Source organism: Emys orbicularis, chromosome 16, assembly GCF_028017835.1.
Source record: "Emys orbicularis isolate rEmyOrb1 chromosome 16, rEmyOrb1.hap1, whole genome shotgun sequence".
NCBI lineage: Eukaryota > Metazoa > Chordata > Testudines > Emydidae > Emys > Emys orbicularis.
The window spans coordinates 19,990,418-20,278,027 of record NC_088698.1 but is presented as its reverse complement, the minus strand read 5'-3'; the positions used below and the strand labels follow the sequence as shown (position 1 = coordinate 20,278,027).

Sequence of the window (287,610 nt, the reverse complement as noted above, 5' to 3'; positions counted from 1 at the left end):
ATTTGTGTGCATACAGTGGTTGAGTGCTAACACAATTTAAATGATAATACATTGAAACTGTTATCATCAGGTAGGAAACAACTTAATGATTCCCAAGTAGGGTGACCAGATGTCCCGATTTTATAGGGACAGTCCTGATTTTTGGGTCTTTTTCATATATAGGCTCCTATTACCCCCCACCCCCTGGCCTGATTTTTCACACTTGCTGTCTGGTCACCCTATTCCCAAGGCTTGTTTTAAAATTAAATCCACTGTTGCTGAGAATCTACAAAAAATCAATGTTGCTGGTTTCTCTCTGGGCTGCATTAAAAAAGCTTGTTCTGAAAGGATTTATCAAACCCAGAGTGAGAAGAGAGGCCAATTAAAGTTTAAACCTATTTCAAGAGCACCAGCAAAGAAAGACACAAGCGGACACACACAGTACAGATTTACTCTAGCCACTAAAACATTTCTTGTCTCCTTTTATATATAGCACTTTTATTAGGTTCTTAATTTTCTTTGTAGTGTAACTGTATGAGTCTTTTCAATGCACCATAAAACTAAAGACCTAACCACCTGTGGTAATTAGAGATCCTACCATACTTTTTTTTCAACAGCAGACATGTTAATTGTGATGTGCTGACTAATTTCCAGTTTGGGTAATTTAAAAATTCTCTATGTAGTTTCAAATTGATAAAGAATTCTCCACTTCCTGATTGAAACTTTTGCATAGTGCTTCTGTGCATTGTTAAACTGCTGTTATGTTCTGCAACAGAGGTGGTTTCATTTTAGTGGTAAATGAAGACATTCCTATCTATATTGTCTGTAAATCACATTGTTGCCAACTCTCATAATTTTATTGGGAGTCTTATGATATTTGTTAAGTACCAGGGGGTAGCCGTGTTAGTCTGTATCTACAAAAACAACAAGGAGTCTGGTGGCACCTTAAAGACTAACAGATTTATTTGGGCATAAGCTTTCGTGGGTAAAAACCTCACTTCTTCAGATGCATAGAGTGAAAGTTACAGATGCAGGCACATGGAGAGACGGGAGTTACTTCGCAAGTGGAGAACCAGTGTTGACAGGGCCAATTCAATCAGGGTGGATGTAGTCCACTCCCAATAATAGATGAGGAGGTGTCAATTCCAGGAGAGGAAAAGCTGCTTCTGTAATGAGCCAGCCCTGTAGCAAACCTCATTGCCTACTCTGTCCCCATATCTACTCTGGCGACACCATCAGAGGACCCAACCACATCAGCCACACCATCAAGGGCTCATTCACCTGCACATCTACTAATGTTATATATGCCATCATGTGCCAGCAATGCCCCTCTGCCATGTACATTGGCCAAACCGAACAGTCCCTCCGCAAAAGAATAAATGGACACAAATCGGACATCAGGAATGGTAACATACAAAAGCCAATAAGTGAACACTTCAATCTCCCTGGTCATTCTATTACAGATTTAAAAGTCACTATCATTGAACAAAAAAACTTCAGAAACAGACTTCAAAGAGAAACAGCAGAACTAAAATTCATTTGCAAATTTAACACCATTAATCTGGGCTTGAATAGGGACTGGGAGTGGCTGGCTCATTATAGAAGCAGCTTTTCCTCTCCTGGAATTGACACCTCCTCATCTATTATTGGGAGTGGACTACATCCACCCTGATTGAATTGGCCCTGTCAGCACTGGTTCTCCACTTGCGAAGTAACTCCCTGCTCTCCATGTGCCTGCATCTGTAACTTTCACTCTATGCATCTGAAGAAGTGAGGTTTTTACCCATGAAAGCTTATGCCCAAATAAATCTGTTAGTCTTTAAGGTGCCACCAGACTCCTTGTTGTTTTTATGATATTTGTTGTTTTCTTTTAAAGCCCTAGCTGCTGGAATCAAGCAATTGGATAAGAATCTCAGTGTGCTTGGTTGCTTGCTTTCTTTCAAGTAAGTTTCTCATGGTGGCAGAGGAGAGCTTAAAAATGTGAACCCAGTGCACTCTACAGATTCAGAAACCAGAAAGCAAATAAAAAGAATCCCAAATGTATTATTATTAAGTAGGGCTGTCAGGTGATTAAAAAAATTAATTGCGATTAATCTCACTGTTAAACAATAATAGAATACCATTTATTTAAATATTTTTGGATGTTTTCTACATTTTCAAATATATTGATTTCAATTATAACACAGAATACAAAGTGTACAGTGCTCACTCTATATTTATTTTTGATTACAAGTATTTGCACTGTAAAAAAACAAAAGAAACAGTATTTTTCAATTCACCTAATACAAGTACTGTAGTGCAATCTCTTTATCATTAAAGTTGAACTTACAAATGTAGAATTATGTACAAAAAAACTGCATTCAAAAATAAGACAATGTAAAATGTTAGAGCCTGCAAGTCCACTCAGTCCTACTTCTTGTTCAGCCAATCACTCAGACAAACAAGTTTGTTTACATTTGCAGGAGATAATGCTGCCCACTTCTTGTTTACAATGTCACCTGAACGTGAAAACAGGCGTTCTCATGGCACTGTTGTAGCTGGCGTCGCAAGATATTTACGTGCCAGATGTGCTAAAGATTCATATGTCCCTTCATGCTTCAATCACCATTCCAGGGGACATGCATCCATGCTGATGACTTGTTCTGCTCAATAACAGTCCAAAGCCATGCGGACCTACGCATGTTCATTTTAGTTATCTGAGTCAAATGCCAACAGCAGAAGGTTGATTTTCTCTTTTGGTGATTCGGGTTCTGTAGTTTCCGCATTGGAGTGTTGCTCTTTTAAGACTTCTAAAAGCACGCTCCACACTTCATCCCCCTCAGATTTTGGAAGACACTTCAGATTCTTAAACCTTGGGTCAAGTGCTGTAGTTATCTTTAGAAATCTCACATTGGTACCTTCTTTGTGTTTTGTCAAATCTGCAGTGAAAGTGTTCTTAAAATGAACATGTGCTGGGTCATCATCCGAGACTGCTATAACATGAAATATATGGCAGAATACAGGTAAAACAGAGCAGGGGACATACAATTCTCTCCCAAGGACTTCAGTCACAAATTTAATTAACATATTATTTTTTTAACGAGCGTCATCAGCATGGAAGCATGTCCTCTGGAATGGTGGCCAAAGTATGAAGGGGCATGCGAATGTTTAGCCTATCTGGCACGTAAATAACGTGCAATGCCAGCTACAAAAGTGCCATGCAAATGCCTTTTCTCACTTTCTGGTGACATTGTAAATAAGAAGAGGGCAGCATTATCACCTGCAAATGTAAACAAACTTGTTTGTCTTAGCGATTGGCTGAACAGGAAGTAGGACTGAGTGGACTTGTAGGCTCTGAAGTTTAATATTGTTTTGTTTTTGAGTGCAGTTATGTAACAAAAAAAAAATCTACATTTGTAAGTTGCACTTTCATGATAAAGAGATTGCACTACAGTACTTGTATGAGGTGAACTGAAAAATATTATTTCTTTTGTTTATCATTTTACAGTGCAAATATTTATAATAAAAAAATAAACACTTTGATTTCAGTTACAACACAGAATACAATATATACAAAAATGTAGAAAAACATCCAAAATATTTAATTAATTTCAACTGGTATTCTATTGTTTAACAGTGCGATTAAAACTGTGATTAATCGCGATTAATTTTTTTTAGTTAATTGCGTGAGTTAACTGCGATTAATCAACAGCCCTATTATTAAGCCAATCTCATGATTTTGGGGCCTGACTCCTGATTTTGAATGCTCGGGTTTGGCAATCCTGAAATCACTCTGTAACATACATTCTGGCTTGAAGGCTGTATCAGTGCAAATCATTACCACGATTACACTTTAAAAGAATATTATTGTCCCCCTTGTAATCCCCATTAAACATTTTATAACATTCCTAGATGTCCAGAAACAAGTTATAAATTAAAACCTAGGCTTAGCATATGCTTTCATTTCCCCAGTGATTTATATACAATAAAACACCTGAATTGTCTATCAGAAGTCGAATTCAGTAGAAAGAATGCCTTTGAATCATATATAGGGCCTGATGCGCCAAGGTACTGAGTGTTCTCAACTTCCACTGACTACATTGGCAGTTGAAGGTGCTCAACGACATGACTGCATGTTGACACAGGATTCTGAGAACAGTGTTTGCATAATATCACAAATCTACCCTCAGGAGCAATGAAACCATCATGTTATCAGTTTGTGTCGTGACAGAATGAAATATTAACTGGACCAATGACCTCTTCATGCACCATCCTTAAAACAGTTACTTATGGAACATTTCTTTATCCCTGAAACCACATACAAGGCCTTGGAACAACATTGCATCCCCTTTCACAATCAAAATTGAAAGAAGTGTTTGTGGGGTATAATCATGGGATATTATTATTGTGTTTGGAATATGTGTCTGATTGTTTTATAGACAACTAAGAGCTGATATCCTGTAATTGACCTGGAGGGGTAGACCCGTATGCCTTGCCACAGTGAGTAGACACAGCTGGCTGAAACTTTTGGGAGGGGGTGTGAATTTTCAAAACTTTCCTGGAGTTAATCCATTTTGAATGATTGAAATATATAATCTGGTTTCATAAACGAATTGGTTCGAATAGCAAAAATCACCGGGGGGGGGGGGGGAGAGGAAATCTCATCTGTGTTTTGACCGTTGCAAGCAGTAAAACTTGGAGTCATTGATGGAATATCCTGTGACAAGGTGATCACTGTAGTGTAAATCCTGTTACCAGGCGAATGTGTGCTCTAGTAGGGGCTTTATTGTCTGGTTCCATGGAATCACTGTTCACATGTCTCCTCAGGTGATGTGCTGCTAACTCCCAGAACTGAATGGACCAGAGTGCGCCCTGTGCGCCTGTCCTGGGCAGGGTGACTCACAGCTGGTGGTTGCTACAGGCTGTGTCTTTAAATGTGTCAGCTCAGCCCCTTCGCCTTAGGTTGCTGCTGCTGCTGCTGCCGTCTCCGATCTATCTCCCTCTACCTCCCCCACCGTGCTCACCGCGCCTGCGCCACGGCTGCCGGAGCTAGGACTCTCCTCTCCTGCGCTCCGGACTCCGCAGATCTTTTGTCTGAGGCTGGGCAGCGGCGGCTGCTCCCCGGATCGCTCCCGGCCAGCGAAGAAGGAGCCGGAGAACCCGTGCAGAGCATCGGATCCCAGGCGCCGGGCGATTCTAGGGGTGACCCTAGCACCGCTGGCTCCTGTATACAAACAAATGGGGGGAGGAAGGCAACTCTTAAGGTGGACTTGCTCTTAAGGTGGAATTTTTTTTAAGGTGGACTTGCTCTTAAGGTGGATTTTTTTAAGGTGGAATTCTTTTTGTTGTTTTTAAAGTGGACTTGCATCAGCGGCTTTGGGGTGGGAAGGGCTGGGATTTCATCATGGGTAGAGGTTCTTAGCACAAAGTCGGCAGGACAACTCCTCTTGATATCACTAGGCTGGTAGCAGGGGATGGGAAAGGCCTGTTGTTAGGGAACAGACGTCTCTCCAGCCTCTAACAATGACTAAACCCCAACCCTTCTCCAGGAAAAGGCAGCCCATGGAAGAAGAAGAGGTGGGAGTGAAAAGCCAGATGTTTAGCTGCCGAGAGGTTGATAGACGAGAGACTTTACTTTTCCAACAAGTCTCCAGCTCCTGATTGTTCTTAAGGAGGGGGGTGGGTGGGTTGTTTTTTGTTTGTCATTAATTTTGGTTTTTAAACTCTATCAAATATTATTATTTACTACCAACCCCCTCTCTCGGATATATACTGGAAATCCAAAAGGATAAAGACATGGAGACAGTAGGAAAGTTTGAGTTCAGCAGGAAAGATCTGATCGGACATGGAGCTTTTGCTGTTGTTTTCAAAGGGAGACACAAAGAGGTAAATAGGTTTTGCTCTTTTGTCTGGGGAGGGTTTACCCCCTTTGTCTCTGGTTGTCCCTATGGTTCTGTACTGTTGTCTCGAATCTTAGTCTGTGTATTGTTTTGTTTATTACAAAGCTCCCCAGACAGGTTAGTAGCTAGGTGCCATGTAAATGCATATGCATTATTATATGTTATTGAGGGACATGTATATGAGCAGAACCCTTGAAAAAGTCTTTGTTTGTGGCTGGCCAAAATAAATAGAGTTTTAAAGTCCGCAACATACGCAGCAGTGAACTATCAATATTGGGTTGTGCTCTGGTGTCCCATAGAAACATAATAGATCAAAATAATCTACCCCCAAACCAGTTCAATTTCTGAAGTGTATTTGTGTTTATTAAATGTGTGGCTTTTAGAGGAGGGCTGTTGTGGGTTTTGTTTTGTTTTTGTTTTTTTGGATCGGTTATGGTTAAATAAGAGGATACAATCAATCTGTGGATTTTTCATCATTAAAGCTCAGGATAAGCCCTGGTTCCCAGAATCCATTTATTTGCATTGCTTAAATAAGAGGATAACTGTAGTATAAAGTACTGTAATAAGAAAAACCCAAACCTTGGGGCTTTTCTTTTTTGAGCTGACCAGTCTAATTCAGCAAAGGGCAAGTCTGAACAAGTACAGGGTATGTACTGGGATAGTGAATTAGGGCCCTTTACCAATGCTCTGTAACCCCTTTGTCAGACATAATTGTAATCTGGGAGAGACCCTGGTTTCTTAATGTCATTTAATACTGAAATTGACATTTATCTTTTAAACTATACATACACATTTAACTTTCAGAAACCTGGGCTGGAGGTAGCTGTAAAGTGTATTAACAAGAAAAACCTTGCAAAATCTCAAACGCTGCTGGGGAAGGAAATCAAAATACTTAAGGTAAAGGCAGAAACTACTTTTTCCTCTCAGAATCTCTGTTACATATATGCTGTTATTCCTAGTTTAGCATTCCTGTCTTGTTTTTTCTAGGAACTGAAACATGAAAATATCGTTGCCTTGTATGACTTCCAGGTAATACATCTGATTACTTGAAGTATTTGAGGGTGGGGGGAAGTTGGGTAAAAAGTGTAGATCTTAGAATGTTTGGACAGATGTTCCACTTAGAGCCTACTTATATTAGGAAAAGTCTCCCCTTTGTAAGACAGGGAAATGTACTAACATGTCCGAACAGATCACTTGTGTTTAATTGTATTCCAGACCACAACACTCTGATATAATTGCTGGGGAGGTGGGACCTACTTTGCTAATGTCCTTAAATGTTGTGCAGTGAAGTTTAATTCATGGTGAATATGTTAATGTCTCATGGTGGCATTATAAACCCAAAAATACAGTAATTCTTTTTGGCACTCCTGCCCCCCCCCCTTTTTTTTTCCTGAGGGTGCACACACATTCCCCGTTCTACAATAATTTGAACGTATATAGGGTATAGAAGAGGGGTGAGGTTGACTTTGTGGGCTGTGTTTTGTTCAGTGGATCCTATAAATTGCAGTAGACTTATTTTTAGAAGGTTTCTGCTTCCTGTAAAGTTGCTTTTTTCCCTCAGAGGTCAGCTCTAAGGATTGCTTCTAACAGGCAAGCGCTGATCCTAAGAGACCATTCTGAGGTACTCTGATTATAAAAACCAACTCTGCTAGGCAGCCCTCCCTTCTTACTGTTCTTTGGGACAGGTTTTATTGCACACATGATGATTATTATTATTTTTAGTGACAGTAGATTCTCAATAGACTGGAATCCTTTTGTGTACATATGCAGTTAGATCCTAGCATGGGAGAAGTCGGAATGTGTATTTCCAGCCTAACCTCTCTTGTTTGGGAATGACAGCTTTAGTTGGTGCAATCAGACCACGCAGCACCAGGGTTGCTGTTTTTGTTGCTTATCTGTGGTTCAGTGTGTGTCACGTGGCCTGCAGGCCTCCTTGTTTGTTGACATTCGTCCTGCCCTCCTCCATTGGTGCAGCCAGCCTTTTGCATCACTGTGCAACGAGATCCCCAGCTGGGTGGTAGAGGCTGCCAGCAATGCCTTCTGGGAGCTATAGTCTGCATTCCTCACTTGGTATTAGTGCTCTTTTAGGCAGGACTACATTACCCACCATGCATCTCTCCTTGCTGGGAGATGGGGTAGATGCTGCATAGGGGAGGTTATGCTGGGTCAGGTACAGTACTCGGGAAGGGAAAGGTTTAATGCTTGCATTTTTTTTTAAGGCAGATGAGCATGGATTTTTCAGACCCTGGTTTTTGGGGGTGAGGTGGGGGAGTTGGGAATAGGATTAGTTCATGGCAGCATGTCTTGTTAGGGTGACCAGATGTCCCGATTTTATAGGGATAGTCCCAATATTTGGGACTTTTTCTTATATAGGCTCTATTTCCCCTCCCCCCCCCCATCCCAATTTTTCACACTTGCTGTCTGGTGACCCTATGTCTTGTACCAAGAGCCCCACTGTCCTGAAAAGCTTGTTTCTTAAACCTGTACAGGATGTGGAGATGGTTGCAAAAAAGTCTTGCACAGTCACGGGGTGTGAGCTCTTTCAGTCTGTAAAGCTGCAGACTTGGAGATGCAGAGATACTGAAGGAAGCAGAATTGGGGGTGGGGGAGAGGTTGCCATGGGGAAGTGGGATCCCTGATTTCGTGTGTGTGCAGTTCTCCATTTGCACTCCCTGCACCCCAATTACTGGTCCTGCCTCTAAATGTTCATTGCTGCAGTTCTCATTTCCTTAAATCGTTACATTGCAGGGTTGACACTGTCAGCACATTCAAAACGTTTTTGTTTAGCTCCTGCTCTCCCTAACTCTCTGGTGTGATAGAAGGGGGGGGGGGGGGGTCCTAAATAAATGTCTTTGAAAGGAGAAATTGGAGTGTGGTGGTTCTACACCCCACGTTGTTTTGTGGAATGGGAACATTTCTGACTGGTTGTATTTCTCTGAGAGCAAACTTGATCGCTTCATTTTTATTTCCCCATGAAAACAGCCAACTGCAATTACTTGCACTTTTATTTCCCTGAAGCATAAAACTGAAGATACTTTTCCCTCACTTTAGTATTTTTGGCCTTCGCTACTGTGAAGCTATAAATAGTTTTTGCTAATCTTCCTGTTGCTCTGTGGCTTTTGTTTCAGTTGCATTGTTGTAGTATTGGGTTTGTTTGTTTTTATTATTTCTCCTCTCCGCCACCCCTGTCACCAGTGGCTTCTTTAATTCTTACTCCTGTAAACTCAAGGAAATGGTTGAGAAAATCACAGAGGGTGTAAGTTAGTGATTGCACCCAAAGCGGATATTTTTGGTGGTTTTTTTGCATGTGAAAATAAAGCTTGATGTAATAGTAGATTTCTTCTACAATAACATTGAGTAACTCCATCAGGCTTGCTGCAGCAGTGCCACTGACGCCTATTCCCTGGCGCCATTATTTACCCACTTTCCACCTTCACCCCAGAAAACTGCTGCATTCAGTCCTTTTTGCACAGAGCTTTATGATATTGGATCATGAATAATAATAAAATAAGAGGTTTACTGGCATGACATTTGACATAGGTGAATATTTAATGATGCATAAGGAGACCATAGTTGGGCTTTTAGGAGCTTTGAGGGGAGTGTCTAACCGTAACTTCATTAAATTGGAATGGGCTCATAAAATGAAAAATATGTTCCAATTATTATGTGCTCAACTATCATTGATGTGCTCAGCATGGTCCAGGGATCCCAACGAGACGGTCTCTGCACAAGGAGGGGATGGAATCGGGTTTTATCGAGTTTTGCCTTAAAAATACTCATTTGTGAGCATGTGCAGAATAGATCTGAGCTGTCCTTGGAGCAATAAACAGTTGGAGACGTTGAATTTTGGGTTTGCCCTAAATCAAAGTGTGTTACTCCCATTGAATGATCACCGATTCTTAGCCCATCTTTTGGAGAGAGGTGTTTTGGGCACTAGCTCTTGGGAGACCTGGATTCAAGTCCCAACCTGTCACAAACTTCCTGTGTGACCTTGGGCAAGTTGCTTAGCATCTCGGTGCTCCAGCTCCCTATATGTAAAATGGGGATAACAGCACTTCCTGTCCTTCCAGGAGTGTTGAGGATAAATGCCTTTGAGGTGTTGAGGCACTCAGAAAGTACTATAATGAGTGCAATATAAATACGTGGACGGGGAGAGACAGAGAGAGCTTTTACAGTGGAGAAAGTACTGTAGTTTGTCTCAATGATCTTTCAAGACACATAGATTTTTGCTCCTGTTTAAAACCCCTAGGGGAGAGCATCCCTTTCATTATCTTTCCTCTCTTTCCAAAAACCACTCATTTTATTGACCACCATTTCCTGGCTCCAGCTGCTTTCAGAAAACGTAGCTTGTGTCTCTGTGCTTAAGCCATGGATAGACCTTTTGTGCTGTTACCCTTTTACCTTTGTCCAATGCAATTCGAACAGAGGTGCCTAGTGAAACGTGTGGTTTATAGCATATGGTGCCAATTTGCTGATATATCCTAAAAGCCTCACCAGATAGGAAATATAGAAAATAGAGGTCTCCAGGCTCTTTTTAAAGAGGGTGGAACGGGGTGTCCCTCCTCAGGGCTGGAGGGAAGAGCAGTCTAAAGAGACAAGGATTTGGAGATAATGATGGCTTAGCAACATAAGGATCAGGATTGGAAATAACTAGGCTCCTTAGAACCAGGGGTTCGGCACCCGTGTGTGGATCAACTCAGCTTCCTCTGTTTGACGCTAATAAATTGAAATCCATGTAACTTGCTGGATGGGGGGACCTGTGTGATGAGACCTTAGAAACCGGGGGGATGAATATTCAGCTGTGGTGAAGGAGTAGTTGAGAGGAGTGGGAGTGGTAAGGTGCCTCTGAGTCTGCCTGATCTTGGGAGTGCTCCATCCTGGGCTGCTTCCTGCCAGCACTAGTTTAAAGGTGCCTGCAGGCTGTTGGTGGTGGCTGGGGTCACTAGGACACAGGGAAGCGTGGGTTGTGCCTTGTTTCTCACGGTTGTGTCCCCTGTGCCAGCTGCTCGGAGCGGTGGTGATGTAGGTGTTGTGTCACCTGAAGATTTCACTGTGCTGGCGTGATTTCCTTGTGAACAGCTCTGCTGGCTTCAGGGCAGCTTGTGCCGGTAACAAAGTGCAAAGTTGCCCTAACACAGCTACCCCAATGTCCTGTACCCGTCCGGTCTGCGTAGACGCTAATGATCTTGATAAATATCAGGGGGTAGCCGTGTTAGTCTGTATCCACAAAAACAATGAGGAGTCTGGTGGCACCTTAAAGACTAACAGATTTATTTGGGCATAAGCTTTCGTGGGTAAAAAAAACCCACTTCTTCAGATGATCTTGTCCTTTATTGCAAAGAGAAGGGTTGCTATATAGATGCAATTACTAATTGCATTCAGGACATACACCTAATCATGCTGTTACTCCCACAGGGGACCTACTTAAGTAAGGGGGTTATTAATATTTTCAGTAATTCGGTGTGTCCATCACTGCAGCATCAGGCACATCCCAGGGAAAGCAAATGTACCCCACACACCTCCTGGGTGTGGTGTTCTGTCCCATCTAGTGGCATCGAGACCACTTAGAGAGAGAGAGATTAATGAGTTTGCTCTACAGCCTTAGCTAACAGCCAGTTGGCTTTTAGCTCATGCACTAAGCTCCAGAGGTCCCAGGTTTGATCCCACCTGCCTATGACCAGGGTCTGTCAGCGTTACACAAACATCGCCCACTAACTAGGAATTGGAAAAGAGACCCCGCCTCAGTTCCCCACACTACCACAAAGGCTTGGCCGAAAAACTGCACCTCGCATTGGTTTCTGGAAAAGCAAGGAACTTCCACCACCTGTATCGAATGAAGAGGAGACAAAGAGCTGAGCGGCATCAGCCCTCCCGATGGCCCTGCAGGACCAAACTTCCTTGCGGGACTCATGCACATTGAACAGACCATGGTGCAGCCGGATGAAAGGATGCATGAGAGAAGGCCATTGGGCTAGATGATCAGATATCCAATGCCAGACACAGAAAGGAACAAAGCCAGCAAAGAATGACCTCATTCTCTTCTTCTGGAGCCTGCTTGTCAGGCAGCAATGCCTCATAGTCAGTGGGATCAAAGGCTAAAATTAGTGTGGGTGTTTGAATGGTGTCCTTTGCTAGAAGGAGATTGGCCAAGTGTGCAGCTTTGGCAGCTTGCCCACATCTTGTGTGTGATTCCCTCCATATAGTCTCTATCCTTTTGACTTGAAAATGGTTTTGTGTGATCTTGTTGTCCTTGGGCTTATCCTCATGCACTACAGGGACCTGCTGCATTGCTCTGGCATCCTTTATGGTGTTGGCCGAGTCCTGTATCACCAGCCGCAAAGCCACCGCTGTGCTTGGCAGCCTCAGATGCCAGCTAACATTGGGTCTTTTGCTCTTGAGGAATTACTTTTTGACATTGGTGTCTCAGGACACAGGACTCCAGTATGCCATTTGAAATCACTAAAAAAACAGGCTTTGCCTGAGAGGTGACACTTCTGAGGTCATTCAGGCCCATCTAAACCCTTCTCTTATTCTGTCCCGAAGTGAAGTTGGCATATCGCCTTGTGAGTTGGGTGTCTCATGCAGGCATATCTGGATGGCCAAACAATCTTCTCTGTGCCTCGGTTGTGGATGTTAATGGCGGGAATCCCTGCTATGCATGGCCACCCTCTCCTTCCACATGCGGGAAATACCCTGTTGACTGAAGATTGGGTCGGGCTTAATTGTGAAAACCTGGTGAAGATTCCATAGTCTTGTGGAGGAAGGTCTGAGAGTCTAGTGAATCATCTTTTCTGTATTCAGAGGGGTTTAACTGGTGCATAGGTAACTGTTTTTTATAATCTTGTGGAACCAACAAAAATAAATAAATAAATAAAAGGTCTCCCAGATGTCCACACTCTTCTAAAGGCCAAGGAAAACTCTGGCAAATGTTTCCACTAATTATAACCCTCTGAATAGTGAGGTGATATTTTTTTTTAGATGGAGTGGCCTTCTTGCAATTTTGAAATTATGATCACTATTTTACTCACCATGTTCTTATAGTCCCGTGGCTGGGCCTTCTACCTGTGTTTTCCTCACATGACGCCATGTCTCACATGAGCTGGTGACAGGGAGAATTAATAGTCTCTGTAGCTTCCTTCTAGAAAAGGCAGCATTACTCAGCCTGTAACGAGGGAGATTAAGGGATGTCTCCAAAGAGTAATCGGAAACTGGAGTGTGGTTGTGTTTTGAATTGGACAGTGAAGCTCCAGTTACTGTTGAGGTGCTGTTCGTGCTGCTGGTGTTTAGGCTGTGTCAGCATTTCCATTATGACAACTTGCACTATGAAATCTTCGTGATTGGACTGTAAAAACATTTAGTCTGAATGGGAAGAGCAGGGGAGTTTGGAGGGCAGCCAGTAGCCTATATGGTATTAGAGTCTCAGGGATGGAGACAAGAGGGGAGAGAAGACCCCCACCCCCACCCCACCAGCTCATCTATGGTGTCACCTAATGGTGGTGGGGTAAAATCCTTACACCCAAGAGGAAGGGTTTGGAAAAGGAAGATGTGGCCTATGGAGAACAAAGTGCTTGTTACTCCCTGGAGAAGGGAGAAGACGGACAGCCCTTGAGGGAGAAGTGGGACCCTGTAAAAAGGCTGGGTAGACACAGATTTGGTGTCTCGTTTATTTTTGTTTGGGGCTTCTGAGGAGATTTGGCCAGTGGATCAAGTATCCAGCTCACAAATTAACCAAGCAGGTCACAAACATTATCCTTATTTTACAGATGGGAGAAACTGAGTCACAGAGTGCTAGTGGCAGAGCTGGAAAAAGAACCCAGGTCTCCTGAATCCCAGTCCATGCATTATCCTCTAAGCCACTCATGCTTGAAATGTTGTGTCTGGACTGTTTGAGCATCTAGCTGCCGTGTAAAGAAAAGAAATTAGCATTAGGACAACAGGAGGAATTACGTCACCTGAGCTAGCATCTTAGTAATCAACTAGACATTAAGTATCACTTGTACGGAACGAAAGACCCTGAATTTAAAGCCATTATAGATCCTATTTAGCAAAGCATCTTACATCTACAAGAAAGGAAAACTTTCCTGCCTGTTCCAGTCCATCTTTGTATTCCCAGATGGTGGCAAGTGGGGGCTGCTGGTGAGATGAGAAATCACACTGCAGGTATTGAGAGGTGAAGCGGCATGTACGCAGAGACAAAAAGATGTAGCGCCAATGTGTAGAGTCTCTAATCCCTTCTTAACGTACACGTCACCAACAAGTGGGGAATCGTACTGACTGGAGGCTTTTTCAGGCTGGTCCGAATGTGTTTTCCTGTGAAAATCTAGTCGGCACATGATGTATCTTGTAACACAGCAGCAGCCAGCAAAGGAACATTGAGACAAGTTATTTCTTCTCTCCCATTCCTTGCTGTTAAACTGATGGACGTTTAAGGCTCTGCTTCTCTCTGGCTTCTGACTCTCAGTTTTCTCGTATACAAGGCCCAGACTTGTTCTAAGGGAGAATCTTGTTTCTCTGTTATAATCCGTATTTCGCAATGACATGAAGTACATTTGATTTCCAGAAACGGACATTTGAAAACTAGGGATGTAGTAAATAGGCATAAAAAGGGAAATTTACAAAGGCCAGTTAGTCAACCAATTCTCATTGACAGTTCAGTAGGAGTTGGGCAAATTACTCCCAGTAGTGCCTTTGAAAATCTTCCCCAAACGTCTATGATTGATTAGATTAAATTAGTTTAGGCCCAAGGTTTAGGATTTGCCATTTAAGTCAAAAAATTTTTTACAGAGCCTATTAACAGAACTGTGCTTATGAGATCTAAAACCAAACCTTTGAGGAAAACAGCTCTTTGTTTGGATTTAAATATACCTTCAGGATGTTTGCAATGGCAAGGATTCAGTATTGTGCTAGTGCAGGAGAACCAGAAGGAGAAACTGACAAGTGTAGTCTCACCACCTGATTACCCAGTGCCCTGTGTCTTGCGTAGGCACTTACGCCAGTGCCAAATAGTACCAGTCTGACTTGGTAGCATTTTACACACGTTGCCCCAGCGTGAATCACTGCTCCAGGTGGAGAGGAGTGGGCTCGATCTCTATAACCTGAGTGATATCCAGAAAGGAAATACGGAATAAATAGAGAAAAGCAAATTAGATTTTCTGGTTTTTAGCATCACTGTTTTGAAAATTTTGCTCTAACACAGGGATTTCAATCTACACATTGCTTGGTTTGAACGGGACAGATTTCTTTTTACAAATATTGAATGCACCATATTAAGAAACATCTGTTTTTATTAGCTAACAGACAACTCCCTTTCCCACCCTAATATCAGAGCATTGGAAAGTCCCAGCTGGTTCAGGGTGCTGCTACTTTTTCCTTAGACAAACTTCCTGCCCTTTCACAGCAGCTGCAATGATCATACCACATGCTCTCGGACATTAGTGCCACTCTAATAACTGGCCAGCTGAGGGCACCAACTGGTACAGTTGGCATCTCAGCAAGCCCCTGACATGATGAAACGTAGCTCCTATAAGAAGCCACTGTCCCAGGAAGTGGGAGTCTTGAACACACTCGGACCCATGTTTTCTCCTGTAAGCAGTAACTTAATGTCATCTACATCTCGGCAGGACTGCGGCATCCTGTCAAAGTTTGCCACTTGGTCTGTGGGTTCTTGCTGCGACACATTACGCTGGTTTTTTTTTTTTTTTTGTTCCTGTGGTTTGTGTCATAGAAGTGTCTCCGATGCAGCTTCCAGTGGTTGCTTTAGGCGCTTGCTCTGAGGGAGAGTCTTGTTTTAATGTTTGGGGCTCTTTTTGAGTGACTGACATGAAGTCTTCAATCACTGAACAAGGTTTACCCAGGGCTTGAAATCTCAGGAATTTGTTAGAAGTGCTGCTTAAAACTTCTGTCAGGCCAGGGGCTGAGTGTCTCTTCAAGGTCTTCAGCGCAATGTGAGCCCAGGGTTCAAACTCAGGCTCAGGTCTAACCCCCCTTCCATCTAAACACAAATTGCGCTAACCCACAGCTCGGACCCCAGACACCCTGGAGGAAGAGGGCCTGAGCCTGAGTCCAGCCGGGACCCAGCGTTCAAGCCCTATTGCTTTGCAGTGTAGACACAGCACCACTGGACTTGTGCTGTGAGAGTCCATCGAAAGTATCCCACGTGCCAGTTTTCTTTGTCCTCTGGACAATCAAGTTTGGTGGACAGTCAAGTTTTCCCACATTGCACTACCAACAAAGGACTAGAGTGGCCACATATTGGGAGGGTGCTAGTGGGTGGTTGGACTCAGGTCTGCATGGTGCAGTGTAGATGCTGGAGCCCCTGGTTGGGACCCAGGGTTCAACAATTCCTAAACTGGGGTTGCAAATGAGTGTAGACGCTCAAGCCCTATGTTAACAAATCTGGGGTCTGCTAACTCGAGTTCTACTAACTCCTGGGCTTACATTGCAGGGTAGATATACCCTTACAGGCTACTAGGGCCTGAAGAAGGCGAGACTCTTGTTTGAAGGGATGGCTACATTTTGGAAGACTTGTGTTGGTCAGAAGATGATGGATGGTCTCCTTCAGGTGAACTGAGGTTTCATCTGGTTGGGGGGCCACCAGGAAACCAGAATGGTGTTGCTTTCATTTGGCTAAGCTGGTTATTATGTCGTCTTGTGAATAATAATTAAATGGACTTTACGCTATTTATCTTGAGGGGTTTTCAACCAACGTGCAACCAGACACTGAGGAGAGCTGCCTAGGGAGTTATTTATATGTGGAGCACTTTCCTTCTTTTCATGAAATCCACTTAGAAACTTGAGAATTGTTTTTCCTATTGATTTCGGGTCACATTGTCCCATCGATTTCGCAAGCAGAGGGTACATGGTATGTGGAAGGGACACCACTGCTTTATACTCCTGCTGATCCCACAGAAGCCCATCGACATGGGTTCCCTGAGATCTGCAGGGGCAAGTGGAGGTGGCACCGTTCCTTTTTCTGATCACCTCCATGCTTCAGGATCTTCCTTCCGCCAAGAAGTGTTCTGGGTCCAGCTGTCACTGAGGGAGATGGGAACATGCGGGCAAAGTGTGGCCAAGAGTCAGCATGGAAGTGTAATGCCAACAGATCCCGGTCGTTGGTGGGTGGGATTGAACCTGGGACCTCTGGAGCTTAGTGTATGAGCCTCTACCGCATGAGCTAAAAGCCAACTGCCTCTTAGCTAAGGCTATAGAACAGACTCATTTTAACTCTCTCTAAGTGGTCTTGGTGCCACTTGATGGGACGGAACGCCACACCCAGAAGGTGTGTGGGTTACAGAAGCACAACCCCTCTTTGTGGGTGGTTGCAGGTCTCTCACAACCCAATAAGATCTGGCACTGAGGTATTTGGTTTAATGCCCTGATTCTTTTGCAAACCAAAGCTCTGGATCTGGATACCCCTGAAGTTTGGATCCGAACTCTTGTACCTTGGTCGGGCGAAGGCTTTTCTAGTTGGCTAGTGTAGGTCTTAATTAGGGCTAATTTGGAGTATGCTGGGCCTGGATCCACCAAAACACTGGAAAATGCGCTCCAGGATGGCGAGTGGAGTCTGTTATGTGACTCCCAGCTGCTCTCTGCTTTCAACCCCCCACATAAACTCTTTTGCTTCCTGGAGTATATGAGGTGATATGGGTGTGTCTCCTCCTCCCAGTGTAGGACTTCTGCCAGAAGCAGGTGGCAGCCAGACCGCCTGCTGCATGCTTGGTGGTGCATTGCTGGTCCACTCGAGCTGCAGGGCCTGGGTCACAAAGGTCCTTCCTGAAACTTGCCCCTGTTGATATGTCTTTAAAGCTGTATGTGGGTGCAGTGGCACTGCCGTGTTACCATATATCTGTGCAGAGAGAATGTTACATTCTTGTAAACCAGTTAACATTAACTTAGTGCTTTCTCCGGTTCGTCGTCCCCCCCCCCCCCCACGTTTGTTTGTTTTGCATCTAAATGAATGTTTGCCTTCCCAATAGCTTGTCTAAAAATATTCCTCAATTCTTTACTGCCAGGGAAATGAAGGAGGTGCATGGTAGGAACCAGGTGTGGGTGGGAGCCATGTGGACCAACGGAATAGCATGGGGACACTCTCCATGGTGTTGCCGCATGTTAGGCCAAAAGTCATGTGAATGTTTTCCAGCTGTGTTTATTTTACAGCTACTTAGAGAAAGGCGGTTATTGATAAGTGCTCCTGCTATTCAGATCAACGTGGCTATTGTCTCTTATCTTGCTTCAGTCCAAATGCTTGCATCAAGACAGAGCAATCCTTCCACAATACCAACCTTCCCTCCCCTTTTTAGAGGGTAGTCTATTCCGTCCGAGCTCAGAAGGTGGGAGGAGCGAGGTTTAACCATTTAGAGACATTCCCTCCTGTCTAAGGATGTAGCAGGTGCTGCTGCCAGGTTCCATCCCCCAAATCCATCCAGCTGGCAACAGGGACCTACATACTAGCTGCAGGCTTTTCAGGCAGCAAAGGGACAGGACCTGCTAAGTGGGGGTTCCTTTCTCTATCCACAGATCTAGAATCCACTCCCACGATCTGCCTGACACTGAGCCAGCTGCTGAGTGGAATGAGAGAGATGAAAAGACTATGGGTTTGTCTACGCTACGGTTAAACCCCATGTCAGGTGACTTGGGCTCGTGGGGCTGCAGGGCTGTAATACTGCAGTGTAGACGCTCGGGCTGGAGCCTGAGCTCTGTGACCCTGCCCCCCTTGCATCTGCACGGCACTTTCACAGCCTGACACGGGCCAGCCATGGGTGTTTATTTGCAATGTAGACATACCCACTGTGTTCCAGAGGCAGCCAGGGCACCAGGGTCCACTGATTACACCAACAAAAGAAAAGGGTGCGGTGTGGTGCAGGGCCCATCCACAGGGTCCCTGCAGAGAGCCGGGGGGGGGGGGGGGTAGGGTGGCGGGTAACATTAGGTGGTGGTTTTTTGTTTTTAAGTTCAGCTTGTATCAAACGTTATCTTTCCCCACACCCATTTAGTAACCCTCAGGCTGGGCTCTGAACTATATTGTAGTCTTCTCTTTTTGTTGGTGCAGTCAGTGGGCCCTCCATGCGAATCTCATTCATAACAGATGGCCGATATATCCCTGGCTATCTTTACTCAGCAGCTGTCTCCAGATAGCTTGGGAGGCCAGGGTAAGCAGCGCATTCTGCATCTGTTGTTAGAGGCAGGAGCCTTCGCAGCCAGAGGAAAAGCTCCCAAGCCAGGAGGTCCTTTGCATCTGGATTTGTCTGTTGGAGCGGATGGGGTGTTGGCTGCATGATCCATCTCCATAAGATTCCTTTCCACACATGAGCGGAAGTATTCCTGTTAGCAGGGCTACCTTCAGCCCTCTGGGGTGACTATGGAACTGTATTTGTCCTGTAAGAGAAACTGTATCAATAGGAAAAGTTTCCAAAAACTATACTTCATGGCCAATAAAGTGACAACCTCTCAGTGACTGTTTTATTAGCTAGAAGGTTTTTGGTGTGGACAGTGCTTTGTCATTCATCGATTTCTAGGCCTAGTCTATGGGAACTGCTTTGTCGAACATTTGGTTATGTACAGTAATCGTAGCTGTTCTGCCTGTGTGATCTTTTCTAGGCAGAGGTGGGTGGTTCGGGTAATCTCCAGGATAGGTTGTGTCTCCATTTGTTACTGACTCCATCCTGAATAGACTATCTCTGTAAATATAGGTCCCGATCCAAGCCCATTGACTTCAATGACTCGTTGACTTCAGAGGAAGTTGGATCAGGTGCTTAATGCTTTTGTGAGGTACCTGATTGACAGCTCTGGAAGCTGACGTCTTCTAGGTCATCTCCACCAGCCTACATAAATGTCTTGCCTAGAGGCTTTGTTGTTTTGTAGCGTGAAGTTAGTTTACAATGGAGTCATATCATAAGGTTGTTTTGAACGTGAAGGCCTTTGTAGTCCACATTTAGTGACAACATTCAGGTGTGAATTTTACATAGTGGGGTCGGTTATGAGACCCCTACCAGTCTGGGCCAGACTGGTGTAGAGTTCTGTAAGCTGTTACTATTTTGGTGGTCTCCATGGAATGATTTTAGAGTCTGTGCACATCTGAGTTGACTGTTGTCTACATTGTCAAACCATCCTCACGATGGGCCACTGGTGAGTGTGTGTTTCTGGTCCCCGCTTTGTGCCTGATCCACCGAGGATGCGAGTCTGTTAAGGCTCCAGCCACCAGCAGGGATGCCTTGGCTGTCTAGCTCAAACTGTAGCATCTCCTGCTATTAGCTCTGGAGGTCCTGAGTTCAGTCCCTGCTGTGTGAACCAAGATGGCGGCCATCATGCTGGGCATCTCTGAAGAGAGACCAAGGATATGCTTGGCATCAGGCTGACCTACCCCCTCATTTCCCACAGTAGTCTGTTCAGGTCAGTGCTGAGACCCATTAATGGCAGATTTTTCTCTCCTTTGACTTCTAGTTTGTGTCTGAGAATGAGGGAATTTTAACAATAGGCCCCATACAGCAATCCCTGGTGACTTTCAAGATCTGGATTTTGTAGCTGTCAAATGTTTTAAATTCCTGATGGCAAAGTTTTAATACAGGATTAAAAAGCCATTTACACAAAGGCACTGAGCGTGTGAACTTCCTTGTCCATGCTGCTGCTTTGTATTTCTTTTCTACTCTGTTCAAACTTACTACGGTCTTTCTATGAAAGGAAAGGTGGGCTATCTATTTTTTCTGGTCTCCTGTTATCACCAGTCCCATACAGACCAGTGGAAATAGTGCATTATTGAATGGGGTTGTCATAGTTGTAAGAAAAATGACACCTCTACCTTTTGTCTCCTAACCATTTTGTTAAATTTGGCTGTAGGCCAGGCCCCAGGATAGAGACAGGAGAATGATGGCATTGTGAGAGCAAACATCCTTGATGGGGTTTTTTTAAAGCAGTGGAATGAGGATGACAAACTAGGTCAGGAAAAACTAATTTTGGTATGTCTGCTTCACTTCTGATATGCCACCTTCCAGTCTGTCTGGAAGGGGAATTTAAAGGGTCACAATATTGTTAGGCCTTAGAGGTTGTAACAAATTGAACCATCCTTGATAGTTTCCACAACTGTACGACATTACTTCAAGGATTCCAGCACAGTGCTGGTCTACAGCAACTTCTGCTGCACAGCTTAATTAAAATCCTATTTCCTTAACTATTGGTTTGTCTCTCCCAGTGCATGTGTGTTGGTTTGCAGACAATAGATTGTCAGTAACTATTTCCCTCCCCTTTCCTTATTTTTAACACCCAATTAAAGAGAAACTTCACTGCTAGAGTCTCTAATGGCAGAACTACAAATTGGGCAACAATCCAGGGTGATTCATAGTCCTGCTGAACGCCTTTGGCGGTGTCCCTCTGACACTACACCTGTACACGTATTGCATGTAAGTGGATTGCAGTCAGTGGGCTGCTGTTGCCTGAGAAGAGGGCAGAAGTGAAGGTGCTGTCTCCATGTATTTTTTCCCTCCACTAGTGGCAAAATTAGCTGCTGCTACAGAAACTGGCAAACACGAGCCAGGCGCCCTAAGTAGAGCACCCTCAATGGCTTTTGTACACTAGCTCTGCAATGGACTAATGACCTGGAATAGTATTCTCGGGATTAACATGCACGTGAATGTTCTGGGCACTTCAGTTTGCCTCAAAGGGCCCAAAGCGGTTGGTAGGCCCAAAGTCTGGGCCTGCTATATTTTTCTTTCTTTTGTTTCTTAATGAACAAAACCCACCTGCACTGGAGGGATCACAAGTGAAAGGAAACCGGTTTCGGTTCTGGACTTCCAAGGGTTTTTGTAAATGAGTTTTCAAGGGGAGAATATTAAGAGTCTTGTTAAACTACTCCATGTATTCCAATCCCAGTGAGTTTTCCCCAAGCAAACTGTATGACTGTAGTTTGGCGTTGGGGATCTTCAGCGTGATACCCCACACCTGCCTGACGTAAGTAATGCTGGGCTAAGGTGGCTAAAAGTAAGGAAAGTCTCCCGGTGTGTACTTGCAAACCCCCTCTAGATAACTAAATTTCAAATGCAGCCCTGCCCCAAGCCCCATTCAGTTTGTTCCCTGACCCCAGACACAGCCCTACTACAGAGGAGCTGGGAGCTATGCATCATAAATGGAAGAGTGACACACACACAGCATATTTTGGATTATGAATCTGTAGCTTTTTAAAAAATGGGAATGAGGGGAGACAATTTCACTTTCCATCAGAAATGATGGATGACTGCGCACAATCTTGGCATGAATTTGCCTCAAACCTGATCTACAGCAGAAGTGTCCTACTGCTTCCTAACGAGGTTGGAAACACACCGACAATGCTGTTGCTGGAGGAGGGACACTGTATCTCTTAATTAGAGCAGCGAGAAGCTTGCTGTCTGACGAGTGACTTTCAGGTATTTCTTTGCTTCTTCTGCCTCCTAGTCTGGAATGGTAAAACCTGAAGCATAAAGGTCACACTCTGTTGCTAGGCAGGTTGATTGGAGTCTCTCATATCTATCCAGGCACTTGTATAGCATCTGAGCTGTATTTAAGTGTTGTGTATACACACCAACTACCGAACCAAATCCCTTTCTGTTACATTTCCACTGACTTCAAAACAAATTACAAAGGTGGAAGACCAAACCATACAATAACCTAACAGATCTGTCCCATCCATATTAGCTCCTGTCTCATCAATTATAAGAGGGTTTTGCAAGCATGTATGGTGCTTAACTTGCATAAACTAGAATATGCCTCCATCAGAGGATCTTGGTGTGCTACACTGGTAAAGAATTAATCCTCCCAACACCCTTGCTAGTTAAGTAAGCAGCGTTGTTTTACAGGCAGAGACATTAAGTCACAAAGAGGTTAAAGGGCCTTGATTCTTTTTTTTTCAGATGTTCTGATCTCTCACGGTCCCAGCTGAAGTTCATGACTGTTGCTGGGTGTTCAGCATTTCTGAAAATTGGGTGCTGAGTGACTTGTCTCTGGCTATTCAGGAAGCTTGTGTTACATCTGGGAATAATCCCCAGACCTTCCGACTCCCAGTCAGTGCTGGAAGCACAGACGGTTTTGGATAGACTGTGAAAGCAGGTTGGGTCGAAGCGTGCACTTCTTTTAAATGCAGGGGTTGGAATCCAAGCCCTGTCTCATGCAGTTCTTGTCCTACACAGAAATGCAACAAAGACGCTCTTGAAAGTATCACAGTAAATTGCTCATGGGCCGAACACAAGAGACTTTTTAAAATTCATCTTAGCCTGGTAACTGGAACAGCTGTGAAAGCCGCGATCTGCCAGCCCTTGGGTCTGGGGAGCACTTTGAACCTGGGGAGCCGTTGGAACACACACTGCCAGGCTGCTGATCATTTGCATCCCCTCTTAATGCATTGTTGGGGGAAGGCCACTTACTTTGCATGCTTCTGTTTCTTGGCTTCTAGGCACTCCAGGTAGTTAAAGGTCAACAAAAATATATTTAACTCTTGCTTGCAACCCTTGAAACTCTAAATATCATTTCCACTACACATCTGAACCGGAACTACAAGAGGTGGGCGAGGCCTTGACAAAAGGAGCTGTTATGAGACCGACTTGACAGACTGCAGAGTCCTTTGAGCAGGCAGGGATGAAAGGAGCAATGGGGAGGGGCTGGGGCTGCTTTTAAAGCTCAGATTTTGAGGGGAGGAGGGTGAAGATTGATGCCTTTTGAAGTTGAAGCCCTGCATAGAGAGGGGAACAGTATAGCAGATGCTGAATGATTTGGTAGCTAAGGCTCTGGCCTGGGACAAGGTAGAGGGGGCTCAGTTCCTTGCTCTGCCCCAGATGTCAAAGCACCTCCAGGTCGATAAGTCGTTGTTTTCAGTGCCCGGTCTTACTTGAGCTGAGAGTGGCTTTTAGGATGTGGACAGATATTTCCTCCGCTTGATTTAAGAGATACCTAGCAAGACCCATTTAAGGAGTCTGTAAATAGACTAGAGATGGGGACCCTGAGGCTTGGAGGGTGCAGAAGAGCCTCTGGCTGATGATTATTTAAGGTAACTTTCAGAAGTGACTTTGGTGCCTAAGGCTAATTGAAAGTCAGTGGGACTGACGCCCCTAAATTAGGCAGTTCTGAACAATGTAACCCTTAAATTAATAACATTTTGGGGTGTGTTCTTGTACAGGTGCCCAGAGCTTAAAATAGGCATGTTTTTAGCAACTGAATGCCACTGACTACTGAGTTTTGCAAATACTCTCATACTTAGTTAGCTTGTCCTGTCCCCACCCTGTGCTGTGTCTTGTCATAGTCCTAGACTGTGAGTTCTCAGGGGCAGGGACAGTCTGTGTTTTACTTGTTTGTGCAGTTTCTAGCACAATGGAACTCTGATCGGGGTCTAGAGGCAGTACCTCAATAATCATATGTTAAAGGAGACACAGGAGTGACAAGGAAAAACTAGGGCCATTGTTAAAGAATAAATGTCACATCTACCTTGATCATTGTCCCATTTTTGAAGACCACATTGCTGGTTCCATAGAGGCCTGAGCAGGATTTGAACTCCTCCAGGAATTTGGAAGAGCTTGTATCTTTGGTTCAGTCTAGGTTGCCCGACTCTGATAGAAAATACTAGTGTAGTTACTATTATCATGGTTCTACTGAATCTGTTACTTCCTTCATAATGCCTGTCTGGCTTTTGCTGGGGCAAGGAGGTTGAGAATAACCCATTCATCAGGGGGGTAGTAAGGATAACACCTCTGGCCTACTTTCTCATGATAATTCCATGTAGTTAGGAGTGAAAAGCTGCTAGCACTGAATTACTGTGTAAATAGCTGCTCCCTTCAATGTATTCTTCTAAACAGCCTTCTCCGTTCTTAACACTGTTCCATAGGGCCCCATACTTGTATGCAGTGTACAAAGCCAAGACGGGGGACCAATGAAGAGGGCATTTTTAAGGCGGGAGAGAGCATTCCAAGGCAGTGCACATAACAAACTCTAGAAGAACAGCTGTCCATTTGGGATTTGATGCCTGACTTGGCTCTCACAAAGTTCCACATTTGGAGAGAACCATAGCCACATGCTGACATCCAGCGTTTTAATGTGTTGGTGTCTTTAAATATTGCTCTATGTTCATGTTTATTTAGAAATAAGGCAAAAAAGCTACACTGCTAAACCAAGATTTCAATTTGAACTTGCAATCTGTGTGAACCAGGATTCCCTGGTGCCTTGCTTACATTGTGAGGCCTCAGAGGAAAGGCCAAACGCCATCAGCAGTCTGGGAAGTGTTGGTTTTCTGTATGTCCTTGATTACTGAGTCATGTTAGCCAGGATGGGAAATTAGCCAGGATGGGAAAGGAATGGTGTCCCTAGCCTCTGTTTGTCAGAGGGTGGTGCTGGACGGCAGGAGAGAGATCACTTGATCATTACCTGTTAGGTTCACTCCCTCTGGGGCACCTGGCATTGGTCACTGTCAGTAGACAGGATACTGGGCTGGATGGACCTTTGGTCTGACCCAGTATGGCCATTCGTATGTTCTTATGTTATTGTTAGAATGAAATGTGTCCCAGAACCTTACCTGCATCTTAGCTAGTGGTTCAGGGGCTGATTCTTCAGGAGCTCCTGGAATCCTTGATCTTTTTTTCCACCTACCGACTCCTTTAAGATAAATTTTAATTAGAACTGTCTCCAATCAAAAGCCCAAGATTTGAACACTTTGAACTTGATAGGAGTTTAGATCAACGTTTGCGTTTTGCCCTCAACCTCCACAATGGGCAAAACCAAGACTTTCCCTCCAAACACACCTGAGCTGGGGAGGGTTGAAATGCAGATCCCAATTCTGTGTCTCAGCACCACCTCCAATTCTGAGCTAAGTGCACGTTTCCTTCCCCCTTCCCCTTCCCTCACATAGGTGCTCCTTGTATGGAAATAGCTGCTGGTAATCCCTGGGAGCCCTAAAGGAGTACCAAGACCAAAGTCAGAAGAAGAGACTTGCATTGTTAAAGGGATATGCTCTCAGAAATGGATAACTTGCTCAACTCTGTGTGAAGTACTTGGCGCTTACATAGCATTTTCATCATCACACGCCACCTTCATGAATTAATCCTCGTAACGCCCATTGCAAGGAAGATATATGATAGTTTCCCATCCCCAGTTTGGGGATAATGAGGCAGAGATGAGGTTTTACCCCCCAAAACTACTAACTTACTTTTTTCTTTCAGGTGCACAATGGCTTTAACTTTTCTGATCTTCAAATGCTTAAATCTTCTTTTGTTTTTTTCCTTTTCCCCAGGAACTGGCGAACTCTGTCTACTTGGTTATGGAGGTGAGTAAGGCCTGGTCCACACTAACCCCCCACTTCGAACTAAGATACGCAACTTGTTAATAACGTAGCTGAAGTCGAAGTACCTTAGTTCGAACTTACCGTGGGTCCAGACGCGGCAGGCAGGCTCCCCTGTCGACTCCGCGTACTCCTCTCGCGGAGCAGGAGTACCGGCGTCGACGGCGAGCACTTCCGGGATCGATTGCTTACCGCCGGACCCGGAGGTAAGTATAGACGTACCCTTATTCTGATACAGTGACAAAGCGGATAGACCTCTTATTTGGATAGGGCTTCCCTGTTTCATGGTCTAGCTGGAGCTCCTCTTGCTATCGAATCTGCAGGTGCACGTCCGTGAGGCTGAAGGGTGTGTGTGAAGCGCACTAAGGGTGACGGGTTGGATCACAGAAACCCCATTGGGGCTGCCAACTGATGTGCCAAGACTACTTCTGCCCCTGCTTTCCCTGCCAGCTTGGGACGCAGCACCCTGTCTTGTTGAGCCAGACACGCCAGTCTGCTCCAACACAGACCCAGGGTCTGAACCACGTGCCCCAAGGCTGCAGACTTAACTGAAAGCAGCTTAAGAAGTGTACCTATCTTTAACACTCAGATGCCCAACTCCCAATGGGGTCCAAACCCCAAATAAATCCGTTTTACCCTGTATAAGTTTATACAGGGTAAACTCATAAATTGTTCGCTCTCTATAACACTGATAGAGAGGTATGCACAGCTGTTTGCCCCCCTCCCCCAGGTATTAATACATACTCTGGGTTAATTAATAAGTAAAAAGTGATTTTATTATAGACAGAAAGTAGGATTTAAGTGGTTCCAAGTAATAGCAGACAGAACAAAGTGAATTACCAAGCAAAATAAAATAGAATGCGCAAGTCTGTCTAATACAGTAAGAAAACTGAATACAGATAAAAACCTCACCTCAGAGGAATTCTAGTAAGCTTCTTTTTACAGACAAGTCTTTTTCTAGTCTGGGTCCAGCAATCACTCACACCCCCAGTAGTTACTGTCCTTTGTTCCAGTTTCTTTCAGGTATCTTTGGGGGGTGGAGAGGCTTTCTCTTTAGCCAGCTGAAGACAAAATGGAGGGGTCTCCCAGGGGTCTAAATAGACTTTCTCTTGGGGGTGGAGACCCCCCTCCTCTCTCCTATTCAAAGTCCAGCTCCAAGATGGAGTTTTGGAGTCACGTGGGCAAGTCACATGTCCATGCATGACTCCGTTTTTACAGGCATCAGCCATTGTGTACATGCTACCCTGAACATCCTCAGTTAGACTTCTTATGTGGATTGGAGCCTTCCAAGATTCATTGTCCTTTAAGTGTTTCTTGATTGGGCACTAATTGGCACATTCCTTTCTCGAGAAACTGACCAAATGCTTTACTAAGGCTACTTAGAAATCAAGCAAGTACACAGCCAATATTCATAACTTCGAATACAACAATGACACATGCGTACCAATAGGATGAATAGATTCAGTAGATCATAACCTTTGCAGAGATATGTTACATGGCATATGTAGCATAAAACCTATTCCAGTTATGTCATATATACATTCATAAGCATATTTCCATGAAGCCTTATGGGGTGCACCGTCACACTAAGTTCAAGCACAACAGAGCTCAAGCACTAGGCTGTTTTTAATCTCTCTATTGCTGGAATGCCTGTTTAGCGCAGGCTTGACCTGGAAGACTTTTTATCTTGAAGGGGAATATATGTTACCATCTACTATTCACTAATGAGCAATTTCATGGAAAGAACAACTTCTCTACACGTTATAGTTGTAGAGCTGCCAAACCTTATATATACTCTATGTTCCCTTCAAACTGAGATCTCATTGGATGTTTTCTTACTAGCGGGGGAGCATAATTGAGTGAGCTTTGAATACTTATTTGTAGTCACTCCCAGGTTCCTTTCCTGATCCCATGATATAAACATCATTATGGAGGGCTGGTCTACACTGTGGGTGGGGTGGGATCGATCTAAGGTACGCAACTTCAGCTACGAGAATAACGTAGCTGAAGTCGACGTATCTTAGATCGATTTACCTTGGGTCTTCACGGCGCGGGATCGACGGCCGTGGCTCCCCCGTCAACTCCGCTTCCGCCTCTCGCTCTGGTGGAGTTCCGGAGTCGACGGGGAGCGCGTTCAGGGATCGATTTATCGCATCTAAATGAGACACGATAAATCGATCCCTGATTGATTATTACCCGCCGATCCGGTGGGTAGTGAAGACGTACCCGGAGTTCCCATCTTACTTAATTTGCTTCCTCTGTTCGTTAAATCTTTGCCACCCTGCCCAATGCTAACTTAAACTTTTGTTGTTCTCTTCTATTTCCAGTACTGCAATGGTGGTGACCTGGCTGATTACCTGCACAGTAAGTAGACCAAAGAGGAGGACATCCTTTATGTTTCAAAGGAAACATTTTGAATTTTTATTTGTTAGAGTTGTTGGAATTTGTGAAAGATAAGAACATAAGAATGACCATACCAGGTCACACCAATGGTCCATCTAGTCCAGTACCTGTCTTCCAACAGTGGCCAACACCAGACATTTCAGAGGAAGGAACAGAACAGGGCAATCATCAAGTGATCCATACCCTGTTGTCCAGTCCCAGCATCTGGAACCCAGACTGTGGTTTTGCATCCCTGACCATCTTGGCTAATAGCCATTGATGGACCTATCCTCCATGAAGTTATCTAATTCTTTTTTGAATCCAGTTATAGTTTTGGCCTTCACAACATCCCCTGGCAATGAGTTCCACAGGTTGACTGTGCATTGTGTGAAGAAGTACTTCCTTATGTTTGTCTTAAACCTGCTGCAAATTAATTTCATTAAGTGACCCCTGGTTCTTGTGTTATGTGAAGAGTGTGGATTTGATCCTTTCCCCATGAAACAAATATAGCATCATTGCTCTTCTTTTCCCTTTGCCAAGTGCTTCTTCATTGGTGAATGTACATGTGCTTTGCAAATAGTAAGTCCGTGGAAGCCAACTAGGATTGCTTGCGTGCTCTGCAATTTAGGCCAATAATGACTATTGGGAATGGGCTGCTGTCCGCAGTTACCCTGTTTAATCTATAAGGTCATTGTAATTAGACTGTTTATTTGAATTCCACAAATGGCTACAAGCTGCTTTAGGCGCAACTGGCATCTTGCTCATCAGCTGGGGGAAAAAATTGCAAACTTGTTTATACTGATGCCTTGCCTTTGCATAGTGTTTCATCTTCAAGGATCCCAAAGAAAGTTGGGTGTTCCTTTTTTAAACAAACATAGGCAAAATGCAGCCACCTCTGGGATGTAACACCCCATGTATTTAACAGCATATGGAACTACTACCGAACAGTACAGGGTTGGAAGTTAAGAACAGTGTGCATCCAATTGAAATGCCAGGGGAAATTTCGAGCCTGCACAGTGTAGAGTGATAAGTACAAACATTTAGAAACTGTTGTACAGCACAATAGTCAGATGTTTTTGACCTGTACGTGTTAATTAGCTTCAGGTTAGTGGTAGCGGCTGTATGTCCTCTTCTTTCCTTAGTTTAAGCTGAAAGTAACTTGTGATGCAGGGACTAAGACACTGATCCTACAAGCTGCTCTGCCAGTCCAGAGACCCACTGAGCAGTTTGCAGGATCATGGCCTAAATGAACAACCCCTAGAACTCAAGGCTCCTATTGAAAGACAGACTGGAATGGGGTCTGAATGGAGAGAAGAGAGCCTTTTTCCTGGATGTTTAACTAGTAGCTTTGCTGGAGCTATGCTGGATTTAAAACTTCTTGTTGTTTTTTAAGTATTTTGTTTTTGTCTTGCAGGCTGACTGAAAGATTAAAGCTGTCTCTTAGTATTTATTAATCTCTCTTTCTGTGTGGCTTTTGGGTCATGTTTAAACAAACCGTGCCAATCCAGGGTGGCTTCTGCATTTGTTGTTAACATTATGAGACGGTATTAAAATAATAGTAATAATAATTTTACTGGAGGCTTTTTATTTAAATGAGATGATGACTGGACACTGTGGAACTTGAAGGATTAAAAGCTAAATTCACATTTGCCTTGGAGCTAACTTCAGAGTCTCATGAATGATGAATTCAGGACTCATGCTAATGTGCTCCAGCCCATTCATATGGGATAGCAAATGACATTTAAGGGACAGTTTCATGAGTGCCAAATTAATGTGTTTGTACTCTGGAGTTTTTTGCTGAATATAATTGGAACTTTGAACAATGGAGCACTTTAAAAATAGCCAAACCTTAGTTGATTTACTATGGCATTAAAATGGTTGAACTAGACTAACTACGAGCTGTGATCGGTAGCAATGAAATGGGGGTGCAGTTGGGGAGACAAGAGGTGAGGAGTGTCATAAAAATTTAGGAGTCCATGGTTTCAAGCAGGGGACTGAGCTATGTGCACAAGGCTTTGCTTGCATGCACAATTGCAAAGTGTTGTACACACAGATGGCTGCTTCTGCCCATTTTGAAAATTTGACTTGTAGGGTGGGATTTTTTTGCAGCAACCTGGATGAGTTAGGAGCACAAGTCCCACTGAAAGCCAATGGGATTTGCGCTTCTACATCAGTAGGCAAATTGCACCCATGGTAGCTAACTTTTTTCAGCGTAGCTGACCTGAGCTCTAGAGCAATGGTTCTCAACCTCTGTGGACCCAGTTGTAAACCTTGATGGTCTGTTGCGACTTAGTAAATAGCTTTAGCACAAAAAACATCTGGCTTACTAAATATTTCTTACCCATGATGCATAATATACACCATCCTGGCAACTCCTGCGGTTCCAGTCCCACAGGGCTGGCTGGGCTCGGCTCAGCTCCCTGCACCGGGCATTGCAACCTGGTGTATGGGGTTGCAGCGCCACTCACTCAGATTTGGCCCAGCCATGCCTCTTCCCTTTCTCCCCCCGGGCCTTCCACACAACCCTTTGACACGTTCTGGTGACCCAATTTTGGGTCACGACCCATGGGCTGAGAAACCCTGCTCTAGAGGGTAAACCACTGAGCTATGCGTCCGTGACTCAGAACCGCGCACGTGTATACAGAGACACCCCCCCCCCCTCATTTGAACGTTAAGCTTCCAGCAGCGGTTTATAGAACATGCACCTACTTGTATCGCCACTCGGACGTGCACACCATGGCAGCACAAAAGTGGAGCACTCTATGCAATTAGGTTAGGCTGCTAATTAAACTCATTTGCTTGCTATCATGACTTGCTTTCTTTGCATCCAAAACTGACTATAATAAGGAGATTGGTAGTCACTTCTAGAAGGTGACGTTTAATTTTAGTTGCCATTCAACCTCTTTGTTTTGGGGGCTTTAATGTCCAATGGGCTACTGGTTGCTGCTTTGATCCCTGGGTTACTCAAAGGTGGTTACGTTAGGCTTTTTCCTTCCCTAAAATTACTTTACTTTTTGTAGTTGTGAGGAGCAGCTACCAGGTAAGAATAAATTGAAGGACATGTGTAGTCTTGCTTCTGACTCTTAAAATCTAGGCGACAATTATGAATAACAGTGGCTAATAAAACCTAAGTGAGCTGTATGCACCAAAGGGAAAACCTCATCACATGAACGCCATATGTTGAAAAAACTCCACTGATCCTTATCAAAACCTATTTTTAGAGAAATTTTTACCAGCAGATCCCATCTCCAAATCACATAGGAGACGTCTTTTAGGGATGTATTCAAGCAATGCAGTGCTCGTACCTCAGTACCAGCAAACAGAAGTTTCAGATTAGTAGTTTTGCTCTTAAGAGTATTCCGGCTGCTTTAGCTTTTTTTTTTTTTTTTTTTTTTTTAAACCTCTCTACCTCCTGCCACCTTCTCCCAAGCTTCTCTGCTTGGTTTGGCATCCAGCCTTCAATGAACTTCCAGAATGAGTTTGCTAACAAGGAAATGAGGCGTGGAATGTTCATATCTGTTGCCTCAGCAACATCTGACCGGGCCCCTGTCCTATATCATGCTGGTTTGCCTGTTCCCTGCGAGGCTGTTTGATTTGGTGTTCTCTTATTGCCCGGGTACAGTCACCTGTCATTGTGTGCAGGCCCTTCGCTGCCCTTCTTAGATGTAGAATTTCTTTTTTTAAAGCTCGTCCCCCTGTTAAACATTTCTGAAAGTTCATGTTTCTTCCAGGGCGTTTCACTGAAGTGCAAAAACCCAAACAAACTTCTGCTCTATAGCCTGAATTTCCTGTTGTACGGAGCTGTTGTTTGACTGCTCTTTAATTGTGGCATCTCTTTTTCCCATCCATTCATGGAGTATTTCGGCAGGTAATTCCTGTTAATGCTAACGTGAGCTACACATGCAAATCCCCTTATCACTGGGAGAATAGGCTCTTAAACCTACTGATCCATTCTGCCCTCTAATTAAAAATGTTAGGCGATATTTTAATTCTCCATTGCATCCAAAGCAACTCTAATTCTCTACCATAAAGCAAAAGACGTATGTGTGTTCTTCAGTGTGAAATGTGTTGGTTTTGGTTTCCCCCTCATCTTCAGTCCTATCCCTTGGATATGTGGCCTGCTACGACTCCACTGCTTCCAGTGAACAGGAATTTGATTTCACTGTACAATGTGTCTTTCCTTTTGACAGCTCTGTGGACTTTGTCTTCAGTTGTAGCTCATCAGGTGTCATGTATCGAAGTGAGAGAGTACAGTACAGCTTTTCATTGCGTGGTAGGTTAGCAGAGCAGTGGAAAGTGTCACACAAGTGATTGGTCTCAACTCAGGAGTAACTGGATGAAATTTTATGATCTTTGTTATGCAGAATGTCAGACTAGGTGATCTAATGGTCTCTTTTGGTCTCCAGCTCTGGGCATCTATTGGTAGTGAGGCAGGTAGTTGGAGGAGCCATCTTTGTGAAGAGAATTTCTCACCAGAGCAACGTGTATCTTTTTTTTTAGATAGACCATGTTGTGTGAGAGCATGCGGGTTGAAAGGGGCGTGTAATAACTACTATAGGTTGAATTCTAACGAGTTAGGAAAGCTGCAAGAAGGACGCCCCTGAGTTCTTGGGCACCCCTTTGCAAAAGGGGGTGAGGCATTTCTCACCCGGGATTGAGAGCGGGGCCCCCACTGTCGGCCTTCCGTGGCTCCCACTGACAAAATTGCGGTGGAAGAGCATTGACTTTAATGGTCTTTGGATCAGGCCTGTATTGAGGACAGACCCAGCTGATACTCGTGGGTGAGATGAGATGTTACTCTTCCCTCCCCTCGCCCAATCCCAAATATCCTGTCCATAAAGTTGTCATGTCTAATTCAGTATGTCTGTTCTAGGGTCATCTGATACAGGCCCCTTGTGTTTGCTCTAGCTCACCTTGCAACCTCACGGCAGATAAAGCACTCCTTCCCCGTCCACAGAGTGCTGACCGGGGTGCTTCTAGGTGCTTTCAGCTTTTTCCAGCTCTCTGTAAGCTTGGAGCCATGCGGGCCTCTGACTGACCTGCTGTAAATATTTGCTCTGTTCTACTGACCTGTCTAGCAGTCCCTGAGGCAGTCAGCTGAGTGCCTTATTGCTTGTCGAGCCCACAAAAATAAACGCATGGATATTGTTACTACTTAGGTATGGCAGAGCAAGGCTTGTGAAACAGTAGCTTGGCCTTGCAGAGAACGCAGGCTAATGACAGGCTCAGGTTGGGGGGTGCCCAGTCCCCATTGCATGTTTTAATACTTTGCCAGCTATGCTATGGTTAGGGCCCTACCAAATTCAGGGCCATGAAAAACATGTCACGGACCATGAAATCTGGCCTTTTGTGTGCTTTTACCCTACACTATACAGATTTCACAGAGGAGACCAGAGTTTCTCAAATTGGGGGTCGTGACCCAAAAGGGAGTTGCAGGGGGGGTTACAAGGGTATTTTAGGGGGGTCGCAGTATTGCCACCCTTACTTCTCTGCTGACTTCAGAGCTGGGCAGCCGGAGAGCGGCGGCTGTTGTCCAGGTGCCCAGTTCTGAAGACAGCACTCCACCAGCAGCAGCGCAGAAATAAGGGAGGCAATACATACCAGGCCACCCTTACTTCTGCGCTGCTGCCTTCGGAGCTGGGAGGCCGGAGAGTGGCAGCTGCTGACTGAGTGCCCAGCTCTGCGGGTTGCAGCACAGATGTAAGGGGGGCAATACCATACCATGCCATCCTTACTTCTACACTGCTGCTGGCGGTGGCTCTGCCTTCAGAGCTGGACTCCCGGCCAGCAGCTGCCGCTCTCCAGCTGCCCAGCTCTGAAGGCAGCGCCGCCACCAGCAGCAGCGCAGAAGTAAGGGTAGCAGTACCCCAACCCCACCTACAATAACCTTGTGCCCACCCCACAACTCCTTTTTGGTCAGGACCCCTACAATTACAACACCATGAAATTTCAGATTAAAATAGCGGAAATCATGAGATTTATGATTTTAAAAATCCTGTGACCGTGAAATTGACCAAAATGGACCGTGAATTTGGTAGGGCCCTAGCTATGGTGAAGATGAGCTAATGCTCCCTCTTTTTATAGGGACACTGGCACAAGTTCCTTGCTCAGGATGAGGATTTAACAGCAGAGAAATGTTAAATTGGATCATGCTCTACTTTGCTTGAATGGCCCATGCACTGGACATGTCTGCTGTGCTGTATCTTCTCCCTCCCTCTGCTTCTGGGATACTGCCCTGGAGATCAGCCACTGGCTAACCTCAGCACATGACTGCCCTTCAGAAACCTTTCTGGTGGAATAGGGACAGTCCCAGTTTCCCTGATCTGTTAGCCCAGTAGGGCAAGAAAATCTTGCTAGACAGCTAGCGTGGGGACTAAACCAACTAGCCAGAGGGTAAATAGGGAAGTTACAACTGGGAAAACTACCAACGAAGGGGTATCAAGCATAGCTGCTGGGAGGTGGGAAGTTGCCAGGACTTCGGCCGTGTATTGTTTCTGCCTCTGGCTAGTGGGGTTCTGGAGACCCTTGCTGTAAGGGAAAAGGAGCTCTCTCTTCCCTCCTTCCAGCGACTCCTAAGAGAAGAGTGGAGCCAGCAGTGCAGCAAAAAGGGCCTTTGCCACTCTACCCCTCCAGAGCCTGCTGGCTGCTGCGTGGCGGGATGGGGGTGAGAGGTAAACGAGAGCTAGGAAAACTCTGTTTTTCTTTTCTCTCATGTTTTTTTGCAGTGAGGAAAGCAGTTTTTTTCCTTCCCAGCACTCCCCATATTGCAACACGTTCCCAACTGAGAGCGGCCGCGTGAAACTGATGTGACCCTTTTGTTTCGTTGCTGCCCACAGGGTTCTGAGTAGCAGCATCTGTGCAACGGACCTCAGTCTTGTATCAGTTTTATTCTGCTGCTGCTTCGTAGCTTTGCAGAGCGGCAGCAGATGCACTGGAGCAGCCTGTCTGCCAGTTCAAGGCAACAGCCATGATTGGTTTACATACTTCCCATGTTTGGGAGGTTATATCTTCACAAGCTTAAGAACTTGGCACTTAACTTTTGTTTAAGTGAAAGCTTTTAGTGATGATGGTCCCTGTTCCAAAAGTTCTGTAGTAGATTATTGGGGTCAGTGTTGCCTGTTCAGAAGACCTGATGCTGTGGTTGTAGACATGTTAATCATGACTTCTAATCAGCTAAGGTGTTGGGAGGAAGGGTGGTCCAGTGATTAGGACACTAACCTGGCCCTTGGGAGACCTGGGTTGAACTCTCAGCTCCACCACAGACGTTCTGTGTGATCTTGGGCAAGTCACCTAGTTTCTTTGGGTCTCTGTTCCCTCATCTGTTAAACTGAGGTAATAGCACAGGATGTTGTGTTCATTAAAGATTGTGAGGTGATCAGATACTGTGGTGATGGGAGCCATATCAAAGTACCATGGATGGATGGATAGATACCATGAGGAACAGTCTATTCAAGAGAACTGGCATGGAGGAGAATGTAGCCAGTCTTGCTGGACATACTAGACCTGTCTTTTCGCTGGTATAAATCAACATGGCTCCATTGAAATAAAGGGAGTATTACCCTAATGTACACCAGGTGCGGATCTCCCCCTTCATGCTCCTGAGAGTATGTGATGTTAAAGATGAGACCATGCTTTTCATGTAAGATGCTGTCAGGATTAGTTGGACTAAAATTTCAAGATGCCTTTGTAACAATTGGTATATTCCATTCACCAAGACTCCACGTCAAGAGCAGGTGTCTTGTAAATTCCAGTAGAGTGCTGGCTCATGAGAACAGAACCCAGTGGGGGAAGAGAAGCTCTGCATATCTGTACGTTGGCGTTACATGTATGAAGCAATGAGCGAGCAGCTGGTTGACTGAGTGACATTTTAGGTCTGCTAGCTGTGAGTCTCCCTGTGAAGATTTGGGAGTTGGGATGGGAGTTTGTTTTCTATTCTAAATGCAGTTCAGTCAGCCCACATTTCATGCTGTTTTAAAGTAAAATATTTAATTTCCTGTGTTGGGCTAAAACTGCTTGTGCCCTGCTCTGTGTTTTTTTAAGGATTCCTCCAGTTTAGCTGAGAAGGTAGAATAGTGTTTTGATGGTCTTGCCAATATGGTTTAAGGCCTTACCAGAGAACAGCTGGAGCAACATGAAAATGGAGCCCCCAATAATTACTGGGGCATTTACGAGAGAGATGATTTTATTCAAGTGAAATGTACTTCTTTGAACCTTATTTGTTCTTGAATGTTAGCATCCACCCAGGAAGGCGTCACACAGTATTGCTATTGAGATTTGTTCTGTGTTCAGTGGGCCAGATCCCGCCTTTGGTAGGTGTGTCTTACAGATGTGCTTGTAAAGGTGTGGGGAAAGATGATTCATAAAATAGCTGGGGTTAATTTTGGATCAACCTCATTAGATGTGGGATTCTGTTTAGCTTCTTGATCCTTTCAGTATTTCTTTGCTTTAAAATCAAAAGGTCCCAGAAAGCCTGCCTCCCAGGAGAATGCAGTTAGCTGCATGCACATTTAAAGAACTTGATTAATTTAAAAAAAAAACGTTGTTGATGAGAGCTATTTATATTCAGTCTCCTCCCTGTTGGTACACACTGTTACAGGGCCAGATCCTCCGCTGGTGTAAATTGGTGCATCTTCACCATAGTCAATGGAGCTGCCACTGAAGTCAGTGATGTTATGCTGATTTATAGTAGCTGAGGATCTGGGGCACGGTTCTTTGCATCATTTCAGATATGGAGGAGAATGCAGTTTAGTCACCAGTACTTTAAGGGATGCTCTTCAAGAACCAATTTAAAAACAAGCCCCATGTAGTTACTTTCTCACTGAGTAGCTTGAGGGAGCGTTGGACGTGCTCGATCCAGAGTTATCCTTGTTCATCTCTGTGGAGAAGCTGCCTTCTGCTTTGCTTAGTGATGGCTGGTGTTACAATCCTTCTGTCTGTTTCTCCTTCCAGCTATGCGGACGCTTAGCGAGGATACCATCAGGCTCTTTCTCCAGCAGATAGCAGGTGCCATGAAAATGCTACACAGCAAAGGTATCATCCACCGGGATTTGAAACCACAGAATATCCTCCTTTCTTATGCTGGAGGCAAGAAGTCAAATCCTAACAACATTCGTATAAAGATTGGTAAGAACCTTTCCTTATATCCTGCTTTCAGAAACACTTGCATGGGAACAACCAACATGGCTTTGGAAATGGCTAACTAGCCAATCCAGAGTGCTGCAACTGGATAAGAAACAAATGAACTGATCATGGGGGAATTAGGATTAGTTTTTCACTATTGCAGTGGAATGTCTTGAAAGCTCTCCAGGTCAGATCCTCAGCTGGTGTGCATCAGTGTAGTGCTGGTGACGTCAGTGGAGCTGTGCTAGCTCACACCAACTGAATGTCTGTCTTCTTCTTCCCCTCCCCCCCCCCCCCCCCGTATCCATTTGTTTTGTTTCTTACCCTTGTTCCAAAAGAAGCGGATGCTGATCAGCACTGTGCTCCGCTGGATAACCATTGTGGTTAAGTCTTAGGGTACGTCTATACTACCCGCCAGATCGGCGGGTAGCGATCGATCTATCGGGGATTGATTTATCGCGTGTAGTGTAGACGCGATAAATTGATCCCCGATCGCTCTCCCGTCGAATGCTGAACTCCAGCTTGGCGAGAGGCAGAAGCAAAGTTGACAGGGGGGCGGCGGCCGTCGATCCCGCACCGCGAGGACGCGAAGTAAGTGATTCTAAGTCGATCTAAGATACGTCGACTTCAGCTACGCTATTCTTGCAGCTGAAGTTGCATATCTTAGATCGATTTCCCCTTCCGCCCCCCAGTGTAGATCAGGCCTTAAATTCTAGTGCATCAGCTGCCTCCACCCAAGCTCCCCAGGATGTTTAAATGAAATCGTGGGTAGTCACGTGGATTATATATAGTTTGACTTCCTGGCCTAAGGATGGGTATTCAGATATGGAGCCTTTCATCTCTCAGGCTCTGTCTAGATTAGGAGAATAGCTAGCACATTTTAAAACATGACCTAACCTGTTTTAACTAGCAAGTCTTTTGTTTTTATACATGACCTATTTTGCTACTCTAGTGATGACCTGGATCGTTAGTTCCAATCCATCCCTGGTAGTTAGTGAGTGACAGAGTTCTTATGCTCTGGCTGTTCTGTGACATATGCAAAATGAATTGGGTGGACTCAGTCCAGTTACAAGTTGAGAGGTGTCTTTCTCAGAAAAAACAGTCATTCAGTTTCCTCCCTGGGCGACAGTTGTCTAGGCAGTGATCTTGATTTGTCCTGGCCTTTTAAAACAGAGGTGGGGCATGCTGGCAGAGTGGGGTGGGAGAGGTAGGGAATTTTGGTGTCCCAAGACTGCGATCCCTACATACTTCGTGAACGCTGAGCTCTGATTTAAAAAACAGCACATGTGATGGCTGCCATCTTGGCTGACACCAGGAATTGAATCAGAAACCTCCAGAGCTAAAAATGTCAGTTTACAGCTTGAGCTAAAGAACCAGGTTGGATGTGATGGACCCACATCCTCTGTGGATCAAGCACAGAGGGGTACATGTAACATACGCTGATTGACGGGTTATACGAACACACACCAGAAACCCAGTTATTGAACCCAAGGTCTCCCTTAAAGGAGAGCTGTGTAGTCACATCTTGATTCATGGACATTTGTTGGACTATACTGCAAGTTGACCAAGTTGACTCTGACACCAATTAAATTACACCATGCTCTGTTTCAACTCTGTCTTGTGGAGAAAGCGTGAGTGCCTTTTGGCTGACAAATGAAGTCTGCTGGAGAATGAGGTCTGCTGGAGGTCTGTGTGAAATTTTGCAGCCGCTCAGCTGTAGCTGAAGCATTCTCCAGAATTCAAGCATGGATGGAAAGTAGACATGTCTAATGACCCACAGGCACATAAAAAGGGAGGGCCATCTAAACAGCAGTCCTAGCTAATGTGTGCTGCATTAGTCTTAGTTCGTGGTAACCTTCACGCACACTGCTGTTTAACCACCCCTTTTCCTTAAGAAGGACAGTGTGTGGTCCAGGAGTGGGACTAGTCAGACATAATATCATTCTAATGACAGATGGCGATATAAACAGCCATGTCAAATATTGCTTGAAATATCTGGCAACCTTAAGGGAACCTCTAAGCATCATATGATCAGATGCTGAGTAACCTGCAGCTGTAAATCCTTTTAGCGTTGATAGACCCTGGCTTTTCTAGGGTGAACTAATGGTTCAGCTTTTTATTTTATATATATGCTCAGTGGAAAGCCAGTGCTCTAGCAATGTCTTGGTATCACAAATGATACATAAATAGTGTCATGCATTTTCAAATGAGCATGTTCCAAAGATACAGATGGTGCTGGGTGTTTGTTACATTGTGGTGCAACCCTGCCTCCTGCCCTATGTCATGGAGTGTAACTACCACTTCCCCAAATCTGAAGTAGCAGCAAGTAATGAGGGAAAAGCTATCAAGCTATGCTGGGCCTTCACTGCATTCATAAATCTCAGACTAGATTAGGGTGACCAGATGTCCCGATTTTTGGGTCTTTTTCTTATATAGGCTCCTATTACCCCCCCACCCCCCGTCCCGATTTTTCACACTTGCTGTCTGGTCACCCTAGACTAGATGCTCAGCTAATGTAAAGAGGCATTGCTCCATTGCAGTCAATAGAGGCTTCCCAGTTTCCACCGGCTGAGAATCTGGCCACTGGATTCCACCTGGAAAGAACAAACATTGAACAGTAGACACAGGGAAAATAGTGACTGCAGGCACCTTTACGTGAATTGGGATTCATTCCTTTTCATATAGAATGCTTTTTATAGCTGCATTTTCTCAACCCTTTCTGTTGTATGGAACATGTAATAATAGTGAGAGAAACTTGGGTTAGCTCGGGGATAGAACACAAGTTCTGTATTCAAAATGGGGGACGTCCCTTGTATTGAGGGGCCACGGAGAAACAGGAGGGCCCACGCTGGGGATTGAGGCAACTGAAGAAAGGTTGGGCTTCTCTAGAACTAGTGAACGAACTTCTTTTCTTTGTATTTGTAGCTGATTTTGGATTTGCCCGATACCTGCAAAGCAACATGATGGCAGCAACGCTGTGTGGCTCCCCTATGTACATGGTAAGTGCACTCTGCTTATGTATCTTTGTGGTCAAACGGCTGTATTGTATAGGCTAGTCTTCCTGACATGTGGAATCTGCAATGGTTATTTAGTTTATACCATTCAAAGCTCTGTGCAACCATTAAGCCTAATTCTTCCTTTCCTCCTAGACCTCCCCCCAAGACCTGAATTTTGTCTTCTTAAAGCTGTTGTTGTAAGTGAAACCCTAGTGGGGTTTCTGATTCTCTGAGTGGCAAGATGGCAAACATCTATGCTGCTGTGCTGACATCTGCCTTTCAGGCAACCGTTGGTAAATAATAATAGACTATTGATTGACCCCACTCAGAAATTGCCTCTTCCAGATAGGAAGCAGGGCCCTTCAGCTAAGGCGTTGGGACCTAAAATCCAGTGTTATCCCTTGACTGCAGGCTGAGTAGCAAAGATGCAAACTAGGAATAGGAATGACGTTGCAGCCATAAAGCCTTTTCCGAGGTGCTGCCTTGATAAAGGACCTCTTGGACAAAGTGTCCTCTCTTCCATTGCTCTCTGTTCCCAGTGTTGAGAGACAGTGGCCCTCTGTTTGTAATTCAGCCAGCCCGTGGTGTACCTGCTCTATATCTTGATTGGGCTATATGGATACATTTTTTTTCTGGTGTGATATGTGAACATAGAATCATAGAAATGCAGAGCTGGAAGGGTCCTTGAGAGTCATCAAGTTCAGCCCTCGGCACTGTGGCAGGACCAAGTAAACCTAGACCATCCCTGACAGGTGTTCATCCAACCTGCTTTTAAAAACCTCTGATGATGGGGATTCCCCAACCTTGGTAGCCTATTCCAGTGGTTAGCTACTCTTACAGTTAGAAAGCTTTTCCTCATGTCTAACCTAAATCTCCCTTGCTGCAGATTAAGCCCTTTATTTCTTGTCCTACCTTCAGTGGACTTTGAGAACAATTGATCACAGTCCTCTTTATAACAGCCCTTAACGTAGTGGAAGACTCTTATCAGGTCCCCACTCAGTCATCTTTTCTCAAGATTAAACATGCCCAGTTTTTTAACCTTTTCTCAGAGGTCAAGTTTTTTAAACCTTTTATATTTATGTTGCTCTCCTCTGGAGATCTTTCCTAAAGTGTTGTGCCCAGAACTGGACACGGTTTTTCAGCAGTGAATAGAGCAGGACAGTTACCTCCTGCGTCTTACATATGACATTCTTGTTAATACATCCCAGAATTATATTAACCTTTTTCGCAGCTGCATCACATTGTTGACTCATATTCAATTTGTGATCCTCTATAACCCCCAGATCCTTTTCAGCAGCACTACCATTTAGCCAGTTATTCTCCATTTTGTAGTTGTGCATTTGATTTTTAATTCCTAAGTGAAGTACATTGCACTTGTCTTTATTGAGTTTCATCTTGTTAAATTCAGACCAATTCTCCAGTTTGTCAAGCTCATTTTAAATTCTAATCCTGTCCTCCAAAATACTTGCAATCATCACAGCAGCTTGATCCCATCTGCAGATTTTATAACCACACTCTCCACTCCATTATCCAAGTCATTAATGAAAATACTGAATAATACCGGACCTGCGATTGATCTCTGTGATCACTAGATATGTCCCCCAAGTTTGATAACTAGTCTTTGAGTACATTTTTCAACCAGTTGTGCACCCACCATATAGTAATTTCATCTAGACCACATTTTCCTAGTTTGCAAATGAGAATGTCATGGGGGACTATGTATATCACTAGGCCAGTAACCCTGTCAAAGTAGGAATTAGGTTCGCTTGGCATAATTTGTTCTTGACAAATCCATGCTGGCTATTCTATATAACACTATTATCTTCCAGGTGCTTACAAACTGATTGTTTAATCATTTGTTTCAGTATCTTTCCAGGTATCGAAGTTAGGTTGACTGGTCTATAATTCCATGTGTCCTCTTTGTTCCCCCTTTTTAAAGACAGGTACTATGTTTGCCCTGCCCCAGTCTTCTGGGACCTCACCCATCCTCCATGAGTTCCCAAAGATAATTGCTAATGGTTCTGAGATTGCTTCAGCTAGGTCCTTAAGTACCCTAGGATGAATTTCATCAGGCCCTGCCAACTTGAATATATCAAACTTGTCTAAATATTTTTTAACCTGTTCTTTCCCTTTTTGGGCTTGGATTCCTTCCCCCTTGTTAATATTAATCGTGCTGAGTAACTGATACCATTAACCTTTTTAGAGACGACTGTAGCAAAATAGGCATTAAACACCTCAGGATTCTTTGTCATTGGTTATTAGCTCTGCTTCCCCCCCAAGTAGAGGACCTACACTTTCCTTCATCTTTCTCTGGCTCCTGATGTATTTGAAGAACCTTTTATTATTGCTTTTTATGTCCCTTGCTAGGTGTAATTCATTTTGCGCCTTAGTCTATCTGATTTTGTTCCTACATGCTTGTGCTATTTGTTTGTTTCTTCATAGCAATTTGTCCATGTTTTCACTTTTTTGTAGGATTCCTTTTTTATGTTTCAGGTCATTAAAGATCTCCTGATGGAGCCATATTGCCTCTTACTATTCTTTCTATCTTTCCTTCGTGTCAGGATAGTTTTCAGTTGTGCCTTTAATATTGTCTCCTTGAGAAACTGCCAGCTCTCCTGAACTCCTTTTTCTTTTAGATGTTCTTCCCACAGGATATTTCCTACCAGTTTTCTGGTTTGTCAAAGTTTGCTTTGTCCTTTTATTCTGCCGATCTCACTCCTTCCTTTCCTTAGAATCGTGAAATCTATCATTTCATAATCACTTTCACCCAAATTGCCTTCCACCTGCATACTTGTTATCAATTCCTCCCTGTTAGTCAGAATCAAGTCTAAAATGGCTGTTTCTCTGGTTACTTCCTCCACTTTCCAGAACGAAAAGTTGTGGACAATACATTCCAAGAACTTGTTGGAAATTTTGTGTTTTACCGTATTACTTTCCCAACAGATGACTAGGTAGTTAAGTCTCCCATTACTACCAGATCTTGTGTTTTGGATATTTGTTATTCTAGAAATGCCTCATCCGTCGTCTTCTCCTGATTTGGTAGTTCATCGTAGATCCATACCGTGACGGCACCCCTGTTGTCTTTACCAAGAGACTCTCAAATGGTCTGCCTCTCACCACTTTCTGGGCCTCAGAACAAGTGTATATATTCTTGATGTATAATGAAACACCTCCCTTTTTGTACCCTGCCTGCCCTTTCTGATCAAATATCTCCCTCTATACAAATATTCCAGTCGTGAGCCTTATCCCACCAAGTCCTGTGATGCCAGTTAAGTCATAATTGGACTTATGTACTAATACTTCCAGTTCTTCCTGTTTATTCCCTATACATTTGTGTATAGACATCTCCTCGCTGTCAGTAAGAGTTGTGCCTCATTAGTAGAGGGATAAAGTGGGACTGATGGAAGAATTGTAGCCTACAAATCTTGATTAGAAACCTCTCCTGCATCAGGCTGAGCTTCAGAGCAGGCTACTGAGATAGAAGGTGACACCTGCTTTCAAACAAAGGAGACCTTTCTAATGTGTGTTTACAACATGCTCCAGAGGACGTTGTACGATAGCAGAGAGGCTTGTGACTAGTCAAGAATGTAGGGCTATGTTAGGAAGCTGGCATGATGCCTGCACCTCACTGCTTTCCAAATCACCCTCGCTGTTGTCACAAGCACTAAAATTAAACTCCAAACTAGAGAGATTTCGGGTTATAAATATCTGGGTATCTGCTCTCGTGACCCATCTCTCAAAGAGAGAGGTGAATTTTCAGCTTTCCATATGTGACCTGAACAATATACCCCTACAGTCATTAAACCTGCTGCTAAATATATTTCACAGCCTAACCTAATTCTAAAACAATGGCTGTAAATGGAGTCCTCCCGGCTTCTCTTGCGATCCACATCTACTTCGTGCCTTGGTCAAGCCAGTTGCCAGAAGGATATTTTGCTTAGACTGCAACCAGACATGCTAAAAAAAACACCCCACACACAACCCGTAGCGATGAAATGTAAAGTGGTAATTGCTTGTTCGTGTGCATGGAGTCAACTGGTATAAAATAACCTCAGTGTATCACTCACACCAGGGCAGCAAAATTAAAAATGACCAAACCAGGCCTTCAATCTGGTCCAGGTGACTGCTCTGCAAGATGGGTGTGGTTGATTAATTGAAAAGTCAATGCTCTCCCATTAATTCAGACGGGGGTTTTCAAAGGTGAGATGGAGAATTAGACCTGGTCTGCACTCCAAAGGTAGGTTGGCTTAACTAAGTTGCTCAGGGCTGTGCGATGTAGTGAAGTCAACCTAAGCCCCGTTGGTGACACCGCTAGGTCGAGGGAAGAATTCTTCTGCTGACCTAGTTACTGCCTCTGGGAGAGGTGGATTTATTACAGGGATAAAAAAAAACCTTTCGTCACTGTAGTGTCTATGGTGCAGCTGGGCCGCTGCTGTGTTTTTTATCATAGATGTTGCCTGAGATGGCCAACTCTCATTGAATTTCAATGTGGTTTAAGTGCCTACTTTCCTTAAGCTCCTTTTAAAACCCCCAGCCTGAGCCTTCGTCCTGGCACAGGACTCGGCTGCATTACACAGTGGCCTTTAGCTCCACTGTGTTTAAAACTGCATCTGTTGGTGCAAACCAAAGCGAGCCTGACTTCCTCTCGCTTTATTGTTGAAGCCAGTTGTTTGTTGACATGCTGTATATAAGGGTGATGTAACCTCTTTCCTCTTGAGAAACTTTCCTGAACTGTCTATTTTTAGTGACGCTTTTTCTTTTACGTTCTCTTGAAAGTAGATCAGATATCTGGCTCACTTTTAAAGTGAGAGGGACTATTTTTTTTGTAAGTACTCTGGGAATTCCTTTTGGGTTTAAAAAGTTCCATGTTCTTGATTTAAAGGTGATTTTTTGGGGGAGGTGGGTGGGTGTGTTAAGTTCTGAGTAAAATGTGTTCTGATTTCTGGGAGGCATTCAGGGGTTTACTCTGCTGCTGTTGTGGCTCCCTGTGTGTGCATGGTGAGCGACAGATAGCAGGGGTGGCCTCTGCATTCCCTATCCGCGTGTCCTCATGCATGCACATAGCCAGCCCTACTTTCTTGCCTTGCCACAGTAGGAGGAATGCTATGTCAGTGTGAGAGTGCAGCAAAGGGGGCGGTGTGTCTGACCCCTCACGAAATCTGGGTCCTCACCCAGAATGGTTCTGAGCATCCACATCTGCCATTGACAACCGTTTCCTTGACTCTGTTTGTTTGGTGCTGAGGCAGGGTTAACCAGCTCCTGTCCGTGCATTGTTCAGAGTGGGGTGTTTTTGTTTTGTCCCCTCTCCTCCCAATGCCACCCTCAACCCAAATGGAACAAATCTTTTCTTGGCCTTTGCTTGTGGCACAGCTAGGAAACTGATCCCCTTTCAGTCCTGTCTCCTGTGAGCGTTAGAGGAAGTCTCTTTTATAAATATAGGTTTTAAGCTAGCCTGTCCTTCTCCCACCTTCACCTCCACACAGATCCAGAGGCACATTGCATTCTGAGCTATTGATCATTCTGAATCTATGCTATCTTTAGCTTCTGGAGCAAACCTGCAGTGAGGAGTGGGGTGCATTTTGTGGAAGGTTCCAGACCACAGAGATTGTGGGGAAGCAAGGTGGGGACTTACCTATTTTTGGATAAATACATGGGCCTGCTTTTGAACTCAAGTCCCGTCCACTGACATGACTACTGCCACATGTCACAGCTGCTTGCTTGGATTAGCCTCTTAAGAAATCCATGGAGCGGGAAGGGCTGAGTTACCTGTACCAACTGGATCCTTTGTTTGTCGTGGCTGTAACTGGTAACGTTGGGACTTGAACTGGAGTGTGTGTGTGTGCAGTTGCTTTGTTTTAGAAGAGATGCCTGTGCTGCTCCAAAGGGACTCCTTTGTTTGCAAGTTGATTCAATAGAGATTGTAATGCCTGAGAAGGGGATGCACTGTTTTGCTTACAATGCCTCAGGCAGAAGTAAAGCGGGCAGTGCCTAAAGTAAAACCATGCCTCAAGTAACCAGATTAGCGTTATGAAACCGCCTCCTTGCTAATATGAATGCAGCACTTTAAAGCAGGGGAAAAAATCTTTAATCCCTTTTCTTTGGTGGAATCTTGGCCTGGTGCTTTTTTTTAAAAATTAGGGGCTTCTGTTTCTCTGGTAGCTGCCAAGAAAAGAGCCGAGTCTTTTTAAACAAAACTCTGTGTTCTCTCTCCACGCAGGCCCCAGAAGTCATTATGTCCCAACACTATGACGCTAAAGCTGACCTTTGGAGCATAGGAACCATCATTTACCAGTGTCTGACAGGAAAGGCTCCCTTCCAGGTGAGTGGCTCTATGGCTATTAATGCTTGATGAGTTTCTTGCTGTTTTTCATCCGTTTTACCCACGCCAGGGGTCACCTACAATACTGAGCCCGAGGAACCCAGTCTCCAGGGAAGTCAGCCTGTCTGTCTGTCCATCCCACTGAGCAAGATAAGCTCCTTAATTCTCAAGTCCATGGGATGCTCCCATCTTTTTCAGTGCTGCAAATACCGGTGGAGGCCGATGCTTCTTCTCCAGAGTCTGCCTCAGGGCAGCAGTGGAAATATATCCCCATGTGCGTGTGTTCTTGTGAAAGGCCATCTTTTCAGAAGGTTGTCTTGGACCCTGAAAGCAATGATATTCCCAGCAGCTTGCTTTAAAATCAGTTTCCCTTTATGACTGTTCACAGGGAATAATATGTTTTCTGTTGGGCTTGAGGGTGTAGGGACAATAAGGAGGATCAACTAATCGGAAGGGAAATATTATGGCTGATTGGCATGACTCTGGTTTGAAACGGTGCATTGTAGCTGAAATAGCCTGGCTTCTGGAATAGAGTAGGAAAGTCTTATGGGAGAAGTCTGTGTAAATATTGGGTTTTTTTCAAGGCCAGAAAGGGACCATTATGATCTAGTCTGACCGTCTGCATCTAACACAGGCCTTAGAATTCCACCCAACGTGCCCATAACTTCTGGTTAAACTAAAGCCTATCTTTAAGATAGACACCCACGCTTGATTTAAAGATGTCAAGCGATGAAGAATCTAGCAGATCCCTAGGTGAATTGTTCCACTAGTTAATTACCCACACTGTTCACCTTGTTTCCATTCTGAATGTATCTAGCTTCAGCTTCCAGTTTTCTCCTCCCAAGCACCAGTTGCCCACATATGGTTATACTCACCTTATTTTGTTCCTCCTATGCCAAGGGGGTCCATGGTTTCCTCCCCCTACCTGTTGAACACCCCAAATCCTCCCGTTCCATACCCCTTTCCATGGCATTCATACAGCCTTAAAACCTTTCCCTAGCACAATCACCGCCTTTCTAGCCAGGGGAGCACTGACAAGGGACTTCCTTTTGGAGCCTATGCATTTGAGTTGATGGGTGCATTGGCAGAGTGATGTGCAATTAGCTTCCTGATTTTCAGAGGATATTTCTACACTGCAGCCGGGAGGTGAGACTGCAGCATGTGTAGGCATAGCCCCAGAGTGCACAGGAATATGGTATGAACTCAGTCCCTACCTCTGTGGTTTGACTGCTATTTTTAGCAAGGTCTGCCTACACCTGCGGAAACTGCACCTCCCAACTACAGTGTAGACCTACCCAGAGTCTCCGTGTGTGGGCTCCCGTCTCTTTTTAACCCAGGAAGCAAGAGGCCAAGAATCAACCAGGGTTTTCTGCGAATCAATACAGAGTGACATGGGAACACCTGACATGAAAACTTCAGTTCTTCTCATCAGATATGAATTGATCTGAAGTCTTTTTTTTGGGGGGGGGGGGCTACATTTTGAAACCCTGATCACTGTTGCAGTGGCCATTGAAATCTGATTCTCCCCCTCACCCCCCAAATCCATCCTAATGACTGACTCACTGAAAATGAAGATAACTAGAAGAAAATTCTGCAGTGACATAAGCCCAGTTTTATGAGCTGCTGGATTGTTTCTGGTTTAGATTCAGAGCTTTCATAATTTAAAGTGAGATCTCGAATATTTATGAAGCTATGTAACCGGGAAGGATAAGGTGATTTACAAGCCGGTTAGAAATCTTACAGGAAGGAGTGGTTGGGTGTAGCAGTAAATTGAGGCTTTTATTTTGGTGTGGTCTCAGTGCTGAGGGCATGTTTTCCTTTCTAGATGCCAGAGTTATTTTTTCATCTCAGTTTAGGGATCTTCTCTGACAATACTTTCTGGTCTGCCCACCTTGCTCTGTAACGAAAGCGAGCCTTCATCTTCCCTGCGGGTGTAATTTTTGTTTTGACAGTATCTCCTATGGTCTGCATGAAATTTTTGACTGTTTCATAGTTGCTGGTTACATTTTCTTGTTCTCGGTCTCAACAACTTTGTTTAATGGGGAAGGGGGAAGAAATAACTATTAGAAGAAAAGAAAAGAAAGATTGTGTGTTTATTTAAAATAAAGCTGTGTGTATATACACACAAAGCTTTGACTCACACACATAAATGAGCTCCTTGCCCACTATTAAAGGACCTCAAAGCTCCACACAAACTACTGATTTAAATTTCCCTGACTTTGTGGGCCAAAGCAGGCATTGTGTAGGCATTCTGCGCTCACATGCAACCTTGGGACAGCTGACTTCTTTGAAAAGCCTGAGGTATGACCATTATTATTATTCAGTGACAAATGCCTTTTTAACTACATGGAAATTTTCCTGTGACAATATTCTGTTGAGAAAATTGTCTTGGAAAATATGTTTCCCAGCCTGCTGTACTCAACTCTGCCAGCCTGGGGCTGGGGGTGGGGCTCTGGGTAGGGGGAAGGGCAGAGTCCAAGCTCTTTCTATTGTTCTGCCCTCTTACTTATGTGGAGATGAGGCAGCCCCCAGCAGTGCTGTGTGATCAGCGATCTGGGTAGCTTGCATAGGGAAATAAGGGGTCACCTAACTCCTTGGCATGAGAAGAGTAACTTCAGAAGATCTTGATTGGAATGAGTGTTTTTCTTTAGTGGGTACAAGTTGCACATCTGTCTTGATTTCCTTGCCTCTATCTTTTGGGGGTTGTGCTTTGGCAACAAAATACTGAGCCCTGTTTTGTTACTACAGTAACCATTACGAATCTGTTTGATCTGGGAGAAAGCAAAGCCCAGTCCAGATGGTCCTCTGAGTATGTGTGTGTGTGTTGAGATCGTGTGTTTACACTTAAGACAGAGGTTACCAACCGCGTTTCCCAGGTTGTAAGTTCTAGGCAAATGAAGCCTGCCTGTGGCAGATGCTCGGAGAGCTAGTTAAACGTTAAAGGAGTTTATTCCCTCATTTGCACCAGTGGAGGCTTTGCAAGAGGTGCTGCAACAGCTGAAGGTCTTGGAGTTGATAATAATCAATTGTGCAAAGAGGCTGGGAGAGTGGGGGGTGCATGGAATGCAAATGTTGGTAGGTGCAGACTGGACAAAGCGGGGTTTGGTTTTGACATTTCTGAGCGGATTGTAGAGCAGCAAAATTAGCACAGAGAAGGGAGGTGGCTAGGGTGCCCAGACCCACCTGGACAGATCAGCCAAGGAAAGAAGGTAAAGAGGCAGCTGCATCCCTCCAGCACTCGTAAAGGTACCTGCTTTCTACTGTCCATCTGAGACCTCTCGGGGTGTGCCTTGAGTGCAGCTTGACATAACCCAAATGCAGAACAGAGAAACTCTGACTGGACGAGCCTGTTATTCCAGGGTCCTTCCTCTGGCAATGGCCAGTGCCTGATGTTTCAGAGGAATCCAACCCCCTCTTCCTGTCCCAAACCTGGCTGGGTCCAGTGGGAGATGGTGGCTGCCCCTCAGCAGTGATCCATTTCCTGTTGATTTTGCTGTCTCAGAGAGCAAGGTCCCTTTGCGTTTCTCCCTTCTGGGTCGAAGTTTGCCAAGGTAGCTTATTTAGCCAGTGCCTGGGGAGGAGGACACATGCACGTCTGGTTAAGATTTTGTTAGATTCCTCAAGCCGAGCCAGAGAATGGCTGACTGCCCTTTCCCCTGGTGCAATGGAATACGGGATCCATCCCCTCCGACTTCTGCCTGCTTTTCACCTGTCATGAGCATCCGGAGAGGCTCGCAGGGGTGCTGTGCACGAGAAAGGTTGTCCTCAGCAAGAAGATGAGTCTTTATATGTTCAATAGACTTCAAGGGACTTGGGTAGATGGAATAAGGAGTTGTTAGCACGTCTGGAAAGGCTGGGTCCAACTGTCTTGCCTTTCTGTTAGGGAAATGTAACCTGCCAAGTCAAGGCAGAAGAGAGTGGGTGGGTTTTCTTCTTCTTTATTGTAGAATGAAAATGAACAGCAGCCAGGTCACCTGATCCAACTTCCCTGACATCACCATTCCTCTCCCCACCCACCACACACACCATGTCTGATTGTCAGACCTGGACAGTTGGTAGCGTGACTGTCCAAGATGTCCTAAGGAGCTGTGTATATTAAACATGTCCATAAACAAAACAAGGAGCCTGCCAGAGGGGTGAGATTAAGAGGATGCATAATCCCTATCGACACATTTGCTGAGCATTGTATTAATGTTGAATTGTTAATAGGCCTGGCCTAACGAATGAGGTGGTGGTCCAGAATTGTGGCTTTTCTGCCTTATGTGACTGAGGGCTTGCACTTTGTGTTCCCTGCTCTTGCTGTTTTATTTGTGTATGTTACAGTAACATCTAGAAACTCCAACAGAGATCAGAGCCCTTTTGTGCTGTGCCCTGGAGAAATACGTAGACACAGTCTCTCCCTAAAGACCTTACAGACCGAATAGGCAAGGCAGACTGGGAGGAGGGGAGAACAGGCACAGCGTGGAAGAGATTTGCCTGGGGACACGGCAGGTCATTGGCAGAGCTAGGAATAGAATCCCAAACTCCTGAGTCCCAGTCCGGTGGCTTGTCTGTTAGACTGGGGATAGAGCTCGAACCAGGCACAAGAGTTAAAAAATCACTTGATTCCTTACGGTCTTGATTTATTTGTAAGACTTGGTCAGGTCATACAGTCTTGATTTAATTTTTCAGAGTAGCAAGTACCACTGATGCCTCTAATAATCAGGGTGCAGAGTGTCTCTGTGTGTGTGTCTCTGTGTGTGTGTCTGTTTGTGTGTGTCTGTGTGTAGGGGGGTTTATGGTTTGTGATGCAACTTTTTTAAAGCTTTCAGTGGTACCATCTGCATCCAGCTGATGTAAGATCTTTCCAGGGGAGCCCAGTACCTGGCTATTCATTGTGCTAGGTATTGTCAAGAATCCTCTGTCTGACAGTGGAATGTGCCTATGAGAGAGAGAGAGGTGTCAGAGAATGGCAATAGTTCAAACACTTAAAAGTGCTGGTCTGCCAGCTCTAAAAGAGTTAAACTGTCTGTGTGTGTTCTCATCCCAGCTAGCTGCTAGATGAAAAATTAATTTCCAAGCCTGATGCACTGAGCCTGCTGCGCTATTCTTTCCCAGTTAATTCTGCCTAGATAAGTACTAGGATTATGTGCCATTTATAACAACCATAAGGGATTTACACTGTGAAATGAACCTTCAGTGCAACTGATGAAGGAAGGTTTTTAGACCTGGACTTGAACAAGACTTTTGTTTGGAAAGCAGGCTGGTTTTATAGCCCCAAACTGAGTTAGCCAGAGCCAGTCCTGTATTGTTAGGGATGAGAAATTCCTTTTCTAGACTTGCTGCTGGTTTTTGCAGGATTTGGGGAAACAGTACTGATTTAAACGCACACCAGAAGCAGCAGGTTGTGACTAGATGACAACCAGTTAGTCAGCTAGGGGAAGAGCGTGAGAATGACTGTATAGGCTGGTGCTTAGCATGCTCACGTAGGATGTGGGAGATCCAGATTCAAGTACCTGCTCCAACGACTGATTATTTATACACAGTAGAACAGGAGAGATTGAGAGAGACCTGCTGAAATGTAGGAGACCCAAGTTGAGATCTCTTCTCCATTGAATTGAACCTGGGTGTCTCTCGTCCCAGAAGAGTACCCTATCCACTGGGCTAAAGGTGATCTGCCCGCTTCCCTCCCCCAGTGTTTTGTGAATCTAGTCCTCCCTGTTTTTTGTCAAAGTGCCTGAAATCAAAACAAAATGGGTTAGTCGAAAGGAAAGGTTCAGACTCTTATTTTTTTAACTTTTGAGTTCATCGCAACTTTTTGGTTTTGGTTTGACCTGAAACAAAACTTATTTTCAGTTTTTCAGAATTGCCAGCAAATGGAAACAGTCATTATTTGCCCAGCTGTACCTGTGAATTTCTATTCTTGGGGGGGAGGGGAGGACAGTATATTAGCCCCAAAAAGCATGGGATAGTTAGTGCAGTCAATAGGTTGTTGACGTCCGAGTGCTCCCAACAGTGTGCAGCCTTGATCAGCACTGCCTGTGTAGCAAGATGGTTATTGTAGGTCTAGTCTTAGCTTACTCCTAGGAGTGGGGCCGGATGGCTCAGTTGATTAGTAATGGGGTTACACTAAGATGAAGGCCTGTCTGGGCCATTAGTGATCAGAAGTGTCATCTGAGGGGGTTTGGTGGCCAGTGTGAACTGGGTTGGGTAGTGTCAGTCCATTTCCCAGCAGACACATGGTTACATCGTAGTTACCAATGCTGAAGTAAGGGCCCTCTTGGGCAGCTTCAGCTAAGAGACCAAGGTTTAGTTGGGCAGGGATTAAACCACCCTTCCACTTCTAGATGTGCTGCCTCCAGAACCGGTGAGAAGCACATCGCTAAGCCAGTGTGGGGGAAACTTGCAGTAAAACCTGTTCAGAAAAGAAATGCAAGACTCCCTTCTCCAAACCTATCCATCCAAACTTTTCATAATCCCTAAACTGCCTTTTTATTAAATTTTAAAACGGGGGAGTTTTGTTAAAGGGTTTTATTTGTGCTCAGAAAACATGCTCCCAATTAACTTGCACTTTAAAGACGTGCTCCTTTGATATACTGCAGCTGTTACTTCTAGAAAGCTTCTGACAAAATGTTTGAAATAGATCAGAGATTCATTGTTTGTCTAAAACAATTGAGCTGTTGAACCAGGGAGTGAATAAAGAAGACAGCCAATCCTTGTATCTCTTGCTGACATGAATATGCACTTACCCTGATCACTGTGGAACTGTATTCCTACTTGTAGGGTTCTGTGCATGCGTGTGCCCATAGCATTGCTGCCAAGCTCTTCTGTGCCTTGTGTGCCCTGGCTTGTTTGAAATTGGACGAACAATGAGATGCGGATTGCAGAGCGGGATCCATGTGGGGAAGGGTTAAAAAATGCAGGTTTATACTGAAGTAAATCAGGTTAGATTGCCAGGCTTGGAAACGCCGTCACATGGATTCTCTTCTGCGATGCAGCCACCTCTGCTGAACAGGGGGTCGCTTAACATTTTTGTGAAACTGGAAAACGGAGCATATCGCTGCGACCCAGTTTTGTCCCACCTCTTTCCATGAAATAACGAGGGATAAGCTGCCGCAGAAAGGAAATCTAGGACAGCTTTCTTGTTCCACTGAAAGAGAAGCTCTACTTCCCTTTAGGAAGCTGTGTGTGTGCATGAGCGCATGTGCAAGCTTAGAAACAATAGCTTTGTCACGAACTCTGATCAGCTGAAGTTTTGCAGCCCACTAAGGGCCAGAAGTCAACTTATCTCCCATTGACTTCACTCAGCTTTCGATTTGTCCCAGTAGCTGTCATTAGCTGAGTTTTCACCTTCAGGCCTGCAGGTGCCGTTTGAAACAGGGGCGGCATGATGTGAAGTGCTGGCTAAACACAATGGCAAAACAACCATGCGACTGCTTGTCCGGCCTCTAAGCGTGCTGCAGCAGTGACCATTCACACCTGTCCGTGGTCCGGTTTGCCTGCATTGCCCCCGCTGGCTCCTTAAGCATCTTAGTTGACCTGAAATGTTTCCAATTCAGAAATGGAACTGGATGGGAGGAAGAGCTCAAGGTCTTTTGGTAAATCTGCCTGGTTCTCTGCTGATCCCCAGGGTCTGGACAAACTGCCTGTGACCTCCCAGTGCCTCCCACCTTTTGCAAACAGTGCATCCTGCAGCAGTGATCGGGCCAGAGCATGACTCTTTCCCTTCTCTCTTCCCCGTTCCCACTCGCCTCCATGTCTGTGGTTTGCATGCCAGCCAGCCCCCACCGCTTTCCATTAGAGACCATTGGTCTAGGCTGAAAGCTTCTGCACACTAAGAACACTCTCGGGGCGATTTACAGGTCCTGTATTATTTAGTTCATAAAAAACCAAACAAAAGAGGAACAGCATGAGGAGGCTGTATGGGACTTTGCTTATTTCCTGGAGACTTTATTTTTAACCTTGGACGCTAACCTCTCGTAGTGGGTTGCTTTATTTTTTTAAGTCTTGTCTCTCCCAGAATTTGATTTCTTTATGATCATGACCAGAAACTGTCTCCCATCAGCGATAACAGCTGGAGCTTGAGAACTGCTGGCAAAAGACTCTAGGGTCTGGTAGTCTTGATGTTTCCCTGTTTCTCAAGAGAACTGGAGTTCTCCACTGATGCCTTTCACATCAACAACCTCCCTGCCCCCTTTCTTAAGACCCCGAAGCACTAATCCATGTTCTCTGCAGGAGCTGCCATTCATCATTTGGGACTCCTGGCGTCTGCAATTATATAGCCTCCTGGGAGAGGCTATTAGGGCAGCTTAGAACTGAGCTGCAGAACTCATGGACATGAAGCTGAGCCTTCAGAAAAGGAGAGGAAAATAGAATCCGGTCAGGGACAAAAATACAGAAGGCTGAAATACTGTATTTTCAGTCCACGCCGCAGTCTGGGTATTGCAGTCTGTAGGGTCTCCTGAAATCGAAACTGCTTTCAGTGCTAGTTCAGCAGTAGGAAAGCAACCGCAGTACACTTCAAAGCAATTGTGAAATAGGTTAAAATCATAATTATTCCCCTCCCTGCGTTATTGCAAGCTGCTCTAGACATGTTTTCTTTCTTCTCCATAGGCCAGCAGCCCTCAAGATCTTCGTCTCTTCTATGAGAAAAACAAGATGCTGATGCCCAAGTAAGCATTCTTCCAGCATTTCTATTTTTTTCCACTTGCTTACTCTGTCTGTATTTACACCTGTCCTCTTGTGCCATCAGCTCATCATGTTGGGGATATGACTTAAATGTTTGGCCACCTGCCTCTACATTCCTTAACCAGCAGCAATGTGGTCCAGAGAGTGTCAAGCTGCTGCTAGATTGCCCGAATTGGCTCTGTCTCCTCCCACATACACCCATTTCACTGCTGCATGCACCCTAGAACATGCTTGGTATGGAAGCTGCCCTGCTGGCTTTTTGCAAGCGATTTCCAAGGGCCTTGTTCCCCATGTGCAAGTTGGCCTTCCTGTGTCAGGTACTACCTCCTGGGTTCAAGAGCGAGCAGCCATGGTTTTCCCCCTTGCAAGCTCTTCCCAAGGTAGCATCGAATACTGCAGGCTCTCCCAGCAGCACCAATCCTGTAACACTCATTCACTGCATGTAGGTCACATACCCAGTTTCCCACGTGCCAGGAAAGCCACTTCCCGAGCCTGTAGCCCTTTCAGAGGGAAATACAGAGCTGGGTGATGTGGCATGTGATGTGGCCCCGGGCATGTGGAAATGGTTGCAATTCCCAGGGTGTGTGTCAGGAGAGCAGCGCTTTCATCCCGGAGTGGTATGAACTCACTGCTGGAATAATGAGGTTGCTGACTCACAGAGTGCTTTTTTTTTTTTTTTTTTTTCAATGGGTGGGAGCTTTTATTTTGATGCTGTGCTCTTAAATGAGAGCCATGCTGTCTCCTCTAGAAACCTCCCTCAGTCTTTCTAGAGATGGACTTAAACCCACACTCCAGATCCTCTGAACCGTGGGAAAAATTGGATCCCAACTTGGGAAGCTCAAACCCAGGATGACATTTAACTGAGGTGGGGGACAAAAGAAAAGTGACTGCACATAAACTGTCCTGTCAGACCTGACGTCATACCCTGAGCTGCTAGACGGAATTGGTGCAGAGGGTGTATAGCTTAATAGTGTGTATAACTTTGTAGGGTGTGAGTTCATTGTGTCAGGGTGCGTATGGTTCGCTTATCTGTTAAAGCAGCCACAAAAGGTAGTGCATTGGGAAGTCAAGAAATCAAAGCTTTATAAATCCAGAACGATGCACAACGTGCGTGAATTTCTTAGTTTTGCTTTCTTTTTTTGTGACGAAAATGATGTTTGTGATCAAAGCGTTGAACGTTGTGAGCCCTGCCCCCTCCTTGTGCTTGAAGCCCAAGGGATCATGGGAGTCAGAACAGCCCAGTGGGTGGGAGGAGCCCGTGGCAGAAAGTGAAGCAGATGCGCCCTCCCCACTCACCCCTAAAAATAAATCCATGTTCCCATATGAGTCTGTACATTTTTAATGGCTGGGAAATATAATCGCTTCCAGGAAAAGCCTTTTTCCACCAGTAGGGCCATTCTGCCCTGGCAGCATTGTGAATTGCTGAGTGCTCGGAAGCAGGCAGTCAGTGATTAAAAATGAAACCGGGTAATGATAAAGTGAGAGATAGAGGTTGGCCATCCTGATTTATCAGCGCTGCATTTGAATTAACAAGGCCCTGCTTAAAAACAGACCCACAGCCCTTGTGTTACCGTTTTTCTTCCAACTCATGGATTTTGGAGAGTGTCTTCATAATGTGTGCCACAGTCTGTGCCGTTTCTTGAGTAAACCTGGATAAAACAGCCTTCTCAGCCTGGCTAGTGAAACCCCAAACCACCCAAGAGCCCTCGCCCTCATCTGCCTGGGCAGTGCCAGGCTCTGGTTACATTCTCCTCGGGGCTAATCAGCCGGGCACACCTGTTCCCCACCCACTGGCATAGTCACCAGAGAAGAAATGTAGTTTGGTTGGGGCGGGGGAGAGGGAGGAGAAGGCTCATTAAACTCTCAGTAGAAATCTCTGTTCCTCACGAGCTGACATGACTGCGGATGGGTAAAATGCCACTCTGGGGCGGGAAGCTCGCACCAGGAGCAGCAAGCCAGACGGCCTCGTTATTTTATTGTAATTTAGTACTGGTCAAAATAACTAACATTCATCACCTGGATTTGCACAGTGAGTTAACACGCTCTGGGTGGGGTGTGGAGGAGGAATTGTTTTTATTGTTCATGTTAATTCGCTTGGCCTAGGCCTTGGAAAAACAACGCTGTAGGGGAGCCAAGCTTGTAACTTCTGAGAGGCAGGGCATAAGGCGGCAGAGGGGATATCTACACGTGGAGCTGGGGGTGTGATTCCCAAGGGAAGGAGCCTTGCCCACCCTGGCTCTGATCCAGCTAGCACACTGAGAACGGAGCGTAGCCGCAGCAGGGCAAGTGGGGCACGTGCCTAGCATCTCGAATGGGTATGTACTTGGGGCAGCTAGCCCTTCGTGACACTGCAGCTATAGTCTATTTTTAGCCCACTACCTCTATCAGAGCTAGCGTGGGCATGTCTCCTCCGGCTGGTTGTTATGCTCTCAGCTCAACGTGTGCATGTACCCTGCCATCTGACCTTAGGCATTGCACTTAACCTGCCTGATTTTTTGACTGTAAAACTGCATAAAAGCTGAACCTTGCTAGAAAAAGGAAGCTGTGTCTTAGAGGAGCTCTTTCTGTTACCCATCACCTATGTGCAATGAATAAATAAATTACCACCACAGTACTCGGGGACTGCAGTCCATAAGCACTGTCGTTCTTGGGCTACTTCTATAGTGTGTTTCCAGGGGTACCACTTTCTGACAGCTACCTTGAACACCACATCCTCTTGGCTGTGACCACGTGTAGCCTCAGTTTAATATTCGGGTCTGTCTGCACTGCAGTTGTGGGCTGTGATTGCGGCTCATGTAGGTGTACCTGAGCTAGCTGAATATAGCTACGTTGGGTCAAGGAGCAGTGAACTCATGGCAGCATGGGCTTTTAAGGCAGGCTTTGCAAGCCTACCCAGGATCCAGGGTAACTACTCGTGAGGCTAGCCTGTGCTGCAGTTCTCTCTCCTGCAGCTTTGCTGGGTCTGGGACCTGTGCTGGCTACCTTAAAATTAGATCAGCTATGCCTACATCTTTTGCAATCATACCCCGTGATTGCAGCGTAAACATATCCTTAGATGCATCTTCTCTGGGGGTCCAGATACCCTGCTCTGGGCAGGCATTTATTAATGTTTTGTGCCTGGGAGAGATTGCAAAACACCTCTTTCTGCACAAACAAGGCTGGTGTGATGCTTGCAAAGATTGTGTTCTAGGAATAGCTGGGTCCGAATTCCTCTGTGAGAGAGGCCCAGGGCTTCGCAGAAAAAATAACTGACTAGTTTCAGAGCCTTCCAATATAGATCTTGCCTAACGGCTTCTGTTTCACTCTTGACTGAGCAAGACTGTGTTAATGCTCGCCAGCACTCTCCCCTCCAGCCCCAGCCGCTCTCCTTTTCATTCATATCTACGCCGGGGACGGGGAAGGTGGAACTAGTGCAGAATTGGCTGGCAGGGGTAAATAGGTATCTGCTCCCCCTCTCAAAGTTAAGCTTGTTGCCTGCCTGTCATGGGGGGGTCGACCCTGCTCTGCAGAGGTAGGCCAGAGCAAGCTGTGTGTTCCACGACAGCTGTTGGCTGTGGGCTCTGTGCAGTTACAATCCCTGTGCAGATGGTGCATGGCATTACCTTAGCTGACCCCCACGAGGGGAGGGAGGGGAGGCTGTTCGACTGCAGGGATGGTGCTGTGCCCAGCCATGATAAACGGAGCTAATGCGGACAGAGCCTGGATCTGCCTACATCTCATTTGGAGAGCTCTGCTCTCTCTGGGGGCAGGTCTCAGCCATTATTCCCCAGCACGGTCCTTCCTAGTCACCGAGGGAAATCAACAAAAGACCTATCCACTCATGCAAAAGCTGAATTACCTTTTCCCCTCTCTAATACATACAGTGATTCTACGCTCCTCGCAGTGCTTCTGTGTATCAAGAACTTGGCCCCAGGCCTCTAAGCTCAACCCCCACCACCTTGGGGGGTAGCAGGGGTTGATTGATTTGCTTCTGTGTGCTGTGACTGCCCTTAAAAAAATGGACATAACACACCTTTTTTCCCCCAGGGCATTTGGCTTTATCCCACTTTTCTTTTTACTTACTGTGGGGAAATACTGCATTAATTTTAACTCCTTGTAGGTGGCAAAGGCCCAGATTTTGGGGCACCCACTGTAAATACTATTGAACGGGTCATTTTTTTTAAGGGCGGATGCTGGTCTTATGTAAACTATCTGTGTCTTTTAACATAAAAATGTAATGAAATCAGTAGTAAATTGGTAACGCTGATCTCTGGGACCCATTGTGGTTTTTAATAGGAAGCTTCCATCGAATAAAGTGCTCCCTCTTGGTGATCTATTTTATTTACTCTGTGCTATATGTTGTACATGAAATAAACCACTGAGAACCCAAACTGATCACTATAAAATCATTCTCAAAAGCAAGGCTCTGCAGATGCTCATGGAAGAGGTCTTTAAACTTAGAGTAGCCAGAGCTTTAACACTAGCAAAACAGGGATTTGGGCGTGAGAGCCACTGGGACAAAAATAAAGTGGTTTCCTCATTCAGTTCCTCTGCAGTGGGCGTGCATTCTGTTTCTAGCCCAGCAGGTGCGAGGTGATGTTTGTAGTTTGCATTAGCTCATATTTAAGAGCTGTTAAAGGTGTCCGTAAGTTTAACTTTTGTTTTGAACTGTCTAAAAATCCTAGCATCCCTAGGGAGACATCCAGCCACCTGAGGCAGCTGCTACTGGGTCTTCTGCGGCGCAGTCATAAGGACCGCATGGACTTCGGTAAGAGAGTCACCTGTTCTAGTGATTGAGACAAAATGAATGAAAACGGTGTCTGTGTTGGCTCCACCTTTTTAGTATCGTTACACTCCAGGTCTCTGTGGGTTTGCTGATGTTACATCGTGCACTGGATTGAACACCAGGCAGTTCCAGCTGCCCGAGGGTCAACATGATCCTTGGATTTTATTCCAGCTGGATGTGCGAACTGCAAAGATCAGTGCTGACCCCAGTTGGCTTTGAACTCTTGCATCAGATTTCCGTTCCTGTTATCGGTGCTGAATGCCACCTGCCTTCCCTCGTGGACACCCACTCCCGGCAGTCCGACCTTCAACTTTTGCAACCTGTTTTGTGTCTGCCAAAATGACGTGACAGATGAACATCCATCTGTGTCCTTGTCACAGTGCGTTAGTCTGCATGCACCACCTCACCTCCGGTTCCTCTCCTGTGCCCGCTGCTACTCACACGCCACACGCAATATGTATGATAGGTGATCCATTCTCCCCTCCACCCGTGAAGCCAGCACAAGAAACCTCAACCTGCTTATCAGTTCCTTCCCTTGTCAGCAGGGTTTTCACAGAACTGTCCATCTTCCCTTCCCAGGGCTTGTATGGCCCTTCTAGCCCTCACCCTCAGAGTGTCACTGGCACTTCCTACTCCCTGCAGATATCTCTGCCTGGCTGGCTTGGAGAGCCTGCATCTAGGTCCTTCATCACAGGTGCCACTTCCAGCCAATCCTGCTCCTGTGACCTGTGATGCTTACTCCGATCAGGGCTTCACACAGGGCTCCTTGATCCCATGTTTCAGGGGAAAACAAGGCACAGGTACCCAAAGTCCCTGAAAGGGGCCAGCTCCCCTTGTGACAGTTCTGTTTGATCTGTTTCCACCCAGAGCACAGCTGGCAGCTAAACCCTTTTCAACGGGGTAGAAGACAGAAGAAGAAAAACATACCTCAGAGAGGGTTTGGGGCATTATAGAATACATTCTTACACAGGGTGGGAAGCAAAGAATAAAGAAAATTAAAAGCTATGTTTTCATTGTCACAATGCCAGTAGCCAAATAGATCCATTTCATCTACCAGCCTCTTGGTCCTGGCCCCGTGCAAGCCTGTTTAAGTGGCTTCCCTGAAACTAATCTCCTGGAATAGAAGCCATGTTTCATCTTTGTGCTAAATATTAATGTAGTGTGATGCAAAGTGAATGGTTACATATGCCTTTGCCTCGCTAGCGCCAGTTGCCCTCGGAATGAAGTGAAATGTGTGGCTAGCCACGTGGGTGCACCTGCTGTACATGGCTGCGTTTCTGAAACGTTGTTGCTCTTTGTCTAGGCTTCAGATAGAAGTGCTTGATTTTAGAATTGGCCAAGTGGGTTTCCCTGGTGGACAGCATGCTGTCAGTCCCAGTTAATGCAAATTGGTTTGCTGTCTCAGTTGTTCTCGGAGTGGAGCTATCGGTGAAACCTTTCCTTGTATCCCCTGATATCTGGATAAAACGTGTGTATGGATTAACCGGGACTGAACGTAATTACGCCACCCTGGTCATAAAAGTTGGGATGTGGAGCAGGACGCATAGATTAGCGGAAATGTGCATTTTCAAAGGAGTGCTAACCAATATTACAGATAGACAGCTCAGAGCCTGTTCAATGGTTGCGTATGGGTCTTCTGTTGAGAGTGGAATTCACCTGGTGCGGTGGGTCTCAACCTTTTCCAGCGACCTCGTGTTACAAAAGAAAATAAGTGGGGGATCCCCTTCCCATCTAGCAATGAGCTGAATGGCCATAACCACCTGCCCCCAGACTGCTTCATGATCCACTGGGGGTAGTGACCTTCAGCTCTAGAAAGCAGGTGTTAGTAGCGTCTAGCACTGAGGAGATCTGGGGCAATATGCTTAGATTGCATTGGGAATAATAGCCATGACAGTTGCAACAGATTCTACTGGTTTATGGTTGCTGCCTGGTTCTTATTACTGTGTGTGGTTTTTTTTTTTTTTTTTCTTAAGTGACATTCATATAAGATTCACCCCTTTCTGGGGTGGAGTCGCCTATATTCTGTCCATAAGCCTCAGCCAAGCCACTCCTTTATCAGCTGCTTTGCTGTGACTCTAATTCACACATCTTGATGCCACTGGCCATGCCAGAATGCTGCCAATCAGTCAGGAGAGAGCCAGGCCATGATTTATTGAGAACAGTGTACGTCTGATTCTTTGTTCCTCTCCTCGCTGGCCTAAGTCTTCCCTCCCACTGAGAGCGTTTTGAACTCTCTCCCTACAAAACTACCCCACCGTCTTCTCTTTCCAGGCTCTCCTTTCCAATGCCAAGGCTTGGACTCTTCTTCAGTCTGTTTTCTATTGGACACACATGGACTGAACGGGTCTATTGGCTCCTCCCTTTGCCTCTCCGATTTTGGTATTAAAAAAACCAAAATCCCTGTTGCTTTCACAGCAAGTGGATACAAAAGTAGGTATTTTATAAGGGAAGGGCTTACAGCTTCTAGTGCTCATAGAATTAGAATATATTTATATTCTGTGTATGGCCAGGATTAAGTAGTGAGGAGCTCTTCTGTGAGGACTGAGTATATTGTTTCCCCTTTCTCCCTGGGGCTCTCAGTGAGGATCAGTTTGCTGATCCTGGTTTCTGTTAATCTCCCTTGAGGTGGGTGGATGGCCTTGTGAGCATATAGCCCCCCTGCGCCACAGCAGGTTCATGTAACAGCATTATGTGATATTCTGAACATCATTTAATTGGCAAGGAGAACAGCAGCTGGGAGGCTTAGAACCTGGTCTCCATGGTTTGGTGCCTCTCTTAATTCCACCATCATTTAAAGGAAAACCACACGAGTCCCAAATTTGTACGTTTCCTGTTGTTGATTTGGCAGCTGTTTACAGCGCACTAACATTTATAAAATCCTGGGTGTTGCAACAGGAAATCCTCACTGGGAAAACAAGCTGAACCCCCTGTGTTTAGCCAGATGATCCATTGTGGGCAATGACTCAACGCCGCTGAACCCTGAAAGATAATAGTTGTTGACTAATAGAGGAGGGTGACAGTGTGGGGGCAGAAGAAGGTGAGGGATGGGGCGAGTCTAGGAGGGAGGGTTGGAAGTGAGGGATGAAGAAGGTGCGGAAAGTCTCTGCAGTGAGCTAGAACAGGAGCACTGTGGGGGATAAGAAGGGGTTCTACTGCCATCAATCGAGAGCGGATGCCTGCAGCTGGCTGCTTGTGACCTGAATGCTGGATGGACAGCCTCGGAAAAGGAAGTTACTGCCTATCGCGGCAGGACTGGTTAGACTTTCCAGGCCGTGGGGCCCCCAAGACTGCAGGTTTGACTGCAAGGCATGGAGGCCCCAGCTACCTTCTGGGCTGGTTATAATGTAGCGTGATAAGTGTATAGGCTCCTCTGCTGTGTAGTGTAGAGGAGAAAAAGCTCTGAGTTGATTTGTTGCTCCTTGATGATACCCCGATTATCCAGGGATCTCAGGTTATCTCCCTCTTAATTGTTGGGCTACGTTAGGTTTTCTCCTTCTCTTGTGTAACAGAAACCTCCTTCACTTACCCTCTAAATCCTGTCCACACTCATCCCAGTTTTCGGCATGTTCCCTGTTCTTCTCCATGGCTTCTTGCAATGGGAGTGATTCCCCATCCCTGGCTGGCATGGCATAGGAGTTCGGTGCAGGTGGGGAGACCATCTTGAACCTAGCATCTGGCGACCCTCCATCATTTTGGTACCCAGAATAACCCCTCCTTCCATTTCTAATGCAGTTAATAGGCTCTGGACATGTGCTAGGGTGCATGCCAGGGTTGAAGCTTGCAATGAAATTTGTCTTACTCTTTACTGTCATGTGCAGACAGGAGAAAGGTCCACTAGAACTGGCTGACTGTCTACTCCTCCTCCAGTGCCATGGAGAAAGAGTTGCTCTGCGGTGACCTCTTGAGCCCCCAGAGGAATCAGGATAATTCTCCTTTTATTGTGTTTTGGCAAGGGGCATTTTCTCCCCCTTATCACCTGAAATCTCCCTTACTTCCTTCACAAAAGCATCCAATCCAGAGATGTCTAATCGTGCCTTCACTCATCTGATTCTCCAGGAAGCTGACTTAGCGTAGATGAATGGGAGAAGATCATGCACTGTATTTTCACACCTTGCAACCTGCACGCCCTTGTGACTTCCCAGGACACAACAGGCTTCCTTGAACTGGCCCTCCGTCCAGTCCCCAGCCTGTCTCCTTAGAACAATGCTAAGTATAATTGCAGTCTATGAATAGTCTAACTGGGACAAGCAGACTGTAGATCACAGAATGAAAAAATACCAAATAACTTTCCCAGCTTTGTAAACTGTTTGGACGCATAGCATTTTACTTGCACTGAACCGTTATTCCTCTATTTTCAGATGAGTTTTTCCATCACCCTTTCTTGGATGCAAGTGCCTCTATGAAAAAATGTAAGTGTTAATATTTTTATTAAAACTTCAACAAGCCATGATTTACCTTCCCCTAATCCCTAAACCCCCAAAGAGAGAGCTGTCTCAAAGTCCTTTTGGTTATTTGAGCATTGACTTGGGCTTCAACACTGGGTTGAGTTCAAGATCTCTGGATTTTGCAGCTGAAATGTATTTGAATCTGCTGAATTATCTGCAAAAGCTGGATTTCCTTGGTCTGTTTAAGGACCTAAAGTGGAAGTAAATCTGGGGGTTTTTTGTGTGTGTGGATGGCTTTCTTCTTGGAAATGACTGACCTTACAAATGCTTATGGGTAAACAAGGTTATGCTGCTTATATCTCCCTCTCACTTGTGTGTATAAGACAATTAATAACAGTGGATGGTGGCCAGGATGTACACTAAGAGTCTAATTGTGAAAATGCCCCAAGCCACATATCCATTACCCATTTGTTGGGTTGCACTGAGTAGCAGGTACTGGAGAGCAGTGCAGTCTTTTGGACCAAATCCAGGTTTTAACTCCAGGATCTTCCAAGTTCTCTTGCTTTAGAGGGGTTTATTTTGGATACTTGTGACTGAAGCCAGTTGAAAAATTGGAAAATGTTTTCCACTGGCAATTCCTCCCCCCTCTTTTTTTTTTTTTTTTTATCAAAAAGTTTTGAATCTGTTGCAATTTTCCAACCAGCTTTACTCATCACCTTTTAAATTAAAAGTGGAATTCAGTGTCCAACCCAGAATCACTATCACGGTACTGGGTAATTTCCCCCCCCGACCAAGATGCCCCCCCCCCCCATCAGAGCTCTATGGAGAGTGCTCGACCATTGCTTTTACAGAAGGACTCTCGTTAGGCCTCTTCTTAAGCTCCTGTTTAAATATTGACGCCAAGATTTTAAGCAGTGGCTGGCGATTTTTGGGTGGCCAACCTTGAAGTATCTCGAAAGGGCCTGGTTTTCAGAGGGTGAGTGCGCGGTACTTTCTGAACATCAGGCCCCTTTAATGAGTCTCAAGATGGACTCCCAAAAAACAAGGTGTTGCTTGTCACTCTTGACAGTCTTGCTCTGGTAACACATGGCTCCGAGGCAGGAGTCCTGGTTTATCCCCGATACACATTGTAAACACTCCCTCACCTTAACTGTGTGCTTAGGTGACCGTACCACGAGCAGGAAAAGATTCTCCTGGTTTAGGGGCACTTACAAGCCAGCCCGGCCCCTTCCGCCAGCTGCACCATCGCCATGTGGGGTGAGCCCTGCAAAGCGGGGCTGCCCCACAGGCGAGAAAGGACTCTGCTTGCTTAAGGAAACTCCCAAGCCAGCCTGGCCCCCAGCACCAGCCACGCCGCCACTGTCGGGGACAAGCCCTTCAAAGCCTGACCACCCTGCAGACAAAGAAGGACTCTGCCTGCCTAGGGAAGCTCCCAAGCCAGCTCGGCCCCCATCTCTCGCCACACCATCACTCTGGGGGATGAGGCCCTCAGAGTCTGACCTTCCCACCGGCAGGCAACGATTCTTGCGACCCTGGCTTGCTCACCCACCGGCCCAGCTCTCATGTCCAGCTGCATTGTCGCCATGGAGGCATTGTCCCAGCCCTGTACCGCAGGGAACCCTACGCAAGCAGGAAAGGATTCTCCTGGCTTGCCCTCCATTTCCAGCATCACCCACACCCTCAGAGTGCGGAAAACAGGCGCACCGCCACAGCCAGGGGAGGGTTCTCCTGGCTCGGCCTTCGCCTCCAACTGCACCTAGGCTACTGGTGCGGGGCGCTGGCCCTGTACAACGGCCACCTCTGCGGGCAGGTAAGGACCTTCCTTATCTGAAGCCTACCTGGTCCCCGCCACTAGACATATGTGTAAGGCCTGGGACAGGGAAAGACTGATATTGCTTGAAACAAGGAGAGGGAAGGAATTCCTGTCATCGTCCTCAGTGGTCTTGGACTGTGGTCTTTTGTGGGGAGGCCTGTTGTTTGGGTAGATGGCTTTTGGGGCCTGCCCTGGAGGTCTGTACTCTGACAGTTGGCTGTAGTGGATGCACCCAATGGATGGAGGCCTTCAGGAGATTGAGAGAGTTCATGGGGAGTGTGACTTGGACTGCTAAGAGCTGAGATGAGGGGAGTTAGCTGTGGGAACTTGGGTCCTTTTGATACCTGCATAGGGGAGATAAGGCAGGAAGAGCCAACTTACGAGTGGTAGGCCAGGGCACGGGGTATAATATCGCTGTCACTTGAAGTCTCGTCTGAAGCATGCAGGACATCATCTGACAGGGGTCTCCCTTGTGATCCATGCAGTTTAACGCGAGGTCCGTGCCTAGCACAGTTACACTTTGACTTGCTCAGGGATGAAGCCCCCTGGCATTGGGTCTCTGGCATTTCTGTCAAAGAATTTAGGACTCCTGTAGCCCATAACCTGCTCTGGCTTCCAGTTTGGTTCCAAGTAACAATTATTGTTATTAAATATTTGTATTGGGGTATCAGGTAGAGCAGGGGTGGCCAAACTGAGCCTGAGAAGGAGCCGGAATTTACCAATGTACATTGCCAAAGAGCCACAGTAATACGTCAGCAGCTCCCCATTAGCTCCCCCACCCCGCTCCCAGCACATCCCACCCACCAGCAGCCCCGCCGATTAGCATCTCCCCCTCCCTTCCCGCACCTCCCGATCAGCTGTTTCCTGGCGTGCAGGAGGCTCGGCGGGGGGGAGGAGCGAGGGCACGGCAGGCTCAGGGGAGGGGGCGGGAAGGGGTGGAGTGGGACAGGGCCTGTGGCAGAGCCAGGGGTTGAGCAGTGATCACCCCCCCGGCACATTGGAAAGATGGTGCCTGTAGCTCCAGCCCCAGAGTCGGTGCCTAGTCAAGGACCCGCATATTAACTTCTGAAGAGCCACATGTGGCTCCGGAGCCACAGGTTGGCCACCCCTGAGGCAGAGGCATCAACTAAGATCAAGGCCCTATTGTGGGAGGCGCAGCGCTTAGAGACATACACTTAGACAGTCCCTGCCCTAAAGGGCTCACAGTTTACACAGCTAAGACAGACAAAGGGTGGGAGAGGAAACAGGCTTGTGTAGGCGAGGTGATTTGCCCAGGGCCACATGGCAGTCTGCAGCAGAGCTGGGAATGCAACCCAGGCCTCCTGAAGCCATCTAATGGCCTATCCTCTACAGTTCTGAGGTGTATTTCCCTCCCACATCCATCCTCCTCCATGGTGAGACAAGGGCCCTAAGCCTGTTGGCCTTCAGGGCATGCTGCAAGAGCTATCTACTTGCTACTGGCTTTAGCCTGAGTGGTGGCTTTGGGGCCTTGGGTTTCATTAACTTGTGTTGTGTGTCTTTGTTATTTATTTAACTCTGCGATGAGAGATGTATCTTATAAGTGTAAAAATATTAATAAAATCCTAAAATACACCCTTCTAGTAAGAATGTCATTTGTCTGTAGATAGTTGCTGTAGGGCCTTGGATAGGCGTGTGATATTGGTTACAGTGCATTATCGTAACCAAGCACGAGGAAGCATAATTAAGGCTGTTGTGACCAGTAAATACAATTGCGTTAAGTGAGATGTATACTGATCACCATATTTGGGGTTGGGAAGGAATTTTCCCCCAGGTCAGATTAGTAGAGACCCTGGAGGTTTTTCGCCTTCCTCTGCAGCATGGGACATGGGTCACTTGCAGATTTAAACTAATGTAAATGGTGAATTCTCTGTAATTTGAAGGCTTTAAACCATGATTTCAGGACTTCAGTAACTCGGTCAGAGGTTAGGGGTCTAATCAGGGGTTGGGTGGGTGAGGTTCTGTGGCCTGCAATGTGATAGAGGTCAAACTAGATGGTCATGATGGTCCCTTATGACCTTAAAGTTTGTGAATCTATAATGTCATCTCATTTTCCCCCTGTTTATGACTAATGTATAACTTGATGTCTCTTTGAACCTGGCTTGCAAGAGAGATGCCAGGTAGCATGAGCAAATATTATGCATTAATGTGATACATAATACTGGTGAGCTGGTTCAATGTCTGGAACAATATGTTCAGATTAGTGCGCTTGACCTATAGCTCTGATACCAACTTTCCGATCTTACTGTGCATACTCACAAAGCAAAGAACAGCAAAATCATCTGTAAATCTAACTACCTGCACATGTTACAATAGCTCCATTTCAAATATGATATTTTCTGAAACTCAGAGGTTTAAAGGGGAATTTTTACTTACTTCATCTTTTGCTTCTGTACCTTGCAACCTCCAAAATATTGCCTCATCAGGAATTGATGCTGAGGCTTCAGCAGTTAAAAAACAACAATAACAAAACAAGAGAGCTACAGCTGTTTACAAAATTCTATCCAGCTGGCTTATATGACAAGTGGATGCCAGATGGAGACTTTTTACACCACGTTTCAGCCCCAAATGACCTTTCAAGACAATTTATAAAGCCCCTGGCAAAATAAAGTTTCTGCTGGAAATCATGGCACCCTAGTGGTGGCAACTGCTTTTGCATAGGCCTCGGTCCTGCACTAAGAACCATGCTGTGCCTACTTGCTTCTCGGAGCAAAACTGCCCCTTTGGGCCGTGCTCCATTTTGGAATCTGTTGGCATGAGAATATTGATGCTGCTACCGTCCATAACTCCATTGTTGGGACAAGCTGGAGAAGATAATTACGAGAGCTAATTCCTTTATGTTACCATGATGCCTGGCAATTTTAGGATTTGGGGTGGGGAACATAATTCGTGTTACTATCTTTCTGTCCACCTTCCAGGTGAAAACAACATGTTCCAAAAAGTTTATTCCTTTTAAATTTCAAACTAAGAGTGAATGCCTTGAGGGCAGAAAACTAAGTGCATTTCTTTCAAGCGGTTGTGTATTGCTGTCATTGCCCGATTGTGCCTTTTTGGGTAAATGGGGAATCAAACCATATAATTACAGTGGAACCTGACTAATTCACAGAGACTGAAAGCCCCTGTTGTAAATGACCAGATCTTGTGATTTAGCCTTCCGATCTTGCAATGAAGTCAATGTGGGGCCCGACATGAAATAATAAAATAACAATCAAGGAGGTTGCATCCAAAAATGCATTTTGTTCATTTACTTTAGCAGTTGTAATTTAGTTTGAATTCAGCTACATGGTGGAAAAGTCTTTCTTCCTGCCCTTAGATTTATGGAACACCTGTCCAGTGAAAATAGACAAAAATAGAAGGAAAAGCCCCAAATTCAGCCGAGTTCCCAAATAGTTAAAATGATCATCCAAGGGAAAAATAAACAGTAAAGCAGATATGGCAGTCAGTGTACAGTACACGGTGCAGTATATTTTGTAAAAACAATGAAATCTTGGTAGTGGGAGACCTCACTACAGTAATCGTCTTTGAGGCCTCTGCTAAGAGGTGAGGAGGGTTCCCAGTTTCTTTGTGCAGATTTGGCAGCTGCCGTTTTTGTACTTCCTGTCACAGTTTGCAGGCTAAAACTGGGGAGATTCTTTCAGGCTTCTTGTTTTCCAAGATTTTGAGAAGGCGGTTGGGACTGACCTGCAAGCTGTCTACATGTAGGAATCCCAGTGATTTCAAAGGAAGTGCTGCATGGGATTGGGCTCTCCACCTACATGTGAGTTCACCCAGACTTTTTGGTTTGTTCCTCAAGCATAGGGCGCGAGAGCCAGCCAGGTGGAAATGCATTCTGGGTATTTGATATTTAACTGAGCACCCCAAGCCTCTGACCTTCCTTCCAGAATTCCCATTTTGGGGATACTTTTCTTTCTCAACAGCGGCAGGGCAGCGTGTTATAACAACACGGCCTACTGGGGGTGCAGTCAAACCCACCCTCGGAATAGACATGAGTGTTGCAGAAAAGGAAGCTTTCCTCCCACAGAGATGTCCTGGTATATGGGCTTAACGCTTAGAACCCTGAGGATGAATAGACAACATCCTTGGGGTTCCAATACAAGGGACGGGACGCCCATCTCTCTCCTCTCCTTTGCCCCCTGTCAATGATTCTGCTTTCTTTGTAGTATCCTCCCTTTATCTCTGGCTACTGAGGAAGCCCTCCTACCTTCTCTTGGGACACCTCCTTCAGCTCTTGCTCCCTCACTTTGATCCTCACTCCCAGCCTTGATCATGGAGACACTTCTTACTGGTATAAGCTGGGGCGGGGGAGTTACAGGCAGGCCAGAGTAAAAGGAGACGTGTATGATGGGAACCATTTTAATTTCTGCCCTGTCAACAGCCCAAAGGATCCCAACCCAGCTCTTCTTGCCAGTAGACCATCTCTTCCCCTACCACCCATGCACACACACAATCACTGAACATTGTCCTAAGGGTTAAAGAAATGAAGGTTACCTGTCTGTTAGAATAAACATAAGTCCTTCACTGTAATATTTTAACATAGTTAGCCATGAAGCAGTTTTACTTGGAGAAGAAAGCTTTCTTCTCCATAATTATCCTATCAGGGGTAGTCAATTATTTTTTATCAAGGTCCAAATTTCTTACTGAAGGTATAGTCAAGGTCCAGATTCTGGAGAAAATAATTTTAAAAAGGCATAACAATAATGATGATAATAAGTAAATAAAATGATTTTGGGGTCTGTTCAAAAGTGTCTGGCGGTCTGGATTTGAGCCCCAGTCTGCCTATTGACTACCCCTGCTCTACACTGTGTACATGAAGTCAGTATGCCCAGTCCTGTGGATTAATAAAACTAAGGCAAGACTGTAATTTTCTGACAGTGCAGGTGGGAGAGAAGAGAAGTGAAATTACTATCTTCTGGCTCCATGTAAACCATTAAAATACCAAAACATCTCCCAGGTTACTGGGAACGGTCTGACTTAGGGCTGACCAGTAAGGACATTCGGAGCTAAGATGGTACTGCAAGGGTACCATAATAAAGATAACATGTCAAATGGTCGTGTGGGGGAGGCAAGTTTTTCTCATTTAAACTGGACCAAATGTTGGTTTTCCCTCCGTTAAATGGCATCATCTGGTATATGAGACAAACCTGATGGGAAAGAAGACTAAAAAGCCTTTTCAATCATTGCATTGTTGGCTGGTCAGAACGTTTTAACAATTTCTTTCTGTTCCCAGCTGCTTCTGTGCCAATGCCTTCTTATCCAAGCTCAGGCTCTGGTAGTTCCTCCAGCAGCTCTTCCACTTCCCACCTGGCCTCACCTCCCGTAAGTACAACCCGCAGATGTATGGGGGTTTTGTTAATGTTCCTGGCAGTGCCTTGACTGTCTTATCCCTTTCTGCTTCGCCATCTCATTGGATGATATGAAATAGGTCCTTTGCTTTCACTGCCTGAAGTTGCTGAAGATTGTAACACCTTAGTAATTCAGTCTGTGCCTGTTGCAAGCTCCTATGCAGTATGACCTGGGTTGGGGTCCTAAGTGACTTTCTCTCTCCACGAGGAGTGCTTCAGTTTGCCTTTATCTATTACGCAAAGAGCCTAGAGTGAGCGAGGCTTGCATTAATGACACCAGCTGGTGTCAGTAGAGCTGTAAGACTCCTAAGAACCAGAACAAGTCATTAATTCAGCATCTAGCGCTGGCTGCCAGCTCTCTGCCCTCGAGCCAAGTTTGACAGCACAATCCACCTTCTTTTGCAAGGTGAACCTGCCCAGACGCACGTTCACCAAAGCCGTCTGCTCAGACCCAAACCTGCCACAGTCGGGTGGGCTCAGGAGAGTGGATCTGAACTGACGTCTGTGTCACTCTCCCCCCTGCCCCCCCAGTTACTTAACCGCTAAAACTTTCCTCTGAAGGGCTGAATATTAACCTGCCAGCAAAGTGACATTCCCCCAGCTCCCCGAGTGGATATCAGAGACTGTCGGTGAAAGTTGCCTTTTGAACTTCTTTGTGCAGAGGAATATTGGTGGGGTGGGGGAAGAGGGAAATGGTTATGACTCTTGTTCCTTCTTTGCAAGATTGCTTTCCTATTCGGTATTTTGTTCTTCCTAACGTCCCTGGACCAGGGGCTCTGAACGGGCAGGTTACACGCCTCAAGTGGTGTTGTGAGCAGGTGTTATGAGATTATGACGGGGGTGGGGTGGGGAGCGCATTCCTGGTATGGGAAATGTTAGGAACCCCTGCCCTAAGCTAACCCAGGAGCTCTGATGTGCAGGGTGATCTGGAAGAGGGGCCCTTTGCTCTCCATATCCTTTGGACTTCACCGAGTTGGGTCACTGGGGGCAAGAGTCTTATTCATTTCTCTCCCTCCTGCAATTGTCACCCCTCTTCTCTGGAGAGGAGGGGCTGGCCTAGGTCATGAGAACTCTAGAACTCATGTCACACTTGGCTAGAGAACATTGTGGCAGTCTCTCCTAGCCTGCTCTCTGGCTTGAGCAGCACATGAGTGGTACAAACTCCCTGTCAAGCCATTGTGCTAGCGAGAGGTTTCGTATACTGGCCTTGGTCTAGGGACCCAGACATGGTCGATATGCTTCCTCCCTAAGGGATGGCAGAAGGGATCCTTCTGAACCACTCACGTTTCCCCGTTCCCATCCTTAAAGTGTCGATGTCATGGCACTCGTCCCTTCTGGCTGAGGGGAAGGTATGATGCAGCTCTCCCTGGAGCCTGTCCTGCCACTGAAAGGACCATTTGGTATTGACTGACCACTGTGAGCTGCTCTTTATTACCACAAGCCCTGCTCCCCAGGCTTCACCCCCCCCTCATTGCATCCCAGCCCCAGTGAAATATATTTGCACAGATCAGTGCCTCGCAGATGACCCTACATTCTATAAACATTCCCCAAATCCAGCTACTGCTGTGGAGTGAGCAGCCGCGTACCAGCAACAAAACTAACCCCCTCCCCGCCCCCCGTCCGTCCCCCCCGTATCTCTTCCTAGTTCTCCTTGTATTCCTTCTGTGGGATGCTGATGGTTTATCCATCAGGAAAGTCTAAGCAAAGAGTGGTGCCTACCTCAGAGAAACTATTCTTATCTGGGGTGCATTTGATGGACCAGTGCCATGTTTTGATGATCAAAAGAGGCACTCTTCTGACTTGGGTTTAGCTTTGAAAGATACGGTTCTTTCGCACTCAGGAAAGGAAGCATCTGTTTGTGGCGAGTTGGTAGCCCCCATTTATCAGCAGAATTTTGGCTCTGGCTTTGCACAATTTAATTTAGAGAATCTAGCAGAATGATGAACTAGCTGTATTAAAGCCCGTGTTTGTTTTCTTTGCTTTAAGCAGTCCTTAGGAGAGATGCAGCAGCTGCGGGAGAAGGCTCTGGTATCTCCTGCCCAGGATTCCCCTGGTTTTCTGCATGGGTCTAAGGACTCCGCTGAAAGCAGCAGCAAGAATTCCTCCTGTGACACTGATGACTTTGTTATGGTCCCAGCACAGTTCTCAAGTAAGCCATGCTGTTTGTAGTGTGTTTAGAGACAGCGCAGAAGTGAGGCTGTTTGTACACTGAGGACCGCTTCTGGAAAGCCAAAACACTGATAGAGCTGTACATTTTGACTGTGAAGTGGGAATGTTTTGGTTCCCCAGACTGAGGAAACATCTGGCATGCTGATTGCTTTGTAGTACATTCTGTAACTAAATAGCTTCAAAGAAAGGGTTTGAGAATAAGGAATCTTTCAGGACTTGGACCTGAATTGAGCATGAGAAATGAAAACCCAAGTGGGGGAAAAGCAATGTAGGCTCACAGGTGAATGTGGTGCTTGCCCAGAAACTGTTCTCGTTCCATCCAATCTCAGGCCATCAATTTCATATTGCAGCACAGGATTGTACCCAGAGGCTGGATTTTATAGTTCAAAAAGTCCCAGCACAAATTATTTCTTTGTTTACTCAGAAAGTTGGCCTTTTTAAAAATTCTGTCATAAAATGTCTCTTATTCTGTGTTTGTGTGTGTGTGTGTGCGCACTGCTCACAAACTTCACGCACGTAACAGTAAGTGTGTTCATATAAACACACGTACATAAAGAATAGGACCCCCATTCAGCAATGCACCTAAGCATGTGCTTAAGTCAATGCCTGTTCAGCAGAGCACTGAAGAACATTCTTACAGTTAAGCATGTGCTTATGGTCCTTTGCTGAATTGGGAATGAGGCCCTCCCTTACTCATCACTCTTGCAAACATTTGAACTTTCCTGTAGGCTTGGAAGGGAGATTGGGCTCTGCAGTGTGTGTCGGTGCATGTAATTAGACTGTGAGAGAAGAACTCAGCGTTGCTTTTACTCTTCCCAATAACAGCAGTGGGAGCCGGGTCGTAACGTCTGACACTGTTCACGTTTCCAGCATTTTGAGGGTTTGGCAGGGGCGAGCTCTTCTGTGTATCCAGCTGCCACCTCACATGGTCAGACTGGAATTTTGCCACTTGGGGCATAGATGTGTTTGAGCCCTACGTGCAAAGCATGCCACTGCGTTTGCAAAGCAGCTAACGGCTTGCACCAAGGGACGCGTGTCTATGTCGAGTCTCTGCCCCTTTCCAAAAATACCTCCTTTCAAACCAAACCCGTCAAAGCCTGAGGCTGTGGGGATCAGAATGAAACCAGCTGCTGACTGCACCGGTTCAGTGAAACGGAGATCTTAAAAGTGCTTGGTATCCAAGTTCCTCTTGGTCTTGGAGAAGCAGGAGATTAAAATCAGTCACTCTGAACATATAAAAGCTTTTAAGGACGTGACCAAGACCTAATCCGTTTCTTCACTTTCTTGACACACAGGTGATATAACTGCTGAGGCAGCAGGAGGGAAACCCGTCCAGGACAGCCTGATGTACAGCGAGTAAGAGCATTAGCCTGTTAAGAATTAAAATGGTCAGCGTCTGGCACAGACTCTGCTGGGCTTGAGGGGATGGAGAAGGGATTTTGCTCACTTAACTCTATTTGAGGCCCTATCTTTGCTTCAAAGATGACTCCGTCAGTGACCTCGTTGCAACTTGCTTCCGGTTTGCACCATAGAGTCTCCTTAAGGAACAATGTGAAGGGCCTGCCTATACAGCAGCCTGGAGCTGTGTTGTAATGGGGTTCCCAGACATGGGCGGTATTTTTAGCATAGAGAGATCCTTACAATTTTCTTGGCCTTTGGGATGGGGAATTTTAGTGACTCGTAGAGAGAGAACAGGGAGACCGGGGAACTGCAGTGCTCTCTGATTCCATTCCCAGCAGTATGCCAGCATTCACTGGAAGAGGTTTGGGTTGGAACCCAGCCCAGCTTGCTGGCAAGCCACTTTTCCATCTGCCAGACAAAGTTCCCAAACCCTTTTCTCCTGCCCATATGCAAAGTCTTGCTGCAGACTCGCTGTAGCACTAGAATCCATGATGAGGTCAGTAATAGGAAGAACCCAGACCTTTCCTTTCTGTACCCCTCTGCCAGGGAGCATTTTTTTCTAGCGACACTGGGGAGGGAGGGAAAAGTCTTTATCCGAAGAAAACTTGTCCACAGTCCCTCAACTTTGTCTTGAGAAGGTGGTGTTGTGTCCTATCCACTCTGCAGCCCTGGGAGTCAGGAGACCTGTGTTGTCTTCTAGACTTTGCCACTGGCTTCCTGGGTTATCTTGAGCAAGTCCCTTAACCTCCCGATGGCTTGGTTATACCAGCTGTAAAATGGGGGAGGGTTGGTATCCATACACCTTTGCAAAGCATTTTGAGATCCGTGTATGCAAGGAGCTGCATAAGGGATAAAGGCTGACAATTTATTACTAGACTGATGAATAATGCAGTAGGTTGGCAGCAGATGCTGCTGTTACTATCTTTCTGTTACTGATTTAATCTAACCTCAGTCTACTCTCAACCAAATTCACAGCCTTCCTGATAATTGGGTTGCAATTTCATTGGGTTTCTTGGGACAGAGCTGAGGGAGAAGGAAGAGTGGTTAAAACCAGCCTCCAATTACTCTTTTTAAAAAAAAAAAAAAGACTCCGAGGAACCGATTCTCATTTACACTAAGGCTCTTTTAAACTGGGCAGAAATTACATGTCCACCCCCGTTAAGGCCCCCGGCAAGGGCAGAACAGTGGAGAGGGGAATGGATTGCTTCCCACAGGCTGTGCAGGGACGCAGCTAACTTGCATTCAGTCACGTGTGAAAACAACACGAAGCCTTGGGTGGAAAAGCTGCGGGGAGCGGTAAGGAGCAGGGAAGTGCTGTTGCGTCTTAGGCTCTAACAGAACGGCTCCTCTCTCTCCCTTTCCAGGAGCTCCCTGGTGACTTCGGCAGGTGTGGAGAGCCAGGCAAGGACGCCATCCCCTTCGCCCCCGTACAGCACTTCTCCCAGCCCGGCAGGGTAAGAGGGAAGCTGGTGAGATCGTTCACCCCAAAAACAAGTGTTAGGCCTTGATCTAACTCCTGCTGAAATCGAGGCATCTTTCCACCCATGTTAATTTGGGGGTGGGGTCAGAACCTCCCGGTGAGGCTTGGCCTTGAGTTCAAGGGCAGCAGTTACAACAACAATTTAAAAAAAAAAACTCTGCAGCTTTGGGTTCAGCCTAGTCCTAGGTGTGGAGCCTGAACTCCTCAACGGCATTCCCTCCTCCCAAGAAGGGCAAGGGGAGAAGGAATCTGAGCTGGAGTGAACCCCCTGTGCCCTGGAGACCAAGGAGCGCCCTCAGCCCCCATCCAGAGCTTTACCACTACTACAAAGGCGTGAGACTGAGTGCACGTGTAACCCACTGGTGAGACTCCCCCGCTGTGCCCAGCCCACAGAGACTATGAGTGGTACAACTAGAGAACCTGGCTCTTTAGCTCAAGCTGTAGCTGCTCACACTGTTAGCACTGCAGAGCCCTAGTTCAATCCCCAGCGTGCCAGCCAAAGTGGCGACCGTCACCGGAACCCAAAAGCACTGCTTTGGCTGGGACTTTTCCAATACCACCATGTTTTTCGTAGGGCGGGTTATCCATAAAGGGCTCCTCGCTCGCATCATGCGTCTGGGTAGCTTATTCCTTGAGATTGCAATTGGCAATGGGAGCGATTTTTGTTTCTTTGGGGAGCAGGGGAAAAAAGGACATTGTATTTAACTAGGGGGAAAGGACCTCGCTGCTCACTGCAGTGCTGGAACCCACCACAGATATAGCCTCCTTGCTGTGAAGAGGCTGCGAGATGGAGCTTGTCTGATCTGCTGAGGCCTCAACAATACTGCGGCCGTGAGTTGCTGGCCTGGTGGGTAGGTGGCTGAATCTGTGGGAAGGTTGCTTCCCCATTTGGTCCTCCTGTCGAAGGAGGCAGTTGGGCCGGCTCAGATATGTTGAGTCTGCATAAGGCCCAAAGCAGCTCTCTGCTCCACACCTGAGAAGGGTCACGCCAGCTGTTAGATAGAGCTGTTCGGTTTGTAGTAATGAACTGCGGTGGGTATTGGTATAACTGCTTAGCTGAGGGGAGCAGCAGTGGTATAGAACCTTCCTCCTTTTGGTCACAGGTTCAAATCCAGCTAGGCCAGTGCTGACAACGGCCCATGTGAAATGAGTTTAGGGTCCAGCTGGCCACACACCGAAATCCAGCACCACCAGTGACTCTGCTTGGCTCTATTTGCTCGTAAAGATTGAATGCACATGGAGACTGATTTGATTGACTCCCACCCTTCAAGGGGGTCCATTGGCATAAGGAATCTCGCACTGCCTCCACTCTCTGAGTACAGGGATGACTTGCGTGTCTGAGCCTGTCGACCGGGCACCTCTTAAGAGTGGGGAAATTCACCCTGAAAAAACTTAAAACGCTAAAGAAGTCCCAGCCTTGCGTTGTGAAAATGCTCCTCACCCAGAGAGAGCCCACAATTACGTGCCATGGCTTAAACCCGTATAAACCTAGGGAAGAAATACAGCTCAAAGCCTTGCTGACATGATCAGACTAATTGGCAGGCACGTACCATGGCTCAGAGTTTAACTGCATGAGGCTTCTCATGCCGTCACCTGCTAAGCTTTTTAACAGCTTGTTCTTTAACGGATTCGTGTGCAGCCATGGGATCAGTGTTCATTAGAGGATTCGGGCTCGCTCTAAAGAGCGGTGGGTGGAAACGCACGGAAGGTCATTGCAAATGCTGGCTCACTTTTCGCCCTGCCCCTCTCTCCACCAAATCAGGATGCCTGAGTCCCATCGGCGTGGAAGGTGGAAAATCACTTCTAGTTACATGAGGGTCTAACATGTCACTACCCCACTCCCACACATTCATTCCCAATAGCCTGTGTGGAACGGATCCCAAACCCTGCTTCTACAGAGACTCCAAAGAGAAGCCTTCTACCCTCCCAGGAAGGGGAAGAGACCACTGTAATGTAGGACTCCAGCCCAACAAAATGGAGTATGTGGGGGCATCAGCCACCCCCTGAGGGTGCTTCTGAGCTGGTCCCTGCAAGGTGTCTTCACCGTACTCGAGCATGGGCTCTGCTGCCCTTTGACTGCATGATGTCGCGCAGGTCTTCAGCGCTTCGCTGCGTGTCATTGGCAGCAGGAGGCAACACTGGCTTTTCACTCTCCCTTTGGCACCGCTTCTTAGCAGGCTGGAGCTCTCCCTTTGTCTGTGCCTCTTGTCTTGCAATCAGCATTTCACCTCCCTCTCCTGCCCCTCCCTGCAGTGCTGAACGCAGCCCAAATGGGACAGATAGCAAAGGCTGTTTGAGATTGGCTGGTAGTGGAGTGTTTGCCTCCAGATGTCAGTGTGCTCTCTGGATCTACGCTCCTGAATGTTAACCAGAATGTCACCTGACCAGGATTAACCCATATTAACTGCTAGGCTTTTTTTCAATCACTTCCCCATTGAAGATGTATCCTAAAATTGTGTCTATATACCTCTTTGGATATGTCTCAAAGTGATGGGTTTAATGCCACTTTCTGAGCACTTTTAGTTACAACTAATTAGCTGAACTCTCTTTCCTTCTTGATCTGTTGGGCTCTGAGAATTTCTGGACCGCTGTGGTTTGAAAGACCTCCAGATATTTCCAATGTCTAATGCGTACTAGGCTCAGGTTTAGTTACCAGCTATTTGTTGTCTGGACCAATTGGTAAGTTCCCTACAGGTCATCTAAATTTGACCTCCTCGTTTACAGAATACATGCAGTATGGAAAGTTGGCTGGTAGTGGGACTTGATGTACAGTAGCTCTTATATGAGGCCACTCTTTTACTCAGTAACTTCTCTTCTTTGAAAGATGCAGGCCTGGGTTAGAAGTTCAGTCAGTCAGGCAACGTGCAAGGTGAAGAGTCCCTCCTTTATCCCTTAAAACTTCAGGTGTTGTCCCCACACACTGCTCTGTTAGCTCCCAGATATCTCAGCCAAATCACTGTTCAATTTATATCTTATTGTACCCATATATCCATATGATATGCCCAGTAAATTCCCCTTACTAAGGTCTCACTGTTCTGCTGACAAACTCCTTGATAGCCTGGACCTTAAATCTATGTCATCATTCCTGTTTTTCCCCCACTCTTTTTGCATGCACACGCACTAGCTTGTTCTTATGGGGCTGAGCTTATGGGACATTCCTAGCCTGATTATTCCGAGATGCGAAGCAGTATTCACATAGACTTGATTGGGAAGCGTGAGGGCTCAGCATCTCTGAAAACCAGGCTCTGAAGTGATTATGTCTTGATTCTGTAGTTGCTCTGTTTCTGGAGCATTTGCGCTGACATCCCTGGGAGTTTGGAGAAAATATGAACACACAGAACAGAAGCTAGAACTGCATAGAATTAGCAAACTGTGGATGTTAAGGAAGAGAAGAGGAAAAGCTGGTCACTTCTATGTCTTCCTGTTGGGCGAGAGGGTCTTTTTCAGCCCACTGGTGCTGCCCCAGTGGTGAGTGACTTCTTCATGGGCTATGGACCATGTCCTGGAAATCTGCCAGTAAGCTACAGCATATAGGCATTGCCAAACATTGACACCAGCAACTGCAGAGTATAGCTGGCCTTCGCAAAAAGCACTTTTGGTCTTTTCTTTTGGCAGCTCTATAAGACAGCAGCTCTAGTCTCTCTCTTTACTTCTTCGTTTATGTTTCTTCTTCTGCATGTGTGAAGCATTTCTGCTCTGGGTTATGTACCAGTAGAACTGTTGGCAGTGTAGCCTCTAAGAGGGGGACCCAGATTCCCTAAGCGCAATGATTTCTGTGTCCCAGACTGACGAAGAGAAGACTACAGAAACCTCCATCGCTGATAAGATCTTCCTATAGCTGTGCAACAGCTACCTATTTGGGGTTGGCTGCTGTGAGTGACTCTGCCATGGCAATCAATCCTGGAATTCCCTGACGACCTAAGGATTTGGGAAAGGATTTTAGGAAGCTACTTAGTTGAATCACACAGTGGTGCGTTTTCATAGTTTTATGCAGTATAGTATGCAGGCAAAGAGTAATGGAGAAAACTGCCAGCTGAAGGGGAAAGGTATTGGAGCCTGAGCCGAGGAGGCTGTTCGGACTTAACTGGAAAGCAGTCTGAAGTTTGCAGGATGAGTCTAAAACACTCAACTCCTCTTGACCTCAATGGGAATTCTGCACACAGTGTATAGCAAAGAGGCCCTGTATAATTTCCTCTCCAGTAGGTCGTCCTCCCCACACTTAGACACGCTCATAGTCCAAGGGTTGTGTGCCTGCCTTGGAATGCTGAGACTTGTGGAGATGCTGTTTCTTCGGCGATGACGCTGCATGAATCACAAGTAGCTTTGGGCAACAAATGACTCTTCGCCAGTGTCCTTTGTGAGCAACGGCCATTTAGCCTTTGTTCAGTGATGTGCTCCTTGGCCGTGGATCTGAGGCTGCTGGAAAGTAGGCTGGTTGCAGCTTGAAATAGCTGAGATCTAATTTTCCTGGCGGGTGTGGTGCATCGTGTGTCTAACACAGTCTGTGGGCGAGAATTGCCCTGAGGAAGGAGAGGTGAGTGGTTTTTGGAGGTTGAGGTGGCCCTTCCTTTAATGGCTTTGAACTCCCTTCTACAAACTCACAACCTGAGGGGAGGAGTGAGGTGGATGTTGCCCTGCAGACAGTCGCTTAAGCACGTTAATAAATCAGATTACGTCATTAAACGCTGTCTCCTCACAAGAGTCTTTATTTCTCTTTGAACTCGACAGCCGGCAAGGCCAGTTTTCCAGCAGCAAGTACGAGCACTCTGTCCCCATCCCAGTCCCAACGCAAATCCACAACTACCGGCGGATTGAACAGAACCTACAGTCTCCCAATCAACACGCTTTGCCACAGTAAGTGCAGAGGTGCGGGGAGAAGGTAATGCCACCTCCTGCTCATTGCAGGAGCCTTCAGATCTGCACTGTATACGTCATAAGAAGGTTTTACAGTCTGGTCCGTCTCCATCCCTGTACACAATTTCCTGTATTGCAGGCCCTCTCCCTGGCAGTAGGTGGGCAGCCCAGCATGCCGTGTGCTAACATTATGTTTGTGGCATTTTGACACCAGTAATAGAATCTATTTGTGACAGCATACGTCCCTTCCCCACTGTCAGATCAGTCTCTCTGATGGAACATCCAAGGGAAAATGGTCTTTTATTTGGCAAATGGCTAAAACTTAGACATTTTTGGTCAAACTACTGAAAATACATTGAAACTCATTTTTATAAAAATCTGTTCACACACTTAGTCACACCACAAAGCGATGTGTCCTATGTGACACTTCCATGTTAATGTGATGATGCAACATAATTAGTGCATGAGCAATTCATGCCTGTGAGGTAGAGCGCACATTGGGGAACCAATCAGGATGAACCGGATATTAGGCTTGGACCATGGGAGTGATGCTTTGCATACTGCATAAATGGATCACACCTCTGAGGAGCACTTGGCGTCTGTCTGTTGAGATTGCCCCACACACGTGTTAGTCTTACAGACTTGTCCTGTGGCTTAACCATGGCACTCCCAGTCAAAGGCCAACTGAAAGGAGAGCCATACAAGAAACATGAGACCTTAAAGAAAGCCCATGTACCAAAGGTGGAATATGTTCAAATTATTGACAAGTCGCAGCGTGTAAACAGCAAGCAAAGAACCAAGTCTCAGCAGAAATATGACTTATTTCCAAGGTGAGTTTCTTTTATGTTTACATTCATTAGGGTTAGCTTTCAGCTGGGGTTTGATATTCCTGTCAGACTGGTCTGCCAAGAGGCCTCAATCTGTTTTGCAAAGGCTGATAACACCTGAGACATTATAGGTCAGTCTGACCTAATCGGGAATCAGCAAACAGATCACGGTGTGCCAGTGCTATTTGAACAAATTCTTACATTCTGGGTAAACCCCTTTCTAGTCTTACATGCCCCATATTTCCTGGAGCAGAGTTTGCTGCAGCTGTTGGGAGTTAAGCGTGCGAAAAGAATTGACCATCACCCATAATAATCCTTGCTGCCTGCAAAGTCAAGGATCTGGAAAATTTGCAGATATAGAGAGTGTACCTGTGATATGGATACCAGGGACTGGAATTGCTGGTTCAGATTTACAAACTATAGCCTACCAATCTGGGATTAAAGTATCATGTTCGGCTGCTTTATTCAGCATGAGTGCAATGATGAGACTAACATATCTAAAGAGAACCCAGAGCATCTTCTAAAAATTATCAGCCATCCTTGTCTCCAGGAGGTCTTGTGCTCAGCAAATTTGTTTCTTCCTCCACTTAGCAGGTGCAGTACACATCCTCCAAGATCAAAGGGAAAACCTTATCAAGCTAAAAGCTGTAGTTGGGATTCTAGTTGCCTATCAAACATACTTAGGACAGTGACCATCATTCCTTATCAGTCATTTGACCAAATGTCTTAAAGTTTTAGACCCAAATTTGGCTGTCAGCTACTTGCTCACAGCTCCCACAGAAGTCAGGGCAAGTTGAATGCCAGGTATCCGGGGTGGGGAAATTTGACCATTTTACGAAATTACCTAGGACCACGTGATGCAGACAGACTAAAAGTTTTATCAGTTAACGAGATAATTTGGCAGTGTGACTGGAAGGTATGTACATAGTGTGTGCAGTTTGTTTGTGTCCAGATGTGACGTGGTACTGATAGCCATGTGGTAATTTGCATTTATCTGTGGCCACCTCACCTGTTCTCTGCTAATTCCATCTCTCTCACAGGCCTGCTTCTAATGTTCCATGTCTCTGAGCAGTTTCAAGCAGTGGTCATTTTAAAACTGTTTCCTTCTTATGGTCCAAAGATGGACTAGCCCCTTTAAAGTTATGCTGAAGCAAGTTCAGGACAGACAGCGTTCAGTCTTGAACCAATGATATTATTGAGATCGGATACCTAATAAATCATATGGAGTACAAACGCTTTCTGCATCCCATTGAAGGGTCTAAAAAATCTTTTCTCTGTGTTAGCCTCTTCTTTCGTGTTTGTGTGCAATACATAATTTTTGGGGGAGGGGAGGGTGTAATACATAATTTTATTTCAAGCCCAGGTCAGTTGGAAGATAGCAGAGCTATAAATTTGGAACATCCGCACTTACAGAAAAGTGTTTTTAGAGTATTTTTATACTCCGTTTGAGATCCAGGAATGTACCGATAAATATTTAAATCTTGTTCCGCTTAAAGCATCGTTCCTGTAAAGCAGGTGGCATAATCAAATATATAATGGTGTTTCTTAAAGAATGTAATGGCATTTATTTGATATGACCTGGATAGCTTCCTCTTGGCTTCATCATTCACGAGTAAAGTGTAGATTCACACCAATAGAATCTTTGCCATCAGATTACATATGCCTGCATTCCTGCACCTTAACCTTACAAAGGAGAGAAAGTATAGTGTGTATTCCTGATAGTGTGATGCATTGAGCTGAGTAGTTCTTTCAAATCACTCACCGATCCCTTTCCAAAAAAGCCACCTGTGGGTTGCGACCATCACATATTTTTGGAAATGATTGATTGAAAATGAAATTTTTTGCAAGAGTTGACTGAGAGTGAAAATAGGCATTCATGTGAGAAAAGGATGTGTGGTGTTGTTTTTTTGTTATTCGGGGAGTCTGAATGCCATGCCCAATGGCTGCAGAAGGGAATCTTGGTGAAGGAGGTTGCCCTGGTAAAAAGACATTCTGTTCTTTTGTGTGTGTGTGTGTGTGTGTGTGTGTGTGTGTGTAATTATAATTGTTTCCTGGAAAGAAAAAATAGTGTGAGATACCAAAAACAGTATTCCTGTCTCTTTAAAGGATCAAGGTTTTGATGGATCCACTGTACTCCGTTTCCCTTTCTATTTGTTTGCAGGATCTGGGCAATACTTTAGGAGGATAGATCAGTGTAATTTTTACTCTTTAAGGCTGAGGTTTTTCAAGGGATCTTAAGGGAGTTGGTAGCTTGGACTCTTTTTTGAAAATCTGAGCCTAAAAAAAATTCCTCTGTAGTCATTCCAGTTGTAATGGCCGCGCACCGCTCTATGTTGCTTTGTACCCATTCCTGACTTGACTCAAAGCTCTCTGTGGCAGTAACTCATTTGGCACAGCTCACCTATTGTACAATGCCATGCGTGCCTATCTAATTAAAAGACTGCAACCCAGCATTGATAGGCAACAACTAGGATAACAAATCACTGGGCGTTTTTGATAGAGTTATTAAAACAAACTGGTAACATGAAAGATCTGAGTCTCTGGCTTCCAAGGGGGTGCTGTAAATACGTGTGTGTGTGTGTGTGTGTGTGTGTGTGTGTGAACCCCCTGATTTCCCTTTTATAACTAAGCTAACTGTAGTCTTTTTTTCCAGCTTGCATTGTAAGCTCCTTGTTCTGTTTGCATGGCACACAGCACAGTGGGGGCCTAGTCCTAGGCACTACTGCAATACAAAGAATAAACAATTAATGAAGATTTGGCTCGGTGGAAAGTAGCTGGGGGAGCTCAAATGGCCGGTGATGTTGTTTTCCTTGCCCCTCTTTAGTGGTGTCTTGAATAACCTGTGCATTATTGCTGTTTCCAATAAGGTCTGGCGCAGTCCGAAGATCAAGCAGTACAAGCCCCCTTGGGTTTGCTAAAATCGGTGCTTCCCCTCCTTTCTCTGGAGAGCATGGAGCTGTGCCATCCCCCAGACGGTTCTCCTTCGGCGGTGCTAAGCCTTACACACCGTCCCCGCAAGGTAAGGTGCCAGCCAGCAGAGCCTGGCATGTTGCTACCATCACAAAATCGGGCACCCATTTCCCTAGAAAAGGAAGATGGCCTAATGGTTACAGTAGGGGGTGGGGATTGTTGGGTTGTATCCCTGGTCCTGGCACTGACTTGCCTGACAAGTGTGTGTACCTCAATTTTCCCATCTGTAATATGGGGATAATAATATCCATCTGCTGCATGAGACGTGAGGTTTGCTTAATGCTTGGGAAACACCTTGCAGTCCTGTGGTGAAAGGCCCCATGCAAATCAGAATGTTCATGTTACGTGTGAAAGCAAGACAGATGAGTCCAGAATGAAAGGCTTCAGCTGCTTCCTTGGGCCCTGCCAATCAGTCTTTCCCACGGTGGAGTGAACAGTGGATCTTCGCTCAGGGCCTGCTTATGAAAAGAACTGACATTCAGCCGCTGCACTGAGTCCTTGTTTGGTCTGTTGTCCTTCAGCAGCCTTATCCCAAACGAGGGACAAGGGCAGAGAAACGAAAGAAAGAAGGGCCAGATTTTCAAAAGAACTCGGCAGCTCCCATTGCTATCAGGGGAGGGCGAGGGTGGATTCCCCCTTGTTCTCAATGGGACCTGCCGGCTTTTGAGCTCTTTAGAAAATCTGGCCCCAGTTGTGTGTCTTGGGAATCCAGAATCTTTTCCAGGTGCTGATTTCAGTTAAAATGAATTTTACCCCAGAGAGTTGGGTCCCCATCCCAATCATACATTTGGGCTTATCAGTGTTTAGTGTCGTTACTGATTAACGAACAAGGGGTGACGTTCTGGTCTCACTCAAGTCAGTGACAAAACTCTTGTTGACTTCAGTGGGGCCATTATTTTGGCAAGGTCAGTGGAATCCCCAGGGGTAGCCTCGGTATCAGATAACCTGACCCAGACACTACAGGGCGATTCAAGGGCAGGGCGTTTGGGGATAAGATTAGCCCTGTTCTGCATGTGTTGTGATATGGAGAACTAGGTAAAGGGGCGGACTTGGATTTTACTAGATCCTCTGAAGTCTCCGATCCCATGTTTACAGGACTCATATAGGTGGGGAGCCAATGTTTGCCTGTTTGATTTCTCTAATTAGACCCCAGTCTGTTAGGATGAGCTTCTGATCACGCTTCCTAAAACTCTCAGACTCCTTTCTCACACTTTCCCTGGAGCTTTTCAGTCCTTTTATCCTACACCGGGGGAGGAGAAGGAAAGAGGGAGTTGTCTAAGTGCTTCTTGCTCTCAGATGGGTCTGCGGTGAAACTTACATATCTAATGTGGTTGCGGCATCATCTGGGAAAACCTAATACTGAGTAAACCTTTTGATTGTGTTCCCCTTAAAGTTGGAACGATTCCAGAGCAGCCCGGTCAGACTGTTTTCTTCTCCCCACCTGGAGCAGACACGAGAAGCAGGATCCCCATGCCTGGTATGTCCATATTGTGTTTATCTTCCTCTTCTCTTTCTGCCTCCCTCACAAGAATAAGGGGCCGGACACATCAGAAATGTGCTCTCTAAAGGGCTTTGGGTACCATATTGTCCTTCTCTGATGCTTGGCTCAGACAGGAAATGTGATGAGAAGAGAATCCTTACCCATTGGCTCTTCCCCCGCCACTCCCCAGCTGTTGCTGTCCTTATACCACGATGGCATGAAATTAACATGTTTAAATGGTGCTCGCGGGTGGCACATGACACAAACTCTGGCTTGTGTCGTGGAAGTCACTGGTTTGTGCGGCGTGGAATCCCAGTGGAAGTCCTGAATCCTCCTCCTCCCTACCCCCGCGTTCTCCTAAATCCGCCTTGCGAATTGCTGGGCCAGACAGCTCTGACAATGCGCAGTGTCCCAGCAGGTGAACTTGAGCAATGAGCTCTGCCCCCTCATTTCATGAGCCCCTGGAGTTTAGGCATCCACAGGTCAAAGCCTAAATCAGGCCTGAAAGTTTGGTGGCACGTTGCTGAGAACAGAGTCTGGACTTGACCATGTATTGAAGGATTTGATCTGTAGATGCCAAGGACAAACTTGCCTCCTCTGCTTTCTTAAGGCTTCCCTGTAGGTCCTGAGATCAAACCAGCTCGCAGAGTTGGCCAGAGAATGACTGTGTGTGTGTGTGGGGTGGGGGGTGTTCGGATTCTCTAGGTGCCTCAGTGCCTGAGCACTCTTCCCGAGGGATGGGCTGCCGCCTTCACAGCGCTCCCAACCTGTCAGACTTGCATTCCTGCAGGCAGAAGATTACCAAGCAGCATTCTGACCCTCTAGTTCCTCACTTTGGACACGCTCCCGTCAGCCAGCCCCTGCAGGTTCATGGCTTGCAGCCCTGCCGACAGCTGAGGTCCTCACCAAAGCTGTCTGAATTCATGCAGAGAAGTCCCTTGCCAACTATCTTGGGCTCCCCGACAAAGGTATTCTGTGGATTCTGCCTTGCAGCTCAGTCTGGCGGGTTATTCTGGAGTAACTAACTGTGTTTAGATAAAACTGGTTCGGATTTGCCTCGGCTGGTTAGTTGTTCCTCAAGGGCTGTTTAGTGATCTGTGTCCAATGAGTCAATGCTCCTGTTCCTAGTGGACAGATCTCGCTTGGCATCAGTGTCTGAGCAGTGAGTCCAAGGATCTGAGAGGGCCCTGGCAATGAGCTGCCCTATCCCTACAGATTAGGACTGAGGCATAGCAGTGGGCTTCTGTGTGGGGCTGAGTTCCACAGTGCGTCTGGGCTTGTAACGCAAGGCTTTGCCCTGCAAGCATCCTGAGGGTGGTAGCCGTAGAGATGGGAGCCCTGATGTCCGCCTGTGAAGCGGACGCTCTGGATCCACTTTGGTCTCCACTTGTATCAGAGAGTTCACAGAGTTTAAGGCCAGAAGGGACCACCAGATCCTTCAGGCTGCCCTCCTGTGTATCGCAGGCCATTAAACGTCACCAACCTGCTCAGCGCAGGAAGTTGGATTAAACTAGAGCATTTCAGTTCTCAAGAGACTAAGCTGGTCATGAGCCAAAGGCAGAGAACGTGCGATCGAGGTGTCCCCAATGTCCGAGGCCCCTGCAGTGGTGGGAACAGAGTCAGTCAGGCACAGCTCTGAAGCGGCACTTAACATTCAAAAATGTGTGAGGCAGCTGCCTTTCCTCTGGGGCAGGGGGAGGGCCGAGATGTTTTCAGCCACGGTTTCGTGTATACAGCTTCATTTACAAAACCCAAAACCGGCTTGATGAGACTATTTACAAATAACCCAGCGAGAAACCCCAACTCTCTCCTTTCTAGGCTATGTCCCCTTTTGAGTTCCCCAAAACTCCCAGCTCCCAGAACCTGCTCACGCTCTTGGCCCAGCAGGGAGTCATGCTGGCCCCGACGCGGAACAAGACTCTGCCAGACCTGAAGGAGATGGGGCACTTCCATTGCCACCAGGCTGGCCTGGGCTTGAGGCCTGTGGAAGAGATTAAGGGCAGGTGAGATATCGGTGTGTTCTGTCATAAAGTATGTTGTATTGTGACGCTTGGTTGATAGACGTGGGGGAAAAGCAATCCCCTGCCCTTTGACCAAGCCCTCGCACCTACACTGCATTTTACAGTCATCCGCTAATATTCACAATTCACCTGTGTTGCAGGCACATACTACCCTGACTTTTATAGGCTTCCTAGGCAGAAGCAGGCCAGGACCTAAATTAGTGATTTTGGGTGTCCTAATTTTTGGCTGTATAAAGGGGCCTGATTTTCAATCAGTGAAGACCCACTCCCTGCAAATCAGGCTCCTTTAAGGTGTTTCAGGCTGGGCGCCCCGAAACTGGAGCAACCACAATCACCAGGCACTCCTGAAAATGTAGACCAGGGAGAGCTGCAAATGGCCCAAGGCCACCCAGCAAATTGGTGTCAGGGCTGGGATGAGGACCCCAGGCTTCACCCAGCTGGGATCCGGGCTCAGTCAATTACACTAGGCTACCACCAGTTGCACGAACACACTGATTGCTCCATTTGGAAATGGTTCCTGCAGTGAGGAGGGCGCCGCCCCTTGTAACAAAATACCCAGCGTCCTGAACGGAGATCCCTTTAAAAACCAGCCATCCTACCACTGAGGCCATTTCAGGGCCTTAACGCTGCTGTGCTGTCATTAGGCTTCTCTAATTGTCCTCCTGAAGCGTGGCGTTCATGGGGCGAGTTCAGCTCTCTCCTGAGTTCATCCTGAATAGCCCCATATCGAGTGTTGCAGTTCTGTCCGTCGGGGGAGGGGGTGACTGCAGAGGAAGGAGTGAGGCCTGAAGGAAACCATTTCTGTGGCAGAGCTCCATTGGTGAATGCTGACAGGAAGGGGAGATCAGCGAAAGGAAGGTGGTGATGCAGGTACCTGGGCTGCTAGCCGTTCCCTGTCCCAGCCAGAGATGCCCCTACGGCTCTGATATAGCAGCGTAAAGAGCATCACAGGCCAACACCTGCTTCAGGGTCGAGCCGTTTGCCGTGCAACGTGCAGAACGGGTGGGGAGGCGGAATGGCACGGATCAGGGAGTGGAAGTTCACTGAAACCTCGGGCCTTTCTGAAACCGTCTTTGTCTTCCTACATCACCTTTAATTTTCTCTCTAGATCTCTGAGCACCGGCCGCCTCACTGACCTGCTTCTCAAGGCTGCCTTTGGGGCTCAGATCTCAGAAGCTGGCAGCAATGACAGCCTGAACAATGAGAAGCCAATGGAGATCACAGGTATGAGGGGAGGCCTTGGTAGTGTGTCCCAAGTTTGCCCGGTTCTTGCTTTCCAGGGCTTTGTGTGAATGGGAGGTCTCTGGTCTCCTTGCCTGGGAGCAGGAACTGACTGCTAGCAGTATCTGATATGGGGATAACAATGCCTCTTCCTGTGTAAAGCACTTGGAGACCTAGGGATGAAAAGCGCTGAGGAAGAGCTGGGTATCATTATTACTTATTATCTCAGAGGTCTTTTTTATGACGAATATTTTAATGGGAACAATTGAATAAGCATCGGATGCTTTTCAAAGTGCAGCTGAAATATGCCTTCACCCTCGTGGTGTTCCTGTGAGGTAGGGGGACATATGATCTCCATTTGCCAACTGGGGCACTGCGTAGGAGGGGGCCCTCCTCTGAGGAGCTGCAGGAGTCTGCAATCTAGTGGGCAGTGAGGCCACGTAACGCCGCCGGTGCTCTTTGGTTGTGCCCTGTTTGTATACAAGCCTGTGTCATTTCCTTTGTCAGTGGGATGCTTGGAAAGGGAGCAGTGGTGGGAACAGCTTGAGGTTGTGGGGAGAGGAATCCTGCCCTCTGAGTAATAATCCTAGTAAAAGCTGCTCCTTTTCACTCTTCCTCTGTAGCTCCCTCTGCTGCTTATGGAGGAAACCTATACTGTGGGGCTAGAGCTGGGGGCTCTGTGAGCCCTTCCCCAGTGATCTTCACGGTTGGATCCCCTCCCAGTGGGACAACACCACCACAAACCACTAGGACCAGGATGTTTTCAGGTAATGGCCCTGCCCTTCTGCTCTGGTGGGTCTGTCTGGAAGATGGTGATGGCAGGCCTTCATGCCACAGACTTTGCTTTCTGTTGTTGGAGCACTGGCAGCACAGAAAGGTTTAGCAGAATGCATTTGTTCCTGGCCTGAACGCCATTGAGATTATAACCCTGGCAAATACTAACACAAGTTATTACTGAAAGCTCTTTCCGTTGCTTCGAGGACGAATGTGGATGATCAAGAGAGATGCAAATATTTGTTACTTTTTCTCTCTCTGCTTCAGGAATAGCCCTTTTTAGTACTTTCCTATCAGAACAAGTGTCCATTTGAGTCAGTTCACCCCCTCTAAATAATGCTGTTCAATAGGAAATGATTGTGTGCTTAATAGTTAACTTGGGGAACTGCTATGCTCATCATTATGAGTCTGCATTGCTCCATCGACTGTAGAGTTTAATTAAAGGACTGGCTTTAATCCCTGATTAAGGAGACCACCCTGTGAGCCGTCTTTCTTTCTCCCTCAGTCCCTGTCCTAAATGTGGGCTTTTTGGCATTGAGCAGAAAATCCCCAGGATAGCATGAAAATTGATTATAGAGACCAGAGGGTATGAAGATGAATCATTCCCTAACCTGCTGACAGCCTCCTGTACATCACACATAGGCTCCATTCCCCATTCTCTTCAGAGTCCTCTGGAAAAGATGCCGAGCCACCCCTGAGCATTTCCAGTGCAAGCCGTGCAGGGTATATTATGACAAATTCGCTAAGTGTTGCAACTGGATAAGAGCTGAGCTTGAAGAGCTGTGACTGAGCTTTATTGCCCCTAGTCTATTAACTACTTCAGGTGTTCTAGCTCATGTACAGAAATGGGAGAACAGGCTGTCATTATTGGGAGGGAGGGGGCTCGGAGGCTGTGTGACGCAAGCTGAAGCCTTACACAGCCTCAATGCTTGACAAGTTTGGAGTGACCATAAATAGAGTCATTGGACAAGTATAACAACAGAGCAATTGTATAGGCCAGATTAAAGCTGCTGAAAACAGTGGCCTGCAAATTCGGGGATACCCTAAGTTTGAGATTCCTTTCGTTTGCCTGTTCCATTTGTCTCCCCTCAAAGAGCTGGAAATACTCAGATCTTCTTTGCGGGTCCCTGAAAGCTTTGAGGTGTAGTTCTCGAGCAGGGTGGTAAGGGAAAGAAAGCTGCATACAACTCTGTACATGAGTAACTCAGCAGCAAATTATGTGGCTAAGCCCTTTGAAGACTCTGTAGAGCAGCAGATGGAATCCAGAGGGGAAAGGCTGTGTCTTTTCCAACCGCGATGTTCAGTGACCGTAGGGAATCCCATCTTGGCCGAATTTGCATAGCTGGATAGATACTCATTACAGCCAGGATTAGAATCCTCTGTGTCTCAAAGAGAACATTCCTCATCGACAACATGTGCTGCAAAGCGGGTTATGGTGAATATATTTAATTCTCTTATTATGACTGCATGACTTTGAAGGGTCCTTTTGCTATTGATAAATCTTGTAGTAAACAATGTATCTGTGGTGCTCTCTGGGCTTGAGTATGATTGGCCCAAGGGGACATGGTTGGTGGTGATCTAGTGGATGGGGCACTGGACTAGGACTCAGGAGATCTGGGTTCAGTTTCTGGCCCAGCCACAGTGTGGAACCCTGGACAGTTTAATCTGTTCCGTACCTCACTTCCCCATCTGTAAAATGGGGGAGGAGAACAGTTCCACCCAAATGAACCAGCAGCCCTGGAAGTGACATACTGTTGTCCATAGGGTCAGAACTACTAGAGATGGCAAAAAACGGGCTCCAAGCATACACAGTTACGTTGCATGGGATCTACAGCTTTCTTTGTTAGGCATCTAATCAAGAAACCCAATACTCCACTTCCTAGCAGGGTGTCTATGTGGTGGAGGGGATTGTACATCATCTAAGCAATGGCTGTGCTGCAGTTCTGCCTGGTATTAATGTCTAAGTCGTTGCCATGTGTACTTTTCTTCTCAGTGGGTTCTTCAAGCTCTCTGAGTTCAGGAGGCTCATTCAGCGGCAGACACTTGCTGGTGGGAGCTGGTGGGGATGCCATGGAAGCTCCATCTAGTCTCCGGTACACTCTTGTGGATCCTAATGCAGCTAATCTGGAAGGGACAGTTACATTTGAGGCACCAGAACTGCCTGAGGAGACGCTCATGGAGGTGGGTACAGCCTGTGGACTTAAAACAGAAATAGGGGTGGGGGGGGGCGAATCACCAAAAGCAAATCCAAAATATTGGATATTTGCAGCAGATGGGGTCAGACCCTCAGCAAGGGAGCAAGGCCAGTTTACACCAGATCTGGCCCATAAAGTTCAATAAGTCAAAAATGCTTTCAGCATATTGGTCCTCTTTGTCTGGGAGGGAACAAAGTTACTGAACTTTTTAGTCCTTGTAGCTGGTTACTGGAGTGACGGAGGGTATAATTTTGCCATTTCTAAAGCTGAAATTGAAGGTTGGAAACCGCATTCAATATTGCACGTTCTTCTTTGACTGAAAATCAGCTGGTTGTGAAGAAAGTCTGGAGTTTTTTTCTTTTTAAAAGAAAAAAAATAAAGTGTTACTGATGTCTAGCCAGAATCCAGCCAGCAAGCTATTGAATGTATCCCATTACTATCTTCTGCATGCACTGTGGATTCCGTTAGCGATACAATCTCCGATGAAAGCACCTAAAAGAAGAAAAACTGGATGCTTGTGCTGATAGCAGGAGAGAGAGACTCTGAACCAACAAAATAGGCTGTTGAATCATCTTTGTCAAGTTGAAAGGCAGCCAGACACCCCCTTTTTCCCACAGTGAATGGAGCTGGAAGCATAGCAAATGCTCCCACCGCCCAAGTGCATTTGATATGTAAGTCAGGTTATCCATTTGCAGTGGAGCTGGGGAGTGAGGGGAAAAACTAAGGCCTGGTTTCATCTTTATTCATAATCTTACGGAAGCTCATCTACGCCTATGGAGGGTTTTTTACAACTAAGCCTTGACTCCAATATCAAAAAATCGTCCTCTAGATACATGCAGAGACCTGTGCCCATTGGTTTAAGAATTAAGGTTTGATGGTTCCATTTTTAAAAAAAATATTTAAAAAATCAAGTTAGAAAAATGAGACTTGAGCTGTCAGGTGTGCACTGAGTTGGTTTCATCTGCTAAGTTTTCTGCAGAGCCATGGGGCTGAGATTTTAACATGGATGTGATCCATGTTGTGTGGGAGTTAACTGAACTTCCTGCCACCTTAAGAGCCCCAGAAGCATGGGAATGTGGCAGCCACTCCTCTGTAGGCCTGAACAGAATCTTCCCAAGGAAATGTCAGCTTGATCTTGTTAATGCTGTGCAGTTCTGCTTCAAATGTCTGCAGTGAGTCATTTTGGTTTGGTCCTCATTTCTGCTGAATGCAGGCTTTAATAATCCATTCGCATGTTGCAAAACCTCCCTGGCACCCAGCTTTTTTGGCTTATTTGTAACCCCTTTTGTGCCCTGTGGATCTGTCCGGAATGCCAGCCTGACAAATTTTCCACACAGATGCTTTCTGCTGACGTTTTTACAGCACACTGAAATGTTGGCATTTTGAAACCTATTATTTATCTCAGGTTTTGTTGTAAAAAGTAAGTGGATGTTTTTTCTTTGAAAAAGTTCCTTTAGGGGGAAAAAAAGACAAATTCAGGACTGTATTTAAAAGTTTGATGTGCAGTGCTAAAACAAAGTACATATTGGGGACTGGGGCAGGAGAGGTTCTGAATGATTACTGATGGCAGGGCTGGAAAGTACCATAGGCTCTTTATGGGTAGAGAGAAAGGAAGGTCCACTGAGTAGGGTGATAACCTGGCGGTTGGAAGACTCGGTTTCAATTCCTGTTCCATCATACGTGACCTTGGGCAAGTCACTTAATCTCTCTGTGCCACAGTTCCCCATCTGTAAAATTGAGATAATAGCACTTCCCTACTTCACAGGGGTATTGTGAGGGTAAAGACACTGGAGATTTTGAGGTGCTATGGAGGCCATGTACATATGAAACCCCTGAACCAAGAAGCTGAACTGATGAGTGGATAAAGAAAGCTATAGAATTGGTTGCTCAATATGAAGGATGTATTTCTCCCTTTGATGGCTGCCCATAACTCATAGACTAAAGGGCATTAACCTGCCGCTTTGAGAGAAGGACTGACCCATTGTATGAATAGAGAGACAAGGTGGGTGAGGTGATGTCTTTTTATAGGCCCCTCCCCCACCTTGTCTCTCTAATATCCTGGGACCCACACGACTACGACACTGCATGCATCCACTGAATGCATGACAGACCTGCTAGCTCTTCCGATCATTTTGATAGAAAATACTACAAAGGGAGTTCCACGAGAAGTTCCAGCGAGAAGTTCTAACAGGTTTTATAGTCACCTCAAAGAGCCAATAGTTACTGCAGGTCCTATGAGTAGTTAGCCTTCAGGCTATACTGGGCAGGGTTTATTCAGTAAAACTCCCCAAGAAATGGGGAAGTGCCCCTCTGAGCTGAGCCCATTGCTGTGGGGTTTCTTCCCCCTATTAAATGAAGGTGCCTCGTAGCTCCAGGTGCTGGATTGAGAGCCAGGAGGCCAAAGGCCACGGTTCACCCACCGAACAGGCGCTCAGGCAGCAGCGGGACAAGTTTGCCCTGTCAGCAGGCCTCACTCCTGACCTGAAATAGGAAGCAACTCTGGAGATGTTGGTTCCGTGACGGTGTCGACTCAGACTGAAGACTCTAAGGAGTGGGGTGTTGTGTTGTATTGACAACCTGGTGTGAGGCTAGTATTTGTGGGGTTTACATACAAAGGCATTCAAGCCAGTTACTTCCGGATGTGCCCAGCTCTGCTCTCAATCACTCCATTGCTTGCCCCAGTGACAGCGAGAAGCATTAGGCCCGCGGTTCACAGAAACTCCCCTCGGCTTTGATGGATTCCTAAGCAGTCACACAGAGAGGAAAACTCCTGTTGGAAGATTAGCCTGTTACTGGGAGCCTGGCTCACCAGCTTCTTTGGGGAACTGCTTGTAAACTGGTGGCCTGAAGCTGTGCTCCGTTAATCTGTGAAGGAGGAGGATTGGTGTCTGGGCTTGGGTCCGAGTGCAGGGATTTCATGCCCAGACACAACAACAGCTCCTTGGAAGAATTACATCCTCAGCTTCTGCTTTCATAACCCAGTGATGAGTCCTCCGTTTGCTGGCACTGTTGCCAATGTGTCCTGCCTCCCTCACACGCTGCATCCTACACGTAACCTCTGTGTTGGTGTTTCCTTCTCCAGCAAGAGCACACGGACATCCTGCGCAGCCTGCGCTTCATGCTTGCCTTCGTCCACTATGTGATGGAAATCGCCACCATCAAAGGGAGCACGAGCGAGATGAGCAGCTCGGTGGCCTCCGAGTACCAGCTTCAGGAGAGCGTGGTGGCTGACCAGATCAGCCTTCTCAGCAGGGAATGGAGGTAAGGCCTGGGGAGAAGCCAGGATTCCTTGACCTTTTCCCAAAACCACCCTAGCTGCTGTGCGTTGCTTCTCTCTGCCACGTGCCTGGTGTGTGCATTTGGAAAGCACTCTGGGACACTTATTGTAGAGGTCGTGCTATAAATACACCGACCAGCCCATTGATCTGCTTGCACTGAAATGTGCTTCCTTTGCAGCTATGCAGAGCAGCTGGTACTGTACCTGAAAGTAGCAGAGCTGCTGTCCTCGGGCCTGCAGACAGCCATAGAACAGATCAAGGCAGGCAAGCTGTGCCTCTCCTCCACTGTCAAACAAGGTAAGGGCCCCTGAGCACAAGTACAAGGGACCCGTCTGGAATGCCGGAGCTGTGGAAAGGAGCTTGGAATGAGGATGTTGTCCCCCCCACAGGTCACCCCCCCCCCCACCGCTGCATTGCCTTGAGACTTCAGCAGTAAGAGCAGAGTGAGAAGCAGAGTGCTGAGTTCATCCTGCTAGCTAGTTCTGACCCTCTCTATTATATACTGAGTGCCCCAGGTGAACACAGTGCAGGCTGTCTGGGATCACTTGCGTGGATAACCAGCTGCCTCCTCTTTGGAGCTCCCAGAGGAGCAGCTTTTACACATGCGTGCACACGCCTGCCCCTTCCCCCATCCACATATATGAGCCATCGCCACTGAACTCGGCTAGTGGCCTCACACTCAATAGTGAGCGCCACTGATGCATGTAGTCAGCCTTCCTCGCACTCCTCTGCCCCGCTCCACCCACCTGTGCTGGCAGTTTCCTTACACGCTGCCACCCTCTGCCAGCGCGCACACGCACCCCCACTCTGTGCCAGCAGTCTGCCTCCTCTCTTCCCCCACCTTCTCCCAAGTATTACGTTCTGTTTGCAAAGTTATCCGCACATGAGCCTCCTGGCATTGCTGGCATCCTCAGGGATGCTTTTCATACACCTCAAAGAACCTGTTCCTCCCGTGACATTCAGTTTATGCAAGAACCCAGGTTCTCGCTTGTGCCACTGTATGAATCCTCACTGCAGTTAGAAAGAAGGCATCTGATCTGAATATCTCGGCACGTCTCTATACACAGGTGCTTAATTATACGTGATGGGGATGCAACTTAATTACATGCTGTGTGTATTCGTAATGCGTGCTTACTTGGCAAGTTGAGTCATTTCTTGGCAATCGTGACTTTCAAGTGAAAGAAACAAGAAAACAGGAAGTAACAATACCCAATGGCAACATAGGAAGCCGTTTATCAGCCTGTTATGGCCTTCCATTGGTTCTGACATGTTACGCGTCTCTGGCCATCGCACAAGGCGGCACTAGTCAGTACAAAGCTAGTGGCTGGGTTTTTGTCTTAGCATTGGGACGCTATTGGGGGAGTTTTTCAAAGGCACCAAGGGCAATTAGACTTCCATCTCCCATTGGCTGCCATCTAAATGTGCTTTGTGCCTTTGAAAATCACCTCTCTGCATTAGGGGGTGTGTTGTCAATAAGTGCGCACCCTCTCTTTCTGCAGTGGCCAATGCAGGGACTTAGCTACATAATTTCCACTCGTGTAAATGGAAAGTCACGCCGCTACACCTCCTCCTTGCCACTTAGAAAACCTTCTCCTGTTCAGTGGCTGAAAGGTTCAGAAAGCCCCTGGGTGCAAATTAGCCTTTGCAGAGCAGTTTCCCCACAGAGGCCGTAGCGCTCAGCTCTCCCTGCTCAGTGACTCTAGCTGCACTGTGTTTTGTTCAGGCGTAGGGCAGTGGCCAAAGGAAATACTGCATCAGTAAATCCCGGTGGCTGGAATTTTACTCCACTCTGTGGATTTTCTGTAACTGACTTTAACTTCCCCCTTGAAAGAGAAGATGGCAGAGGCTGAAGCTTTCCGAGTGCCAAATCCGCTGTACGTTACTGTACATCATACACTGCCTGGTGCCACTCAGGTCATCCACCGGGCTCTCTAAGAACCGAGGATGAGCTTCTGAGACTAGTCTCCGAACTCTGAAGTAGAACATATTCAGGGAGAATTGGAATGAGTTTGCAGAAGCTGTGGCCAGCCAAAGCTACGGCTGTCCTTGTAGCCTGAATAACAAATTGTTCTGAGCATTTACAGAGAAGTCTTAACCTCTCTTTTCCCAGATGCTCGTTAGGTACCTTGCAGATTGTAGCCTCTAGATGTATAACTGCGCTTTCACCAAAATGCATTGGGAATTAGGCAAGCTATTCCATTCTTCCTTCTCTCCCCACGAAGCACTGCTTAGAATTCAGGGTCTCAAAGTAAATGAGGAAGTGAGAGCAGTTTGAAAGACACACTACTTGTGATGAACAGTCCCTTTTTAACATGTAAAGTTGAATGTAGGCATTAGGGGGAGACCTTCAAAGGCACCAAGTCCCTTTAGCTCTGCAGGCTGACCTGTGTGCCTTCGAAAAATCTCCTGGTTAGTCTAGGACGTGTATCCGAGCTTCTAAAAGCGGCTCAGTCTCTCGCTTTGTTGAACACCCTTTTGGATTGTTCTTGCTGGCCACGTACAGTAACGTTTACATAAATTCTTCTTGCTCTTCTCCATCACGCAGTCCTGGAGCCTTAAAATCCTAGCTGCCCTGCCGGAAGGGAGGTCAGGTCCACCTGGCAGGGAGCAAAGTGCTGCTCAGCAAATCATTGATATGTCCCTGCTCCACTCCATTGCTTCACCCACTCTTGGCATTGTAGGCTCCATTAGCTACCATAGGTGAGGCAAGTTTGCATCACGCCACCAGCCATCGGATCAGAGAGGCTCCGTTTCTGGAGTGTTTGTTGTTCCCAGTGGCGTGTGAGGCAAAGTGCACACATTGAATTGCCTAAACCAGTGGTTCTCAAACTTTTGTACTGGTGACCCCTTTCACATAGCAAGCCTCTGAGTGTGACCCCCTCCCCCATATAAATTAAGAACACTTTTTAATATATTTAACACCATTATAAATGCTGGAGGCAAAGCGGGGTTTAGGGTGGAGGCTGACAGCTTGCGATCCCCCCTGTAATAACCTCGTGACCCCCCTGAGGGGTCCCGACCCCCAGTTTGAGAACCCCTGGCCTAAACCTTGTTTCAGCTAAAAGAAACGAAACTAGAGCTGGTGGCAGGGGAACTAGAAGCATGTGTGGGTATCTCCATATAAGAGCCTTGAAGCTACTGCACGAGGCTAAGTCAAAGCCCATGATAGTGACGGGTATTTCCCAGTCTATACGCTGCTGAACGGCTGAAGCTTTGCTTTAAACAAAGCACCTTTGAGACACTCCTCCAAGGAGCGTGGGGAGTAGGTGAAAGAGGCAAAGCAGGAAGTGGAGATGAACATTTTGTTTCTTTTGCCCTAGTTGTGAAGAAGCTGAACGAACTTTATAAATCCAGCGTGTCGGCCTGCCATTCTCTGAACATGAGACTCCAGAGATTCTTCTTGGATAAACAGAAGCTCATGGATCGGATCAACAGCATCACAGCAGAGAAGCTCATTTTCAGCTACGCCGTGCAGATGGTAAAGATCTCACAGCCCTGTAGGAGCAATGTCCAGCATGCATCATGGCTCAGCATGATTGGTCACAGCTCACATACAGGGTGCTGGCAGGTTGTTTTCACGCCTGGCTCGTTGCGCGTTGGAGGGCCGGGAAGGAACATGCGTAGCGCTGAGTGAATAATGGATTTTTCAGTTGCTGGCAATTCAGAAAAATCAGACAAATGTTTCATTTTGGGGTAAACCAAAAACAAATGTTTAGCGAATTGAAAAGTCAGAAAACATTTAGAGTTGAGTTGAATGAAACATTTTGTTTGACCATGACTCGAAATTCTTCATTTTGATCTGGGACATTTTAACAAAAGCAAAAGAGGACTAAGCATGGAGTGGCGATGGTGCCCTGCTTTTAGCCCAGTGGTTAGGGCACTCACCTGGGATGTGGGAAGACCTAGGATCAATTCCCCTCTCTGCCTGATGTGGAGAAGGGATCTGAACTTGCATCTCCCCCGTTCCAGGAGGAGTACCCAAGCCACTGAGCTATGGGGCATTCTGAGGCAGGCATCGCTCTCTCTCGGTGAAGCTGTTCCACTTTTTATTAAAAAACCATGAAATAGTTATGGCAGCAGGAACTTGAATGTGGGTCTCCCACATCCTAGGTGGGTGCTGTAACCACAGGGCTCTAGAGTCAGTCTGACTCTCTTTTGCTGGCCCCGTGGCCGTTCGTTGTGGCTCTGAATTGCCACTGTGCTGTCCTCCTCCTCCGGCCGTTTTGTAGCTCCGGCCCGAAATGCGTTGGTGACGTTGAAACAAAACATTTTCTTTTCAACGCCATCGAGCCATTTCGATGTTTCGGTCCCCTCGAAACTATTCGGCAAACTCGGCACAAATTCGTGGATGGGTTTGGATTGACCGAAACAGCGTTTTGGGGTGAATAAACAATTATGAAATGGCGCCCAGCTCTCGGTGCGCGTGCTGCTGAGCGTGGCGTGATGGTGCAGCCTCAATACTGCCCCTGCTCTCAATGCTACCCTCATGCTGCACAGAATAACTGGGGGGGGCTTCTGCACACAGGTGCAGTCTGCAGCCCTGGACGAGATGTTCCATCACAGGGAGGACTGTGCACAGAGGTACCAGAAGGCTCTGCTGCTGATGGAGGGGCTCTTGAACATCATAACGGAGCAGGGGGACATCGAGAACATCAATAAATGTGAGCAGCTGGGCGCTCAGTTTCTTACTAGAGCCCTGTGTATTTTTCCATTGGTGGATCCAGAGTCTCAGTCTCCAGGGTTCCTTCCACCGGGACTAAGTTCTTGTGGACGCACCAAAAATGTCTTTGTTTGGAATAACTCCTTCATTGCTCAGCCACCTGCCTCCCGCTTACAGAGCAGCAGGACACTGCCGTAAGGACCTGCCGCCCCGGCAGAGAGATTGCTAGGGCTGTAATGCTGTGTGAAGGAGCTGGCTCAGGGCATAGGTCTGGCAGAAGCGAAGGTGTGGGTTTGGTTCCCAGCTGGGACTGTTAGTCTGGTCACTCGGGACAGCAAACCGGCAGTAGCTGTTGCGTGAAGGTTGCTGCCTGACCCAATCAGAGCTGCGGCAGCTCTTCCGAATGAACATCTAAGGGTACGTCCCCCGCAGGCAGAGGTGTGATTGCAGCTTGTGTCGGTTACACCCAAGCTAGCTTTGGTCACGCTAGTGCCGCTAAAAGCAGCAGTAATGATGCAGCAGCCACGCTGCGATCAGACCTCCGACTGCAGTGCAGACACACCCCGTGTCAGCTTGCGAACCCTTTGCCAAATCCTCCCTCCCCTCCATTAACCACGGAGCCCGAAATGGCTGAGACCGTGGCAGGCAGGTTTTGTTCATCAGCAGTCGACGCTGAAATCTGAACTCTGACCTCCTTGCGGCCCCTTCCCCCCAGTCTCTTTGCCCCCCCTCCCCCCCCCGTCTCTTTGTATCCTTCAGAGAACAAACCGGCCCTCTTAGTTTTCCCACCCCAGGACAAACAGACCCCTCCCAGTTAGCACCCTTCCTCTGTCCTTGTGAGCGGACACTCCGTCCCGCTGGCCGGAGGGTTGGGTGTCATTCTGAGAGCACTGAGCTAGCGTGGACACAGAGCCCGTTCTCTCTGCCCTTGGTCAGTATGGCTCAGTTACAGAACCTGCCTCGGCACACCAGGGCAACGGGGAAAGTCTAATTAGTACCATGTCAAAAAGCAAGAGAGTGGGTTAAATTCAACTCTGCCTGTGCTTTCACCAGAGCTAAATCTGGCAACTTAACTGCAATGGCAAAACCATTATAGCTGGCTTCCCGGCTGGGGAATTGCACAGCCACCAACTACACTCTTCCCCTGGAGGCACAAAAATTGCCAGTTAGATTGCACCTGTTCCTCAGCAGGGGCGGTGCCATTGTCCTAATCAGCACCTAGGTGTTCAGTGACGCTAGATACCTTATGGAAGAAGAGAATTCCAGCCCGCAAGCGATCAGTCAGTTACATAATAACTTTAACGGCTGATCTGAAGTGTTAATAAAGGCAGGGGGGGACTGCTGCTTTAACAGTGCATGGTAGGCACTGACTGGATTATTAAGGAATGCTATGGCGTTGCAGACACTTCTCATCAAGTCTCAAGCGTATCACTTATTCAGAGACGTAGCTCGCTGGCTAATCCACCTGAAAGACGCCTCTCCCCAGCAGAGATCTAGTCACTAACTTTTTTGAAAACTGAGGCTATGTCTACACTACGTCCATTACAGCGGCACAGCTGCACCGATGCCGCTGCGCCACTGTAGCGCTTCTGATGAAGACGCTCTAAGCTGACAGGAGCGGCGGTAGCTAAAGCTGTTGGCGGGAGAAGCTCTCCCACCGACATAGCACTGTCTACACCGGCACTTAGGATGGCATAACTCAGTGGTTTTCAAACCGCAGGTTGCGACCCAGGTCCGCACTGCCGACCGGGCCATTAAAAGTCCCATTGGTGGTGCTGCCCGGCTAAGGCAGGCTAGTCCTTACTTGTTCTGACACCGCGCTGCGCCCCAGCAGCAGGTCCGGCTCCTAGGCAGGGAGGCCACAGGGCTCCGTGCTCTGCCCCTCCCCTGAGCACTGGCTCCGCACTTGCCAGAAAAACAAGTTTGAAAACCACTGGTATAACTTGCGTTGCTCAGGGGAGTGGATTATTCGCACCCCTGAGCAACGTAAGTTATACCGAATTAATTTGTGATGTAGACCTAGTCCCAGAAAGCTGGTCTTTCTCTCTCCAACAGAAGTTGGCCCAATAAAAGATATTACCTCACCCCTTGTCTCTCTAATATCCTGGGATCAACATGGCTACAACAACACTGCATATGTTCTTTAACCCAATTTATTTCACAGCTTCCTGAATGAGACAATCTCTCTTGCGTCTCTTGTTAGAGTGTGACAGGCTGTATTTTAGATCCAAATGTACAGCCCAGCTACACACACCTACCAGTAGTAATTATTTACATCAGGAATTCAGAATCTTGAGCCTGAAGCTCTAGGAATTAATCCCACCTAACTTTGAACTTCCTGCCTCCATAAGGGTCTGATCAGACCCTGATTGCTTTGTGTCCCAGATTGGGCCTTGGCAAATATGGTTGAGATCTTGAGCCATCTTCACTACTGGCGTAAACCACTTCATTGATTTCAATAGTTACAACCCCACTGATTTTAGAGGCAAATTAGGGCCCTTTCTTTCTGAGAACTCAACGTCCCTATGTGGGACAGTGTCCAAAGTACTTTTCTCTGGAGGCTCTAATGATTCCCACTTCTCATGCTCCTCTATGCATGAGGACGTTTTGAGTCAGGTACTCAGCTGGTGTAACTCCATTGACTTAACAGAGCTGCACCCATTAACATCGGCTGAGGATCTGATACTGTATATGTCTCCTTATTTTGTTAGCTTTAATATTGCTGGAGGCCAAGAGACTGATTTCCTGTGTCCTTTCTCTCGGACAGGTAAGATGTGTATTGAACGCCGGCTGTCAGCTCTGTTATCGGGGATCTGTGCGTGATTTTAAAAGTGCTGCTCGCCACGAACCTCTCGCCAGCAGATCACGTTCAGTTTCCGATCGCCTGCTGCAGTGGTGGAGGAGGACCCTGGCTGTGGGGAGCCTGGAAGACAAACTGCTTGATCTTATTTGTAGTCATCAGGAAGGTTTTCCACAGTAGGGATTTGGATTCTCTTTTGGGGGACATATGACAGCAGCGATCGCAAGCACTTCCCCACCATATAGACTGGGGGAAGACAGAGGAGAGATGCAGGGTTTTTCCCTCTCGGTGGAGGGGGCGAAGGATAGAATTTCCCTTCCTCCCACTTCCACTTCAAAGGACAAGGCTGCTGCCTTGCCCTCCTGCTCCGAGCCGGAGTATTTTAGTGCTGCATCCATTGCTGGCAGTGGATGTGCTGAACTGTTAGCAGGAAGTTTCAGGTGGACTGTTCAGTGAATTGAGAAGGGTAGAATTCCAGGCCAGTTGCATACTTTCCCCATCCCCGCTGATAGCCAAGCACTCAGGAACTTGCTGTTGACCTGCAGCTGCTCCCTCTCCACACTCGCCCTTCTTGTATATGTCCTGCCACGGAGCACTTCCTGTGTGGCGGAGAGGAGTAAGGTGGGGAAGCTGGATCTCTTTTCCTGGAGCGTTGCTGAAGACCGCTGCAACCTTCCGAAAGACTTCCTGAGCAACGCTGGAACCGCGTCACCACCGAGGAGGCTCCCCTGTACCAAGCATGAGGAGGCGGGTCACATCCCTACCTGGACGGGGAGCAACCAAGGACAAGAACGTTGTGTATATATATTTTAAAACAACTCTAGCGTTACAAGAAGCCCTGATGGTTTTTCCCCCTGTGGGGTCAGTATCCTAGACCCTTGACTGCACAGCTTGGCCCATCGGTACATATCCAACAGGAGGTGGTGCCCATGCTGTCCTACTTTCAGCTGTTGGTTAGATAACCCTTTCCCCCACTGCCCCCCAAAAACACTAACTTTGTGAATCAAAGAAGCACTTTACACACTATGGGAACTTTGACAAGTTGACTTTGCATCACACGGTGACCCCGGAACTTCACGACTGCTGGGAATGCTGTTCTTTTGTTCCTCGTTGTTTTATTGCACTACGTGTGTGTATCTATATGAATACATATTCCTCAGGCGAATATGTATCGATATATCGAGTGTGTGTCACTGTATGTATTTAACTGTACTGTATCTTGTGCATGTGCAGCAAACAGCAGTCACACGGTCCATGTGCTGTTCCCCTCCGTGCCAGGCAAAGCTGACTTGAAATCCTGCAGTACCAAGAGGTTTTTTTATTTAAATGTTCTTTTTAAGGACCGTCAGTACAAAGCTCCATGGTTTTTAAGAGCTCAAGAACAGACATTGAGATCTTAAATATTTACAACCGAAAATGCATTTTTTTTATTGTTTTGCTGCTTAATTTTTATAAAACCAACCAACCCTTTTAGTGTTCAGTTACCTTCAGCATTTCTTTTTAAGAGACTGTGTAGCCAAACCAGGCCTGTGGGTGTGGGAGGTTGAAGACCTGTTGAGGCTTGGATGCTGCGAGTGTGTGTGTGAGGGGAAATCTGGCTGCCTGTGTGTGTGTGTGTGTGTGTGTGTGTGCGCGCGCGCGGGCGTGTTTTAATTTATCAGAGTCATGGCAGTATTTTGTTAGCGCTGAGTGGAAAAAGTAACCTCCGTGGACGAAATGCGAACTTTGGGCTTAGCTTTTGGGATTTAATAACATTTTGCACATAGTGGTTAAATATTCATTACTTCTCTCTCTCTCTGCCACTGTAATTTTTTGCACGTTTTTGTATGACACTCTTTGGAAAAAATATTATGCAAGGAACAACTCTGACGTGTGAACCAGCTTCGTCTATGGTAAGATGGACGCTTCTCGTGGCAGAACACAAAAGTAAATAAACCCCCGCCCCTTTCCAGGGGAGTTGGATTACATGATGTGTCACTTCAGTATCAGGCCTTCATTGTTTCATCCATTCACACCCTGCTGCTGCGGTGGCTATGTGTGCCTATTCCTAAAATAGAAACAAACCTGTGGCTGGAGATGTTAAACAAGAAGCAGACCACTTCGGAAAGGATCGCCACCAGTCCTGCAATAGGCTATGCTACGAGTGCAGTACGTTCACCTGAATGCAGTGTGGAAACAGTAAGCCAGGACAGACTTCCCAGCAGACGTGTGCTTTTCACACTGAATGCCACGGATACCCCACAAACTTAATCGCTTATTGCCAAGTTTTAGTCAGTTGCATCCCAGGATTCGTGTTTATGCCACAGGTGTACCGATCCGTATACATGACAAGCTCAGCACTAACCTTCCAGCTGTACTTAATTACTTGAATGTATCAAATTTGTCCACATTCAACGTATATAAATATATATTGCTCCAAAAAAAAAGTGGTTTACAGATCTTCAACCAATATATAAATAAATATGTGTGTGTGTGTGTGTGTGTACATATTACATATATTTTCTCAATACTTGAAACTTAACCACTGTGCTCGGATTTAAAAAATAAATAAACAATGAGAAAAAGACAAAACAAAAAAGACAGATGATTTCTTTTGCCATAACTTTGGTGACTTTATTTGTTATCTAAATGCATGTAGCGTGAATCCAACTTTTTTTTTTTTTTTTTTTTTTTTTTTTGGTAAAAATAGTATTTATTGTTTGTAGACAATAAGGAATGCAAAAAAGAAAATTTGAAATTGCTAGTCTAGTCTATTCACTCTCGTTATGGGTTTGTTACTTGTTGCAGCGTTTGTACGTAGCGTCTTAAATAGATTTCAAGAAACCTCAATCTAATAACACGTATCTTCAGGTTTGTGAGAAAGTGTATGATGTTATTCTTTATAAGGTAATGCTCGATTGTCAACTTTTTTTTTTAATTTGTGTTTTGTGTGACTTTTTTTGGCTTTAAATTGTATAACACTGATTTAAGAAAATAAAACTGATTTGAAATTGTCCATGATTGCGTATCCGTTCTCCAGTATCACTTAGTTGGTATTAGCAGTAACGCTAATAATACCTCGCTGTTATTGAACACTTCTCATCAGTGGAGGTCAGTATCCGTTTACAGCTGAGGAATCCCTGTGATAAGCAGATGATAGCTAGATCCCACCAGTCCTGCAAGCACTTAAACATGGGCTTAACTTTATGCATATGAGTAGTCCTGGTGGACTAAAGTTTCCCCCCATGCTTAAGTATTTGCAGCATTGGGATCCTGGAGCAATTTGCTGCACTTTGAGGCTAACATTACGTGTTGTGGTTCAGAGGCCTGAGGGCAGGTTAGAAGCACATAGTCAGGTGATGTCCCAAATACTAGGGTTGTGTATAGTGTTTTACGTTTTGAACGTTTTTATAAGAAATGTGGGTTTTGGTCATTTAAAAAACTTTATTTCATTGATATGGTAACAAATTCCTTTGAACTACTTGCTTTTCTATTCCAGGTGTCTGGCTTAGGCTGGGGTTTTTGTTGTTGTTTTGGGGAGGGGGTAGAGCGAATTTCAGCCAAAAAGATTCTGATATTTCCAAGAAAAATTAATTGTCTTGCCCATGTTAAAACCACCTCTGTCGACATTTCCTTTGAGAGGCTCTAGTGCCCCATCCTTTGGAGCAGGGTCTTGAAATTTGGCAGGGGGTAGCCTTTGTGCCAGGGGTGTGCCTCTTGCCTTTCCCATGAAAATCTGCCCACATTTGGCCAAGCTATAAGCTTTTGAAAAATTGCAGCTTGCACATGCTCAGTAGAGACTTGCTAGAGCTTTGCAGCTAAATTCATGGAAGGTTCCATCTATACTGGGCCTGTTCCAGCCCGGGGCTGAGCAGAACTTCCCTGTAGTTGGAGCTCTGAGCTGCTGCAAGGCCAAGCATGAGAACTGAGAGCAGGGAGCCTGTGTCACCTCTGTTCTAAATGAACACATGTTGGAGGACGCTGCCTGATTTGAATGCAGAGAGAGGATGGGGAGACAGGAAGGGCAGGGAGAATAGATTGGGACAAGGAGTCTGGTGGGAGGAGATACAAACTGGAGGCTGACAGAGTGGGTGGGAGAGAAACTGAAGTTGGGGTGTGGGAGACTGGAACTGGCTGGGCAAGGAGACTGGGAACAAGGAGCTGCGGGGAGAATGATTGGGAAATTGGGATGGGGAGTCCTGATGGGTGAGAATAGACCTTGCCGTGTAAAGAGATGGGGACTGGGATGAGAATCTTGAGATTAGCTACTTGAGAATTGGAGTGGGATGAGGAGCCAGGGGTATGGAGCTGGGACAAGATAGGTTGGAGAGGATGTGGTAGAAGGGGTCACACTTGGAAGGAATGGGTTAAAAAGTCTGTGCCCACTGGAGCACACTCCCGTCCAGACCCCAGAGCGCAATCCAAGATTCCTGAGTCTCACCATTCCTCTGCTGTTGGCAAGTCTCCATGAACCCCAGCAGCAAAGTGTGTTCTCCATCCCCTTCTCGTGCCGGCCCTCAGCGGGGATGACAACATCCTGCTGCTATCAGTTACTCTGTTGTCTCCAGTGACAGAGCTCTGTGTGGTAGAGCTAAACTTTCCACCCCTGCTGATGACCCACGTGGGTATCACTCGGAGGCCACATCAAGGAATTTCTGGGTTTTTTCCAGTTTGCTTTTTTAAAAAGTTGGAAAATGACACACAATGTTCTATTAAAAGAACCTTATTAAATTGCAAAGTTAAGCACTCAGAGCTAGGAAATGCCATCGGGGCAAATGAAGGTTGCACAGGCATCTTTAATTCTGGCACTTCCTAATTTTTTGAATGTTTGGCTTTGCAACCTAGTTCTTTGTGTGGGCTGTAGTACATAGGAACTATGGGAACAGTTTGATGAAATGTAATTCCAGAATATGCTGGTTCATCAAAGCTGAAACATACGTGCCTGTGTATGTATGAGCAAGAGCGTGCATGTCTGATTCTCAATCTTTCATTCTACAGCCAGATGCTTAGAGCACGTGCCTGGGATGCAGGAGACCCTGGTTCAAGTCCCTGCTCTGCCTGATTTAGAGAGCTCTGTGATGGAAAGACGTTGCTGCAAAGCCACGCTTGAACCTGTCTCTCTGACATACCCAGTGAGTGACCTAACCACTTGGCTAGTCTGGATCTCTGGTGGTTTTTCATTAAAAAATTCAAAGGAGCTACTTTAAACCTTGAAATTCTTCATGAAGCACAATTACTGTTTTCCAGCCAGCCCTGCTTAATGCTATCCGTTCCCTCTCCCACCCCCGCCTTTCCCACCGAAGGGAATTTGATTCATACCGGCTCTCGCTGAGAACGTTTTTCCCTTTAAATGCTGCTAGCGAGTACGTTATCGTTTACGCTGACTCATTCGGGGACTTGCTTTTCTCAGCAGAATTGCTCAGTGCGCAGGATGGTCCTGAGAGCGAGTAGTTCAGCGGTTCTCAAACTGGGTCGCGACCCCGTTTTAATGGGGTCGCCGGGGCTGGTGTTAGACTTGCTGGGGCCCGGGTCTGAAGCCGAAGCGCCATCACCCGAGCCAAAGCTGAAGCCCAAGCCCCACTGCCCGGGGCCGAAGTCTGAGGGCTTCCACCCTGGGTGGCAGGGCTCAGGTTACAGGCCCCCTGCCTGGGGATGAAGCCCTTGGGCTTCAGCTTTGCCCCCCCACCCCCCCACCCTGGGGTGGTGGAGCTCGGGCGGGCTCAGGCTTTGGTCCCCCCTCCTGGGGTCGTGTAGTAATTTTTGTTGTCAGAAGGGGGTCACAGAGCAATGAAGTTTGAGAACTCTTGGTGTAGTTTAAAGAGATGGGAAAAAGTTCTTTTGGCACAGCTTTGACAAGCATTTTGTAGGTGTGCCCGGTCAGCCTTCCACGATTCCAGCCAAAACAAAGCTCATGTAAACATTGAAATAACAGTTGGCTTAGCCGCTCTATACATTGCTGCCTAGTGTGTAGATCCTGAGGCACGCTCGGAAGCCATGTATTTATTTTGAATGGGTATAAAACCTTGCTCTGTGGGATAGCTGAGATGTGCATCAACTCCCTGTGATATGGTCAGGGCACAAATTAGAGGAGTTGTAACAGTATGTAGCAGAGGCTTTGCATGTTGTAAAGTACCACGGGCTAGGGCAGGGCTTTTCTTTTGAAGCTGCCCTTTGGGGAGTTAAAGGACTGTGGGGAAAACTTCTAGCCAAGCAAACTTCAGAGAAGAACCATGTAAACAGCACTTTACACAGTAGGCTGATAACTTTCTGCTGAGTCCATGGGACTCTGTGCATAGTCAACAAACCACAGGGGAAGGGATGAACACAAGGGAAACCAGTGCTCTCTTCTGTTTTATAAAAGTGTTAAAAATGCACTTGAGGGGCCCGTGGATTTTGGTGACACTAGTGTAAATTGCACTGCCTTTCAGACACTCATGAGCTATTTTAGAGCTGTTGCTTTTTTAGTCTATAAACTTAAGCCAAGACATTTCTCCAGCAAATTTGGCTTTGTTCCCATTTTATATTTCTTAGCTGGTAAACACGTCTGTAAAAACATGTTCAGTCCACTGTCAAAGTTCAAAGGGAGGGTGGTGCCAGCGAGGAAGTGCTCAAGAGGTGGGTGTTTGAAAACCCAGAGGCTACAAAACTCAAGTGTTCCAACTTTAGCTACATGCACAAATCCCTTCTTCTTTTTAAGCTCCATTTTTTTTAAATGGGGAGTTAACTCAATCAAAGCACATTTTAACCACACAGCACCTACTTCAAACTACCATCAGAAAAGTGATAGTCCTCCGCCTTCCCCTTCAACCATGCTTTGTGGCTAGTTTTATAGTGAGCTGACCTTAGAAGCGTACTGTTTAGGTCTGTGCTGATGGATGGCGCTCTTGGAACTGATCAGACTTAGTAGCTGAAGAACTTTGAACGACTGATGGATTTTGTGGTGGGGACCCGGAGGGGTGGTTCGGGCAGGTCGCAGGAGATTGTGCAGCAGAATGGCTAATAGGCTAAAATGGATTTTGTGGGCAGAGAATGAACACCATTCAGACAAACCCCACTGCTTGGATTTTAATGGACTCTGTGTGCCTTAAATATACTGCCGTGAATGGAGTGTGGACGATAGGTGCTGGCTTGACAGCCCTGGAAGTTAGCGTCTGTCATTCTCCAGCTGGGGACGGCGTGTGTAGCAGGAGGGCAAAATGCACAGTAGTGTTGTGAAGCAGTCTCCCTCAGGGGGCTGAACTGAAATCTCTCGGGTTAGTGTACACATGGGGTTGTCACTGTCTCCTTACTGTGTGTGGGTCCAGCGCCCAGCACAACCGTCCCCCAGGCCTGACTAGGGCCTTTGGGCTCTACCGCAGTACAAATATGTATGGCTACTATTCCTCACACGATCCAGCAAATATTAGAAATGAGGCTATCACAGTGAACCCCTCCAACCTCTAGCAGCTCAGCGCCCAGCTGGTGGATTTGCTGTGCTAAATTCATCACTTGCTTCAGGGGGGTTCCAGCAGGGATGAATGTGGGACTGAAAGTTGGGTGTGGGCTGAGTGCTGCCTGAGAACCAGGCCCTCCTGGGAGTTTCAAATACTAGTTTTGCTCCAGGCTCTGTCTGTGCCCTGAGGCCAGTCACTTCACCCCTGTGGGACTCACTTTCTCCATCTGTAAAATGGGTTGCTTGGAGGCTTAATTAAGGGATCTTGGGTAAGTGTCACTAATTGTGAGTTACAGTAGCTCCAGTTGGAAGAAAAACTGGGTCAGTCAGGAATCTTAAAGTTCCTAACACTTGGCGTTAGGAAGGTGAAACTTTCTCATTCCATTTTTTAATATTTATGCTAAACTAGTGTGGTTATGAACATCTGACTCTAAAGGCCTTTTAGCTCTAAATATTCATCACTTTAATGCCACTGAACTCGTTTTATTCACACATGGCTTGTTTTGTAGCCCTCATTAAAAAAGTAAAGTAAATCCATTTACTCATGTCTGAATATCAGTGACATCATCGCAGACTTTTCAGAAGCCTTCCGGATCCATCACTAACTTGGAGCTGTCAGCAGCTGACCTTCCAATGATCAGCCCCTCACCATCCATCCATCTTCTCGCTGCTCAGCCCCAGCTATGATGATCCGCCACCATTCCTTCCATAATAACTTTCTCAAGGTTTAAAAAAAAAATCAAGCCAAGGCTGAAGACTTGAAATATTGAAACTTCCACTATCATCGTCTATATTAAAAAATTAAAAAAAAAAAGCTTTTATTGACTGATTTTCTCTTATGATAGGAGTCATATTTTAGTGCAAAGGGGTAGAGTTAAGGTTAAGTGTACAGCTTTAATACTAACGTTTCTGACTTGAGTACTTGCTTGCTATTAATACTGGGTTTTGTAAGCATGGAGTTACAAGTATATTAAAATATTTGCTTTGTGGCATATGTATTACTATTAAAAATAAAATAGCCACACCTGTAACATTTCATATATAGTTACTGTGGATCTTTAATCAGCTGTGCCTCGTTTCCAGATGAGACTGGACAGGCTGCCTTTGTAGATCAAATGTGTCACCTAGAGGGAGCACTCAAAGCTTTAAGAGACCATTTCAAGTTAACGCATCCAAGTTAATGAAAGGAGAAGACATTCAACTTGAAAGTTCCACGGAGAGGCACGTGCCACAAGTTTACAACCTACCCCTAGCCTTCCATGCAGAGCTTAAAGCCATTAAATGGGTCAGCCATTAAAAGCAGTGAGGAACAAAGCAGAACCATTGCTAATCTATGTAATCATTTGGCATTTTTCTCTCAAAGGTGGCAGCAGCTCCCTTACTGTCTAGCCCACATACAGCTGCTGAGCAGGGCTTCTACTTATCTCTTCTTGGACATCTGGTCTTCTTATGGGCAGGGGATTTGGGACATCACTCCAGTCAGGCCTTTGCTGCAAAGCCAGCGTGGGGCATATCTTTCTCAGCAGGATGTGCCATAGAATGCTGTATTACTCCCTAACTAGCATGTGTTGAGTCCTGTGTAACCAGCAGCACTCCACTACTGAATGTGTGATTCTGAGCCGTAACAGTCAGGCACAGGATAGGAGAAAGTGGCTTGGAGGGTAGTAGGCGATTCACGTAGGAGCAGGCTGCGCTGGAACAACTGTCTGGGCATTGCAGTTGAAGACAGTATGTATAGTCCTCAAGTCAGGCTAATTAGCTGTGCTGCTGGTCTGTTAGGTTCGACAAGGATGCATGTTTCAGAGGGAAGTTTTAACTGTGCATATCAGAGATGGGCCCAGTTCTGGGTGAGCAGTTCCCCTGAGTTCCAGGGTGTTCAGGCCCACCTCCCACATATTGGCACATGTATGGGTTAGACTGATTATACTGGCTGGAAGTACAAATATGGAGCCATTGCTTCAGACCAGATCTGCCATCACTATCATTCAGCCCAAAAGGAAAGGACAGGGTTTAAATTCCACTAATCTTAGAGGGCCAAAGTATCAAAGGAAGGTGTAAGAAGGTGCATGTGGCTATTAAACCGGAAACGCCCCCAACCTGTGCAATGCAAATGGGCGTTTGTAGGTGGAAACCATGTAGTTTTGTGTACAAAGGGTCTGTCAGATGTACAGCCTCTCCAGTGTGCTCCTAGAAAGGAGGATTGGGTGAGTGCACCAGAAATGCCCACCAGCAATATTTTGACCTGTTGGTTGCAGGGATCTCCCTATATTTTTAATGTAATTATTTTCTTTTTCCCAATGAGCAGAATTTTGTCCTCGTTATTTGTATTACAGTAGTGCATAGAGAACTGGGCCCCGTTGTGCTGGATAGAGCTGGCTGGAAAATTTGGCAACAATTTTCCATTGAAAAACACAATTGTGTCAAAATGAATGTGTTGATTGTAACAATTTTTTTTGATGGGGGAAAAGTCAAAATGTTTTGTTTCAACAGTGTTGATTTGATTCATTTCTATTTTTATATTCCAGTCCAATTAATGTAAATATTATATCCTATATGCACAATATTAAATACATAGTTAACATTTTAATATGGAAAAATGAAATTAATCAAAACAACTCTGTATTGATTTTGTAAGTGATATTGTAAGTGAAATTAAGTGATATTGTCAACAATTGTTTTCCAAATTTTCTGTTTGTAGAAAATGTTGCATTTCTATTCCAAATTGGACCTATTGTTTTTTAAATACAGGAATTTCTTGTGGAAGGGAACTTCTGGTACTTGACCAGCTCTAGTGTGATGCGCTGCAATATACAATTTCAATTAAGCTTAAACCTGTTCTTAATCAACTTAAGCTAAACCCTGGTAAGCCTGGTATAAGTCCAAATAAGAGTGTCAACTTTAGCTTTTTGCATTGGTTTAGAATCACGCTGTATGTTAAACTGGTGCACCCCTGCATGCAGGCAAACTCCCACAGCTAATGTCTAACCCGATTAGATAAGAGAGCTGTACTTCCCACTGCCAGAGTGCGCTAACTTCCCCCTGTTCCCCCAGGATGCAAACTCTCTCTCTGATAACATGAAATCAAGACAAAGCTAAACACTTTGGGTTTGTCTGCTCTGCAAAGGAAAACCCATGGCACTGAATCTCAGAGCGCTGGTCAATTAACTCAGGCTTGCAGGGCTAAAAATAGCAGTATAGCCATTTCCACTTGGGCTGGAGCCCAGGCTCTGAGACCTTCCCCACTTGCTGGGTTTCAGAACCTGGGCCTCCAGTCCAAGCCCAAACATCGACACTGCTATTTTTAGCCCCGCAGCCCCAGCCCTGCAAATCTGAGTCAATTGACCTGGGCTCTGAGACTCAGCGCTGAGGGTTTTGCTTTGCAGTGTAGCCAGACCCTTTGACAAGAGTATATAAAATCTCTCCCTACATCCCCAGTTGGGCCCCAATTCAGCAAAGTTCTTAAGCATATGCCTAAGTCCATCTCTACTTAGTACATTGTTTAAGTGTTCCCCCCCCCCCATTTGAAGCCCCCCATTTGAAGTCTACGGGACTTAAAGTTAGGCCCATGTTTATGTTGTTTGCTGAATCAGTGTCTATTTCCTCTGACATAAAAAACAAAATCTGCCTTCTGTATTACGTATGAATTGGAGCATTGTGGATGTTTGATCTTTTAATTTTTCCTGGACAATTAGCCGTTAAAGGTCAGGCAATATACAATATAAAAGAAAGGTAATTATCCCTGGATTTAGTGTAAGTCTCCGATGTGAGCTATGATCTTCATATACCAAGTTGTTAACCATCCCTGTATAGATATTGCACAGGCAAAACAATTTTGGGGTGGCGGGGGGTAGAATTGCTATAATGCACAAGGAAGAACTCGCCTACCAAAAGTCATTCTTTTCAAAAAGTGAAGTGGTTATGGTTAAAGTGGTGAATTTCCACAGCCTCTCCTTACTCCAGGACTAGGGGAGCTGCAGTAGGAGTAATCCCCTTGATCTCGTATAAAATGCATTTTAAACATTAAAAACACTGTCCTCTCAAAAACCCCAAATGGACAAACTGAAGAGGCCGGTGCTAAAGCAGAGAAGCCAGAGTCCACTCCTTGAAGTGTGTGAGTCTGAAGAGAAGTTGGGGTGGGGAGGGGAATTCACAACAAACTTGTAACCTTTATACAGTCTTTAAAAATCAAATAAATAATATTTCTCCGGCCAAATAAAAGATTAGAGCAAATTGCAGAAGCAAATAATTTGTTCCCTTCCACTGCTCTTCAGTTCACCCTGTCTGATGCATGATAAGTGGTTAGTAAGATTTCAGCCTTCTATTATCTAATTAAAATTAAGGCCTGTGACGTGGCATGGGTTGCTGAGACCTGTCTGGCAGAGGTGGCAGGGCTGTTTGGCTGGGTCCTCCATACGGTAGGAACAGATTGGTAAGGAGGTGATGGGAATGTGCTGTTTTTGCATCCATTCTGAAGTGGAGCAGGGCTCCCACCTCAAAACAGTGAGTTCAGGATGCAGTGAACATGGGCTGAGTTTTGATGCCTGCTGTGGAGATTCTCTAAGGCCAACAAGGGAAAAGCTCCTATTCTCTCCCCCTTGTGCCATTCTGTAGCCTCTGCTCCAGCTTTCGGGCATGTGTAGGTTTGTGCCCCTGCTGCTTCCGGCTGGAGGGGCCAGGGGACTGTATAGTGGGAGATCAATAGGCTCTGCTTCCCCAAGCCCTACGCATGGTGGTTCTCAGGGGGACCCTGTGAAATTGGACTTTCTGATGCAATGGGGGGGGCTCATCCCCCTATCCAGCTACCAATCCTCTATCACCCTCTATGTAGCGGAACCACTGCCATGAGGCCTTCTAGCATCGGGAATGGATTTGCCTCAGTGAAAGTCATGAGCTGCCTCCCTTCATCTCCATGCGGTAACCAAAGCTTCCCTGTCTTGGTTTTGTCCCCTCAACACTGCAATGAAGGGCTTTCCATTGCCCGTCTAGCAACTCCCCCCGATCTGAGAAAATCAAACCTTAACAAGTAGGAGCAACGGGATTTCTCTGGTGCCTCTGGTGGCCTTATTCACTCCCTCTCTCTGGGCAATGTTATAAAGCACGTCTGGCTCAAAGTTACTCCTGCAGTTCAATAGCCGAGCTGTTGCGTTGCACCAGACTGCATCAAGAAGCAGGTAATTGCAAATAATTTTCACAGGAAGTGTTGCATCCAGAGCCATCTACAGAGAGAGAGAGAGAGAGACACACACACATACACACACACACACACAACCATAACCACATCCTTTTTTTTCCCCCCAAGTGGTGGTGTCGCCGTGTTGGTCCCAGGCTATGTGAGAAACAAGGTAGGTGTAATATCTTTTATTGGACCAACTTCTGTTTCCTTCCCAGATCTGAAGAGGAGCTTGGTGAAGCTTGAAAGCTTGTACTGTACCTTCCACCAAGAGAAGTTGGGCCAGTAAAAGGTATTACCTCACCCACTTTGTCTCTCTTTTTTATCAGTCACATTCTGATCTCTTCTGTTGTAAAAGAGCACCACCTGCTGGTTCCCGTCCTTGTTTTAGATTTGATTCAGGCTCATTACACAATTGCTATAGTATCCACTTCTGGACCCATTGATTGTGAGATGTATGTCTGTTTCTGCCAAAACATTGTATCTGATATTTTGGGTGATATCCCCAAATTAGATGAGTCCTGGGCTAGTGAGGGGAAAAACAATCCAAATAGGCACCCACTATTAATATTGGGATGTTAAAGGGAAAAAAAATTTCTAACATAAAAATCTCAAGTTACCTCTAAATTTTTAAAATTCAATCCAGCAGCTCACCAGCTATGCTCTTGCTCCTGAGAACTGATCCTGGCAGCTTAAAATAACTAATGTTGGCCATGGTTACGCAGCTAACGTGCTGAGACAACTACCTTTCATGCTGTTCACTATTGTCTCCTGGAGCTCCCCTGTCTGTCTGTATCCAGCAGCTGTTTCTTGTCCTGTACTGAGACTGTAAGCTCTTTGGGGGCAGGGACTGCCTTTTCATTCTATGTTTGTACAGCACCTAGCACAGTGGGGTCCTGGCCCAGGACTGGGTCTCCCAGATGCTACAGTTATATAAATAATGCAGTTGAAGGCATTGCAACACTAGTAGGTGGGCAATGAATGAGGATATGGCAGGTGCCTGGTCTCTAATATGGCAACCTTTTAAGCACGGTGACCATTTCCATTAGAGGGAGCTGATGTGAGGGTCAGTTCAAGTCTGGACATTGGAGAGTAAGTGAATGCAAAGCAGTGAGAGGGAGCCTGAGCTGGGGAACTCCAGGCATTCTCTGAGGGTACCCAGAGAGAAGGCAAATAGAGCAGAAAGTACCAATGTCTAGTGTAAAGCCAAGACCAACAGAAGGGACGGTAGGCAAAGTAACTATTAAGGTAAATATTGAGAACAGCATGTGGGCTCGCTTTCAAGACTGCTCTGATTAGCTGTAAGAGCTTACACAGCAAAATATGTACAGATCAGTACAAGAACATATGGATTCTCAGAACAGCGCCTTAGACAATCCTTTTCTGTATCTTTTCCGTATCTCAGGTTAGTGAATGGTGTTGATATCTCAGTGGGAAATTTTGTGCCATTAGTTTTTGGACTGGGCCCAATGGACTGAGATAGAGGACCCTGCCTCTCAGCACTGAAAGGAGCAGGGAATGGGAGATTTCCAGTGTGCTAAGGTAAGTTTTATTTTTAAATTGAGTTAATTTAGTAGTACCTATTTGCTGTTTAACCTTAAAAACCCCAACCCTTACATTATACAACACAACTGGCAAGATGGCTGTTTCCTGATTAATTATCATTATATTTAAGCCTTTAAAAAAATTATTCTCTCTTCTCTGTAATTAGAGGGTGTGACCAGCGTGTCTCATTCACTGCATTGCAGTTTTCCTGAGAGGCAGGACTGGCCTCAGTCGACAGCTATTTGTAGCAGTCAGATGTCCACACCACAAAACATCATCCCAACTGGCCCCTTCCCATTTTCACCCTTAAAAGAGGTAGCCCTCTTGCAGGGCTGAGGCACGTTGGCATGGGGAGGAGGGGAAGGCCAGTAGCTTTCATCATCACTGGCTGTGCTGTACCTGTTTCATATTTAGGCCCTCTGTATAACCAAATCTGCTCCATAACTTCCCCGTAATTTCGACCACAGCACCCTACAAAGTTGCCCCGTGTCGCTTCCCTGGCAGAGCAATGCAATGCTAACCATCAGTCACAGCCCCTAGTGTAATATTGCTATAATCCACACCCTGCTGGGAATCCCTGCACTTCTGCCCCTCCCCCGCTACTCCTCCTTCTGCAGAACTGAGAGGGCAAACCTTTTGATTTGCAGCCCCAGCAGTAGGGACTGTGGAGCCAGTACAGACGGCAAGTGAACCATTAACTTCAGACATGTTCAGCCCAGCGAGTGCAAAGCATGAATATGGGTGGGAGGGAAAAAACAGTGTTGTCAGAATGATTAATTAGCTGAGCGCTGCAGTGCCTTTGAGTAGCAATATCCAGGTAAACCTTCTGAGGGTCCCCACTGCAGAGACCACTGGCCCAATCCTGCATCCATTCAAGTCAATAGTAAAACTCCCTTTAGACTTAAAAAAAAAAAAAAAAAAAAAAAAAAAGACTTTAAGCCCACTGGACACAGGCAGTCTGCTTGCCTGGGGTGCAGGTGGGAGCACATTTAGCTCAGACTGAGTTTGGTATACCTGCTCCATATAGTGACCACAAGCAGAGCACAGGCCCAGAGCATGCCTGCCTGCTGCAGCGTGCCTTTTCTCTGGTAGCTATTGCCATGGGCAATAGGGTTTTAACACTTGCTAGATTGATTAGACATCAGTGTCATGCAAGCTACCCACCGTTGTCCGAGATAAGGCAGCAGTTCAAATTCTGCTCTCGTTTACATTCCCAGTGGGGGGCTGACGGCAGAATTTGGTGCACAGTATTGTATGCTGTAGGCAGAAGATACAGTACCTGTGACTAGGATGAGCTGAGTAATTAGTTCAGGAGGATGCACCCAGGGATTTTTCCCAGTGAGATTTTCAAGGGCTAGTGTGAACTAAGTTCTTTAATAAACTGAACCTGAGAGAGCGAGGAATGACACTGACTACATTTAAGGAGCATTTTCGCACTAGAAAAATAATCCATGTGCACTAACCTCTCCCTCTGCTCCCATTGAGAAAGTCTAAGCTATTTGTCATGCTGTGCTGAATTGCTGTTTGACACGGGTGTAAAGGTCCCATAGTCCCTGGATTCACTTGAACCCCTAGAAAGGTTTTAGGAGGTTGATTTCATAACTGAGTGAACTTGGGAGTAGCAATTGCAGTTCAGGGCAGGCAGATGCACCATTCAGCACACTTGAATGTTATCATTCCTACTAAACATACATGAAACATTATGCTGTTCTCATAAAAACAGCAGGGAACTTTATGATTTCCTGTACTGACTCCAACTGAGTTTTGGCTATGCAGCAGAAAAGCATGTGCAGAGAATTAAACCCCCCGTTAATTTCATTCCCAAAGGTGCTAGGTAAGAGCTAGCTGTGTACTGCATATCAAATCCAAGCTACTGCACTGATTCTATGGCTGCACAGACTTCTTGATCACCAACAATCAAATGTGGGAATCACAAGCCACCTCCACCACCTACTGCAATATTAAAGCTTCTATCCTTTGGGGGAGGCAGGAGGGACAGCGGCACTTCCCTACTCTACCACAGACTTACTGTGTGATCTTGGGCAAGTCACTTAAGCTCTTTGTGCCTCAGTTCCCCATGTTAAAAATCAACCAAATAGCCTCTCCCCTCACCCACAACAGAAACAGAGGATAACGAATGATCCTTCCTTTAGCGGCCTTGTCTATTTAGTTTGCAAACTCCTTGGGGTTAGATGTGTTCTCTTACTATGTATTTGTGTCGCATGTAGCAATAACAGGGCCTTAATCTAAGTTGGGGCCTCTAGGCATTACCACAGTGATAACACCACTAATGGTGTTTTGATACTACAGAGATGGGCTCTATAGAAAACCCTGAGATAGACAGATTTTCTTAAGTCCATGGGGCTGAGGCTGGGAAGAGAAAAGAGGCCTGTATGAACTGCAGATGGATTAGGAGAGGACTGTGCAACTATCAATTGCAGGGGGGGAGCCAAATGGATGTTTGCCCATGAACCTGTGAATGGGAGGGTAAATGGGCCCATGTGCCTGTACTTGGCCATGGGACAATAGTCTATTACAGTGAGGTTGACTCCATGAAATAAAAAATGTTTTGAGAAGCCCTGGTCCAAGCAATCTATAAATTGCTATTAATGGTTTCATTGGCAGTGGATCTGCTTCATCTTATTTTGACAGGCTGGCTTTTATCACTTCTCTAAACAAAGTGTGGCTGGGATCAGGTGATCCCATCCCATGTTGCCTCTGAAAAAAGTCAGATGTGTTGATCCTGAAAGGGATGTGCTGTATTTCTTTCCCTTATTAGCAGAAACAACAAGTCCATGGTTGATCATCTGGCCTGCTTATAATTGCCAACCATCCCAGCTTCCAACTGAATAAACGGACGTTGCTCCCTGACGCTAATCTGTAGACACTTCTTACCAATATGGAAAGAAACCAGAGTCCCATTCATGTGGTTCTGCCCTATAAAGCAGTGGTTCTCAGCCAAGGGTACGCATACCCCTCCGAGTACGCAAAGGTCTTCAAGGGGTGCATCAACTCATCTAGATATTTGCTTAGTTTTACAACCAGCTACATATAAAGCACTAGCGAAGTTAGTACAAATTAAAATTTCATACAGATAATGACTTGTTTATACTGCTCTGTATACATACACTGAAATGTAAGTACAATATTTATATTCCAATCGATTTATTTTATAATTATATGGTAAAAATGAGAAAGTAAGCAATTTTTCAGTAATAGTGTGCTGTGACACTTCTATATTTGTATGTCTGATTTTGTAAGCAAGTATTTTTTAAGTGAGGTCAAACTTGGGGTACGTAAGACAAATCAGACTCCTGAAAGGGGTACAGTAGTCTGGAAAGGTTGAGAGCCATTGCTATAAAGCTCAGAGACTCAGAGCATGAGAAAGCAATTTCCAGATGCACTCTGCTTTTCAGGAAGTACATGCTGGTGCCTGATAAGGTGACACCTTACCTTATAATTGTGCAAATCAATATAGATAAAGTTTGCTGCAGAATACGCTGCCAGATAGTTTGTGTAAAGAATAAGATAGGTGGGGAAAACAAAACGTGCAGAGTCCCAAGTAGATCAGGGCAAAATTTTTTTGATCCAACCTTTTTTTTTTTGGCAAAAATGCAGATTTGGTGACACCAACAAATTTTGAAAATTTGTGTTAATTTTGCCAAATTGTTTCCATCAGAAATAACCCCTAAAATTTCCCCCAAAAATTCAAAACGTTTAATTTTGATATTTTTGTAACAAAACTTTTGATTGTTTTGATTCAAAATGACATTTTGTTTAGACATTTCCTTTAATTTTATTTTGAAAATATTAAAAAATGCTCTAAATTGAAACGAAACATTTTGTTTCAAGTCAAATGAAGCATTTCATTTCACCTGAAATGAAATGTTTTCAATTCACCAAAAGTTTAAAAAAAATTTCCATTTACCGTTCAGTCTGAAATGATTTGTTTTTAATTTTTTCAGAATCACCAGCAAACCAACAAATCCATTATTTGCCCAGTGCTATTCCACTGGACAGCGATGGCATTTGAGCAGCGAGCAATACATTATCAGACTGCTGGTTCTTGGATGATATACTAAGCTAATACATCATGAGACCCACAGTGCTGTCCTGCTCTGATAATATATTAATGTAACATGTCATTGGAGGGGCAGCCCTCTGATGATGTATTATCAGCTGCTGCAGCATCAGCTGTTGCCTCCTATTCCACAGACACATTGTCCATTAGGCAAAACTCTGCAGGCTGTGCGGTAAATTTAGACTTTTGTGGGTGAGTTCTAATCCCAACTCTGGCATTGCTGCTGTCTGTGACTTTGGGTAAATTGCTTTATCTGCCTCTGTTTCCCCATCCCTAAAACAAGGATAGTAATAATACTTACTACCTCCCAGCAGGAGTGCTGGAACAATTTGTATAGTGGGGGTGTTGTGAGCCATTGAACCAAACTCTAAACCCTGTAGATGATGGAAACCACTTCAAGCCTGGGGGTGCAGCAGCACCCCTAGTTCCAGCACCTGTGTCTCACAGAGATACAGTGAGGATTAAAATACTCCTCAGGAAAATCTTGCATGACCAATTAACTCAGGAGAAAAAGTGAGCTCTTTGCTCACTACTCCCTGACTACGGGCATGGCATTCTCCTTCACTTCCTATTGTCACCACCCTAATACTCAAGGAGAAAGGCCTGATTTTGCTAGGAGGGCCATGTTCCCCGAGGCATGTAAGCACATGCTTAAGTCCATCCTTATTCGATAAGGGCCTGATCCAAAGCCCACTGATGTCAATGGAAAAGCTTCAATGGGCTTTAGTTATAACTCCAAAATCAGTGGGCCTTAAGCGTGTGCTTAAGTGCTTTACTGAATAGGGATGGATTTAAACATGGGCTTAAATGCTTTGCTGAATCATGTTCTTAATTAACGGTGAAAGGATGATTTGAACAAAAATCCACTTTAAATAAAAACAAATATAATCAGCAAAGAAAAAAGCTTAGTAAATGGAGCTGACCACTCTGGCTCTCATTAACAACTATTTAAAACTATGCCTGGGAAGGTCACATCATATTTGTCAACTTTCTTGCGGAAGAAATCCGTGAGATCCCCTGCAGAGAGAGCAAGGAAGAGTTTGAGGAGCGAGTCAAAGGTGGTGAAAAGGCGTTGGGGATTGCGGGTGTAGGATGAAATTCTGTTGGAAAAGTAGGATTGTTTAACTAGGAAGAGGACAGAACTGAAGGAGGAGAGAATGAATTCAAAGTCAGCCTGGTCGTGGGACTTCCATCAGAGGAGAGAGCGCAGTGTGACAGTAGCAGCAGAGGATGGGGAAGCTGGGGGTGAGCAAGGACAGGGGTTGGCAGCCTGGACCTTGTGATGGAGAAAGGGGCAAAAGAATCCAGGAGAGTGAAGCATGAAGAGAAGCAACAACCCTATCAATGGAAGAAAGGGGAGAGAGGGGCTGAAGGCAGACCCGAAGCCATGAGCACTGTTGGAATGGAAATCATGGAAAGGCCCAGGCATGGGGATGGGTGTGCAGCGGGAGGTTGACAGGTGATGCTGAAAGAGACCAGCTGATGGTTGGAGAAGGGGAACTCCGCAACAGCGAGAGCTAGCCCAAGTCAAGTAAATGGCCGTTTTGGAGGGTTGAACCAGGGGTGCAGGTTGAATGAAAAGGTAAGGAAGCATGCGGCGAAGGGGTCAGGTGGAGGCTGAAGTCAACTGAGGATGAGTGAGGAGAGGAAGAGAGGTGTAAGCTGATGGGGAGGGGTTGGGTGGATGGTGGATGACAGCCCCATGGAAGGGGAGAGACACGCTGGGCGCACTCAGAGAAGGAGAGAGCCAGGAGGTGGAGGGATGAAATACGACGAGAGGGTGGAGGGCCAAGATCTGTTTAGAGATGGAGGGGGCATTCCAGAGACAGCCAGAGCGGGGGCAAGAGGGAGACAGGTGTGAGGCTGAGCAGGGTAGCACAAGCGGGGTGGGGTGAGGGTGGAGATCTGGATGTGGGGCAGGAGGGAAGGCCAGGGCCAGACTTGGAGCGAATGTCACCAGAGGTCAGGGGGTGGGGTGAGGGTGGAGATCTGGATGTGGGGCAGGAGGGAAGGCCAGGGCCAGACTTGGAGCGAATGTCACCAGAGGTCAGGGGGTGGGGTGAGGGTGGAGATCTGGATGTGGGGCAGGAGGGAAGGCCAGGGCCAGACTTGGAGCGAATGTCACCAGAGGTCAGGGGGTGGAGGTGAGGGTGGAGATCTGGATGTGGGGCAGGAGGGAAGGCCAGGGCCAGACTTGGAGCGAATGTCACCAGAGGTCAGGGGGTGGAGGTGAGGGTGGAGATCTGGATGTGGGGCAGGATGGAAGGCCAGGGCCAGACTTGGAGCGAATGTCACCAGAGGTCAGGGGGTGGAGGTGAGGGTGGAGATCTGGATGTGGGGCAGGAGGGAAGGCCAGGGCCAGACTTGGAGCGAATGTCACCAGAGGTCAGGGGGTGGAGGTGAGGGTGGAGATCTGGATGTGGGGCAGGAGGGAAGGCCAGGGCCAGACTTGGAGCGAATGTCACCAGAGGTCAGGGGGTGGGGGTGGAGGTGGGACCTAGATGCCTGGGACCAGGAGTGGCTGAACCCAGCCTCGCTCGTTACATTGACAGAGCTCAGCTTCCCCCGCAGTGCTGGAGAAGCCGGAATCCAAGCCCCGCATCCGGCTCCTGTCTGCACGGGACTGGCCCGGCCTACGGGATCCCCGCAGTGCGCAGCGCCCGGGGAGTGCGGATCCCGGCGGGACCCCGCGCTGCGCTCACTTCTGCAGGCGGCCCGGTCCCCGATGGGGGCTGAGGTAGGGAGCAGGGCGCGGGCAGCCCCCCAGCTGCGGGAGGGCAGCGAGCTGGGCCGCGGAGCTTAGCTCCTCCCGCGGCCCCCCGCCCCCACGCATTGCCCTCGCCTCGCCCAGTCCCGCCCCTCGCTCCGCCTCCAGCTCCGCCCAGCACCAGCGCAGCCCGGCCGCACACCGCTGCTGAGCGCTAGGAAGAGTGTCCTCGCCCGGCGCCCGTAGGGGATCCCGGCCCGGGGGTAGGTTCTGTGCCCACGTGGTGCCGGCCGCCGAGCCCCAGCCTGGCAAGAGCCGCGTAAGTGGCCGCGGCGGCTGCAGCCCCGGCAGCTCGTGCAGCCCTTGCTGTGGGTGGGGGAGGGGCTGTCCCCCGACTCTCCCGGTGCGGGCGGACCTGGCGGGGGCCATGCCTGGGCGGTGGTTACTTCTCAGGGCGATGGCCCGGGGCCTCTCGGCGAGAACGACCTGCGGCGGCGGGCGGCCGAAGAGAGCGCCCGGCGTATGTACCCGTGTCTGGCGGGCGGGCGGGCTCGCGTGGCCCCCGGGCTCCTCCGGGCGCGGCTGGGCTCGCAGGCTGGAAGATGGGCGCGGGAAGGAGACCAGGGAGGGGGAAAGTGCCTGATCCTGATCATGCAGCTTCCTTCCTTTTACAGTGCTAGATCCTCAGGGTGTCTGGGTGTGTACAAAGCCTCGGCTGGGGTGGGGTGCCCAGTCCTGGGCGGCAGGTTGCAGGAAAAAGGGGGAGAAATGGGAGAAAGTCCAGAGGAGAGCAACACAAAGGATTAAAGGTCTAGAATACATGACCTGTGAGAAAGGCAGGTTTGTTTAGTTTGGAGAGAAGACGGTACATAAAGTGCTAGAACAGGGAGGGTGAAAAATTGTTCTTGTTAGTCTCTGAGGATAGGGCAAGAAGCAATGGGCTTCAATTGCAGCAAGGCCGGTTTAGGTTGGACATTAGGAAAACTTCCTGTCAGGGTGGTTAAGCACCTGCACAAATTGCCTAGGGAGTTTGCAGAATCTCCATCATTGGAGGTTTTTAAGAACAGGTTAGACAAACAGCTGTCAGGAATGGTCAGGTTGTTAGGGATTCCTGCCTTGAGTGCAGGGGACTGGATTAGGTGACTTCTTGAGGTCCCTTCCAGTCCTACACTTCTATGATTCTGTGTCTCTTATGCACTTCCCAGCCTCACTCGCTCAAGGTTGCCGTTCTCAAGCATTCTGTATTAGATAATGTATGCTGTGGCATATGCCATCACTAAGGCTATGTTTTAGTCACAGGTACTTTTAGTAAAAGTCATGGGCAGTAAAGAAAAATTCATGGCCCGTGACCTGTCCATGGCTTCCCGTATATGCCCCAGACTAAATCTTGGGAAGGGGTGGCCTGGGGGTGCAACGGGTGCTGGGGAGGGGTGGCCCTGGCGGTGCCAGGGGTGCTGGGGAGGGGTGCAGGTGGCGGCCTGCGGCCCGGGACCCCCGCTGGTGCTGGGCAGGTGTGTGTGTAGTGGGGTCGGCAGGCTCCTTACCTGGCTCCGCACCTCCCCAGAAGTGGGGACATCCCCCTCACTCAGCTCCTAGGTGGAGACGAGGCCAAGCAGCTCTGTGTGCAGAGCGCCGGCTTCGTAGCTCCCATTGGCCGCCCGGCTGACTGAAACTTTGTAGGAGAGTGTGGCCTAGTGGAGAGAGACAATAGAGGGGGGGATCCAGGAGAAAGCTGAGATCCTTCCTGGCCCTGTCAGTGGCTTGTTGGGTGACCTTGGGCAAGTCCCTTCCCATACTCCTTAGTTTCCTGATATGTAAAATGGGGCCAAAGATGCTTGTAAAGTGATTTGTGTTTGGATGAAAAGCACTTTTAAAGAGCTAGGAATTATTGTTAGTTCATTTATAAACGGGGGAGCACATTGGGCACCTTGCTCAAGGAACAGCTGTGTACCAACAGCTGTGCAACCCTGTTTGGACTAATGTTGGACAAGAAAGAGTGAGAACATGACCAAATTGCAAAATGCTGGCACAGGCTTGGTCTACGCTTAAAAGTTAGGTCGACATAGCTACCTTGATCCAGGGTGAGAAAAAAACTAGCTACCGTAGCTCGGGGGATGGGGGCGTGGGTGTTCCTACACTGACGGCAAAATCCCTTCCATGGGAGTAGGCTTAATCTATGCTACGGGGTTATGCCGAGGTAGCTATCCCAGTGTAGTCTCCATAGTGTAGACATAGCCTAAGTGGAAATGTTCTTAAATTACTTTCCCCACAGTTTCTCCAACTCGCAACCAAAAAGACTAAACTGCGGCCCAAGTGCTGGGTGTGATCCATTCGCTGTTTGTTTTTTCCACTGATGGAGATGCCATTTTGTTGTTCCACTCCTTGCTGAAGCCTGCTTCCTGCTCTGTCCCTTTCAGTGGTTTGCAATGGCTGGGGAGATGAGAGCAATGGCCGCGAGTCAGGCAAAAAGACTTAAGAGCAGCAATGAGGAGACAGAAAACCAAGAGGAAAATGGACACCAAGACAAAAGATTTAAGAGAAGCCAAGAGGATGTGGAGGATCAGAATAAAAAATTTCCCAAAAGGAAGATTGTGCTGTTGATGGCATATTCTGGGAAAGGCTACCATGGGATGCAAGTATGTGGTTAGGCAATAAATGCTATTCAGCCTCTTGCATTTGGGGTGCATGTCTGTCTGCATCAATATGCCCAAAGTGGTGCAGTATCTGAAATGAGGGGAGGGAGGTGGTAGCCAAGGACGAGCAGCTATAGGCTCCAAAATTCCAGGAGGCTGGGGCACACGTCGCTCAACCTCCGATTCAGATGTGTTAGTGCCATTCAGAGAACATGATTTATGTTATGCTAGCAGCCGGTCCACACCAGCTTTCCCACCAGTGCAGATCCTGATAGAACTGTACTGGGCTTGTAGCAATGATGGGAAATTTTTCAGAAAAACCTTGCTGTAGATAAGTCTCCTGTGTGGACTGAAAGCACCATGCTGCGGCTCCACCAGTTCAGTTAATGATCCTAGTGCTATCTTATAACATCCCTGCTACTTTTCCATTGAGCTTTCTGGTTGAGGCTCTGCAGTTGTGGCTGTTTCACTGGCTCCTGGATTTTCCCAGCCCTGCTCATTTCATTTCTAAAATGTGTTTGGCCACTGTCGGAAGACAGGATACAAGCATCTGTGGGCTAGATGGACCTTTGGTCTGACCCAGTATGGCCATTCTTATGTTCAGATGTGTACAAGCAAAAATGGGCATACGCATTACACTCCAGAATGTGTCCTCTAGTGTAGATGGGTATTCAGTGTATCATTGAAACACACAGCACAAGGCCCCAAAACATGCAGATTACATTTCTGCCTCTTCCTGTTGCATTTTTAGAACCTGTCTATACTGGGGATACTTGCCCTAATGCAGCCCCAGGGTTTTGATGCGCTGCACTGGAGTGGCTTACTTCAGTTTGGAAACATGCTAACCTGCCCTGCTGCAGCTAAATTACACTGTGGGGGTGGGTTTGCGTTGGTGTAGCATCAGTATAACAACACTGCTAAAAAGTGTCTCCAGGATAGACAAGCCCACAGATACATGGCTGCTCTCTTAACCAAGCTGTGCAGAAAGCGACTTTTCCAATGCAATAGTAGCAGCAAAGTTGTGAGCCCTTAGATTTATACAATCTAAGAATGTATAAATCTAATGTTATGAATACAGTGACCCAGAATGCCAGTGTGCTGGCTTTGGAGTGACGGTGGCTGTACTGGAATAACATTTCCTTTGGTGCTGTGTTGCAGACCCACAGGTTGGTCACTTGTGATCGCCACACAAATCCAGTTACTCACGGTTTGGGCAGGGGTTGAGGAATCACCTGAAATCACTTCTATCTGTTACCAGCTACAATAGCAAAAGAAATACTGAAAATGTATCTCTCTCATTCATGACTCCAGGTAAAATATAATTGGTAGGGTTTGCTAGAGAGGGGCAGTGCTGTTTGTTTTGTGAAGAGAGAACTTTGAAAATTAATTCGGACTCCAATGGTTATTGGGTTTTGGGTAACGATGGATCTTCAAAGAAAGTATTAATTATAGTTTTCTTCCTCTATTTTATCTTTCTCTTCAGCGAAACGTGGGGTCCTCGCAGTTCAAGACGATCGAGGATGACTTAGTATCTGCCCTCGTTCAGTCGGGGTGCATCCCAGAAAACCACGGTGAAGATATGAAAAAAATGTCCTTTCAGAGGTGTGCGCGAACAGACAAGGTGTTGAAGCTCTTTCTTTCGTGCTCTAACAGACGCTAGTAGCACTGAAATTGTTGTGATGTCTCTGATCATGTGCATTTTGGATCACAGATGAGAAATAAGATCACTTCTATAACGTGGGGTTCTCATTTGATAGTGAATGTATAATTATACTAAAGATAAAATATTTGTAGTGTGTACCCTTATCTTCTATTAAATTAAAGTATAAATAAATACTAGTTAGCAAATACCAGGGTAGTGACTAGATATCTGTTAAATTTGTAAAACTGCTACTTTATCCTCTCAGTTGTGACCTCCGCTTTTCCACTTTAACTGTGTTCGTCTATTTGTTACTTCTTCCTCCCAACCCATTCCTGCCCTGTTTGTGCCATCCTGTTTGATATACACCTCTACCCCGATATAACGCTGTCCTCGGGAGCCAAAAAATCTTACCGCGTTATAGGTGAAACCGTGTTCTATCGAACTTGCTTTGATCCACCGGAGTGCGCAGCCCCGCCCACCTGGAGCGCTGCTTTACCGTGTTATATCCGAATTCGTGTTATATCGGGTCGCGTTATATCGGGGTAGAGGTGTATTAGGAATTTTTGCATTGGGGACTGTTTTTGTTCTTTGACTATGTCTAGCACAACGGGGGCCCTAATTTGTAACTGAGATTCATTGATGCTCCCATGACGTACAAGCTTGCATACAGCACGAGTTTGGTTTTGTAGGCGTCAAATACAGTGAAATAGCACAGAGGAGAGTGTCAATTTGCAACCTTATCCCTTCCTTCACACTAACCAAACTACCCTGCTAGCCCACGAGTGTGCAGATGATTTTGTGGCTGAAGTACAGAGTTGGGAGGTCTGGGATTCATGGCTTTGCTACAGTAGGCTTCTATGTGACTCTTGGAAAATCCTTTAAACTCTTATTCTCTGTCATCTCAGTTTTACAAGTGGGGAAAAATACCATGCATCTTAGATTTGCAGTGGTGCTGAATTTCCTGGTGTGTCTTTCTGTATGGTTCTGACTTTATGGTTCTTCACTTCAGTTTGCAATGACCGATAACAGCAAAGAAATGAACCGAGAATGTGAACAGACTATCCATTTTAATTTTTTGTTCTGATACAGTTCTTTCACTGTGGCACAACTACCAATGTGTGTTCTCGTTGTTTTTGTTTTCCTAGGGCGTGTCTGCCGCTGGACAGATTGTGTCACTGAAGATCTGGCTGATAGACGACGTTTTAGAAAAGATCAATAACTGTCTTCCTTCTCATATCAGAATTCTGGGTAAGAATAATGGAAAAGTGGGTATCCCAGCAGTGTGCACAAACACAGATTTTAATTTAAAGAGGAATTCTTTACCATGCAGCTTTTTGCTGTACCATTCAGATATTTTTTTCCTAAATATTTCAATGTGAAAAGGTGTGTGCCCCCCCACCCCCTTTCTATTTTGTATAGGTTCTTCTTGGTGGGTGGGGATTGTAATGTGGCTGAAATTAGCTGATTCAAAAGTTTTGTTAACAAAATGTCATTTTTAAAATGAGGACTGAAAAGAGTCACCGGGGGATTCAGCTCCAAGAACAAATGTGATGCCAGAACCTACTTCTACATGATACCAACGTTTGCCTTTGCCCATAAAGACCATGATATCCAAGTTGAAACTTACCGACTGAGCAAAGAGACTCTTGAGAAAGTCAACAAGCTTCTTGCTTGCTACAAAGGGACCCATAACTTCCACAACTTCACCTCTCAGAAGGGACCCAAAGACCCCAGTGCCAAACGGTACATCATGGAGATGTACTGTGAAGAGCCCTTTGTGAGGGAAGGCATGGAATTTGCAGTGATAAAAGTGAAAGGACAGAGTTTTATGATGCACCAAATAAGGAAGATGATCGGTTTGGTGATAGCTGTAGTGAAAGGCTATGCACCGGAGTCCATCATGGAGCGCAGCTGGGGAGAGGAAAAGGTGGATGTCCCCAAAGCTCCAGGGCTTGGGCTGGTCTTGGAAAAGGTGCACTTTGAAAAGTACAATAGACGCTTTGGAAATGACGGTTTACACGAGCCACTGGAATGGACAGAGGAGGAGGAGAAGATCGCGGTTTTCAAAGAGCAACATATCTATCCCACTATTATCAACACGGAAAGGGAGGAGCAATCCATGGTAAACTGGCTGAGCACCCTCTCCATCCATGACTTCAATGCCACTTCTTCAGGGGTACAGGTCAGCGACAGACACTCAAAGGTAATGGTTGAAGCTTATCTTTTTAGAGGGATACTGTCAACGTAAAAAATAATTGCTCTTCTTCTTGAACACTTTTACCTGCTGTCACTACACCACCTAACATAACGATCACTTCAAGAGACTAGACTAAAATAATCATATCCAAATATCGAGAAATACATGTGTATATACGACGGCATTTTGTGTATAGTCCCTTTCACTGTTTTTTGTTACTTTTGCACATGGCAAGTGGATAAAGGAAGAAATATTTTAAAGTGCAGGAAGATGTGATTGCTAAACCACATAAATTTAGGTTGGGAGCCAGGAGCAAATGTTACTATCTGTAACTATCTTGAACTCAAGAGAGACTAGATTTCAATTTGGTAGGTCCCTTTTAAATACCAATTTGCATGGAGAACTCTTATCATTTATCTAATTTTTTGTTTTGTTTAATGGTCTGTTCACTTGCAAAGAAGCTTAAACTGAGAGGAAACTAAATTTAGTTACTCTGCGCCCAATCCTGCAAAGTAATGCACATTGGAAAGCACAATCCCAATTATACATATAAAATGATGGGGTCTAAATTAGCTGTTACCACTCAAGAAAGAGATCTTGGAGTCATTGTGGATAGTTCTCTGAAAACATCCACTCAATGTGCAGCGGCAGTCAAAAAAGTGAACAGAATGCTGGGAATAATTAAGAAAGGAATAGATAGTAGGACAGAAATGATCATGTTGCCTCTATATAAATCCAGGGTACGCCCACATCTTGAATACTGTGTGCAGATGTGGTCGCCCCATCTGAAAAAAGATACATTGGAAAAGGTTCAGAAAAGGGCAACAAAAATGATTAGGGGTATGAAACGGCTTCCGTGTGAGGAGAGATTAATAAGACTGGGACTTTTCAGCTTGGAAAAGAGATGGCTAAGGAGAGATATGATTGAGGTCTATAAAATCATGACTGGTGTATAGAGAAAGTAGATCAGGAAGTGTTGTTTACTACTTCTCATAACACAAGAACCTAGTGGTCACCAAATGAAATTAATAGGCAGCAGATTTAAAACAAATAAAAGGAAGTATTTCTTCACACAAAGCACAGTCAACCTGTGGAATTCCTTGCCAGAGGATGTTGTGAAGGTCAAGACCATAATAGGGTTCAAAAAAGAACTAGATAAATTCATGGAGGATAGGTCCATCAATGGCTATTAGCCAGGATGGGCAGGAATGGTGTCCCTAGCCTCTGTTTGCCAGAAGCTGGGAATGAGCGACAGGGGATGGATCACTTGATGATTACCTGTTGTGTTCATTCTCTCTTGGGCACCTGGCACTGGTCACTGTTGGAAGACAGGATACAATACTGGGCTAGATGGACCTTTGGTCTGACCCAGTAGGGCCATTCTTATGTTCTAACCCACCAGGAGCCAAAACTCCCACTGAGCTTAATAGGAAGTTGTAAGATCAAACTTTTGGTGCATGGAACTGCTATTGATTTGAATAGGTATAACTAGGAGACATGGGATATAGTATTAAGAAAGGGAATTTGTAGACTGAAATTCAGATCTTCCTGACAGATATGTTGGGCTGTGGAATAGTCTCCAAAGGGAGTAGTGGAAACATTGTTTGCTTGGGATCTGTTAAAACTAAGCTGGAGACAGTACTAGAAAAACAACTCAATGGAATCCTAATCTATTTTTTAATGAATGTTTCCCAGCACTTCTGAAAACTTGGAGTGGTGATTGAATAATCTTTAGTTAACAGGAGTTCTTTAAAGTAGGGTCTCAATATGTAGGGAACAATCCTGCACTGACAAGGATCGGACTAGGTTTCTTCCACCTCTTAACATTTTATGATTTGTTTTGGTGTGAGACACAATTCTAATATTGAAATTAAAATCCACAGCCTGGGTGAATGGCATGAATAAGGACAACTAGAGACTTGTCAGGGTTATTTTTGTACTTCTGGTAATTGTTTTGTTGTGGTGGTGCTCATGTAGATACACTGTATGGAAACACTGTTGTAACTGGATGTAAAATGCTTATAACACATGCCACCTTAATTTTGTTTAATGTGACTCAGAAAGGTACAAAGAATTCTCTCCTGCCTCCAGTGCTGTTTGATGATGATAAAGGCTCACTGATGACATGTTAAAGAAGCACTGAGCTGCTGGGCTAGCAGAAGCCATGTGTGCTTGTTACCTATAACAACAAATACAACATTAGGTTCACAGTTGTCACAGGCTGGCTGGGAACAGATAAATAAGGAGTTTTGTGATTGATTCCATAATAAAATTTTTTTAGCCTATTTACACTTCAGCATGTTGTGCTGGTTGTTTTGCAGTTGGATACATTTACAGCCTTCTTTTTTATAATAGAAATGGCCATTTCCTTTCAAAGCTACATACAGCTGTTTGCATTTGTTTTTAAATCAACAGTTGGAAATCCAACACCCTAAGCCATACCATGATCATGACTGACGCTGCTTTTCTTTCTTATAACTGCACTCTGACTTTGTGCTAAGAAAACACTGTAGAACCCCTAACTGTATTCAGTCAAAAAGAACAGGAGTACTTGTGGCACCTTAGAGACTAACAAATTTATTAGAGCATAAGCTTTCGTGGGCTACAGCCCACTTCTTCGGATTGGGCTGTAGCCCACGAAAGCTTATGCTCTAATAAATTTGTTAGTCTCTAAGGTGCCACAAGTACTCCTGTTCTTTTTGCGGATACAGACTAACACGGCTGCTACTCTGAAACCTGTATTCAGTCAGATTGGCTTGTTCTTTAAAGGGACAATGTCAGTTTAGAATTCAAACTTTAAACCAGTTTCCTTTTATGTGTTACTAATAGCCCCTTAGATTGTTACTGTACAACTGAACACATTTAAAAAAAAAAAAAAAACTTACTTTTTGGCACTTGTGCACAAGGCCCTATTTCTCTCTCTGACAATTTGGACCTAAATTTTGCAGTGAGGTCCCTAGATTCTGGAGCGCTCTGGGGAAATTCTCAGTTTTGTGACTGCTTCAAGAAGTGTGGAGGTTTTGATTGACTTAAATATGAAAAGGAAGAATACACTTGGTACAGGAGCCCTGTGTCCTTCATTGTGTTTTTAAATGAAGTTTTATATGCTTTCCCTGCATTTTTAGTTTTCAGTATGCTGCACATTGTCGTCATTCAGTTTCACACTTAACTGAACAGAGTTCTTCAGCAATTGCTTAGAACTTAGTAAACAATTCTATTAATGATGTATGAAAGGATAAAATCCTACTTGTGTTGGCTCTGCTGTGCTAACAGGAATAACAATTTTGGCATTATTATTTGGCATCTAAATTGACCTGACAGCATGCCTGTAAGTTATTGTTTCCACGGAGCTATATGGAACTGGATTCTTCCAACTAAGAAGTAAAAGACAGTATTTTCCCTGCCCCTCCCCCCCCCCCCCCCCCCCCCCGGCTATAATTTCAAATGTAGTAACTAGAGTTGGGTCCAAGTCATGAAATTTGGATCCAGATTCACATTTCCCTAGACTTTGGAGCAGTTTCGATCCAGTCTTTTGATTTGGGTCTATAATAAGCTGATGACAAAACCATTTTTTTTTTCCCATTCTACTTTGCAGAGCAACGATCTTGAAGGCAGTGATGGTTGTGACGATGACTCTGACTGAGTCAGTAAATAGCAGGAGCTGGGATCTTTGCTGCTTGTGATTCAGTTTGGGTAGAACTAAGTGGCCTTTCTAAATCCAGTAAAGCAGAGGTTTTCTTGCATGCTGAAAACGAGTAGTCACAGACGACCAAAAGGAACTGGGGGGGGGGGGGAGGAAATAATGCAGCAGTGACCCTGAAAGTGACTGTACACCACTAACTGATGCATTGGAACGTGGAATACTTGAAAACTAAAATAACAAAAAATGTACTTTATAAAGGAATCTTGTTGTGCAGGAATTGTTTTCATTATGTAATTTGAATTATGTTTTTATTACAGTAAAAGTGCTTATATGAAACATACAGATATTTAAACGTGTATTCTCCATGTAAGGCAAATGCAAAACATTTTTAAATAGATTTTTTTCTTTTCATTTTATAGATTGAAGACCTCTATGTACTACTTTAAAAACCTCTTTAGTTTACAGAATTTCTTCATCTGTAGCTGCAGTGATTTTCCAAAATTTGAGCCTTTTTTTTTCTTTTTCTTTTTTTTTTTGCATACTATCCATGACTTTCACATGCAATTTGTTTGGGATCAGAAATCTATTGTTATACTGGTGGCCCTGGGTTCTCTGGCTAGAGAGAGACTTAACTTTCTTTGCCATCTTTAAGCTTGAGAAACTGTTCCTTTTATGAATGAGATCTAATTTTGGAAAGTGGGCTGGTATGTGTGTATCAGGGGCTACGTTGATCTTTTTATTTTAAAGATGTTACTAACAGCAGATGGTTCCAATGTGTTCTTATACTTGGACAATCCCAGAACATAGATTTATAGCTGCCTATGTATGCAGAGTATCTCCAGCCCAGGTAATTGTTTCACAAACCCTTTAATTAAGGTGTGTTAAACCACTTTGAACATGTAAAGTACTGTTATCACAAACGTGAAGTACGAAAACTTAGAGGGGGTTCAGTGCCTGTGGTAGATGGCTAGTTATATTGCAGTTGGTTTGCCATCCCTTGTACTTGCTAGGTAGCTCTCTGCTGCATTTTGGCCTAAATGTGTAAAATGTAAGGTTCAAATTTTCAGTAGGCTTCAACCTAGCATGCAGAAACTTTGCATATACAAATCCTCATTATTCATCTGCCCATTCAGATGGGGGGTTGTGTGCCATAATGTGGGATTTGTATGTGCTGTCGAGTAGGTATGCAAATATACACACATGGTTTCAGAGGTTGCGGCTGAAAATTTGGCCCAAAGCATTTTCCCCTGGATCTGTGTGCAGAAGAAGAGGAGAATATGCCCCTAACTTAGAAAGAGTTTAGAGGGGAGAATATGCAACACAGCTTAAGAGACAGCTGCTTTTAACCAAGGCCTGATGGCCTTTGTTCCTCCGTGAGCAACATTTTAGTTTTCTGTGTTTTGGGCACATGAAGCTGCTGAGGATTTTTTTGGTCAGACTTTGGGCTTAATTCACCATCTGTGGGACCAACTTTCTTAGGGGGTGGGAGAGAGAAATAGCAGTGGTGAAAGCCTCCCACAACCCTTATACTTATGAGGCCAGCTGGTGCCTTAGGAATGGGATGCCTAAAGGCATCTCTACATTACGGGGACTATAAGGCATAGCTACAGCACCATAGCTATGGTAGCATAGCACCATAGTGTAGATACAGCGACAGAAGGGGTTTTTCTGTCAATGTACGGATGCTGTAGGTAGGTTGACGGAAGCATGCTTCTGTCAGTCTAGCTGCATCTACACCAGGAGTTAGGTCAACATAGTTACAGCACTTGGGTGTAGATTTTTCACACCCCTGATCACCATAGCTATGTCAACCTGCATTTTAAGCAAAGACCAGGCCTAGGAAACATGCCGATTGAGCCCTTTCCAGCTAAACTTCACCAGGTGGGCTTCAAAGGAGGCTCAGAGCTGTGTAAATTAAAGCTCCCTTCCTTGGCAGGACCCTGGGGGAGGGCAGTGGATGTAAATTCCTACTGGCACAGCAGCCCCTGGGGGTTTGAAACAAACTACAGCACCTGTGGATGTGAATTAAGCCTATGGTCTCCACTGAATGTAATACGGTTCTCTCTTTGAAGGACTGTCTCCTCTGTTCAGTTCTGTGAAACGTATTAAATGGTTTCTGTCTAAGGCCTCTGGACTTACGATTCTGTCAGAGTCGTTTGTCCTTTTATCTTTATTAATAAGTTGCTGCAGATATTATGCTCTTGTGTTTCTTAGTGTTTTAATTAGGGTTTTAATTTTATCCCCAGAAGGTCTTGATCCATATTTTGTCTCGTAGGTAAAAGCAGGATTGTGAGGGGTATGTATCAGTGTGCCTTTAGGAGATGCTCTCTTCCCCTAGATTTTCTTGTACATCCCTCAATATTTTGTATAACTTACATCATCTTTATCATCTCTTCCCTCTCTTTCTCTCTTTTTTTTTTTTTTTTTTTTTTTTAATCAACCTCAATCTGTGAGCAAAGTTTGGGTCATTCTTACTAAAATAACTATGGGAATATTGTCAACTCAATGGGAATTTCATTTGTAACCTTTAGAGGAAACTGCCCTAGATCATTAAAATTGAACATTTTTACTTTATTTGCTCTGTGTGTGCTGTTTGCTTACTTTTTGCCCTTCACTTACCCTGGAGAGGCTGCTCTCAGGTCCAGTTCTGGGTTCTCATTCACTGACACAATACTGCTGGGTCTGGGTTGCAGATTCCACACAGGAATGTTTGATTTGAAAGCAAATAAACCCGTTGTTTGTTCATTGGGATACTTCTTCGAATTTAATGTAAAGATTCCTGGAGATAGTTGTAGGTTTTTCTAAAATCTGCTTTTAGCACATGTACACTAGAAGGTTTTTTTGTTGCTCTATGCTAGTACAGTTCAAGTAGCAAGCTTCCCCGAACTGTAGTGTGGATGTAGTTGTTTATGCCAGTATCTTAAGTGACGTCTAAACTAGAGTGTCTGTGCCAGCATACCCCCCTATTTAAGGTGCAGATTTTCCACCAACATACTAAAAACAATGGTAGGTAGCTAAATTGCCAAAGCACTCTTTTGTCAGCATAGTTCCATCGACAATGGAGGTTCTGCAGGCATAGCTATGTTGCCCAGAGCTTTGTGAATTTTTCTCACCCCTACCAGACATAACTATACTGCCAGGACTTTGTAGTGTAGACCAAGTCATATTGTGGTTTGTGAAGTGAAATAGAATCATAGGACTGGAAGGGACCTTGAGAGGTCATCTAGTTCAGTCCCCTGCACTCATGGCACTGGCATCTAGACCATAAGTGATGTTCCCTTTCATACTGAATAACTGAGACTACACTAAGGCTTGAACTCAAACTATAATGGTTTAAAAAAAAAAAAAAAAAAAACACCCTGAACTTACATAATTATACCAATGTAACTCTTCATGTACAGATCAGGCCTTCTACAATTAAAAACTTGGTACACACTTGTCCGGGCAGCTGCCTGTGTCCATGGGTACATCTATACTAGAAAAATAAGCAGCACTGTTCCAGCTATGCTGCCCTAGCTGTCCACCTCTCCAAGAGACGGTAGCTAGGTCCATGGAAGAATTCTCCTATCGACTTAGTGGTAGGGTTAGGACTGGGGTTTAGGCTTAATTACTCGCATAGTGCATGAATTTGTTCAGAGCCCTGAGTAATGTTAAGCTGATCCAGCTTTCTAGCACAGACCAGCCATGCGTAATAAGTCATGATAGAGGTATATAAAATCATGAGTGATGTTGAGAAAGTGGATAAAGAAAAGTTATTTACTTATTCCCATAATACAAGAACTAGGGGTCACCAAATTAATAGGCAGCAGGTTTAAAACAAATAAAAGGAAGTTCTTCTTCACGCAGCGCACAGTCAACTTGTGGAACTCCTTACCTGAGGAGGTTGTGAAGGCTAGGACTATAACAATGTTTAAAAGGGGACTGGATAAATTCATGGTGGCTAAGTCCATAAATGGCTATTAGCCAGGATGGGTAAGAATGGTGTCCCTAGCCTCTGTTCGTCAGAGGATGGAGATGGATGGCAGGAGAGAGATCACTTGATCATTGCCTGTTAGGTTCACTCCCTCTGGGGCACCTGGCATTGGCCACTGTCGGTAGACAGATACTGGGCTACATGGACCTTTGGTCTGACCCAGTACGGCCTTTCTTATGTTCTTATGTCTGGCCCAGCTCATGTTGCCAAGCAGCATGAGTCAGACCCCCAGAACTAAGATGATTTAAAGAAAAGAGATACACTGTTTCTTATTTGCCTTATGTGCCTGGAGGTGGGTCCTGTTGCTAACCTTTCCCCCACTGCCCCAAGCTGGGCCAGAAACTTACTTGTTTTTTAAATATGAAAGTGGTGATTCTTCCATAGTAACGTGATTCCAGGAGCTGGGGCTTACGGACATGCTCCACTTACCCCCAGCCAGAAGGCAACACTGGGGGAGTTGGCAATCCTGTCCCATTGGAATTGGGCCCTGAAGAGGTGCAGGAGCCCTAGCCGCTTGTGTAGCAAGGTGATGGTTGTCCCCTCCACCCCTAGCCTCCCCTTCCTCTTGTCCGACAACAGCGCCCCCTGGTGCGCACAGAGCAGAGGGGAAGTGGGGGTGTCTGTGCACCCTCGCTGTTATGTCCCTGCTGCGTACCCGTAGCGGAGTCCTCCGCCATTTTCCGTGCTGCCCCTCCCCCCGCGCTTGGAGGTCCTTGCTCGACAGCCTCGCTCTTCCTGGTGAGTCATTGCGCCGGAGCCCGCAGTGGTACAGCCCACCCGGCATTTCTCCCCCTCCAGAGTGAGTTTGCAGTGGTATCGCCCGGGACTTTGCTGAGCCGGGCGGAAGGGCCCCTGGGTGGCGGGGCTAGGCCGGAGACACGCCCCCGGCGGGGCGGGGTTGAGGGGAGCTGTCTGAGGGCGGGGGGTGTTCAGAGGCGAGAAGGTCCCCCGAGGGGGCGGAGGAGAAGCTCGGAGGGGGCGGGGCTCGCACGGTTGAGGGGGAGAAGCTCGGAAGGGGCGGGGCTTGCACGGTTGAGGGGGAAAAGCTCGGAGGGGGCGGGGCTCGCTCGGTTGAGGGGAGAAGCTCGGAGGGGGCGGGGCTCGCTCGGTTGAGGAGGGAGAAGCTCGGAGGGGGCGGGGCGGGGCTCGCACGGTTGAGGGGGAGAAGCTCGGAGGGGCGGGGCTCGCTCGGTTGAGGAGGCAGAAGCTCGGAGGGGGCGGGGCTCGCACGGTTGAGGGGGAGAAGCTCGGAGGGGCGGGGCTCGCTCAGTTGAGGAGGCAGAAGCTCGGAGGGGGCGGGGCTCGCACGGTTGAGGGGGAGAAGCTCGGAGGGGCGGGGCTCGCTCGGTTGAGAGGGAGAAGCTCGGAGGGGGCGGGGCTCGCACGGTTGAGGGGGAGAAGCTCGGAGGGGGCGGAGCGGGGCTCGCACGGTTGAGAGGGAGAAGCTCGGAAGGGGCGGGGCTCGCACGGTTGAGGAGGCAGAAGCTCGGAGGGGAGTTTGCTGGGGAGGGGAGGTGCTGCTGTCAGGTCCCGGTGGACAGCAGCCCGGTGCCTTCTGTCGCTAATCATCAGTGGCAGGCCCTGGGCGGCCGGGCTGGCAGACCCCTGGGTCCCCGAGGCCCTGGCTGAGCAGGGACCCTGTCACGCAGCTGTCAGCGCTGTGGTGGGTGCAGCTCCGTGCTGCGGTTATCCGGGGCAGGGGGCGACCTGTCCCCTTGCACTGCCCCGAAAGCTTGTTGCGTCCACGCAGGTGTCTGTGCCTTTCTGGGGTTTAAGGTTATCCCCAGAACAGGCTGCTTGACTCTGTGCTCCTTAACCACCTATTTGTTAAAAACAACCCAACAAAACACGGGTTGAGTTACAGCTTGGTGCTGCGTGGCCCCCTCTGGCTGGTTTTTAGGGCCCTGGAAGGCGCGAGGGTAGTCCTGAAAATCCGGGGCATCGCTTGAAACAAGACACACTGGGCAGCCTTACTTCAGACCTGGATATATAGTAAGAACATTTACTGCTTGGCTCTTGCCTTGAAAATGTTGCTGCTTCCAGGGTTGATGCTAGAAGAAGCATCAAATAGATTGACAAGCACAAAATGACACACAAACCTAAATATTTAATTTGCAATAGAAGACCAAAAACAAGGAAACAAGATTCCTAGTCTGAACATGGCCTAAGCAGGTACCCAAATGAGGAATATATGGTGTATACTGGATACATGTATGTTTTACTTTAACTAGGAACTTCCTTGCTTTTATGGATATTAGTTACTGTGTTAATGTTGTTTCCCTATGGACTTAGTCATCTCTATCGTTAAGGTAAATTGGACGTGCAGAGAAATACAGGAGCTACCTGTCAGATCTATTTTCTGTTTTGATGTATGATATCTATGTTGCTGTGCTGCTTCCCTCTATCCCCTGCCCATAAAGGACATATCTTCTCTGGAAGCCTGCCTGCACCACAGTTTCCAAATATAGCTATTTATAATGAGTTGAATTCCAGTAGCTGGGCAGAATGGGAACATGACACTGCAGTTGTACCAGTAGTTCTAGGAATCCAGCAGATAATGTTTATCCCATTGCTAATCCCAAATCCAACATTGTCAAGTTTTCAGTTTAGCCCTCTGCAAAGGAGGTTTGAACATCGATCTCTAGCACATATTCCAGTTATTTTGCCATTGCTCCAACAAGTTCAGTCTCAAAGTCCTACACAGTCCAGCTCTTTTCTGGTGCAGTCATTACCAAATGTTTAGGTAGACATTCTAGATCCTGGCTTTGGTATGTAACACCAAGATTTGTAAATGTTGGTGTGTTTGGGAGATTAATCAATCTGAGGTCTTCAAATTGTGGACTTTTTGTGTATCAAGAAAGCTCAAGCAGGGGTACAACTTCCATATTCTGAAGCAACTGCTGTTGTACGGGAATGCAGGCTTTGACAACCTCATTCATAGATTGTTTCATTCAGCATCTTGAACCTGTAGCTAGTGAAGCAAACATTGTCAGTGACCTAGCCCATGTCATATGAAAACTACTAATTTGCCACCATGAATACTAGTATCCAAGGGCCGCTTCTAACAGCATCAAGTGCTTCAAGGAAAATACTTGAGCAGACCCATTGTATATGATAGGACATCAAGTGGATTAAAAACGAGCTAAAAGAGGCACGGTGAAAATGCTGAGGTCGGGTCTCCTGGGGGAGAAGGTTCTGAGGAGGCTGTCTTGGAGGGGCGAGGGAAAAGCTCTTGAGTTTGGGGGAGGGGAAAGGCCAGGTGTCGGTGGCCAGCCCAGTGCTTTCTGTAGCTGATCTTCAGTGGCAACCTCTGGGCTGGCAGTGCGAGGTCTGGCAGGCAGGCCCTGGCTGACCATTGCCTCCTTTTTGAGCTACTCTTGCACAGGATTTGTTTAACCTTGTTTGCTTCATTACATTCTTGTTCTTAATTATGTCACTTAGCTATGTTCTTATTTGGATTGCAGCCCTTTTGTGATCAGAAGCAAGTTTTGTAATCACGCAGTGTCCACTGCTGGCAATTTAAAGCCTAGTTAATTTCAAAACTGAATTGTTTTCCTTCCTTTCCAAAGTTATTCATTAGTTTATCTCGTTTTGATGTTTTAGAAAGTTGTCATACAATAACAGAAATACAAATGGCTTAATTTTCTTTGTCACCTGTATAGGCTCTGACTCATTTTCTCTTTTCTTTCTCTCTTTGTTCCACCTCTCTCAACCACTTCCTGCTGTATTGCTGCACCTCAGTCACGATCCCCAGCATCAATAAAGGCTATGGTTGAGGTGCTTGTTGTTTATAAAATGTTATGGGTTTCTATCATGGGAAGCTTTGTAATTCTTATATATTCGGAAGGAGGTTTAAAAAACCCTTTTGATCCGAGCTGAACTTAATACACGGGTTCCAATTGTGAGAGGCCTTCATAATTGCACACACTTGCACTGTGATAGAAATCTATTAGAAACAATACATGGTTCACAGCAAAATATGCTTTTTCCTCTTATGATTTCAGTGAAACAGCTGTATAATGGAGTATTATCAATAAAATGGTGCAGAGTTCTGAGGAATTTTAAAACGATAATTATTTTCTTTTTTCAAAATATTTTCTCCCGGGGAAAGATTGTGACAGAAAAAGGCAGACGGAAATATATTCTTGCAACTGCCCACCTATCTCCAGATACAAGTTAGAAATTGTTTTTTCATCTTAGCAGCAACTATTTCAAATGTTGTTAAAAAGTTCTAACTTTTGTATATCCCAAGATTTTTTCCTTCATTGAATTTGATATGTTATATGTCACTACTTTTGACTGCATCTCTCATCAATTAAAAACAATAAAACTTTGCCACTAAAATTGCATGGTTAGTTTTGATAACAATACAGCACACAACTTAGTTCCTCTTGGTTTGTTGTTAATTTTGTCTAATTTATTTACTTCTGGACTGTGCACTGTTTGGGTTTCCCTTGTCCTGGCATTTTAAGGGTGGATTTTGCATCCTGCTTGTTGCTATACAGTTTTCAGAACAGATCATACCTAGAATTTGTTCAAGTGATGCAACTATGAGAGTGTCTATTACAGAACTAAAGTAAAGATTAAGAGTTATGATCTATCTGTAAATTGCTGAGTGCCCTCAATTTCCTTTTAAATCAGTGGGACTTGAGGTGTTCCATTGTGGAACTGGGCCACTGTTGTTAATGAGACCACTCTAACAAGTAAGGGTTTTGGTATTGGGCCCATTGTACTACCGTAAAAATGACCAGAGTGATTCCAGTGAGAAGGAATGTCTGGAAAGAAAATGACTGACTGTGAAAACACAGTTATAATGGAAGTTTGTGGCTGCAGAAGTTCCTCTTCAACAGCTAATGCCAATGATACAAGGTAAAAGTTTTAGAATAAAACTGATCTACCCACTACTGATGCCAAAGATTTATAGTAAATGTTTAATAATGCAAATGACCAGGACTAGTCTAGTTTTACCTTTCTAATTAAAGATAATTGCTTAAATTATTTTTTCTCTAATTGGAACATTACACCTAATACCAATTAATCTAACATAAAAATCCTCTGGGGTAAATTCCTGGTAACCGTGGTGAGAGTTGCACATCTCATTCTCAGAGCACTGGGTTGGATATTTTACCCCTCTGTGTCTAATTTGCTGTTTTTCTTAATTGTTGTTTTAGTGAAGTTGTATCTTTGATCATTTGATACTCTGACTAATATGAAATTGATTGCCTGGTTCACACCTCTTTATCTTGCATGTTCATAAACAGAAAATTAGTTTATAATCAGCTTAAAGAGCAGCATTGCTATACAGCACACTTTAAAACACTGATTGCTTTGCAGCTTGTTAGCTGTAGTTTTTCGGTATGTAATTATATTACAGTTACAAAATATAAAGCAACTTGGTTAACAAAAATCTCTGTGTTTCCCCTTTTGCTGTCTTAATACTTCACTAGTTAAATTAACAGAACGTCAACCCTTAAAACTGATATGTTGGATTTTCTTTTGCTTTGCAGGTAGAATGCCTCCCACTCCTCAGACAGTGCAACTTGCAGGACAGAAACAAAGCCAACAACAGTAAAATAATCCATCCAAGCATGTCTGTGGAAAATGTGGCAAGTTCTCACACTCCTCCATCTCAGCTGCTTGGGAGGCAGCAACCTGGTGACGTCTTCACAGTGGCTTTCCCAGCTTCATTGTAGCTTTCACAGCAACAACCACCTGTCGGAGAGTTTCCAGAAACAGCTTCAGAACATGGAGTCTCAGACACAAAGTATTTCTATCACTTCTGCTCCATATAGCCAGCTCATGACATCTCTTCAACAGCAGGTACAGCCAGCACTCCATATCCAGAGGCAGATGCCACTGTTACCTGTTGCTGTGTTGGAGCTGGTATTCTGATTAAAACTTTTTTATACAAGCATTGTCTTGTATGAAATGTTTAGAAAGTGTGGTTTTGTGTGTTATGCTCTGGGAAATGCATGCAGGTTTTCCTCTATTATGTTATTTGTGTAGCACAACTGGGTAGTTCTGTTTGACTGTGATAGAGAGAGAATCCTAGGAACAAAGACTTAATGTTGTAATCTTTTTGTCTAGTTTTGGGTCTCTTACCATGTCAAGTTTGAAGGTAGGCTAAACTCTGTTTCATAGCCTTTCTGCTGCTTTATTCTCTTAAGGATTTACTTTTGTGAATTAAATATTCCTTAATCTTTTTTTTAGTTGGTCTAATACTCAACCCCAGGAACCTTAAGAATCTTTAGTTTTGTTTTTATTTCCTTTTACTTCACCAAGTTCACTTTTATGTTTAAGTGCATTTAATACATGTGGAAGGTTTCAGATTGACAGCCTTAAAGATTGAAGTCACCTGCCTAACATGTACAACATAAGGGGGGGCATGCAAACTTTTTCACAGTGCCCTGAGAAGATGGACCCTGTATGTTGTGTCTGAGACCTCTAGGGAAGAGAGTTATTGATTTCCTGTGCCCATTTAGTCCTATGCATTTCTGATACTGTCCGTAAGGGAGCAAATTAAAGCCAATAATCCTGGGTTTCTTAATGGAACTTATTAGGAACCAATGAGCCATCACATAGTAAAACTGGATTTTGATTATTAATTTATAGATGAAAATCTTAGTGACCATGCACACTTCACATATTCTGTAGTTAACAGTATTCCAGTTTTTCTTATCATACAGTGGTAGTTCTCATAGGTCCCGACTCTGTGGGTGTTCCGGGGCATAAGCACCCACCAAAAAAAAGAGGGATGTTCAGCACCTGCAGGGCCAGATTAATTTTTTGTGGGCCCCAGCGCCTGGCCCTGCCCCGAGGCTCCTCCTGCTGCTCTGCCCCAAGGTCTTGTCCCTACTCGGCCTGTTCCTCCCGAGGCCCCGCCCACCACTTGCACGGGGGTGGGGGGGTGGGAGGGAGGAAGGGAACGAAGAGGAATACCCACTGGCAAAAATAAAAGTCAGTGTCTGTGGTAGTTCTGGAGAGAGTGGTGCCAAGGAGAGGGCCAAGATATCTACCTTGTCTTTGCTGGAATTATTTTCTTCAGGACCTAATATATCAATCTGTATTTTGTTGAAAATAATATTTGTCCAGTTGTGATTTAGCAAAAGACTCCAGTAGCGGGTGATTTCTTTTCTTTCTACTTGGATTTAGTAATGGCCATCAGGTTAAATGGTTGCAGCCAATTGAAAAATGAAAGGTCTCTGTTTCAAGATGTACCATTCAAACAAACAGTATTGCAATCTAGTGGAGGAAAGGGTGGTTCTTCTGCTGGTCTCTTTGGAAAATTCTGGACTTCAGACTATACCAGATGTGGCCCTTGGGCAAACTTTTTGGCCCAAGGGCCACATCTGGATGGGGAAATTGCATGCAGGGCTATGAATGTAGGGCTAGGGTAGGGGGTTGGGGTATGGGAGGGGGTGCGGTGTGCAGGAAGGGGCTCAGGGCAAGGGGTTGGGGTGCAGGAGGGGGCTCAGGGCAAGGGGTTGGGGTGCAGGAAGGGTGCAGCAGGAGGCTCAGGGCAGGGGGTTGGGGTGCAGGAGGGGTTCGGGGTGAGGGCTCCGACCCGGCGCCGCTTACATTGAGTGGCTCTGGGGTGGCAGCAGCACGCAGCGGGGCTAAGGCAGGCTCCCTGCCTGCCCTGGCCCCGCGCCGCTTCCAGAAGTGGCTGGCACCACGTCCCTGCGCCACTCCCGGAAGCGGCTGGCACCACGTCCCTGTGGCCCGGGGGAGGGCAGAGGGCTCCGCAAGCTGCCCTTGCCTGCGGGTACCTCCCCCGAAGCAATGGAAGCTGCGGGGGGGCGATGTCTGCAGGTGATGGCAGCGCGCGGAGCCCTCTCCTCGCTCCTCCCCCCCCCCCCCCCGAGGCCGCAGGGATGTGGTGCTGGCTGCTTCCGGGAGAGGCGCAGGGCCAGGGCAGGCAGGGAGCCTGCCCACGGGCCTGGCAATCCCGCGGGCTGTAGTTTGCCCACTCCTGGACTATACACTGAAGAGACTAATAGAGTAGTCCTTTGTTGAAAAGGAAAGCAGTATTATGAATCTACTCAGTTTTGCATAGAGTTTCATGAAGTTTAGCATAAGAGTCTTATGCAGATCCTTTGCACGGGTGTGAATTTCACTCAGCATGTAGATATCATGCAGCCACCTGCATACTACAGCGAGATGTGCTTTATAAATTCTGATAGAGTATTATATTTAATTTGAGCGAGAGGCATCATTCCTTTTCTAGAAAGGAAATGCTTTAAAAAGATTTTCTTGGAGGAAAAGAACTTGGGCCTCATGATATCAATTATGCAGGAGACATCATTATGAGACATTTATCATTTTATCTCTAGTAAGAAAAGGCAAGAAAAGGTTTGACAGACACTCCTCCAAGGAAATAGAATCTGTTCCCTATAATGATATCCGAGAGGTGGTATAACCTGTTTTGTAATCAGAGATGCAATTAAACAAAAGAAATTATTTTGAATTTTCTCTTACCCAGTGTGTAAGCAATGAGAGGGAAGAAATTCCAAACAGTAGTTGTATAATTTGTGTATGCACAAGAGCCAACTACAGAATGATTACAGATATGCTTAAAAAGAATCCAGTAAATTGTACAAGTTCAATCTTTGGCACTAGCTTTGCAAAGCTTCCATCCATGAAATGATAGGATAAACGGGGGAATCTCCACATGTAGTTTTCTGCTCTCTATTTAAATGTTAATTTGTATTAAAACTTATTCATCAAATTATTCGCTACTTGGTTCTCAGAATAAGAAAGGAGGATGGAATGGAAATCGTATCTGAGCCAGCCATCAGTAATCATTAGTCAGATGTGTAGGTTTCGAAAAAATTTTTTTTTAAGTGTGATATGCTGCATTGGGGGGAAAAACTTCTGTACTGATAATTATTTTCACCTTTTCAAAACATCTATTCTGAAGTCTTCGAGAGACCACCACTCCATTCTGAGTTCCTCTCTGTTTGAGGATTTATGCAAACAATTAATGTTACTTGAACAGTTATTCATATTCTTTTTTAAAATAAAGTGTGATGTAAAATGTATGAAGTGTTTCTGCGGATGGAGTGATACTTTCTTTCCATCATTCATTTCAGTCAAAAAGTCATGTCTTCTTTCTGTGACCATCCTTTTTTGTTTATGCAGCAAGAGAACTAAGTATAGTTTTGCATATTTTTAAGGAAAACCAAGTGTATCAACGAATAGCAGACCTCAGGAAAGAAGGTTTATGGTCCCTAAGGCGTTTGCCCAAACTTCAAGAGGCTGCAAGACCGAAATCTCACCAGGATTATCTACTGGAAGAAATGCAATGGATGGCAACTGATTTTGTTCAAGAGAGAAGGTGGAAAACAGCAACTGCTAAGAAGGTAATATGGATATGATTCTTTCTAACACACAGCATGGAAGAATAAGCAGCATTCTCATGGTTAGAACCTGGGCACTGAGAGTCAGAATGCTAGAGTTTTATTTCTGGTTCTGCCACTGACATTGGGCCATTTTCAATCTCCCCGAGCAAAACAAGCATATTTGTAAACTTGTAATGTTTGTAAAGCACTTCATAAAACACTTATGTTTTCAGAGAATTCTAAAGTTCTAAAAGTAGTGACCTTTTGTCTTCAGTATAGGAATTTAGGTCTCTCATCAGCACTGGTGCTAGGTGATTATATATTGGGGCACTAGGTTATTCTGGCATCCTGTAATGTAGGTGAAGTGAATGTAGATTAGAACATAAGAAATCTCTTCTCTGTGTCTTGGGTTATCTTTCATTTACATGATGAAAGTCTGAAAAGACAGTTCAATTCATGAGCATTAAATTATTGAGCATTATTCTCTCCTCATCAAGAGATCAGTTAATGGTTGCCTATAATTCTATATTAGGGTATGTCTACACTGCAAAGAAAAGCCTGCAACACTGAGTGTCAGAGCCCAGGTCAATTGACTTTGGCTTGCAGAGCTCAGTCTCCTGGACTAAAAATAGCAGCATAGATGTTGCATCTCAGACTGGAGCCGAGGCTCTGGACCCGGGCGAGTGGGGAGAATTACATCCTCTCCAGGTTCCAGAGCCTGGGCTCCAGCCTGAACCTGAATGTCTATACTGCTGTTTTTAGCCCTGCAGCCCAAACTCCATGAACCCAAGTCAATGACCTGGGCTCTGAGACTTGGCGATGGGGTTTCTTTATGGTGTAAACATACCCTTTAGTGTGTGTGTACCCGGTACGCTTTGCTTAAAGTAGGCCTAGGGTTTTTTTTTTAAGTGGTATATCTTTTCAGGATATATTTTTTTCTTCTCCAGTGTGAGGCACAAAGTGAGAAGCATAGTGCTAGTTGGTGTTACACTTTAAAACAAAACTAATGCTTTTATCCAGCTGATCAGAAATGTGGTGCGCTATCATGAAGATAAGAGACTTCATAAGGAGAGAAGCAAGAAAGCAGAACAAAATCGACTGAGGCGCATTGCTGCTTCTGCTGCTAGAGAAATTGAGCATTTCTGGTCCAGCATTAAACAGGTAAATGTATTGTGAAAGTATAAATGCAAAAATGTTTAAAGAGGTACAGTAGTGCTATGGAAATTTATTGGGCCATATCCTCATATGTGGTTGGTTTGTTTGCTTTGTCCTGCACTGGCAGAGTAGTATGGTGCAGGGATGATCTTGCAGTGTACTAGAGACAAGGCAAGGTCTCATGTAGTGTTGGGGGAAAAGGGGCATGGTTGAGACACTGTCTTATGCCATGCAGATCCTGGGCTGCATGTTTGGCCCCCTATAAACATTAAAACTTGACACAATTTGGATCATTTCCTTAGGCAGATTTAATGCAGTGCAAGGGGGATGGCATGTATAAAACAGCATCAGGATCTGGGCAGTGCCAAGGAGAACTTTAAAGCCATTTTGGCACTCCTCCACGTTAATTGAACTCTGCATTATGGCCATAGCTGAGGATCTGGCCCAATATTATTGTTATTTCTAATGTACCTATCACTGTAATGTCCGGTTATTCTTCAAGATTAAAGATTCATTAGTTTCTTCTGGAAGGAAGAGCCACCCTTGCCTCAGATCTCATTTAAAAATTAGTATCTGTAAAATTTCGGAGTTCCACACTGGTTTAAAATCTTCTATATTCGAAGGTTTCTTAAAATGACAAAAAGCAGCAATTAAGTGACCTGATTGGAAGGAGGAGTGCATGTAAAGGTTGCCTGTCCTGTTGATGAAGGATTATAAGGAAATTCATAGTTCTCTTTAAGATTAAATGCAGTTAACTTCATTAATGTTTATTGCTTTCCTTTCACCTCACACTTCCTTTTCTAGGTGGTAGAATTAAAACTGCAAGTAGAAGAAGAAAGAATGAAAAAAACCTCAAATGTACAAGAAATTTCAAAAAGAGGTACATGGCTGTTGTTTTATCAAGACATTTTTCAGAAGATTCTCACAAGATGGAAATGGTGAAAGGCATCAAAATACAATTTAAAAATAAATGTCTTGGTCATAGTTTTGTATCCTTATTGACTTTTATCTTTTAACTAGAACTTTACTTGTGCTGCTGTTAGAATAGATATATTTGAACATAATACCCAGAAGTACTAAAGCTCTCCCTGAGAGTTCATTAGCCTGCAGCCTTTGTTGCTGAACTCTTGTTCGTATGTGGGTTTAATTTGGCACATCTCATGGTTTTCTGAGACGGGATGCACCAATAACAACCCCCCCCCCCCCCCCCCACACACACTTCAGTGGAGTTGTACTTGCTTATGCCAGAGCTGAATTTGGCCCGAGAATTAAATTTGAACATAAATTAAAGCTACAGGGCTCATTGATTTTTAGTTCTTCAAGCTTTTTTATAACTTTTTCCTTGGCACATAATCATGAATGATCTCATACATTCTTGAAGAAATTGATTAAAAAATGAAGAAACATGTTGAATAATTTTCAATAAGATGTGCTTTATGTTAATCAATATAAAAATGGTGTCTAATGTGATATTATCTTTCAGGTCAAGATACGAGAATTCAGGTAACTACTGTTAAATCAGAATGAATTAGTGAGCTTACGTTCTTATTTTATTTGTGTTAATTTTACAGTCTTGAAATGAGTGCTAATTACAGTGAGATGATTTTTTGTTTTCATGTGGTCAACATAAGACATGCAGATAGTTAATGGTGGTTGTTTTAGTTCATTGTTAAAAATCCAACCTAGTCTCGATAAAAACATGCATAAAAACTAGATGCATTAGCTTAGTCTCCTGTCCCCACATGGTTTCACTTAAATCAGTACGGACTTTAGAGGTGTATAGTTGTCCAGATTAATGCCTGTTTTTGTGGGATTGGGGCCTTGTACTATTGTATAATTATATTTGGGAGGGAGTCTGGGCAGGGAGGGAAGCATGTGGATTGTCTTTGGAAGTTTTGAAATGGTCATATGAAATTACAACTGCTTACTGATTATTTTGCATCGTGCATGTTGAAGGTTTGGGATTTATAATTTGTGTAAAATAAACTCTATTTTCTATTGTTTAGGATTCAGCAATATCTGGGAGAAAAAGAAAAGCAACCACATTGCTTACTGATCACGAAGGTCTGTTTTTTGTGTGGTTTTTTGTTTTTTGTTTTTTTTTTCAGTTGTAGTTATAGGGTTTGTTATGAAGCTATCTGTAAGAATTAATTAAATTAGAAATTTAAGAACATAAACTCACTTGCTTAAAAACAAAATTGCCCCAAATGTATGTGTTGTTTTGAAATGGGGCTTACAAAGCCTAAAGATTGTTTAATCGTATGCTTGTTCCTTTAGTCTTAAATTTTGAAAAAGCGTTTAAGGAAACATATTGTGGAGCATGGAAATAATTAGTAAGGAATATCTTCTGCTAAGACGGCCTTATGATTAAGGCTGTAAGAAAATCACGGGCCACAACTTTATTTTGCGAACTGCATCTTTTAGCAGACAAAACAAGCTTTTAAAGTTGTCACAAATTTCAGCGCCTTCAGCTCTTGGATGCTGCTGCCAGCAGCAAGGACCAGCCTCTCTGCAGCTGGCTCTGTGCGCCTCTACTCCCTGCCGACAAGGAGAACAGTCTGGTTTGAAATGGCATCCCTGTGTTTCGATCCTGTGCATCAGGTTGCCACACCACTCACTCAGATTTGGTCTGGCTGCCTGTTCACCATGTCAAGCCAAGCTGTTCTCCTTGTCGGACAGGCAGGGAACAGAGATGCCTGGAGCCAGCTGCAAAGAGTCTAGCCCCTGCTGCTGGCAGCAGCGTCCAGGGACTGGCAGTGCTGAAATGAGCCCCTGGCAGCCTGGCCCGGTAGGGACCTGTGGTGTGGGGGGAAGGATGGAAAGGGGGAGTCTGTGCTTCCATTACTGGGGCAGGGTTGCCCAGTCTGTGCACTCCTGCCTGCTCCATGCTGCAATGAAAATTCCTTCCCAGTCTCCCCATGATGGGGTGGAGCAAGCCTGGATATGGGGCAAAGTTGCGTTTTTAGGGTGACCACACCAAAACTGCAGCTTTAACAAACTGGCCACAACTTTTGAACAAAAATATCACAACTTTCTTACAGCCTTACTTATGATGTGAAAAGCAGCTTATCTTTAATTTCACGTAGGAGAAAGTGCGTGAAACTCACCTATTCCTTATTCAGTAATAAATCTGACACACATCATTTTAAAATAACCAAGAAGGCTGAGAACTGTCATCTTTGGAGCTATTACAGGTACAACACAACTGTAAATGCATATCATGTCAGTAAATGACAGTAATGCTGACCTAAGTTGCATTACATGAGGGGCAAATTTGGCTCATTGCTGGTAGAAAATTCCTAGAGATTAAATGACAAGAAGTGACTTTGTAATTGTAAACAGAGAAATTAAATTGCTAACCTTTTTTACTCACAATATCAATAATGCTTAGTTTTAGAGACAGATGAAGAGAATGCTGAAGTGCGAAATGCTGAAAAAGAAAACGTGGGTCATCAAACTGAGTTGACTGATTTAGCCAAAGAAGGTAGGAAGATTGTTTGTTTGTGTATGAGGGTTTTTTCTTTTGTAAAGAGTCTTTCTAGCATAGGTATCTTTCCAACATGTATATTGTAGGAGGCCTTTTTATAAGATAATGCTGATCTCCTGAAATATACTTGATCTGGGAAAATGTCAAGTTTATTTTTATATGAAAAAATCTGGGTGCGTATGTATGTATGTATGTATGCATTTATGTGTGTGTGTGTGTGTGTGTGTGTATGTATATATTGTTCCAGTCCAGAATTCTTATATCCCAATGGTTAGCACAGCTGAAATGTACATTTTTGAATGGCATGTCTGTATATTGCATCAGTTGTTAATGAAACACGCATCACAGGTACAGGAAACCTCATGAATTTTATTGCTTTTGTTCAGAAATGGAAGACTCTGTAAGTGAGAGAGCGAGCCCTCTGAAGGAAGTAGTATTCATAGAGTCACTCCTCAGAATTGATCAGCATGAGGGTACAGAGAAAACAAGTGCTGCAATGAAACACGTGAGAGACATAGTAGAGGTTGCTGCTGCTGCAGAAGTGCTGTTACCTAAAGATAGTGCTCAGATCACAACGGAAGTAAAAGGTGATACTCCATCCCTGTTGTATGGGACTCTTAGAGAGTATCAGAAGATTGGGCTGGACTGGTTAGTGAAGTTATATAAGAAGAATCTCAATGGTATTCTGGGAGATGAGGCAGGACTTGGCAAAACTACGCAAGTTATTGCCTTTTTCACACACCTGGCTTGTAATGAAGGTATGAAGTGTGAGGTTTTTAGTTTTTACTGTAAACCCATATACATAATGTCTTCATTGTCAAATATATGTCTAAAGAATAAAAAATAATTGTTTTAATCTGTTCCACTCATGAAAATTAAGGTAGAATAAATAAAGACTTCTGACTGTAAGCTTTTCCTGTTTGTGCATCAGTTTTTAATGAATTGTGAAGCCATGTGCATTTTCCTCTAATACATGTTGTATTTGTACCTCCTTGTAGGTAATTGGGGTCCTCATCTTGTTGTTGTATGGAGCTGTAACATACTGAAGTGGGAGATTGAACTGAAACACTGGTGCCCTGGGTTGAAACTTCTTCTGTATTTTGGCAGTCAAAGAGAACTTATAGAAAAAAAACAGGTATTGTAAGAAATCCATGTACAAAACATGTTTACATTAGCATAAACATGCCAAAAGAGGCAGCAAATTATGACCAAGAAACAAATCTCAGAAGTATCTGGATGGCTAATTTAGCCTGTTCAGTAGGGAGTCTTTCCATTGAGCTCAGTGGGTAGAAACACTACAATAATATGCAGATTTATAGGAAGCAGTTTGGAAAGAGTCAATAGTCATTAAGAAACCTTTTCTCTTTCTTTACAATCTGCTACCTCAAGAGAAAACACTTTGTACCTACAAGTTGTTTCCTGCTCCCTGGTTAATTCAATAATGTATCCAAACATCCCTATAGATAAGTTTTACAAAACTTAAAAGAACATGTATCATTGTGAGTTAAATTAATGATCAAGAAATAAAAACACTGCAATCCAAGATCTTCTAAATATAGCTATGCAGCAATTTATTCTGAGATTTATATTCTAAAATCACAGAATGGTAACTTTATTCTAATACTTTAGTCTTTGAGTAGATGATTTTGGAATTAATGATCCTCATTATGGATGAGTGGTGCCTCTTGATGTAGGTGGGTAGAAGCTTTAGTTCAGATACCCTTATATAAGGTAGTCTTACATCTGCATTCTTTGTTGTTCTCTGATTATGCAGCAGGCTCCTTTCAGAGAGAGCGAGAGAGTGTGTGTGAGAGTGAGTGAGCAAAAGAGCACTAATCATGGTTTTGCTTGTGACCTGCACTTCATAGTTACCAAAAGGAGCTGCTTTACAATGGCCAGCTGATGATGATCTGCTTTCTTTTTAGGTTTTAAAGTTTACCAACTTTATGTGCAAAACAAATAATAGAGTTTTCTCTGATTCTTATTTTTTGACACTTCCACAATAAGGGATGTGTTGGACATCTGCCAAGAGCATTCTGGTTGTGCCATATGAGGCTTTTTGCAAAAGTTCCTTTGGGCCTTCTGTGGGGATGTTGTCCATCTTTTTTAGTTGCTGTTTGACTTCACTTCCTCTTCAAGTTGGAGGTCCTTCATAGCAGGAAGTATTTTTGACTTTGTGTAGTTTTCCCATCCTCTCTGATGCTTTTATACTCCACAGAATTCACATACTCCTTTTCTCTTAGCTTCATACAGTGCCAGAGCAGGAGGCAGTTAATGAAATGGCAGGTCATGACAGTTGTATGTCTCTTTACCTTTTGCGTCTTTGTTGACTTTTCCTTTCAGTCATGTAGTTACAATTATTTGTGCTTTTGTGTTTCTAAATAGGTTCCTTAGTTTGCATTTCCCAAAAATATCCAGTCTGTGGTTACTCAAGTGGCTAGCAACTTTTGCAGTCAAGTAGATAGTCCTTGTGGCCCTCGTTGGTGGAATCTGCCTAAAGATTTTCACTTGGCTTTACAAAATATCAGTTACTTGGCAGGTTTCACTCCTATTAAAGTGAATCTATCAATATCTTTATTTTTAATCTCTTAAAAATATTGCAATACTTTTGGTTCTTATTTAAACTAAAGGCTTGCTTCTGTATAATCAAAGCCTTGCAATTTCAGCAAATGATTTTAAAACATAATTTAAATGGGGGACTTGTTTTTACTATCAGGTGTTTTTGGCTGGCTAGGAAGCTAGTTGTTTTTAACTTGTTTTAGCATGGCTTACAGAAGCAGCTTTTGCTGAACAGAGAAAAACAGCCTCCATTAATTATGTCCAAGATTATATATGATTCTCAAGGTTAGGCAGAAAATTATGCCCAGGCACTGACACATTTAAAAATAATCACTGTTTTTTATTAATCAGTATTTATCTAGTCATATTGATTATATTTTATATTATTGTGTTCCCAATAACTTAGCCACAGTCTAAAATTAAATAAGGCTGTGTCAGCTGATTTACAGTACACTCTTTTGAATGTAAAACTTTGCACGTAAAAAGATTGTGAAATAATATATTTGAATCCCAAAAGGAGACCCACTCACCAATCTTTATTCTTCATTCCAATAAAAAAGAGAATAAAGATGAAATCTTTAAGATTTGTATGTTGCAGGAGTTGATGAAACCCAATAGCTTTAATGTATGTATCACCTCATACAAGCAACTGTTTAAAGGCCACCAAACCTTGAGGAAAATGCGATGGAAGTACCTAGTTGTAGATGATGTGCAGAAAATTAAAAGTCTGACTGAGAAGCACTGGGAGGCACTCTTCCATCTCCAGAGGTCTGGAACATTAATAAACTATTTCCTCTTGCATGTCTCTATCCATTATTTTGTTCACAAAATAACTGTTGTTTAAAACTTATTTTTTCTTTTAATTAGTTTGCTGTGGAAAGTACTCTTTTTAAATTATTAAATACATTTTTAGTCCTAGAGTTGTCTTTTTCTTCTTGTTCACAGCCAGCATCGTTTGCTCCTGATAGACACTCCTTTGCCCAACGCCTTGAGGGAGTTGTGGACCATGCTGCATTTTCTAATTCCAGGAATTTCCATACCTTACCTGGATTTCCTGGTGAAAGCAGCCAATGAGGGGACCCAAGATTATTGTCATAAAGTGGCTACGAGATTGCACAGAGTATGTTCACTTTTAAGATACTCTTTCATAGGCATGCGCACGGGGTGTGCCGGGTGTGCCCAGGCACACCCTAATGCAGGGGTGGGCAAATGGCTTCACTCTCCTGGCACAGCAAGCCACCGGCCCCTCCCCTGGAGCCAGGCTCCAGGAATATTCAGGGCTGGGGGCCCTGCTCCACCAATATGCTCTCCTCCGGCCCTGCCTGGAGCAGGCCCCGGCCCCTGTGGGTCTCCCCTGCCCTGCCGCGTCCCTGCCTGGAAGAAAGCAGCGGCTCCCGGCAGCAACTGCTGTCTGCTGCCCCAGGGTTCTAGTGCCCCCCATCTCCTAATGGCAGAGCAGGCTGCCCTTCCGCCCTAGCCCTGAGCCTCTCCAATGCTCCAAACCCCTCAACCCCAGCCCTCATCCCCCCGCACCCTAATCCTCTGCCCCAGCCCTGAGCCCCCCTCAGCCAGAGCCCTCATCCCCCCCGCACCCTAATCCTCTGCCCCAGCACTGAGCCCCCTCCTGCATTGTGAACCCCTCATCCTCAGCCCCACAGCCCTCACCCTGCACCCCCTCCTATCCCCAAACTCCCTCCCAGAGTGTGCACCCTCTCCCCCTCCCAGAGCCTGCACCCCCACCCCCTCCTACACCTCTACCCCCAGCCCAGAGCCTGCACCCAAACTCTGTCCCAGAGCCTGCACCCCTCACCCCCTTCTGCACACCCACCCCCTGCCCCAGCCCAGAGCCTGCACCCAGCACCCAAACTCCATCCCAGAGCCTGCACCCCAGACCCCCTCCCCCACCCAAACTCCCTCCCAGAGCCTTAGGCAGTTGGGGGGTGGGTGGGTTCTGGGCACCACCAAAATGTCTACAAACCTGCCACCCATGCGTGGGGCAGTGTGTCTGGCTCTGCGCAGAGCAAAACATGCTGCTAGGAGCCTCATGGTAAGGGGTCCGGGGCTGGGGGGGGGGTTGGATAAGGGGTGGGGGCAGTCGGGACAGGGAGCAGGGTGGGATCCCGGGGGGGGGTGGTTAAGGGTGGGGGGGTCTCTGGAGGGGGCAGTCAGGGAGCAGTCCCAGGGTCTGTCAGGGGGTGGGGGGTGGATAGGGGTCAGGGCAGTCAGGGGATAGGGAGCAAGGAGGGTCCTGGGGGGGCAGTTAAGGTGGGGGGGTCTCTGGAGAGGGTGGTCAGGGGACAAGGAGCGGGGGGGGGTTGGATGAGTCGGGAGTTCTGGGGGGGCCTCTCAGGAGGCAGGGGTGTGGAGAGGGGTTGGGGCAGGCAGGGAGCAGGGGGGGTTTATGGGTCGGGAGTTCTGGGGGTCCTGTCAGGGGGCGGGGAGCGGTTGGATGGGGCGTGGGAGTCCTGGGGGCCTGTCTGGGGGCGGGGGTCTGGATAAGGGTCCGGGGCAGTCAGGGGACAGGTAGGGGGTAGGGTCCTAGGGGGGCAGTCAGGGGACAAGGAGCAGGGGGGGTTGGGAGTTCTGAGAGGGGCAGTCAGGGGGCGGGAAGTAGGAGGGAGTGGATGGGGGCAGGGTGGGGGCAGGGGTATGGCAGGGCAGGTTTCCCTGAGTGCACACCCTAATGAAATGTGCTGCGCATGCCTATGTACTCTTTTAATCCTATTGTGAATTGCCACAGGTAAATAATCACTTAATTATTACTTGCTTTTATTCTTTTAGATAATTCAACCATTTATTTTGCGAAGATCCAAAAGACATGTTGAAAAACAATTACCAAAGAAATACGAATATGTGCTGAAATGTCATCTTTCTAACCGGCAGAAGGCTATGTATGAAGATGTGATATTAAAACCAAGGTAAAGCAAACAAATAGTGAATTATAATGTTGCCTTTATTAGAGTGAGAGAACATTCAGGTTTTCTTACTGCAAATAGGAATGGAGATTGGTGGCAAGGGAGATTCTTTTGACGTGAACCATCCAACCTAAACCTTGTGACTAAAGGACATGTCATAATTACAGTATGTTGTCTGCTTACTAAATGCAATAATCATTTAGTTTAACATTAATTTATTTCTGTCTTTTATGTTCAAAATCACAAATGTTTATTAAAAATATATTTAACAGGTTGTTCATGAGCAGGAAAGAGTAAATTCAATTAACAAGTAAAACAGATGAGTTACATATACACCTCTACCCGATATAACGCTGTCCTCGGGAGCCAAAAAATCTTACCGCTTTATAGGTGAAACCGCGGTATATCGAACTTGCTTTGATCCACCGGAGTGCGCAGCCCTGCCCCCCAGGAGCGCTGCTTTACCGCGTTATATCCGAATTCGCTTTATATCGGGGTAGAGGTGTAATTACAGACAGTGGGATGATACGCAAAGTTTTCCATAAGCATAAGATGCGCATACAAATATGTGCATACATACCACACCTCATATCTAGATTAAATTCTCAAGTGATTTTAGTAGCTGAAAGATATGCTAATAACAAGCATAAATATTATTTGAATATTTGTCTAAATCGCTGTTCTTTTCTGCAGTGAACTTTTCAAGTTCTGACTCTCAAGAAATTGAGGTATTTGGTCAGGTATTAAAATCTAAGGCCTGATCCTGCAAACACTTACATACATTCATAAGTTCTGTCATGTTAATAGTTCCATTTAAGGCAATAGACTACCTGAGAGAGTAAAGTTATGCTAATGCTTTAAGTGTTTGCAGGATCAGGACCTAAGCAGTTAAAGTTCTGCTAGCTTTGCATAGACTTGAGAGGAATTGTGAAAAAGATTTTCCATAAAACTTTTCAGAAGTTTATGATCTTATGATAACTCTCTAGAATCAGCAATTAATGAAAATGCTACCACCTCTATTATCTGTGGAATGGTTCTGAGAGCTAGAAAGGCTAGGCTACTGGAAACTAACTTTTCTAAATCTAATTTTGATTTAAATTTATTTTCATTTAATGAATAGAATCCAAGAAACTCTTAAAAATGGAAACTTTGTCAGTGTCCTTCATGTTCTGATGCAGCTCCAAAGGATCTGTAATCATCCTGATCTGATAAAACCCAGGCTTTCTGGCTCCTCCTATGTATCAGAGACACTGGAATATACAACTGCTTCTCTAGTACTAAAGGTACTAGAAGGGGATCTTTGGAAGGTTAGTGGAAAAGTTAATGTTAAAAATAATCCTTGTGTGCTTGGTTTGACACTTGAGATTGTTTTTCAAATCTAGCTAGAGATATTAAGTGTGTGCATGTGAGTGTGTGCGCCCTGAGTGCCCTAATCACTATACTATGGAATATTTTCATGTGGGCTCCTTCAGTCTCTTATTGAAGTTATTTCACTTTAATTAAATATATGAATAATTAAATATTCATTAGACCCAAGATAGAGTTGAATGATTCTGAAGCCTAGTGGTTAGGGCACACTCCTGAGAGGTTGCAGATCCCTGTTCAAATCCCTTCTCCAGCTCAGGAGAAGGGGAGACTTGAACTGGGGATTTCCCACATCCTGGGTGAGCACCCTATCCACTTGCCTAAAGGTTATAAGGGAGGTGTGTCATTCCCCTTCCCCCCTGGCTGTTTTGTTTTAGGCCCAGTCAGCGAAATGCCTATCTTGCTCCTTGTTCATGGATTGCTCGCAGAGATAGGCACCTCCCTGCAGCCTCAATTTAGGAGCCTGAGTCCAAGGGAATGATGGGGCTTATCATACACCCCTTTGGTCGGCATTGCCAATTGGCTAGTTTAAGTGGCACCTCTGCCTAGCCTGCTGGCTTTGTGGATCACAGTCTAAGGCGCCTATTTCTCCTTGTTAATTGTTTAGGTGCCTTAGGCGCCTAACTCAGGCTTCGTGGATTGTATTGTTGTTCCTGTGACCGTCTAGGTGCCTAGAAGTTAGCTGCCATGCTGCGATGTTCAGTGGTGCAACACCTAAGTCCCTTTGTGGATCCCCTCTTAAGTTTTTATTGAGTAGTAAGTGAGTATAGATTCTCACATTCCAGTGAACCTAAAGAGAAAATGGCTGTGTTTTGGGGCATTGTCTGCTTGTTTGTTCACTTCCAAAACAGCCAATTGACCTGAGACTGATGTACTCAAAAGAAATTAACTCTGTGGTAGGCCGGACCATTTCTACATACCTACTAGCCTTATTTTCTGTTTTTTAAAGCTATATTAAAAGTGTCAACATATATCATTATAATAAGAAAGTGGCACGGGAAAAAGCACAGAATAAAAACCATATGTATCTTTGGGTTGTAAGTAGTTACAAAATTTAAAATATCAAGCCTGATGGAGAATTGGGAAGGGCCAAAAGCTTATGGAAGAACTGGAGTAGATGGTAAAAGACAAAAGAGGAGAGGGATTGAGACCTGAGTTACCATGTTAGGAAGAGGGGAAGACAAGAACCTAATTAGGGAAGACAGATGCTTTAAACACACATTACATTAAATTGAATGTTTTAAATGAAGACTGCTATCCTATCTCTGACTTTTGGTGACCTGAGCCCATCACTCTTTTGTCTTATTCTGCCAGAATCTTTTAAAGTAACTGCTTTATGTAAAATCATGTGATGCTTGATCTTTCTTCTTTTCCTTGATTTGTCTTCCTACTGTTTCTTATCACACTTGATCTCTAAAAAATACAAAGAACCTGTTATTTCTTAATTTTCTGGTTAGGAATTGTTAGAATTTTTCTCAATATTTTTTATTTTAAATTAAAACTAGGATTCAGACACAAGTCTCTTTGATCTGATTGGGGTGGAAAACAAAATGACTGACTATGAGGCAAAAGTGCTGCCAAAACAAAAGGTGACTAGAAAGCTTATTGAAGAGATCTACAGCTCCCCTCATCCTTCAGGCAGACCCAACCCAGTGAAGCTCAAACCAAGCAGGTACACACAGTTTTGGAAATGCCAGTCAAAAAGGGAACAGTAGTGGGCGAGAGGTTCAGAACTGTCACAGTTTGCCTCCCCTGTCTCTTGCTCCCAAACTGACAGCTGCTTGAGACAATATGTTTGTCCCCTGAAGGAAAGGGGGCTGTCTTTTGCCACTTAACAACTTTGTTTGTAACCTACAAGGGTACGTCTACACAGGGATAAAAGACCTGCAGCATGGCTGCACCTGGCCCGGGTCAGCTGACTTGAACTCGCGGGGCTTGGGCTGCGGGGCTGAAAAATTGCCATGTAGACATTTGGGCTCAGGTGAGCTCTGGCTTGTGGATGACTGTAAGAATATCCTATGCTGATTGTATTAGACATCTGTGTCATTGGAGGAACCTTAACAATTGAAAGGGTGGCTAAATTAATATACAGAAAGGAAAGTTTCACATAATTCTGGTGACAGGTAGTCTTACTCTCAGTGGAGAAATACACACTAAGCTTAATTACAGATTATTCTGGAGACTGCTCTGTAGGTGCTCAAAGCATGCGAGATTACAGGGGTCCCTGTCCCACATGCTCCTGAGCTGCAGCCAGCCACAACTGAGACCTTGTGCTCTGTAGAACACAGAAATTGGTCCTTGCTAACACCTCTGTGGGAGTTGGGGGCAGGAGAAGTGAAACACTCCAAAAGAGGTGGGAAGGATGCAGGCCCATGACCCTGCTGTCCCTCCATACCAGCCTATAGAGCTGACTGGGTACCTGGGGTATACTGCACCTTCTGAAGTGGTGTAGCAGAGAATGTGCTTCCTCTGCATGCTGGTAAACTCTGGGAGAAAGAGTCAGATTCCTTCCTAGTGTGCTCTGTTGGGCTCCTTTAACCTCTAAGCCAGTGTTTCCCAAACTTGGGACGCCGCTTGTGTAGGGAAAACCCCTGGTGGGCCGGGCCGGTTTGTGTACCTGCCAGGTCCGGCCGATCGCGGCTCCCACTGGCCGCGGTTCGCTGCTCCAGGCCAATGGGGGCTGCTGGAAGCGGCAGCTAGTACGTCCCTCGGCCCGCGCCGCTTCCAGCAGCCCCCATTGGCTTGGAGCAGCGAACCGCGGCCAGTGGGAGCTGCGATCGGCCGGACCTGCGGACGCGGCAGGTACACAAACCGGCCCGGCCCGCCAGGGGTTTTCCCTACACAAGCGGCGTCCCAAGTTTGGGAAACACTGCTCTAAGCCACTATAAAGAATAATTGGGCCTTTAACTTGAGTTTTTTGTATTTGGATGAAAGGGTTAATAGCATTCTTATTAATTCCTAATGTACCTTTTCTGTGTGTGGTGGGTTTTTTTTTTTTTTTTTTTTTTTTTAATATATCTAGGTTATTTCAACCAGTGGAATATGGACAGAAACCTGAAGGTAGGATTGTAGATTTCCCAAATCCTCTATCATGGCGTACAGGGAATACAGTAACGGTTATGGCAACACATCATGGGAAAAGACAAGGAAGATTGCCTCTTGCCACATTTTCAGCAAATCATAATGAGAAAGGTTTGATCTGTATACCAATGCATTGTTGTTACTTTCTTTTTCTCTCCAGAACTTTTTCAGCACAAAGTAAATATTCCTTGTAGTTTGAGAACTATCCATATCCAATGATTTTTTTTGTATCCCTTTCTTAAATGTAACTTGCTCAGGTTCTCTAACCTGAATTCTCTCTCAAAGTCAAAACAGATAATTCATTTTTTTCTTCTATGAGGAGATTAATGTTGCTATGCAAACTTGGAAATTTTAATGTTCGGGGATCTCTAGGGATTCCATGGATTTTTCATCTTGATGAAATCAATTCCACATATTTCACCTGCCATCCTTAGTGTCAGACATGTATCAACCTTTACTGTCTCTCTACGTAGGCTAACTAGACTTAGACATACTAGTCTTTCTTGGTCTTACTCCCTGTAATAGTAACCACTAGAGTCGCTGAACACTGACTTGTATCATGTGACACAGCCTTCTGAAACCTTGACCCGTTTTAGGTAACTGAGAGCAGGAACTAAAGTCCTGCTTGTTACACCTTTATTAAATTCTCTGCATGTTGATGGTTAGCCTATGTATGATGTAGGTCTGTGTAGTTACATAAATAGAAAACTGTTTGGAAAGTATCCATAGTCTGTACTGAGTAGGACTGGAGATAGAGTAGAAGACCCTATAAAATAATAATTATCAGATTCCATCTAAAAGCTTACTTAGTCAGCAAGAAAACAAATCTTGAATTGAAATAGAAGTTGGAGATGGAGAAGACCTATTAGATAATTCAGTCAATTTCCTAAATACACTTACTGCCTAAAATATATCAGGCCATATTTTTTAAAGCCCTGCACAATATGTGAGAAATTTAAAATGTATGTGCACATTATTGCAAATACTACTTACAGTGCAAATGTGGAGTGTGTCCACACAGCTGTTGCCCTGTTGTTCCTGACTGTCTCTGTCAATCGTTTAGATGTGGCTTTATAACCTAAGAAAACTATTAGAGAGAGAGCTAGTCTGTTTATTTGCAACTTTTGGGGAGGGAAAGAAAACACTGAATTGTACTGAAGAAGCTATGATGGGAATAGGGAACCTCTACAGTAGCTCATGGCAAAGTGCAGCTCATGACCCAAATGTGGAGTTTGGCTGATCTGCTTTCCTATCTGGAAATGTGACACGCAATGCGTGTGTAGGGTCAGTCCCCAAGTTTTAGGGTGTTGAATGAGAAACATCTCAATTTAAATGCTGTGCACCTTTTTCCTTCTATTTTTACCAGGTGACAAGATAGTAAAACTAAGCCAGCTGGCCTCCACAGCTGGAGCACAAGGCAAAACTATTCAGCCAAACATGCCTATAACACTGCAGTTTAAAGGGAAAACATTTACTTTATCTTATGGCCAACTCTGCCAGCTTACTGGAGGGCATCTTCGGCAACTTCAAGGTACTGTACTGTTCAGCTTCAAGCAGTTGCTTTTGCTAAACCTATTGGAGCAAAACATCTGGCTGTTTGTTGAAAATCTTGGATTATAATCTTTTTTGGAGAAGAGAACATGTTTGCACAGTGCCTGCCTGGCACAACAGAATCCCAATCCTTTATTACATAAAAAGTATTATATTAAAATTTATTTATAGCTTTTATAAATGGTTATTTTAATTGCAGTAATGGACAGATTTGTATTCTCTTTAACTTGCAAAATTCTACTGGCCCACTTACCTCGATGATGGATGGGTAAAATTAATATTTTATTTTTCACTATTGTAAATCATCAGGGCAGAAAGGAAAGGAGGCCTGTAACACTTGGGCTGGGATTGTGTCAAAATTGTCAGGTCTTTTTTTCCAAAGCTGCTTGAGCTCTTGTTGCAAAATGATAATTGGGAGGCATTGAGAGCCGTGGACTGAAAGGTGGGATTCCTAGGTTCTACTCCCACTTCTGGTACTCATTTGTTTTATCATGGATAACCTAAGCAGTTTATAAATGGGCAGAGGCAAGTGATCTTAACTGAGTACTTTCTTCAGTTTCGTAGGACATAGTTCAGTTCAGTTCAATTGAAATAGCATAGTTCCTTAAGCCCAACAATTCACTTTAAGGGGTGGTCTTGGGGTAGGTGAATAATAAATACTGAGAATCTTAAATTCAAATTAAATCCCACTATTTCTCTCTGTCTACCATTGTTATTGTAAATCTCCTCTCCAGGAGTACACAGTCTAAATAATCTGGTGTTTAACAAGAGAAATTGTTAGTACCTTCAATTACAATAGCATTTCAACACACATTAAAATTATTACAAGAACAATTTAAGTCCAATCCCTTGGCAATGCTTTTGCAAACATAATTTTACCAACGGTGCTGATGGCTTGGTAATTTTAGCATGTTGTAGAAGCAATGCTGAACTGGAAGGTTGCTGCTTGATACTGGGTGCTGCTTTGTCCACTTGCTTGAATGACATGAACAGGCAGTGCTGAGATGAGAGTGCTGAGAGCTGGTATCTCATTTCAGGGAGATTTATCTCTTTCTCTTTCTGTAGTTTCACTAAATACAAACCTCTTTCAGAGTGTTGGCAGGATCCAAATATCAGCTGTTGTCACATTTTTTTTATTGGTTCAGTACCTTCACGGGATGCTCTTGGGAGCACCTTCAGCTTGTGAACACCCAATCTACTAATGCACATGCTGCAGGATTGTAAGTTTTCAACTTTAAGGTCATTGCTTTTGTCTTTGTGCTTTCCTTAAAGTTAAATGAATGTATATAAAAGAAATCAGTTTCAATCAAAATATTTCAAGAATTCTTTGTGTGGGTTTAAAACTGAAGTTTTTTCTTTGAAAAGAAGAGAGGAGTGATAAGAGGCTCTTGCCTTAGGCTTTGTGGCCTTGCTAAGCTAGGAGCTACACATCACAACTCTTTGAGCTCCTAGTCAAAGAATAGTTTCACATCCTTTAGTAAGGGAGAGTGTTCTGCTCTTTAAGAAGACACTCCTGTTGGTTGTTAGAATCTACAGTAGCTTCACCCACAATTTACAATTATAGACTCCTACCAATCACACTGTTCAAGGTAAAAATCACAATAAGTAACATTTAGATGTATCTGTCTAACATAAATACAATAAAACAATATATAATAATTAAGCAAAAGAAAGTTATAAAGCTGCATTCCAGAACTTGTGCCATCAGACCTTGAAGTGATTAGTACAGATGTATGGCCAAAGAGGTGGTATTTTCCTTGAACCTTTTCATATTTGTCACTTACTGGGAGAAAGCAAAGATTTCTTAGGAGTTTTTCAGATAGTCTGGACATTTCATTTAATAAAATAAGCAGCCAAAAACATAAACTTGTGAGTTAACGCTTCACGTTCCATGGGTGACCTCTACTGGAATACTGTAAAGGATGGGAAAGCATGCCTTACAGTGATAGACTCAAAGAGCTCAATCTGTTTTGTTTAACAAAAAGAGGATTACTGGTGACTTGATTACAGTCTATAGGTACCTAAATTGGGAACAAAACTTTTATGAGCTCTTCAATCAAGTAGACAGGTATAACAAGAACCAGTGTCTTAGAAGCTGAGGCTTAACAAATTGAGCCTGGAAATAAGGTGCAAATTTTTAACAGTGAGGGTAATTAACTATTAGAATAATTTATCAAAGGTTATGGTGGATTCTCTATCACTGGCAATTTTTAGATCGAGATTAGAAATTTTTTAAAAAGATGTACTCTAGTTCAAACCGGAATTAATTCAGGAAAGTCCTTTGGAGGTCAGACTAGATGATCACAAATGTCCTTTCTGGCTTTGTAATCTCTGAAACTATATGTATGAAAGAAATTGTCTCCTAAAATTCAGTAAAGGCAAGTTTCTAAAATTATTGTAAATTTTATAGTTGTACTAATAACCATTTTTGCATTGATACTGAGGTTTATGCCCCACAGGGACACTAAGGGGAGTTGTAAGGCATAAATAACATTTGTAACGTGATTAGAAATCCTTAGATGAAACGCACTATGGAAATGCAAGTGTTAATAAGAGTAATGTGGAAAGGAGAGAGCGTTTGATACTTAAATCAGTGACAGACTTGTTAGAACTAATTTACTCTATATTGTTAAAGTTTTAGAGAGCTGATGAGTCCTGGAAATCATCATATACAATATGGGAATGAGGGCTTTCCTTTGGAATTTGAGTTCAGGTACTCCACGCTCCTAAAAAGACTTCAGGAAAAGATTTAAATCTATACCCCAGAGTGGGAAGTGAATTGGAAAACCTAACCTCAATGATATATCTTTGACTAAGTTAAAGAAAGGGAAAGCTTTCAGGGAGGGGAAGAGGGATAACAATGCATCTGCTGTCTTCTAGGGGTCTTTTTGGTGGGAATGGGGAACTGAAATTTATAACTTGTCTTTAAAAAACAACAACTTAAACCTAAAATTATTCTGGCCCAGAAGCAGGTATGCATATTACTGTGCAGAAGGGGAGTTTCTGGAAGGCCATTACTTCCAAGATGCTAGAAGTAGGTATATTGAGGCAGTAAAATGTGTGAGCTGTGGGGAAAGTTGGCTTTGGGGGTTTTTTGCTATTGGAAGAAATAGCTCACCTTTTTTAGGCCAGATGAAGAAATGGCAGGAATCCATTAAGGTGTCTGATACTTGTCTGGTATTTAGAGTGATTGCTCTCTTGTGGACAAATTTTCATTGCATTCACTCTTACATAATTATTCATCAGGACCATGGAGAGAGGGGAAACTTATGCACAGGAAATTTGTGAGGGCATAAAAAACATTTATAGGAAAAATGGGTAGGTATCATTTTACTGCTTTAATTGTATGGTTTCCTTTTTTTATTACATGAAGTGGCAAATACATTCCGTTCAAAATAGGTGTAGAATAGATTTGCCATTCCCAGAATTTACTCATTAAATTGTGCATTTACAGTTGCAGGAAGTGTTCTTCACATTGTTTCAGTGCCAGGCTTGCGGTATTTGCAATCTCAGTGGCCAGTTAGCTTGTTGCCCCTCTATCGTGCTGGGGCTGGGACTGTTCAAGATACTGGCTTCCCAAAGCATTTAAAGCATCAAGCAGATGTGCCAACGTCTACACTAGTAACACAGCATAGTAAGTAACTTTCACCAGATAGTATACGGTAATCTCTTGTTTCAGCAGAATACTATTTATTCAGTTTGGAATACGATTGAAGTATTAATATTAACAATGAGTCCTGACGCTTCTAGTCAGAAACAAAGAAAGAAATTTAGTTCATGACTGATAACATCTGACATCTTTGGGGAGTGTTGCATGGGTCTATGGACTTTTTGTCATCTAGTTGAGTACCTGTAAGTACCTACCATACACCTTGGATCTCATTTTCTGGTTCTGGAGACTGGAGACAAAGGAAAGGAAAATCCGTCTATATAAAACTGCCAGTAGCTACATATTCTGGATGTTGTTGAAGTGTAACAGTTGATATAAATTCAGATAAGGAGCTCTGTCAGAAGATGGCACCATGCCTTTCTGTTAGGTACATAATACATCTGTTCATACTACAATATATTTTTGTACAGTATAATTGATCATCAGTTGTTTGAGTCTGCAGTATAATGTACTTGAATACTGTGGAACTGTCTAGTTGATCAATCTAAATAGACACTGTTGACAAGCAAAATGTTTCATTAATCTGAAAAATATATTTATTTAAAAATAACCACAGCCATTGTAATTAAAGATGGGATGCATGTACATCATACTGTTCTTGAACTCTGCCTCACAGCTCCATTCGTAAGAGCTGGAAAATATTAAGAGTTGACAGATGTGCTTTCTGAAACAGGCAGAGAATGGGATCTTTGTTACTTTTAAATAGCAAACCCTTCATCAGAGCAGAACAGGTTCATGGTATATGAAGCATATATGTTTCTGTAATGGTGTGACTTATGCAGTCTGAGCCTTGCTGTAATTTTGGTGAGATGCCCAGCTGAGCAGCTGGAATTTTAACTGTTAGTACACATTTGGGAAAAATAATATATATTTTAAAATCTTTTAGGAGCAAGCATTAAAGTTTTTGAACTATTCAAAATGTCAGTTTGTTTCAAAAAGACTTTTTGTCTCCAAAAATTGACCAAAGGAGATTACAGTGAATGATGCATGCGAGTATTTAGTGTAGTTGGATATATTTTGACCGCATCTAATTAATATATTATCTATGAGAGACAGATCTTCTGTTGCTAATCAGACTTCTAATAGGCAAGGAAATATAACTCTGCCTTGTAATATGAGATAAATAGCATTTATTTTTTCAGTCTATTTAAAATTGAAATATAATTTTTCCTTCAGATTATGCCCAAGAGTATTATTTCTTTTTTTTTATTAAAGCCACCAGTTACTCCCTCTGTATTATTAGAGATCTGTTATGTTCTTTGTGAAATTTGTCAAGCCTTCTGGGATCTTTGAATGAAAGATGGTATATACATGTCAGTCTTTTTCTCTTTGGTGATATGTGTGGAGTTTTTAGAGAGCAGTAGATCCCTATATCAGAATATCATTTGTATCCATCAAATTAAATTGTATATCTATATCCGAATATTGGCTATGAAATAAATACCTTCTTTTTGTCTGTTTGTTTTCTGGAAAAAATGCAGTTACCAATTTGGCAGTGGATGATCCAGAAACTGAATCAAAATCGGTATCTACCCTAGAATGTCCAACACAGGTATAATACTAGATATGGTGGGGTGGGGAGGGAAGGGGTATGTGTGTGTGTGTGTGTGTGTACGTACATACATACGTACGTACGTACCAAGTAGAACAGTATGTTAACAAAGCATGCAGAATATACCTCCTAAATATTGTGTAAGATAGAGGAAAAGTTTCCAGCAGCAGGCATGACATGGGAAAGCTAATTTGTTGATTGCTTTAAAATGTCCTATCCCAATATCTACATTTTCATCATACTTGTACAATTCTTTACTGCATTTTGTTTGTTACCTAATCTTCCCACACTTTCATTATTGGAATTCACACTTAAGGTAAAGTTTCTCTTGCACAACTTATGTTTGTGTGTTCTTTTGTTTACATAAGCTATATCTTGTCAATGTATATTAATAATGGAATTTCATTATAAAAGACAGCGTTTGAGGAAAGGAACAAGCACCTAAAAGAGCGCCTGGACAGAATATTTTCTGGAAATGAGCGACGTTGTTCCAGAGTCCCATTGTATGGCAGAGACTTGTTAGGCATTTGCTCTTTGATTGGTGAAAAAAAGATTCCTCAGCAGAGTTCTACCAGGGACAACAAATGGAGGTGGGCTGGTTTTGTGAACTGTTGCCTTTCTTCAAGTGCCTCAGGAGGCCAAAATGATCCACTGCAAGCCCTGATCCTGACATCGGATCAGCGACAGGAATCCCTAAAGGATTATATTAATAGGTAATAGTAGTTTAATATAAAACTGACAAATCTATATTTTATCTGGTAGTAAAATCTGGGATTTTCTGAAGGCATTCCTCTCAGCTATCCTATTAATAGACTTATTTACATTTGTCTTACACAAACTTTACCACAAAGCTTTCCCTTCTGTAAAATATGTATATTACAACTGCAGAATCATGAAAACTATTCTTTTTGCTAAAGAAAGTAAATCTGTTACATCAAGTTTCCTGCACTATTTTTTGTTTCCCTCATGTTTAATTGTTCTCCCATGCTGTGTCTGCATTTTGTATCCTGGCAGGTAAGAAGGTACTATGGTTGTAAATTGCATGGTAATCCCAGGTTATCTACAAATATTAAACATTTTACGTTGTTTCTTTTTTAAATCCACAAAAAAAACCATACAGACATTTCTGACTCTTTTTAAAAAGTTAAATCTAGGGTGCATACTGAACAACAAATATAGATGAGTAAAAGATAAACTAAAGAGGAAATAAAAAGGGGAGAGGAATAGTGTGTATCTGGTTAGTTAGGATTTCTCTTACCCCACGTTCATCTGTAGAGGTAGGTACACCAAGGAGTCCTTGGTTCTCCATGGCATGACATAAAGCTTTTATCCATCCATTCACTTTCAAGTGCCTTTTTCCACTCTCCAACCCATAATCTCATTCTCTCACTTTCTCAGTGCAGCAGGTAAAATCACTGATTCAACCTACACTTAAGAGGATGGGTTGCAGAATGATCAATTACTACTGTATATAAGACACCCTGGGAACAAGAATATAAAAAATTATGTCATAGTCAGAAAAGCACACATGAGGTTTAATAGTTATTAAATATGAGGATGATGATTGGATGAGGTATTATGCTGGCAGACACTTAATATTATAATACTGGTTTTGAATATTTAGCTCAGTGTTCCATAAAGACTGCGGATTTTTTAGCAGCTCAGGCTATATTAAAGTTTTGCTTCATTTTACAGCACTCTCTGTGTACTGCCGGCAGCAGTTGCTGCTCCCGCATATTTGCGTGTCGGAAATCCTCCCCTTTCATATAGGCATGGAATGAAAATTTTCAAGCAGAATCTTAAAGAGCAGGCAGCTCCCTATTTACATCAGCTACAACAGATTACAACTTCACGCTTACTACAGTTCCCTGATCGCCGACTGGTGCAGTTTGATTCAGGTAAAGGAGAATGGGTGGCAATATTATACAGACCTCCTTTCTCTGACACTTGACTGCTGCATGCAAACCTTTATATTATTCTCTTTCAAAAACAGGCAAATTGGAAGCTCTTGCTGTCTTGCTTCAGAAGTTGAAATCTAAAGGACACCGTGTGCTGATTCTAACACAGATGATTCTAATGTTAGATATACTGGAGCTGTTCTTAAATGTCCGTTTTCTCACCTACATAAGAATTGATGAAAATGTCAACTATGAGCAATATCTGGTGAGAGAGGCCTCTTAACATCTGTTTATTACTAATTCATATAACTGGAGGAAGAAAGCCCAAGTGGAGATTTATACGACAGCACTCTTTTTTTTTTTTTTTAAATTAAGTCTTCCTATTTGGCAGTGCCATAGGCCTATTATGTATTTGGCTAGAACAACTAAGTGGTAGTAGCACAGAAAACACATTTTGTAAAAACAGATCAATTAAATTGCTAGGTCTCAAGGAAGAGAGGAAGTTGCCAAGACCGCATATCCTGAGTTGTCCTGCTTCATGATGATTTTTTGTAGAGAGCCTTAAATCATTTTATCCCAGATGAACAGTAGCTCTTATGTTTTAATAATATTCGTGACTTAATGCTTGTGATTATACTGTCTGTAAATGCACGGTGAGTGTTTTTAAGTTTGTTGGCTTTTCCTCAGCCTTACTCCAGGGGCTTTTTTGCCTGTATAGTGCCCTGGCATTGCCTGAGGATAAATTAAAAATATGCTCATATCCCTCCCCAGTAGGACTCTGCATTTCCTTTGGGGCCTACAATTTGAGCAAACATTAACCTCCATAACATAGTTAGTTCTTCTTTCTCATTTTTCATCTCATATATATCACTGTGCTTTAAGCCAGATACAGTGTAAAACATCAAGAAAAATATTTTGCCTTAAAGCAGCACAGCAATCTGCACAGGACCGGGGGGGTGGGTGGGGGGTGGGGGAATTTAATTTAGCAAGTAAAAAGAGAAATCAAGAAGAAAGTATGCATAATGTAACAACAAAAGAAGATATTTGTGATGTGTTCTATGGAGGATAAATGGAATGACTGCATAGAGCTGTAGTATTTAGATTGGTCAACTAAAGCCTGATTCTAAAACATTTCAGAATAGTATGTAAATTTATAAATTGACACAAATAAATAATCCTAAATTAAAACATTCACAGTCTTTTTGTTAACACCTTTGACCTAGATCACAGAAATAAATAATAAAGTTAGCACTTTAAGATCTTCTTGTTCTTAAGATGTAGTAAAATGTAGTTCAAAGATTTCATGTACAACAATTTGGAGTTGTAACTATAACTTTTTCCCATTTAGGAGCTGATAAAAAGATTCAACAGAGATAAGCGAATCTTCTGTGCCATTCTTTCCTCCCACAGTCCTTCCATGGGTGGCAGTCACATAGAGGCAAACACTGTTGTGTTCTGTGACACTGATTTAGATCCACTGATGCATGCAAAAGCTCAGGAATGGTGTGATACAATTGGGAGAAACAAAGACATCCACATATACAGGTGACACTAGTATTTAGAAGCCAGTGTAGCTGCTGTAAAACTGAAATGGGGAAAAATACTTAGACTGGCAGAAGTGCTCCTAGCAATGGCTTTGGGGTGGGGTTTTCAAAAGTGCTCAATGTTGGCCGAACTCTGCTTCCATTAAAATCAGTTCCACTATAAAACATTTGCATTCTGATGTTGGGATAGTCTCCATCTGAAGACTTTTTCCCCCCCTTAAGACTACTTAAAACCTTGTTCTTTTCCATCATTATATCTCTGTCTTCCTCTTCCATTTTTTTGTTCTGATATTCTAAATCATCTATATTTCTCAGTATTCTGTTCTGACTGTTACGGTTAATATGCCTGACAATCTCTTGATAGTGATGGACAATAAATGTCCTTGCTGATTGAAGTCTATTGGTAGCTTTTGAAACCATTGACCAACAGGTGTTGGTGATCATGAGCTCTAGTCTCATAGATTCATAGACTTACCACAAGAGGGGATCATCATGATAATCTAGTCTGACCTTCTGCACATTACAGAACCTCACCCACCCACTCCTGTAATAGGCCCGTGACCTCTGGCTGAGTTCGTGAAGTTCTCAAATCTTGATTTAAAGACTTCAAGTTACAGAAGCTGTTCCAAAACTTCACTCCTCTGATGGTTCGAAACCTTCATCTAATTTCAAGCCTAAACTTGCGGATAGCCAGTTTATATCCATTTGTTCTTGTGCCAACGTTGGCCTTTATCTTAAATAACTCATTTCTTTCTTTCTTGTGTTTATCCCTCTGATGTATTTATAGAGAGCAGTCATCTCCCCTGACACTACTAGTGATGGAGGGCTTCTCTTAGGTGACTCTGCTAATTCCTGAACAGAGGGTTAAGCATATGGACACTTGCTTAGCTTCTATGAAGTGCCACATACAGTAGTTGTAGTCTGACAGTTGCCCTTCTAAATGTTTGAAGCTATTGAGGGAGATCAACAGGAGGTATAGATTGTGGACTTTTCATACTGGGGATATGCATTGCAAGCATCTTTATGCTTTTAAGTTATTTTTACATAAAGTTGCTTTTTTTATTCCAAACTTTGTCCTGTATTTTGAAAATAACTGTGTTTTGAAAGTGATATTTGAACTTGTAAAAGAACTTCGAAGTTTTGCTTGAAAAAATCAGGGTCTCTAATGAAAATGCATAACAGGCCCTGAACTAAATTTGTGCTGCTAGACACTGCTATAATATAAAGAAAGTTAGCTGTAAAATGCTTAATTTCAGAAGAACATGCTTTTAATGTTGCTGTATTTACTGGGTGTTTTGTTCCACAGGCTTGTAAGTGGTAATTCCGTAGAAGAGATGCTGTTGAAAAATGGCACTAAATGTTTGATTAAAGAAGTAGCTGCTCAGGGAAATAACTATCCTCTGACATTTTTAACACAGGTACTTCAAAATGTTTAAGCATGTGAGTAGTACTATTGAAGATGCATAAAAATTAAAGTTAAGTGCATATTTGAGAGACTTACTGGATTGGTGTCAGAGTGCTCAACACCTTGCAGCATTGCTGTCTTAAAGAGCAGCCTTTTGCCTGGGGCTAGTAATTTCTTTCATAAGCACGTAACATTAAACTATTATTGTAACAGTACATTTTGTGCCCGCATAGGAAATTTTCATAATGATTTTACAAGGCTAGTTTAAAAGCTACATCGATTATTCTGTAGCACTTACTAACTATGAAATGAATGTAGAAACATTTCTTTACATTTAAAGTTAAATTTCATCCAGAAGAATTTTTCAGATTTGTGTGGGATGATTTTTTAAAAATTAATTTCCTGGTAGTACACTGTTAGGTTAAATGAAAAATAAGTTGTTTCAGCAATGACTCCCATTTAAAGGGGCTCACCTATTTCGACTGTGGACAAGATGGGCTGTAGAAAGAAATAGGGTAACTTGTATGTCCTCTGCATTCCATAAGACAAGATCTGTCATATGATACCATTGTCAAGACAGGTCAAGTTGAGAACTTAATGACCTTAAGATCATCTTGTATTATGTGTTAAGAATTTTCATAGGTAATAGGTAATGCAATTATAATTCTCCCTTCACGGACAGACTGTTTACTGAAAGAACCAAGAATGTGGATTTAAGATAAAATCAGCCATTTCAAATTTTCTAATTATAATTGGGAATCCAAAACACCTTTTTGACTTTCAGCAAACTGCTCAGGAGTTATTTGAAGTCCATTCTTCGTTAGAGGACCTTGATTTCAGAGTCAAAGCTGGGGAGTTTGTGGTTCTTTCTGAGAAACCTTCCCTGGCAGAAACCATCTCGCCCAAAGTTGCACGACTTTTTGCAGAGGTAAGAAAAAGGAACAGAAATACTAATGGCCTGACTTCATTTCCACTGAAGTGTTTTTGTTTTTAGACAGGTTACTTGTACCCCAATATTTTAACTTTTGTATATATTGTATCAAGAATGAAAAAAGTTTAATTTAGACATAGTCGCTCAGGGATCAGTATGATGTCTTGGCATCATTCACGTGCATACAGATTCTGCCCAGATTTGTTGAAAAACTTGTTTAGATTCTTCTTTGGGGTGAACTGTGGCAGAGTTTTGGGGTGAAGCAAAGGTTTTATTGTTTTGGCATCAAAACCATATAAATTCAGTGGGTTTTGCAGGGCTGTAACCTGAAATCATATGAAAGTCAGTGATTTGGGCTGAAGTTTTTGCCTGAAACTCAAAACAAAACTTGGGATATAAATTCCACATGGATCACACCTAGAAAAGATTTTGGTCAACAAAACAAAATCATCATTTAAATACTATAATGATACATGCCTGAGTGTTACACACACAGAGCTATTTGTAATCCTTGTGAGATTAAATTTAAAGAATGAACTAAATGATTACAGCGAGCACTCCAGAGAATAAAGCTTTGTAACTGTTCATTCTGTAGCATGCCATAGATTTGTATTACTAAAATCTGATCCCAATTCTTAGTTGAAGTAAAAGCTCTAACCATCATAGACATTTTTTTTCTTTGATGGATGAGGGCAAATCATGTGTTCTCATTTTGTTTAATTTTAGCACTTCTGCTAAAAAATTGTGTGGTGATTTTTGAAATCTGAGGTAATAAAGAAAATAAAGAGAGGTCAATGATGAGAAAACTACCATGATTGTTTGTGCACATCACCAGTTCTTTATTTCCACAGTTGTGCTATTGCCCTATTCCTAGCTTTGTTCATTGACTCAAATGAAAAATGGCTTTATATTCAGCTAAGATTCTCATAAGTGTGTTTACTTTTCTAAAATTGAGAGTAAAGTCCAATTCCAATGTAACTTTTTATTACAATCACACACTGTATTTTTTCTGATAATGTTTTTAATATTTTCAAAAGGCTCTTAGCGTTGAACAGAGAAAAGAGGACCTTGGAAAATATGCACAAGAGGCAAGAATTGAGTCAAGAACTGAAGTAACTTCAGAGTTACGCTGTCCAAGAAGTATTAAGGCTCCGTCACAGTTAAAGGAATTGGATGACATTATGGATCTGGTAGAATTATGTCTCTTATTTTTATGTCTAACCTTTGGAAACATTTGAAAATAACTTCCTGTGTGGTAATGAAACAGAATTTTATTGAAGTATCCCAACATCACCTCACTGGCATCAAACTGTCTTCTGTACAAACAGCAATTAATTGCAAAGCCTTGGGTGATTGGCATAACTAGCTCAGACTATCTATTGGGTCATCAACATAAACTTTTCAGTCAGCAAGTTTTCTCTTGAGAGAGTGAGTGCTCTGGGGTAAAAGTAAATGGTTTTACATAACCAGAAAGCAACCCCAGCACTTTCCCAGATGTACGTGCAACCCTCTATCCTCTTCCTAATGATCAAGTTAGCTATTTTTAGAGTTTCCTCTATTTCCTTAGTCTGATTGGACCTTCGTTTCCCATCCCTGTCTCCTTGTTGCTCTACAGACAGCTCTGTTTAGTCTCTGCACAGGGGAATATGCTGCTTACTGGAAAGCAATTAAGGCTTCTTTACAGTGTACAGGTGGTATTATCTTCCTTTTTCAGATGGCAAAATGGAGACCAAGACATTCTGGCCTATCCCCGGCCATACTGTGAGTCAGTAACAGAGCTAGGATTAGAACTTGGGAATTTTTGGCCCTCAGGCCTATGTTCTGACCATCAGACCATGCTACTTTTTTGTGCGTCAGAAATAAAGAATGCTCTTTTTCCTAAATAACTGGTAAAATAGGTTTGTATTTTAATTATAAACCTAAATAAGTAGCAGTATTTGAAAATGTGTTTTCCTAAACAGCTGACGCCAATTGAAAAGTATGCTTTGAATTACTTGGAATTATTTCATGACTACAATGATCAGGGAAAGCAGAAAGTCAATGAGGTAAGGAAATACATTTCACTGCTGGCAATATACTATTAGAAAAATGGTAACCAGTATCGCTGAAGCTTTCGTGACAGCCCTTTGTGCAGCTGCGGCGCAATACAGACGATGATGCACATTGTCAAGGAATGCCTGCTGACTAGGTTCAGCAATGGCCTAGAAGAACTGCATCATGCCACTGAAGCTGCCATTGGCTAGACGACAATGCACACACTAAATAAATAAATTTAGAAAAATACTATTGGAACTCTTGTCACTGAAGCTTTGTTTAAAATGGTTATGCTTAACATTACATTAAAAAAAAAAAAAGAATAAGGACGAAAAAGACTTAGTGAGCATTTATCCCTTGCTAAAATAAGTTTTGTGTATATGGATGGATTGGTAGGTTTGTTTCTGTGTCCTGGCATTTCCTGTCTTACTCCATGAGAATGCAGGTTGATCTTAGTAAACTCTTTGTACCACTATGTTGTCATGTCAATAAATGCATCCATTCCTTAATTATCATATCCACATATGTGGCAATCCACTTCTAAATATCATTTAATTTTTTGTGAAAAGCTAGGCAGTTACTTTCTGAGATTGCAATGCTGTAAGGCTTAATTTAATTTTACTGGATTTCCCTGTTAAAAGGAGTCGAAAACTGCGAACAGAGAGTGGGAACTCAATCATATCAAGAAGCTGAAGGAAAAGGAAGATGAAATGCAGTGGGAAGAGGAGGAAGAGCTCCTAACCTACACTAGGCAAGATGCCTATAACATGGTAATTTCAAAGTAACCTTAGTTCTCGCCTTTCGTGAAATTATGTTTTTGTGATGATTAGTGTGCATTTAAGGGTGAGTTGGTGGTACCTATTACACTGGCTCCCACCTTGTACCCTTTAACTCTAGTTTGTAGTCTTGTCCACAGAAACAACAAGGAGTCTGGTGGCACCTTAAAGACTAACAGATTTATTTGGGCATAAGCGTTCGTGGGTAAAAACCTCACTTCTTCAGATGCATCCATCTGAAGTGAGGTTTTTACCCACGAAAGCTTATGCCCAAATAAATCTGTTAGTCTTTAAGGTGCCACCAGACTCCTTGTTGTTTTTGTAGATACAGACTAACATGGCTACCCCCTGATACTTGTCCACAGAAGTGACCCTAATCTTTCCTAATTTTGTAGAATTGATGGTTTCTGTTTGGGGAAAAAACCAGCAAGTCCATAGGCTGATTTGTCTTGAGATCTGGCATTGTTGGCAATTCTAAGCAAAAAGTGGGAGGTCAAGATTGATTAGGGATGAGGCTTGAGAGGAGGGCAGAGGAGAAGGAGGAGGAAATGAAAGCACTGATGCGGCTGGGAGTGATAGTGTGCTGCACCTTGAAGCTGATCTGCTTCATTAATGCACTTATATTTAATTTTGGAGTAATTGTAAATATACCTATTCATTGTTAGCTGCTTGTTTGTATATGTTGGGATCTCTTCACTGGTATCATTGGTATCATTAAGAGTTGTATCTTTCCTGTACAGGAATATGTCTATGAAGACCCAGATGGGCAAATAGAAAGAATGCCAGTAAGTCAGTAATTTTTTTTTTTGAAGAGGAAATAAACCTATCTGCAGTTAGTTAACTATTCATGACGACATATAATCTGTGGTTTTTTTCAGATTTGGACTCCCCTTACTCTGCCTCCAGATCACAATAACGTCTACATTGATTCTGTTACATGTCTGATGTATGATTCCACACCAATTTCAGAGTCTAAGCTGCCCCCTTTGTATGCCAGGAAGGAGAGTAAGCAATTCAGAATGGATCCATCTGGTAGCCTTTCCTTATTTATTTCTTTGTAAATAAAATGGAAAATTTCACAAACTCAAGAGGCCAAATTTTAAAAAACATTTATATGTTCATACCTAAAGATTAGGGTGTTTTGTATACCATTTCTCTAAGCAAATTAGATTTTTTTTTTTAATTGATGTGAATGATTTTGAGTGCTGACTTAGAGACAGGGTGGAGTGCCTTTTGAAAATTGGGTGCCAGAAGTCTTAACCTTTATTTTCTGAACTAGAAATAGAAATTAATGAATGAAATTAACAGGGACTGAGCAGTGAAACCTGTGTCATTCTCCCTCTTGCCCCCACCCCCAATTAGGCTTATTTCCTGTCTTGAGAATCACATTCAGTACATTATTTAAGCTACAGTAAAAACGAAAATGAAAAACTATAGTAGCTGTGGTTTAGTAGTAATTAAAGGAAGTCAAAGCTATTATGATTGAAGAGTTAAGTTAGAAATCACTGGTCTTATTAAATTTATTCATAGCTGACAATAAATTGAAGGTAGACACCTTTTTACATGCAAAACACAGTATTGTGAACACTTCTCTAGTAGAGCCGGATGACTGGTATAGTCATTTTTTGCTTTAACAAAGTTCCATCCATCCTTTCACTGAAACGATCCCCTCGTTCCACTGATAGCTGCAGGTAGGAGGAATAAACATCGTCATGGAGAGGTGGCTATTCCTCGGTCACTTTTTCACCGAGCGACTCCAAGAATGTTGAAAATGCGTCGAAAGGGTAACAAGCAGAAGACCATCCTGCTGAAACAGCAAACATATTTCACAAAGCCTTTGCCTGCTGTTGTCAAACAAGCTGCTGAGGCTGGACGGGCAGCAGCTGGACAGGACAATCCTGAGTGGCTGATTAGTGAAGACTGGGCGCTGCTACAAGTAATAAAGTCCTTCTGTTTCATTATTGGGCTTTTTGAGTTTTTTAATTTTTGCTTTTAACTATAGTTTGTTTATTGGCTCCAGAAATAACGTTTCTCTGACTTTCTCTCTACAAAGTTATTTTCAGCATCTGTGAAATCTAATTAATTTGGTGACACCCACACACACACAATATTTACTTTACACTTTGTAGTATTAGTAGTATCATCCTGAGTCTTATACCTTCTTCTTTTCTAGGCAGTGAAGCAGTTACTGGAGCGTCCTTCAAATCTTGCCGTTATGTCACCAGTGCACATACCCAATTGGGATCTTGTTAGTGACCTTGTTAATTCCTATAACCAAGTTTATCGTTCACCAAAACAATGCCAAAATCGATATGAAAATGTTATTATTCCAAGAGGGGAAGGAAAGGTGAGTTTAAATTGAATTGTGCATTCCTTTAACACACACTAGGGGCACCAATTTATTCAGTTTTCATTGTAGACTGTATAGCATTTTTCTTGATCTATTGTAAAGCTGCCCTAGTGTTCAGCAAGCATATGCTGTAAAATTCTGTATACCATGGTCTATTGGCAAGCATTATACACATTTCTCACACCAGACAATCAATATGGAGTATGTTTAATATATCACATTAAATAAATTTACAAAATGTATTCCACTAATACTGGACAAAATTTTACATGCCTACTTTGACTGACTAGTTTGAATAGAATACAGTGGTGTAACAGAGTACAGAATATATAGATTAACAAAATAAATGATTGTGATTACATCTGATATTAAGGAAGAAATTAAAAAATCTGAATTAACTTTGATACTATGGTGTAGATTATAACTTTCCCTTATCGACTGGGTACTTAAATTTGATCCAAGCAATGGTGGTTCAATCTTTACCAAAGCCTGATTCTCTGTCACTAATTGAGGATTGAAACAGACATCCTGGAATAAAATGAGAATAATTTATACAGAAGAGCAGACTGATTTTAGTGTTTATCAGTTAAACAAGTTACAACACAGTAGTAAATTCTGTTTGAATACGTCTTAATTAGAGCTAAACGAATAATTTATTTTATATTTGGTAGTCAAACCAAAAAAATCAGGAAAAAGATTGTTAGTTTCTAACCAAAGCTAAATTTGTTTGGTTTTCCTCACCTAAATGAAAAAACAAAAAATTTTTTTTGTTTGAGCTGAATGAAATGTTTTGAATGTCAAATCAAATCAGTATTGTTGAAATGGTGTGTTGAATCAACATTGTCGAGATGAGATGTCGATGTTTCCAAATTTTTTTCAGTTTTTTTTTGGCTGAAACTGTTTGCTGAATTTGACCTGAATTCACAAATAGTTTGAGCTCCCTGTCCCCCAAATGCATTTTTTGGCAAATGTTTACTATTTGCCAAAAATATTTCACTCAGCTCTAGCTTTTATGCAGAGTAGAGGCAAAAGTGTTAGTGTTAAATAATTAATTCTTTGGGTCAACTCTAATTGGTGCCTCCTGGATTAGTCGTGGTATCTTTCTGGAAGTGATTCTTTGGACTCAAATTATTATCATCAGACTTTATCACATACTTGAGTCATAAGTGAGGCTCCCTGAAATGTTGTCTGTGCAATTTAGAAGCATTACTGTTAATTGGCTATAACTATAGTGTGCAAAAAATAAAACTAAAATATTGTAACAATGTCTTCTCTTGTGACTGATTTTGAAGGTCAACTAAAGGAGAAAGCAAAAACTAGTTATGAGTGTGGTTTTTCAGAGAGAGATACCTGATGATATCAAATAAGACACATGTTAAATTTAATTTTGCACTATATAGTAAACAACAAGTTTAAAATTAAGTTTCTAACTTTCTTTTGTCAATATAAGGGATTTACCTCTTTGCAATCAGGTCAGGGAGATAATCCAGTGATTATTACATGATTATTATAACCTTAACATGTAAGAGAAGTTGAGTTATGAGAGAGAAAGAGAGACAGACAGACAGAGACAATGCACACACCTATTATGAAAACATTTGAGTCCTTAGAGTGAGAGATGAACCACAGATATGAGCTTATTGACTTGATGAATGACCTTATACAAGTCACTTCATGTCTTTGACTCAGTTTTCTGTCTGTAAAATTAGGAAATTACATGGTATTTTCAGGTTTAACTGACATTTCCAAATTCCCTGATGGTGAAAAGCACTATAGAAGTGACTATTTAATAACCGATTAGTTGGTAAATTTTAAAACAAAAATGACAAGGCAGTTATTTCTTTTTAGTGTCTTCAAGTGGGAAAAAATTGAATTAGAATGGGTCAGTCCGGTTTAACGTAAACCATAATTTTTGAGATATTACAGTGGTGACTCACGGCATTTATCATCTGATGCTATTTTTATTTCAGAACATCAATAGTCACCCTGTTTGTACCAGACAGATCTATGCTGAAGACCAGAATGCTGCATACACGCAACTTTACATGAGTCACTTTGATTTAATGAAAAAGATAGCAAGAAAAAGAAGTCCGTCAGTTAAACCTCTGTATGTTTACTTAAAGCCCATATCATTTACATGTTTTAAATCTGATAAAAATGTTGGTGAGTGTGTGTGTGTGAGAGAGATGCAAACACACACAGACAATTCCATTATACTTCTCAAAGGTGTTCTGATTCCACAGATATTCTTGTGAATTTCAGTTTTGGCAGGATTACCTTTCTGAAGAATCCCAATCATGCTTCGGTACTTGCAGTACTCGCATTACTTGTTGTAATGTCTCAATTGCACCACCAGCTAGCTGTATGAATGGTGAGGTGGGCATGCCCCACTGATCAGTTATCTCCCTTATGCCCCTCTTAATCACAGCAATATGGCTACCATCCTTTTGAGTAATGAGAACTGCATAAAACTCTGCAACTATGGTCCCACCCTAAGAATGACTCTTTAAAAATGGCATTGTGAAATTCATTTATTTGTCCATTTTTTAGAACCGACAACCTGCAAACTTACAATAAGCTTTTAGAGCTAAACTGTGTTCTTTACATGTCATGCATCATATCCAGTAAGAAGGTCTGCAGATTAAATTGTGCCCTCTACCACATTCGTGCCATCCCATTGTGGTGTAACGGGGGTTGCTCTAACCTTACTGAGGCCAAAATCTGAACTATGGGGTACAACAGGTATAACTGAGGACAATGTAGAACAACAGTGAAAGGGGAAGTTGGAAGTTTTGCTAGATGGGTCAGGACCACTGGGTCTTTTGGCACATGCAGAAGTATGAGAGAAGTATAAGACTGTGGGATAAGCACTATAGTTTGGTTCAGCTAAAATGATCAGCAGTGAAATAGTTGACAGTTTAAACATCAACACAGTTATCTTCATATTTCAGATTTAAAGGCTATAGATATAAACTGGGCACTTCACACATCTAGCTACTCTGAAAAGGAGAACTAGCCATCAGAACTAGCCAGGCAAGGACTGGAGTGCATGTTGCATCTGTTGAAAGGGTGGCAGAACTGTTGCTGCAGTGTGTTTGGGTCAGACAGAATTCCTTCCAAGGATTTCCAGTACAACAGGGTGCCTCTGCATGAGAGGAGGAAGTCTGAATTGCTGTAAAACAAGGTTATTGGAGAAACCTCATTGTTCAGGCTATATTTTGGCAACCTGGATCAATTATTTTTAGGACATCCAAAAACAATGGCTGTTTTTCACTTGTATGTTTGATAGGAAGGGAGAATGGGAAGATGATGGGCAAGATATAGATCAGGATTAGGGTGTAAATCTGAACTCCAATCCTTATCTAGTTTGCTGTCGTCTCTTTTGAACCTTGTAGACATCAAACAAAGTCCTAGTTTTCACACAGATGCATCAGTTTAACTAAAGGTGTGATTTAAAAAAAAATCAGTTTAATTAAATCAATGTAACATTGTGTATGGACACTCTTAAGGCATGTCTAGACAAACTGTGTGTGGCAAGCTGGTGTGTAAATCTATATTGCTCCAGCCTGCTGTGCACTGACTGCATGGTCCCTGCACTCTAGATGATTCCTAGTACATTTGACCTTTTGCTATTTCAAACAGCAGTGTATAAAGTGAACCAGGGAATGCCTAGCACGCATTAATAGGATAAGCAGCAGGGTCACACCAAGAGTTAGGCCTGGTCTACACTAAAGAGTTAGGTCGACCCAGCTGTGTTGCTCAGAGTTGTGAAAAATCCACACCCCTGATGCGTAGTTAAACTGACCTAACCCCCGCCATAGCCAGCGCTAGATTGACGGAAGAATTTTTCCATCAATTTAGCTACAGCCTCTCTAGGGGAGGGGGGTGGATTACTTATGCTGATGGGAGAACCCTTCCTGTTGGCATCAGTAATGTATACACTGAAGCACAACAGCAGCACAGCTGCAGTGCAACTGCTGTGCCGCTGTAGCGTTTCAAGTGTAGAGAAGCCCTTAGTGTGCAACAGACTGGTATGCTGTAGGAGCCCAGACATTGGATGTACACGTCCATCAGTTTCCAAAACTTACACCCCAGCGTGCCGCACACTAACTGTTCATCTAGACAAGCTCTTAAGTAGATTTAAACCTCTTTTATATAGGTTCAGGGCAAGGTAAACCGATGTAACCAGTTTTAAACCAATAGAGCAGTGGTGCCTAAACTTTTCAGGGTAATGCCCCCCCTTACCCGTGTCTGCGTCCCCCCAGAACCAGGAGTGGGGGAGGAGAGGAACATGGATGGGGTAAAGGGGCCGCAACTGGGGGTGAGTCTGGAAACATACTTTGCACTTCTATGGTGCCTTCCAAGACTAGAAAAATGTCCTGTTTGCCGTTGGAAGTGGATTTTTGTTAAATCCTCTCTGAAACTAAATTTTATATCACAATAATGTATACGGTTAGATAGAAATATAATATGAACAGTTAGACATTTTGATGATATTCTTAGAAGAAATGTGTGTTACATTCTAAATACTAACCTTTACACCTTATTTTACTGCTGATTTGCAGGAGCCCAGACATTGGATGTACACGTCCATCAGTTTCCAAAACTTACACATCAAGTAGCTCAGCAGTAGAGCCATCCATTCCCAGATTGTTCAAGGCCAAGCTACAGTGTAGAAAAGGTAAGCGGCTTTGCTTGCTGTCTCATTCCAATGATATATGCTTTTTGGTGTTGTTTTGACAGTTTTGCATGACTACTTTTTTTCTCATCGGTAGGCCAGGTACTAGAGATGATCTTCTCTTTAAGTGAGCTGCTAAGGATTTTTTTAAAATTGGGTTTTCCAAGGTTCTGCTGTCAGCTCTGCCACTGATCAGTTCTGTAATCCTGGAGCAAATCAATCTTTCTATGAGTATCTTCCTATCTGTAAAATGAAAGCACTACTCACCTCACAGGCGTTTTCTGAGAATTAATGTTTGTACGGTGATTTTTGAAATCCGCGGATAGGTGCTACATAAGGGCAAAATATTATTATCTTTATTAACTCCAAGAATCCCGGTCTCATTTCTCCCATTTTATAAATGGCAAAACTAATTACTGAGAAATTAAGTGATTTTGCCCAAAACCACACAGTAAATCAGTATCAAGTTTGGGAATAGCATTTCATTCTCCTGACTTCCAGTCGTGTTCTTAGTCTCAGGCTTCTCCAGAGTTTCTGCCATCTCTTACTTTTGTTTCACATTTTTGACTGTGTAAAATGTACAATCAGCTAGTAACTTATCTTCATCTATAATTTAGGTTCAGGCTCAGTCACAGACTGTGGCAGTGTCCCAGTCACCGCCTGCTGGTCACCACACCTGAATGATTTCTGCAGCAATGGCTACAGCTCAGGTGATCCCCCAGAAGCCAATAGAGGAACAGGTCCTGACAATAGTCTCTCTCCAATCACTGACTCCAGGTGTACAGAACTCAGCAGCCTCAACCAAAATTAGCAAGTAAAAGTGCACATGAGGTTACCTACTTTCATACTGTGAAAGCATCTACGAAACCTTGAACTAATGATTACATTAGAATAAGCAGAAAAGTACAGTATTTTATGTTTGCTAAACCATGACAATAAAATCTGCAGGTTGTCCACATTTTATTTTCCAAATGAAGACTGAGCACTTTTTTACAGACATAAATGCAAGAGAAGTTATTACTGAAATCTGAAAAAATGTACTCAACATTGAAAATATATTAATTGGAATGTACAGATAAAAGGTCTGTTAAAATGAAATGCTTTCTGCTGACAGAAAATGACCATCCTGTACCAAAGCAGTGAATGACTAAATTACAGAGACAGAGGTGTAATCAACATGTTCATCATTGTGCTAGGCTATTGTCTCCAGAGCAATATCAAATAATAGCCAGTTATTCTTTAAACAGAACTACATTTTACTAGTGGAGTGTTGCACTAAATGGAATGCATAACAATGAAAACTGCTGACTTTTTTTGTTAGATCTACTGTAACTGAATAGCTATCCTGTTAGGTGTATGGAAACAAAATGCAAACTGTAAATTTTTAGATGAATCTTTAGCGCTGTAAAGTAGGAATTCAGTGAACACTGACCTATTGCCTAAACAGTGTAAGTTGAACAATAAAGTGTCCTTTCTTTTCATATAAATTGCTTTCTTTCTGTCCTGTTTCTTTGTGCATGTCCAGGAGTGAAAGTAACTTAAAGGACTTACTGGTATGTCGGAGTCCTGAGCGGGGGCGTGGCCTCAACCGGAAGAGGCGATTTAAAGGCCCCGGAGCTCCGGCCACCGCAGAGCTCCGGGCCATTTAAATCCCTGCCGGAGCCCCAGGGCTCTGGCAGTCAGGCTCAGGAGGGGATTTAAAGGGCCCGGTGCTCCAGCCACTGCGGGGAGCCCTGGACCCTTTAAAGCGCCGCCCGAGCCCCACGGCCGGAGCTCTGGCAGTGCTTTAAAGGGTCCGGGGCTCCCTGCAGCGACCTGGGCCCTTTAAATCCCCACTGGAGCCCTGCCGCCGCTACCAGTGGTTGGCATGCCTCAGGATCGAGCCCCACGACTCAGCTGTTTAACTTGGCCAAAAAATTGCTCAGAATCAAAATGTGGAATAAAAAAATCTCAACCCAGGTGCAAATTTCAGCTCCACTTCTCTGAATCCAAGACGTAAATTTATTTTATTAGAGCTTGCTACTAGACATAAGCAGCTGACTACTAGAACGTAATGGCACAGCTAGTGAAATGGATATTGGAATTCTGAAGTAAAGCAGGTTGTCTGTATAATTTTTGGCCCTCAGCTATTCCACAGCATTGCTGGTGAGGGCTTAAAGTCTAGGAGAGTTTATGGGTCCACAGTTCTTTTGTGTGAATTTCCAAACCAGATTGTTAGGTCTTCACTTTTAGCAACTGTGCTACCACCACATACTCTATTATGAGATTAACTATGCAAAAAATAAAGGTTACCCAAAGAAAGCTCTTAACAGCTTTCTTCTTTTTTTTTTTTTTTAAAAGAGGAAATTATGCTAGTCCATAAAAAGGAATTAATTTACCATTCTGAAGTTCTCTAAGTGCAATTGGCTGTTGAAAGTGGCAACAACTATACAAATGCATAGTAAGCATTTCCCAAAGGATTTATCACAACAAATCATAACAGACCTTTTGTATATCTAAATACAGCTATACTGAAGGCAGTAATTTCTCAAATGGTACATTTAGTCTGTCCACAATGCTCTAAGGGATTCCTCCTTTCTCCTCCCTCCCCCCCCCTTTTTTTTTTATAGAAAGCCATACCAATTTACATAAAGCACAAGAAAGTGAACACCAAACGATACTGAAATATCGAGGGAGCAGGGCCGAGGGGAGCCCGGCACCCCCGGCGGGGACCCACTTTCCATTCGCTCCTCATAGGAAGCTGGGAACCGGGGCGGGGGGGACGGACACCTCCGCTACGCTGCCCCTTACCCCTATCGCAATCCTGCTGCTCCCACGGTTTGGTTCGAGCCCTTGCGCATACTCAGTGAGGGAGTCTCGGTACAGGAACGGAATTCGCCGTTTGTCTCCTATCAGCGTCCGTAGCGGATGTGTTCTCCCCCCCTCCCCGGTGACGGTCCCCAGCTTCCTGTGAGGAGGGAATGGAAAGTGCGGCCCCGGCTCTTGGGGTAAGTGGGTCCCCGCCGGGGGGGCCGGAGTGGGGGGGTACCGGGCTCCCCTCAGCCCTGCTCCGTCCGCAGAGCCGAGCAGGCCCGGGGCTGAGGCCGGGCCCTGACTCCGGGGCACCCGTCCCACGCGCGGGGGGAGGCTGCGGAGTGGGCCTTGGTCTCTGCTCCGCGCAGCGCAGCGCAGCGCAAGGGGCGAGGGGGAACCAGGAGCCTGCCCCGCCGCGGGGGACGGGGGAAGGGGGTTACCGGGAATTCCCGTGGCCGTTAGGAGTTAAGTGTAAAGGGAAATTCACCCCCACCCCGCCCATGGCTCCCCGCTGAGCAGCATCCTCCCGCTTTGCACTGGCAGCGGTGTGAAGGGGTGTGTATGTGTGTGTGTGTACGTGTACACACTCGCATGCTCTGCGAGTCTCGGGGACATCCAGGACCGGTCTCTACAGACAAATCTTGGTTTCTGGACGGGCGTGGGGCCGCATACAACTTGTTAAAATTAGGAGTTCTAACAAATCAGGATTCACTTGCCTGAAGTAAGTTATATTACAGGAGCACCGCTAATGCACATACTTCAAAGGGTAATCGCCCTTCCCGCTTTTCAGCCAGGAGGTTAATAGTGGGGTGTGCTGATGAGGTCTCATTATCAAGGGTTGATTAGGCATTTTCACTTATTTGTAGATTGCCATACATGATTAGTGTGTGACAGACAAATTAATATAACAACTCCTTGTTCCTAGGAGTTTAGATTTAAAATAGCCAGCAACCATGACAAGAAATGGGGGAGTGAAGAGATATGGCATACTATAGACCCACATATTTGTATGCAGTGAAGTATTAGAAATGGAACTGCAGTTTTCAAAATAAATGAGCAAGGTAGGTTTTTTAAAATACTAGCTTTCTTTTGATTCTCCTGCTAATTTGCAGTGCCCAGTCTTTGGCAATGGGTCTCCCTGTCAGTGCACATTAGTGAGATTGTACTACACTAGAATGCCAAATAACTTGAAAACCAGAACATTTTTCACTTTAGATAATGTTATTGAGCCATTTGGCTAGAGAAGTGTATCAGAGGTTTAGATAGTAAATATATTTGTGGTGTTTGTGTTTCAGACCATCCATATTTTGAATAATTGCATGAAGGTTATTGTTTTAATTAACTATAAAGGTAGAATGTGTTCCTAATTTTGAGGCAGAAAAACTTCTAAATTCTTACTCAGATGTATATCTTCTAACATTCAGTTACCAAAAAAAAATCTTTACCTTCACTAAATTTCTGTTTTTATGTGTTTCTTTAGAATTTACTTTAAAAAACAAAAAAGGTGAAAATGCACCATGGCAACGGTCCTCAGAATGCTCAGCGTCAGCTCCAGAGGTCCAGATCCTTCACAGGTAGTGAGGGAGAAGAGCAGCAGACAAACTTACCGCAGTCCCCTGCAACTTCATTTGCTCCTTCTGCAAGCCCATCTGCACCACAGTCCCCCAGTTACCAAATACAGCAATTTATAATGAGTAGAAGTCCGGTAGCTGGGCAGAATGTGAACATCACACTGCAGAATGTTGGACCAGTAGCATCAGGAAACCAACAGATAACACTTACCCCTTTGCCAATACCAAATCCAACATCACCAAATTTTCAGTTTAGCCCTCAGCAAAGGAGGTTTGAGCATGGATCTCCATCATATATTCAAGTTACTTCACCATTGCCCCAGCAGGTTCAGTCTCAAAGCCCTACACAACCCAGTCCTGTACCAGTGCAGTCACTACCAAATGTTCGGGCAGGCACTCCAGGTTCTGGCTTGGGTATGTGTAGCCAGAGCCCTACTAGAGGATTTGTAGATGCTAGTTTGCTTGTGCGACAGATCAGTCTGAGCCCTTCAAATGGTGGACACTTTGTATATCAAGAAGGATCTGGAATTGCACAAATTGCTCAAGGAACTACAGCACAGGTACAAATTCCATCTTCTGGGGCACCTGCAACTGTACGAGAACGCAGGCTTTCACAACCTCATTCACAGACTGGTGGCACCATTCATCATCTTGGACCTCAAAGTCCTGTAGCTAGTGGAGCAAATATGCAACCTTTGACTAGCCCAGGTCATATTACAACTACTAACTTGCCACCGCAAATCAGCAATATTATTCAAGGACAGCTCATGCAGCAGCAGCAAGCACTTCAAGGGCAGCAGTTGAGCAGACCCATAGGATTTGATAGGGCTTCTGGTGGATTAATAGCTGGAGTTGGAGGATCACCTGCTTTTGGAATGACATCAGCACCCCCCCCTACAAGCCCGTCACGAGCCACTGTACCACAGGGTCTGTCTAATCTTCCTCTTACTCCTACGGTAAGTACAGGAGTGAAAAAACAACCTAAAAAATTGGAGGAGATTCCACCTGCCACCCAAGAAGCTGCTCAGATGAGAAAGCAGTGTTTGGATCATCACCACAAACAGATGGAGATTCTGAGGGAGACTTTTAAGGAATATTTGATTGAACTATTTTTCTTGCAACATCTTCAAGGGAATATGATGGACTTCTTAGCTTTTAAGAAGAAACACTGTGTTCCATTACAAGCATACCTTAGGCAAAATGACTTGGACCTTGAGGAGGAGGAAGAGGAAGAACAATCTGAGGTTATCAATGATGAGGTAAGAAATCTATTTGTTAATAATTTGGAATAAAACACTAAATGAAATTGTGGCAATTGGATACCAAAGTATTAATTATACCTTAAATTATACCTTAGAAATACCTTAAATTTTATTTCTGATTGAAGTAATAGAGCAGACTTTTTAATGAAGATTCTGAGTGAATTGTAATTTTGCTATGTGAAGATTAAAACTGCAGGTTGGTTTGAGCATGCAATTGGAAGCGTATATTTTAAGAACAGAGGTAATTTAATAGAGGGGGAAAGAATTAGGGCTTTGAAGGAAAATACACTTGTTTTCTCACTGATCAAGTTCATGTCAGTATTCAAGTCCCCCCCACAAAATAGTTAAGCTCTATCGTAAACCCACAGAGGCTTGGAATTGTTGCTGGAAGCATGTTAGCTTATCAGAAATGATTATGTATCATAGAGTAATTTTAATTTATAAGTTATCATCATGTAATACCTACATTCAAAAAAAGAATGAGATGAAAAACAACCTTAACTTGGAATTGGCTTTTGTCCAAAGAATTTATAGTTTGTGCATAAAAAAACAGTTTCCTTTTTTAATTAAACAAAATATTAAAGTTCTTTGAATGAATTCCATGCTTAGTAATGGCAAGTGACTTGAACCAAATATGGTAACCAAATATGATGTGCAACTTTTCCTGAATAGTTATATCAGTGCATATTAATTCTGACCTGCGGTATCCCCTCTATTCCATTTTGGAGAGTCTGACAGTTGTGTAGCAAGTAGTTGTGATGTCATGTTTGGCACAATGAGTGAATTGATACCACTTGAAACTCTTAAATACCCTTTTACAAATTATGTATCCAAAATAGGGAAGGGTATATATTTGCCAGTTTGCAAAAAGATTCCATTAAAAAAGACTTAAGTATGTTTAAAATTTCTATAACAGTTCCATATATCTTCAATGAAAAGTTGATGAACCTTTAAACTAAAGGCTTATTAGTGACCCCAGCTTTGGTTTGAATTTGCAGGTGGTTCAGAAGTTGTAGCATAATGTGTAGCATTTAGTATGTTTGACGAGAAGAAATTTAACTGTGATTAAGATCGATACTGATAATTTTGAAGGAATAATTTGTTTCTGCACACAGTAGCTTAAATTGTGGTAACAGGATGTCTTTCTTTCTTTTTTTTTTTTAAATCCACAGTGGGTGTCCATGAATTATTCCTTGTGGTTTTAAATTTATTGTCAAATTGTTTGCCTGTTCTTGTTGGTCTATTTATTTGTCACTAGCTGAAATGGCCAGGTATGTTGAGCTCTGTTGTACAAATTCAGGGGCAGATCCTCACCTGATAAATTGACATAGGTCCATTGAAGTCACTTGAGCTTTGACAGTGTACACCAGCTGAGGATCTGCCTCTCTGTTTTTTGGGTTCAAGTTTGCTCACTCTTTTTTTAGTTCTAGGGCATAGTTTAACTTATACAGACAGTTATATTTATGTTATATGTGAACAGCTAATTGCTCGTGAAAGTTTTAATCATTTTAATTATTGTAGGATTTTGCAAACTGTGCCAATAAACTTGTTTGACTGTTCTAACAAATTAAGGTAGCTTTTGCAAATCAAGGCACCTTTTGAGTATGTTCTTCTTTGTATTTTTGGTCTTCCTCTCTTTTATTTCCCCCCCCTCTTTATCACCTTCTGCTAAAGCAATGCACCTCATCCCTTGCCTGGAAGGGCTGATCACTTTGGAAATTAATGGGGGAGAGAGAATGGTGGCTATGCTCATTGCTTAAATAAATGTTCGGGCTCTCTTGAGTTCAGACTGTCTGTCATGCTAATTTGTTGTCAACTAGGAACTGAGAAAATTAAATTTAACCCACACTGTTACTTAATTTGGATTTAAGACAGTTTTTCAGTGGTGAGAGTCATTGTAGGTAGTCTGTCCCTCACTCACTCTGTTCTGCTATTAAAAGTGAAACAGAACTCTTCAAAAATTGTCGATATTCAAACCAAACTGCACTGATGGTCATGTAGTTATAATCCCCTCTTCAGTGAGGTACCATCAGTACAGTGTAAAACAAGTGTGTTGATCAGTTTTAAAAACTTTTAAAAAGAAAATGATTCTCCCTTTTTTTTTTTTTTTTTTTTTTCCCCCAAAACATTTTCTCTCAGGTAAAGGTTGTGACAGGAAAGGATGGGCAGACTGGTACTCCTGTTGCTATAGCAACCCAGCTTCCTCCAAATGTTTCTGCTGCTTTTTCATCCCAGCAGCAACCGTTTCAGGTACTTTTTAATGGTTCTAAAATGTAGTCTCATCCCAGATTTTTTTTCTTCATTCAGATTTGATATTTCTTAGCAGAATTCGTATTTTCCCAAGAGCCCATCCGTTGTCATCTAAAACAAACAAAAATAACTTTAAATCTTGACACGCATGAATGTTTATTGGATGTTGAGGAAGTTAAATCTATCTTGTCTCAAAGTTGCTGGCTTTTTTCATCAACTTTCAGCTTGAATGTTTTTCACTTTGGTTTGTTTGTCGTTTGTTTCCCTAAAGCATTTGGTTCATTTGTGCATTCTGCATAGTAGTAGTTTGGATTTCTCTGTGTGTGGCATTGTAACTGTGGATTTCTTCTCAATTTCTTTTCTTTTTTCTTGATTGATTGAAGGTTTTTGTATATGCCTGCAGAAGTATTAGATTTTCCTTGCTTGCTATAGATTGTATGATGCATTTTTCTACCAAAAAACTTCAAAATGAGTCATCATAAGTTACCTCACTTTCACTAGATTTATCATGGATATCAGGTAGAAGAAATAAAAGTGTTTAGAGGGTCCCATTTTAGACAGAAGTTTGTTTTTGGATGGGAGCACATTGAAGAAGATATCTGAAGAGAAGAATGACACCTATAAAGAGAACTAATTATATGGATCAATGGAAATGCACTTTTAACACAGGCTAGCTTGTGTGTACATCACTGCCCTCTGCTGGGTATTTCAGACCTACTTCAGTGTATCCGGCTGTTGCCCTCTTGCAATTGGCCCACAAAAGGATAATCCCTAATTCTGTAGTTGAAATATTCTCTTTCAGCTCAAATGCTATGCACTTCTATTTTGGTGAAGATGATCTTTAACAGCAAACTGTACTTGATGGGCTGTATATCCTGCCTTACCTTACAACTTGTGCAATCCCACTAACTTCATTCAGATTGCCCTGGGGCTTTAAGTCAAGACAGTATTATTGACTGTATTCACAAATATAATTAATACTATGTAAATTAAAAAAAAATTAAATTGTTTAGCGAAGATGTGTTTGTTTCCAATAGTTTTTAATGTGGCCAGTAATTACATAGGTTTCAAAAGTTTTTGAAAGTTAGTCATCTTTTGTTTAATCCATTTAAAATATATCCATTTGAAAACATGGTATCAATTGACTTTGTATAGCACTTGTGGATGTCAGTAAGCTCCGCCCATACTAATGACATCATAGTTTCCATAGGAACTAAGTTACTTCAAAATGAGAATAGCAGACACACTAAAAATATACAAAGTGTTGTGAGTAATATGATTATTTAGCAGAAAAATGATAGTACACCTTACATCTTCTCTCTCTGTTGCTGTTCATAAAACATAGTAGGTATCTTGATCAGTTCTGTCACTGAATTTGGAGTGTTGTAAGTACAGTAAGTTAAGATCATTATGGTGGACATCCTGCCTGATAACCATATAGTAACCAGAACTTTTCATTATTTTTAAGAAGATTCAGAACAATTTATTTTCTAGTGCCAGTGGTGTACAGTTGCATTTCATATAAAACATAGTGTTTGCTCTCAAAAGCTTATGTTCTAAATTCAGTAAAAATAATGCAAATAAGTTGGAGGCATTCAGATACTAAATGTCAGTCCAGAAACCTAAAACAAATAGACCTGGAAATCGAAGCCAGGAGCAGTTAGGCAGTAGTAGAAGGCAGGTGAAATAAATGGGTTTTAGAGTGGGCTTTGGAGGAGGAGGGTTGCTTAAGTTGTTGCTCAGAAAGACATTTGGTACAAAAAGTGTCTGAGCTGGATATGTTAATTAATTCGGTGCAATTCTATGGTTGTATAAAAAGTGTGCATTGTTTATTATAACACATTATTTGAAATCAGTCATATTGTACACGTCTAAATTTATCATACTTTGCCAAACTTTACTGTTTGGGCCAGGTGTCTGCTTCAGACTAAAACTTCTTTGAAAGTTTTTCATATTGAATGTGGCATAACATTGTTATGTATGTTAATATAAATAAAAGTAGTAAATTAAAAAGGAAACAATGAAGGTAGACAGTTAATCCTTAATCATTTGAGTACCATATTGGATGAGCACATATGCCATATAGTTCTGGGCAGTGTCCACCGTGTTTACCTAAAAATTCTTAAGTCAGATGAACATTGTAATGCCATAAACATACCACTAGTGGTCATAAATGTCCATCTATTATTCCTAGACTTGGACAGGATCTTCATATATGAGGTTGAGCAGAATACATGCTACAGTACTTAAGTACAATGGGATGCTATGTATGTAAGATATGTGTGTGTGTGTGTGTGTGTGTGTTAGTTTATACTGTACAATAGGGCACTGAAGATTTTTGGACACCTACAATTTATTTCAATATCGTTTTGTGTTCACTTTCTTGTGCTTTATTTAAATTGCACTTAGAGAACTTCAGAATGGTAAATTAATTCCTTTTTAAGGACTAGCATAATTTCCTCTTTTTTTTAAAAAAAAGAAAGAAAGCTGTTAAGAGCTTTCTTTGGGTAACCGTTATTTTTTGCATAGTTAATCTCATAATAGAGTACGTGGTGATAGCAGGGTTGCTAAAAGTGAAGACCTAACAATCTGGTTTGGAAATTCACACAAAAGAACTGTGCACCCATAAACTCTCCTAGACTTTAAGCCCTCACCAGCAATGCTGTGGAATAGCTGAGGGCCAAAAGATCATGCAAATGATCATACAGGCAACCTGCTTTACTTCAGAATTCCAATATCCATTTCACTAGCTGTGCCATTACGTTCTAGTAGTCAGCTGCTTATGTCTAGTAGCAAGCTGTAATAAAATAAATTTAAGTCTTGGATTCAGAGAAGTGGAGCTGAAATTTGCACCTGGGTTGAGATTTTTTTTATTCCACATTTTGATTCTGAGCAATTTTTTGGCCAAGTTAAACAGCTGAGTCGTGGGGCTCAATCCTGAGGCATGCCAACCACCAGCTTCTGTTGAAGCCCACAGTGATGTTGGTGGCCTCTTGGTAAGCTTAAACTCTCCAAGATGCAAATTAACTTCATTCATATGCTTTCCAAATATTTTGCATACAGAATTAGTTAGCCCTGCATACTGAATTTTTAAAATAAATAAATAAATTGTCTTTATTATATTTTACCATATTTGCTCGTTACTGATACTAGTAGTATGCAAGAGCTGTTTCTCCCAATCTGTCTTGCCATATATTTAATTCTGTAGTGAGGTAAAATATTCAATTTTTGACATGACTGTTTTTTTTAATGCAGTAACAGTGTGATGATACATGCACTTAGTTGTAACGTCATTGCAGCATCAGGCAGATGGCAGGAGGAGAGAGGTCTTGTATAAATGTAAATCCTTAATAGGAAAAGGAACCCAGAAAAATAATGGCCAAGTATATTTCTTCTCCCACCCCATTTTCTAGTTTTAATAGCACTTTCCTTGAAACACAAAATTTATAACACACACAACTGATTTCCTCTTCTTAGTTAACATAATAATACTTGAAAGCTGAATGAAAGACTCTCAGGGTCACTTTATATAGCTTTGTTATAGGAGTATTTAAAAATTGCCAGAAGATATTGAACAAGTCTTACTTTTTAGAGTATACAATCATTTTGAAGAGCTAATAATACAAGTAGGTGTTCTTTAGATTTACTGTAACTTCATGTGTTGTTGTAAGGGAAACTGATGAGGTAGCTGAACTTTTATGATTTTTGGTTTTTTTATTAGCAAACGCACACAGGGACTCCAGTAACGGGGACTGTGAATACCATAGAAATTGAAGCTTTTAAGAGACAGCAAGCACTTACTCCAGCAGGTATGTTGTTCTTCAACAATTTAAGTTTATTTGGAAGGAAAATAGAAGATCCACTACTGCATAATTATTGAAATGTAGCTTTGCCTCACTCTGGCAATTGCCAGATCCTTTGGCCTATTTGTTGTGACTAGTATGGTGCAGTGTGTTCCACCTACAACAAATGGGACTGGATCTGGCAAGTGTAGAAATATTAACAAGTCTGTCATTTGGCTGAGGAAAGTGAAGTTGGCCACCTTGAAATATAAAGGAACTCTGCCCTTGGAGCATATTCCTCATGAATGCTACACATATGTAGTAGAGTTGTAGCTTTCTGAGCTGATGTTGAAACCATGTGTAGTACTTTTGCTTTGTAAACTGAAACCATTCCATTATACCATGCCATAAATGGAATTTGAATATCACAGATTCGTCTAAGAGACCACGAATTGAAGTGGGCCGTCATGGGATGGTTTTTCAGCATCCAGGTGTGGCTTCAGGAGTTCCTCTACAACAGCTAATGCCAACGGCACAAGGTACTGTCACCACATGCCAATTGCAAATTAATTTAACAAGGAGATGTAAGTAATGGGACTAGAAACTTAGGCTCCTAGTCTTCTGAGATCCTAGTTCCACCATAGACTTCTCCTTGTAAATTAATTCTTGGTATGCAATGCCTGGTTTGTTTAAGGAGCTGAGTGATGGGCTACAGTGGTGCATGTGGGCATGGAAGTACGTCACAAGTGCTGGTGCAAACTGGTTAGCTTAGGAGCTCTGGATCTAAATCAAGGGTTTGTGAAAAAAGTAGCTCCTATTTTGCCATATATGTGATAAATGTTGTTTTTACTTCATTACTGGTGTTAGTTCACTGACGGTCATTTTTGGTCCAAGTGTGTTAATGTACAGCATCCTCCTTATATAACATTCAATGACTTTTGAGCTCCAGCTAACTCATAAATAGTTGAAAAACCAATTAGGAAATCCAGAAGACAATTTAGTAAAGATAATGCATTTTATTGTAATTGATTCTTATTCAAAAAATGCTAGCTGCATTCCTTTGCATGATAGATTGTTTATTGTAATGGTGATTTATTTTTGTGATTGTGATGTGGTATTTTCAAAGTGATGGTATCTTATCGCCAAGTAAGTAACAAGTCAAAATGTGTTGGCTGTCTAACCGTTTTCTGGTTAAAGTAGTAAAGAACATTGATACTTAAAATTCATCTGTGCTGATTTCCTCTTGCTTTGCAGGTGGAATGCCTCCAACTCCTCAAGCAGTACAGCTCACTGGACAGAAACAAAGCCAGCAACAGTATGACCCATCCAAAGGTCCTCCTGTGCAGAATGCAGCAAGTTTACACACTCCTCCACCTCAGCTGCCGGGGAGGCTGCAACCTGCTAACGTCCCCATAACATCTCTCCCCGCTGCATTGCAGCTTTCACAGCAACAGCCACAGATAGTAGAGTCTCCAGCACAGCCCCAGATTCAGGTGAAGACCCAGCCCCAAAGTGTACCCATCACTTCTGCTCCACATAGCCAGCTCCCGACACCACTTCAACAGCAGGTACAGCCAGCACTCCATATACAAGGACAGACACCAACACAAGTGGCCCAGCCGCAAGCTGCAATACAGCAACAGGTATATAAATATAAATGTTTGCCTGATGTGAAAAGCTCACTCCTAAAACAACTCTTGTTGCAATAACTGGGAGAATGGCAGCAGTCTGTTCTTATAAATATGTGAAAGATGTTAAATGGCTGAAATTTTTAAACTCTACAAGACAAAATAAACTTATGTAGATGTAGCTTGTTGAGTAAAACAGTAAAGCATTTTAAATGTTGTATTTCTAGTGGATTAAAGTTAGGTCAGCATTTGGCCGGCTAACACATTCTTCTATAATGCAGCGTTCGATAGTATCTGATTATAAAGTTCCTTATCTCACCACAGACAGTGACGCTGACACGACCATCTGCAGATGCTGCCCAAACTTCTCAGCGTCTTACGGCAAATTCATTGCCACCTACCTCCTCTATTCCACCAGCAGCTCTCTCAGGCACAGCACCACTTTCTTCGTATCCAGTACAGACAAACAGAACCTCTCCAGCAACTAACAAGTCACTGTCTCCTATTGCATCAAAACCCCCAGGCTTAGCCGTAACTACAGCACCTAAAACACAGAGCCCAGCTCAGAATGCAGCAGTGTTACCGCAGGATAGCTCTCAAGACAAGCTTGCTGAGCAAGTAAAACTGGTAAGATATTTTCTTTTGGAACCTAAAGACCACTAACATGAAGAAAGGTTACATTGTTGAGCTGTTAATACACACAGGAGAGTTCTAATTTTTATTTCTCGCATTTTTTGGTGGTTATATTTAATGCACTTCCAAAGAAGCTAGAGATAAAACTGCTAATGAAAGCAGTCTCCTTTGCTAAATGCATTTTTCTTTTTTGTATTTCCATAATATTGATCACACCTGATCACTCAAGATGTACTGTTGTGGTAAGATAACTTTTCTAGTAAAATTGAGCCAGATCATTTGCCTCTTTAACAGGATCCTTGTAGATTTTGTTTCTCCTAACAGCTAAGGAGGATTTGTAGTGAAGTAGTCTTATCCTTTCTTATATTTTCCTTATGTAGTAAAGCTCTGATTTCAGTAAAAAAGGATAGTTCAGTGTAGTTTCCATAGGTCTTGTAAGTTGATTGCTATGCTTTCATACGAAGTGTCTCTCTGTCTTGTGTTACAGAAGGCACTTTGTTGAATACAGTTTGAACTATTGTAATTCTTATTACAATTGAATCTCATTTAGTCTGTTAATTTTGGCACTTCAGTGCTATGTGCAGACTTGATTTGTTTCCCATGGTGTAGCATTAAATTTAAATGTAAAATTTGTTTATGATATTGGGACTTTATAACACTGTTTTTTTTATTCAGCTACTATCATAGCTGCAGCCAGACAGAGGCATCTGTCATTGAAATGTATTTGTACATGACATATTTCTGGAGGGATATTTTTTTTTTTTGGTAGGAAAATCAAATCCATCAACGAATAGCAGAGCTGAGGAAGGAAGGCTTGTGGTCCCTGAGACGATTGCCCAAACTCCAGGAGGCCCCGAGACCCAAATCTCACTGGGATTATCTGCTAGAAGAAATGCAATGGATGGCAACTGATTTTGCTCAAGAGAGAAGGTGGAAGATGGTTACTGCTAAGAAGGTACTTTGAAATATGTTTTTGAAGAGAAATAACTGGTCTTGCTGTCAGCCATCTTTGTAACAATGTTATTGAAACGCGTATTTTGTCTAGTTCTAGTAAAATCCTTATGTTTTTAGATGGAAGGGAGTGCAAGGAGTGTAAAGTATTGGCATTTCACCTAAATAATTGGCCTGATTTTCAGAAGTGTTGAGCACCTAGCATCTGCCATTGACTTTAGTGGCAAATGCTGCGTTCTCAGCAGTTCTGAAAATCAGACCACTCATTTAGGTGCATCAGTAAGGATTTAGGATCCTAACGTTAGGCAAGTTTGAAAATTATGGCCATAGTGCGTGTGTTTCACATCAGCCACTCTCTCCCATCTAAAAATAAATATATAGCACTTTTATTACAAATAGATATATGTATTCTTTTGGGTGGTTAATACTTTGTTCAGTTCTGATCAACCCATCTCATAAAAATTATAGCAGAAATTGAAGGAATTCAGAGACGGGCAATGAAAATGAGGCATGAAGAGGTTTCCATATGAGGAGAGTGACACAACTTTTAATTTAGTTAGGAGATTAATAAGAGGGAACCAGAATGAAGGGTATAAAATAATAAATAGTACAGAGTAGGTAAATCAGGTACTACTGTTTATCTGTACTCATAATACAAAAGTAAGGGAATAGTCGATACTGAACGATAAATTTGAAACTGATAAGGAAATGCATTAGTTATATATTTTTTTTAAAAGCATGCATTAGCCTTTAGAACATGCTGCCAGAAGATATTGTTGAGTAGAAGCATTTAGTAAAAGTTTAAAAAAAAAAAAAAAAAAAAAAAAAAGTAGACACTTCCGTAGAAGAGACTATCCAAAGTTGTGACCATTTGGTAAGTGCTTTTTTTCGCCTTTTCTCTTTTTAAAGGACTGTAACCCTTAACACCTCAGTACATAAACTAACCACTAAGAGTGTGTGTACACATCAAAGAAAACCTGTGGCTGGCCGGTGCCAGCCAACTTGTGCTCATGCTGCAAGGCTGTTTCCTTGCTGAGTAGACTTCTGGGCTCGGGCTGGAGCCCGAGCTCTGGGGTCCTCCTGCCTCCAGAAGTCTGCACGGCAGTAAAACAGCCCTACAGACCAAGCCCTGTGATCCCGAGTTGGCTGGCATGGGCCAACCGCAAGTTTTTCTTTGCTGTGTTAGATATAACCTTAGTGCCTGGGATAGGAAGAAACTTCCTGTCAGGGCGTTATTCCATGATTATCCATTGTGTTGATTCTTGAACATTCCTTTGAAGCATCTAGTACTGGCCTCTCTTGGGGTCAAGATATAGGATTATTAAGGACCACTGGTTTAATTCAGTATGTCATTTCCTATTCTGTATTTTAAATTGTTGTGAATTCAGATCCCTTCTTCTTACAGGTGATATCCTAATGCAGTGCACCACTTACCTTGTCGTTCAAAATTTTTAAATTATTTTAGTTTATATTTGAAATACTTATTTCACAAGGAAATTCTAAAATACGTTTTATAAATTATTCCAATAACCTGTTAGGACTTAATTTTGCATTAGTAAAGTAGCCTTAATGTAAATAAGACCATAATCTAGTAGACTTTTCTGTCTTTTTTAATTTCATACCAGTTACTTTTCTGATATAGAAAGATTATAGAAATATTGAAAATTAATTACACCATAGGTGCACTGAAACTATGCTACAGTTAACATCTGGTTGATGGGTAAAAAGTCTGATTTTAAGAAATGTGGTGATGTATATTTTGAGGAAACCTCATTAAGAATCTAATGGTTTTTATTAGATGGTGAGAACTGTGGCTCGCTTCCATGAGGAAAAGAAACTTAATGAAGAGAGAGCCAGAAAAGAGGAACAAAACAAGTTAAGGCGCATTGCTGCCTCAATTGCTAGAGAAATAGAATACTTCTGGTCAAATATTGAACAGGTAAACTGTCCACTTCCTTAAAAAAAAATTATTTGTGACTGCAAGATTGTTTTAAAGTCTTTTTAAAATCTAGAGGCTCTAATCACATTTTTGTTGCAATTTTATATATTAGGTTGTTGAAATAAAACTGCAAATCGAATTTCAAGAGAAAAGGAAAAAAGCATTGAATTTAAGGAAAAGTTCAAACAAAGGTAATTGTGTTTCAGTTTATTAAAACTGGAGTATAAATTCATGGCCCACCCTACGGTTTTTACATATTTGCATCCACTTACTCAAGTGTGGGGTCTCATCTTTTTGACAGTAGAAATCCAAATTGTGAATCATGGTATTTATTGTGTTTTACTGGTAGACTTTACTTATCTTGATGGTTTTTCTCATGGATGCAATCAAATGTTAACATAAGAAACACAAAGTTGCTGAGTGACTGTTGGATGTCTGTAATAATTTTCCAGGGAAAGATACAAAACCTACAGAAGACATTTCATTGGAAAAAGAAAGTGAGGTGGTAAGTCTCTTTTTTTACTTGTTACAGAGTCTCAGATTTATTCTAAATTTTACTGCTTTTTATGAAATAATACTTTTTTTTGTGTCTGTTTCAAATAAACATTAAAGCTGCTCTTTTAGACTAACACAAACTGACACTAAACAGATTTATGGAAGTTTAATGCTGAGTTTTTGGCCTTAAACAATTCATCATTGTGTGCAGGGGGGAAAACACAGTTTGTTGTTAGGAACCATAAACCTTTGACATTTGAATGTTCTGAATTTTGTGTGTGTCTGAGATTGATAATATAATACCTTTTGAAAAGAGAGTTAATGTTTATCCAAGTATCAAAGGGGTAGCCATGTTAGTCTGGATCTGTAAAAGCAGCAAAGAGTCCTGTGGCACCTTACAGACGTATAGGAGCATGAGCTTTCGTGGGTGAATACCCACTTTGGAAGAAGTGGGTATTCACCCACGAAAGCTCATGCTCCTATACGTCTGTTAGTCTATAAGGTGCCACAGGACTCTTTGCTCCAATGTTTATCCAGGAACCTATAAGGGCTTTGAAGTGGCCATTCTAGTGTTTAGGGAGGGAAAAAGATGTTTGGACGTTTTTAAAGGGTGTATTATTTACCCAGTCACACATACAGGCTCTGATCCTACATCTCTGCAGCTGGACCTTTATATCTGCATAGAGTCCCATTGACATCAGTGGAATTCCACTCATGTGGATGCCTTTGATTGACTTTGGTCAACTTATTATACAAATATTGGTATGGATAGCTAGATTTAAGGAGGAACTGGATGGAGATTTAGCCTCCTCCTGTCCTAGAAGTCTTGTTTATGTATTGGCTTTATATTCCATGGGTTTGAACATTTAAATTATTTAATGCTAGGGTTCACTGTCATCTGGAAGGAAAAGAAAGGCAAGCACATCCTTGACTGATGAGGAAGGTTAGTCACTTTTAAAAATTCTGTCTACAGTGCTTGGTGCATTTGTCTTTGGAAGTGTGGGTATGTATTTTATATATTTAAAAACTTAACACTAATTTTCAATCTGCTGATTCAGATACCCTGCATTTTCGCAACATAATTGCCAACCTTATCCACTTCTCGGCAAAGATTAAATAGCAGAGTGAGGGAAGGTACTTCAGTGAGGTTTTATTACCAAGACTTCACTATTGTTACCTATTATACCCAATCCCTCCCTAAATGCCCAAGGAAAGAGATGAATAAACAGCTTGTGGTATTGGCTTCTTCCATCGTCTGCTCCTTATTTGTGAAAATACCAGCTGAACTGAGCTATAGTTTTCACTTTAAGAACAAAATAATATTAATAAAGAGACCTTTTTAGAAGCATAGATGCTGGTATTGCTAGAACTTGGGAGTGGAAGAAAATCTTCTCGTCTGGGTCAGTATATCTGATTATAATTTTCTCTCCTCCTCCTCTTCCCCACTTCTCCCCAACCTCCAGGGGGGTTGCTATACTGGATCAGACTAGTGGTTCATCTAGTTTAATATCCTGTTTGACAGCATACAAGCTGCTTGAGAGGAAAAACTCCGGCAGTTGTGGGATAACCTGGCCCCAGGGAAAGTTTCCTACTAACACTCAAAAGTTCAAGGTTGACTTATGCCTTGAAGCATGAAGGATTCTATCCCTTCCAAACCTCTTTTGTTAAAAAGAAGGTATTGTAATTCTGGATATTCTTGTTGTTCATATAAATATCTAATCCTTTTTGGAAATCCTGCTAAGGTTCTCAGTGATATCCGGTTATAGTGAGATTCAGAGATACCTAAATAGTGACTTGCATAGCTTCTTGAGCTGGTGAGATCTTACGAACCTGTACACCTCACTAGATCGCAGATTCGAAGGAATGGAGATGCTACAATCTATGTGACCACTATCCAAAGTTCAGCAATTACACCGAGAAGAGGCTAGCTTAATGACCTTTCTCTCTTGCTAAATTCCACTGTGATATCCAGTGCCTTTGACTTGGGAACAATCTCCAAAGCAGGCTTAAACTGGCAGATCTATCGGTCATACTCTGATTTTTTTATAGTTGTTTAACTAAGCCTCCTTTATAAATGTGTGTTTTGGTGATAGTTGAAGATGAAGAGGAGACAATTGAAGAGCAGGAGGCTAAAGAAGGAAATATAAACCATCAAACTGAACTTTCTAACTTAGCCAAAGAAGGTAGGTATGTGGATTGCCTGTGGACACAAGTTTGCTACATATTGGTGGGGTTTGGAGTAAAATGTGAAAATGTATAGCAGTTACTATATTTGCAAATATGGTAGCTATCAAATGAATGTTTGTTTTTCTGAATGCGTTCAACTTTCAAACCATGTATAGTTTGTATTCCTGTGTGTGTTTTTTGTTGTTTTTAATAGTGGACTGTGATGAATGTTAGTGTTTATGGAGTGGTATGTATAATGATTAGCTAATTCTTAAGTAATTTGGTTTGAAAAAGAGTTTCTGTGTAAATGTTTTTATTTAGATGTTGCTCCTATACAAACTCTACACTAAAAGGGTCCCATCCAAATCTCCAAGTGCCCTTGATATACACTGAAAACACAAGAGCATTGGAGATGCAAATTAAAAATTGACTAACATGGCAGCACTTCTCCTTCTTCCCAACTACCATGATCACTGGTCATGTGAGCAATGCTGCTTAAAACCCTCCACAGCACTTTCCCATTAGATAGAAATTCCACTGGCCTCAGTTGCCTTGGCTCTTCACCAGTGCCTGCTCAACCAGAATGGCTTTGCTGGAAGGCTAGCAGATTTGGTCTATTTCAGATCTTGACAAGCTAAGCATCAGAGGGAAAGGGGCCTTTCCAGAGAACGCTGTGCCAGTAACCTCCTCCCTTTTGTAAAACTGTTCAGAGGCAGGTGCATGTCGCTGCTGCGCAAAATACCCCACAGAGATTGCCAATGTGCTTCAGTTTTGATATCTAACAAGCCTGCTGTTTTTAGTGCTGTGATTCTCCTAAGCAGTAACTGATTGTCAGATTATATAGTGGGTTTGTATTGTGGTAAGAACCTACTGGATTGAGCCTACTGACTTTAAAAATGTCGCTTTGCTTCCATCTGTTAATTATCTTTAAAGTCAATTTCTGAACTGACTACTGTGTAGATTACAACATATATCAAAGTATGCTTAATTATTAAAAAGTAATGTTATTGATAACTGCTAGTTTTTAGTATTAATATCCTTGTATTTGTTCTTCAATAACCTTCAGCTGAATTGCCTTTGGATGACTTAGTAAAGATGTACGAAGGTGCCTTTTCAGAGAATTTTCACTGGCCCCAGCCTAAGCCTGGCAACAAAGAGGACACCAGTGAAGAAGGTAAATTTATTTTTATTTTACTTTTGTTAGAAGAAACTACTAACATTCATTTTGAAATCAATTGATTGTTCATTGGGCTCATTTTATCAAGATGGTTCATGCTTTGGAGGAACAAACATAAAGTAAGTCACATCTGAAATTAATAAAAAGTACAGTACTGGTGTCTATGGGATTGTATGAAAGGAGGAATTGTCTTGTGGTTAAAGATCTGGAAAGGTGCTTGGGAACTGTGGGTTATATTCCAGGCACTGCAAAATATTTTCTGTATGATCTTGCACAAAGCATTTAATCTCCGTATATCAGTTCCCAATGTGTAAAATGAGGATAATACTTCCTAACCTACCTAACAGGAGTGTTGTGTGGATAAATCCAGTAACATTTGAAGATTATCAGAAACTATAGTGAAGGTAGCCATAGAAAAGCCTATAAATGAAGTATATACGGTTGCATGCAGAGTGGTTACTTTTCTTATTATGTGTCATAGATATCATTGGTCACAGAATTATGCATTCTGGGTTCAGTTTTAGGAAATTGGGAAATGCCAGAGGATTTCTTAGAGGGAGTGTAAAAACGTATTTCTGTGCCAGTGGCCCCTACAAGCTAGTTAATGTGAGCATTCAGAACATGGTGCTGCGCTTAACTTGATTTTCATTTTAGCTTGGCTAAACAGAAGATAATAGAAACAGTTAAAACAATTTAGTAACTTACTTCTGATGTTTTATGTCTGTGTGTAAAATAATCATCAACTTACATCTTATGTAGAATTGGAAGACCATAGAGGAGACCAGGAAAGCCTTCAGAAGGAGGTGGTACTCATAGATTCACTTCTCAGCATTGATCAGCATAAGGGTGTAGAGAGAACAAATGCTGCAAAGAAACACACAAAAGACATAACAGAAGTTGCTGCAGCTGCGGAAGCACTGTTACCTAAAGGGAGTGCTCGTATCTTGACGGCGGTAAAGCTTCTCATTTTCCATTACAGCATGTGTTTGTGCATAAAGATTATTTTTTAAAAGTGTAGCTTTAAAACAGGAAATACTACATAAGGGAATGTCTTTTGTTGTTCACCTTTTAGCCAACATAATATTGGATGCAGCCTTGTACCCTGACCTAATGAGGGGAATAGGAATTGAAAGTATTGGGATTCCATTCCCCATTCTTCCAATGACTGGATCTTGGGCTTAGGCAATTCACTTAATTCCTCATTATTCAGTTTCTCCATCTGTAAAAGTGTATAGTACTTCATAGAGAGTGTTGTGAGGCTTAATTAATTATGAGTGGATCAGGATCTTCTAAAAGGAATGCTAGAAGTAGAAAGCAAGAAGTGTTGCCGTTTCCTCAAGAAATTTTGCACCATTTTTAATAGATTTTATTTTTTTAACAATCAATGAATATTGAAATATCTTCATAATTGTGGAGTTATAAAAGGCAACGTTTGTTTACTTGCTTCCTTGAACTTAATCATACTCTAACCTTTGATCAAAAGCAGCAACATAAATGCATATATTCTTTTGGCACAGGTAAAATATAATACTCCATCTTTATTGTATGGGACTCTCAGAGAGTATCAGAAGATTGGGCTGGACTGGTTAGCAAAGCTATATAAAAAGAATCTCAATGGTATTCTGGCAGATGAGGCTGGGCTTGGCAAAACTGTGCAAGTCATTGCCTTTTTTGCACACCTGGCTAGTAATGAAGGTAAGCTAATTCTGCTGTTTCATGCAACTTTAATTTAAGGTATACCAGCACTACCATTATAAATCACTATTTTGCCTGTTTACAGCTGTCCTGCAAATTTCTTGAAACTTTGCCGACAATTGTGGTGATTCCTTTTAAGAATATTGGCAAAAAGCTGGTAGTTTTAGTCACTTCTTGAGTAGCTATTAGAAGTGCTGTTCTCAAGCTCTCTTAAACTATCTCCTTTTGGTTAAGAAAAATGGTCAAGGTACTCAAAACACTCATCAGTGTTTGATAATAAGCTGCATTATGTTATTTAAGGGATTGTTGTTTCCTGGCTTCCTCTAAAATCTGTTTCAGAGTAGCAGCCGTGTTAGTCTGTATCCGCAAAAAGAACAGGAGTACTTGTGGCACCTTAGAGACTAACAAATTTATTAGAGCATAAGCTTTTGTGGGCTACAGCCCACTTCTTCGGATGCTTTGTTTGCTGTGGTTTGCAAGAGGTAGCATTTATCTCCAGAAGTGAAGGATGAGGTATTTATAAAGCTCTTTTGATGCCTGATTAAAGGTGCTGCAGAGCTGCAAACTATTATCTGTACTTTAATACATATGACTTACAATCCAAAAAGGATGCTAACTTCCCAGAGACTGCATCTGACACGTGCTGACCACATTCCTCAGATCTGCACAAGTCATTTCTAATATAGCTGCAATCTGGGTTTTTCAATTATAATCTGTGTTTTTTGTTTTAAGAAGTAGTGACATGTCCCAGTTGAAAAACAGTTGGGTTCATTAGGGGCAGAACTGTATATGCAGCACACCTAGTGTTCTGGCAGCAAAACGCACTATTCAGATACACTTAAGGTGGCTCAGGTATTAGATTAGATTTGCCGCTGTTGATAAAGGGGATGAAGAAGGGATAGGAGCCAGCTGCCAGCAACACCAGAAGCTAGTAGCAGAAGCTGACAAATAAATGTACTCTGGACAAAATGAGAGAGAGAGATAAACAGAGATTCAGTCTTGCATCATAATCTCTTTGAATCTATGGGTTCAAATCAGACTTTGGTAGCATATGGACAAGGACAATTATTTTAGTAAAACCCTATTTATATTGGAATATGACACTCAGGTGCCTTCGTGTTTTAAGTGGACAGTTTTAGCAGTTGACAGCCCGCTGCTCAATCTACCGTTCCCCTGCCTCGGATTTTGGGGGCCACATTTTTTTTAAATCTCCAGTTTAACAGTATTTAAAAAAATCAACATTGTGTAATGAACAAATGACTCAGTTAACTTCTGAGACTCAACCATTGATAAACAATTGAAGTTACAGAACTGTAACCTTGAATTACAGTTTTGTATTCTCTCAGACTAGTTAACAGTTGTTCTTATAGTAGTCCTGTATTGACATTAGTATTCGCTCACACAATGAATTCAGTAAATACAGTTCTTAACTTTAAAAGCAGAAGGGAGAAAATGAGGTTTCAATATTTATCCCATGTCTGTATTGTCCTCTGCTGTATTTTTCCTCCTGTAGGTAATTGGGGTCCTCATCTTGTTGTGGTACGAAGTTGTAACATACTGAAGTGGGAGCTTGAATTGAAACGTTGGTGCCCTGGATTGAAAATTCTTCTGTACTTTGGCAGCCAAAGAGAACTTAGAGCAAAGAGACAGGTATTCTATTTTGCAGAGTTTATTTTTAGTGATGAGACTAGATCACTGTTTAGGTACACAGATTTATGCAGCTTGTTCTTGTTGAGATATAACAAGAAGTGAACAATGAAATAATGTAATGTGGGCTTCTTGCATTTACCAAGAGCTTCTTATCCATAAGTCTCTTTGAAAATGCAAGTGAAGCAATAGGGTGTCCTAAGTATTGAACAATACATGCAGCACCCTTACTCACTTCCTGGACCCCGACTGTAGTTTGAAGACCAGGATTAGCTTAAATCATTTGGGATTCATTTTTTTAATCACTGTAAAGTGGATAGCATGCAATCATAATCACTGGAATTCTGCCATTACTTTTCTGTCCTACTAGTATTAACAGTTGGAGATTGCCTGTATGGATCATTATTTATTTTGGTTTTTGTAGGAATGGATGGAACCCAATAGCTTTAATGTATGCATCACTTCGTACAAGCAGCTGTTTAAAGGCAACCATGCCTTCATGAAAATGCGATGGAAGTACCTAGTCTTAGATGAAATGCAGCAAATGAAAAACATGACTGAGAAGCACTGGGAGGCACTCTTCAATCTCCGAAGGTTTGGAGCATATCAACAATTTTGCCTTTGTGTTGCTTTTAGATCCGTTTTTCTGTTCAAAAATTCAAGAATTCTGTTCTGTTCTGCCTGGGTTCTTACATGGATAGTACGTTAGTTGCACACTGTAGAGTTCCCTTTACTTGAGCAGTCAAGGTTCAGAGACCTGCTCAGCACCAAATGGTAGTAGCTCACATAGCACTATAGCTGCTATGTTCTGGACCTTGACTTGCTCAAGCAGAAATATTTCCTACATTTTTTTTTTTTTATATTGTGGAAATGAGAAACTAGTTTGATGGATAACTGCTTTATTTTGGATGATTCACTAATTTTGCATGAAAGTTCCAATGAGTGTGTCAGAAGGGTTAAGTTAATAAAACATTTTTTTTTAAATTCTTTTTATAAAAACACTCAAGCAGATAGGAAGCTCTGTAGTTTAATGTTATAACTATAACGATAACTGTCCTAAATGTTAATATAACACTGATTCATTTTGTCTTTAGTTTCCGATTTAATAATTAGCATTATGTCTTAACCATTATGGCTGTGACTTTCAGGCAAACTGATTATTTACTGAAGAAGCAAATATTGTTGGAGGCAATGTTTAGGGAAAGTGTAGAGTTAGTTTTATTTTTGTGTTAATTTGGTTTATTGTGGTTACTTAGTGTTATTGTATGCTATGGGGTTGCTGTTTCTTTTTTTTTTTAATTTATTGTGTTTTAAGTATTTGTCAGATACCCAGAGTGTTCAGATAAGTGTCTCATTATTTTATTAAAAACTACTTAATTGTTAAACCTCATTACTGAGTTTCTTTTTCTTATTGTTCACAGCCAGCATCGTTTGCTCCTGATAGACACTCCTTTGCATAACACTTTGATAGAGTTGTGGACCATGGTGCATTTTCTAATTCCAGGAATTTCCAGATCTTATCTAGATTTCCCAGTGAAGGCAGCCAATGAGGAGAATCAGGATTATTGCCATAAACTTGTTATAAGATTACACAGAGTATGTAATTTAATTATTTTCTCATTTTTACTTCAGTATCCAAACACAGTTGACTCAGGCATGGAGGGTTCAGATTGATGAATTCTCTGCCTTTTCTTAACATTTGGATCAGCTCATACAGGAACTCCTCCTATAAGCATTGTGTTATACCATGATCAAAGCATTGTGTCTTATGTGGAACACTGGGCCTAAAGTCTGGAGCCCAGAATTTATGCAGCAGGGATCTTCCCAAGCCACGTGCTCCTGGGAATCCTGTACAGTCATTAGTAAAACCTTAAGAAAGATTTGCATGTTAAATGTGGCTTTTTATATGGTGCGCACAAATTTTCAATGTGTGCCACAGAATTTTGTACTGATAGAAGGGCATTTTAGAAATTGTTGGGGGAGAAGCTGGAAGTGTCTGCTAAAATGATAATCACTGAAATAATTAGCAATCTTTAGCATCTCTTTACTGTGAATACAAGCAGTTCACACCTCTCTCAAAGCTGCCGTTTCAGACTCGGGGGAGGGTTGATTTACATTCATTTTACAACTTGTAGGGTGGGTTTTGATTTATGTGGGGCCCCCTTCCCTTCCACCCAATAAGGGCTAAAAGTGTCTTTAACAAAAAGCAAAACAAAACCGAAAGCTTAGATTTTGGAGCACCTTTATGCAGAAATTAAAAAAACCAACAAGCAGCAATTTTGCAGCCAGTTTCGTAGTAGCATAATCGTATTATACACAAATGGCTGCATAACTGCTGTTTGTGTGTGCATTATGTCTGGTAATCTTAGCTTCAAGTTGTCAAAGTATCTTTAATGTGAAGGAAGATTATTTAATATATTATGACATTTTTCAGATGATTCAACCATTTATTTTGCGAAGATCAAAGAGAGATGTTGAAAAGCAACTAACAAAAAAATATGAACATGTGCTAAAGTGTCGTCTTTCTAATCGGCAAAAGGCTATGTATGAAGATGTCATATTGCAGCCAGGGTAAGAAATTCAAATAGCAAAGTAAAAACTGTTATGGTTCTACTCTTGGGATAAGGAGATTAAAAAACTACTTATGTCCTGGGTGGTTGCATTTAATATTTTTCCTAACCTTTTCATCATGACCAAAGAATATGACATAACTACCCTGAAACTTCTAACGTTAAAGCCAAAAGATATGATGGGCTTTGAAAAAAGCAACCATTTACCTCTGGAAACCTAAAATCAATGATGGTCAGTTAAAAGCTGTTTTGGAATAATTCTTATCCTCTGTGGATGCTTCTTCAAACCACAAAGCCACCAGAGTTCAACAGAAGAGTCAGTTTCTGCTCAGGGGATGTCCAGGAGTAAAACAAAGGAATAGTGGTGTGGGTAAGGATGCCGCTGATTGACAGAGTTGTGGGGTGGAGAACCTGTCTATTTAGATCAGGTGGGCAAACTTGTTGGCCCGAGGGCCACATCTGGATATAGAAATTGTATGGTGGGCCATGAATGCTCACCAAATTGGGGTTGGGGTGCGGGAGTGGGGGAAGGCTCTGGCTGGGGGTGCCAGCTCCAGGATGGGGCCGGAAATGAGGAGCGGGCTCTGGTCTAGGGCGGTGGGGAATGAGGGCTCCGGCTGGGGATGCGGGCTGTGGGGTGGGGCTGTGGGTGAGGAGTTTGGGGTGTAGGAGGGTGCTCTGGGCTGGGACCCAAGGGTTCGGAGAGCGGGAGGAGGATATGGGCTGGGGCAGGGGGTTGGGGCGCAGGGGAAGCTCAGGGGTGCAGGCTCTGGGCAGTGCTTACCTCAAGTGGCTCCCAGAAGCAGTGGCACATCCACCCTCCGGCTCCTGCATGGAGGCGCGGCCAGGGAGCTCTGCTGCGCGCTGCCCCATCCACAGGCGCCGTCCCTGCAGCTCCCATTGGCTGCGGTTCCTGGCCAATGGGAGCTGTGGGGGCGATGCTTGGGGTGGGGGAAGCATGTGGACCGGAGCCCCCTGGCTGCCCCTACACGTAGGAGCCGGGGTGGGGGCCATGCTGCTGCTTCCGGGAGCCACGCGGACTGTTCCCCAACCCTGCTCCCTCGCTGGAGCGCCACGTCCCGCTCCCCAGCGGGAGCTCAAGGGCCGGATTGGCTCACGGGCTGTAGTTTGCCCACCCCTGGTTTAGACCGTTTCTGACAGTGTCCTTCATTCCTCAGTTTCATGATAATTCCAAAATCACATTCACATATTTTGAAATGATATTGTGTTACACTAAATACTCCTGGAACATCTCTCTATTTAAAACCTAAGTATATATTTAGGGCTGGTCCACACTAACCCCCCACTTCGAACTAAGATATGCAACTTCAGCTACGTTATTCACGTAGCTGAAGTCGAACTATCTTAGTTTGAACTTACCGCGGGTCCACACGCGGCAGGCAGGCTCCCCCGTTGACTCCGCGTACTCCTCTCGCGGAGCAGGAGTACCGGCGAGCACTTCCGGGATCGATTTATCGCGTCTAGACAAGACGCGATAAATCGATCCCAGAAGATCGATTGCTTACCACCGGACCCGGAGGTAAGTGTAGACGTACCCTAAGATTGCTATGTAACACATTACACTTCAGATTCTAGCCCTATGAGTTCAATGACGTCTCTTTCAGGCTTTATAAAAACTATGCTTAAACTGAGAAATTTACAATATATATGGTTTTTTTTTTTTTTATAGAACCCAGGAAGCTCTTAAAAGTGGACATTTTGTCAGTGTCCTTTACGTTCTGATGCAGCTGCAAAGGATTTGTAATCACCCTGACCTGATAAATCCCAGGCTTTCCAGCTCCTCATATGTATCAGAGGCACTAGAATATGGAACTGCTTCTTTGGTACTAAAAGCACTAGACCGGGATCTTTGGGAGGTGAGTGGAAAAGTGAACTGTTTAAAAATGGCCCTTGCAGAATGTTGGTGTTTAGTGAACATAGCATCAGCCTCTCGTTCATGGGACTGTGCTGCAAGCCCAACTATAGATTATAAGTGGAATGAATTTGCTATTCGGAGTCCACCACCTAACTGAACACATGTTTACTACATTTCTCTTTCTCCCTGTAGTATGAGTTTTAAGAAATGGTTGAGTAATAAGTTTGCATTCATGTTCCAGCTGTCCGAAGAGAAATTGGCTTCATTTTGCATTACTGTTATGTATTTCTTGTCTTCAGGAGCTTTCCTATGCCCAAAAATACACTCTTAAATGAGAAGAAAATCTGGATAGGCTGTAGCAGTATATTTAATTACAGGGTTCCAATTAATTTTCCTGCTTTCAGGATTTGTAATAGCCATGGGACAGTATGACTTCCTTTTTTAACACAAGGGTGAGACCTTTCTGATTCAATGCACTATTGTTCTTGTGTTAGCACAAATGGTGATGTTTGGGATGGCTTATTGCCAAAGAAGTAGTGTCGCTCTAGACGAGCAAGGAGAAACAACCTTTTCACCTTAAGAAAGCAGGCTAATAGGTGAAGGCATGGTCCCTTTGGTTGGGTTTGTTGCTGTCTTTAATGAGTATGTACTATGCCTACGTAATGATGGGCATGTTAGAAAGACAGTTGAACATTTTTTCCACGCTGTTAAAAATCTGTGTATGCCCTGTAGTCTAATTTTATATTTACAAACTGTATTTGCTGGTATTTAGCTCAGTTGATGATATTTGAAATATCAGGAAAACTGCAACTCTGTTTTATCTAAATCCTGATTTCTCTAACTCTATCAGTTTAATTCCTCTCCTAGCCAATTTAACACTAAAGATGGGACTGTCAACTGTAGTTATGGCCAAAAAAATACCTGGAGAATTGGCATTTTCAGTGTAACTTTTATTAGCTAAAAATAAAAATCCTGATTTCTCTCCCCGCCCCCCCCCCGAAATATATGCTGTAAATGAGAGAAACCAGCAATGTTAGTTTCACTTTTAACAGCCAAAAGATGAGTCTAGTTATTCTGTATCATTTATGTTGAACTTTATTATTTTTATGTGCTGATTTATAAACCTTATTGTTTCACAATAACCCTAGGATACAGACATGTGTCTTTTTGATCTGATTGGGGTAGAAAATAAAATGACTCACTACGAAGCACAAGTGCTGCCAAAACAAAAGGTGACCAGAAAGCTTATTGAAGAGATTTACAGCTCCCCTCATCATCCAGCCAGACCCAACCCAGTGAAGCTCAAACCAAGCAGGTACACCCAACTTCATATGAAAATGCTTGCTTTGAGCTAGAATTTTAAAAAAGGAATGCAGTTCATCTTAAACTTGTCAGAAATCATCTGTCACTGAGTTCTACCTGTATCGAGTTTATAGGTTCATCATACTCTGTATTTTGTTAGTATTGTATGGCACGCTTTCAGCTTGTTTGCCCATAAAACTAGGATTTTGGTTTAGTAAAGCACATTTAGCGTGCTATAAACTGATAATAGGGGTTAGTTTAGCAGACTCGGGCTCTAGATCAACAACCAAACATCATTATGACATGACGCACTTTCACGACAAGCATGTAGTATGGAGCTGCTTTGTGAAACACAAGACACAGGCTATGTCTGTGCCGCAGTGTTGACTGTGGAGCTGTGAATTGCATAGGGCACCAAAATGTTGCACCCTAACTGCCTTGTGTGGGTGCTGCTGGTGCAACTAAAAGGTACCTAGTTTGTGTTAATGTATGTTAACGCTAGGTAGGTACCTTTTACTTTGTGCCAGCAGCATCCACGTGAGGCAGTTAGAGCGCAACATTTTATCGCGTTCTGCAGTTCACACTCCCATAGTCCTCAGTGCAGCACAGTGTAGACAAGCCCTGAGATCCACTTTGAGTCAATCTATAGGGTTGCTGAATTTTTACTTTGGCTAGTGTGGTGTTATGGTTCACACTAATATAGAAGTGAATAGCCTTTGATTCTAGGAATCCTAGAATACTGAAAGCAAATCTTGCAGAATTAGTGAATATTTTGCAGGTAGTTCTTCAGGCATTTAGCTGTGTCTGCAGTAGCATAGGAACAAACAGTGGTATGCTTTCTAACAGTATTTCTCTTGTAAGGAACAAATGTACTGAAGAATCTGGAAGTTGTAGAGGTTCTCTTTCTAGAGATGCCATAGGGGGGCACCCCACTTCCCTTTGAAAATTCTGAGGACCTCCTTCTTTCTCCTGCTTTCTGCCCCGATTCTTGCAGCCCATCATAGTAGTTTTAATTCTTCTGCATGTGTACTACACAAGTATATGCTAGAACCTATCACTTGGAGTTGCTGTTGAAAGAAATGTGGCAATTTATCCCCTTGTACAGATTTTGCAGCACTTCTGCATACATGTAGGTTTTCTAGTATGTAATAACAAGACTTGCAAACTTTATCAGCTATCTACCAGCCAGAGTCTGGTATCAAATATGATTAGATAAGAGACTGATCAGTGAAGGCAGAAGTGGGATGCTGGAATTTCTACCAGTGTTGAGTCCTGTTCAGATGCTCCCTTGTAGATGCAAACATCTGCAAAGGAGAAAGAACTTTCCCTTTTGTCTTTCTTCCTTCTCCTTAGCTGTGTAGAGTGGCAGGATATCTTTGCTCCTCTCCTCCTTAAGACTTCTCCTTTCCTCATACAACTCCACACCTATGTGTTACAGGTCATAGCTTTCCCAAGCAACAGTGTCAGCGATTTCTAGTTGGTTTCACTGCTGTCCACAAGGTTTTTGAATAGTAGTTAGTGAAGCCAATCCGATTCTTTTTCAGTGTCATGCTGTTGCTGCTCTTGGAAAAGCTGTGAACAGCAGCAGAGGCAATGGAGCTGTTGGTCTGCAGAAATCAGTTGGGGGGGGGGGGGGGGGAAGTTTCAAGGAAAGCTTAAATTTAGCAGGCATAGATGGGCTTGATCTCCCTGTTCCCCTGGGAAAGCTGAGTGGAGTTTTAAAGGCCTGGTTAATAATTTTCTCTTAAGCTTTTATTTTGCATGTACTTTGCAGGTTGTTTCAGCCAGTTCAGTATGGGCAGAAGCCTGAGGGCAGGACTGTAGTTTTTCCAAGTACTCAAGTGCAGCGCACAGTGACCACAGCAACAGTAACTCAGCAGGGACAAGTACGAGGAAGATCACCCATTGCTACAGTATCTGCGAATCAAGGTAAGAAAGGTATTGCTACCTTAGTTAGTTAAACCTCTGACTGTACTGACATAAGCTAGTTTGTTAATAGAACTCTTCTTTCCTCTAGCTTGGTGGTCTAGATTACTAATGGCTTTTAAAAAAATAAAATAAAAACAAACTAATAGCCAGTAAATTTCCTCCACTAGTTGCTACAGTGTGACCTACCATTGTAGTGCAAAGCTCATCCGGTGTAGCCTAACTGATAATGCATGAAATATACTGTGACACAATTGGTATTTCAATCCCCAGTTGTATATAATGTTCTGTTGAATTTAGGGATTTACAATGTTTTGTATATATACTTAGTCTTTTTAAAAAATGCTTACCGATTATGTACTGTTGTAAAAATAGGATGGAGTGATAGGTATGGGTAGAAATCCCAGTCTGTAAGGAAAAGCCATTCCTTTAGCCATTTTAATATCCTGTTGGAAGGTTTCTTTTTAATGCAGGTTGTTTAAAACAATGGAGTTAAAACCTCTAACAACTTGCACAAACAAACCTTATTGATTGCAGCTGCAGCAGCACAGTTTCAGACAACTCAGGCTTCTACCAGTGCTCCAAGACACCAGCCAGCAGCGACCTTCACCACAGCAACTAGCACAGCCAATCCTGTGAAACAGCGGGGTCAGACCACTGCACAGGCCTCACAGCTAGGCCAGACCCAGCCACAGGCCCCCTCGCACACCATCCAACAAAGTGTGCTGCCTCAGAGGCTGGTACTGACCTCTCAGGCCCAGGCACGGTTGCCTAGTAAGTGGCCTCCCCTTTCAAGGTTTCTCCCACCTTTTTACTACAATGAGGTTAAGTTACTAGGCACCCTAAAATGTGTACAGAATCTTTGTTTTTTTTTCTCACTCTTCTGATTAGCCTTGCTCACTACGCTGCTTATGACCAAGGAAAATCAAAAATTGGATAAGAAACAATAGAATTGCTGTGGACATACATTAGTGGTGTCAACTTAATCTCCTATTTCTGCATGTTTCCTCTGCTGGCAAGACTTCCTTCAGACCAAATGTTTTAGCTCTATCCTAATTATTCTTTTCATATTAAACACTAATCCATCTGCTTAAAGACCTCTCTCGCAGAGACAAAAGTCACAACTGTTAGGCAGAGAAAAGCAGTGAGGCTTTGCTTTAAGGTTGTATGTACCCTGCCTACTAGCATGTATATAGAATACTGAGCACTGATGTATTAATTTTCTCTCTGGGGTAATGCACTGCCTTTACAAAAGCTAAGTTTCATGCCACCATTTTGTAACTTTACTTGACGCTTTTTGCTTGTAAACTTTCTGCATTTAAATCAGAAAAATCTTGATACTTATAATTTTAGAGCTTTTTGACTTGTCTAAAAGTGCAGCTCACTTAATATAAATCTTGCTTACGCAGCACATTTTAATCTTCAAGCTTTTTAAAATGTGTTTTTTCTCATTTTATTTTGAGTGACTATTTTGTCTCTTCTTTAAACCTTTCTTAGTGCTCTTGAAAAGGCAGTGGAGATCACTTTAATATGTATACTTATTCTGTTATAAAGTGTCACATGAGTTTTCAGGTAGCTCTTACACTTTTTGCTACTAAAAGTGAAAGGATAACTTCTCAAATGTTGATGTTTAATTTTAAATGATCGGTTTTTTCCAGTCTGTCCAACAAATACAGAAAGCAATACCTGCTGAACTTTTATATGACACTTTTGAAGCACTTTATATAATTATGCATGGAAGGCGCTTCAGCACCAGTTTACTAACCAACATTTAGAATTGTGGGAACAGAAGGGCATTCATTAATGTATGTTTCCCTCCTTAACAGGTGGTGAGGTAGTAAAAATAGCCCACCTGGCCTCCATAGCATCAGCACAAGGCAGAATCGCACAGCCAGAGACACCTGTAACACTGCAGTTTCAAGGGAATAAATTTACTTTATCACACAGCCAACTCCGCCAGCTGACGGCAGGGCAGCCTCTGCAGCTGCAAGGTACTCTTCTGTCCAGCTTCAGTCAGTGGGTTTTCTAATGCTGATACACTAGACCATTGGGACAGGGAAGGCTTTCCTCATTGCTGTACTTGAAGCATATTAAAAAAGGAGGTATTTTTTCCCATTGATATACCATTTGTTGTGTCTGTTCTCTGTACTGTGAGGGGCAGCAAGGTAGATCTCTCTAGAAAAAATATACACCTGTTAGAGGAAATGTGGTTACAGCATTTTTATAAATTTTATTTGAATATTTCATTCATGAATATATTCTTATATGTATATTGTACAAATAGAATAAAGTAATGCTTTAATTAAAAATTAAATACACAGTCATGTGGAGCAAAATTCAAGTAATCTTTAACCTTGTTTCTGCAACATTACTTTTTAACCTCTCCATTATAAACTAATGTGTGTCTATTTTAACCCAGCAACTGCTATGTGCAGAGTACATGGCATACAATATTCTTGCTCTGAAACAGCCCCTCTTGGCTCTGGTTATGGAGGTTCTGGGGTTTGTGAACTCCCAAATTCTGGGGAAATTTGCTCAGCTGCAAAAGAAGAGGCTTTAATTAGGCCCATGAAGTAGATGTAACTGGGGAGGGAAGGTGATGGGCTTATCCTAGTTTTAGAATGATTTAACCTATGAGGTTCCTTTCCTAAGTGGTGATATTTCTATATGTAACTTAGAGAAAATGTAGGTGGTTGTCCTCACAGCAGAAAATCTTAAATTTTGAATCCAGTAAGTAAATTAGATGTACAGCAAAATTAAAATTAAAATATTGTATATTTGGGGAAAGATATTACATAATTGGGAGTAAATTTAAAAACAAATACATAGATTCCTGATACCTTGCTGCTTTTTCCTTCTGGCGTGTAAGGAAATGAGGTAATTTTAAGAACTTCCTTTGATTAGTTTCAGATGAATAATTCTTGCATTAGATGAACAGTACCTTTGTGTTCATTCACTTGGAATCAGATATTCCCAGCAGGGTATGCATTACCTGTTGCGGTAATACACCCTGCCGGAGAAGCCTCTTGGCTCTTCTGTCTTTTGCACTGACTCATTTTTTTCATTTAACTCACAATTGCAGGAAGTGTTCTTCAAATTGTTTCGGCTCCAGGCCAGCAGTACTTGCGGCCTCAGGGCCCAGTTGTCATGCAGACAGTCTCTCAAGCAGGAACTGTTCAAAATGCTCTGAATGCTTTGGGAAACCAGCACCAAGCAGGTGTGCCAACTTCTACAGCAGTAACGCAGCAAGGTAGGTGCTCTGTCGTGAAGTTATGTCTCCAGTTTGACATCTACCTAGCAAAATTGCTTTTTATGTTTTTCAAGTTGCTTATTAATTGGTACCAGGTAATTGTCATTGTTAATTCAGAAACATGGACTAGCTAACTGATTGAGCTATTTTGTTCTGTTTAAGTGGCGGGGATTGAGTTACCTAAACTGGAAACGAACACAAATCTTTAAACCAAAACAGAATGGAAAAAATGCATGCTTCAGAGAGGTTGAGGCTGCCCTGTGTATTCAAAATTTCTCTTTTCAAGCTGTCTCTAAAACCAAATTGCCCTGGATAGTAAAATGTAAGTTTTAAAATATTTGCCACTTTTCAAAGTAGAATCTAGGTGCTTATTTTTTACTACAGCAGATGCTCTTAATAGCAATCCTGATATTAGCAAATTCCAGTTAGTAGCAACATTTTGCTGGGAACCAGTGCCGTCCCATTGACTTTAATGGGTTTAGAGATTGGGAACAGGCATGCTGCTTTATTAACCTTTTTGGTGAAGAAAGGCCCCAGCTGCATGCAGGTTTCTGCAATGTGGAAGCCCCTGCTGGAGTCCAGGTGCTGCAGGCTGGGAGGGGAGGTTGTGGGCAGGGCAGCAATGGGGAAGGAGGCTGTAGCCTGGATGCCTGGTCTTTCCTCAGGCACTGGGGGCCCCTGGAGCTGCACAGCACCTCTTCCTTTGCTTGTAGGGCTGTGCCTTGCTCTGGCACTGGAGGCTTGAGTTTGGCACAAATCAGCACTTCTTTCCCTGGCTGCCACCCCATGTGCCGGGGTAAGGCACAGCCGCAAGAGTGCATGGAGAGAGACCATGCAGCTCCATGGGCCTCCATCACCCCTGGTCCCCATGGAAAGTCCTGTCATTTGGGCTATAGCCTCCCTTCCCAGCCCGTAGTGCTGGGACTCCCGCAGGGGCTCACCAGCTGGGTGGGAACATGTGCATCCCAGCAGCCCTTTATCTCTCATGTGGGTCCCAGCTGCAGTCAGGTTTACAATACTGTAGCCAGGGAAGGAAGTGCTGGGACATGCGGAGCACTGGCCACAGGCAGGTTTGGAGGACTGCAGCCAGAGAAAGCATGTCCCAGTGCTTCCTTCCCTGGCTGCAGCCCCACAAACCTGCCTTCCACTTATTGACAGCTTCCAGATAATGGCAACCTTTTTTTTTTTTGCTGGGAACTGAGAGGTTGCTAATAAGTGGGATCTATTGTATATTATGAGGGCGTTGGGTAATCTTTTATGTGCTTCCTCTTTCCAGTAGTGACTTCACTAACTGATCTTTTTTTCTGTACTTGCCTTTTCTAGTTGACCTTTTGTTTTCTGGGCTCTGCCCCCTTGTACATACATGTCAGGTGTTTGGCAGCCTTGTTTATAAACATGATCAAGATGTTAACGGGAGAAACAACAGAGAACTGGGTGTCTAGGGGGTACCTGTGCCATTTTGACTTTAAGACAAAACAGCAATTTACTAACTGACAAGAAATGCAGTTATTGGGATTGTCCATTAGAAATGCTGTTTGCTATAGTCACCTCCTAATTGAAGGTCACCTGCGAAATAATAATTAAAAGAAGTCCATTTACTGATCCTTTTTTCATGCATTAAGATGGCTGTGAGGTTCAGATCCTGACTTTTTCTTTTTTGTGGAACTTTTGTGGGGAGAGAGGAGGTAGGGAATGTCCAGTCTTAGGTTGGAAGGTGGTATAGCTTAATGTTTCATCCTCCAGCCGGGATACCACGTTTCAGTGCAATTTCAGTACCACTAATATTGCTAAAGTCCTCCAAGGAAAACAGGTAATTCTTGTTAGTCTCTAAGGTGCCACAAGTACTCCTGTTATTTTTGAGGATACAGACTAACACGGCTGCTACTCTGAAACAGGTAATTCTCAGGACCTTATATTTCCAAAGTAAAAAGCCTAAACATTCTATGGGTTTAAGATGAGAGAAGAGTCCCTCTGAAACTACTGAGGCTACTTTTATATATTATAAAGGAAAAATAAAGAATGACTTTTGTGATTCATCTTTTAAGCACCTATTTTGACTTTCAAGACTTTGCTTTAAATGCTGAGTGAATGTCACTATTGCAGATGATGGGAAGCCATAATTGCTTAGTTTGTGTCTGTATATTGCAAACTTGAATGTATGCTGGAAGCTCAGAGTAGCTCGTTTGCTTAATGTGGAAACATGAAGATGTCCTCTCTTTGCTTCTTACAGTTGATTATTCCTCTTAACTGTATAATATATTTGCACCAGATTGGGCTAATTAAGTCTAATTGTTCATTAGTGTATCAATTCAGTCCCGAAATGCAGTGTCATATTGAGTAGCAGGGAGTTTGTACTAATTTTCTATTGAGAGCATTCAGTGCTGGTGAGCAGCGTGTGGTAGGAAACTATACATCTTGCTTAGAAATCAAGAAGAATACAGTGTTGCCACTGGGTGAACGCTATCCTTGACATTGCATGTAGTTTTATTTACATTACTGTTATTGTGTAATATTCTTTTAGCTGTTTTGGGAAAGAACTTGCAAACAACTGCATTCATACACATGCTGTGAGATGATTCAAAGGTGTTATACAAAAAGATGTATTAGGTGTATTTTTAATTATATAAATGTTGTGTTTCATTGTATGAATACTGAATTGATATATTTTTGGAAAGAAGAGCTAAATTACTATGAGATCCCTAAGATTATGACAGCATCGTTTTATCTGGCAGGACACTCTTTCTTTTGTTTTTTTTAAAAATTGGATAGTTATCGAATTGTCAGACTAATACAATAATGTTGCAAATGGCATACACACAAGATCATGAAAGCACCAGGTCTTTGCATAAGCGAAGCAAAACCCAGGCAATGGCATTGCTCAGAAATGTTGATTGTACACCTGCTTAGTCAAATTCAGAAAGACGAAAACACCCTCACGACTTTTGAACACATTTAGTGTTCCTTTACAGGACAATAATTTTTTGTGATTCAAAATATGTAGGGAAAGGGAAGGAACACAGACAAATAATTACATGAATATTGGCAATATATTAACATGTTTGTAACAACATGCTTCATGTAGAGCCAAATTATTATGGCAAAGGTACTTGTTGTGACCTTAGGTTCGCCATCACATTTAAACATCTCTCTGCTGCTTAAATCCTGCAAAAGCAATACACTGCAGATACTAGATGGTAAATGTATAAAAAGAATTGCCTAAATATAAAATCCTAACAGTAATACTGGCTCTTCCATGTTGCTCTTACCTGAACAAATAAATACATGGGGAAAAAATACAGAAAAGACTTACCAAAACCATCTTTAAAACAATAAGATGGTGGCGAATACTTGACAATCCTATAAAGTGAGACTCAAAACTAGGTTTTTTAAACACAATAGAATAATTTGATATACCATACTTTTAATCACATGCACTAGTAAGAGAAGATAAATCCAAGTCCTAGTAATGGAGCTGAGGACAAAAATTAAGGTTATTCAGTACAAGCCCAGTCCAGCTGACTGTAAATCAATTTCTCCTCCTCCTCTGTATTATCTTGTAAACTTAACAACTTTTCCCTTCAGATCTGTCCTGTAGACAAATGAGACCTTCTCACCAAAGGAAAAGCAAGCTAAATGAGCAAAGCGATAGACAAAAAGCAAAGCCTTTTTTTCCCCAAAGAGAACTTTAAATGGATAAAGCTCTTGCAGTATGTATACTGAAGTAGAAGCATAAACAGATTAATTTCTGACAGAAATGAGAATAACCAGGATATGCAACTTTTCACCTCTGTCACTGGTCCTAATCCAACTTGGCTTGCTAGTATTTGATGGCTGTTCAGTGGTCCTTTTGTTCTGCCTTGGGGGCTTTGTTTGTTTTTTAAGCAGTTGGTATGAACATCTGTCAGCTGTTTGAATCCTGACAAGATTGGTACATTGTTGGAATATTATATTGCCTTAAAGACTGAGAGGTTCTATACATTATAGATACATATCTGCAGATATACATATAAACACTTGGTTTATCTTTAGTTTGTATTCCAGGTAGAACTGCAGTTACTAACTTAACATCAGGTGACACAGGACCAACATTAAAACCTGCACCTACCCATGGTGGACAATCACAGGTACTTGCAATTATTTTGCAGTGTAAACAAAACTTCTCAGAATTAATATTTTATCAATTCCAAGAGTATGGGAATAAAATTTACAAACTAAATAAATACAGCTGGAATATATAGCAGTTTTGATTTATAGGGTAGGCAAAACAATTTCTTTCAGTGTTTCAGATTTTGTTTAAACTTTTGAATTTAAAACAGGCTAGGAATTAATGAAAACGTATTTTGTTACGTAAAGCTCCACAGCAGTGAATGGATTGCTTGTGTGTATTGGCAGACAGGATATTACATAGTAAATAGATCATAAGTATGTAATAATGCACAGCGAGACACAATTTCCTCCAGTTGCGGAAACAGTTATGAGAACCATCAAATTCCCTGTATGTTCTTAACATGGAGGAAGCTTAGAAATAGATGAATTTTTTAAAATTCGTTTTAGAAAAACCCATAAAAATATGGGGAGACAGCAAACTTTTATGCAACTTTTGGAGAAGCCTTCCATAGGATGAATCTGAGGAAATTCATACGTTTATTGGAATGTTCCATATAAATTAACAAAATATTTTTTTATGAAACATTAAAGAAACTTTAAATTAACAAAAGCAAGGAAATTCAAAGTTATGATGGAAGTGAGCCTTTTAACTAGAGATGAATTTAATTGTGCTCTTCAAATTGTACATTAAATTTTAATCCTCTAGCAGTTGGACCCAAGTAGCTGTACCAATTTGGCAAGTGAATGATACAAAACATCATTTATCTCTACTATGTTGTTTTAATGTTTACAGCTTTGTTCTAAAGGAACTCATGCTCTTGTCATCCTCGTTATAAGCAGCACATTTTTTTTGTCACTTTTTCTTGGCAAAGGAATCATTTGAAGAAAAGAACAGGCTTCTGAAGGAGCGCCTTGACAGAATATTTTCTGGCAATGAGCGCCGTTGTTCCAGAGCTCCAGTGTATGGCAGAGACTTGTTGGGAATTTGCTCTTTGATTGGTGAAAGAAAGGTCCCGCAACACTGTTCCACTGGGGACAATAAATGGAGGTGGGCTGGCTTTGTGAACTGTTACCTTTCTTTGAGTGCCTCTGAAGGCCCAAGTGATCCACTGCACGACCTGATCCTGACATCAGATCAGCAGCAGGAATCCCTAACGGATGTTGTTAATAGGTAATTTGTGAATTTCATGATTATGGATTTCTACTAAGATTACTAATTTCTAAGAGTTCTTTTCAAACATCTGTAAAACTGCCTTTTCCTGTTCATAGCTTGTTTATTTTAGGCCATTTAGCATTGCAGTAGCAGATGTGCATTACAGTAACCACTACATTTTTCTTAATGGCTGAGTTTAGAATCTTTTGTTGTTTATAATTGTCACTGTCTCCTATACGTCTGAGTGTCTTCTGTGTTTCAATTAAGATATGAGAAGAATTTCTCAACATATGAGCTTTCAGATTGCTCTCTAGAGCAAAATGAGTGCAGTTTTCCTCAAAACCCACAGTGCAAAGGAATTTGTTAGAGAGAGAATTTCAAACTTCTTTTGAATTGCTTACAGTAGGGTTTGTACAGGTGGTGCTGTTTCTTAGCAATGTCTGAGCTGCCATTCTTTGGCACGATGGAGGATTGATTTATGCATGGACTGTCAAGTCTCTTCTTTGGAGAGCAATTGACCCATTGCCACTGCCAGGAAAAATGCTAGTTTCAATCTCCTGTGCGTGGAATAAACATCTGTTTTTTCTCTTACGGAAATTCATTCAACTGCCGCTACTCATCAATAGGGCCCTACCAAATTCATGGGCATGAAAAACGCGTCACGAACTATGAAATCTGGTCTCCCCCCCGTGAAATTTGGCCTTTTGTGTGCTTTTACCATATATGCTACAGATTTCACAGAGCAGACCAGCGTTTCTCAAATTGGGGGTCCTGACTAAAAGGGAGTTACAGGGGGGGTCGCAAGGTTACTTTAGGGGAGTCGCGGTATTGCCACCCTTACTTCTGCACTGCTGCCTGCAGAGCTGGGTGGCCGGAGAGTGGTGGCTGCTGACTGAGTGCCCAGCTCTGCAGGCAGCAGCGCAGAAGTAAGGGTGGCAATACCGTACCATGCCATCCTGACTTCTGCACTGCTGCTGGTGGCGGCGCTGCCTTCAGAGGTGGGCTCCTGCCCAGCAGCCGCCGCTCTCCAGGTACCCAGCTCTGTAGGCAGCGCCACTGCCAGCAGCAGCACAGAAGGGTAGCAGTACCGCAGCCCCTCCCGACAAAAATCTTGTCTCCCTCCCCCCCCCCCCAACTCCTTTTTGGGTCAGGATCCCTACAATTACAACACCATGACATTTCAGATTTAAATAGCTGAAATTATTAAATTTACTATTTTAAAAATCCTATGACGGTGAAATTGACCAAAATGGACCGTGAATTTGGTAGGGCCCCACTCATGAAATATTGAGTGGAAATTAATATTTAGATTTGTAGACCCTGATCCTGCAAACACTCATGGGAGTAAAGTTCTCAGTCTACAGGCTCAAGGCTTTAGTCCTTTATTGTTTTATTGCAAAATATTATTTTGTAGCCGTTATCCGGATTGGCCCACAAAAACTAATTACAACATTCTACTCTTTGAGACACCTATAATATTTAGTAAGACACACACAGAATTGCGAGGCCATCTAGGTAATGGTGTAAGAATGGGATTACCCTGGGATGCTGAAAGATGACTGCTAGAATTGATCACTTAAAAGTGCAGTTTCTTTGCCTCCTGCCTATTGAAATAGTTCTGCTGCATTTTCAGGACTCGCTGTGTGTTACCAGCTGCAGTTGCTGCTCCCCCATGCTTGTATGTAGCAAAACCTCCCCCTTCATATAGTCATAAGATGAAAGTCTTCAAGCACAATCTTAAGGAGAAGGCAACTCCATATTTACATCAGCTGCACCAGATTACAACTCCACGCTTACTACAGTTCCCTGACCTCCGACTGGTGCAGTATGATTCAGGTAAAGGAGAACCTGTATTACACAGATCTGCTTCCTCTGGCAGCAGTTGAATGCTGTGTATAAAGTCTTTATAATCTCTTCTCCCTAAAACATAGGAAAGTTGGAAGCTCTTGCTGTCTTGCTTCAGAAGCTGAAAGCCGAGGGACGCCGTGTGCTGATTTTGTCACAGATGATTCTAATGTTAGATATACTGGAGCTGTTCTTGAACTTCCATTTTCTCACATTTGTCAGAATTGATGAATATGCTAACCATGAACAACGTCAGGTAAGGTCACTTTATCTGTTAACCACAGATATAGTTGTGATATACTTCTAAATTTTAATTTTGAGCACTGATACATGAAGAGGAAACCTGCTTTGTCATTTCAAAATGAATGAGAAATCTAGATTTTGTTCACTTTTCATTCCATCAGAGTGAGTGTAATCTTATTTCAGTATTGGTTTATGGTTCTGCTTACCAATTTTTCCCCCCGGTCTAGGAACTGATGAAAAGTTTCAACAGAGACAAGCGCATTTTCTGTGCCATCCTTTCCTCTCACAGTCGTTCCACAGGTGTTAATCTTGTGGAGGCAGACACTGTCGTATTCTATGACAATGATTTAAACCCAGTGATGGATGCAAAGGCTCAGGAATGGTGCGACAGAATTGGGAGATGCAAAGACATCCACATATACAGGTGACTGTTAGACAGAGCAGCCTTTTCTATAGCATGCTCTAATTTAAAATTAAAACTTAAAACGGGAAACATTGCTTCTATGTGATTTAAAATTCAGATGGAAAAAAACTTAATTTTTCAGCTAATTAAGGAAGTCAACCAAAATACTAACTAATATGTTTGTTTGGTGTCTTGTAACTGTGTTGGTCCCAGGATATGAGAGAGACAGGGTATGTGAGGTAATATCTTTTATTGGACCAATTTCTGTTGGTGGAAGGTGGAAGCTTTTGAGCTTCATAGAGCTCTTCTTCAGGTCTGGGGAAGGTAACCATTGTGTCTGAGCTCAATACATATAGGGACAGATTGTTAAGCATAAGAGGTTCACACATGATGTAGAAGACCACTTAAAATGAAGTGCCAGCATTTCTGTGAAGCTCAAAAGTTTGTCCCTTCCACCAACAGAGGTTGGTCCAATTAAAGATATAACTTCACTTACCTTTCTCTCTAATTAACAATATAGTCTGTCTTAAAAACAATAGATTTTTTGAAACATTTATACTGAAGTGTTCTGTCTTTTAATTTTTCTAGATGAATTACTATCCTTTGTATGTTAATTTGATCACTAATAGAAAGTTTTATAATGGATGTGTTTGGGTTCCCCTCAGGGAAAATGTTACAGTAAGATAGGACTGAGGGCAAAAAATCATAAATAACAATTGATCACAATGTAACAACGCTCAGGGTAGAAACTCCTAGTATAGATTCTTTCTCTAATGTTTATTATTAAATTATGTTTCACAAATGCTGTTGTTTTTTGTTATTTCTAAATAATGACAGTTTTATTAATGATAGCCCACCCTTTGTGATAAATCTAAGACAAAGTAAACATGATGTCAAGGGCTTGTCTAGGTCTAGACCAGGATAAAAGGTGTGTCCTTAAACTGTGTTAGCTAGTGTGTTTTAACTAGCATGTTTTGCAACTACACCTCTACCTCAATATAATGCTGCCCTCAGGAGCCAAAAAATCTTACCGCGTTATAGGTGAAACCGCGTTATATCGAACTTGCTTTGATCCGCTGGAGTGCGCAGCCCCCCCCCCCCCCCCCCCCGGAGCTCTGCTTTACCGCGTTATATCAGAATTTGTGTTATATCGGGTCGCGTTATATCAGGGTGGAGGTGTATAGTGTATTTTTAACATGTGTTAGCTGGCAGGGGGTGTCTAGGCTTCACCTCAACCAGCTTATGTGTAAAATACAACTTGCCTTGTCTACACTAGAGTTTTAAAATATGTTAGTTAAAATGTGCTAGCTAACACTGTTTAAGAATACACATTTTATCCTCCACTAGACAAAGCCCTACAAGTTCAGCTTTATTGTTCATGGTGGTGGCTAAAATTCTTCTTTGATTTCTGGAAACCATTGTGAGAATGGTATAACAAATTCTCTGTCATTTTTTCTAGGCTTGTAAGTGGTAATTCTGTGGAAGAGAAGCTTCTGAAAAATGGCACTAAGGATTTGATCCGAGAAGTAGCTGCTCAGGGAAATGACTATTCCATGGCCTTTTTAACACAGGTACTTTTATATTAAGATTTTTTCATTTTTTTTCCCCAAGAGATTTCTCGTAATTGATATGATATATGGATCATAAAGCCAAAGGTTTAGTAGAAATTTATTTAGATTGGTATTTGAGTTAAGCAATCAGTAAGTCTAATATATGTCTAGTTAATACACTGTTCTTAAGATATATTTGGGCCACCTAGTGGCCTGATAATATACTACTGTGCTCAAGAGCTGGGTTTGATTTCAGCCTGGTCTCTTACCCATTGATATAATTCTGTGGAGCTTGAAAGGATAGAAGTGGCAATATATAGCTTTGAAAATGAGAATATAAAGTGCAGGCCTGGGAAATGTGAACTGTGGGCTCTTCAGAACTCCCTTACGGTACACTTAGTATACAAAGTACACTTATCCTTCTCTACCCTCCTCTGGCAAAAGTGTACTGAAGAGAAAGGAAAATCTTTCCAGAAATATTGTTAGAAAAGTTAAAGGTTTCTCTTTTAACTAAGATCCTACTTATAAGCTCCATTTGCCCCCAAGTTAACTCTGAGTAACATCAGAAATTGAAATAATCTAGAAGAACTTAATGTACTTTTTTCCCCCCCTGCCCTTCTACCAAGCAAACTATCCAGGAGCTGTTTGAGGTTCATTCTCCTATGGAGGATTCTGGTTTTAGAGTGAAAGCAGAGGAATTTGTGGTACTTTCTCAGGAGCCCTCTCCAGCAGAAACAATCTCACCCAAGGTTGCAAGACCTTTTATAGAGGTAATTGCATAACAAATTTGTCTTAATGGGCATCAGAGGACGAAAGGAGAAAGTACAACAGTATGAGTTGAGTCTGAAATGTCTCCTTAACTATTTGAATTCTAACTTTTGAATTCCATTGTTTAGCTTTTTTGTTTAAAATTTTCTTCTGTTTTAGCAAAGTTTATAAAACATATATAGCTGAGTATTCCGTTGGAGCTGTTTGGTCTCTTTGCTGAATACATACGTAAATATTTATTGTAAAAATTTGCATCATGTGTATGGCCTTTTTTTTTTTAAACATATTCAGAATGTAATCAGTGGGATTTCCCTACCTGACCTGTGTGCATGATGTGCATTAACACTAATGGGAGATGAACGCATGCACGGAGAGCAGAAATACCAAAGTACTCCTTTTAATAGCCCTCTGCAAAAGTAATTCTTAATTCTCCCTCTACCTCTACCTTTTTATAGTAGTGTGGCTTTTTATTTAACCAATTTCTTCAAGGTACTAGAGCAATTGGCCTATACAATAAATTAATTGCTTGTTGTCCTCTGAGTTTGAAACCAACTGGTATCTTGAATTATAGGAATAAGAGAGCCAGTTTATTAATGGTTGAAAGTAATTTTTGGAAATATTTAATTTTTTTAATGCCATTATAGTGTGTGGTGTAGGGAGGGCAAGTTTAATGGCAAAGTAGACAGGATGTATATTTGTATAGTTTTCATTCAAAATAATTGATATTGGGTGTGGGTGGGGCTGTGCCACTATGACAGTACTTAACACTTTTATTGTGAAAGCATGTACTTGTGTAAATTTGTGGCTTTATTTACAATCTTCAGGTTGCTCGAAAGCTGATTGAAGTTCATGAAAATCTTTCCATCGACTTCAGTGGGCTTTGCGTCAACCCTTTGAAGCATATTTTTGTAAAGGTATATTGTATCTTTTAAAACCTTTATTTTTTAAAAGGCTCTCAACAGCATTGAACAAGAAGATGAAGAGCCAAACAAACATGTACAAGAAGCAGGAGCAGAATCAAGCATAGAACCTTTAATTTCAGAACTGTATGAGCGAAAGTACAATGAAGAGCCCTCGCAGTTGCAGGAGTTAGTTGCTGTTGTGGATCAGGTACCTTGACTTTCCATACACATTTTCTTAAAACAATTGGGAATGTTTAGTTCAAAAACTTCAACTTTCTGCACTCTGACCTTAGGAGCAGCTTTGCTTTCTAAGAGCCTGATACTGCTCCTGTTGAAATCAGTGGCAAAACTCCAACTGACTTCCATGGGGCATTACACCTTAAACAAAGGAGGTTTATTTTAAATGACAGCTTTGGTAACCCCTGTTTGCATTGTAACTTTGTTATCCTCAGCAATAACTGTCTTCTCCTAATGTATTCCCTTAGCTTACTCCAATTGAGAAGTATGCTTTGAATTATTTGGAGCTCTTCCATGTTTCCATTGATGAGAGTAAACCAAGAATAAGTGAGGTAAGATATCAATGAATACACATTCTCGTATACTTCTGCAGTTCATACCAGCAGAGATACATCTTCAGTATGAGTGAAAAACCCTCTGAAGATACTGTTATGAGCCTTGGCACCATAGTATCTAAGCACCTCACAGACATTATTGAATTTTTCCTCCCAAGACCCCTTAGAGGTAGGCAAGTATTATTCTCATTTTACAAATGAGAAACTAAGGCAGGGACATTCACATGGCCATGGTCCTGCAAACACTCATGTATGTGCATTACTTGAAACATAGGAATAGTCCCATTGACTGCAAAGGGATTGCTTATTTGAATAATGTTGAGCACATGCATAAATTGCAGGACTGGGGCACAACTGTCTTGCTCAAGGTCACATGGGATGTCTGACAGAGCCAAGTAATGAACCCCAGATCTGAGCTTATTTATTTGCAGACTAACCCAAATGATCCTTTTAAACATCATTGGGGAGCAGAAAACCCCTTATTAAAATTTCATTAAAGAAATTTTGTTAAAAAAAAATGCAGGTTATAATGTTTAAAAAGTGCTCTACCTGAAAATTAGAAATTTCAAAAGAATTTGCCCATTTCCCAAAATGCAAGTTGACATTGTCCCTGTAAAGATTTTAGTCCATCAGATAGTACTGTATAGAGTTTTATAAATGGACTGAGTTGTCACTTAGGTGGAATTGAAAGCTTCAAAAAAAGCATGGGAATTTTATCACATGAAGGAACTGAAAGAAAAGGAGGAAAAAATGCTTTGGGAAGAAGAGGAGGAACTACTTACCTACACTCGGGAGGATGCATACAACAAGGTAATGACTTAGAGATTGTTGTGTCACTTAATAGCTATTCATTCTTGGTGTTATGCAGTCAGTTCACTGGCATTGTTTGAACTGTTGTCTCTCTTTGCTTTATAGGAATATGTTTACGAAGGCCCAGATGGACAAACAGAAATAATGCCTGTAAGTTATTTAGGCTTTAATCTCTTTGAAGAGAAGAAATCTGTAGTTAGTTAACAAATCATAATGACCTGTATACTGTGTTTTGTGCAGCTTTGGACTCCCCCTACCCCACCTCAGGATGACAATGACATCTACATCGATTCTGTTATGTGTCTGATGTATGATACCAACCCAATTCCAGAGTCTAAGTTGCCCCCAGTGTACGTCAGGAAGGAGCGTAAGCGACACAAAACGGATCCATCTGGTAAATGTTTGGTTCAAAAAAGTTCTGAGACTTATCAGCAGAAGGCAAAATTAAATTTTACATAGTGTCTTCCAACAGCTTGCCCCACATAATCGGTCTTCAAAAAAATCAAAGGGTCTGATCATGCAGTTTTTACGGGCAGGTTTGAAGTGTCTGAAAGTTTTGTCTGTTTAATAGCGGCAGAATCAATTTCAAAACAGGGTAGTCGTGAACTATATAACTTGCCTGTAACAGTGTCTCTTGCCACTCATACATTGGGGCTTATTGTTTATTTTAAGATTCCTTTTTACTTTGTCTGTCTTCCTTTTTACTGTAAACAATTACAATGTCTCATTTCTAAACCTGTTCTTTTAATATAGTAATTAGGCCAAAGTTAATTTGCAACATGCTTAGCTGTTTAAAATGTATGACATTATTTATAAAGTGAACAATTACAAAAACCACTGGCCATATTCGATTTAGTTAAACCAGTGATACTCAGACAGGCTTGCAAGCCGCAAGTGTCTCTTTAATGTGTCTCCTGCAGCTTTTGCATCGCATGATATTAAAATGCTGTGTCATTTAATTATTAACCGGTCCGAATGCTTTTACTGTGTTGTTAATGAATTAAGTTATCAACTTGCAATAAGTTAACAACTTATTTGCTGTGACAATAAATATAATATACACTGCTACCTCGATATAATGCTGTCCTCGGGAGCCAAAAAATCTTACCGCGTTATAGGTGAAACCGAGTTATATCGAACTTGCTTTGATCTGCCGGAGTGCGCAGCCCCGCCCCCCCGGAGCACTGCTTTACTGCGTTATATCCGAATTCGTGTTATATCGGGTCACGTTATATCGGGGTAGAGGTGTAGTACCATAGTAAATGAAACAATGAATTCACACTACTATGGCTCTTTTGGGTAATGTTGATCACGGATTTGGCTCCTGAACCACTGAGGTTTGAGTATCACTGAGTTAAACAATACTTTTTAATAGGTAGCCTTTGGTTTAACCTACAGCCATTTGTTTTACTCACAGCCAGATAGTTACTACTGATCTGTATGTGTTGCTTGCCTTAACAAAATGCCCTCTTTTACTATCTCACTGAAGATGGCATCACTTTTCTAGCTGCAGGTAGAAAGAAGAAGCAGCGCCATGGAGAGGCTGTTATTCCTCCTCGATCACTTTTTGACCGAGCCACTCCAGGGATGTTGAAAATGCGACGAGAGGGCAAAGAACAGAAGAAGAACATACTGTTGAAACAGCAAACACAATTTGCAAAGCCTTTGCCAACTCTTGTCAAACCAGCTGCTGAGGCTGGACAGGACAATCCTGAGTGGTTGATTAGTGAAGACTGGGCACTACTACAGGTAAGATGAACCCTCTGCTTTCCAGTCTCATCATTTTGCTATAATGTAGTTACTAACTTCGGACATGGCTATTTTCTGACTTTATCCCTGCAATGTTATTTCTAGTTTCTAGGGGCTAGACTGGCACTTTGCAGTCTGTTCTGAGTGAGGGGCAGCACGTAGCTGTGCTGCTACAGGAACAGATCAGGGACCAAAACTGTGACTGTCTGTCACAGTTCTGTGCCTGTTCTCCCTTTGCTCCACAAAGGAAGTAAGCTGCACCAGCCCTTTTCCTGGCCCATCTTCCCGTACATGCCAGATCAGTTGTGCTGGCTGAGGGCTTAGAGAATGCAGCCAAAATTCTGTACATCTGTGTGGGAGGGAGAAGCTTCCATCAGATGCTTCATGTTATAACCAATATTGTGACAAGCTTGTGCAGGGGGGTAAGAGCACCTTATACTCGATTATTCCTCTGCATAGGAGTGCAAGCTGGTTCTCTAAAAGGGTCTTTTGGGGTTAGCCTGAGAATAAGATTTCTTTATGATTAAATTAATGGCCTGACAACACATACAGAAAACATTTAGTTTAGAAGTTTGTAGTGATTTTATTTGTCACCCTGAATTTTGCACCTTTTGATTTTCCAGGCAGTGAAGCAATTACTGGAACTTCCTTTAAACCTTGCTGTCATGTCACCGGCGCACACACCCAACTGGGATCTTGTTAGTGACGTTGTTAACTCATGTAGCCGAGTCTATCGCTCACCAAAACAATGCCGAAACCGATATGAAAATGTCATTATTCCAAGAGAAGAAGGAAAAGTGAGTTTGTTGAATGGTGCATCCTTTTGAATTTCAGTTTGTAGTGTTCTTTTTCTGAACTCTGTAAACACATTTTTCTTAAATATTTCAACAGTATAACTGAATAATTTTTAAAAGTATGTAAGAGTATCCTTGTTAGGATTTTCACTTATTTTGTGATTTACTTTGAAAAGAAAAAGCACCTGAACAAAATCTGCCACAAAAGATCTAACTTTCCTTCTTGTTTTACAGTTAATGTACGAAGCTAATCCTAAAAAGAAGACAAAAAGCATTTATAAGGTGTGTATTGGAATTCTTTCCAAATCAAATCTAGACGCTGTGGTATTTAGCATCAGTAGAGGTGGGCAAATGATTCATAGAAGAGCTATATTGAGTATTTCTTGAATAGTGAAACAGCAGTTAAAATTCTGACTCTCTTTTTGCTTGTTGGTAGAGTAGATTGACACCAGATTTCAGCACCTGTAATTAGTAGCTAAATTGTAAATCACACACACAGTTTCGTTGTTTCAGCTTAATCACTAGTGAGTATTTGTCCACTTCACAAAAACACCACATAGTTCATCATGATTATTATCATAGTACTTAACATTTATAATAGCACATTTCATATAAGAATTTAAGTGATTTAGAATTAATGAATTAATCTTGAAAAACACTTGCGTGGTATAGTATTATCCCCGTTTTACAGATGCAGAAACTGAGTCACATAGCTAAGTGACTTCCTCCAAACCATACAGCAAGTTGCATGACAGAACTGGGAGTAGATCCAGAAGTTCTGACTTTCTCCCGTTTTCTGACTAGTAGTCAGGCTCATCTCTCATTTGCAGTCGCTGCTTAGGAGAAGCCAAGTACTGGAACTAAAAATGGTGTTGGAGAGTAACATAGCTTTGTTAGGAGAACTGTGCTGTGGTAATTTTACAGTACTTGTATGCGCTATGCATAGCTAGGCTTTTTTAAATGTAAAGGTTTTTTGTTTTTATTTTTAGACCAAAAATAGTCGTCCGCTTCGTACCAATCAGATCTATGCCCAAGATGAAGGTGCAACCCACACCCAGCTTTATACTAATCATTTTGAGATGATGAAAATGATTGCAGGAAAGAGAAGTCCACCAATCAAACCCCTGTAAGTAAGCTAAATGAGGATATTTCCTATTTCACTATATACTATGGGTGCCCCCAGCCTTTTAAACATAATTATATTCTCAACCACTGTCCTAGCCAAGGACCTTTTTACTTTCTCATGTTTGTGACGCAAACATGCTCACATGCTTTTCTCTTTTGTGTCTCTGTTCTTGAACTCTTCCCCTTCCCCCTGTTGTCCTGTGGCTGTGAGGATGGAACTGATATCTGTTCTTATGTGGGTTTAATTTTAGGTCCTTTTTTGGGCAGGGGGCGGCAGTGGGGCAGAGAATACCATTTAAGAAAAGTCTCCACCATACAGCACATGTTTTTTCTGCCTAAGCTACAAAAATCCTGAAATCATAGTAATATCTTATGCTTATTTGTGTGGCACCTGCCAGCTACATTTATTTAACGTTTGCTGTAAAAGTCTGTCTATCTTAATGCATCCCTCCATGTATGAGCATTAGTGCTGCTGGGAATGCCTGAGAAACATCATCAGAAATGCAAAGCGTTACCTTACAAAACATATAAAATTAAATGTTGCTGCTAAGGTTTTTTCTCTCCAGTAATGTAATTTTGGTTAATTTCAGACTTGGCATGAATCCTTTCCAGAAGAATCCAAAGCATGCTTCTGTGCTTGCAGAAAGGTGGGTAGTTACTGTGTCTTAAAGGGTTTAAAAATGGCTTAAAAACTGGGGTTTTCTTTTTAAAATGTTCATTTCTAAATTCTTTTACTGCTTTTATTTCTAGTGGAATCAACTATGATAAGCCACTTCCTCCAATTCAGGTTGCATCCCTCCGAGCAGAGCGTATTGCTAAAGAGAAAAAGGTACATCTTATATCTGAATTATATGAACTGACTGCAGTAAAAGCAATCAAGTGTGATGCCCTTCCATGCTGTGCTTGAACTTACCAACATTGTGTCTGTTTGCTATGAGTGGGTAGTTGTAATTTGTGGTCGTTAAACCCATATTACTTCCTTTTACTTTTGAGCTCAGTCTTTTCCTGTTTGATATCCTGCTGCAGCAGTAGCCCACTAATTTCTGTATTCTAAATAATAACAAAATAAAATTGCACTAGAAAATGAATAATGGGAATGTGACATGAGCTGACTTCTAAGGGAAGTTTTCCACTATAGTGGCCTGCACATGCAGTGTTCCAGTCTTCTCTTTAGTTGAGTTTGAACATCAAATTCCTAAACAGGAAGTTTCCTATTGGCCTATCTTAATGTAATAGTATTCACAAGCACCTAGGACTCTCTTTTTTTTTTTTTTTTTTTTTTGAGACACACTCAAAAAGCAACCTACTTCCTCATTTTATTGTTATTCATTCTGTAGCCCCCATTCATATTTTATCCAGTAAGAGCTGCCCTGCTTCATCAGCTAATGTAAGGGCATACTATATAGAGCATACCTGGACATCGGTTACTAAGCATGTTGATGGCTAACTCCTGACTGAGCATGGCAGGTTTGTTGTATGTGCTGTTTTGAAGAATTTACTAAACATATTTCTTTTACCTTTTGCAGGCTTTGGCTGAACAGCAGAGGGCACAGCAGCAGACAGGCCCGCAGCCTCAGCAGCAACAGCCAGCTGGCCAGCAGCAAACTCCGCAATCGGCTGTACAGCAAGCACAAGCTCAGCCTCAACCACAGCCTCAAGCACAGGTAGTTCAGCAGCCGCAGGCAGTGGTACAGACTGCAGTAACTACTGTGGCCAACACAGCAGTATTGGTAAGAAAGGGAAGGCTTGCCGCTTCTGAAGCAGCGACTTCAATTCTTGTGTGGGCACCATCTATGCATATGTTCTTCGTATTGAAAGTGAGAATTCTGATTTGATCTAGAGCAGATGGAGTCACAGTATCTTATTAATTTCCTGGATAGGTTGCGTATCTTGGTTTTCACCCACTCACTTATTAGGATTCCTTGGAGAATTCATGCTAGAATTGAGAGAGTAGGCTGTGGTATTCTCTGTGAAAATGCCATCAACAAGGACATCAGCCAGTACAACTACCTCTTCATCTGATAAATCTGAGCAGATACTGGCATAGTACATGAAAAAAATTCATCCAAATAATTTGGGGAGTAGAGAGGCAAATAAACTTCTTGTTCCTTTGCTCAGACAGTCATGTGAAACTTCTTAGAATGACTTGGGGTCTTTCTCCTCAAGATCACCAGTTCAAGTGTCAGAGACCCTGGAAAACCACTTGATGAAATGCCAGGCTTTCTAGTGCTGCCTCTTTCTTCAGCCCATCTGTTTGCTGGGTCAAAAGGAAGATGAGAGAAGAAACTCATTTATGACAGTTCTAACCTACTGTATGTGACAGGTCTTAGTTACAGACCAGTTGATATATGTTAACCTATAGAGACGGTAGGCCAGATTCATTCCCATTGATGTACGAAGTTGACACCAAGGAGTAATTTTGCCAAGAGATTCTGTTAAGCAGCTCAAAACCAAAAGGTTGTGTGAAACAACGTACGCTCTTGGGTGGGAGGTAGGGGCTGGGGGGGAGAGAGAAGAACTGGTATAGCACACCGTGACCCTGATCCTGCAATTGGATCCACGCACACGGGCCCATGATATGCTTTCTTAACTTCAGTGGGGCTCTAAACAAGCTCTAGAGCTTGTGCCAGTGGAACTGATAATAGGATTGGGACTGATGTTTTGAAGGCTACAGATCTTGTATGTTATAGTTAAGGCTAAGATTATGTCACAGAGGTCGCTGGAAGTCACAGAATCCGTGACTTCCAGTGACGTCCGTGACACTGGGGGCTCCGCAACTGACCTGCTGCTGCTGCTGGCAGGGGTCCACCCTGCAGTGTCTCAGCCGTCGTGAGCAACTGCCCCCCCCCAGCTCCCAGTTGCTGGCATAGGCACGGGAACTACGGGTGCGGGGGGTGCTGCAGCACCCTAAGGTCTTATGTGGGGCTCTGCTCCCAGCCCTGCACACTGGGTCCTGGTCCCATGCCTCTGCTTTTGGCCCTGCACGCAGTCTTTGGCCCTGCGCCTGAGGGTCCTGGCTGCTGGTCCTGCCTCCAGCTGTGGCCCCAGCCACAGCCCCCTTACCCCTGTCCTTGTCTTCCCCCAACCCTCCACCCCCTGGGAGACACGGCCCTGCTCCCAGCCCCAGCTTGGGAGGGGCGGAGGAGTGGTATGGACAGGTATAAGGCACTGGCTTTCAGCACCCCCACTATTAAAAATGTTTCAGTGCCGCTGGTTGCTGGCGGCAGCAGCAGAGGGATCCTGGAGCTGCTCAGCGGCCGTGGGTGCGGGTCCCCCCACAATTCCCACCTGCTCTCCGCCGGAGGCAGAGGGACCTTGGAGCTGCTCAGCAGGCGGTGGGCCCCTACACCCCCCCCTCCCCCCCAGCTCCTAGCTGGAAGCGGCAGAGGGACCTCGGAGCTGCTCAGCTGCCAGGGGCGGGGGCCCTCCCACAGTTCCCCAGCCTCCGCCGCTGGCAGGGCCCTGCCTCCCCCTGCTGCTCCCAGCCACTGGGCAATGGGGTCCTTGCAGCTCCCAGCCACGGCCGGGAGGGCAGGGTGCTGGACCCTCCTCCCTCCCCATTTTGTCAGGGATGTTTTTAGTAAAAGTCAGGGACAGGTCACAACTTCCGTGATTTCTTGTTTATTGCCCGTAACTTATCCATGACTTTTATTAAATATATCCATGACAAAATCATAGCCTTAGTTATAGTATGCATACAGTGCTGATTTAATTTCATTAGAGAAGAAAGTACCACAGCTCTAGGAGAGAAATGAATATATGCATATATAGCTGTACATGTGCTACATGGTGAACTTAGACGTAAGTATCTATGCACTTTATTATAATTTTTTAAATAAATTTTGGCAGTTATCTCATTGTCACCATAGGGCAGCTATATTATGTTAACAGAAAAGTAGTTTTAAAGGCTTGCACTAAGTTGGTTTCCAGTTTTTCTCTGAAACATTATTCAAATTGTCTTCTAAACAGGCTGGCACAATCAAAACAGCAGTCACTGGGACAAGTATACAGACTGGTAAGATGTTTTAGTAAAGCACTGGGGCTGGATGCAGAAATACAGGAATACTTTTGTTTGTATTAGTCTCATGTTTTTCTTGGGTTTACTTTCAGCTACTGTGAGTGGGAATGTTATAGTGAATACAGTTGCTGGAGTTCCTGCTGCTACCTTTCAGCCTATTAATAAACGTCTGGCTTCACCAGCTATATCTGGGACACTGACAGTGAGTAAATTTCAGTAGTTGTACTGTAATTTAATTATTTTAACTTGCAGATTGTAGCAGCACGGTCAGTTTCTAGCATTTAATTTTTTCTTAGTTTTATGTATATAACTCTGCCCCTAGCTAACTTCATTTAGTCTGGTATATTCTTACCAGTCTGTATATTGTCCAAAGAAGAGAATGATGCAGCTAATGGAAATGTGTTGCATAACAAATATTGTTATAAATGAGACATGGATACACAGAATAATAGAAATTAGACAGGGAAAAGACTTCTTAGATCATTCAGCCTTTACCTCTGCCAGTCCATCTCTGATCAGTGATTCTTTTTTTGAAATACACACAAACAAATCAATGTTGATAAATGCAAAGTAATTGGAAAAGGTTCAGAAAAGGACAACAAAAATTATTGGGGTAGGGAACGGCTTCTGTATGAGGAGAGATTAATAAGACTGGGACTTTTCAGCTTGGAAAAGAGACGACTAAGGGGGGATATGATTGAGGTCTATAAAATCATGACTGGTAGGAAGTGTTATTTACTCCTTCTCATAACACAAGAATTAGGGGTCACCAAATGAAATTAATAGGCAGCAGGTTTGAAACAAACAAAAGGAAGTATTTCTTCACACAACGCACAGTCAACCTGTGGAACTCTTTGCCAGAGGATGTAGTGAAGGCCAAAACTATAACAGGGTTCAAAAAAAGAACTAGATACATTCATGGAGGATAGGTCCATCAATGGCTATTAGCCAGCATGGGCAGGGATGTTGTCCCTAGCCTCTGTTTGCCAGAAGCTGGGAATGGGCGACAGGGGATGGATCACTTGATGATTACCTGTTCTGTTCATTCCCTCTGGGGCAGCTGGCATTGGCCACTGTCGGAAGACAGGATACTGGGCTAGATGGACCGTTGGTCTGACCCAGTATGGCTGTTCTTATAGACAAGACATCTAAAACTGATGAGTGCAAATGGGGGGAAATTCACACTTCAATAGTATAGTTAAGGGCTTTCTGTTCAGAATACCGAGAATGAGGTGACTGGCCATTTATTAGATAGACTGGAAAGGTATGTACATATTTGCCTTTATTTATGACATTTGTATCTTAAAATAGGTCCTCTGGTTTCCAGAAGGTTCTATGGTTTTAAATGTAAGTTGAAAGTAGTGAAGAATAATGGTTTTTTTCTTCCTTAGACTTCAGGAGGTACTTCTTCTGCTCAGGTGGTACATACTCAGCAGCGAACAGCAGCAGCACCTGCTGCATCAACAGAATTGGTGACGATAGCATCTACACAGGGTGTTCGAGCAGTAACATCCGTGACAGCATCAGCTGTGGTAACGACCAACCTAACACCAGTACAGACCCAGGCGAGATCCTTAGTGACTCAAGTTACGCCAGGTAATAATTGTGTGGTGATTCTTTCCTAGTGTACTTTAAGTGCCTAAACTTCCTGTAGCTTACTTGACCATCTCAGCCTCAGAACATTGGAGTCAGACTTTACCAGCAGTACCTTTGTTAAACACTGCTGAAAACTTTTAACCTGCTTATCCTTCGTGCCAGAAATCACATTTTCCTCCATTAAGTTTTACTAAGTGCAGAATAGAGAAAATACACTAATTGGTTCCTAGGCACTACCTTAATCAACATGCATAATAATTATATGCAAATGCAGCAAATTCAGCTTTATTGACTGCTCTTGATCATACCCCATTTTCAAGAAAGGAAAGTATTTATTTGCTCTGTTTATGTAATCAAGAAAAACTATTTGCAGTCTGTGCTCATTTACTCCTAGTTTGAGCTAGCCTTTATTGTTTTATGCCCCTTTTAATAAACAGCATAAGCTTAAAAAGCAAAGAAAATAGGGTCCTCTCTCTCTAGTTTTCAGTGTCAAATGAGTTGGATGAAGGGGAGAACGTTTTATGTTGCGCATCTGTGTGTGTGTGTGTATATATATATTAATTTCCAGTTTACCCCAGAGTTTATAGTAAATAGTATTAAACAATGTTGTGGCACAACATCTTCATTAGGATTCTACCTATAGTTTATTCAGACGTTACATTAAGACAGAGTGAGGCTTGTTAGAGGAAGTATAGTGTAGTGATTAGAATAGGGGACTCACTCTAGGACTCCTGGGTTTTAGTCTGATCTCTTATGTACTGTTCAGTTCTATTCTGATCTCTTATTCTGATCCACTCTGTACTTTGGTTTACACATCCATAAAATGAAGATACCTCACAGGGAGAGGGAGGGCTGTTGTGAGGCTTAAGTGAAGTTTGTGAAGCTGTTGAGACCTTAACATGAAAGATGTTGCGTGAAAAGTACTAGTGCAAAATTGCATGTATTTTAACATTTGTAAGTAGATGTTTGTTTTTCTAAATTAATCCAGGAGCCAGGTAACTCTAAACTGCTTAAAAGGATTTTAACATAATCTTTTGTCAGCAGGAGCTGGGGTTAACTATCACTTACCTGCTAATATGAGAGCTCTAGCAGCCAACAATGTGCTGACATTAATGACTGATACAGAAATAAAGTGGTGTATAAAGCAATAAATTGGTGTAAAATGATGGATGTGAATCTGAATCTTCTAATGGGTTTGTTTAGCAATAGAGTCACATGGATTAGTTATACTTTTTGTTTTGCTAACAATGATCCTATTCCATTTGGGCCTCCCTACCTAGTCTATTTCCTTTAATCTAATCCTGAATCTCTCCTCAGAATTAGTGTAGCAAAAAAGGACAGGTTTAGCAATTGTACTAGAACTTTTTAAGTGAAGTTGATTAAATTAATCAAATGTTGGAACGTTCTCTTCAGAGCTTTTTTGCTTTATTTACAGCTACGCCAACCGTTCAACTCTCTGGCAAAGCAATCACGTCTGCTCAATTCCAGCTTCTCCGGCAGCAGCAGCAGCAGCAGCAGCAGGCCACTCAGGTGCAGGTTCCACAGATTCAGACCCAGGCACAAGCCCAGTCTCCAGCCCAAATAAAAACTGTAGGGAAGTTATCACAGGTGAGGGAAACATTCCTAAGATATCATGAATGCTGTTCTTTCCTGTCTCTTTAAACACTTATCAGTGATGTCGTCTGCGGTGACCTATGTTCTCATACTAGACAGAAAACAGGAGTTCTCTCTTAAATTCACTGCCAGTGATACTAAAATTTCATGGAAACACAGAGCAGGCTAACTAGTTCAGGTTTGTTAAGTACTTCCATGAAGTAAAACAGTAAACCAGCACTAGGTATTTGTTCTCTGGAGATCCACATTGTAAAGGAATTACGTTCTTAGTTCCATTGCTCATTGATCAAAACTGGCAGGAGAACTCCCATCGCTTAAAGTTTCAAAGTCTGCTCCCACTGGGGGTGTATCCGCCGTTCCTAAAACCAGTAATGACATTGAAAACAATAAAAATGTTTATACTTTCAGGAGCAGCTGATCAAGTTGCAGAAACAGAAATTGCAGCTTCCTCAGCAGCAAGCAGCACAGCAGCAGACACAGCCAGGGGCCCAACAACAGACAACACAAGTACAAGTGCAGCAGCAAACTCAACAACTTACTGCTGTCACAGCCCCACGGCCTGGAGCAGTACTTACAGGCACCACTGTGACAAACCTGCAGGTTGCTCGTCTTGTAAGTTGCCATACACTCACTTAAAAACGCACTTAAACAGCTAGTTCTACACTGATTAAAATGAATGAGATGTTGTGTCTGAATCTAGCACCTGATTCTCATGTACACTGAGGCCCCTTTACACTGCTCTGGCAGCGTTAAGGGGACGTAAAGTGAATGTAAATGTAGTTGAAGTCCACTTTAAGGTTGCTTTACGTTGTTAGAGCAGTGTAAAGGGGTCTTAGTGTAAATGAGAATCAGGCCCTCAGTTTCTGAACATACAGTTATCATCTTGCAATGACCTAGTTAAATACACCAAATATTCTTTGTCTGTACAATAATCCTGATTCCTTGCTGCTTAGACTCGTGTTCCTGCTTCCCAGCTTCAAGCACAAGGACAAATCCAGGCCCAAACACCTCAGGCAGCACAAGTTACTTTGGCAAAGCCTCCAGTGGTGTCTGTTCCAGCTGCTGTTGTGTCATCTGCAGGAGTTACAACTCTCCCTGTTACCGTTGCTGGGATTAGCGTTGCTATTGGGCAGCCACAGAAAGCAGCAGGTACTTCATTATGCTTCTTGAAATACAGTGTACTTTAAAGTTGTGCTTTAAAAAAATTCTGTGGCACCTCAAGTAATGTCTAGTATAAGATGCTTTCTCCCTCTCATTTCAAGACTTAAAAGGATGCAGTTTGAAATTCAGTCTACTTTAAAAATGAGTTAAAAGTGTTTCAAGTACTAGATTTGCCCTGACAGTTTGTGCTTCTGCAGTCACATCTGACTATTTTTAAATTGTTTTCTCTCTCTCCTGCTGCACTGTGGAGAAATAATACAAATCAGAAAAACTTGTCTATATGCAGAGGGCCTGATCTGAAACCCATTAAAGTTAATGGAAAGACTCCCATTAACTTCAGCTGGATGAGGCCAAGATTTTCTGTCAAGTGCACAAAATTAACCAGGGGGACAGAGACAAGTAAATGTAACCTTTCAGTTACAGTAATCTTTGGTGTTACTTTTAACAATCGTAGGTAAGGAATTTTCAGACAGAAGTATGATTTCCTTTTTAAATGATAGAATCCTAGAAATAAGGGGCTGGAAGAAGTCATCAAGTCCATTCTGTACTGAGCCAGGATCAAGTAAATGCTAGACCATTCCTGACAGGTGTTTGTCCAATCTGTTCTTAAAAACCTCCGGTGATGGGGATTCCACAACCTCCCTTGGAAGCCTGTTCTAGACTTAACTACCCTTATAGTTAGAAAGTTTTTCCTAAATCTCCCTTGCTGCAGATTAAGCCATTGCTTCTTGTCCTACCTTCAGTGGACCTGGAGAACAATTGAACACAGTCCTCTCTATAGAAGCCCTTAACATATATTTGAAGACTGTTATCAGGTGGTCTTTTTCAAGACTAAGTATGCCCAGTTTTTTTTAACCTTTCCTCATAGGCCAGGTTTTGTAGTCCATTTATCATTTTTGTTGCTCTCCTCTGGACACTCTCCAATTTGTCCACTTATTTTCCTAAAGTGTGGGGCCCAGAATTGGACACAGTACTCCAGCTGAGGCCTCACCAATGCCAGTAGAGAAGGGCCCAATTGCCTCTCACATCTTGCATATGACAGTCCTATTAATACACCCCAGAATGATATTTGCCTTTTGAAACTGCATCACATGTTGACTCATTCAATTTGGAATCTGCTGTACACCCAGATCCTTTTCAACAGTTCTACCACCTAGCCAGATATTTCCCATTTTGTAGTTGTCCGTTTGATTTTTGGTACTTAAGTGAAGTACTTTGCACTTATATTTACTGAAGTTCATGGGTATCCCTCTAAGAACAGGCGGTGAACAGGTTTTCTGTATAAAACCATAGTAATCACACAATCTCTAAGAAGAATAGTCTTTTAATTAAGAATAGAGTTAAAAGCCATTTGAGTAGCAAATTGAGATTCAGTTAACTGATATTTCTGTATCAGATATTCATTTCAGAACAGTGTCTAATACGGTATGTAAAAAATTATTCTAACAGTATTATAGTACTAATGCAGTGAAATTTTGCTTAATCCTGCCTTCAGATACAATGGCATATACTACCACATCTATTATAAAAGTGTGGTAGTATATCAGTGATGGTGATGGCACACACATGCTTCATAGCTAGTTTCATAGAATATGCTTATAATCACTTTTGTTTGAAGGACAAGATAGATTTTTGCTTAAGAAGCTGCCTGATGTTTACTGTCTCTTACTGCACTCACAGCTGGAGAGAAAGGCACTGTTAGGGCTTGATCCTGCAAGGACTTTTGCTTAACTTTAAATGTGTGAGAAGACCTGTTGAATTCAATGGGATAACTTATGTGCTTAAAGTTTAGCATGTGCATAAATCTCTGTACACTATGATCAGTGGGATTTAAGCACTCCTTAAACACTCTTAGCCGAAGCGCTAAGATGAAGACTCCTCTTTTTTTATTTGCAGGAGGACAGACAGTGGTGGCACAGCCACTGCATGTCCAACAGCTGCTAAAACTCAAGCATCATCCAACAGCACAGCAACAGAAAGCCATCCAGCCCCAGGTCGCACAAGGTCAAGCTACTGGACAGCAAAAGGTATTTCCTTTGTTTATTGTTTCTCTGCCTTATTGTGACAGCATCTGTGACTGAAGTCTTCCAGTTACTGACTTTACTAGATTATTCATAGACTTTGGTAGCTCAAATTGCGGTGAGTGGGTCTGAAGGATATATATATTCCCATGAGACTGATTTATGAAACTACAATTCTGGTAGAGAATGCACTTTTATTATAAGCCTCTATCTTTAGGCACTTAATCATTTTCCTAAAAAATAATTCTTTGGTTTGATTTTTCATGCCTAAAACTCATTTTAAAAAATAAAAGTTTGGAGGTTGATGTAGCCAAATATGAAAAAGTGCTGAATTTTTACCAGTTATATTTTCCACATGCTTTTTGCACAATAATATCATAAAACTGACTTCTTCATGCAACTTCAAACTTACCATGGACTTTGCTCTCGATAAGGAAAGTGTCAAAGTGACTTTGTTACAAGTTAGAGTTTGCAGATTCTTGCATAAAGTTCTGAAATTTTATAGCGTTTTCAGAAATGTTTTCTCTTCTGCGTGCATAGGCTTTTCACCAATACTCATTTGCTGGATATTAACTCTGAAATGATCTCCAATTACTGTAGCAAAGTGGTTAGCAATATATTTGTTCTTCAGAAGTATGCTGTACTCACTGATTTCGTATTTTTCTGCTCCAGATAAATGCTCAACAAGTTACTGTCCAAGCCCAACAGCAGACTTCACAGCAACAGAAAGTTACCTACAGTACACAGCCAGCCATTAAAACCCAATTCCTGACAACTCCACCAATTTCCCAGGCCCAAAAACCTGGTGGAACCCAGCAAGTGCAAGCACAGATACAGGTACTGGGGCCCAATTTCTCCCCTTGAAGTTAATACTGTGTGACTAGAAAGTAGCAAAGACCACAGTCTTACTGCAGTAGAGTCAGGTTAGAGTTTTATTAACCACTGGCTTCAATACCAGTTACATGTTTTTAAAAATTGACTGTAGTTGTAAAACTCACTGGGTGGGATTGCAACCTTGTAGTCTGCCGCGGGTTATGTCTAGTACCCAGGAGCAGATCAGAGAAAGTTGTGACTTGAAGAGTCATGATTCCTCCCCCACACCTTCCTTGCTTTTGGGGAGGAGTAAGTTACATCACCCTTTCCCTCGAGCAGTGTACTCCCCACTGCTCCCCCACCAAACTGTTCTCACCAGTGATTGGAAAAGGCAGAGTAGAGCCTGGCTCTACTCCCATTTGCCATCACCTCCCTGCCAACCTGTATGCAATGGGGAGACAAGGTGGGTGAGGTGATCTTTTATTGTACCAACTTCTGTTGGTGAGAGAGACCAGCTTTCGAGCTCTTCTAAGAAGTTGGTCCAATAAAAGATATTACCTCCCCCACCTCGTCTAATATTCTGGGACCGACTCGGCTACATCAACAATGCATACAGTGGGGAGTAGCAGGTAGGTGGCTCCTGCTCTCCTCTGCACAGCTAGCTCACTATCTAACCAGGGCAAGCAAGGAGATTAAAGAGGGGAAGCCTTATTCCCCTGCACAATCAAGTAAGGGCTGTGACAGTCCAACACTTTGGAATTACTAACCTTGCTCTAGTTTTTCAATGGCTTAGCAACAGTCTCTCACATACAAGTTGTAGATTGAAAATTTGGCCCCCCAAAATGTCTTCAGTACAATAGTCTGAAAGCTTTTGATGAAAAAAGAACACCACCCAAGTGCAGAGTTCCACACTACCCAGTTGAATGCCACTGGGATGGGCTTTCCAAAGGACAGGTAGTTAATAGCATATTTTAAATAATGCTGTGGCTTGATGATAACCAGAATAGACTAAACCCATCATAAGCCTTTTACGACGTGTATAGAGAAAATAAATACAAGATATTCGTCATTTTTCTTTAATAAGCATCTTTTCTATTTCACACTACTAAAGGTTGCAAAGCTTCCACAGGTGGTCCAGCAACAGGCAACTGTTGCCAATATTCAGCAGATGGTTTCAGTTTCCCAACAGGTAAGGGTCACTCAGGCTGAACGCAACAGAAGATACACAATCTATTGCAGGTTTTCTTATTTGGAGAAATGTATTTTTCTTTCTCATGTACAGTATGTAATATTTGTAAAATACCTAGTATTTTCGTTGCCTTTCCTAAAAATTAAAATGGTGTCCCCAGCCTCTGTTTGCCAGAAGCTGGGAATGGGCAACAGGGGATGGATCACTTGATGATTACCTGTTCTGTTAATTTCCTCTGGGAGACCTGGCATTGGCCACTGTCGGACAGGATGCTGGGCTAGATGGACCTTTGATCTGACCCAGTATGGCCATTCTTATGTTCTTATGTAAAGATGCAGTCACTTAGCATGTGATCAACTGCTATATATTTCTTTTTATTATTACTCTTGATGAGCCTAAACAGGCTTCTCTTATTTCATCTGGAGCTGAAGAGAGCTTCTAAAAGTTGTGCCTGTTCATCATGATGTGTAATCAAAGATAATGATGGATAGGAAGAGAATTGAGCTAATGGCAGCCAACTCAGTGATTGTTCTATTTAAAGCATAGGGGAAAATAATAGAATTACAAGCTTGTTTGTTACTTTGTAGTGGCCAAGGTTGTGCTAGGTGCTTCACAGAAAACAAAGAAATATTCAGAGCAACACAAAATGGGATGGGGCAAGGATGAGGCAGACGAAGAGGAAACTAAACACTAAGGCCTTGTCTACACTACGGGGGGAGATCAATCTAAGTTACACAACTTCAGCTACGTGAATAACGTAGCTGAAGTCGACATACTTAGATCTACTTACCGTGGGATCCACACTACGCTATGTCGACGGGAGACACTCCCGTCGACTCCCCTTGCGCATCTCGTTCAGGTGGAGTACAGGAGTCGACGGGAGAGCGATCTGCGGTTGATTTAGCGGGTCTTCACTAGACCTGCTAAATCGACCGCCGATGCCTCGATCGCCATGCATTGATTTCCCCAGTAAGTGTAGACAAGCCCTGAGTAGCCGATAGCCTTTATTTCAAACAGCTTAAAATCAACTTTCAGAACATTAGCAATAAACATGTCTTATTCTTTTTCAACAGACATAAACATTAAGGGTGATCAGTGCTGACCTAAGTCTGCTCCCAATCAATATCACAGCTCTTATAAAGCACTTTCCATCAGTAGATCTCAAAGTCCTTTACAAAGGAGATATTCATCCTTCTCCCGTTTTACAGCTGTGGGAGTTTTACCATTGACTTCAGTGGGAGCACAGTTAGGCCAGAGCTAAACACTTCTGAAAATACTACCTTGAATGTTTACAGTTTATCTGCACCCTTAACGCAACACTTCACAATGGATGGGTTTCCTCTTTGACTGACAGGGCGCTTGCTGAACCTCTCACAGTGAGACTTGGGCATTCTGCTGAAGTGTCACTTCTCCCCCACATTCTGCCTCCGATGAAGGCAGTGACAGTTGAAGTTGCTCCTCCATTTTCATTCCTGTGATCTCAAAATGGATAGACAAGCAGGAGAACATTGAAAACCTCCCTGCAGTGGCCACAGCTGTGCAAATCAGGTGCCAGGACCAGTCTCCCTCCCTCAAGTGGGGATAGACACTGCCTGCTGTAGCCCCCCTGTCCCTACTGCCTTCCTTAAATATGGGTAAGGGACCTCCAGTGGCTTTACCCACAATGGCTGATGCTTTTCCCTTGATCTCTTCCAACCCCTCTCCTCTCCTCCCTGCTTTCTTTCACCAGAAGGAAATAACGGTATTGGAATGTTTGACTATCCAATGGCCATACTCTCCCCACCTCTCTTGTGGAGGGTAAAGGGGGAATGCTCTCTGCAGGAAGGCTGGGTGATAATTATCTTGGCTTTTAGCTGGGATGCACAGGGCTACAGGTACCCTGTCTCCCTTCTTTACTGCAAATGGAAGAGCTAGTGAGGTGTGTGTGCCCAAAATCTATCGACTGTGATTGGTTCACCTGCCTGTCATAAGTAAGAACATCCAACCAAGTAAATTGCTGTACTGTGGTGCAGAATACTAATAAAGAACTCTATATTTAATGCTGAACCAGGTTTTATCTCCTGTCACCTAAACATTTTTAGGTTCAGGCTCAGCCCCAAACTGTGACGCTGTCTCAGACGACTGCAGGTCAACAACAGGTCCAAGTGATTCCAGCAACAACTGCTACAGCTCAAGTGGTCCAGCAGAAACTGATACAGCAGCAAGTTGTGACAACAGCTTCTCCCCAAATTCAGGCCCCAGGTGTACAGAACCCAGCCCAGGCACCAGCAACGTCTGAAGCCCAAAACCAGCAAGCAAAAGTGCAAATGAGGACGCCTACTGTCAGATTGAAGGCACCCACCAAACCTAGTTGAACTAATAATTAAATTGAAATAAGCATGGAAATACCGCGTTTCATGTTTGCTAAGCAATGGCAACGTGGGCAGGTTCTCTGCAGATCCTCATCCAAATGAAGATAAATCCCTTTCATTTTTTAACAGAAGGATTTTGGCGGTTGACATTTAACATGGAAACTCTCTCTCTCAAAAAAACAAACAAACAAACAAAAAAACACACTTCAGAAAATGCTCATAAAGTTCATACAAGGCGCATTCTGCCCCAGCAGAAAGCTCTTATTTTCTGTGCTTGTTCAAACCATACAATGCAAATGTTATTTACATTTAATTTCTGCCCAGCTTCACAAAAAAATGGTGATATTCCTTAAATGTTGGTAAAATTCATCCATGTAATATATTGTATAACTGCCCATAAGAATATGCAGTCCTCTGCTGTAATGTGTATGAGCGTTTAATATCCATTGCAAAGCCATACCAAGAACTAAGTGTGACTAGTGTAGCAGAGTGCTTTCCACCTGGCTGTGAAAGCTGCATGTGGTTCTCACTTGAGGTGATCATCCCTCAGAAGAACCAATTATATTTGACGTTCTCCCTGCAGAGTTTAGCCAATAAATGTGAAAATTTGTAAGTATCTGTAATTAAAAAGAAAAGAACCATGTTTCATCCTCCATTTTTGTAAGTCTTTTAAAATGTTTGTTAGTAGTTTTGTGTACAGTTTATTGAAGCACCCAACCTGTGCACTCATTCTCATACTTCACTTTAAAATAATGGATATTCTAGGCATGTGCTGAATACTGTATTGATAGTAGATGTGTATTAAAGTGTACCCCATTTTTTTTGTAAAAGAATTGTTTAATTGGTATCTCTAAACAAATGGCCCTTAGTTGTTTCTTATGGGACTTCCAAATCGGAAAATCGTGAACAGATGGAGTTTAATACATCAGTTTAATTCTGCTTTTGCAACATGTTTAAATGTTCAGTACTTTCTACTCATCTTTCAGCTTGGGGGAGTGGGGAATAGAAAATTTAAATCTAAGACTAATTCTTCAATTGTGTAAAGAATAAGATCTAACTTTTGTACTATTCTTTTACTAAAGCTAATGATGAATGTATCTTCAGGTTGGTATTTTGGATGCCTCTTCCTCCACATCAGTTTGCCTTATTGTTGTCAAACAAACGAGGAAAAAGCTGCATAGAACTGGGAGGGGGAAAATGCTGCAAAAGCCTGTTTGACAGCACTAAGAGAGGATTCAGAAAACTCTTGGACGAATAGATTTGTTTTACTTTAGCCACAAAACTGCATGACAGACATGAAATTCAATGAAAATGGTAATATTCCATTTCTGAAAATTCATTTTTTTAAACAAAGATCCCTCCCCCATTCTGTACTCTTTTCAATATTTTAGGAGGGGAGTCTAATTAAAGAAAAAGCATATGTGTATCTTTTGTTCTGATTTCTATAGATATAGAGTTATTGGTATCAAACAGTAGCACAAATGGCTTAAATAAGCGAATTCACAAGGAGCTCCTCTGTTTTAAGTAGGAAATGTCTCATTCAGTTAAGATCCAGAATATAAACATTGGGGTCAGGCAGAGTTCTTGATTATTATTTTTTAATCTCATTACTTCTTTTCTCCTGCATCTTACTATTTTTCTTGGACCCTCAGGTTGTAGAATTTTTTTTTTTACTAAGTTTGTACATGAGCAAACTAGCGAACAATTTTTAGATTCCCCTGATTTCACCTGAGCCAGGGCCATTAGCTAATCTCTATTAGCAGCTCTGCAACACAAACTAATAAAGCTGGCCATGGAATCGTTAAAATGCAGTGACAACTGGATAACTGACAGCAGGTACAGTATATTATTGCTCATCCAAAAGTATTGCCTAGAAGTAGTAAGCCCCAATTTTACTTTCAAGTGTTCAGCACTTGTGTGCTTGAAAGTTGAGTGGGAGGGGGAACACTTGCAACAGTGGGGGGGAAACTGCTGACTACATCAATGTGTTGTTCTGATTCCGTGTCTAAAGAGGCAGTTTTGGTTTTTATTGTTAAGGTCAGTTAATGAAGATGAAAATCAGATTTTTTTTTCTTTGTCGCTCTCCCAAGAAGGTGTTAGAAAGTCAATCTACCTGTAAATACTTTATGAACATAAATATTTGTACTTGATCAGTAGGATTGTAAGGAATAGTGATGTATCCTACCTGAAGGTGTAATAAAGTGTACATTTTTATAACATATCTGTCATTTCAGTACTGTGTAGGGTAAATAATGTTCAATACACTTCCACTGTTTTTTTTTGTTAAAATGGGTAGGGCATTGGCTTTTAAAAGTACTGGTAACTAACACTGACTGCTAGTAATTTGCTCTTGTGGTGGAAAAGGACATTTTTGTCCATGGATTTGCCTGGTTTTTTAAATGTTAATTCGCACTGGCAGAATTAACACTGTTTATAATCCTAATTGGGATGTTTACATGCGTGGAGAGGATTGACTCCAGGAGCTGGGGCTTTCAGGACAATAATTATCATGAGACTCATGACAAAATCAGGACTGTTTGCAGCTGTGATGGGAGCTGCTGCCACCTGGCCCTGGTTCCACGGGGATGGAGGCGGCTGCCATGTGGCGGGGGGGCATGAGGGTGGGGGCGGCTACCATGTGGCTCGGGGTGTGCGAGGTGCAAGGGGGGGGCTGCTGCCATGTGGTGTGGGGTGCAGGGGGGTGCGGGCTACTGCCATGTGGCATGGGGGGTGCGAGGTGCAAGGGGGCGCTGCTGTCATATGGCTCGGGGTGCACGGGGGTGCGGGCTACTGCCATGTGGCATGGGGTGTGCGAGGTGCAAGGGGGCGCTGCTGCCATGTGGCTCGGGCTGTGCGAGGTGCACGGGGGTGCGGGCTACTGCCATGTGGCATGGGGTGTGCGAGGTGCAAGGGGGCGCTGCTGTCATATGGCTCGGGGTGTGCGAGGTGCCAGGGGGGGCTGCTGCCATGTGGGGTGGGGTGTGCGAGGTGCAAGGGGGCGCTGCTGTCATATGGCTCGGGGTGTGCGAGGTGCACGGGGATGCGGGCTGCTGCCATGTGGCGTGGGGTGGGGGGACCTGCGCTGGCCGTGGCCCGCCTTAGCTTGGGGCGGGGACTCAGCTCTGCTGGGCTGCGCCTCTTCTCGCTGCCGCCAGGGGCGGGGCGGGGCCGGCTGCTTCGTCCGCACACGTGGGGAGGCCCCGACATGGCGCAGCCCGGGCAGAGCGCGGCCGCCGCGCTGGCCTCCAGCCTGGAGTCGGTGCTGCGGAGCCGGGGCAGCGCCAACCGCGTCTTCGAGATCCTGGAGCTGCTGCAGGCGAGCGGGGGCCGCGGGGAGGGGAGCTGGGGGTCGGTAGCGGGGCGGGGGAGCTGGGACTGGGGGTCGGAGCTGGGGGTAGGTAGCGGTAGGTTGGGGCAGGAGTCTGGGGGTCGGTAGCGGGGGGGAGGGAGCTAGGACTGGGGGTCGGGAGCAGATGGGGGTCGGTAGCGGAGGGGGGGAGCTGGGGATAGGTAGCAGAGGGTTGGGGCAGGAGTCCGGGGGTTGGGAGCTGGGGCAGGGGACGGGGGGTCAGTAGCGGGGAGCTGGGGGTAGGTAGTGGTGGGTTGGAGCAGGAGTCCGGGGGTTGGTAGCGGGGGGGAGCTGGGGCAGGGGACTGGGGGTCAGTAGCAATGGAGGGACGGTGAGGGGACCTGGGGGGTGGTTGCAATGGTGGTGGGGTCTGTGGTAAGGGAGAGTGGGGGACTGACTGGGGTGGGATGGAGGTGAGGGGCAGTTGGAGGGGGTGGGACTAGGAGTCAGTGGCAATGGGGGCAGGGGCAATTGGGGGGGCTGATGAGGGTGGCAGTGGGGGGTGATGTCGGAGGTATGGTGGGGGGGGCTTTGCAGACAGCCATGCCAGGGAGTTCCTGTGGACAAACCGGGTCAGCCCCGATGGGAAGGTTTCCTGCTGTCTTTGCCTCCCCCTTGAGCCCCCATCTGTCTCCCTGCGGACCAGCTCTCTGACCTTGCTGCTCTCCCCCAGGCGGACGAGGAGGACGTCATCCTTTGTGCCATCAGAACCTGCAGCCGGCTGTTCGGGGCGCTGCTGGAGCGGAGGGAGCTGTTCGTAGGCCAGCTGCCGGGAGAAGAGACCTCTCTCCCAGGTAAGCGAGGGGCTGCCTGCCTGGTCTCTGCGGCTCTTTGAAAACCCCGGCCACGTGCTTGTGTGGCCCCAGTTCCTGCCATTATCCCCTAGTGGCCTCGATCATTTACACTTTCATCAGAGCAGGTTAAATCTCCCAACATCCCTGAGGGTGAGAGGGGCTGGTAAAGCCTGGTCTACATAGAGGTTTGTACCCGTTTAACTAGGGAATGTCTACACGACACAGCCTATGCTGGCTTAGCCCCGTAGCGTAGGTGCAGCTTACGGCACAGGAAACCCCACCTCCCCAGCAGCACTAGCTGCGTCAACAAAGATTTGGTTTTTTCACACCCCTGAGTTTACATAGCTATACCAATATAATTGTCAAGTGTAGACCAAGCCTTAGAAACAAAAGTCGTTAAACCAGTACAACTCCCTAGTGTGGATATGGTCCTACCACACTGATATCAGTACTAGCCTAACTGCATTCATTATAGGGGGGCTGCACTGATTTAACAGGGTCTGTTTCTAAATCGCTATAGCAGGCCTGCACAACATGCGGCCCACGGGCAAGGGCGGGATGGGGCTGTTGGGTTCGCCCAGGGCCGGTGCAACCATCCGGGATTTTTCCTCCCTTCCCCTCACGCAGAATGCGGCACCTGGGCCTGATTTAGCTGCTCCCATTGGCCTCCAGCAGGCAGAGTCCCTCCCCCACTCCCCTCCTCCCCCGCCTCAGCATCCCGTCGCAGCACTCTGCGGGGGAGGGGTTGTGTGCTCCACATGGAGTCAGCGGCTGGAGAGGCATGGTGGTAAGAGGAGTCCCGGGGGGCAGTCAGGGAGCAGGAGGAGGGTTGGATGGGTCGGGAGTTCTGGGGGGGCTGTCAGGGGGCGGGGGTGTGGAGAGGGATCGGAGCAGTCAGGGGACAGGGAGCAGAGCCGGTAAATGCCGAGCTAGGGGAGGGGCACCCAGCCTGGGCTCGAGCCACAGCTCGGGGGGGGGGGGAGGGGGACTGGGCCAAGACACCCCCCCCCCCAAACTCCCCCTTCGGTTAGGGGCAGGGCAGGGCGGCTACTGCGCTGGTTGCTCCCAGGGCAGCCTCCGTAGTGATGGGGGGCGGGGGGGTTGAACTGTCTGTGGGCAGCCAGGAAATCCCTGGGGGAGAGGGTGTGTGTGTGTTTTGCACCTGCCATGCCCCAACTGCTGCCCCCTTCCCTGGTCCAGGGACCTTCCCCCTCCCCAGCCCCTATCACACTGTCTCCTCCCCCTCCCCCCGGGCTCCCTGCGGCCCCTGTGTTTGTGTGTTGGATAGTCACATCCAATCCCTTCACACTGGCCCCCTTTCACCTCCCCGGCTTAGTTCATAGCCCCAGAAAATCCCTTCAAACTGGCCCCTTTTTCCCCTCCCCTTATTTCATGGGGGGATGACGAACTGAGCGGGCGGGCGGCGCTGGGGGGCGGGGAGTTGTTTCGGTGGTGCTGGGGGGGAGGGGAGGGTTGGCCCTCAGCTGTTTTCTTTGGAGTAACATGGCCCTCCCCGCTTTACGAGTTGTGCAGGCCTGCGCTATAGTGAAATCAGTACCGGATATCAGTAAAGAATAAGTCCTATAGGGCTTGGCTACACTTGCAAGTTAGAGCGCATTAAAGCAGCCCCAGGCGCCCTAACTCCTGAGGTGTCCACACTGGCAAGGCACATAGAGCGCCTGGACTCTGCAGCTGGAGCGCTCCTGGTAATTCACCTCCAGGAGAAGCATAACGCTTGCTGCGCCCCGGCTGAAACGCCCAGATGTCAGTGTGGACGAGGTGTTGCATTACTGCGCTGTGATTGGCCTCTGGAATGTCCCATAATCCCCTGAAGTCAAGTGGCCACTTTTCTCATTGTTTTGAAATCAGCTGCAGGCATGTGGATATCCACTTCAAAGCTCCGTTTCTGACAGCCGGCATGCTTATCCGCTCCGGGACAAAGCAAACGATTAGTGGGGAATGCTGCTGTTGTGAGTGTGTGTGGGGGGGGGGGGGAGAAGGAAGGAGTCTGCTGCTGCTGTCTGAACGTACAAGACAGCATGCTGACATGCTCTCAGCCCCCCAAAACACACTGTCTCTCCCCCCACATACACACAACACACTCCCTGTCACACTCCACCCTCCTCCCCCATTTGAAAAGCACGTTGCAGCCACTTGCACGCTGGCGTTGCAAGAGCTGCTAATGGGGCCACGCCAGTGTGCTTGCAGCTGACAGCGTAAACACACGGCAGCGTTTTCCCTGCTGCGGTCTCCGAAGGCTGGTTTAACTCCCAGCACTCTACATCTGCAAGTGTAGCCAAGCCCTTAGTCACCATTTGGAAAGGATGAGCTTGTAACAAAAGCACCTGACTTGGAGCCAGGAGATCTGGATTCTGTTCCCTGGTCTGCCACAGGGAGACCTTGGGCAGGTCATTTCCCCTATCTGCACGGCAGCTTGCTAACTAAAATGGGGATAAGGCCTCCTTATCCCACAGCGTAGATTGAGGCTTAACATTAATGCACTTTGGGAGCCTCAGATAGAAGATGCCAGAGATTTGTGTTTTACAAATGGATAAATTGAGGCCTATGGGGGTTGTAACTTGCCTAAGCTCACTGATTGAGTTAGTTCCTGAACAAAGGACGGAACATGCCTTGTAATGCCTGTTGCCAGCTGTAACCCTTAGACTTTGTCTTCACTACCCGCCGATCCGTCGGGTAGCAATCGGTTTATCGGGGATCGACTTACCGCGTCTAGTGAAGACGCGGTAAAATCGATCCCTGATCGCTCTGCCGTCGACTCCGGAAATCCACCTCGGCAGGAGGTGGCAGCGGAGTCGGCGGCAGCGCGGCAGCGGTCGACTTTCCCGCGTCCTCACCGCTAGGTAAGCCGACCTAAAATACGCAACTTCAGCTACGGTATTCACGTAGCTGAAGTTGCGTATCTTAGGTCGGACCCCCGCTGCAGTGTAGACCTAGCCTTAGACTGCTTCCCTCCCTGAGCAGGACTGTCAGAAACCACATTAACTTCTCTGATTTGCTCCATTTCAGTCATGCCCGTGGGCATTCAGAAGCCTCTCTCTTTGCATTTTGCCCTTCAGATAACTACAGTGCAGAAGACAAGTACAAAATATGGATGAGGCATCGTTATAACAGTTGTGTCAACTGCTTGGTGGAGCTGATGGGCCATGAATCTTTTCAGGTCAAGGTAAGTTTTGTTAGTTTAATAATATGCTGCCTTGTGCCGGGTGTCCCTTCCAGAACTTGCAAAATAGGTAGGGACAATACTTAGATGGGATGCTTTTGAGGTGAACACAGGGGAAGATATTTGCTTCAATAGGTGACTCCCCAGGGACCTGCTGCCCGCCGCTTCCTGCAGCGCCCATTCGCCGGGAACAGCAAAGCGCGGCCACTGGGAGCTGCGGGGGCCTGTGCCTGCAGACGGTCAACATCAGCAAAATGTTTCACGGCCCGCAATCAGATTACCCTGATGGGCCGCAGGTTGCCCACTGCTGTCATAAAGACTCTTGCCTTCCTCCCTCAAATAGCACCTCCAATGCTGTCATATATAGCTGAGACTTCTGTTGTTGTCCTAGTGTCCTATTCATCCTGACTAGAGTGAACATCTCTAAGATTTATTGTGGGTTTTTTTTAATCTTTCTTTTATCTCCTTTAAAGGAATTATCACTCGCTACCCTCATGAAGTTTGTTGAGTTGGAAGGGAAATACCCTTTGGTCAAAGCAGAATGGAAGGGGAGTTTCAGTTTCCCTCTTGAGCTTTTAAAAGTGAGTGGCAAAACTTCAAAGTAGTTGATGTCAACTATTCTGTGTCATGCACAGAACCTAGACATTGGGGACATATGTTCATCCTCAGATGCCATAGAAGTCTAGGCACTGACTTTCTGATGTTTTCTGAGATAACAGAGGTCTGGGGTAGCTCATGGCTAACAAAAATATCTGTTAGTGTTTGTGTATAATAGATATTGACATGCTGCTTCTTTTCAAAACCCTTTGTTAGTTAGTTGTGGAGAACTTAATCCCTTGTGAAGATGACTCTTCGCTCCTGATTTCACGTTTCCAAGAATACCTGGAGTATGATGACATTCGGTACTTTGTGATGAAGGCTGTCGCTGAAAATATTGGACAAGTCATGCAGAAGACAAAAGAGGTGCTTTGAATATTACAGTTGAAGTGGGTCTGGGTGCTCCTCAGTTTGGAAGCTGCAGCTTGTAGGCGAAGTGAGGGTCTGGGGTTCTCCAACCATACCTGGAATGCCCTTCATGGTCCCAGTGTTCGTGTCTGAGAGCTAGAGAGAGATGTGTGCTCCTTTGCGTGCCATGAGCTCTTTCCTATTTTATTTGTATGCTAGGTTTACAGAACGCTGTCCTCCATTTTAACTAGGCATGTTTTTCTGGATTCCTTTGCAAAACCTCCTTGATTGGGTACTGCGTTCTGATTGAGCCAAACCTGAGCAATCTGGAGGGCTCAGATAGAAGGTTTTGATTTTTGCTTCATTCTCTATTGGGCAAACGCAGTCGGTTTGTTTTTTCTATCAGCAGCAGCCAAGTTTTTGTTTCGTAAAACAAGGGTTAGTTTAGACAAACCAGCAAAATTTAAGACTGGGAGAGTTTGTAAGATGATTCTAATGTTGATTTGTCTCTGATTCGAACATCCAGAGCTTTGTTTTAATGTTTTTTTCTAGTTGAATGGTATCATTGCGTGTAAAATGGACTAATGTTCAAGTCACTGATCCTTTGTGCAACTCTTACTTATTCATGTGCTTTCCCTCCCTCCCCAGGTTCCGCTTCCAGTTTACCAGCAGAATGTATTTTCCCTCATTTCATCAATTAGCATGCCAAGCAAAGAGAATGAGGTGGTCAATTTCATGGTAAAGCAAGGTTAGTGGATTTTGTAGTGTTGCTATTAGCTTCATGTGATGGCGTCTGAGTAGAGGTGGAAAGCATGCTTAAGAGTGTTTGCTTGTTAGAACTCGCTAATGTGATTAGAATGACACCAAATGTAACAAAATCCAACTTCTGCAGTGCAGAACTTTAAAATGAAGTATTCTACACACTCATGAGGGTGTATTTAAAAAAGAAAACATTCTACAGTCCTTTTTTAAAACTGCTTTTGAGGATCTACCCTCCTCTGCTGCCCCGGATCACCTTTTATGGAGGCATCATCTCCAGCTGCTAATAGAGAGACATGCTCTTGAGGAAAGACAAACCATGGTGTGCGGGAGCTGTAGTGAGAGATCTTTTATAAAGCTTTGAAACATCCAAACCTGCTTAATTGGGCAAAGTGTCCATGGTTGGTTGTGGTCACTTTAATTGGCATTTATTCCTCCTTTCCATCCATCGCACTTTAATCAAGATGGTCTGGGCAAGCCTAGATTCTCATTAGCTCAGAAGTTTTAAGACGTTTGCAGTTTGATCAAAACTATAGAAGGAACAATGACATGAGAAAATCATACCTTGTTTAACTCCTCTTTGTTTAAATCTGCATGAGAACAATTGGATTAGTGCTATCTGAAGTGAAAAGCTTTTCAAATGTCCACAGCTCCGTGTAGATTCAGCCTGAAATAAAACTCAGGTGTGCTTGGCTCACTGTAATAATTACGGTGTAGCTATTTGAAAAGGGCCAGTGGAAAGGTGTCGGTTTTTTGGTAATTTCAGGTTAACTATTTGTCTTGCTTTTTTCCCTTAAACAGCTAACCAGGAAGAATGGAAGGTATCAAAGCTAAAGGTACACTTCATTTGATAATTGGCAGAATTGAACTTTCTCTTCATCAGTATGTTTAGCTCAGTGTTTGCATTTTTGTTTTCAGGAGCATAAGCGGGCTTTTGAAAGGATGTGGCTTGGCTTTCTTAAACACAAGGTGAGTGTGAGCTGGCCTTTATTGCTTTAATCTAGCCTCATCTAACTCTTGCTGCTATTGCGGTCCTGGAATTTTCTTCAAATCATCCACGCAACTTAACACACTGATTAACAGGCTGATTCCCCACTCTGGCACTTTGAGTGCAGAAGTTGGGGGCCCGCAAGGATTTTAAAAATTAATGCTTGCCACTTCAGGCTTGTATTAAACTCCCAAGGTTACAGCTTCTCTCTGACCTTGGCTTGGTAAACGCTGCTACCACCCAAATGCAAAAAAACCCCTTTGAACCCAGGGGGAAGATCTGAGAAAGAAAACAAGGAAATGAGCTGTTGTTATGAGCTAATCAAACAACATGCCCAAACCTGTTAGAACACCAAAAATCCAATCCTGTTCTTAAAAAAGATAAATTTTATTAAAAACAAAAAGGAAGAAAATACATTTGGAACTTAGGCTTCTGCTAGATTTTTAAAGAGCAATTCCAAAAATTAATCACCCAAAATAACTTTCTTGGTGGTTCAGCTTAAAGGTTATAAGCAAACAAAAGCATCTGGGGTTAGCACAGAGGAGATTCACAAGCCAAAATAAAGAAATAAACCTGATTGCATCTATCTAAACATTCCCTGTCCCAATGAATCCTTCTAGGTATGGAAGATGATTTTTCATACCTGGTTTAAACTTTACACAGCATTTTTTGCTGCCCTCTGTTCCCCTCTTTCGGAGAACCACAACAGACACAAAGGGAAAGCTTCTTTCCCAATTTTAAAAAGTTCTAGCCTTCCCACTGGCTCTTTTGGTCAGGTGCCCACTCCCTTTTCTTTACCTGGTGGACTTTTTAACCCTTGACGGGTAAAGCAAGCAGAGAACATCTACCAAGAGGGATTTTACAGCTAACTGGCTGGCTTGGTGTCCATAAAAGGGAGCTACCCCTCCCCCCCTTTCATTTATCACATGCCCCCCAAATTCCAGCCAGTGTTGGTGTGAACAGATGCCCTGGGGGACTGGATAAGAGCAGACACATTTACTTTTGCTTGTGATTTGGGTTTAGATGCTGAATTGAGGCCATCTCTGTCACGTATCTCCACCCACCCACTCATAACCCCAATTGTTTTTCATTTCCTTAATATCAGCCCCATGTCACCCTATAGAGTTCATCTCCCTGTTTGATACCTACACCCTTAAAATAATGGAAGCCAGCTGTCCTATCCTGCTATGGGCTTTGACCCGGCAAGTCACTCTATGAGAACAGAGCCCTGCACAGAGCTTCATTGATTTCACAGGAGGTCTCTGCAGGCACAGGATTGGGACCTTTGTCTCTGAACTATGCTATATCTGTCCAGCCCTTTCCAGTTTTCTTCCTGTGTCAACCCTTCTAGCCTTTAATTAGGTGTTGTTTCTCTTCTCTGAATTCTTCTCTGCAACAAGTGTTTAATGTGATGTTTCCACCTTCACAGCTACCCACCGGCCTTTACAAAAAGGTTCTTGTAATTTTGCACGACTCTATCCTGCCTCACCTGAATGAACCCACCCTTATGATAGACTTCCTGACAGTCGCCTATGACATAGGTGGGTAGAGAAATAGACTTCTGTGAATCTTGGGGAATGACAAAGGACCATGGTGTTACTGTGTTTTTCTTTACAGTATGGTATGGGTGGGCTGAGAAAGCTGCATCCCCTCTGCCTGTTCGGGGGACGATTTAAAGAGGGACCCATCTGGCTGATTCAGTAGGGGTGCGTTGCGTTTGGCTGGAAGGTGGGAAACAACCTTGAGGAAAGCAGGGAAAATATTTACAACTTCAGGATCCTTGAGGGTGAGGTAAAGAGAAATAAACCAAATTGGTTGCCAGTACCTGTTGGGGTTCTGAGGAATAACTTTTTATTCCTGTTCTTTGTACACAAGAAGATTCTGCTCAGAGCTTTAGATTGAGGCGTGTACCAGAAAGATCTCTTAAACCATCGAGTTCAACCAATGCTGTTGTGAAACAAGCTAAGCTTCCAACTTAGCTGTGTTTAAATATAAGATGCACCACTTTCCTGCGGAACTGTTAATTCCAAGGCAATCTCTTTGTCTCCAGACATTGCCCTCGTGGGGGGGATTAGGCCAGCGTTACTGTGCCTCTTTCAGCTCCTCTCTCTTTGTGGCTGTATCCTTTTAACTAGAGCTAAAATCAGTCAGTAGGAAAAAGCTCTTTAAGTGATTTGTGAGTCTCTGGAAGCCTTTAGTTGAATTCACATCCCTTGAATTTTACAGCCCGTCATTACACTGCGGGGTTTCACATAGGTTAATTGCTTCAGTTTCGAGTGCTCTGAATTTTGTGTCCCTTCGGGGTCTGTTTCCGTTAATGTTTGCTACAGAGACCCGTGATGACCTGTCAGCTTTGCTAGATCTTACTATCCCACTTTGCTCTTTTATAGGTGGAGCAATCAGTCTTCTAGCCTTAAATGGGTTATTTGTTCTGATTCATCAGCATAACCTGTAAGTAAAAAAAACATCATCTTGTTTAAAGGGGAAAGTGTTTTGTTTGAGTAGAGTTTTGCAGTTCCTTGTTTATATATAAAAGGGACTGACATGGATTCCCCAGTTCCCTGTGCTCTAAAATTCCCTCATTAAAAAGCAAAGTACTGCAGGCTTCTGCACTAGGTTTCATCCTGTTGGGGGTTGGGCTCGTTTGATAATCTGGGCCTTACTTTAAATGCCTAAATGGAATTGCACTCTGAAGAGGTGAGTGCAGAGCCCTTGAAAATCTAGCCCCACTTGTGCAAAGCACTGCAGTTTTCAGAAGGACGCTGCAGGATTTGGGGCTGTTACTAGAGGATATTGTAATATGTTTTCATAAGGCCTGAGTCACACCCTTGGAGGTGGTTGTAGCTCGCATCAGAGAGATCTGGGACACATTTCACAGAGGGTAGTGAAGCAGGACTCATGGTGTGGGTTTGAGCTGAAAAGCTCCCAGTTGTGACTTGATCCCTGAGAGGGGGAGAAAAGGAGACGAGATGCTTGTGTGCATTGTAGGATGGGGTGAATTTGCTCTTTCTCTATGGTTGTAAATCACCCCTGAATAGGCACCAGCCCTTCTGCCAACCTCTCCCCACCCCCACCACCTGCTGCTCCATGAATGAGTTCACTTTGCTTTTTGAGGCGTCCTTTGTTCTACGACTTCTCTCTCTCTCTCTTCACATCTGAGCCTTGGTGACTTTGGGCATCTCAGTCCACTTCTCTGGTCCCTGTTGCAAAACCCACCATTGCCTTGTCAGCAGTTTGGGCAAGGGATGAATGGGCATGAAGACTTAATTGCCCCTCCAGGAAAAGGTGAAGTCATGTTTGCCGTGGGTGGGAGCGTGCATTGCCTCTGTCAGTGATCCTGAGCCATTGTCATCAATGGGAGCTTTGCCATTGACTTCAGTGGAGCTCGCTCAAGCCAATGAGAACTCCAGGCGACAAAGCTGTCCGGGCAGCACCTACCAAAAGCACAAAACTCACCTTACCATTTTTTTTTGGTGTCTGGGGAGAGGAGCCTCCATCTGGCAGCTCAGTTGAAAGAGGCCAAATGAGGGGGCCCTAGAGAAGGGACAGGATCTTAGGTTAGGGTATAAGGAACGCCACAGAGCGACAGTGTGCCTCCAAGTCACTTACAAATCAAGAATTTGCACATATCTGTTTGCTTTTTCTAACAGGGAATACCCCGACTTTTACAAAAAGCTGTACAGCCTCTTAGACCCCTCCATATACCACGTGAAGTACCGAGCCCGGTTTTTCCATTTAGCGGATTTATTTTTGTCTTCATCGTAAGTACCCTTTTTATAATATTTGACCAGTTATTTTCCCCTTGCGTTTCTGTCCAACCAGAGACTGCCCTTGAACAATCCCCTGTGCGCGCTGATTAAATGTATTTTGCTGTGTCTGTAGGATCAGATTCTTGTTAGCCTCATGTAGGAAACTGGGCTTGAGAACGTAACTTAGTCTTGTTCCCTCATTTTGCACATGCCGAATTTTTGAAGATTTGTCGTCATGCCTGGCTAGATGAAAAGGGTAAAAGTGTGGTTGTGTATCTGAATGTTCTCTGCAGTCCCTTATGTGCTTATGCTGCTCTTCAGTTCAGCTGGCTGCCATTTTAAACCAGTAACTGGAAGTGGTGAGCAAATACCATTCTCTCTCTGGCTTTAGTAGCAAGTGTGCAATTCAAGAGTAACTTACAGAGCACTTGCAAGGTTTTGCAGGCCTTAGGCGGTAAAGCCATTGAGAAGTTGCTGGCCTTTCATACAAAGGGGTTCAACAGCCTGACTTAACACTGTCATTTCAGTGCATGGAAGGAAGAAGCTAGATAAACAACCTGCTAATTTGAGGCTATATTTCTATCACTGCTGCACCGATGACATACACCAAGAGTAACAGTTTGTGATTTACCACTAGAAAATCCGTATGAATTTCTGTGTATTAGGCCACAAGACTGAATAGCTGTAACTCATCATCCTTAATCCTAGCTCTCCTGTCCCAGAGGAAGTGCCTAGTTTGGCTGATGGGTGAAGTAAAATGGAATTGGTTAGTAAAAATAAGGAAAAATGTCATATACGCATTGCAGACGGGTTTGGTCTTCATTGACAATTGGAACACTCACCTTAGTCCTAAAGATATTTCATAAATGTATCACCATGGCCTATGTACCAATTACACACACACAACTTCATTTAAAGAACATTATTGAGGTTACAAAGTCAAGCACTCACAAATTAGCAAATGCCTGTACAAATTACCACATACAAAGCTATGAGTCAGTCTCTGTTGGAAATGTCCATAAAGAGATGCCACAGATGCAGATCAAAAGATTGGGCGGGCGGGGGGGAGATGACAGATAAGAGTTTTATCGGAGATCAGGGAAATTTGAGATTCTAGGCATGGAGCACAAACGTCGGTGGATGGCAACGTGGTGCACGACTCATTGACTTTCACTGGGACTTGGGTGCCAGGCTCCAATTAAAAGAAGCTAAAAGAAAAGGTTACATTTTTTGCTTGTAGCATTTTTACATTGGACAGTCCCAGAAGGTCACATCAGCATGAAGACGTGCTGTCAGCGACTGCCTGCGTTGTGTCTGGATCAGATTTTTAGGAGCCACGTGCTGCAGAGTCGCCTGCTAAACGCTAGCTAAGGCTTTGACACTTGCATATCTTCTTGGTCTCTCTTGTTTCCAATAGGCACTTGCCAGCGTACCTGGTGGCAGCGTTCATAAAGCGCCTCTCTAGGTTGGCCCTCACCGCTCCTCCCCAGGCTTTGCTCATGGTCATTCCCTTCATCTGCAATCTTTTCCGGAGGCACCCAGCTTGCAAGGTTCTTGTGCACAGACCCGGCGGGCCTGAAGGTAATAGGGGAACGGAGAGGGGGCTTGCAGCGCTCTACAAAGCGTTCACAAAGGGGCCAATCCACCAGCTGGGGAAGGTGAAATCCCATCTCCGGGTCCCTTCCTGGGGTTTTATTAACAAAGATTCAGAGTAGTCTCTGTGTCCCTTGTTTGTCTCCAGGGTTTCACAGTCCTCATGACCCATCTATCAAAGCTCCCCAGTCCTCTCCAGCCAGCTGTTGCTTCTTGCCAGTGTCTTCCTCTCAGTCATCCCACCCAGTAGAGGCACAGAGCTCCTGCTAGGTCCTTCCCTGATGCTAGGACTCCCTATCTGTTTCTCTGCCTTAGAGTCAGGAAGCCCTATTTGAAAATGTCTGCAGGGCTCATGACTAGAGGCAGGCGTGTGGCCCTGCTATGCCAACTCCCAGTTTGAGTGGGCTCAGGGACTGATACATTCACGCACCAGATGCCGTGTTACACACACACACCCAATCGCACTGTGGTGCCGGAATATATTTTAAAAGAACCAATAAATCTAGAAACCAAAGGGTTCTGGAGCAAGGCATGGTAAGTAGATCCCTTGTGCTGAGATCTAGCTGCCATTCTCTAGGTGTCCATCTAAATAAATGCTTTCAGAGGACGTCTGTGTGGATGGATATGTGGACGCACAGCTGGTGCTTTTTGGTGCCCACGTTGAGACGCTTTAAAGGGCCTGATTTTTAGAGGTGGCTGCTTGGCACTTTCTGGACATCAGGTTTCAAATTGGCCACACAGAATCACTAGTCACTTGAAAATGTTCAAGGCTGTAGGTGTTTAAAGCCATTTTAATCTATTTCTTGGATGCCCTGGGGCAGACTTTATTGTGCTCGATATAAAGAATGACATTTGTTTTGGATATGAATAAATATGCTCAGTCTTTCCTTAGTTCCCAGTATTTCTCCCACCAGGTTGGCTTAACAGCCTCCAGTGTCTTTATTGCCTTTTCTGTGAACTGGTTGATGATGGTTTTGAGCAACATAAGTGACAAGCTGGGGCTGTGTGAGGCATCTTGCCTCCATTTCTCACAGTCAGCTCCTGGACTTGTTACAATTCAGCAGAGTTAGCCACGGTTTGGAGTGCAAGCAGCCCTGAGGTCTGCCAGGTCACATCAGTGCAGGCTTATTCTTCAACCACAGGCATGTCGGATTTGGTTTCTTATCCCAGTCTAGCTGTGCCCATTGCTCTCTGTTTCTGCCGTGTGTCCCTGATGGTGCGTGTATCCCCATACAGGGAAGCTATTAGTTGTGCATTATAGATGTTCCTATTAATCTCTCTCAGATCTGTCGGAAGATCCATACATTATGGATGAGGAAGAGCCGTCCGAAAGCAGGGCTTTGGAGAGCTCGCTGTGGGAGCTACAGGTAAGTCCTCCAATAACCTGACTTGTGCAGGACACAGAGCCCCCTCCTGCCCCCCCTCTTTGCTTACTTCCCACCCTCCCACTTCACTGCATGACTTACAGTGGGAGGTGTCACTTAAAGGAACATGGTTGGAAATGAGCTGACTTCCTGGCCAGTGTCCTACTTGCATGACGATAGGAACTGAAGGGCAAGAGGCAAATTATTTCACATGCACAAGAGCTGGGCTGTAGTTCTGTGGAGGAAATGATCCTTAAGTGCCAGTCTGTCTGGCCACACAACCAGAAGCATGCAATTAGCTGCAGAGGATGGTACTGAGAGCAGCAAATATCCTGCACTGAATAAGCAAGACATTAGGGCCGGAGTAAAAATGATCCCACTAAAAACCTTTGTGGAGTTTAATTGGGACGAATCCAATTGGGCTCTGTGGAACTGAAAATCTGTAGAAGGTTATCCCCTTCCCCCTTTTCTTTGAATCCTCCCGCGGGATTCTCTAGCCGGGTAGAATGTATTAAATTCTGTGTGGTGGCTCTAAAACTCTACAGCGAGGTTATCATTTCCGGTTTCAATTCCGTCGGGCTTTTGCATAAGGGAGGAAGCCTGCAGGAAACTATGTTTGTGGGAGCCTGACCTCGGTTGTGATGGACACAGGCAGTGCCCTGTAGTTCTCTCCAGTCAGTCCCTGCCTAATGCTAACCAGTGTCCCTACGCAGGGTCTCCCTGGATTAAAGGGCTGCTGACCGCATGGCAGGTGGCAGGAGGCTGGATTTCTAGATGCTCCGCATGATGCTGAAGGTGGGAAGAGCAGCAGACCTATCACTGTTGCTCAGGCAATAAGGCCCCGATCCACCATGGTATTTGGGTGCCTAACTCCCATGGGCATTAGGCACCTAAATACCTTTGAGGATGTGGGCCTTAGTCAGACGAAGCTGGTTCTGTAACTGATCAGCAGAGGTTCAGATGCCAGCAGTGGGGGTGGGGAAGCCCGATGGACTCGTCTCGCCCTCCCCTGATTATAGAACGTACCTAGTTCTTCTTGGTGCTTCAGACCCTTCAGAGCCACTATCACCCTGATGTGGCCCAAGCAGCTGCCGTTGTGAACCAGTCGCTGTCTGAACTAGAGGATGACATATCGGAGCTCCTGGAGCTATCTGCCTACGAGGTAGGGTTGTTCGCTGGGTGTGTGTTTGAACACTAACCATGGATGGGGACTCGGGTTAGATCACGTCCTGCAGGGGCTAGCCGTGGGCTGCTCAACTGCAGCACCTGCTGTCCAGGTTGAATTGGTAGCCAGGCTCTGCGAGGCGCTAAGCTCTGCTCTGCTTGCCTGGTGGGAGGGATGCAGGAGTGGAAGCTGGGAGGCTGTGACAGCAGCAGGGCCTGATTACACCAGCCAACTTGTTGCTAGTTTAATACTCATTTGCCAGCTCTAGTCTGTCCCAGAGAAATCCCAGCTGTCAAAATATTTCCCCCCTCCCACCTTCTCATATTGGAGCGTGCTGCTGCAGCCGCCGTGAGGCAGAGGAGCTGCCCAGAGCTCTGAGCACTACATCAGCCCCTTGTTAGGGCTTAAGTGCCTGGGCCTTTGCATTGGGGGTGAATTTTGCTTTCCATGCATTGCTTGGTGCTGCCTTCACCTTGTTCCTTGTGTGGTGAGATAAAGGGTGCAGCTCCCTTAAACCTCCATCTGCTTCTGTGGTGCCTCCTTTAAAAACAGTTTCTTTTTCCCCCTGTTGTCACATAACCAAAAAGGCCTCGAGAATCCCTGGCTTTCCCCTTTCCTGCTCTGGGTGTGGGGATAAATGTCTGGCCTTGCGTGACTGGAATTTGTATAGCCAAAAAAAATCCCCTTTTGCTACAGAGTTCTAATGAAACCCAAATTGCATTTGACTTTGTTTAAATAGCTTTTCGATAGAGAGCTAAAGAAAAAAGCCACCAGCATGCCCCTGGAGTTTGAACAAGTGAGAGGATTGTTTGGCAAGAAGGACGATCTCTTTGCGGAGCATTTTGCGCTGGAATGATGCTGCCTTTCGGTAATACACGTTTCTGTACGACTGACTCTGACTGTGGAAGAGACACCCAGCTGATTCATGAGTATTTCCGTTCAGGTTTGGCTGTGAAATCCAAGTTGATGGTTGGACTAGTTGAGATGCTTCTGTGATCTTCATCAGCATCCACAAATGGGCTGCTGCTGCTCCTCCTCCTAACAGATTCCTTGTTTCTCACTGGCCTCCCTTTTGCATTTTATCTTCACCTCCTGCCTGGGGTCAGAAAGCATCTTTCTCTATGGGCAGTTATTCCATAATTGTTCACTGCTGGATTCTTGCACCTTCCTATGAAGTGTCTGGTGTGGGTTATTATCGTTGATTGGATACGGGGCTGGATGGACCTGATCTACTCTGGCAGTACACTCCTCACATTGGCATCTGGGTGTGTGGAGGTGAGGGGGGTGGGGGTCTTCTCAGCCCATTAGGCCTGGGTCCTGCCTGGGTTTCACTCCAGAGATGGCCCCACTCTTGTAGTGGAGAAGTTGGTCCTGCTGCAGGTGAATGACGCTGCAGCCATTATCGTCTACATATATTTGACAAACTTCAGCTAATAAGAAACTAGTTTAATCGGAGAAGTATTATAAACTTTTACAGGTACTGGGTTTTGGCTCCTGCATGCAGAGGCTGGAAGAACAGACTCGATTTCCTAAAGCAGCTGTTCACACACGACACCAACTAACTCCACCTACTGTGGTGGCGATGGGACCAAATTCTTGCATACACGTCAGTCACTTGGTACAAAGTTGCCTTAGCAGAACATTACCACAGGCTAAATCTCTCCTGCTTTGAACATGAGCATATTCTTGGGGATTACTGTGGCTAAATTCCCAGTCAAACTGCAGTGGGAGGCCATGCTGATCCTGGGTATTTATTATCTCCCAAGTGCTGAGAGTTGGTTAAACATAGTTCCACTTACAACTTGGAGGAAGAGGACCGTAGCCAGTGGAAGCCTGAATGCCAGTCAGGAGTTAAATAGTGTCTTTCCACTGTTTGATGAAGCTAGGTGAATGAAGTCCCAGACTTGGATTTCCAGAAGTGATGCAGAAATTTCCTTTGCTGTTGACTTGTGCTTGAATCTTGCAAGATGTTGAGTGCACAGCCGGAGATCCAGCTACGCGCATGCTTAAGTTAAGCATGTGAGTAGTCTCTTTGAAATCAATGGGATCCAATGGTCTTTAACAAGTTGCTCTTGTTCAGTTAATTTTTAGCTCTGTCTTGCAACAATTTGAACAGAAAATGTTTCTCCATCTCCTGCAAGAAGCAGGTAGAAGGTGGGAGAGACCTAATTTTGGCAAGGGGTGGAAGGACAGAGGTAGAAATCTCAAGCTCCTGCATAAGTTGGGACAGAATACATCTTATGATAGTGTCCTCTAACTGACCAGCTTTACGTTTTCTCCAAGCTAAGTGTGGAACAAGTAGCAAATTACCAAGGGCCACATACAAGGAATTGACTAGATAATTCTATCGGTGGCTATGGGAGATGTGATCCTACTTCCCAGAGTGCAGTGTTGAACCCATCTCCTGGAGTTGTTTGCTCTCCAGCACCTCTGCTGTTTTCACTTCAGATAAACTTCCAAAGGATTTGGCTGGAATAGTCAAGGGATGTTTAGGGAATTAGGTGCTGAACTCCAGTTGAGTTTCAGTAGGAGCTGAGCACCTGACTTCCTTAGGAAGCGCCCGCCATCATTATTGGCTTCTCACGTGCAAAGGCAGGAGTGTGGTCTCAACTGGTCTCCTTGCCCTCTGCTCCCCGTCTTCTGATATCAGTGGAAGGGTGATGCAGTGCTTGTGACATTAGCCAGTGACTTAGGAGTTCTGGGTTCAAGCCCCCACTATGCCTCTCCCCCTTATCTGTAAAGGGGGGTGATAGCACTGCCCTACCTCACAGGGGTGTTGTGAGGATCAGTACATTAAAGATTGTGAGGTGCCCAGACACAACAGTGATGGGAGTCATGTAAGGACCTAAGATGTTCTTGAATAAACTTGTCGGATTTTTCACCTAACGTCTCCTTGATATGTTTTGCCTGAAATGTGTGACCTTTGCTACCCTGCCTCAGTGTTACCGACCACTATTAACATGGGACCTTGCGGCTGAGCCTGACCCCTTGTCTCTCGCCCCCAGGTGCCTTCACCCGGACGTCGCCTTGACTGGTGTGCACATGAAGATATGAAGCGTGGTGCAGTCGTTGGAATTTCACTGCAGTGCTAATACTGGGCTTCTCCTGTTAGATCTTGTGATCAATTGGAGAGGGGCCCTAGTTTCAAATGATGACTAGAAGAATAAGAGTTGCCAGATGCACAAGCATTGGGTGTGAGAATACATGAAAGGGTAGCCATTATTTGTAAGCGTTGGTAATACAACTTCTGTGACTTCAAACCCCGGAAGGTGCAAGGAAAACAGATTGTATCCTCATCCCCAAACGCTTTGCTTCTCATTAATTCTGTGTAAGATTAGAAACCTGCAGGTGTTTTATGTGCAGAACATTTAGGCATGGTTGACACATGGGGGGAGGGAGGGGGATATGCTGATATAACCCCAAGTGTGGATCTGAAGGTGCCTCAAACTAATATAACGTATTCCCTTGTGCAGGAATGAGCTATACCACTCCAAGTACTGTTCTAGCCATAAAACTGTGTCTGTAATAGAGGGGGGTTGTATGTTTGCACAATGCCTAGCACAATGGGGCCTGGTCCATGACTAGTGCTCTTAGGCCAGGGGTGGGCAAACTTTTTGGCTTGAGGGCCACATCGAGTTTGCAAAACTGTATGGAGGGCGGGGTAGGGAAGGCTGTGCCTCCCCAAACAGCCTGGACCCCGCTCCCTCCCACTTCCCGTCCCTTGACTGCCCCGCCCCCCCCAGAACCTCCACTCTGTCCAACTGGCCCCTGGGACCCCCTGCCCCTTATCCAACCCGCTCCCCACCCCTTTACCATGCCACTCAGAGTGGCAGGAGCTCGCAGCCCGTCGTGCTGCCCGGCAGGAGCGGTGGACCAGCAAGGTGAGGCTGCAGGGGAGGAGGGACAGCAGGGGAGGGGCTGGGAGCTAGGGCCGGGAGCTCAAGGGCCAGGACGGTCCTGTGGGCCGGATGTGGCCCGAGGGCCATAGTTTCCCCACCTCTGTCTTAGGCGCTCTGGTGTGTAATACACATAGGTTATATTGCTATAACTGTTTTGTATAGACAAGGCCTTAGTGTGACCACAGGCTGGGCTCTCAGGCTGATGATACCCATTCCTACTAGCAAAGGAACACCCGGTATTTCATGAGATGAAGATGCCTGGGTGCGGGAAGGGAAGCAGAGTTTTTCTTACCAATCAGATTAACACCACCAGTATTCGGAGGGTTGTATGGGAGGAGGGGTGCACAGGGAAATGTGTGACCGGAATCCACAAGGATCTGCTAGGGACCAGTAGATGCCCTAGGGCTAGGGGAATATTCCTCCCGGTGTAGGGGCACTGCTGAAATCTTGGAAGGGGTTATGTGGGATTTAAGCAGCACATGGGCCATGTGCTGGCCCCTCCGCATGGGGGGGAATTTCAACCCAGGTGAGGTCAGATTTCGCTTTTTTCCCTTTTGAGGGCAGTGGCACTTTCCCATCTATGTTAATCACATCAGCGCTGTGCTGCAAACACCAGGGCTATGTGTGGGATCTCTTGTGCCCTGGACTTCTGAACAAGCACTTGCATTTATAAATAAACCGAAGAAGCATGAGCTGGGAGAGATTGTCTAGCGCTGCGCCGGCTCTGTGTGCCCGCTCTTGTTTGTAGCTTGTATTCATGAGAACAAGCCGCGGGTGCTACAGGCAGTGTCAATTCTGAACTGTCTGGTAGCTGCTCAGATTCTGTCAGCCAGGATCATAGCCAGGGAGTGCAAAAGGGAATGGAAGATTCAGATCTCCCCCCCCCCCCCCCCCCCGCTCATTCTTCCATTGTGGAAGAGGATTGAGAGTCAGAATCCAGACAATTTTAGCTCAAGTCAAAGCACTTCTTTAAACCAACAATGCAATAGTGGAGCTGACTGGGAATTTGTCAACAAAACTTTTGTTGGAAAATGCCAATTAGTTGAAACCGAAACTTCCTGGGAGGGGGTCAATTTTGACACATTTTGCACTTCAAAAAGAATTTGATTGATTTTCTGAAGGGATGTGGATGTAATGGACGGTGACGGGTTGTGGTTTACAATTCAGCCTACTGCTCCTTTTGAGACACAGCCGGGTGTCACCAACGCCAAATGAACTTGGAGAAGGTTTGATGGTTCCACTCTGGTAGTCACAATGGCGTGGAATTGGAACAACAGAAATAAGATTCAGGAAGTAGGACCTTCGATTATTGTAGAAAACGGGCACAATTCTGGAAAACCCTCCCTTTATATTTGCACCGATGGAGAGTTTTGGGCCCTTTATCGATGCCACTGTTGCCCTGACAGGTGAAGTGACTTTTGTAAGAGGAGCCACATGCTGGTCGTGGCCGTGGCCTGACTGCCCTGAGCTGAAAACCCTGCGGTTGAACATCATCGCTTGTATTCAAGCCTGATTCAGGAAATGCGTACGTGGGTAATGTTGAGCCCATGCTTAAATAGCTTCAATGCGACTTAAAAATAATAAGTGGTGGTGGTAGTAGTAGTAGTAGTATTATAGTAGCGCCGAGGAGCCCAGTCATGGTGCCACTGTGTTAGGTGCTGTACAAACTGAACAAAAACACAGTCCCTGCCCCAAAGAGCTACGATCTGCTTTCTAAATTTTGACACTTGAGTTAAGCCCGGGTTTAAGTGCCTTTCTTGCCTAGAGCTACTTTCTTAAAATGGGTACTTTGGTAACCAAAAGGTCATTTCCCCACCTACAGACCATCTTGTCCTTGAGAAGATTTCCTCCAACCCTTCACAAGGCTTTTATCTTTAAACTCTCCCCCTCCCTCCACAGGGGAGGCATCTGGAAATCAGAAGTTATAAATATTAAGTTTTGGCTGCCGTCACAGAACAAACCTTATCAGGCCGCACACCCGCTGCTGCTACCATTCCACAGGTCCCTGCAGACTAAAGATTATAGATGTTTTAATCATACTTTGTATTAACTGGAGGCGAGATTGAAGTACAGGCAGAGAGGGGCATAAATCACTCCTGCTATTATTTGATTTTTATCAGCTGGGGGGGGGGGTGGAGAGGCTGTTCTAGCACAAAAGGCACCTTTATGAAAACAGCTTCAATCAAATTCCCCCCTCCTGGAGTTGTGTTTGTGTGTCAATGTACTTACTGCCTTTGGTTTATTTTCCTAAACTCCCATTCATTTAAAGGCAATAAATATCAAAGCCATCCCAGGCTCCAGATAAGGGAAGGAGCAGTTCACCACAGTTGGATGAGATTTTTCTATCTTGCTAGTTAAAATCCAAGTGACCGAGGGGGAGGAGGGGGTGAATCCGCTTGGTTGGGGTTTTTTGTTGGTTGCTTTTAAGATATTTATCATTTTTAATTAAGAACCACAGGCAGAGAGAAATGTGCAAATACCAGCTGGAGCCATGGCACCGGTTGAATTGTTTGTTAGATACAGTGGCGAGGAAGGTAGGGAGAAATAAATGCATGCCCTGATCACATTCCAAACCGGGGCCTGCAGAAGGATTTGGTGCATTGGGAAGAGGGTCAGGGGGGTGGGGTTCTACTATTCTGATTAGCAACAGTTTCCCAACTGGAAAAAGCAGACGTGGCCCTGTTCCGAAACAGACACTGGTGCTGGACCCGTGTTGGTCCATCCAGAGACAAGTTAGCCTGCGACGAATGTAGTGGTACCACTCCCAGTGGTTACACTACATAGATTACACACCTCTTGATAATACGTAGTCCTGCCATGTGTGCAGGGGATTGGACTAGATGACCTCTCGAGGTCCCTTCCAGTCCTATGATTCTATGACTAGTGATTGTACATGCTTGACATTCAGAAATCAGGGTTTGTAAATAAGCAGTCAGCTACAGCGTCCAAGCGTAGTGGCATGTTCTAAGTGCTTTATAAATAAAACCAGGAGAAAGCTGGATTGTAATTCATCAGCTGCCAATGGCTTATAACTTTTTCAGCACTGCCATCCCTGTGTTTTTACCACTATGTCACAAAATGTGCGTGAAGGCAAGGTTCCTGCCCGAGGTAATTTACAACCTAAACCAGATAAATAGGGAATATGGGATCCCTCCATTCAATGGGCACCTGCTTTTTCCAGCACTGTTATCATCAATATTCATGAACGGGAATCTGTTGGACTTCAAGATTCACTGCTGTTGTTAATAAGGCAGGTGTCCACTTTGTGTGTAATTCACGAAGGGAGCCTCAGGTCTTTAAAAAAACCCAAACCCAAACTTGCTTTTCTGCAGCGTTCCTGTAGACCCCTCGTTGGGGCAATACTTGCAGCAGTGAAACATGCAAACTCTCTCAAGTGCTGAAGGAGATCCCAGCCTGAGATTGACGGGGAAAGTGTGGATCAGTCCCGAAGCTCTAAGTGGGACAGCTGGGTGTTCACTGCCCTCTGTGAAAGCCCACTTCAGAGTAGACTGTTATTCACATAGTTAAAAATCTCCCCCACCATTAGCAGTAATTGGCATGTTCGTTGGCAATCTCTGCTGCTGCTTAGCGTATGTGCAACGTGCCTCAGGTGGCACATGGCCAGGATATTCATCACTGAATTTGGTCCACTGGTTGGATCATTAGCTTCCCCGCCCGGGGAGTGCGAGGTGAACGCTGATCCGTGCCCCCTAGTGTCGTCTGAGGCCAGAGATTGAAGTGACATACATGGTACTGTCTGCCCTCTCGTGCTTAGGACTGCTCCTTTCCATCACCCTGAGGCATGTGGTTGGTTGGGGCCATGGGGAAGAAACCCACAGTGTCCCTATCCATGCTGAATGTGTCTCGTCTGCTGATCCAACACCTTCCACAAGCATTAATTCCCCATATGTCTCTCTCTCTCTCTCACACACACACACACACACAACCCAACAAATTGGGCCACCAATCACACCCAGTGGAATCTCATTTAACATGTGCACGGTGGGGACATGAGCGTCTTGGACCCTCACAGCAAACGTCCTCCTAATTGAGTTAAAATGTGAAGAAGCCTTTTCTCCGCTGCCCCCCCCCCCCCGTTTTGTTTGATAAACGAACCGAGCAAACCTTATCACAGGGAGCAGACTGCCATTCTGCTAATGCAGCTTCGCTTGGGCTAAAGATAATTGATGCTTTAATAACACTGCATGTGAACCATGAGAGCGGGGCTGAAGTGCTTATGCTGGGAGAAGCATAAATCACGGGCAGTTTTGTTTAATTTTTGTGAAATGTTTAGGCTGGTGGCGAGGGGGATTTCTGCACTGCCGTTGAGAGGAATGAGCGTCAGTCTCCGAGCTAGTAAGCGATTGAGTGATCACTCCCTCCCGTTGCCCAAATCAAGCAGGCTGCTGGGAGCGGCTTGTTTCCAGCTGTCATGTAACAAAAGCAAACTCAGCTCTGTCTTCTAATGCCAGGTCTCCCCTATAAACTTACCTCGGTCTGACTACGTCACTCAGGGGTGTGAAAAATCCCTGGTGTAGACAGCGCTCCGTCGACGGGAAAGCTGCTCCCAGTGACAGAGCTGCTGCCTCTCGGGGCGGTGGATTCACTACACTGGTGGTGGGAGAATGCAACAGCAGTGCTGTATGTGTAGCCAAGCCCTGAGAGTTTAGGAAGAAGGATGAAAGTGTTATCGCAGCAAAGTGACCGCACAACACTAGGAGCCATCCCCGTGCTGCACTGGCCCCGGGGAGCCAGTCCCTATATTGTACAGGGAGGGAAGAGTTAACCATTTATGCTCAGCAGAGCTCTCTGCTTAGGGGTATTTGCTACGCAACTAATGGGCAGCACGTGCCACTGCAGGGGAATGTGTAGTCTAGCAAATTGTTGCTTACCTTGGCTATAGCAGGGGACAAGTCTGAGATTACTGAGCTAGTGAAAGAGGCTGCAAGTTTAATGCGCTCCATGAGCCTGCTTGGAAGCCGGTGGAATTGGATGAAGCTCCCACTGCAAGACAGACATAAAGGTGTCTTTGGGGCAAGGACCCTCTCTTACTATGTGTTTAAACAGCATCTAGCCCAATGGGGTCCAATCCTGGCCCTCTCCGATGCTACTGGGATGCAAATAAATATTACTACTACTAAATCCAATGAAGCTAGACAGTGACTGAAGTTACCAATAGCAGCACCCCTTGCTGAACAGCACAAAGCTACATCAGACAACATTTGAGGACAGTTCAGTTCTGGTTCCTCAAAGCCCTTATGTATGTGCTTAACCCTAAGCATGTGCCGAGGGACTGGCGACATGCTTTGCTGAATTGGAGACGTGCTCTGGAGGCCTGATGTCTCATGCTTGTTCAACAGCAAAAATGCAAGTACGTGGAACTGCAAAAATGCCACCATTTTCCACCCAACTCTTTTAGTGGCTTCCCGTTGAACACGCGTCTAGTGATTTGTGCCACGTGGTAGAGGGCTGAATTGAATGCTCGGGCCACAGAGCTCCCTCCGTCTGGGTCTGCACTGCTGATTCCCATCGCTGCAAATTTCATGCATGGATTGAGGGCTTTGGTCCTAAGAGCCCAGACGACTGGTGTGTCCTGGAGAGGACAAAACACTTGCTACCTGCATTGGCCCTGATTCTGTACAGAGAGCCATGTGGGTACATGGGGCCAATTGTATGCTTCCCCATGGGGGCCAGAGAGTGCAGTGCTGCCCTTTGAGAACATTTTGCCCTTAATGTTTCATGTATAAGATTTAGTACTGCAAACAATTGTTCTCCCTCGAGTTTGTCCCATGCCGGCCTCTTTAGCTCCTAATCTACTTGCCTGTGTACAAAACCGTGGCAAACCCATGCTTTTGGAAGTAATCCGTGCTTACTGTTGTGGAGAATGAGAAAGAAAAAAACCCAGAAGACATATCATGGGGGAAGGTGTCTGGATTTACTCTGAACATGTTTCCATTCTTGCAGTATGGGGCAGAGACATATATGATAATTAGTTTGCAGGGAACATTCTGATGCTTGGAGGGAGGGGGGAAATAACCCACCATACGTTGGCAAGATATTGCTATAGGATGGCTGTGTTGTGTTATTCACTGTAGGTCTTACTGTGCAGCTCTCTGACCGATCAGTTACATTCCAACCCAGCTGTGGGAATTGCAGTGTGATTACTTTTTGGTGGAGTGTATTTATACTCTGGAGATGATATCATGGTTAGTTTTTGGCAAATAAACATGCCATCAAGCCTGTCCTCCCCCAACCATGATTTAATGGTTTCTTTCTGTGTTTTACCAGTCGGTTGCAGGTGGCACAAGGAGAACCCAGGGGAGATCTGAGAGATCCTGTGGCAGAGTAGGCGATTTGAACTATCTTTCAGTGTATCCCTGCCTAATTTCAAAATGGAAGACGCACTAAAACTGGGGTGAAAGAGACAGACCTCAGCATCAAGGAGTGCTAGGTCTTGTTGGCAGGGGGCAGTTACAGCCAAGTCCTGCTTCTCTGCGTTACTGCACATTTCCTTAGCAATCAATGATGAGGCAAGTGAGGGGAACGAAACAGCTTTATTAACACATGCTGAGAGCGGGCCCCAGCTGTACATTTCTGAATGTAGGTCCCTGACCAGCCTAGGTCCCTCTTGAAGCCTGGTCCGGTCTCTCCAGTTCCACTCCTCATACTACACTGTAGTGCTGTTGACTAACCGGGAGGATGCTTGTCTAAAGGTTATAGAAACATGGACGGGTGAGACTTTACTTTCTTCTCTCAGCCATTTCCAATTAAGTGTTTTGACTCACCGTGAAACCAAAGGCCTTAACAACGATTAGCATAAGTTGCTACAATAGTAAATCATGATCCTTCTTAAAATCAGAGGGCACATCCTTGTGTGAAAATTGAAAGTGGGGAGCAAGGAGACGAGCAAAGTGGATGTGTTGTCAGCAGCTTATTGTGTGGGTCTAAAGAAAAGCAAAGCCCATGTTACATGCTGGCAAAGATCAGTTACATAAATGTGTGTAGGAACGGCTCAGCAAAGTGTGGTACTGCGGGCAAGGTAGGATGCTGTTACATGGATGAGCCGCGGATGCAATGGGTCAGTGAACTTATGCGAGTCATGTTGGGCAGAAAAAGATCATGTCACTGAACCAAAGCTGGGCTGACGGTATCCATCTCAATCTGCTGTCCAATCCATCTCCAGCTACCTTCTCCCACCGGACGTGGTCAGCATCAAAGAGGAGCTGGTGAGCAGGAGAAGTTGCTCACAGCAGCATTTTTGTCCTGCATGACAGAATGAGGCTTTTTAGATGGATTAATTAGCAATTACTGCCACTAGAGGTCAGGAAAGACTAAGCATCAAGCTGGCCGCCCTGAGGACAGTCCATCGCAAGGAAGGCGTGGAGAGCAGCAAGGTGGTAGTTGTGAGAAAGGATATGTTGTGTTGCGTTCCCAGAGTAAATCATTAAAAATGTGAGGACAGAGGCAGTGTTGTTACCCATAAATATGGCCAACGAAATACAATTGTGCAGAAGCACTTGCTTACTAAGGAATGATGTCAGTTACATTTGATTTACTGCTTCTCCGAAATAACCATTCGTTTCAATTTGTTAAACAGCCAGACCATGCACGTCTGTTGAGAGAATGGGCCTGGAGTGGGCGCTGATAAATAGTCGTCTTCTCACAGTGACCTTGGATCCTGGACTTTATTTTTTAAAGTCATTTGCAAATGGATTAAAATGAGGCCTCAGACCCCTAATGCTTTCTTGCAGTAAGTGTAACCACATGAGAGGGCTACAGAGCCAGAGGACAAATCAGCAAAGAGAGTGGCTCATAACACCAGATTAACATTGGTAGTTAAAGGGACAGAATCAAGGTTGATGCGCCTAAGAAACTGACCTACCATGAGGCCGTTATAGGCTATTAAAATATTTACCTTCAGGATTGCAGGCAGGCAGTTCTTCCAGCCAGCTGAATCAGACATCCCTACTGCAGGCTGTGGAGGTGGAATTAAGAAAATCACAGGCTACCAGTAACGTCCACCCGCTCTTTGGCTACTGCTGTAATTCACGGTGTCAGCATGCAATGAGAATAAAATGCTTTTAACTGATGGTGCCGGCTTTTCTGCAAAGCAGCTGCCCTCACACAGCACCAGCATTGCGTTTATGGGCTGCGAAGCAGCAGATTGTCATTCAGCACAGGCTCTTCTGTTCTGGCTGAGTTTTGTGTAGCAGATTTCAATTACAAAGCCCATTTAAAGTCGTCGTTTGACTTTTGCTGCTGCTGCATTTCTGGGAGGCCATGACCAAGCCCCCTTGAGTGCTGGCACTTCCCAAGGTATCGCAAATGGGATTTCTACCTCACTAGGCTTAAAGCTGGTCCCAAAGATTCCTCCCTTTGGCCCTGATTCAGGGCAGCACTTAAGCACGTGCGTAAGTCTCACTGGGGTTAACAGGGTGTAACCACATGCTTGATGCTAGACATGTGCTTAAGTGCTTTCCCTACTGTGGAAATGGACTTTGCAAAACATTTATCCAGCAATGTCTGAATAAAATAGCAACAGTGCAAAAAATTCAACCCCAAATGAACATGTGTGTCCTCGGCTGTATCCTTAACCCAAGGAACAATTCCATTTCAGATAACTTTAGAGCATGGCAAAGCCTACAGGGGTCACCAGAGAGAATACACCAAGGATCAGGTCCGAGAGATCGTGGTGTAGAAAATCAGTATAAGTAGTTTGCATTGGCAAAGAGGTGAAGGATTGATTGGGCATCAGGCACTTTCATTCTGATAGCTGCTCCCTCCAACTCAGGGCTGATAGGGTAGTATTGGAAATCTTGTACATCTTGGACAATCTTGCCTTTGTCCATGTTGAATCTACTCTGGATAAACAGGTACATCATCTGCCATTGCAGGGGCGGTCCCGCCTCTTCTTTGTCTGTGGCACATCATACTTTAAGTTCATGAGGGTTGTAATACTTTGGTCTAATTCTGATTGTTGGGCTTGGAGGTGGCTGGATGGTGTTAGTGGCCTCTGAAATACAGGAGTTCAGACTGGATGATGTAGAGGTCCCTTCTGGCCTTGAACTCTGACATTGAGTCTCCAGGGATGTCAATCCAGCAGCTGTAAACTCTAAATTCACAGGAGCATCACCACTCAATAAGTTGGAATCTAAATAAGATTCCAGGGATGTCACTTTGTGTGTCACTTTGGAGCCTAAAACGTTGTGAGTGTGAAGTGATGGGAGCAGCCACAAGCATGGGTGAGGTGGTGGTTCAAAATATTGCCTGGTTGAATCATGTGTGGTCTGTAACCTTCCAAATGTTACATTTCCAGCCATTTTGACTTTATGAATTACACCCGTGCGATCTTCAGCTACAGTAAGGCATGTATCTGTGCCAGGCCAAGAGTCCCGGACCACTGTGATAGCAGAGGTAGCTCAACCAATCACCAGCCTTACTCTACTGCTAATTTGCATGCAACCATTTCATTGGTTGTATGAGGGAGACTGCATGGATGGGGGATTACTTGGCCCAACTGCCACGTGCACAAATCTCCCAGCACAACCTCTCTGATAAAAATCAACACAGCCATTTGCACAACAAGAGAACCAGCATACACAATTACCCCAACCACACACACACCCTTACCGCAGCACGCACACCTCCTTCATCACCTGTGCTCCCCAGCACAACACAACCCACATACAAACCAACACAACCACCCACACATAACAACCCCAAATATCACTCTGAAGCCTAGAATACCTGTTGAGTCAGTGTGAAGCAACGGGAACAGCTACAAGGAGGCCTAGAGCTCTTTTGTTTAGACTACAAGCAGGTCTGGGATTCGCAGTCCGTTACCATCCAGTTTGTAAGTTCTCAGCCATTTGGGGCTTTTTTTACACACATGACTTTGAGAACGACACCCATTCAACAGCCCAGGCTGTCATCTACTAATTAATATAGTCCTACTGCCTGTCGCTGGTTGAGAATGAAGAGTCCCTCCTGGACTCTGTGGTCGGTGGGTAGAATCATGGTGTTGGGACACTCACTCAAGTAGTTTGGCCTCCTGGCTGAATCCATACACTTCTTTACCTACAGAAGCAGGGAGATAGATTAGCCAGCGTGGATACACTGGCCTGTGTTATACAGGGGGTAAGACTAGAAGATCTAATGGTCCCTTCTGGACTTGCAATCTTTTAACCTTAAAAATCCACGAACGTATGATAACGGGTGCATTAGAAATACTCCTCGAGAGAAATAATAAGGTGAGAAAGGGGAGCACCCCACTAAATGTTTATTCCAGCCAACCAGGATGAATAACCCCTTTCTCACTCATAGAATCATAGAATATCAGGGTTGGAAGGGACCTCAGGAGGTCATCTAGTCCAACCCCCTGCTCAAAGCAGGACCAATCCCCAACTAAATCAACTCCTATCTGACTGAACGCATTCTCCCAGCTGGCACTGAAGGGTTGCTACTATATCAGAAGAAAATATATAAGCTTCATATCTGGTCTATTTTAGGTGTTTCTACCATCACTGTAGTATCTAGACACTATCTTGCTTCTCTTTAATCACTGCTTGTGGTAGAGTTATTAGAGTAAAATTAAAATAACTGCACAATAAAACTCCAGATTAAGTTAAAACTACGGTAAATTTGTCTTAACTATAGTAAGATAATAGTGCAGCCATGAGAGTTCCATACTGCACTGAATTATGGTGATAAAATGTGTTGATCCACAGAATAGTTGTATGTAAGATCCTGCAGAGTATCCATAATTTTACTACCGTTCAGCTAGTTTGATTTTTAAAAAAGTTCCTTCAAATTGATAACATTTTCGTACAGACTATTCAGTTTTTATAATTTCCAAATTCAATATGGTGAAACGTTCCACTTGAGATAATAGGTGATGGGTCTGTCTAGTGACAGCTGCGTTCCAAGGATTCTTAGGCATCATTGTAGCAAGGCATATGCCCACCATCATTGCAGAGTGGGAAAATAGGTGCCCTCCTTGACTGATCTCTCTGTCTGAGGGTTTTCTGTTGTGTAGTCCATTGGAAACCGGGGTTTCAAAACTGGGTGTCTAATATTAGGCTCCTAAGTCCATATTTAGACACTTAAATAAGTGGCCTTATTTTCAAAAATGCTGGCCACCCAGCAACTCCCAATGGCTAGTGCTAGGAGTGACCAAACCTACCTGTAGTTTCCAGAGGTGGGGTCTATGCAATCTGGTGGTTAGAGCTGGAGACCATGTGTTTGACTGCAGGAGGCTTGATTCCTAGTCCCTTGTCTTAGCCACTAAATCACATGGACTCCACCGCTGGACTCTACCAGTAGGTTTGATTGTTCCTCACACTAGTGCTACATTCTATTGATGCTGCTGTTTCCTCTTGCAAAAGGACAAAAGATTATTTTTCTCCCTTGATCCTGAAGTCTCATTTTGTCTGTGATGCATTCCTCCTGCAAATTAAAGCAAGGGACTGACAGGGAGCAGGGGGAGGTGGGAATGGAGGGTAACAGGTGGCACTGCCTTGTTTACAAAATTATTTCCCCAGGTAATCAGTGCCTGAATCCTGGGTATAGATCAGTGGTTCTTAACCTGGGGTGCAAGATGCCCTTTCTGGCGGTGCGAGACAGGCCAGATTTTTTTTAGAAGGTAAATCATCGAAAACACAAATTAAGCACAGGCACATAAGTACAACTACTTTGTTTCATCAAACCTATGTAGTTATTAACACTATACATTTTTTAACGATTACTGTAATATACAAACAAAAAATATATCTAGGTTTAAAGAACTGACCTACTTTAACAAATTTTGATAAGGGGTGTGAGAACGTGTTTTGAGAACCAAAGGGTGCAGGCTGCAGTAAAGGTTAAGAATCACTGGTATAGATGGTTTCAATGTCATGCTTGAAATATGGACCAAGGAAAGCTATCAAGATCCTGCCACATCAAACATCACATGAACTTGAACATGCTGGTGCCATGGGATGAGCATCTCCTTTGTTTTTTTAATTCATTGGATGTTTGCTGGAGGGAGAGGTACAAGGTACCTTATAACAGCCAACAGCTGGCTGAAATCGTCTTCAGCGCTGACCTTGCCGGTTACCAGGTGGATGGGGGATGGTAAACAAGAAAGCATGCAGATCCAGTTGGTTGTCCTTTAGAAAGCCCTTTGGCTCTCCTCTTGTGCAGAGCCTTCTTTCACTCCTTGTTTCTTTGTACTGGAGATGGAATTGCCACGACAGGTTATGGTTAGTCTCCACTGGCACATACATTCCCCTTCCAGTGCCACATAATTTGCATAATGGCATGAGTGTGCAGCCACTGCCTCCTACAGACACCAAGACATTGCTTAGGACTTTTTGCCATGACAGTGCTCCAAGTACGCCTCACAGGGGAAGGTGATATTAGTCGCAGTGTACAGCTGGGGAAACTGAGGCAGAGAGGGCTAATGTTTCCAAGACTACACAGTCAATTGAAAACAGAACTCGCAAGGTCCGGTCTTCTGGCCTGGTGCTCAGCTCCTTTGTCAGGATGTCTCCCAGGGAACCAACATAGGCCAATGCAGCGCAAGTGTCACTATAGCTTACATTATAGGCCAGCTCCTTCAGACAGCTCCATTGAAGTCAATCAGTGAAATCACTGGAGCGGTGCTGAATGACGCCAGCTATGGGATTGCCCTATTTGTGTCCATGGCTTCCCTTGACAGGACTGTTGTTGATTTGTCTGCATTTCAAAGGACCGTTTCTCATTCATATTTGTGATCCACCTATTGGCTCGTGTATTGATTAGTCCAAAATAACAGCAGCTGTGAAGCCTCGATGACGTATCATAGAACTCAAATGAAACGTTGAAACACTTCTGAAGTCAACACAGGGCCTCCCTCCACCGATGGGACCTAGTGGAGCAGCTTTGAAAAGTCTGAGCCGTGGGCTGGGGATAATCGTGCCTTCAGAACCATGGCCAGGTTTCAAAGGTAGAGCTGGAAGGGACCTCGAGAAGACATCAAGTCCAGCCCCCTGCGCTGAGAATTCGGGTGCTCTATGGAGAATGCGAGAGCCCTCAGGTCTGCAATGCTTCTGGTGATGGCACAATGTGCAAATAAACAGCGTGGAAATGCAGCAGAGGGCTAGACGGAGAATTGTGAGTCAACCCGAAATGAATTTTTTTCAAGTTCTCATGTCAACTGAACTGGATTGGTTTTAGGTTGTTCAGTTTGCCCCCTCCAAAGCTGAAAATCCATTAATCACTCAGCAATACCTAGCAATCCGTACCTGCTTGTCCCATCAACAGACTCGATGCGAGGTGAATGATTCGTCCCTGATTCATGAACCACAAAGAAACAAGAAGCGATGCCTGTTACTCAGTAACAAAGACTGTACAGTGCATAAGCTCAATATATCACCCAGAAGACATTTTTCTCATAGTCAGTGAATCGCTAGTAGGAAGTGTGGCAAAACAGTAGAGCTGAGGCATAGCCTTGGGAACACCATCTTTGGAGGGGTCATCTCTGGGGAAGGGGTAAAATCAGTGGAAGCCCCCAACAGGATGGCAGTAATTTTTAGCCAAGCCCTGATGGGCAATACTGAAGCCACTGTCCCAATGTAGCGGGCCAGGAAAGGTTGGTTTGCCTAGTGGGATGTGCATTTTAATTGCTCATTCTCTTTCCTTCTTTATCTGATTGGATTGTGAGTTATGTTGTGTTTTGCATTTGTAATTAGAGGGTAGAACAGATGGCAAAGGCTTCATTGGAAGTGACGTAGCCGTTAAAATAACTTGTGCTCTTCACTGACAGTTCACAAGAAAAGACCTTTTGCTCCATGGAAACACTGAAAGAAAGTCACTACAGCAGGGTCCCACTCTATTACTTATTCCAAAAGACTCCCAATCAGATCCCCAGCCCATGCAAATCAGCATAGCTACACAGAAATCAGCATTAACGCCGAATTATACTCCCTGTGGATCTGGCCCTCCACGTACAACTTTAGAATGGAGAAGCTAATCAAGTTCCTTACAGGCATCAATCTCCACTTTTTTCTGTTTACAATCAGTAATCCTGTATTTACATATAATATTGCCAGGGTAGCCTGCCAGTCCCTAATATACTAGCTAGGGTTCTTCTCTGCTAGTTTGAAAGGGATCAGTCTGGGATTATTAAATCAGTAAATGTTTTATGATATCCATCATCATCTAAGAAACTGAGATGGATACAAATTGCAGGATCCTGCATTTGTGATGAGAACTGAGAGAAATTTTTGACACTAATTTTGACACTTTTTATTTGCTGAAAAAAAACCCTTGTTGGGTTGACCGAAGCTATTGGCGAATTTGAGTCAAATTCGGGGAAATATTTTTTAGAAACAGTTGATGTGTTTTGTTCTGACATTTTTTAAATGGAACTTCTCACCTTTTTGTTTTGAAATGACATTTTGTTTCAGAATTTAGCTAACAAACAAAGACAAAAACCATCCAAACTCAAAACAAAGTGAAAAAATAAAACAAAAAAATTCACTTGGGTTGAACAAAATGGTTTGTTTGACCCAAAACAAAATCTTTGTTGTCGTTGTTTCAGTGAGAAAACCCCAAAACCTCCATGGTGGGTTGACTCTCAATGAATTTTTTTCAGATTGGCCATCAAACCAAAAAATCTAGTTGAGAGATTTCTGTGACAGGGTAAGTCATATTTGTTGTTACCTCCTCATGGCATCTTTGCCACATACTTACCACTATTAATATTTATTTGTATCAGAGTATTGCCTAGAGATT

General features: G+C 43.8%; 5 protein-coding genes, 1 non-coding gene and 1 pseudogene across 6 annotated transcripts; all 7 read left to right on the top strand.

Moving 5' to 3' along the window:
• Nucleotides 1-4,980: 4,980 nt before the first annotated feature.
• On the top strand, nucleotides 4,981-101,474 carry ULK1 (unc-51 like autophagy activating kinase 1). The gene is made up of 27 exons (XM_065417980.1): nucleotides 4,981-5,844; nucleotides 6,663-6,755; nucleotides 6,846-6,887; nucleotides 26,092-26,124; nucleotides 28,467-28,503; nucleotides 37,471-37,644; nucleotides 40,567-40,640; nucleotides 46,855-46,956; nucleotides 55,549-55,607; nucleotides 60,288-60,370; nucleotides 64,747-64,797; nucleotides 71,832-71,920; nucleotides 73,933-74,095; nucleotides 75,411-75,471; nucleotides 76,881-76,970; nucleotides 81,725-81,850; nucleotides 85,545-85,696; nucleotides 87,041-87,124; nucleotides 87,833-88,095; nucleotides 88,946-89,130; nucleotides 90,257-90,372; nucleotides 90,993-91,136; nucleotides 93,137-93,324; nucleotides 96,421-96,599; nucleotides 96,795-96,913; nucleotides 99,937-100,094; nucleotides 101,142-101,474. The coding sequence occupies exons 1-27, from the start codon at nucleotides 5,755-5,757 to the stop codon at nucleotides 101,472-101,474; spliced, it is 3,288 nt and encodes a 1,095-aa protein (XP_065274052.1). The 5' UTR covers nucleotides 4,981-5,754.
• Nucleotides 101,475-125,417: 23,943 nt separating this feature from the next.
• On the top strand, nucleotides 125,418-135,123 carry PUS1 (pseudouridine synthase 1). Its single transcript, XM_065417905.1, has 6 exons — nucleotides 125,418-125,510; nucleotides 127,408-127,626; nucleotides 129,107-129,244; nucleotides 130,411-130,513; nucleotides 130,771-131,468; nucleotides 135,058-135,123. The coding sequence occupies exons 1-6, from the start codon at nucleotides 125,418-125,420 to the stop codon at nucleotides 135,103-135,105; spliced, it is 1,299 nt and encodes a 432-aa protein (XP_065273977.1). The 3' UTR covers nucleotides 135,106-135,123.
• A 6,237-nt stretch (nucleotides 135,124-141,360) lies between these two features.
• LOC135890570 (E1A-binding protein p400-like) lies at nucleotides 141,361-142,116 on the top strand (annotated as a pseudogene).
• Nucleotides 142,117-144,655: 2,539 nt separating this feature from the next.
• LOC135890569 (E1A-binding protein p400-like) lies at nucleotides 144,656-186,181 on the top strand. Its single transcript, XM_065417979.1, has 34 exons — nucleotides 144,656-144,898; nucleotides 148,255-148,440; nucleotides 149,440-149,580; nucleotides 150,379-150,464; nucleotides 150,646-150,676; nucleotides 151,581-151,638; nucleotides 152,966-153,099; nucleotides 153,309-153,331; nucleotides 153,410-153,819; nucleotides 154,060-154,196; nucleotides 156,219-156,388; nucleotides 156,566-156,740; nucleotides 158,402-158,538; nucleotides 159,656-159,842; nucleotides 161,406-161,572; nucleotides 162,923-163,092; nucleotides 164,348-164,512; nucleotides 167,993-168,166; nucleotides 169,684-169,754; nucleotides 170,169-170,467; nucleotides 171,450-171,652; nucleotides 171,748-171,917; nucleotides 173,001-173,197; nucleotides 174,503-174,614; nucleotides 175,386-175,529; nucleotides 176,570-176,722; nucleotides 177,494-177,577; nucleotides 178,208-178,336; nucleotides 179,083-179,127; nucleotides 179,221-179,374; nucleotides 180,028-180,278; nucleotides 180,516-180,689; nucleotides 182,663-182,855; nucleotides 185,988-186,181. Exons 1-34 carry the CDS (start codon nucleotides 144,680-144,682, stop codon nucleotides 186,179-186,181), a joined length of 5,343 nt encoding a protein of 1,780 aa, XP_065274051.1. The 5' UTR covers nucleotides 144,656-144,679.
• On the top strand, nucleotides 172,331-172,468 carry LOC135890653 (small nucleolar RNA SNORA49). Its single transcript, XR_010562220.1, has one exon. It is a non-coding gene; the product is annotated as a small nucleolar RNA SNORA49 (small nucleolar RNA).
• Nucleotides 186,182-188,298: 2,117 nt separating the features above from the next.
• Nucleotides 188,299-251,286, top strand: EP400 (E1A binding protein p400). The gene is made up of 55 exons (XM_065417506.1): nucleotides 188,299-188,357; nucleotides 189,644-190,993; nucleotides 193,136-193,246; nucleotides 196,968-197,055; nucleotides 197,460-197,567; nucleotides 198,283-198,671; nucleotides 198,981-199,283; nucleotides 200,059-200,244; nucleotides 202,039-202,179; nucleotides 202,292-202,370; nucleotides 202,632-202,684; nucleotides 203,560-203,617; nucleotides 204,768-204,857; nucleotides 205,907-206,014; nucleotides 206,777-206,970; nucleotides 207,535-207,712; nucleotides 209,226-209,362; nucleotides 209,784-209,953; nucleotides 210,781-210,955; nucleotides 211,794-211,930; nucleotides 213,620-213,806; nucleotides 214,954-215,120; nucleotides 216,882-217,036; nucleotides 217,571-217,807; nucleotides 218,860-219,024; nucleotides 220,116-220,283; nucleotides 224,313-224,407; nucleotides 225,263-225,561; nucleotides 227,177-227,379; nucleotides 227,475-227,644; nucleotides 227,859-228,055; nucleotides 229,494-229,605; nucleotides 230,211-230,354; nucleotides 231,304-231,462; nucleotides 231,740-231,823; nucleotides 232,505-232,636; nucleotides 232,742-232,786; nucleotides 232,877-233,030; nucleotides 234,144-234,385; nucleotides 235,009-235,182; nucleotides 235,414-235,461; nucleotides 236,169-236,305; nucleotides 236,895-236,951; nucleotides 237,055-237,133; nucleotides 237,831-238,034; nucleotides 240,274-240,319; nucleotides 240,415-240,524; nucleotides 241,714-241,918; nucleotides 243,354-243,526; nucleotides 243,941-244,144; nucleotides 244,486-244,681; nucleotides 246,590-246,720; nucleotides 247,387-247,551; nucleotides 248,639-248,716; nucleotides 250,798-251,286. The coding sequence occupies exons 2-55, from the start codon at nucleotides 189,674-189,676 to the stop codon at nucleotides 251,068-251,070; spliced, it is 9,420 nt and encodes a 3,139-aa protein (XP_065273578.1). The 5' UTR covers nucleotides 188,299-188,357; nucleotides 189,644-189,673; the 3' UTR covers nucleotides 251,071-251,286.
• A 3,829-nt stretch (nucleotides 251,287-255,115) lies between these two features.
• On the top strand, nucleotides 255,116-270,241 carry NOC4L (nucleolar complex associated 4 homolog). The gene is made up of 14 exons (XM_065417828.1): nucleotides 255,116-255,210; nucleotides 258,288-258,394; nucleotides 258,865-258,972; nucleotides 259,205-259,354; nucleotides 259,985-260,084; nucleotides 260,897-260,931; nucleotides 261,014-261,064; nucleotides 262,513-262,624; nucleotides 263,474-263,534; nucleotides 264,734-264,844; nucleotides 266,250-266,413; nucleotides 267,710-267,792; nucleotides 268,838-268,951; nucleotides 269,694-270,241. The coding sequence occupies exons 2-14, from the start codon at nucleotides 258,323-258,325 to the stop codon at nucleotides 269,808-269,810; spliced, it is 1,278 nt and encodes a 425-aa protein (XP_065273900.1). The 5' UTR covers nucleotides 255,116-255,210; nucleotides 258,288-258,322; the 3' UTR covers nucleotides 269,811-270,241.
• Nucleotides 270,242-287,610: the final 17,369 nt, after the last annotated feature.

Coding starts and splice junctions, on each gene's coding strand:
- ULK1 (XM_065417980.1), top strand. CDS start 5,755: ATGGAGACAGTAGGAAAGTTTGAGTTCAGCAGGAAAGATCTGATCGGA. Junction 87,125..87,832: donor AAGCAGGATCCCCATGCCTG/GTATGTCCATAT, acceptor CGGATTCTCTAG/GTGCCTCAGTGCCTGAGCAC. Junction 89,131..90,256: donor GTGGAAGAGATTAAGGGCAG/GTGAGATATCGG, acceptor TTTTCTCTCTAG/ATCTCTGAGCACCGGCCGCC.
- NOC4L (XM_065417828.1), top strand. CDS start 258,323: ATGAGGCATCGTTATAACAGTTGTGTCAACTGCTTGGTGGAGCTGATG. Junction 263,535..264,733: donor CTGATTCATCAGCATAACCT/GTAAGTAAAAAA, acceptor TTTTTCTAACAG/GGAATACCCCGACTTTTACA. Junction 266,414..267,709: donor CAGACCCGGCGGGCCTGAAG/GTAATAGGGGAA, acceptor AATCTCTCTCAG/ATCTGTCGGAAGATCCATAC.
- PUS1 (XM_065417905.1), top strand. CDS start 125,418: ATGCCTGGGCGGTGGTTACTTCTCAGGGCGATGGCCCGGGGCCTCTCG. Junction 130,514..130,770: donor TTCTCATATCAGAATTCTGG/GTAAGAATAATG, acceptor TTTTAAAATGAG/GACTGAAAAGAGTCACCGGG. Junction 131,469..135,057: donor TCAGCGACAGACACTCAAAG/GTAATGGTTGAA, acceptor TCTACTTTGCAG/AGCAACGATCTTGAAGGCAG.
- EP400 (XM_065417506.1), top strand. CDS start 189,674: ATGCACCATGGCAACGGTCCTCAGAATGCTCAGCGTCAGCTCCAGAGG. Junction 198,672..198,980: donor AAGCTGCAATACAGCAACAG/GTATATAAATAT, acceptor ATCTCACCACAG/ACAGTGACGCTGACACGACC. Junction 228,056..229,493: donor AAAGACATCCACATATACAG/GTGACTGTTAGA, acceptor CATTTTTTCTAG/GCTTGTAAGTGGTAATTCTG.
- LOC135890569 (XM_065417979.1), top strand. CDS start 144,680: ATGTGGCAAGTTCTCACACTCCTCCATCTCAGCTGCTTGGGAGGCAGC. Junction 153,332..153,409: donor AGAATTCTTATATCCCAATG/GTTAGCACAGCT, acceptor CACGCATCACAG/GTACAGGAAACCTCATGAAT. Junction 179,128..179,220: donor GGCAAATAGAAAGAATGCCA/GTAAGTCAGTAA, acceptor GGTTTTTTTCAG/ATTTGGACTCCCCTTACTCT.